The sequence below is a fragment of the Daphnia carinata genome, chromosome 1 (assembly GCF_022539665.2).
Source record: "Daphnia carinata strain CSIRO-1 chromosome 1, CSIRO_AGI_Dcar_HiC_V3, whole genome shotgun sequence".
Taxonomy (NCBI): domain Eukaryota; kingdom Metazoa; phylum Arthropoda; class Branchiopoda; order Diplostraca; family Daphniidae; genus Daphnia; species Daphnia carinata.
The window spans coordinates 8,710,371-8,927,132 of record NC_081331.1 but is presented as its reverse complement, the minus strand read 5'-3'; the positions used below and the strand labels follow the sequence as shown (position 1 = coordinate 8,927,132).

The window sequence follows — 216,762 nt, the reverse complement described above, 5'->3', positions numbered from 1 at the left end:
GCATGCCCCGATCCACACCGAAAAACAACTTATCAGGTTTGATCAGCTCAGCATTTTTTTATCAGTTCAGTGTACAAACAATATGCTGATACATGCAAAAAAAATATTTAAATGAGATTAAATAAATCGACCAGAACCCTCAAAGGGCACTGGAAAAAAACTGATAACCCTAACGACGTACATCGAACACCAGAATAACCCGCCCGATGGAAAAAATACGGCTCCATAAACGCGTGGCCGAGCTCTACACCGCAAGATCTTTTTGGCCGATAGATTAGTTAATTTTGAATACAAATTTCGAGCGTTCGCCGAACAAAAAAGGGTCTTATTTAATTGGTTTTTAAAATTTTTTTTTATGGCTGTGATTTTATTACTGTTCCAAAAAACAATTTCGAATGCAATTTTGAATACAACTTCTAAAAACTAATGGTTTTTTATTTTTAAGCAGTGATGACTCCGCCGCGGTTTATTAAAACCCCGCGGGACCACAATTCATCAGAATATTCGGTTGTCTTTAATCCCAGAGCCAAGTGTTCGACGTAGGTAACCGAAACCAAGTTGTGTCAGGTGGGGGCGCAATAAATTACTTTCCCAATGAAGGTGGGTTCCGTTGGATTTTCTAGGCAAAAACCAGGGTTCCCCGCTGGCATTTAAGATTCGCAGCAGATCACAAATTAAAATACTTGAAATGTGGTTTGAAATTTTAATTGCTTTTTGTTGTTTGTTACGCTACTCGAAAATGTAAATCACGTGTTTTTTATTCGCTATTCGTTATTCTTTTTATGTTGATTATATTCGTTGTCAGAACGAATCAGTTGTTAGTCGAATGCAGTGCATTTCGTTTCCACGATCACAACCCTTGCTACCAACCCCAAACCCAACTTCACTTTTTTCTGCTCCGACTTCCCAGTACGGTTAACCATTTCTCGGGTAGGTCTATGCGTTTAACGGGAATTGACGGGCAGAAATTGACTATTTGTTAGGGCGTTGTTATCACGTTGATCACGTCGGTCTCTTGTCGATCGAGTGTGTCATTTTGTTTTTGGAGTGAATAACAGAGTTGTCGTTCAACGATATTTAGCCCTTTCGTCAGGTTTACATCGAGATGTGTAAGTCGATCGGAATCAATTGATTGTTCATAAAACATAATTGATCGAACTTCTTGATTATTTGTGCCTACGCGATGGTTACTGGATCATTCAGGTTTCTTTGTTTAGGGCGTTCCCTGAGTCTCCATTTTAGAAGAAGGCGTGGAGTCTCTCGGGTAAACCCCATCCGCCCACAGGAAAAATGTCATCTTAATTCAGCCCCGATGGGCCGTGGTGCGCGGCGGGATTGGGTAGGCAGGCCGATCACAGCCAATTGGGGCCAACCACCATAGCATATCCAAGGAAGGGGAAACACAAGTGAGATTGGTGCAGTATTATGGAGATCAGGCCCCCATAGCTTGAAACTGTTGTACGAAAATCAGCTAGGTCTTAGCGTCAGCTTTGGCGCAGAAATTCATCAAGCCAAGCTAAGTTGAGTCAGCTAGGGCCTAGCCTTGGGCTCGGTTCTCTGTAGGTATTTCGGTGTACGAGTAATCTTTGTCGTATTAAGATCCAATAGGTAACGGCTCCCCAGTCTTTGTATCCACAACAGCCTTAAGATTCTAAGTGGATAACGAAATAAAGGAATAAGTTCCATTACCTGGTTCTAAAGTTCGGTTTGCACCGATTTTTACCACGATCAACCCGGATTTTGCCCTGAAATTTGGAACGGCACCGCAGTTGGTAGTAAAAAAACTTTAAAAGCCAACGTAAGGACAAACGAAATCGATACAAGTACTATTTAACACAAGAATATTGTGTAATTCTAGACAAGAACTGAAGATTAAACATCCCCATATGAATTTCAATGCAATAAAGACTAGTCTATAATAAATTCTCTAATAAAATTGGACATAAGGATTAATATTCAAATAAAATCCGACATTAGGACTCGCTTTACTAAATAGTGAAATAACATTCTACACAAGAACCCGTAATGAATTGGACACCAGAATTTACCTTTTCAAATTACTTGCATAGTATTCCGACAAAAGGACTTGTATTTTTGAATTTCAACAGTCAATCCAACAAAAAGATTAAAATGTAATTGTTCTGCCGCAAAGATCGCTATTTGAAATCAAATTTTTTCCAAGCCCTGCCAAGGTCCTTGCAGTCGCGTCAGTTAGCCACGGTTTTAGTACGGTCTGACGCGCTGGTTGCCTACGTAGAGTTCTTTCCAAAAACTGGAATTTTTATTCCGACAACAACGAAATCGGCCGTGTTTATTTCCACTTTTTTCTCTGTATACTAATATACTTAAATTCAGGGTAACTTTAGTTTTATGTATGTTAATTTTGATATTTTATTTTGAGGGCTACGTCGAGCACAGGGCCAACTCGCCAGAGAGAATTTAACATTAACAGCCCTGTAAGTCGGTCAGATTCAATTTCTGACTCTGAGCCAGATTCAAGAGAGCCTATGCACCCTATTATTTCAGTGATAGGACAACATCTTTTTGGATCACTAAGACATTTGCAGCAACTTCAAGGAACAGCTAAGGCAGCTGTTAGAAAATTCATAATCCAGCCTACTTTTCCAGGTGGCCTAACCCAAGACGCCCGTCAATGATTGGAGCGCTGTGAAACGATTTCAACCCACAATGGCTGGGACTATGCTTGACAAACGAAATAATTTCAGTATGTACTTGGATGAAACCACAAGAAATTGATTCCGGTGCGCAAAAATTCCAAGCGACTCGGAAGACAGTATGGCACTACTTGCTGCCGGAGGAAACCAGGTCACGCCTTCAGTCCCGTCTATGGTAAGAGTTTCAGCCAGAAAACTGCGGTCTTTTTATGGAAATAGACTCGTCGAAAGCTTTGTAGATTGTCGACACAAATATAACTGAAACACGCTGATGATATAATCGTTTTAGATCCCTTCTATCAGCACCTTTTAGAAAAGTGATTGGCCGAAACGACAAACAAGCGAAGAAATTATGACCCTAGCAAAATCTTATACCGATGCGTCACTCATGTCAGAAGTAAGAGATAGAAAGATGCGATAGCGAATCCGCAGAAACTTCATGAACAACTACCCAACTTTACTGTAGTGTATCCAGAGCAGCATATTAGACTTTATGAAGTTGATAGGTGAATGAATTCAGGACACTTGTGAGAAATTAAAAACACAAGGAGAAAATTGAGCAAGGGAATTCAAGAGGCTCATTCAAGACTAAATGACCCACTATTGACGGTAAATAAACCACAATGCTTTTATTACAAAATTTGGGCACATCACCCGAAAGGGCTTTAAAAATTCGGAATCTGTTCAAATTCTAATGCACCGTTATAAGGAATCCTACAAGACGATGTCATGGATGGAACTTCTGCTAGGAAACGATTTTGTCGGAAGTTAAGTTTATTTAAGCTACATTAATTAAAGTAATTTGGATCCATACGAATTAATTATCAAACAGAGAAGCCAAGTCTCACTATGGGTGGTTTACCGTTCGTGGCAATCTTTCTACCCAGGATAGAAAATTTGGAAGATAACGTGTTGGTGTCCAGTAATTATCAGGAAATACCAGCGTGTTCTATAAAGCCAGTCTCATCAAAAGTTTCTAACCAAATGGAAGGTTACTGTGTCCTGAAACAAGGAAGTTCACAAATGGCCGCTATTAGCCTGTATACGGCTTTTCTTGTAGCCAAGCTGTTTTCAAAATCAGTACGGCTATAAAAAGATGTAATGTTAGGGACTTTCAAAGAACTCCAAGAGACTGAAAATAGAGAAGAATTTAATGAAATTTCACAAAGAATACTGCATATTTTGGTACCAGAATCCATCTAATTATTCAAAGTGATATGATTTGCGATTTTTTATAAGTTATTTTTCTTTTTTTTAGAGGTTTCAGTTTAAGCTGTATTTGGTCTCTTAAATGCCGATGAACGTGGGTCTATGGTTATGTTTAAAGGGGAGGCATTATTTAAGGGAGCATTGGCTGGGGGAGTGGGGCTTAGTTAAGGGAGAATTAGTTAGAGGGGCATTAGTTTCGGAGGACAAGAGTCGGGGTGGGGGCATTTGTTTCAGAGGGCAATCGTAGCTATCCTTACAACAATTGGCCGATAGATTCAACATTGGGTTCAGTCTATTAGCAAACGGACATTAAGCTACTCAAATCGTTTCCCAGCACGATACAACGCAGTTATTAAAAAAGTCAATTCATAATTATCTAGAGGATGGTAAATCTCTAAGGACGAGTTTCGGGTTGCATATTCGAATCCATAGTCACGGTACACATTATTTTCAAAAAATACAGAAGTTTGTAATTTTCAACGCTTGAGGACATCGGTCACAAGATAAATATTTCGGATCGGAGAGGTCAGATCGGAGAGGGAGAGAGATCGGCTGAGGTCAAAATGATCTCCACGAGTCGATTCAACCATTTGGGCTCCGACTGGTACACGATTCTAGCATTCTGGTTGGCTTTCCAACTGTGATTCTAGTTGCTACCATCACCGAAAGAAAGCAACAACTCTGATGTAAACGTCTCGCCTGCAACATTTCAAATTTCAACGATTTCCGAAGATCTGTTCTGCATAATTCAGGCTATTTTCATCAAAATATAATTGTATTTTCAACAAAAAATTTGGTCAAATTGTAAGTTGTTGTCCTCCTGTTAAAGCAGCTCAGCGAGAAGTAGATGACTTAGGGCGCATTTTTTGCGTCAACCATTAGCTCAACCTTTTTGGTTCAACAATTGTGAGTAATTGATGTTAAAATGGCTTTTGACAATGAAGGTTGAAGTGTCCAGCTGAACTATTATACTAGTGTGTGTTGACGGTAAAATGAAAGTTAATGTTAGTTCACATCCGCAAGATTTCTGCCTGCTACATTCACTGTTACTTTGTTTTATTTATTTTCCTTGTATCAAATTATACGGTTTTTGTAAGTGTAAACGTGGAAGTTAATACAATAATTTTATTCTCTAAAAAATCCATTCTAAATATTTATAAGTATCATATTATTAATTGATGTAACTATATATTATGGCATTTATATAAATAGAGGTAAAATAGCATATAAAAGAAACCAAAAACGTACAAACCTAAACCTTCCCTAGTAAGTGAAATCCGTCTGATTTCGGTATTGGTATTTGATACTGAAATCTATACGGAATATCCCTTTGAAAACAGTTCTAATGTCGTACAACAGTTATTTTTTTAGTTTTCGTTATTTCGTTTAACATACTAAGTTTATACTGTTTTCATTTGCAGTTTTAATGCGTATGGTTGCCATTTTTTGCGTACCGTTGTTATAAATAACATTGCGCCTGGATTTTCCGTCTCCAAACCGTTTTGGTCTTAAATTTTTTTTAATTTTTAATGCTTTGTGTGGAAACACGTAGCGGTAGCGTCTCGAAACTAGATTTTTGGCAAGTCGAGCGACGTAGCGTCATCGTCAACCATAGCGACGAGTATTTAGTACTTAGTGCTTAGTGCTTAGTGTTTTCTGAAAATCTGATAATTACTGTTGTGCTGATTTTCACTTACCTAAGGATTAAATAACTTGTAGAGGTAACTATTATTAATAATATGCTACACTATAATAATAAATATACTATAATAATAAGTAATAACCAAACACCCTGAAAAGGTAAAATCTTTCTTACATACATTGTAATGCTTGTGAATGTACTGCGATGATAACACAAAGGACGCCTCGTGTCATCCTTTCTTACATTTCCGTTGAATCCATTCTAAATTTTAATTAATATCTATTTGTTTTCTAGTCTTACATTTCAAATTAATAACAATGTCCAGGAAACTACCAACAAAGCATCCATTACCAACAGGTCACAAGAGAGAATCAGGTGATGGTGTTATTTGTTTGAACCTATTTTCGCTAAGCATTTCACCGGAAATTCTGTATAAAATAATGTTTCCTTGACCAAAATTCATTTTGTATTTCACTATTTACTATAATTTTTACTGAAACTTGATAAATAAATTTATTTTTATACTGATTTGGTTCTAGTACATAATTACATTACATACGGAATACGTACGCATTTTCTTTGCCTTTCATAAACCGTATTTAAACGGTACCATCGTACTGAAATCAAACAGGAAAACACGTTCAAAATGAGTACGAGAAACGCTTTCAGAAGTAGCCCTAATGTCGTCTTACAAAAACTAGTCTAGAAACCGTTAAAACTGCGTATTTATTGGCAGATAATTAGCGCCGGAAATCTGCGTATGGTTCGCAAAACGCAGTCGAAAGACTCAGCTGAAACGCATCTCCAGCCGGTTTTCACTTGCTAGGGTTAATACTCTTCTTCTTTCGCAATATATTATAAACATCATGAATATGGATACATCATTGGATATGTAAGACGAAAAACTGTACTTTTCTTTTGGATTGCATGTATTAGGTTCCTCATCTAAAAGAAATTCACACGCTGAAGTAACAGCTGTCTCAGTCCCAGTTTCTTTAGCTTTATCTTTTTACTGTAAATTCACCGATCCAATACATTACCATTGCATCCAAAAGGTTGTTGAAACTTGTGCGGATTTCGATTGTAATTCAGCGAATAACTAACATAGTGAGGTCTAAAGGAATGGTAGCTGGAGCTTAAACATATCAATTAAATAGAGAAGTAAGAACATGTGTAAGTGTAATACGAAACACATTCATCCTTTCGATTACCTAATACTTCTTCCATTGAATGAAAGAACTTCGGCTTTTTTGTTTGTTGGTAGCACCACTTCCAGTTTGTCGAAACTTTGAAATGCAGGCTCAGTAATCTTTACGTAGATTTTCCCACTTTGCTTCCTTTAAGTCCTTTGCTATGCATTGCCAAATTTTACCTCTTACCTATCTTGAAAACGTTTAGCATTTCCCAATCAGCTTTTAATAAACCTAAATGTAAATAATTTGATGTTTCAAATCGTAAATTTAAAATGAACTAAGTCTGAAATTACTTACCCAAAAAACTTCGGTATCCTCAAATTGGATCTACTTTGTTGTAGACGCTTCTGTAGCTGAGAGAAGACAGTGTGTATTCTTGGTCGCGGGGTCTGCTTGGTTACAGGCGTTGCTAGGTTGCAATTTACTACATCTTCCTTTACCGTGGACAATTTCAACTGTAAATTTCATGAGCATGAGCATGGCGTGCACATATATCACAACCCACACAACAATTCAAAGCCAAAAGTCATCCTAAGTCCGTCCCACTAGGACAACCAGGACAGGACTGATATAGGCGCGAAAATAGATGTACAGTAGCCACGTTTGTTGTCTAGGAAATCACTATATCTGTTCTTGACGTCTTTAGTCCCACATTTGGCCAAATCCTGTGTTGCCAGTTTTGACATACATGTAATTCAAACGTAGAATGTTCAAAGTTTATTCTTTACAACTAAACTGGTAAGTAAATTGATACTGTAAGTTTCACTGAAATGAGGGAGTTAGAAAAATATATTTTATTTTGCATAAAAATATTATCTCAAATAATTCATTTTCTTAAAAAATTTACAAATCATACTTAAGTTTCAAAATCTAAAAAAAATTGCCTAATTTGTTTAATAACTTTTGAAGGATCGATGGTCTAACTTATTTTCGACTTTAATTTTTTGTTTTGAAGAATGTTTTTTAGACCTGTTGTCGAAAAAAAACTCGAGTTTTTTTCTATGTTTCTATTATATTGTTTGAAAATAATGATGTTTATATTGTCACACGGGACTTTACTTTGTTAATGAATTGTATTGAATTTTAAAAAGAAATACAAGACATAGCAGAAATAAAGAATAACTACACTTTTACTTAACTTGAACGTGAAGAGAACTGTAGGAAAACTTGAAGAGAACTTAAGAACTCAAGAACTGAACTTAGAGCTAAAAATGTAGGGGCTTTTATACCCTCGTGAGGAATATACGCCCCATCTCTAGGGTTACATAAATTCTAGGGATAACTATCTTTTATCAAATTATCTGCGTGTTGCAGCATCTTTTCAAGAGAAGCTGCGTTGTGCGCAATTTGATCGTTGGTTGTCACGTCTTTTCAGAAATGACAACCACGTCACTATTTTTCCCTCGCGGCAATATGTATAGAATAGTCCAGTGGAAAGGGCGTCCGAATGTGATGCGGGAGATCCCGAGTTCGATACCAGCCACATCCACATCTTTTAAAATTACATTATTAAACGGTACAAAAGTGGTCCAGTTCACCGCCTAAACTGGTTGTGGACGACTGGTTAAAGATGCACACGGGCTCCGTTTCTGCCGGACATCTAGATGTGCAGAAGGCAGCCAAAACACGTCATTTAAGAATTTCGCCACGTCTTATGGACGTCCTAGTGGTCCAGTGAGGACCAAAAATGGTCATCTAAAGGACATCAGTGTGCTGTGTGGGAAGCATGAGGTGAAAAAAATGATAATACTATGAGGTAGCATAGTTCCTTATAGAACGGTAGAGATGGTTGGAGAAGTAATTGGAAGTAAGTGACAGATGCAAGGGACAGATATGGGGAGAGAAAATTTAGGTCAGTGAGAGCATCGGGATGTAAGACACTTACCGTGTAAGCGGGAGCAGCGAGCGGGGGTTGGCGAGGAAAGGCCGTCCAGAACGGGTGGATCCACGTGTGTCCGATGTTTCTTGACCAGGGCGATTCTGGGGCGATGTGGCGACTGCGGGAGCGGCCGGTGAATACCCGTGAAATGGACTCTCGTCAGTCGGGTGGGTTGTATACGTCTGTGGTGGTAACCATCCATCTTGGGGCAAAGCTAGAAAAGTCTGGGACACTACGACCTGTGGAGGTGGTTTAGCCGAAAACTGTAAAGACAGTGACGAATGTGGAGAAGTTGGGCTGCGTTCTCGCTGTGCATTAGTGGCTCGGCACGTCCTCCTGAAGTTTCGCACCCAATGTAGTTCACACCCATCTCGGGTGTGGACTACATGCGAATGGGGCTCTGCATATACCCTTGTAACAGTGCCCGGAATCCACTTTCTGGAAACGCGAACTCGGACCGTCTGCCAAACGGCCAAAACGGAACCGCGAGTGGCGGGAAAACGGCCGGGGTTGAATGACGCTGCTGCATGGCTTTTCTGTAACTGCTGCCGGACGGTAGGCGCACTAACGACCCTGGGCTGGAGTGCGGAGGGGGGTGTGAGGTAGAGTGCCACGGGGGTGGCGGCCTTGTAGGAGGACACGGGTGACAGAGAAAAGTTGAAGACACGGGTGTTGAGCGAATTGCGGTGAGGGCATCCCAAACCGTTTTCCCGTCTTCTAGCATTTTTACCAGACGTGGTTTCACCGTCTGTACGGTTCTCTCGGCCAACACGTTTGACTGCGGGTATTCTGGGCTTGAAGTGGTGTGTTGAATGCCCTTGGGGGCACAATAGCACCTGAACTCTGCACTCCGTATTGGGGTCCATTGTCGGACCGTAGCACAGATGGAATTCCAAAATCGGCGAAAATCCGATCGAGCTCTGCGATGATTGCAGACGAGATCGTTGACTTTAGTGGGACAAAACATGGGACAAAACATTGCTGTAGCAGTCGACGACGAGCAAGTAGGGGGGTCTTAGCCCACGATCTGGAAAGGATGCAGCGGGACCTCAACAGGTTGCAGTGGCTAGCCAGGATTTTGGTTTCCATTTTCTTGGCAGGTTGAGCACGACGCCAACATGTTTCGGACTTGGTCAATGCAGCCTGGCCAGTACACGCCCGATTTTTCGCGTGCGACACACTTGACTTCTCCGAAGTGGCCATCGTGGATTTGCCGTAAGGTTTCCCGCTGCAATGATTTCGAGACTACCACCGTTTCCCCTCGAAGGAGGCCATCGCATTCTGGCAATTTGTGCCGAACGTTCCAAAAGGGTTTGGCCGTTATTGGGCAATTTCTCTAGTGTTCGGGCCATCCTTTCAAAAGCATATCTTTCACCACTTGTAGGGCGGGGTCAGTGGCAGTGGCGGCCATGGCCGACGTAATCACCAAATGTGAGTGCTGATCACTTGATGTGATTGGACTTCCGTGTAGATACTGGAACTGGAGGCACGGCTGAGGGCATCGGCAAGGATGAGGTCACGTCCTGGTTTGTAGACAAAAACGAAGTTGTGACGTTGAAGTTGAAGGCGGAGTGACCATTTGCCATTGGTTTGAGAGGAGGCCTCCTAGGGGTTTGTGATGGTTTTCAACGACCACTGTCTGTCCATACACGTATTGCCGAAAACGGGCCAGTCCAAACTGAACAGCAAGGAGTTTTTTTTCGATCTGCATGTAACGTTTCTGTGTTTCCGTCAGGGTTACGGATGCATAGGCGACGGGCTGGTTGTCTTGTAATAATACCGCTCCAAGGCCGGTGGGGGAGGCATCGACCGATGCGACCAGAGGAAGAACGGGATCGTACAAGCGCAACACTGGCATTGAGGTAAACGCCGCTTTGAGCTTCTTTAGGTTTTCGTGTTGTTGCTCATCCCATATCCATTCAGCATCTGCTTTGAGGAGATCACGTAGGGGGCGGGTTAACGTTGGTAGGTTGTTACAAAATTTGTCTAGATAAGTTGCGATACCGAGCAGACGAAGGAGGCCCTGCTTGCACTTTGGATCGAACATGTTTAATATTGCTTCCACCTTGGTTGGGTCAGCCATTAATTGACCTTCTTTGGCGATGTGGCCAAGCCAGGGTACTTCCTGCAGGAAGAAACAATACTTTTTAATCTTTAGACGTAGATTAACATCAGGGCAGCGACTAGGGACAGCTACCAGGCGTTCATTTAGCTGCTCTTTTGTCTCACGCCATACCAAGAAATTATCTAAGTAGATTTCAATGCCATACAGGTCACCGAAAAGTTTCTCCATGGTGCACCGGTACACCTCGGGTGCTGATCGAATGCCAAACGGGAGCCGGCGGAAACGGTAGCGTCCGAAAGGGGTAATCATGGTGCATAGGTATGACGACTCATCGGATAAAGGTATTTGATAAAATCTTGAGGTTGTGTCTAACACAGCGAAGAAACGCGCCTTTCCGATCGGACCAAACAGCTCTTCTACGGACGGAATGGAGAAATGTTGATGGCTTTGTTTTATGCGGTAGGGTCGATACAAATCCGGACATCTTTTCCCGGTTTGCCGACGATGTCCATTGGACTGACCCACTGTGTAGGTTCGGTAACTCGTTCGATGATCCCCACGTCTTCCATCTCTACGAGCTTTTTCTCGACCATGTTTCGGAGACGGAACGCCAGGCGTCGGGCAGCATATACCTCGGGGTCAACCTCTGGGCTCACCTTAATGGTATGTTCAGTCGGTAACCATCGGGAAGCCAGTAAATACATCTGCGTAGGGGGCGAGATTGTAGGGAAGATCACATGTTGCAGCAGCTATGACGCCCACTCGCTGAATTAGATTTAGCTGGAGGCATGAGGGCAACCCATGGATAGCTGGCTGACCTGGTTCGTCAACGATAACAAAATCGCGACGATGGTGGCTTTTCGATGACGCGCACGTCAATCATCAGCGCACATCAACTTTTAATGTCTCGAACCACTCAGAATGACTTTTTCCGGTGGACAAGGTGTATATAGAGAAAGAGACATCGTCTGCTGATGGGCCAATGATGACTGAATTGATCTTGTGCTGATCACTTGACTGGTTCTCTTCCTCTTTGGGTGTCACTGAGTGAACTTTATAACGATTGTTGCAGTACTTATTTAAGTAAACTTGGCCACATCCATGGCATGTATGGTCGGCCACCCAACAGGCGCCTTTTGGGTAATAGCGACCACACTGTCTGCAACATTGACGGCTATTTCCACTACGCTACTGATCCATGCGCTGTTACTGTTCTTCACCACGATGTTTGATCCCCAACGCGTCGTTGCTGCTGTGAACCTGAGGAACCAGGCTTGTGTTGTTGTTCCGGCCGCCATCACTGGTCGTCAATCGATGTATCGTCTCTGCCCCCTTCATTTGATCTAGCTGTAACTTGGAAGTTCCGGACAGTTGGATAATTTCAATTGCTTTGGCCAACTGGAGGTCTTGTTCGTAGAGCAATCTTTCCCTGGTGGTGACGGCCACACCAATAACTAATTGGTCGCGTAGGATGGAGTCAGCATCACCTTAATAGTTGCAGTCCTTTATTAGGCTTCGCAACTCTAGTAGCCATGACTCGCATGACTCACCGTCCATCTTGTGACGACGCAGAAATACGAACCGCTCATACACCTTACTGCTGCGAGGCTTGAAATATTGAGTAAACTTATCTAATACTGATTTTATCTTGTTCGCATCACCTGTTATCTCCCACACGAATGTATCATACATTTTTAGGCCATCTGCGCCTAACAACGTCAATAGAATTCCAACGAGAATCTCCTCGTCTGTCTCATTCTTTTTCGTAGCTTTCAGGTACCACTCAAACTGTCGGCGCCATATGACCCACTGTGAGGCAAGATCCCCGAAAAACTGAATGAGTCTGGGGCCAGGAGTGAGCTCCCCATTATTCAAGATCACTGCACTAGAAACCAAAACAACGAAACAACGTCTTTACTCGAACTGATTCCGGATGGCGCAGATACAGATGGATAACGCTCAAAACGTGTTTAAGAAACCAGCACTTCTGACACCATGTTGTAGACGCTTCTGTAACTGAGACAAGACTGTGTATTCTTGGTAACGGGGTATTCTTGGTTACAGGGGTTGCTAGGTTTTCATTTACTACATACTTGTGTGGCAATTTTCATTCCATTCCAGCATTCCATCTTCCGAATAAGTTTTTCGATTTCACTTTCATTAAAATGACTTGTCACTCCGATTGAAATTGAAATAAAAGTCATACAGTTTTAAATAAAGTAAAAGAAAAATTTATTTTATTTTAGGTCTGATCAACAAGGTTGCATTATTTTTCATTTACAAAAAAAGATACGTAAAAAATGCGCTCCATCTTTGAACCCTAAGGGTAGTCTACCTCGTTGAACTAAAGGTGGACGCCAAAATGCGCTCTTAGCCGATAAAGCAAATTGAACTACTTTCATGCATGGATTTCTTTTAATTATTTTATGTTTCGTTACAGACCATAATTCAATCTTCTAAAAGAAAGGAAAACACAGGTGTTCCTGTGAATTGCAGTTATCGGCATTACTGTTGAAACCATTTGTACATTCTACACAAAGAGAAGAAGAAAAACACGTCTAGAACTATTGAGGACAACTGAAAAACTAAGGCTGTGTATATTCGCAGGGAAAAATTCGATTAAAAGCTAACAGGTCCCATGGAAATTAATTCTAAGCCAAAAAATTCCAAAACTCGGCCCCTCTCGATTCTTCGAATTTTCTTCGCCCTCCGTGTAATGAGTCACAGAACTTTCGTTGTGTGTTCTTATCTGGCGAATTTCTGACTTTCCACTTGAATCAGCCACCCGGCACATTCTTTACTTGCTGGGAATTTGTCTGGTAATGTTGAAGGGAGGGAATTAGCCACTAGATGCTGTGCCAAAATGTGTCGTGGTGTCTTTAATACGGTCGTGTCCTATCTCCTTATCTCTGGTATTATCCATCTGTATTCTGTATTATTCATTATTGTAACCTATTTTGTCTGAGAAGGACAAGATGTAGAAGAAGTAGCGCAGTAGCAATAGGACGGAATAGACGTAGGTGGGATGGTAGGCAATGGGCTGGGTGTAGATTTGCGGTAAATGTAACATTCATCTATTCTAGCACCACATGAAACATAAGTTGAAACCGTATTTTCAAAACGTCTCACACCTTCTGTTAATAATAACCTTTTGCTAATAAACAAGGAAATCAATTATAAAATGGACAAAATACAAAAAGTTTCAATCAACACCTTGAAATGTTGAAATGTTAAAAAGGCGTAAATAGATAAAGATTCGTTACAAGGAATTTTGAAATTTTCGAGAGAAAATTATTGTACTTGGTGGAGCAGCCTTTTTCCATAGGCTCTTTCCATAAACTTCCTCTCTTTTCTTAAGGACACTGGAATATGTTCTCCTATCATCCCTTTAAAATTTAGGTTACTGTTTTGCCAAATAAATTTAACTAGCCATAGACTATCTCTTATTAGTGAATATTAGATGAGTATACATAACAAGCCTATTTCCATATTTGGCCAATTCGTCTGTGAAACTAGTTTTACATACGACGTTTCCACAAACTTTCGTTCAAATCTCCATTCAAAAAGTCTGTTCTCTATTATTTTGGCGAAACGCAGTGACATCCTTTCAAGACTTACTGCCTTATGTAACAATTGTTTTTAAACACTACAATAATTGCGGTTTCTTATATCAATTATACCAAATGGTATAAAAAATGTTATTCATCCCACACGGCACAACTGGCTCCTAGGTACAGTACCCACCAAACGATTAGGTACACCCCTCTTTTTTCAATGTATTCTTATGGCGCTACGTGTCTCGGGAAAACTTAAATATCTTTTTAACAGTTAGAGCTAGATTTTTTTTTTCTTTTTTCCTCTATCAGGAGAAATAACACTCTACAAGTTTTACACACACGAAAAAAATATAGGAGTTACACTTAGGGCGGTAAAGTATCGTTCACACATTAGGTACACTCAACTAACCCCACCTTGATTTTTTATTGGAATTGGCGATGAAATAGGACTGACTCTTGAAATATTGTCAATTCGATGACATCCACGTTTCTTTAAATAGGACGCCTCGTGCAGCCTTCCTCTCTACGTCAGAGGTTATATACGTGATCTTCTTTACTTCCCGCGGCGGGTAACGACCTTAAATAGGAGAGCCTACGAGTGAGACATTTTCAAAAAGCGCTGTGAGTCCGTCTTTTTAGTGAAGTGCGGCAGTAGCCGTCACAATTGGTGGAGACGCAGCAAACGCCATGTTAAAACCGGCGTTTTCTACAATCGAAATAAAATACTTCGGAACAAGTTAAAATTAAGTTTTTTTTTCAAACGACGCGCCGTTTATTACTCTACTTGAAGAAATTTTTTTAAAAAAATTATACCAACTGAAAAAAATACTTCCCTATATCCCAAAGTTGGGGTACTCAGAGTTTTTTTTAACAAAATCATGATTTGTGCCGGCGTCACTAGAGGCGCTGGTTATAAAATTTCAAGTACTCTCGCACTTTTGTAGAGTTGTGGCATCTAACGATATTTTAATGGGTTTTACCGGGAGACAAATAAAGAAGGCAATGAAATAAAATAAAACAATCAGGTTTTTAAATAAAGAAAGTGTTTCTCTCCCCCTAGAAATCATTACAGTAAAAACAGAATCATAAAAAGTAAGAGGGTACTATTTGATCCCCAGCGCCTCTAGTGACGCCGGCACAAATCATGATTTTGTTAAAAAAAACTCTGAGTACCCCAGCGCCATAAGAATACATTGAAAAAAGAGGGGTGTACCTAATCGTTTGGTGGGTACTGTACCTCCGCAGAACATCCTGCTATCCTCCCCAGTCTTCCCCATAACCGTCCTCGATTCCTCTTACAACCTTCTTTTTGGTTACCTGGTAGCTGCCTGACAGGCTCCTTAGTCCCTCTTGCATCATCCTCAGGTAGTACCAACAACCTCCCATGGTATTAGCATATAGAATAGAACCAATACAGAACCAATTATAGAACCAAGCATTTAAATGTAATTAAAATAAAAAATGAATATTAAAGGACAATAGAATATTTGAAATGGTTTATTCACATTTAAAATCTTGATTTTTTATTGGAATTGGCGATGAAATAGGACAGACTCTTGAAATATTTTAGGTCAGTCCTATTTTACCAAGGTATTAGTCCTATTTCTCTATAGAGATAGGACTATTTTCAAAAATCGTTCCAATTGGAACGATGACCCTCCAATTCGGTAGGCAATATATTGCGTAAAAAACGTCGGGTTATATGCATTTTCCTTTTTAAAGTACCGATGGTGTTTACCCATTACTTAAATGGTTCACAAAACCTTTTTTCCTTATGCTATTTTAATTAAAATTACAGGAGAACATGAACTATATTGTATTTAATAGAGTTCATTTAACAAAATACTATTAGAGCAAAATCAGAAATACTTATTACTTATATTGCACTTTATAGTGGTCATAAGAAACTTTTCCAATTTCATAAATTTTTTACTATTTCATACTACTATCGTTACCCAATTCTAAATTTCTAATTTTTAATTCTAATTTGAAATGGTAAACCCCAATATTTACATTATCTAACAATTCTACTTGAGCCAAATGTCTTGGTGATACTTTAAAACTCACGAGTCTTACTTTCATGGAGGGATCTCCTAAAGCACTCCTGAGCATATCACCAACAATTTCTTGAATTGAAAATAATGGCATGTTTCTCCACAATTTTCCAGCCTCTTGTGGCCCTCCTCAGTACATCTCAACGGTATGATTGATGCGTTGGGGAGGCTAAGAGCCTTTTAGGACGTTCCCAGGAAGGAGATGTGTCGTGTGGGATAGAAAATTTCAGTGCACGAGAACATAAACAATAGGGTTATTACCTGCTATAGTCTTCTAAAAATATCTTGATAACTTTTCCACTGTTTATAGAAACAGAGAAAGACGATAGAACACCTACCATCATAGAATCTGATTAATACTAATACTTGTCGAAATTATAGGAGCATTACATTTATAAGTATTGTATGTTATTGTTGTCCATCGTTAAAGAACCAATTCGAGGGTGTTATTGATAGCTGTTAAATGTATTTATTGCTGAATAATTTTAAAACTGAAATTTGTTCTAAATTTGCTTCATAACGATGACACGACAATCGATGAGAATCTGCTAGATTTTCATTTTAAGATGATTTTTTGTCAAAGGAGAACACCTTGTTGTTTTTGGTAGCATCGGTTGTCTAGGATTTAACAATTCACATTATGTTTTTTAGTACTTGAGATATGCTAAATAATTTTGTACTATTTTCCACGTCATTGAAAAGCAAGGATGATAACATTGATGACGACGCGTTATTTGGCCGACTCCCACAGTACGAAGAATGCCAATTTGATCAATGTGCTAGATGCAATGAAGGTAGTGAATCCAGTCACAACTACATACCACTGAAGGTCAAATTTTTCATCAATAATCATTTTCTCTTCTTCGTAAAAAAAAAACAAATTACGGATAAAAAAAAAACAGCGAAAATTATGTTTAGAAGACAAATATTTACAAATCTTGCGAGCAAATATCGAAATGGAATATGTACAAGAGATTCTTAAATTACTGTTTTTACTGGGATTTACGGAAGCAAAAAAAGTTACAAATCCGAGAGGGAGTACTACATATACATAAGACAATTTACTACATACTACATAAGACAATTTTGATTTACTGGTTCTGCTTTGATATAGAACAAAAAAAAAACAATAGAGAAAGAAAACAATGTCGTGTTATTCTGAGTCTTAGTCAAACAAGATATCGTCTTCGAAAGGTGACATTCCAGCTTTCCTTGTTTGGCCAATAGGAAACATTATCGGCTGCAATATCAGACAGTTCCTCGCGGGACATACTGACTAAACCAGCTAAGCAGTCTTGAACGGGAGCAGCAGGAAGCTCCTGCTGGATAGGAACATGGAGCATGCACTCTGTTGGGCGTGTTAACACAAATTTTAGCCATGATTTATTGGCTAATGAGCTTTGCTATTTCTAATGCAGAAAAAAAGGAAATACAATATATTAGTTAGAGCCACTTGCAATTAACGTGTTATATTTATATTATGTTATGTATGTTTACTTTTCGGCCATTGCCTTTGACGGAAACTAAGCTGTTATTTATGACTTAGTCCAGAATTTCGTGAAATCAAAAGAAGGTCTTGTCCACATGAAGCACTATGGAAAACATTTCAGTGTTGTTGCGGATTCTGAACAGAAGAGCAACCAGGGCGTTTCTAGATTCGGAAGGCCCGTGCGAAGACCTGCTGTTTTTGATATTTAGTTTGTATTATTTCTAATATTATTTGTGTATGCTGCTAGGGGCGCTGTTTAACAGAGCCTTCTTGGTGCCCGATGTCGGCAATGGCCGACTTTTCTATTTCCACTTGTCACAACCAGACGTTTTTTTTTGTAAGTTTCTGAAAGTTCGAATAAAAGTACTAGTGAAGTCTAAAAGTGTATTTCTCCCTACCAACGTATTATTAAGGTATTAAGTGTTAAGTTAATTTAATTTAAAGCTTTCCCTTAGGTTTAGAATATGTTACATGGTCCTTCGAAACCATTTGAATTGAGGAAATCGTCCAAATTAGACGTTAGGCTGCTTGAATATTACATTCACACACGTGTTGACAAGAAACACGTGTTAAGGAAATTTTTATGCCACTACCTTAAACAAGTGTGACGGTTTAAGCCTTTCTTTTACATTAACTAACAACCATTTCACTACCCACAGCTATTTTTCAAGAAATCTTATACCTTGCCATGAATAGAGAATACGGGCCACTCACTTGGGCTGACACCCAAAGGCTCAACGTAAACTAAGTTTAGATTTACACTTTAAAACCCGTTACTAACCTTTTTTAACAGTATCTAATTAAGATTAGAAGACTTGGGTACTTTCATGCGCAATTTAAGTTTGGGGAACGACCTGCACCTCTTCACCCCACTCCTACTAGAGAATATCAACCTCTCCCACCTGGAGTAACAATAGATGACAAACTAGACTACTACGAGAGAGGTTTCTACGCTGTAGCAAGCCGATATCTGCCAAGATTTTACGCCATTGGAATCGCAAACATTCAGTCAAACACTGACCGCGCCAGATATCTGGAATCTCTCAAGCCACGTCATCTACAATAACCAGCACCTGTAGTTTCAGAGGAGAAAATTTATTCAGATATTCGCCTTAGTCAGGGCCATTGGTTCATCTTACACCAGGGTTGGATTACCGCGTTAAAAAAAATACCGCGATAGTACCGCGGTAATGCGGTATTACCGCTACCGCGATATTTTTTTCCAATGGTTACCGCTACCGTTACCGCTAGTAAAAAATACCACAAATCGGTAACGGTACTTTTACGCCATCTAGCGATATGACTATTCATTTTTTCCTGTTTTTAGCAGACTGCATTTCAAGTAAATATTTCAAAACGTTTTTTATTCCTATTTCCCTAGTTGTTCACAGGGTTTGAGGAACCTCGCTCAATCAAATACGTCTAAATTTCGGACAAATGCTACTATGGTACCCTTCACAAGTTGCATTCTCACTTTTGCAGGTTTATCTAGGCTAGTACTAGGAATGTTTTATGGCTGCTATTGCAGCAGTATTTAAAATTTTGAAGTATTGCAGCCATCCATAGAATATTGTAAAAAATGTTGCTGTTACTTTCGTTTGTACTTAAAGAGAGATAGAGGTTATGATAGTCTAGTTTATTTTAGCCTTATGTTTAATGAACTTTTTTCTATTCAAAATTAGTGATTTTGAATTTCCTACTAATGATAATTACATTTCCGAAGTTGATTCAAGTATGGATCTGAACCATCTTTTGACATATCCACCAACAGTGGTGAGGCGAAAACTAGTTCTACACGTTCAAAAACAAAAGGGAAAATAGGTGAGAAAATGAAACATGAAACAAACTTTAAGCCAACCAAATTAATTCACATTATAAATCCAAGTTCAATTTTAGATGGTGAAAAACGTATCATTCTCTATCCTGAAACGCTTATCAAGTAAGTTGGACCAGGCAAGAGAAAGGGAACTTCGTATGATGTATGCCTTATTGGACAGTGCAAAGTAAAGCCAAAGGCACTATCAGCAGTAGACAATTTAAGAGGCAACATCACAAAACACCTTAAATTAAACATAACAAAGAAAATATTGAAAATTTCAATTTTCCATGCAAAGAAACTGACATTACCAAGTGAAACGAATTTCAAATTGAAACGAAGTAGTTCTTTCCTGAAAACACAAGGAACTGCAGCAACATTAAAAGAAACTCAAACAAAACTATCGTAAAGTGGCAACCTACGAATTTTACGTCTTAATTACATTACGAGACCGAAATTTAGATTTTTTTTTTGTGCATACTATGCACTCGTCTTGGAGTCAAAACAAAACGATACTGTGAGAAGTGCGATAATTGTTTCCTTCGAAAGAAAAAGATAAGGCTCGAAGGAAACCTGAATCAAGAAAAATGGCTCTGCAATATGGCTGACTGGTTTTAAGGGCCAACAGTTCGTTATGGTAAAATCACATCAATACAGAAGTGATTTTCATGTTTGATCGTATTATGCAAAAAAAAAATTTACAGCTACCGTTACCGTGCGTTACTTGGAAAAAAATTACCGCGGTAGTACCGCTACCGCTTTACTTTTGCGAAAATTGAAGTAAAGCTACCGCGGTAGCGGTACTATTTAAAAGTACCGCTTCCAACCAAAATAAAAGGTGTCTATAGTATAAACACCTTTTATCAATGCCCCAGGTGTTATGAACAGTATCTGGAAAAAGTAGTGTATACTGTTTTTTTGCCAGATTCCCAACCCCCTCCCCCCCCCGGCTAAGCTGAAAAATGTCTAATAAACAGATAGGCACCCTCCATAACCCGCTTTGGTCTTCATCAACTCTATAGCACTAAGAAATCATTTTCGCCACATATCGGAATCGAAACACTTCAATCCTTGTCTGAATCCAACAGTATACTGCTGAGCTACTACTTTTAAAAAAAATTTATTGTAGATATGTATCTAATCGTTTAGTTCATGGAGGCTGAATGAAAAAAAAACTGTTATATACTGATGCAACGTTTAGTCTTTATAGGTCGTAAGCGGTTTGTATCGGTTTGCGGCGCGGAAAGACCAGGTACAGATTTGATAAAGGTGATAGGTATCTATAGCATAATGTTTCAAGAAGTAATTTTCAGCATTACAATGTCAGATTGAGACACGTATTGCAGTGGTTCAATCCAGATATAAGGCGAAAATCTTTCTTAGTATCGATGGAATAATGTACTGGACTGAAAATCGTCGTTTTCACATGTTCCAATACGCTGTAAGTAATTGTAGATTTCATTTCATTTGATGTTACATTGATTGATACACTCACACAAAACTGTGAGCAATCTACCTTAAGCATCTCGCCTGAGGTCAACTAGCGAAATTTCATTCTGATGTCCGTACGTGTGCAGGATAAAAAAGCGAATTGGGACATAGGCACGGTTCCTGCTAATTTGGGACAAAAAAATATACATTTTTTCGCCTAACGAATGGTAACTAATAAGTGTTCTATTAGGACATCAGTTAGGCGAATTATAAACTATAAGGGGGTTACACAAGTTATCCAAAGAGCAAATTATAAAACAAATTACAATACCGAGAAAACGGTTATTGAAATTTTTGCGTTTTGATTTTTTTCAATATTTTTACATCAATCGACGCACAGTGCAAAAATAAGTCGATTGATGTAGGATATTTATACGATTTTGGCATTACTTGTCAAAAGTAGCACAAAAATGTTTGGTAGCCGGTGAAATAGGACTGAAAATTTCTAGTCCTATTTCTACCGGAGAAATAGGACTGGGAGAAATAGGACTGACTTTTAGTAACTTTTAGGACAGTCCTATTTCTCCATGGCATCAGTCCTATTTCTCCTCGGCATTAGTCCTATTTCTCCTTAGAAATAGTCCTATTTCAATTTCTTTGTTCCTTTAGGAATTTTCAATTTAAGTATTAAGTAATTAAAAATGGATTACGCAAACATTCGTAAGAGTTTTATCAATTGTACAAATAGTTTATTTCTCTCATTGAGCATAAGCATAGATACAGAATTATCGGATGTCTTTCACTTACCACTTGCGGCTTGGACGGTGGTGGAATCTGCGTGTAGGAGACAGGGTAAAATCAAAACATTCAAGTACAACCTGCACGCCTACGTACCTTCCCTTGAACTAGATCTGTCCAAGAAATCGGTAGGAAAAATGGATGTAGAATGATTTCTTGATAATCTTCCGGGTCGTCTCCTAATCTCTTATGTAGATCCTTTGCTAAAAGCCCACCAAGAAGATCTTTCGCTTCCTGCAATAGTGTTCGAGGGAATCTAACTTCTTCCAAAAGAATACGGTCAAAGAGAATGTCGCGATCCCGGTCGTAAAACGGAAAGTGACCGCAAATGAGCTCATACATGACAACACCCAAGCCCCACCAACGTACTGCACTCCCGTAGTCGTTGTCGTCCAAGCACTTTCGGGGGCAAGGTACTCGGGGGTTCAGCAAATGTTTTGGCAGTCCGTCCGTACGTGGTATCCTCTTTACAAAGTACAAAGTCAGCAATCTTTATGTGTCCATCTTTGTCGAGTAACAAATTTTCCAGCTGGTAACAAAAAATCGTTTCGTAGGTGAAACTCCAAGAAACAAAACCATTTATCTATCAGGTTGTTTCCTTAAGTTCCCTTAGTTGGGAGTACTACGGACGTCCTTAGTTGGACGTCTGCAGGATGGCAAATCCGTACGTTCAGTGAACGTACGTATTGTAACATCCGGGGAATGTCCGGATCGCGGCAGCCAAAGGACACAGGAAAATTTGTAATGGAAATAGCTTCCAATTAAAATAAAACCATAAATTCTTTGTAATAGAATTACATTTCATTTATTTTTACAAAATACAAATAATGAAACAAAAAGTTACTCAAATTCTAAGCCCGGCGCGGTTTTGATGGCGTCAGCACGGGAGGAAGCCATATGGAAGATTGTTCTGTAGCAGCCTTGAATTATAAAAATAAAAATTAGTACAAAATTTAGATTTCATCGGACAAAGTCAATGGTACATTTTCCGTTTCTGATCGAATACCCTCGCCAGTAGCTTCGACGACAGCTTTCGGGGTGTCTGCGGCCGTCGATTTGGCAAAAACGGCCATCGTTTCCAATGCCGATGGCCTCATAGCCAACACGAGGTCCCAAGTCTGACCAAAACATGGACTGGTGCCAGTAGGGTTTGCCAGAGCAGGTCATGTTTTCTCCCACTAAACGACCAGACACGACAGCGTGATCATGATGTTCAACACGACGACGACCCAGTTTGATATCGTAAAAGCAGGCAGCATAACCAGCCGAAAATTTCCATAAACAAATTCCGTTTCAATTTTGTGCAACTCACATTTCAGAAGAACTTGTGTTTGCAATAGCTTCATATACTATCTAGCAACAACATCATGGAAATCAATATTGGAAAATGTTTAATCATAATTTATAACCATAATAACGTTACGTAAACAGAAATGCCTACCACCCAGACGTTAGAACGGGCTTCAAGTTCAGCATCGACTCTGTAACCGCCGAAATTGGGGTCAATTTCCAAACCAGAGGCGATAGCCAAATCCGTGTTGGTATCCAGACCGACAGCAACAACAACATGGTCTGTTTTAATCTAACGAAAACAATTGAGAAAAATGTCAAATTACACTTTAAACAAGACTACTATGCAGCTAGTGATACCTTTGGTCCATCCTGCAAGGTCAAAACCACCTAATCATCTTCCATGGTTGCTCCCTGAACGTGCGTCTTGGGTAAAACCTGAACACCTTCACCCATCACCTTCTCGGTCGTCCAACGGCTCAAATATTTCGGGAGAACTTTGCCCATGTTACCGTCTTCAGGAAAGACTTGAAGTACTTCCTGTCCACTTGTTTTGGCTAAATAAGAACAAAATAACTGGTTCCATTACATCATTTCTCAACAGTTCAAACTGATGGGCGATAATGTTAGCTATTAATTCTCTCAGATACTATCTAGCAGGAAAATAATCACAACTGTTCAACATTCCATAAGGTTGTAATCACAGAGAAGTGTAATCTTATTTTTTTCGTAGCAATCTCAGATGTGGACAGTGTGCCGGTACGGGGAATTGCTTATTCCACTGAGGAACCAATTTGTACAAGTTCAGCAACCGAATCAGGAGCACCTTATTCTGATTGCCACCCGGTGGATCCATTGCCAACATTAATATTGCCGAACATCAGTATGTTGATCCAATTACCTCAAGTGAGAACGAGCCTTCTACCCAGAATGGTGAATAATTTCCATAATGATCTTTTGTTTACTGTAATTCTAAAAAACATTTTATTTTCAGTGCCAAGCAATACAAGTTTGCCGTTTGATTCTTTACCGCGCGTTGTTGTACTTCCTTAGTTATCAACACTCACTGATTTTTGACTATTAAACTGAAACCCACTTTAGATCCAAACGCGGCAATGATTAACATAAAAAAAGTAAAAGAAAAATTGATATTCTTGGAAGGCAAAGGTGAAGCTGATAAGGCAAGAAGCATTGAAGAGAAACAGCCATGGGAAGGTGCTCGGCAAAGAGCTGAAGGTGTTAAGGTAAACTTTAAATTTAACAAAAAAAATTTCTTAGATCTTCAAATATTTTATTACTTTACTGTATCACAATAGGTAAACAATACTAAGAGCAATAGGTGCAAAAGACAATGTGGAATTACTTGCCAAACCAATTAAGAAACAGGATAAAATCAAAATCACAAAGGAAAAAAAGTGGTTTGAAGTTTGAACGCATCGAAGAACAGGAATGGAGAAAGGAATACCAACAGAAAAGGGATAAATCAACATTAAGAAAACGAAAAATGAAAAGAAAGCATAAAATGAAATAAACTAGCGAAAAATGGGCCAAATTATCGTATGAATGGCAGAAATTGACTCATAGATGAGCTGACTCGTGTTCTATTATTTACAAGCCGTGTCATGAAAGTTTTGGATAACAATACACTGGCATGCCCTCCATGATCGTTGAAAATAAAAAAAAAAAAAACCTTGGATTCATTTTAAAAGGTTTAGTGACTTCGGTAATCACTGACGCACAAAAAAAAGGTCTTGCCTGGTCTAAAATAATTAAATTGGATTTGTCATTATTAGTAGCTTTGTGAGGTTATTGTTCCTCTTCCGCTTTAACAGAAGCCACGCATAACTATTGCAATTTTCCTATAGATGTCCCTACACAAGTTGGACATTTCAGTTTTGCTTATTACATTTAATGCCTTGGTGAAAAGCGCTCCTACCCTATATAACAGACAGCTTTCACCGCCTGGCATTGTTACAGAAGTAGGGTTTGATTTTAATATAATTATTGGAATCTTTGTAACTGTGAAAAGAATTGAAAATGTAATGAAGAAATAAATGGTATTTGAATCAAGAGTGAATTATAGTAGTCCTTTGTCTTGTCCTTGCTTCAGACGATATATAGTTATAGATTGTAATATTGTTCCCATAAACATTAGTATCAAATTTTAATAATAATAAACTAGTCCTCATGTTAACATATTCGTTCCCAGCACCCACCAAAAGCCCCGCGGAACTCATTATTTTCGTTCTTACCATGTAGGTCTTTATCTATGGTTTTGTGGCAAATAGTTTTTTTATTACAAAATGTACGTATTTTAAATTATCTATGTGTAATTTTTTTCTTATTAATCAGTGTATTAAGGGGTATTTTAGCAAGAGCGACCCCCGCCCCCGGGAACGCCCATGGAATAAGGACATCAGTCGGGAAGGGGTGATACTAGGACTGGAAACGCCAGTAACAAAATGTAAAAGGCTAAAAACCAAACACTCCGTAAAAAGAAATATAACTTTTATACATGAGCTGTATAAAACAATAGATAGAGCATGTAATCGTGCAAAAAAATTACAAATATGAATTCAAACAAAAAAGTTATGATGGAATGATTAGACGAGCAATTGATAACGTTGTTTGCAGTGCGGAAAACTGCATAACCCGTCGGTTCTTCTTTTCTAACAGCGGACACTTGGGATATCTATGAAGGAGAAATAGGACGAATACCAAGGAGAAATAGGACCCTTCAAAAAATGTTTGAACATTGGGTCCTAAATCTCCGGGTCCTATTTCTCCAGGACCTATTTCTCCGGCAATCAATGTTTGAGCTCCTAATTTTTTCCTGCCGGCAACGTAACGTGACGAGCTGTTACCTCCTGCATAATGCCGTTTGGTAGAAAATCTGTTGCTTTTGTTTCTGTAATTTAAAACGTTGAACCAAAACGAAAGTTTCGTCCTCATTTAATTTAAAGGGTTTTTTCGTGCATATTTTATTATTAAATTGAATAGCATTATCGAAGCGCTTCGTATTCATAAGTTTGCTCTTTATATTTACGTAACCTTTAATGGTAAATTATTGGCATTACTCACTATGGACCTAAGCAGTGGGAAATTAAAACTCACACTTCGAAAAGGAAATGACTTTTTAATTGTCAATTATACTTGCAAGAAGTTATAATGCTTGCAACTAAAAAAAAAGGTCATTTAACAAAAAATTGGTTTCAGTGAATAGCATAAGACAAAAAGGATTTTATCGCTCCTCGTCATGTATTTAAAAAAGAAACTAGCCTATTTCGATAAAGCCGTTCGACTAACTAAAAAAGTGTGTACAGCAAATACTTAACAGAAGTCAAGTTAAATTTTTCATATCAGTTATGCCACTTATTTAAAGCAACAGAATCGAAACGTTTAAATAGTTTATCAATCGAATAAATTACGGTATACAACAAAATAGCTACAGCCACGCATGTTGACAGATGGAAAAAACTACGATAGACAATTGTTATATAACTAACATTGGATTATTGCAGGCCGGACCTCTCTTACTTGGGTGGTCTTTCAGCGATAAGGACACCTCTACCGTTCCCCACACTAACGCCGGATTTGCTTCCCTAGCCCTTATTCTCGCGTAACAGTTTAGTCGACGATTAACTTCAAAACCTCTCCTTACATTATGTTTCCATGATAACCATATTCTTGAAGCAACTTTTCATAGCTTTTGATGGTGATTCGTGTTTTGGCCAATTTCGCTTTAAGCGGGATTGAAATTTAAAATGATGAATGAATACAATGTAGTCTACAATTTTAATGCGGTGCTCTCACATTTCCCCTCATACCATACAGTACTCGCCAGAACAATTGTATCACCTGCGAATTTTGGTGTTAAACCCGTGTGAGATAGGTCTAAAGGTATGCCGCGGGAAGGGACAATGTAAGCGGGCCCGTACATAACGTTAAGCTTACCCAAGCCTTAAGTTAGCTTGGATAGTGACTGCTCCAAACCCCTCCAAGTTAACGATTCCAAGCGTAAATTTGTTAGGATTTAAGCTTGGGTATTCAAGCTAACCTAGACCCGCGTGTTTTGTCTGAAAATGTTCATAGTATTCGAAAACAACCTCCTTGCAGGTAGGCACCTTAGGGAAAGCAGCCTCGCTCGCTTAGGCGAGATAGAAGGGAGTCGGTATGGTAAGTACGAGATAGTACCGTTGTTTTTTCCCATAGCTTGCAACACTTTTTGCGTTACTTTCGCCATGAAGCAACGACCTTGATGGGCTGTTTTCAAGGAGCACCGGCAGGTGGATGATTGCGGCCTTTGACCAATGCTCCCCCCCCCCGACTTTCCTGCAGTTGCTCCTTTGACTCTTTCCCCCCAAAATTAATGCCCCACCTAACGAATGTCCCCTTAACTAATACCCCTTGTCAAAAATAAAAATTGAGTTTATTATTTAAATGAAAATCGAATTAACACCCCCATAAATTTTTTTTTTACTTTTTCGTAAAAAAAAACAGCTAGTAAAATATAATTGGCAACTATCTTGCGATTGTTTTCGTTGTTGTTGTTAAAGACGTCTGCTACTGGCCTTTTGATACTGTCGTCAAATAAAATGTTGCTGTCTGCTATTGGTAAAGTGTATTGGTAAACGTAAAACTAGTTAATAATTCAAATAAAGTGTTTTCTTTTACCCTTATATCCCTTTCTTGTGCATATACACATAATTATATTGTCGCGGGTAAAAGGGGGTGTAGTTATCTCTTCAAAGAGATGAATCCCCGCTCCTGTAGCTAGGGCCGTGGGAAAGAGAATCAGTAAAAGAATCAGTAGTTAGGAAGATACGCGGATGCGTCAGCCGGAAGGGGAGTATTTTACAAAAGGGTATAAAGAGTAGTTACAAATTCGTGTTAGTTGATTTTCGTGGGTTCCCTAGCGGTTTTCACAGTGTTGCTCCAAGTTTCGGTAAAGTTCTTGTTTATTCTTTGGTTGATTTAGAGACGAAGATCGTGTTACTTGTTGTCCTCACTTGTATTCTTTCGTTCAGAGTTAAATACAAAAGCGTATGTGACAATTGGTGGAGACGCAGCCGTTACCCGCGAGTAACAACTTTTTGTTGAATCGTAATTCGCTAACCCGTGAGTAGCGACGTTTTTTTAAAGTAGTAATTGCCAAGTTGTAGTTCGTTACCCGTGAGTAACGAAGTTTTGTGGTTTAGTGGCAATCGTTCATTCGTTATTCGTTACCCGTGAGTAACGAAATCTTTTTGTGGATAAGTGGAAATTGCCAAGTTGTAGTTCGTTGCCCGTGAGCAACGGAAATTTTTTGTGATTAAGTAGCAATTGTTGTGACGTAGCTCGAGAGTCGGAAATTCCAGAGGAACCCGGCAGAGCCACACAAACGAATGCTGCAACTGGAAGAATGGATAAGGAATTTGAAGAATTATTGGTTAATTTGAAAAGTAGAATTGGAAAAAACCTGCAAGAAAACCGAAGAAGTGAAGTGCTGAAAATCCTCCGGAACTCCATTACCTGCTTCGCTTTAAGCGAGGATGATTTGGGACACTGCACGTTGGTGGAGCACGACATTAATACAGGGGATAACCAACCAATTCATCAGCTCCCTTACAAAAGTGCATAGAAAGAACGAGCCGTGATTCAAAAATAAGTGGAAGGAATGCTGCGGCACGGAATAATCGAGCACTCGGACAGCCCTTGGGCTTCCCCTGTGGTCCTAGTAAAAAAGAAAGACGGAACTTGGTGTTTTGGCTTGGATTACCGGAAGCTTAATGCAGTGACCGTAAAAGATTCTTACCCTCTACCGCGCATAGCCGCGCATAGCACTTTGAGCCGCCTGGAAGGAGCAACCCATTTGTTCCAGTATGGATCTTCAATCCGGATACCACCGGGTTCCAGTCGCCAGCGAGGATAGATCCAAAACAGCATTCATAACTGCGGATGGGCTATATCATTTCTATGCTCTCCCTTTTGGATTAACGAATACTCCTGGCACATTTCAGCGGGCAATTCGATATTATTTTGGCCGGACGACGTTGGACAACGTGTTGGTCTACCTGGATGACGTCATCGTCTGCTCAGAAGCGTTTGAACAACACTTGGATCGGCTCCATTTAGTGCTGGATTGCCTTGGAAAAGTTGGAGAAAAACTAAAGTGGTCAAAGTGTTCGTTTGCTGAGAATACCTTAAAAGTGTTAGGGCACGTTGTCACCAAGGAAGGGGTGGGTCCACACCCCGAAAAGTTGGAAGCGGTCAGGGACTTTCCATCACCAGCGGTAGGTCACTCGGCAGCAAACAAAGTTAAACGAGTGCAAAGCTTCCTGGGATTATGTTCTTATCGGTGTCACATCCAGCATTTCGCGGCCATCGCACGTCCACTCACTTCGTTAACTAAGAAAGAAACTCCTTTCATTTGGGGAATGGATCATGCTAAAAGTTTTAATGATCTGAAAGAGGCGCGTACGTCAGCTCCGGTCCTTGGCCATCCAAACTACGATCTCCACATGGAAATTATACCAGACGCATGCAGTTACGGCATTGGAGGTGTACTGGCTCAGCGCGTCGAAGGAATCTAAAGACCAGTAGCATACGCTAGCCGTTTACTATCAAAATCAGAAACCAATTATTCAATTACAGGGAAAGAGTGTCTCGCTTTAGTGTGGTGCCTTGCCAAGTTTCGATGTTTCGTGTTCCTGACGCCTCTATCGGCCACTAATGACGCTCCCGGACATCCCGCGCTTGTCGAACTTCTATTATTTTTGTCTCATGCTTTCTTTTTACCTGCCTTCCCCTTTTGTTCTTTATTGTTGTGCGAGTAGTGCCTCAGTACGGTCAAACGGACTAGGCATCGAGCAGAACTTTCAATAGACAAACAAAATACAAGTGGCAACAAATCTAAACTCTTACGCTAAAATTCGTGGCGTACATTTTGGTGCATCGACCTTGCAAACGAATCCAAAAAATCGAACACGGGCAATTCGACGTCGCTAATCGAATTCGCCAGGGCCGTGTTATATACCTGATCAAGTAACCTGTCGTCTGACACGAGGTAACCACGCGACTTCTCACAGCCGAATTCCAAATCCAAAAATATCTGTGACATCATTCAAGTGCTACCATTCGCTGTTGATCAGTGTAAAAAAAGAACACTCATAACCAAAGATAATCAAAGAAACAGTCAAACAAAAACAGTAAAAAAAAAAAAAATTTGAAAGCGTGGAAGGATTCCGTCGTCGTCTTCCATACCAAACCAGTTTCAGTGGTTATGGCTACAATAACTAAGTGCTGTGGACGGGGAAGGAAAAATTGGAACAGTCTATTCCAGTGTCTTCCATCAAACAATCGTCAAAGATGTTCCGAGTAGATCACAATCGTCTCACCTGCCTCAGCTAAGATGGCAGAAGCTAGGCCCCCGAGTCAGAATGCTGACATACAAACCGAATACACAGCAGAGTTTCTCCCCCTTTTTGAGGCAAGAACAAACAAGCAAATAAGGGCAACCGAGAAACGCAGACACACCCGACTGCTTCAGAGAATCGAAAAACATATGCTAGACCTCGGAAGCACCGAATTAAAGTTCATGAGAAAGGAGTTGGCAAATCAACTTGAAGAGTGGATCAGGGTCCACAATGTGTATTGCAACTCCAGTGATCTAACACAACGACCGGACGGGCAATGGGTTATGGAGTTGGAGCAAGCCACGGGTGTTTGCCACGAAAGGATCGAAGAGTATTTGAGAACGGTTCCGCGAACACAATCCAGGCATTCTAGTCCTAGTCCAGGCATTCTAGTAATGAATCCACACACTCAATTCAAGAACTTCCACACTCTGCCAACACACCAACACCCATGATAACGCGTTGCATGGCGCAAATGAACAGGAGTGAAGATGATAAGGGTTCCAACGTTGGAAAATCTGTCAGCCAAGCGGCAACTTCAGTATCACAACTTTCTGCTACAAGCTCTCTCGCAAGGAAGTTAAAAGAAAAACTACAGAATCAACTGGATTATTTCACAGTAGAGCTCAACAAGAGACAATCTGAAGACAGTAAAAGACTCGAAGCGATGCTAATCGAGAGAGACCGAACGTTAGAAGACGAAAGACGCAAACGCACGGAAGTCGAAAATGCGTTGCGCGAAGAAATTCAAAAACAAAAACGAGCTCTAGAAGAAGAAAAATACGCTCGGACCCTCGATCAACGTCGGCACACTCGGGAATTAGAGAGCAAAATGAATAAGTTAACAATAGAACTCGAAGCATCCAGAAAAAATCAAGTCAACACTGCTTGCTGTGGAAGGTCGTCCAGACAATGTCTCTCAAAGCTTGTTCTCAACAACGCAACAAGAGGATTACCTCAAGCTCTGTGTAACCGAAAACGCAAATTACCAGTATGACCACTGAACACGAAAACCTCGACCCGCGTCAGCCCTCGTCAGACAAAACCAGGTGCAATGCAGGCATAACACTAATTTCTGAACCGCAAGATCCCCCAGGCAAAGCTAGGAGCTGGGCATTCGAATCACCCACCACTAGTCGAGGAAATGAGCAAACACAATATTACAACTCTTCGAGAGCGGTGTTTCGCCTTCCAAAATTGGATCTAAAGCCGTTTGATAGGGACCCTAAGAAGTGGCCAGATTTCATTGCAATCTTTCGAGATTTGGTCCACTCAGATCCAAACATGTCAACGACACAAAAAATGGCAATTTTAAAACAATGCCTAGTTCAGGAGATTCGTGAAGGATTAGGAGATTCCCTAAGCAGCCCAGCGTTGTACCAGCAGGCATTGCACGAGTTAGAGAGCACTTACGGACATCCACACATCGTGTCCAGAGCGTTCATCCAGTCTCTCGTGAATCTGCCAAGAGTCACCAATCACGACTACAAAACCTTGCTTCGGTTTTCACAAACTGTAAGTGGTGCTGTGGCGTCTCTCAGAAATGGAGGTTCTCTCAGGACTGCTTGAGCTCATCCTCGCAAAACTCCCAATCGACATCCAAAGCAGGTGGGGGAGAAAGATTGTGAAAAAAAACCCAACATACCTGACACTGCAAGATTTCTCCTCATGGATCCACACTCTGGTCAAGAACGAAATGATGGCCAAACACTGTTTAGTCCACACGTCAACATATCCGAACACAGTAAAGACCGGGCTGAAAACGGGCCGGCCGGAATCAAGCAAACCCAACTACTCCCCAACGATAAACACTTTGGGGTGACCCCCTGTCCACTCGGATGAAAAAACCGACCCCAAATCGGCAGACAAACAAACAACCGGGACAAACAAAAACCCCACTTGCCATCTGTGCAAGGAGAACCATCGCCTTGCACAATGAGAAACCTTCAGCGCGAAATCGATTGAGGAACGAGCGCACGCCATAAAAGAATGGGGCTGTTGTCTCAAGTGTTTATGCAGAGGCCATTTCGCGAAAGACTGCATGAGCAAAAAGTGGTGTGAAGCATCGGGGTGGAATGCCCGTCATCTTTCACTTCTTCACGGAGCTTCGCGGATGTTTCAACGGTCTGGCGAAACAGAAGGAACAAAACCCAGAAAAGGTCTCTCGGCAAACGTCTTAAGCCATTGCGTGGAGGGCGCTCCAATAAGCACACTCCTTCAAGTAGTTCCAGTCACCGTCAAATCTCAGCACAAGAGCATCAATACATTTGCCCTGTTAGACCAAGGAAGCGAAGCTACGTTGATTCTAAACAAAATGTCAACTCAATTACAGCTGGACGGACCAACAGAGATGACTAGATTGGGTACTTTCCATGGTGAAGACCCAGCAATCCAAGTAAAACGGGTCCAGTTTCACATCCTACCAAGAGATGGATCTCGGTCTTTCATCGTCAAGGCCGCTTATTCTGTTCCTCAAATGAAGATTACGAAGCGGACGATCAACTGGCCAAAGATCAAATATAGGTGGCAACATCTTCAAGAACCCGATTTGCCCCACATCGATTCAAGCAAAGTGACAGTGCTGCTGGGCCGAGATGTCTTGCGCGTTCACGATGTGCTGGACACGAGAATACCTCCGGACGGAGTGGAAGCCCCAGACGGACTGAAAACTCATTTTGGATGGTGCCTTACCGGACCAGTACCCATGTCAGTGCTATCATCACCAGAGCACGGGAGTGATACCAAAATCATGCACATTCAACATAGCCAAAATGACGGAGAGCTACAAGAAGCTGTGGCGAACTTCTGGCTCACCGAATCCTTCGGCGTAAGACCTCTCAGTCAAACGATACTAGCTCCCGACGAGATGAAGGCACTGCGTATTTTAGAAAATACCGTTCGCCACACCGGAGAAAGGTATGAAGTGGGTCTCAGGTTACGTCATCAGGACCTCCAACTCCCAAACAACAGAGAAGTAGCTGCTCGTCGCTTTCAGGCGTTAGAAAAAAGATTTCAGAGGGATCCTCAGTACGCCAGCAGTTATTCTCGCGTCATAGAAGAATACATTTCGTTGGGTCACGCAAAATTATCTGACACAATGGAGACAAATAACCCAATTTGGTATCTCCCTCATCACGGAGTCACCAAACCCAACAAACCCAGAAAGGTCCGAGTTGTGTTCAACCCATCTGCCCGCCACAAAGTGACAAACCTTAACGAGCATGTGTTCAAAGGTCCCGATCTGCTGACACCAATGATAGGAGTGCTGTTGCGTTTCCGTAGGCTGCCCGTCCCGATACGTTTTACGGAAGATTCTAGGATGCTTTTTCCACGTAGGTCTTCCTCAGATAGAACGAGTGGTTCTATTTCTACTTCACTGGCCTCAAGTTGCCAGAACTTCTTCACCAGCTCATTTAGGTTTTCGGGACGTTCAACGGTGGCCAGATGAGCGATGAACGGGCGTCCGTCTTGTGGCGGACCCGTTTGTCCACCCAAACACCAGCCAAACGGCGTCTTGAAGGCGATGGGCCTAGTCGTTCCAGCCGGCGGCTTGATGGAAGCTACATGATCATGGGCCTCTGCGACGTCGATTCCTATCAGCACGGTCACGTCCTCTTGTTGCACGGTCGGGACGTCAATACCACGTAGGTGTTTCCATGACTCCAACTGTCGAGGGTCGATTGGCGAAGTCGGCGTCACCTTCAAGTTGTCGACGACGTAAACGTGTTTAACTTCAAATTGGCTATTACCATCACGAGATGTTAGGGCGAAGTTTACTACGGAAGCCGTGACGTTAGACGTGGCTCCGTCATACGAGACGACGTTGATGCGTTTAGATGGCCCAACGAGTCCCAGCTTTCTTACTAAATCGCTCCTAATCAGCGTGATGTCGCTTCCGGTATCCAGGAAACCGAAAGTGTCGACCCACGTTTTGCCAGCTCCAACACGAACCGGTACGATCTTGAAACGTACGCGTCGTTTTACTGTTTCCAGGTGGGTCAAGGTCCCTAGGAAAGCTGTCGAAGGTGACGCTGATGGGGCAGGTTGGTCCGCTATCCTCCTCAATGGGATGAATTCGGATCCGTGAAGCAAGGTGTGGTGTCGGTTTCCAGTACAATATCTGTAGCTGGTCGGTCAGCTGTACAATCAGCGATAGTACAGCTGACGTACCTGGGACAGACATCTTCCGGACTTGAATACTTTCTCAGCCCTTTTCGTGGGCGTGAGAGACATGAAGACGGTACAGGTTGAGAGATGGTGGCTCCTGCCATTACATACAAAGCATTTCCACCGTTCCGTCTTCTCGGCTTGTACCTTCCCCGATGTTGATCGGCTCCTTGGAGGCATAGTTGCTGAAGATGTTGACGCCGCTACTTTCGAACCTTCCATCGTCGATACGTGTCCAATGGTCGACGTGTGTGGGAAGCTGGGTCTCTTGACGGGCTTCCTTTCGTCGAACTTTACACCTTTGGACGTCGACGTAGGTAAAGACTCGAATACATTTTTTCCATGTTGCTTGCTCATGGATTTTAACGTTACCCAGTCGTCCAAGTCTAGAACATTCAGTTCTAGTCCTGTCTTTTTTCGTTTCTCGTTCCACTTATCTTTGAGGTAAGGCGTTAATTTTGCTTCTAAGGCCATCAACGTTGTACGGCTGTATAGCTCATGGGCATACTTCGACTTGGAGAGCGTGGCTACTGCACCATGGAGACGGTTTGCGAGTGTCTTGAGGCTGGCAGCGTCTAGGCTCTTCAATGGCGGGACCTGTAAAAGGTCGTCGAGGTATGTCTGGTCCATGATTTCCGTACGACCGTAGACCGCGTCCAAACGTTCCCACACAACAGAGTACATCGTTCCATCGGTAAGACATTCACCGATTTCATTTCGTACCTCTTCGGTCAGCAACCCCTCCAGCATAAAGAGAAGTACCGGAGAATCTTCATAATCTTCATACAGGGCCTGGAATTTGGCCTTGAATCGCGCGTAATTCTTCGGGTTACCATCGAACGGCTGGATCTTGTTTGGAGGTTGTATACGACTGCAACAGCTGCTGTGAGGACGATGACTATGGGTATGAGAACGTTCAGAACGCTCATCTTCGTCGTGGTCCGTAGGGTCGCAACTGGACATCATCGTGGCCCTCTCCCCTCGCCGCGGGTCTCGTGGAGATGCATCGGCGGCGACTAATCTTCTACGATGTCGGACTGCGTCTTCCATCGTGCGGAGGGGTGACAGGGTTAAGACGTCATGACGAGTTGGTAGGACTTGTGGTCGCTCAGAAGGTCGCTGATATTGAATCGTTCGTGGTTGAGCTTTCATCTCGTCCATTTCTGATCGTAGACCTTCGATTTTAACGTTCAACTCCACCGTAACTGTGTCAATCTTCTGATCTAAACCGTCCAACGTGTGATGTGCTTCCCGGACTAACGTGTTGTTGGTCGCTATGTCTTGGGACGTGACTCTTGAACTATCAATGAGCTTACTCAGTTGTTCGCTCATGCTCCTTAACGCCTTGTTGAGGGTTTCTGTGATGGAAGTTGTGTTTGCTTCCATCTGAGCCCTTGCCGTTTCCAACTTCAATTCCAGCTTCAGCATCTGTGCTTCAGTCTCCAACTCTCCTTGGGTTGATTGTTGGAGAAGGCTGGCTGGTTTAACGTTGGTACGCCTCTTTCCAGATAACGTGGTACTACATGTGATGTCCGAAGCTGATGTCCCTATCGAGCTGACGGACTGATTTGAGGAAGTGGCGTAGTGACTTGCGAATTTGATAACTTCAACGTGGTCTGTTTCGAAGTCTGCTTCCCACTTGTCACATGCTTAACGTTGCTGCTCAGTGAGGTCGGATATACTTTCTGTATATTGGTTGTGAATTGCTTTGACTTCATCGTAAATACGAATCAATTCGTCACGCCATGCTGCTATTTGCAATTTCTTCAATACGATGGCTCCCATCTTGTGGTCTTCCACAGCCTTTCTGAGTTGTGTCGTTAACTTCGTATGGGCCGCCTTTCTCTTACCACGTTTCTTCTTGAGATCGTTTTCGGGAAGTAATGGTCGTTCACTCTTCTGCCGTTCAGGTTTCGATGCGTCTACCATTGTGTTCGGGCCGTGTTCCCAAATGTGGCCAATTTCCATATTTTCGGCTTTGGGTGCGGCTTCACTCATGACGTAGAAACGTTTTCTTAGGCTGATAGAGTCACACGTTAACGGATGTCGATGATTCACGTAGATACACTGATCTTCAAGTCAGATGGCAAACGCATGGTGGACAGGTAGGTGCCTTCAGGCTGGCGTGGACGTCTGCCAAATGTTTACAGGGAAAATACCCGACAATTTACAAATCAAGCGAGGGTTTTTACAAACGAGGACGGGAAATGCACGTATTCGTCAAATCCCGGATTTCGGCACCATTTGTTACTGACTCTCGTGCATGAGTCGTAACAGAGACAGGATGAAAATGAGGGTGATAATGTGGATGAAAGAAACAAATTTTATTTCTGGATTGAGACTGGACAAAACGAAACACTTGACGTTGGAAGAGGGACAAACTGAAACAGAACGTAAGACGAGACTGTGAAAAAACGGGACGACTTGTCTGGAAAGCAAAGAGGGGACCAAAAACAAAGACTGTCTGGGTCTGATACTTGGACGATACCATACTGCCTTTTTTCTAAGAAAAAGGGGCACAAGAAGAAGACAACAAAGGGTCACTACATTTGCGGGCCCGTGCCCTCTACAGCCCTGTAGGTGACAACCACCAAGTGCCGGTACCTCCACAACAACCGTCGTTCCTTCGATTCCTATGGAAACCCATAGGCAGCATTGGACCTCCGAAGACCTATCAGATGAGCGTACACGTCTTTGGCGCCGTGTCTTCTCCATCAAGTTGCATTTTTGCTCTTAGGAAAACCGCAGAAGATTTTGGACCGAAGTTTCCTACCGTTGCCGATCTGATAGTCAACAATATTTATGTAGACAATTACTTAGAGTGCACCGAAACCGAAGAGGAAGCCATCACAAGGCGTCGCGATGTAACGGCTCTCCTAAAGTGCGGAGGCTTCAACATGGTACAGTGGCTGTCATCGTCCCGTTCCGTTCTTGACTCAGTCCACCCAGTAGATCGATCAAGATCTCTGGACCCGAACACGAGTCACCTGCCTACTGAGCGTACGTTAGGACTACTCTGGGATTGCGAGGGAGATTGCTTCCGGTTCAAATCCACCATCCGTCCTGCTGACAGCATGGTCCCTCTGGGCCCGTGAGTTACAGGCCGTCTCCAACCTCAGGATTCCAAGATGCTTCCGCGGCAAAAATAAACCAAATCAGTTCCAGCTTCATATCTTCTCCGACGCCTCCGAATCAGCATCGGAGCCTGTATTTGTATCAGAGCAGATTATGGGACAGACGTTTTCCCCTTACATCTCGTCTTAGCCAAAGGCAGAGTCGCCCCATTGCGACAGCTTTCCATCTCACGACTTGAACTGCAGGGCGCTCTACTCGGTGCTCGTCTGTGTTCCTCAGTCGTAAAGGAACTCGGAAACATCGCTTCAAAGATCGTGTACTGGTGCGACTCCCAAACGGTCTTGCAATGGATTCACTCCACCACTCGAAAATATCACGCCTTCGTGGCTCACGGTGTTTCCGAGATCCTCGAAACCAGCTCGTCAGATCAGTGGAGACACGTTCCGGGAGAGCTCAACCCAGCCGACGACTGCTCCTGTGTAGTATCTTCGTCTCATTTCACCACTCAGCACCGGTGGTTCAGAGGTCCGGATTTTCTTTCACTCCTTGAAACATCATGGCCTTTCCAATTCACGATATCTGAGCCCCCGTCTGATGACCAAGAAGTATCCTCAAACAAATGGGTTGGCTCTCTCCAAATTCAAAAGTGCATCCCCTCTATAATCTCATTCAAAACACATCAAACCTAACCCGTCTCAAACGAATTGTTGCTTGGTTAGCCCGATTCGCAACAAACTACGTTAACACGTCTAATCACCTTCCTCGAGTTGGCAGCCGTTACCTCACCGCACAGGAATTGCGAGATGCTTGCATCCTGATCCAAAGAGTTGATCAAGAACATCATTTTTCCATCGAGCTCTCTCATCTCCGTCGCCAGAAGCCAGTGCCCGTCACCTCCAAGCTTGTTAAGCTCACTCCATTCATGGATGTGAGAGGCCTGCTCCGAGTCGGTGGAACGCTACAACATGCCACCTTACCCGAAGATATCTACTATCTTGTCCAACAGCAGCCAACTTGCCAAGATGACCATTCTTGAGTTGCACTGTAACCTGGGACACGCTTCTACGGAGCGCACCATTCATGCTCTTCGATCGCAATATCATGTCCTAAAAACTCGAGACTCAACTCATCGACTCATCAACCGATGTTTTGCCTGCCAAGTGAGCAAAGGCAAGCCTGAACCCCCTTTGATGGCCCCCCTTCCAGCTAGCCGACTGAAGTCGCATCTTCCTCCATTTACCTACACTGGAGTCGATTTCTTCGGACCCATGACGACCATTCTTTTGAGAAGATCCATGAAGCGATACGGCGTCCTGTTCACCTGTCTTGACTGCAGAGCAGTCCACATTGAAATCGCATCCTCATTAGATGTCGATTCTTTCCTGATGTCCTTTGCAAGATTTGTCGATCGTCGGGGACTACCCAAAGTGTGCTACAGCGACAACGGCACTAATCTCGTTGCCAGCGAGCAAGAACTTCAAACCCTATTATCCCGCTGGGAACCCGAGGTGCTCCTCAATAAAATGGCGAATCAAGACGTTGAGTGGCGTTTTAGTCCCCCTGCCTCCCCACATTTCGGAGGAAGTTGGGAGCGTCTCATCAAATCCGCCAAGTCAGCTCTCCGCGCAATTCTACATGAGCGAACCGTCACGGAAGAAGTCCTAATCACCGTGATGACAGGGGTCGAAGCCTTGCTCAATGCTCGCCCACTTACCTACATAAGTGTCGATCCCAATGATCTGGAAGCGCTCACCCCAAACCACTTCTTATATGGCAGAGCCAATCCGGCCATCCATTACGACACCGTCACAGATTCCGAGCCGCTAAGCAAAAAAACGATGGAATCAATCGCAAGAAATCGTCACGCATTTCTGGAACCGTTGGATGAGGGAATACGTTCCCAATCTAATTGAAAAGAGAAATCGGCTTCGCGTTCGTCGAAATTTGGCAATTGACGATGTCGTGCTCGTTACCATGCCCAACCTGCGGCGCGGGTTGAAGAAGAAGAAGAAGAAGAAGAAGGACTTGGGAAAATCTCATCAAGTCGGCCAAAACCGCTCTCCGCGCAATTCTACATGAGCGAACCGTCACGGAAGAAGTCCTAATCACCGTGATGACAGGGGTCGAAGCCTTGCTCAATGCTCGCCCACTTACCTACATAAGTGTCGATCCCAATGATCTGGAAGCGCTCACCCCAAACCACTTCTTATATGGCAGAGCCAATCCGGCCATCCATTACGACACCGTCACAGATTCCGAGCCGCTAAGCAAAAAAACGATGGAATCAATCGCAAGAAATCGTCACGCATTTCTGGAACCGTTGGATGAGGGAATACGTTCCCAATCTAATTGAAAAGAGAAATCGGCTTCGCGTTCGTCGAAATTTGGCAATTGACGATGTCGTGCTCGTTACCATGCCCAACCTGCGGCGCGGGTTGAAGAAGAAGAAGAAGAAGAAGAAGGACTTGGGAAAATCTCATCAAGTCGGCCAAAACCGCTCTCCGCGCAATTCTACATGAGCGAACCGTCACGGAAGAAGTCCTAATCACCGTGATGACAGGGGTCGAAGCCTTGCTCAATGCTCGCCCACTTACCTACATAAGTGTCGATCCCAATGATCTGGAAGCGCTCACCCCAAACCACTTCTTATATGGCAGAGCCAATCCGGCCATCCATTACGACACCGTCACAGATTCCGAGCCGCTAAGCAAAAAAACGATGGAATCAATCGCAAGAAATCGTCACGCATTTCTGGAACCGTTGGATGAGGGAATACGTTCCCAATCTAATTGAAAAGAGAAATCGGCTTCGCGTTCGTCGAAATTTGGCAATTGACGATGTCGTGCTCGTTACCATGCCCAACCTGCGGCGCGGGTTGAAGAAGAAGAAGAAGAAGAAGAAGGACTTGGGAAAATCTCATCAAGTCGGCCAAAACCGCTCTCCGCGCAATTCTACATGAGCGAACCGTCACGGAAGAAGTCCTAATCACCGTGATGACAGGGGTCGAAGCCTTGCTCAATGCTCGCCCACTTACCTACATAAGTGTCGATCCCAATGATCTGGAAGCGCTCACCCCAAACCACTTCTTATATGGCAGAGCCAATCCGGCCATCCATTACGACACCGTCACAGATTCCGAGCCGCTAAGCAAAAAAACGATGGAATCAATCGCAAGAAATCGTCACGCATTTCTGGAACCGTTGGATGAGGGAATACGTTCCCAATCTAATTGAAAAGAGAAATCGGCTTCGCGTTCGTCGAAATTTGGCAATTGACGATGTCGTGCTCGTTACCATGCCCAACCTGCGGCGCGGGTTGAAGAAGAAGAAGAAGAAGAAGAAGAAGAAGAAGGACTTGGGAAAATCTCATCAAGTCGGCCAAAACCGCTCTCCGCGCAATTCTACATGAGCGAACCGTCACGGAAGAAGTCCTAATCACCGTGATGACAGGGGTCGAAGCCTTGCTCAATGCTCGCCCACTTACCTACATAAGTGTCGATCCCAATGATCTGGAAGCGCTCACCCCAAACCACTTCTTATATGGCAGAGCCAATCCGGCCATCCATTACGACACCGTCACAGATTCCGAGCCGCTAAGCAAAAAAACGATGGAATCAATCGCAAGAAATCGTCAATTTCTGGAAATGACGTTCAATCGCAAGAAATCGTCACGCATTTCTGGAACCGTTGGATGAGGGAATACGTTCCCAATCTAATTGAAAAGAGAAATCGGCTTCGCGTTCGTCGAAATTTGGCAATTGACGATGTCGTGCTCGTTACCATGCCCAACCTGCGGCGCGGGTTGAAGAAGAAGAAGAAGAAGAAGAAGGAAGGACTTGGGAAAATCTCATCAAGTCGGCCAAAACCGCTCTCCGCGCAATTCTACATGAGCGAACCGTCACGGAAGAAGTCCTAATCACCGTGATGACAGGGGTCGAAGCCTTGCTCAATGCTCGCCCACTTACCTACATAAGTGTCGATCCCAATGATCTGGAAGCGCTCACCCCAAACCACTTCTTATATGGCAGAGCCAATCCGGCCATCCATTACGACACCGTCACAGATTCCGAGCCGCTAAGCAAAAAAACGATGGAATCAATCGCAAGAAATCGTCACGCATTTCTGGAACCGTTGGATGAGGGAATACGTTCCCAATCTAATTGAAAAGAGAAATCGGCTTCGCGTTCGTCGAAATTTGGCAATTGACGATGTCGTGCTCGTTACCATGCCCAACCTGCGGCGCGGGTTGAAGAAGAAGAAGAAGAAGAAGAAGGACTTGGGAAAATCTCATCAAGTCGGCCAAAACCGCTCTCCGCGCAATTCTACATGAGCGAACCGTCACGGAAGAAGTCCTAATCACCGTGATGACAGGGGTCGAAGCCTTGCTCAATGCTCGCCCACTTACCTACATAAGTGTCGATCCCAATGATCTGGAAGCGCTCACCCCAAACCACTTCTTATATGGCAGAGCCAATCCGGCCATCCATTACGACACCGTCACAGATTCCGAGCCGCTAAGCAAAAAAACGATGGAATCAATCGCAAGAAATCGTCACGCATTTCTGGAACCGTTGGATGAGGGAATACGTTCCCAATCTAATTGAAAAGAGAAATCGGCTTCGCGTTCGTCGAAATTTGGCAATTGACGATGTCGTGCTCGTTACCATGCCCAACCTGCGGCGCGGGTTGAAGAAGAAGAAGAAGAAGAAGAAGGACTTGGGAAAATCTCATCAAGTCGGCCAAAACCGCTCTCCGCGCAATTCTACATGAGCGAACCGTCACGGAAGAAGTCCTAATCACCGTGATGACAGGGGTCGAAGCCTTGCTCAATGCTCGCCCACTTACCTACATAAGTGTCGATCCCAATGATCTGGAAGCGCTCACCCCAAACCACTTCTTATATGGCAGAGCCAATCCGGCCATCCATTACGACACCGTCACAGATTCCGAGCCGCTAAGCAAAAAAACGATGGAATCAATCGCAAGAAATCGTCACGCATTTCTGGAACCGTTGGATGAGGGAATACGTTCCCAATCTAATTGAAAAGAGAAATCGGCTTCGCGTTCGTCGAAATTTGGCAATTGACGATGTCGTGCTCGTTACCATGCCCAACCTGCGGCGCGGGTTGAAGAAGAAGAAGAAGAAGAAGAAGGACTTGGGAAAATCTCATCAAGTCGGCCAAAACCGCTCTCCGCGCAATTCTACATGAGCGAACCGTCACGGAAGAAGTCCTAATCACCGTGATGACAGGGGTCGAAGCCTTGCTCAATGCTCGCCCACTTACCTACATAAGTGTCGATCCCAATGATCTGGAAGCGCTCACCCCAAACCACTTCTTATATGGCAGAGCCAATCCGGCCATCCATTACGACACCGTCACAGATTCCGAGCCGCTAAGCAAAAAAACGATGGAATCAATCGCAAGAAATCGTCACGCATTTCTGGAACCGTTGGATGAGGGAATACGTTCCCAATCTAATTGAAAAGAGAAATCGGCTTCGCGTTCGTCGAAATTTGGCAATTGACGATGTCGTGCTCGTTACCATGCCCAACCTGCGGCGCGGGTTGAAGAAGAAGAAGAAGAAGAAGAAGGACTTGGGAAAATCTCATCAAGTCGGCCAAAACCGCTCTCCGCGCAATTCTACATGAGCGAACCGTCACGGAAGAAGTCCTAATCACCGTGATGACAGGGGTCGAAGCCTTGCTCAATGCTCGCCCACTTACCTACATAAGTGTCGATCCCAATGATCTGGAAGCGCTCACCCCAAACCACTTCTTATATGGCAGAGCCAATCCGGCCATCCATTACGACACCGTCACAGATTCCGAGCCGCTAAGCAAAAAAACGATGGAATCAATCGCAAGAAATCGTCACGCATTTCTGGAACCGTTGGATGAGGGAATACGTTCCCAATCTAATTGAAAAGAGAAATCGGCTTCGCGTTCGTCGAAATTTGGCAATTGACGATGTCGTGCTCGTTACCATGCCCAACCTGCGGCGCGGGTTGAAGAAGAAGAAGAAGAAGAAGAAGGACTTGGGAAAATCTCATCAAGTCGGCCAAAACCGCTCTCCGCGCAATTCTACATGAGCGAACCGTCACGGAAGAAGTCCTAATCACCGTGATGACAGGGGTCGAAGCCTTGCTCAATGCTCGCCCACTTACCTACATAAGTGTCGATCCCAATGATCTGGAAGCGCTCACCCCAAACCACTTCTTATATGGCAGAGCCAATCCGGCCATCCATTACGACACCGTCACAGATTCCGAGCCGCTAAGCAAAAAAAACGATGGAATCAATCGCAAGAAATCGTCACGCATTTCTGGAACCGTTGGATGAGGGAATACGTTCCCAATCTAATTGAAAAGAGAAATCGGCTTCGCGTTCGTCGAAATTTGGCAATTGACGATGTCGTGCTCGTTACCATGCCCAACCTGCGGCGCGGGTAAAAGAAGAAGAAGAAGAAGAAGAAGGACTTGGGAAAATCTCATCAAGTCGGCCAAAACCGCTCTCCGCGCAATTCTACATGAGCGAACCGTCACGGAAGAAGTCCTAATCACCGTGATGACAGGGGTCGAAGCCTTGCTCAATGCTCGCCCACTTACCTACATAAGTGTCGATCCCAATGATCTGGAAGCGCTCACCCCAAACCACTTCTTATATGGCAGAGCCAATCCGGCCATCCATTACGACACCGTCACAGATTCCGAGCCGCTAAGCAAAAAAACGATGGAATCAATCGCAAGAAATCGTCACGCATTTCTGGAACCGTTGGATGAGGGAATACGTTCCCAATCTAATTGAAAAGAGAAATCGGCTTCGCGTTCGTCGAAATTTGGCAATTGACGATGTCGTGCTCGTTACCATGCCCAACCTGCGGCGCGGGTTGAAGAAGAAGAAGAAGAAGAAGAAGGACTTGGGAAAATCTCATCAAGTCGGCCAAAACCGCTCTCCGCGCAATTCTACATGAGCGAACCGTCACGGAAGAAGTCCTAATCACCGTGATGACAGGGGTCGAAGCCTTGCTCAATGCTCGCCCACTTACCTACATAAGTGTCGATCCCAATGATCTGGAAGCGCTCACCCCAAACCACTTCTTATATGGCAGAGCCAATCCGGCCATCCATTACGACACCGTCACAGATTCCGAGCCGCTAAGCAAAAAAACGATGGAATCAATCGCAAGAAATCGTCACGCATTTCTGGAACCGTTGGATGAGGGAATACGTTCCCAATCTAATTGAAAAGAGAAATCGGCTTCGCGTTCGTCGAAATTTGGCAATTGACGATGTCGTGCTCGTTACCATGCCCAACCTGCGGCGCGGGTTGAAGAAGAAGAAGAAGAAGAAGAAGAAGGAGTTGGGAAAATCTCATCAAGTCGGCCAAAACCGCTCTCCGCGCAATTCTACATGAGCGAACCGTCACGGAAGAAGTCCTAATCACCGTGATGACAGGGGTCGAAGCCTTGCTCAATGCTCGCCCACTTACCTACATAAGTGTCGATCCCAATGATCTGGAAGCGCTCACCCCAAACCACTTCTTATATGGCAGAGCCAATCCGGCCATCCATTACGACACCGTCACAGATTCCGAGCCGCTAAGCAAAAAAACGATGGAATCAATCGCAAGAAATCGTCACGCATTTCTGGAACCGTTGGATGAGGGAATACGTTCCCAATCTAATTGAAAAGAGAAATCGGCTTCGCGTTCGTCGAAATTTGGCAATTGACGATGTCGTGCTCGTTACCATGCCCAACCTGCGGCGCGGGTTGAAGAAGAAGAAGAAGAAGAAGAAGGACTTGGGAAAATCTCATCAAGTCGGCCAAAACCGCTCTCCGCGCAATTCTACATGAGCGAACCGTCACGGAAGAAGTCCTAATCACCGTGATGACAGGGGTCGAAGCCTTGCTCAATGCTCGCCCACTTACCTACATAAGTGTCGATCCCAATGATCTGGAAGCGCTCACCCCAAACCACTTCTTATATGGCAGAGCCAATCCGGCCATCCATTACGACACCGTCACAGATTCCGAGCCGCTAAGCAAAAAAACGATGGAATCAATCGCAAGAAATCGTCACGCATTTCTGGAACCGTTGGATGAGGGAATACGTTCCCAATCTAATTGAAAAGAGAAATCGGCTTCGCGTTCGTCGAAATTTGGCAATTGACGATGTCGTGCTCGTTACCATGCCCAACCTGCGGCGCGGGTTGAAGAAGAAGAAGAAGAAGAAGAAGGACTTGGGAAAATCTCATCAAGTCGGCCAAAACCGCTCTCCGCGCAATTCTACATGAGCGAACCGTCACGGAAGAAGTCCTAATCACCGTGATGACAGGGGTCGAAGCCTTGCTCAATGCTCGCCCACTTACCTACATAAGTGTCGATCCCAATGATCTGGAAGCGCTCACCCCAAACCACTTCTTATATGGCAGAGCCAATCCGGCCATCCATTACGACACCGTCACAGATTCCGAGCCGCTAAGCAAAAAAACGATGGAATCAATCGCAAGAAATCGTCACGCATTTCTGGAACCGTTGGATGAGGGAATACGTTCCCAATCTAATTGAAAAGAGAAATCGGCTTCGCGTTCGTCGAAATTTGGCAATTGACGATGTCGTGCTCGTTACCATGCCCAACCTGCGGCGCGGGTTGAAGAAGAAGAAGAAGAAGAAGAAGGACTTGGGAAAATCTCATCAAGTCGGCCAAAACCGCTCTCCGCGCAATTCTACATGAGCGAACCGTCACGGAAGAAGTCCTAATCACCGTGATGACAGGGGTCGAAGCCTTGCTCAATGCTCGCCCACTTACCTACATAAGTGTCGATCCCAATGATCTGGAAGCGCTCACCCCAAACCACTTCTTATATGGCAGAGCCAATCCGGCCATCCATTACGACACCGTCACAGATTCCGAGCCGCTAAGCAAAAAAACGATGGAATCAATCGCAAGAAATCGTCACGCATTTCTGGAACCGTTGGATGAGGGAATACGTTCCCAATCTAATTGAAAAGAGAAATCGGCTTCGCGTTCGTCGAAATTTGGCAATTGACGATGTCGTGCTCGTTACCATGCCCAACCTGCGGCGCGGGTTGAAGAAGAAGAAGAAGAAGAAGAAGGACTTGGGAAAATCTCATCAAGTCGGCCAAAACCGCTCTCCGCGCAATTCTACATGAGCGAACCGTCACGGAAGAAGTCCTAATCACCGTGATGACAGGGGTCGAAGCCTTGCTCAATGCTCGCCCACTTACCTACATAAGTGTCGATCCCAATGATCTGGAAGCGCTCACCCCAAACCACTTCTTATATGGCAGAGCCAATCCGGCCATCCATTACGACACCGTCACAGATTCCGAGCCGCTAAGCAAAAAAACGATGGAATCAATCGCAAGAAATCGTCACGCATTTCTGGAACCGTTGGATGAGGGAATACGTTCCCAATCTAATTGAAAAGAGAAATCGGCTTCGCGTTCGTCGAAATTTGGCAATTGACGATGTCGTGCTCGTTACCATGCCCAACCTGCGGCGCGGGTTGAAGAAGAAGAAGAAGAAGAAGAAGGACTTGGGAAAATCTCATCAAGTCGGCCAAAACCGCTCTCCGCGCAATTCTACATGAGCGAACCGTCACGGAAGAAGTCCAATCACCGTGATGACAGGGGTCGAAGCCTTGCTCAATGCTCGCCCACTTACCTACATAAGTGTCGATCCCAATGATCTGGAAGCGCTCACCCCAAACCACTTCTTATATGGCAGAGCCAATCCGGCCATCCATTACGACACCGTCACAGATTCCGAGCCGCTAAGCAAAAAAACGATGGAATCAATCGCAAGAAATCGTCACGCATTTCTGGAACCGTTGGATGAGGGAATACGTTCCCAATCTAATTGAAAAGAGAAATCGGCTTCGCGTTCGTCGAAGAAGAAGAAGAAGAAGAAGAAGAAGAAGAAGAAGAAGAAGAAGAAGAAGAAGAAGAAGAAGAAGAATCATGAAGCCAGGACAGACGTATTGCAAGAAATAGTCAGCTAGTAGAGCAAGTGCTTGAAAGTGGCTAATTTAGAGCATAAAATTTTCTGTACAAACAATAATGCTTACTGACACCAGTCATGCCGTAATTGCGATTAAAAAATTCAAGCGTTTTAAATGTCGACGACAAATGTCAGGTAATAACCACGAATGATTTAATTTAAAGAAAGATTATTCGATCTCAATCATTTTTCGGTTACTTAACTATGCCTATTCATAAAAACGTCATTGTTTGATGTTTCCCGTCGAAATATATTCCCATCCTTCGATAGCTCAGTTGGTAGAGCGGTGGACTGTAGAAACGAGACAAGCGTTATGATTAAGAGTTAGTTATCCATAGGTCGCTGGTTCAACTCCGGCTCGAAGGAAGTGCATTGTCAAATGAAGCATCTAATCACTATTAAAATTCAATGTGGATAAGGATAAATAAAGTCGGCCAGTAAAGAAATTACGTTACAAGTTAGAAAGCAGTCAAATGCGTAAGTCACAAACAGAACGTAACATCATGTTGCTCATTGGTCTAGTGGTATGATTCCTGCTTTGGTTGTAGGACGAGGCCCCGGATTCAAATCCCGGATGAGCCCCAAAATTATTCATATAATGCAAACAGTTATAACTCTATCTGTATATATAAATTCATTTGCATCCACATAATATCGATTACGGATAGTGAACCCTCTTTCATGCATGTTGTATAGATAAGCGCGTATAGCAAGTTAATGCTACAAAAATACTAATTGTTAATTGCCAATTTTGCAGCACAATTCACATAGTGTAATGAAACTTGTTATTTCCGTCTCCGTCAACATCTGCCTGCTAAGTGGAATAAGGTAGCGTGGCCGAGCGGTCTAAGGCGCTGGTTTAAGGCACCAGTCTCTTCGGGGGCGTGGGTTCGAATCCCACCGCTGCCATTTAATACGTTGCGATCCCTGGGATGATAATTTTTAATTCGACCAATAATACATCGTTATTTCAACGGTCGTGTGGCCTAATGGATAAGGCGTCGGACTTCGGATCCGAAGATTGCAGGTTCGAGTCCTGCTACGATCAATGATGTTTCATTGCCGATTTTAGAATTTCTCCGATACATCTCTTATGAAAACAGAAGATCATATAAACCCTGAAATAGTTCCGATAGCTCCCCTACCTTCGCTTCAAGGTGTGTCCTCTGGCCCAAGGACATAACAAGGCATGAGTGAAACAAGTACTTTGGCGAGCGAGGCTTTTGTAAACTTTTACCTTTCCATGTTTCGTTTGCCACTGACGACCGTGATTTCTAGACGCAACGACGAAGTACATTATAATCCTGCTGAAACAACCAGAGGTAAATCTTTAGCTTTCTCTGTGATCTCCGTTGACTATAGTATTCTTACGTAAACAGCTTGAACATTATTTGCAAACCTACCAGTTACAAAAGAGTTATGGTGGGCCCATCCGGGAATTGAACCCGGGATCACTTACACCCGAAGCAAGTATCATACTACTAGACCAATGAGCCTATCATTCGACAAATTTAACACTGATCCTGTCAAAAAATCATCTTTACCACTTGTCATCGACTCTGAATAGGATTTTAAAGAGCGAAACGGCCAAAAATTAGGTTCCACTGAGAATCGAACTCAGATTGTCAGAGTCAAAGTCTGAAGTGCTAACCATTACACCATGGAACCACTGGAAAAACAATGACTAGCAGACAGCTTCAATTACGCCTTGACACCTTACGAAAGGTATTTAAGGTGTAAAGTGTAAGCTCTTGGCGATCCACGCCAGAAAATATTAAACGAGAAGATCGCAAGATATAGGACGTAGAAATCAAACTGCTTCAGTTGTTTACGTGTTCACGACAATGGATGGCCTAAGATGAACCAATCATGAAGCCAGGACAGACGTATTGCAAGAAATAGTCAGCTAGTAGAGCAAGTGCTTGAAAGTGGCTAATTTAGAGCATAAAATTTTCTGTACAAACAATAATGCTTACTGACACCAGTCATGCCGTAATTGCGATTAAAAAATTCAAGCGTTTTAAATGTCGACGACAAATGTCAGGTAATAACCACGAATGATTTAATTTAAAGAAAGATTATTCGATCTCAATCATTTTTCGGTTACTTAACTATGCCTATTCATAAAAACGTCATTGTTTGATGTTTCCCGTCGAAATATATTCCCATCCTTCGATAGCTCAGTTGGTAGAGCGGTGGACTGTAGAAACGAGACAAGCGTTATGATTAAGAGTTAGTTATCCATAGGTCGCTGGTTCAACTCCGGCTCGAAGGAAGTGCATTGTCAAATGAAGCATCTAATCACTATTAAAATTCAATGTGGATAAGGATAAATAAAGTCGGCCAGTAAAGAAATTACGTTACAAGTTAGAAAGCAGTCAAATGCGTAAGTCACAAACAGAACGTAACATCATGTGGCTCATTGGTCTAGTGGTATGATTCCTGCTTTGGGTGTAGGAGGCCCCGGGTTCAAATCCCGGATGAGCCCCTAAATTATTCATATAATGCAAACAGTTATAACTCTATCTGTATATATAAATTCATTTGCATCCACATAATATCGATTACGGATAGTGAACCCTCTTTCATGCATGTTGTATAGATAAGCGCGTATAGCAAGTTAATGCTACAAAAATACTAATTGTTAATTGCCAATTTTGCAGCACAATTCACATAGTGTAATGAAACTTGTTATTTCCGTCTCCGTCAACATCTGCCTGCTAAGTGGAATAAGGTAGCGTGGCCGAGCGGTCTAAGGCGCTGGTTTAAGGCACCAGTCTCTTCGGGGGCGTGGGTTCGAATCCCACCGCTGCCATGTTTTAATACGTTGCGATCCCTGGGATGATAATTTTTAATTCGACCAATAATACATCGTTATTTCAACGGTCGTGTGGCCTAATGGATAAGGCGTCGGACTTCGGATCCGAAGATTGCAGGTTCGAGTCCTGCTACGATCAATGACACTTCATTGCCGATTTTAGAATTTCTCCGATACATCTCTTATGAAAACAGAAGATCATATAAACCCTGAAATAGTTCCGATAGCTCCCCTACCTTCGCTTCAAGGTGTGTCCTCTGGCCCAAGGACATAACAAGGCATGAGTGAAACAAGTACTTTGGCGAGCGAGGCTTTTGTAAACTTTTACCTTTCCATGTTTCGTTTGCCACTGACGACCGTGATTTCTAGACGCAACGACGAAGTACATTATAATCCTGCTGAAACAACCAGAGGTAAATCTTTAGCTTTCTCTGTGATCTCCGTTGACTATAGTATTCTTACGTAAACAGCTTGAACATTATTTGCAAACCTACCAGTTACAAAAGAGTTATGGAGGGCTCATCCGGGAGTTGAACCCGGGACCACTTACACCCGAAGCAAGTATCATACTACTAGACCAATGAGCCGATATTTGACAAATTTAACACTGATCCTGTCAAAAAATCATCTTTACCACTTGTCATCGACTCTGAATAGGATTTTAAAGAGCGAAACGGCCAAAAATAAGGTTCCACTGAGAATCGAACTCAGATTGTCAGAGTCAAAGTCTGAAGTGCTAACCATTACACCATGGAACCACTGGAAAAACAATGACTAGCAGACAGCTTCAATTACGCCTTGACACCTTACGAAAGGTATTTAAGGTGTAAAGTGTAAGCTCTTGGCGATCCACGCCAGAAAATATTAAACGAGAAGATCGCAAGATATAGGACGTAGAAATCAAACTGCTTCAGTTGTTTACGTGTTCACGACAATGGATGGCCTAAGATGAACCAATCATGAAGCCAGGACAGACGTATTGCAAGAAATAGTCAGCTAGTAGAGCAAGTGCTTGAAAGTGGCTAATTTAGAGCATAAAATTTTCTGTACAAACAATAATGCTTACTGACACCAGTCATGCCGTAATTGCGATTAAAAAATTCAAGCGTTTGAAATGTCGACGACAAATGTCAGGTAATAACCACGAATGATTTAATTTAAAGAAAGATTATTCGATCTCAATCATTTTTCGGTTACTTAACTATGCCTATTCATAAAAACGTCATTGTTTGATGTTTCCCGTCGAAATATATTCCCATCCTTCGATAGCTCAGTTGGTAGAGCGGTGGACTGTAGAAACGAGACAAGCGTTATGATTAAGAGTTAGTTATCCATAGGTCGCTGGTTCAACTCCGGCTCGAAGGAAGTGCATTGTCAAATGAAGCATCTAATCACTATTAAAATTCAATGTGGATAAGGATAAATAAAGTCGGCCAGTAAAGAAATTACGTTACAAGTTAGAAAGCAGTCAAATGCGTAAGTCACAAACAGAACGTAACATCATGTGGCTCATTGGTCTAGTGGTATGATTCCTGCTTTGGGTGTAGGAGGCCCCGGGTTCAAATCCCGGATGAGCCCCAAAAGATTATTCATATAATGCAAACAGTTATAACTCTATCTGTATATATAAATTCATTTGCATCCACATAATATCGATTACGGATAGTGAACCCTCTTTCATGCATGTTGTATAGATAAGCGCGTATAGCAAGTTAATGCTACAAAAATACTAATTGTTAATTGCCAATTTTGCAGCACAATTCACATAGTGTAATGAAACTTGTTATTTCCGTCTCCGTCAACATCTGCCTGCTAAGTGGAATAAGGTAGCGTGGCCGAGCGGTCTAAGGCGCTGGTTTAAGGCACCAGTCTCTTCGGGGGCGTGGGTTCGAATCCCACCGCTGCCATGTTTTAATACGTTGCGATCCCTGGGATGATAATTTTTAATTCGACCAATAATACATCGTTATTTCAACGGTCGTGTGGCCTAATGGATAAGGCGTCGGACTTCGGATCCGAAGATTGCAGGTTCGAGTCCTGCTACGATCAATGATGTTTCATTGCCGATTTTAGAATTTCTCCGATACATCTCTTATGAAAACAGAAGATCATATAAACCCTGAAATAGTTCCGATAGCTCCCCTACCTTCGCTTCAAGGTGTGTCCTCTGGCCCAAGGACATAACAAGGCATGAGTGAAACAAGTACTTTGGCGAGCGAGGCTTTTGTAAACTTTTACCTTTCCATGTTTCGTTTGCCACTGACGACCGTGATTTCTAGACGCAACGACGAAGTACATTATAATACTGCTGAAACAACCAGAGGTAAATCTTTAGCTTTCTCTGTGATCTCCGTTGACTATAGTATTCTTACGTAAACAGCTTGAACATTATTTGCAAACCTACCAGTTACAAAAGAGTTATGGTGGGCCCATCCGATCGTTGAACCCGGTACCACTTACACCCGAAGCAAGTATCATACTACTAGACCAATGACCCAGTATTCGACAAATTTAACACTGATCCTGTCAAAAAATCATCTTTACCACTTGTCATCGACTCTGAATAGGATTTTAAAGAGCGAAACGGCCAAAAATAAGGTTCCACTGAGAATCGAACTCAGATTGTCAGAGTCAAAGTCTGAAGTGCTAACCATTACACCATGGAACCACTGGAAAAACAATGACTAGCAGACAGCTTCAATTACGCCTTGACACCTTACGAAAGGTATTTAAGGTGTAAAGTGTAAGCTCTTGGCGATCCACGCCAGAAAATATTAAACGAGAAGATCGCAAGATATAGGACGTGTAGAAATCAAACTGCTTCAGTTGTTTACGTGTTCACGACAATGGATGGCCTAAGATGAACCAATCATGAAGCCAGGACAGACGTATTGCAAGAAATAGTCAGCTAGTAGAGCAAGTGCTTGAAAGTGGCTAATTTAGAGCATAAAATTTTCTGTACAAACAATAATGCTTACTGACACCAGTCATGCCGTAATTGCGATTAAAAAAATTCAAGCGTTTGAAATGTCGACGACAAATGTCAGGTAATAACCACGAATGATTTAATTTAAAGAAAGATTATTCGATCTCAATCATTTTTCGGTTACTTAACTATGCCTATTCATAAAAACGTCATTGTTTGATGTTTCCCGTCGAAATATATTCCCATCCTTCGATAGCTCAGTTGGTAGAGCGGTGGACTGTAGAAACGAGACAAGCGTTATGATTAAGAGTTAGTTATCCATAGGTCGCTGGTTCAACTCCGGCTCGAAGGAAGTGCATTGTCAAATGAAGCATCTAATCAATTAAAATTCAATGTGGATAAGGATAAATAAAGTCGGCCAGTAAAGAAATTACGTTACAAGTTAGAAAGCAGTCAAATGCGTAAGTCACAAACAGAACGTAACATCATGTGGCTCATTGGTCTAGTGGTATGATTCCTGCTTTGGGTGTAGGAGGCCCCGGGTTCAAATCCCGGATGAGCCCCTAAATTATTCATATAATGCAAACAGTTATAACTCTATCTGTATATATAAATTCATTTGCATCCACATAATATCGATTACGGATAGTGAACCCTCTTTCATGCATGTTGTATAGATAAGCGCGTATAGCAAGTTAATGCTACAAAAATACTAATTGTTAATTGCCAATTTTGCAGCACAATTCACATAGTGTAATGAAACTTGTTATTTCCGTCTCCGTCAACATCTGCCTGCTAAGTGGAATAAGGTAGCGTGGCCGAGCGGTCTAAGGCGCTGGTTTAAGGCACCAGTCTCTTCGGGGGCGTGGGTTCGAATCCCACCGCTGCCATGTTTTAATACGTTGCGATCCCTGGGATGATAATTTTTAATTCGACCAATAATACATCGTTATTTCAACGGTCGTGTGGCCTAATGGATAAGGCGTCGGACTTCGGATCCGAAGATTGCAGGTTCGAGTCCTGCTACGATCAATGATGTTTCATTGCCGATTTTAGAATTTCTCCGATACATCTCTTATGAAAACAGAAGATCATATAAACCCTGAAATAGTTCCGATAGCTCCCCTACCTTCGCTTCAAGGTGTGTCCTCTGGCCCAAGGACATAACAAGGCATGAGTGAAACAAGTACTTTGGCGAGCGAGGCTTTTGTAAACTTTTACCTTTCCATGTTTCGTTTGCCACTGACGACCGTGATTTCTAGACGCAACGACGAAGTACATTATAATCCTGCTGAAACAACCAGAGGTAAATCTTTAGCTTTCTCTGTGATCTCCGTTGACTATAGTATTCTTACGTAAACAGCTTGAACATTATTTGCAACATTATTTGCAAACTACCAGTTACAAAAGAGTTATGGTGGGCTCATCCGGGAATTGAACCCCGTACCACTTACACCCGAAGCAAGTATCATACTACTAGACCAATGAGCCTATCATTCGACAAATTTAACACTGATCCTGTCAAAAAATCATCTTTACCACTTGTCATCGACTCTGAATAGGATTTTAAAGAGCGAAACGGCCAAAAATAAGGTTCCACTGAGAATCGAACTCAGATTGTCAGAGTCAAAGTCTGAAGTGCTAACCATTACACCATGGAACCACTGGAAAAACAATGACTAGCAGACAGCTTCAATTACGCCTTGACACCTTACGAAAGGTATTTAAGGTGTAAAGTGTAAGCTCTTGGCGATCCACGCCAGAAAATATTAAACGAGAAGATCGCAAGATATAGGACGTAGAAATCAAACTGCTTCAGTTGTTTACGTGTTCACGACAATGGATGGCCTAAGATGAACCAATCATGAAGCCAGGACAGACGTATTGCAAGAAATAGTCAGCTAGTAGAGCAAGTGCTTGAAAGTGGCTAATTTAGAGCATAAAATTTTCTGTACAAACAATAATGCTTACTGACACCAGTCATGCCGTAATTGCGATTAAAAAATTCAAGCGTTTGAAATGTCGACGACAAATGTCAGGTAATAACCACGAATGATTTAATTTAAAGAAAGATTATTCGATCTCAATCATTTTTCGGTTACTTAACTATGCCTATTCATAAAAACGTCATTGTTTGATGTTTCCCGTCGAAATATATTCCCATCCTTCGATAGCTCAGTTGGTAGAGCGGTGGACTGTAGAAACGAGACAAGCGTTATGATTAAGAGTTAGTTATCCATAGGTCGCTGGTTCAACTCCGGCTCGAAGGAAGTGCATTGTCAAATGAAGCATCTAATCACTATTAAAATTCAATGTGGATAAGGATAAATAAAGTCGGCCAGTAAAGAAATTACGTTACAAGTTAGAAAGCAGTCAAATGCGTAAGTCACAAACAAACAGAACGTAACATCATGTGGCTCATTGGTCTAGTGGTATGATTCCTGCTTTGGGTGTAGGAGGCCCCGGGTTCAAATCCCGGATGAGCCCCTAAATTATTCATATAATGCAAACAGTTATAACTCTATCTGTATATATAAATTCATTTGCATCCACATAATATCGATTACGGATAGTGAACCCTCTTTCATGCATGTTGTATAGATAAGCGCGTATAGCAAGTTAATGCTACAAAAATACTAATTGTTAATTGCCAATTTTGCAGCACAATTCACATAGTGTAATGAAACTTGTTATTTCCGTCTCCGTCAACATCTGCCTGCTAAGTGGAATAAGGTAGCGTGGCCGAGCGGTCTAAGGCGCTGGTTTAAGGCACCAGTCTCTTCGGGGGCGTGGGTTCGAATCCCACCGCTGCCATGTAATACGTTGCGATCCCTGGGATGATAATTTTTAATTCGACCAATAATACATCGTTATTTCAACGGTCGTGTGGCCTAATGGATAAGGCGTCGGACTTCGGATCCGAAGATTGCAGGTTCGAGTCCTGCTACGATCAATGATGTTTCATTGCCGATTTTAGAATTTCTCCGATACATCTCTTATGAAAACAGAAGATCATATAAACCCTGAAATAGTTCCGATAGCTCCCCTACCTTCGCTTCAAGGTGTGTCCTCTGGCCCAAGGACATAACAAGGCATGAGTGAAACAAGTACTTTGGCGAGCGAGGCTTTTGTAAACTTTTACCTTTCCATGTTTCGTTTGCCACTGACGACCGTGATTTCTAGACGCAACGACGAAGTACATTATAATCCTGCTGAAACAACCAGAGGTAAATCTTTAGCTTTCTCTGTGATCTCCGTTGACTATAGTATTCTTACGTAAACAGCTTGAACATTATTTGCAAACCTACCAGTTACAAAAGAGTTATGGTGGGCCCATCCGGGAATTGAACCCGGGATCACTTACACCCGAAGCAAGTATCATACTACTAGACCAATGAGCCTATCATTCGACAAATTTAACACTGATCCTGTCAAAAAATCATCTTTACCACTTGTCATCGACTCTGAATAGGATTTTAAAGAGCGAAACGGCCAAAAATAAGGTTCCACTGAGAATCGAACTCAGATTGTCAGAGTCAAAGTCTGAAGTGCTAACCATTACACCATGGAACCACTGGAAAAACAATGACTAGCAGACAGCTTCAATTACGCCTTGACACCTTACGAAAGGTATTTAAGGTGTAAAGTGTAAGCTCTTGGCGATCCACGCCAGAAAATATTAAACGAGAAGATCGCAAGATATAGGACGTAGAAATCAAACTGCTTCAGTTGTTTACGTGTTCACGACAATGGATGGCCTAAGATGAACCAATCATGAAGCCAGGACAGACGTATTGCAAGAAATAGTCAGCTAGTAGAGCAAGTGCTTGAAAGTGGCTAATTTAGAGCATAAAATTTTCTGTACAAACAATAATGCTTACTGACACCAGTCATGCCGTAATCGCGATTAAAAAATTCAAGCGTTTGAAATGTCGACGACAAATGTCAGGTAATAACCACGAATGATTTAATTTAAAGAAAGATTATTCGATCTCAATCATTTTTCGGTTACTTAACTATGCCTATTCATAAAAACGTCATTGTTTGATGTTTCCCGTCGAAATATATTCCCATCCTTCGATAGCTCAGTTGGTAGAGCGGTGGACTGTAGAAACGAGACAAGCGTTATGATTAAGAGTTAGTTATCCATAGGTCGCTGGTTCAACTCCGGCTCGAAGGAAGTGCATTGTCAAATGAAGCATCTAATCACTATTAAAATTCAATGTGGATAAGGATAAATAAAGTCGGCCAGTAAAGAAATTACGTTACAAGTTAGAAAGCAGTCAAATGCGTAAGTCACAAACAGAACGTAACATCATGTGGCTCATTGGTCTAGTGGTATGATTCCTGCTTTGGGTGTAGGAGGCCCCGGGTTCAAATCCCGGATGAGCCCCTAAATTATTCATATAATGCAAACAGTTATAACTCTATCTGTATATATAAATTCATTTGCATCCACATAATATCGATTACGGATAGTGAACCCTCTTTCATGCATGTTGTATAGATAAGCGCGTATAGCAAGTTAATGCTACAAAAATACTAATTGTTAATTGCCAATTTTGCAGCACAATTCACATAGTGTAATGAAACTTGTTATTTCCGTCTCCGTCAACATCTGCCTGCTAAGTGGAATAAGGTAGCGTGGCCGAGCGGTCTAAGGCGCTGGTTTAAGGCACCAGTCTCTTCGGGGGCGTGGGTTCGAATCCCACCGCTGCCATGTTTTAATACGTTGCGATCCCTGGGATGATAATTTTTAATTCGACCAATAATACATCGTTATTTCAACGGTCGTGTGGCCTAATGGATAAGGCGTCGGACTTCGGATCCGAAGATTGCAGGTTCGAGTCCTGCTACGATCAATGACACTTCATTGCCGATTTTAGAATTTCTCCGATACATCTCTTATGAAAACAGAAGATCATATAAACCCTGAAATAGTTCCGATAGCTCCCCTACCTTCGCTTCAAGGTGTGTCCTCTGGCCCAAGGACATAACAAGGCATGAGTGAAACAAGTACTTTGGCGAGCGAGGCTTTTGTAAACTTTTACCTTTCCATGTTTCGTTTGCCACTGACGACCGTGATTTCTAGACGCAACGACGAAGTACATTATAATCCTGCTGAAACAACCAGAGGTAAATCTTTAGCTTTCTCTGTGATCTCCGTTGACTATAGTATTCTTACGTAAACAGCTTGAACATTATTTGCAAACCTACCAGTTACAAAAGAGTTATGGTGGGCCCATCCGGGAATTGAACCCGGGATCACTCACACCCGAAGCGAGTATCATACTACTAGACCAATGAGCCTATCATTCGACAAATTTAACACTGATCCTGTCAAAAAATCATCTTTACCACTTGTCATCGACTCTGAATAGGATTTTAAAGAGCGAAACGGCCAAATTTCAGGTTCCACTGAGAATCGAACTCAGATTGTCAGAGTCAAAGTCTGAAGTGCTAACCATTACACCATGGAACCACTGGAAAAACAATGACTAGCAGACAGCTTCAATTACGCCTTGACACCTTACGAAAGGTATTTAAGGTGTAAAGTGTAAGCTCTTGGCGATCCACGCCAGAAAATATTAAACGAGAAGATCGCAAGATATAGGACGTAGAAATCAAACTGCTTCAGTTGTTTACGTGTTCACGACAATGGATGGCCTAAGATGAACCAATCATGAAGCCAGGACAGACGTATTGCAAGAAATAGTCAGCTAGTAGAGCAAGTGCTTGAAAGTGGCTAATTTAGAGCATAAAATTTTCTGTACAAACAATAATGCTTACTGACACCAGTCATGCCGTAATTGCGATTAAAAAATTCAAGCGTTTGAAATGTCGACGACAAATGTCAGGTAATAACCACGAATGATTTAATTTAAAGAAAGATTATTCGATCTCAATCATTTTTCGGTTACTTAACTATGCCTATTCATAAAAACGTCATTGTTTGATGTTTCCCGTCGAAATATATTCCCACCCTTCGATAGCTCAGTTGGTAGAGCGGTGGACTGTAGACTCGAGACAAGCGTTATGATTAAGAGTTAGTTATCCATAGGTCGCTGGTTCAACTCCGGCTCGAAGGAAGTGCATTGTCAAATGAAGCATCTAATCACTATTAAAATTCAATGTGGATAAGGATAAATAAAGTCGGCCAGTAAAGAAATTACGTTACAAGTTAGAAAGCAGTCAAATGCGTAAGTCACAAACAGAACGTAACATCATGTGGCTCATTGGTCTAGTGGTATGATTCCTGCTTTGGGTGTAGGAGGCCCCGGGTTCAAATCCCGGATGAGCCCCTAAATTATTCATATAATGCAAACAGTTATAACTCTATCTGTATATATAAATTCATTTGCATCCACATAATATCGATTACGGATAGTGAACCCTCTTTCATGCATGTTGTATAGATAAGCGCGTATAGCAAGTTAATGCTACAAAAATACTAATTGTTAATTGCCAATTTTGCAGCACAATTCACATAGTGTAATGAAACTTGTTATTTCCGTCTCCGTCAACATCTGCCTGCTAAGTGGAATAAGGTAGCGTGGCCGAGCGGTCTAAGGCGCTGGTTTAAGGCACCAGTCTCTTCGGGGGCGTGGGTTCGAATCCCACCGCTGCCATGTTTTAATACGTTGCGATCCCTGGGATGATAATTTTTAATTCGACCAATAATACATCGTTATTTCAACGGTCGTGTGGCCTAATGGATAAGGCGTCGGACTTCGGATCCGAAGATTGCAGGTTCGAGTCCTGCTACGATCAATGATGTTTCATTGCCGATTTTAGAATTTCTCCGATACATCTCTTATGAAAACAGAAGATCATATAAACCCTGAAATAGTTCCGATAGCTCCCCTACCTTCGCTTCAAGGTGTGTCCTCTGGCCCAAGGACATAACAAGGCATGAGTGAAACAAGTACTTTGGCGAGCGAGGCTTTTGTAAACTTTTACCTTTCCATGTTTCGTTTGCCACTGACGACCGTGATTTCTAGACGCAACGACGAAGTACATTATAATCCTGCTGAAACAACCAGAGGTAAATCTTTAGCTTTCTCTGTGATCTCCGTTGACTATAGTATTCTTACGTAAACAGCTTGAACATTATTTGCAAACCTACCAGTTACAAAAGAGTTATGGTGGGCTCATCCGGGAATTGAACCCGGTACCACTTACACCCGAAGCAAGTATCATACTACTAGACCAATGACCCTATCATTCGACAAATTTAACACTGATCCTGTCAAAAAATCATCTTTACCACTTGTCATCGACTCTGAATAGGATTTTAAAGAGCGAAACGGCCAAATTTCAGGTTCCACTGAGAATCGAACTCAGATTGTCAGAGTCAAAGTCTGAAGTGCTAACCATTACACCATGGAACCACTGGAAAAACAATGACTAGCAGACAGCTTCAATTACGCCTTGACACCTTACGAAAGGTATTTAAGGTGTAAAGTGTAAGCTCTTGGCGATCCACGCCAGAAAATATTAAACGAGAAGATCGCAAGATATAGGACGTAGAAATCAAACTGCTTCAGTTGTTTACGTGTTCACGACAATGGATGGCCTAAGATGAACCAATCATGAAGCCAGGACAGACGTATTGCAAGAAATAGTCAGCTAGTAGAGCAAGTGCTTGAAAGTGGCTAATTTAGAGCATAAAATTTTCTGTACAAACAATAATGCTTACTGACACCAGTCATGCCGTAATTGCGATTAAAAAATTCAAGCGTTTGAAATGTCGACGACAAATGTCAGGTAATAACCACGAATGATTTAATTTAAAGAAAGATTATTCGATCTCAATCATTTTTCGGTTACTTAACTATGCCTATTCATAAAAACGTCATTGTTTGATGTTTCCCGTCGAAATATATTCCCATCCTTCGATAGCTCAGGTGGTAGAGCGGTGGACTGTAGAAACGAGACAAGCGTTATGATTAAGAGTTAGTTATCCATAGGTCGCTGGTTCAACTCCGGCTCGAAGGAAGTGCATTGTCAAATGAAGCATCTAATCACTATTAAAATTCAATGTGGATAAGGATAAATAAAGTCGGCCAGTAAAGAAATTACGTTACAAGTTAGAAAGCAGTCAAATGCGTAAGTCACAAACAGAACGTAACATCATTTGGCTCATTGGTCTAGTGGTATGATTCCTGCTTTGGGTGTAGGAGGCCCCGGGTTCAAATCCCGGATGAGCCCTAAATTATTCATATAATGCAAACAGTTATAACTCTATCTGTATATATAAATTCATTTGCATCCACATAATATCGATTACGGATAGTGAACCCTCTTTCATGCATGTTGTATAGATAAGCGCGTATAGCAAGTTAATGCTACAAAAATACTAATTGTTAATTGCCAATTTTGCAGCACAATTCACATAGTGTAATGAAACTTGTTATTTCCGTCTCCGTCAACATCTGCCTGCTAAGTGGAATAAGGTAGCGTGGCCGAGCGGTCTAAGGCGCTGGTTTAAGGCACCAGTCTCTTCGGGGGCGTGGGTTCGAATCCCACCGCTGCCATGTTTTAATACGTTGCGATCCCTGGGATGATAATTTTTAATTCGACCAATAATACATCGTTATTTCAACGGTCGTGTGGCCTAATGGATAAGGCGTCGGACTTCGGATCCGAAGATTGCAGGTTCGAGTCCTGCTACGATCAATGACACTTCATTGCCGATTTTAGAATTTCTCCGATACATCTCTTATGAAAACAGAAGATCATATAAACCCTGAAATAGTTCCGATAGCTCCCCTACCTTCGCTTCAAGGTGTGTCCTCTGGCCCAAGGACATAACAAGGCATGAGTGAAACAAGTACTTTGGCGAGCGAGGCTTTTGTAAACTTTTACCTTTCCATGTTTCGTTTGCCACTGACGACCGTGATTTCTAGACGCAACGACGAAGTACATTATAATCCTGCTGAAACAACCAGAGGTAAATCTTTAGCTTTCTCTGTGATCTCCGTTGACTATAGTATTCTTACGTAAACAGCTTGAACATTATTTGCAAACCTACCAGTTACAAAAGAGTTATGGTGGGCTCATCCGGGAATTGAACCCGGTACCACTTACACCCGAAGCAAGTATCATACTACTAGACCAATGACCCTATCATTCGACAAATTTAACACTGATCCTGTCAAAAAATCATCTTTACCACTTGTCATCGACTCTGAATAGGATTTTAAAGAGCGAAACGGCCAAAAATAAGGTTCCACTGAGAATCGAACTCAGATTGTCAGAGTCAAAGTCTGAAGTGCTAACCATTACACCATGGAACCACTGGAAAAACAATGACTAGCAGACAGCTTCAATTACGCCTTGACACCTTACGAAAGGTATTTAAGGTGTAAAGTGTAAGCTCTTGGCGATCCACGCCAGAAAATATTAAACGAGAAGATCGCAAGATATAGGACGTAGAAATCAAACTGCTTCAGTTGTTTACGTGTTCACGACAATGGATGGCCTAAGATGAACCAATCATGAAGCCAGGACAGACGTATTGCAAGAAATAGTCAGCTAGTAGAGCAAGTGCTTGAAAGTGGCTAATTTAGAGCATAAAATTTTCTGTACAAACAATAATGCTTACTGACACCAGTCATGCCGTAATTGCGATTAAAAAATTCAAGCGTTTGAAATGTCGACGACAAATGTCAGGTAATAACCACGAATGATTTAATTTAAAGAAAGATTATTCGATCTCAATCATTTTTCGGTTACTTAACTATGCCTATTCATAAAAACGTCATTGTTTGATGTTTCCCGTCGAAATATATTCCCATCCTTCGATAGCTCAGTTGGTAGAGCGGTGGACTGTAGAAACGAGACAAGCGTTATGATTAAGAGTTAGTTATCCATAGGTCGCTGGTTCAACTCCGGCTCGAAGGAAGTGCATTGTCAAATGAAGCATCTAATCACTATTAAAATTCAATGTGGATAAGGATAAATAAAGTCGGCCAGTAAAGAAATTACGTTACAAGTTAGAAAGCAGTCAAATGCGTAAGTCACAAACAGAACGTAACATCTATTGGCTCATTGGTCTAGTGGTATGATTCCTGCTTTGGGTGTAGGAGGCCCCGGGTTCAAATCCCGGATGAGCCCCAAGATTATTCATATAATGCAAACAGTTATAACTCTATCTGTATATATAAATTCATTTGCATCCACATAATATCGATTACGGATAGTGAACCCTCTTTCATGCATGTTGTATAGATAAGCGCGTATAGCAAGTTAATGCTACAAAAATACTAATTGTTAATTGCCAATTTTGCAGCACAATTCACATAGTGTAATGAAACTTGTTATTTCCGTCTCCGTCAACATCTGCCTGCTAAGTGGAATAAGGTAGCGTGGCCGAGCGGTCTAAGGCGCTGGTTTAAGGCACCAGTCTCTTCGGGGGCGTGGGTTCGAATCCCACCGCTGCCATGTAATACGTTGCGATCCCTGGGATGATAATTTTTAATTCGACCAATAATACATCGTTATTTCAACGGTCGTGTGGCCTAATGGATAAGGCGTCGGACTTCGGATCCGAAGATTGCAGGTTCGAGTCCTGCTACGATCAATGATGTTTCATTGCCGATTTTAGAATTTCTCCGATACATCTCTTATGAAAACAGAAGATCATATAAACCCTGAAATAGTTCCGATAGCTCCCCTACCTTCGCTTCAAGGTGTGTCCTCTGGCCCAAGGACATAACAAGGCATGAGTGAAACAAGTACTTTGGCGAGCGAGGCTTTTGTAAACTTTTACCTTTCCATGTTTCGTTTGCCACTGACGACCGTGATTTCTAGACGCAACGACGAAGTACATTATAATCCTGCTGAAACAACCAGAGGTAAATCTTTAGCTTTCTCTGTGATCTCCGTTGACTATAGTATTCTTACGTAAAGCTTGAACATTATTTGCAAACCTACCAGTTACAAAAGAGTTATGGTGGGCCCATCCGGGAATTGAACCCGGGATCACTTACACCCGAAGCAAGTATCATACTACTAGACCAATGAGCCTATCATTCGACAAATTTAACACTGATCCTGTCAAAAAATCATCTTTACCACTTGTCATCGACTCTGAATAGGATTTTAAAGAGCGAAACGGCCAAAAATAAGGTTCCACTGAGAATCGAACTCAGATTGTCAGAGTCAAAGTCTGAAGTGCTAACCATTACACCATGGAACCACTGGAAAAACAATGACTAGCAGACAGCTTCAATTACGCCTTGACACCTTACGAAAGGTATTTAAGGTGTAAAGTGTAAGCTCTTGGCGATCCACGCCAGAAAATATTAAACGAGAAGATCGCAAGATATAGGACGTAGAAATCAAACTGCTTCAGTTGTTTACGTGTTCACGACAATGGATGGCCTAAGATGAACCAATCATGAAGCCAGGACAGACGTATTGCAAGAAATAGTCAGCTAGTAGAGCAAGTGCTTGAAAGTGGCTAATTTAGAGCATAAAATTTTCTGTACAAACAATAATGCTTACTGACACCAGTCATGCCGTAATTGCGATTAAAAAATTCAAGCGTTTGAAATGTCGACGACAAATGTCAGGTAATAACCACGAATGATTTAATTTAAAGAAAGATTATTCGATCTCAATCATTTTTCGGTTACTTAACTATGCCTATTCATAAAAACGTCATTGTTTGATGTTTCCCGTCGAAATATATTCCCATCCTTCGATAGCTCAGTTGGTAGAGCGGTGGACTGTAGAAACGAGACAAGCGTTATGATTAAGAGTTAGTTATCCATAGGTCGCTGGTTCAACTCCGGCTCGAAGGAAGTGCATTGTCAAATGAAGCATCTAATCACTATTAAAATTCAATGTGGATAAGGATAAATAAAGTCGGCCAGTAAAGAAATTACGTTACAAGTTAGAAAGCAGTCAAATGCGTAAGTCACAAACAGAACGTAACATCTATTGGCTCATTGGTCTAGTGGTATGATTCCTGCTTTGGGTGTAGGAGGCCCCGGGTTCAAATCCCGGATGAGCCCCAAGATTATACTTTTAATGCAAACAGTTATAACTCTATCTGTATATATAAATTCATTTGCATCCACATAATATCGATTACGGATAGTGAACCCTCTTTCATGCATGTTGTATAGATAAGCGCGTATAGCAAGTTAATGCTACAAAAATACTAATTGTTAATTGCCAATTTTGCAGCACAATTCACATAGTGTAATGAAACTTGTTATTTCCGTCTCCGTCAACATCTGCCTGCTAAGTGGAATAAGGTAGCGTGGCCGAGCGGTCTAAGGCGCTGGTTTAAGGCACCAGTCTCTTCGGGGGCGTGGGTTCGAATCCCACCGCTGCCATGTTTTAATACGTTGCGATCCCTGGGATGATAATTTTTAATTCGACCAATAATACATCGTTATTTCAACGGTCGTGTGGCCTAATGGATAAGGCGTCGGACTTCGGATCCGAAGATTGCAGGTTCGAGTCCTGCTACGATCAATGATGTTTCATTGCCGATTTTAGAATTTCTCCGATACATCTCTTATGAAAACAGAAGATCATATAAACCCTGAAATAGTTCCGATAGCTCCCCTACCTTCGCTTCAAGGTGTGTCCTCTGGCCCAAGGACATAACAAGGCATGAGTGAAACAAGTACTTTGGCGAGCGAGGCTTTTGTAAACTTTTACCTTTCCATGTTTCGTTTGCCACTGACGACCGTGATTTCTAGACGCAACGACGAAGTACATTATAATCCTGCTGAAACAACCAGAGGTAAATCTTTAGCTTTCTCTGTGATCTCCGTTGACTATAGTATTCTTACGTAAACAGCTTGAACATTATTTGCAAACCTACCAGTTACAAAAGAGTTATGGTGGGCCCATCCGGGAATTGAACCCGGGATCACTCACACCCGAAGCGAGTATCATACTACTAGACCAATGAGCCTATCATTCGACAAATTTAACACTGATCCTGTCAAAAAATCATCTTTACCACTTGTCATCGACTCTGAATAGGATTTTAAAGAGCGAAACGGCCAAAAATTAGGTTCCACTGAGAATCGAACTCAGATTGTCAGAGTCAAAGTCTGAAGTGCTAACCATTACACCATGGAACCACTGGAAAAACAATGACTAGCAGACAAATTACGCCTTGACACCTTACGAAAGGTATTTAAGGTGTAAAGTGTAAGCTCTTGGCGATCCACGCCAGAAAATATTAAACGAGAAGATCGCAAGATATAGGACGTAGAAATCAAACTGCTTCAGTTGTTTACGTGTTCACGACAATGGATGGCCTAAGATGAACCAATCATGAAGCCAGGACAGACGTATTGCAAGAAATAGTCAGCTAGTAGAGCAAGTGCTTGAAAGTGGCTAATTTAGAGCATAAAATTTTCTGTACAAACAATAATTCTTACTGACACCAGTCATGCCGTAATTGCGATTAAAAAATTCAAGCGTTTGAAATGTCGACGACAAATGTCAGGTAATAACCACGAATGATTTAATTTAAAGAAAGATTATTCGATCTCAATCATTTTTCGGTTACTTAACTATGCCTATTCATAAAAACGTCATTGTTTGATGTTTCCCGTCGAAATATATTCCCATCCTTCGATAGCTCAGTTGGTAGAGCGGTGGACTGTAGAAACGAGACAAGCGTTATGATTAAGAGTTAGTTATCCATAGGTCGCTGGTTCAACTCCGGCTCGAAGGAAGTGCATTGTCAAATGAAGCATCTAATCACTATTAAAATTCAATGTGGATAAGGATAAATAAAGTCGGCCAGTAAAGAAATTACATTACAAGTTAGAAAGCAGTCAAATGCGTAAGTCACAAACAGAACGTAACATCATGTGGCTCATTGGTCTAGTGGTATGATTCCTGCTTTGGGTGTAACTCTATCTGTATATATAAATTCATTTGCATCCACATAATATCGATTACGGATAGTGAACCCTCTTTCATGCATGTTGTATAGATAAGCGCGTATAGCAAGTTAATGCTACAAAAATACTAATTGTTAATTGCCAATTTTGCAGCACAATTCACATAGTGTAATGAAACTTGTTATTTCCGTCTCCGTCAACATCTGCCTGCTAAGTGGAATAAGGTAGCGTGGCCGAGCGGTCTAAGGCGCTGGTTTAAGGCACCAGTCTCTTCGGGGGCGTGGGTTCGAATCCCACCGCTGCCATGTTTTAATACGTTGCGATCCCTGGGATGATAATTTTTAATTCGACCAATAATACATCGTTATTTCAACGGTCGTGTGGCCTAATGGATAAGGCGTCGGACTTCGATCCGAAGATTGCAGGTTCGAGTCCTGCTACGATCAATTATGTTTCATTGCCGATTTTAGAATTTCTCCGATACATCTCTTATGAAAACAGAAGATCATATAAACCCTAAAATAGTTCCGATAGCTTTTCTTTCGTTTATGTGTCCTCTGGCCCAAGGACATAACAAGGCATGAGTGAAACAAGTACTTTGGCGAGCGAGGCTTTTGTAATCTTTTACCTTTCCATGTTTCGTTTGCCACTGACGACCGTGATTTCTAGACGCAACGACGAAGTACATTATAATCCTGCTGAAACAACCAGAGGTAAATCTTTAGCTTTTTCTGTGATCTCCGTTGACTATAGTATTCTTACGTAAACAGCTTGAACATTATTTGCAAACCTACCAGTTACAAAAGAGTTATGGTGGGCCCATCCGGGAATTGAACCCGGGATCACTTACACCCGAAGCAAGTATCATACTACTAGACCAATGAGCCTATTATTCGACAAATTTAACACTGATCCTGTCAAAAAATCATCTTTACCACTTGTCATCGACTCTGAATAGGATTTTAAAGAGCGAAACGGCCAATTTTCAGGTTCCATTGAGAATCGAACTCAGATTGTCAGAGTCAAAGTCTGAAGTGCTAACCATTACATCATGGAACCATGTACATTGCTCCTCAAACACCGGTCTCGAAATCTCCCTTTGCTCTCTAGTTTGAGCGGTTGCTGCCCCACCTACACCCATGTTGCTAATTTGGCTAACGCTTCCTTTAGAAAGATCCGGCCTCGAACGGTTGTTGCGGTAGGCGTGCGTAATTAGTCCGATCCCGCGAATGTGATGGGTCGTGTCATTTTGAACGGAACCGCCATCTTGATGGTCTGCTGGTTTAGGCAAAGAAGGATCGCAGATGCTTTCACATGGATGTAATCTTCTATGCTCACGAACGATACAACTTACCATTGTTATTTCAATATTAAACATGAAAAAGGAGCGGCAAAGCAACATGAATGAAGTAGTAGGTTACAATGCGCAAGGTATGAGGAACGTCCCTTACTTTTAAACTCTTTATTTCCATTGTATAATTAATTTGCATTACAAATTTTATCTGCCTTATTTTAAGTTCTTTAATTGCTGAAGGGATCGCTTTAGCGATCCCGCCGAGCAATTGTGATTGTAGGTGGAAGAACGGAGAGATTTTTACAGTGTTGACGTGTCATTTATTGTGCCTTACTATCTTTTTCGTGCCGTTGTCGTACCTCCTACGTCAGACTCGTTAGGTTCTGAATGCGGATCCACAGATGAGGGAGGAGAGAAAAAAAAGTGGGGACTGAAACGTTACAGCCGAAATAATAGTAAACTTTTCTTGTTGATGAGGCCCGTCCCGTCTGAATGAACCGAAAAGTTGGGACTGAACATTTAAGTTCCCCCAATGTTATTTCGCCGCTTCCTTATGTCTCAATGATCCCCGTCTGCCTCGTCTGCCTCGTCGTCCTCATCCGCTCCTGCATTGGGATACACAACACCAGAGATTTTTAGAAACACTCTGTGTGGGAATATTAATAACAATACAATTAATAATATATAAATATGTATATATATTGACGAGGGAAATAGACTGTAAATGTCTCTCACCCTTTTTCCACTTATAATCACAATTGCTCCGCGGGATCGCTAAAGCGATTCGAGTGAGGCAAAGCTGCCCCACTATTCCTAACTTCCTCACAATTTACTCTCGAGTCTATGGAATACGACCCTTCAACATGCGGAGATGGAGCGGAATCATGGCCTACAGTAATAACGGCCAGTCAACGCGCAATACCCCTGCGCCTGAAACTAAATTGCCAGACGGGCGTAATACCCCAAACCGAGCTCTACTTTCCACTGTTTGATAATTAATACAGAATATAAATGAGTTGAAAGAAGCTGTGAGAAGTGGAATTTTTTTCTTTCCTTTTGTAGTACTACGGTAGTACTCCTCCCCCAGAGGGCAGGTATTGCCAATATATCCACTTAACATTAAGCAATAAGAACACGGTTAACAAGACAAAAATTAATGTAGTAGCATACAATATTCTTGAATTCGTTTTGCAGAACACATATTTTGTGACGTAGTTTCTAAGTCTCATTCGTTGATTTGTTAATGGATCTTTGGATAAATTTGTTGGTTTTTGGTAGTAAGATTGCGCATTTTGCTTGCTTGCTAAAAAATAGAATCTGAATAAGTCTGAAATTTGCAGAACAAACAAGATTTAAAAATATAAATTTCTCCCTTTACCGAGCACGTCGACGGACGAAGGAATAAACTAACATTGTCCGAGGCCAACTCTTTTTCTAGATGTGTTGATTGGTAATTTATATCTAAATTAGTTTCGTATTAGGAATACCTTGTGATGTCAGTTGCCTAATAATTTCAGTTGAATTAGCATTATATAATAATAAAAATTTAAAAATCTTAAGTGTTTTAGGCTTGCTGAAAAAACTAAAGATTCAAAATTACCACTAAGGTAGTGTTAGTAAGAGATGTTCATCTGCCAGTGATATCAAAATCTGGATCAATGTGGAAATCCGTAGTTTGGTCATTGTCCTAAAAACAATAAATATATTAGTTAGCGGTCTAATGGTTATTTTTTGTTGTTGTTGTTGTTAAAGCAATTAATTTCAAATGTAAACTACAAGTGCGGGGATTCTTGTTTAATTTCAATTACTTAAAAAACCCTGTAGAGCACTGTTAGATGTGAACTGAAGAAGCCATAGCTCAATTGCATTGTCGTCTCTTGCCTAGCGAAAGAAACGAACTTCACTTTCCTTATTTCCGTAGCTTGCATTACAACAAAAAAAAACAATATAACAATTCACTCTCATTAGAAAAACAATACGCTAGGAAAAATCACGTTGCTCTCAAACTCGAAATGACAGTTACTGGGACGCTGTCAACTTAAAGAAATTGGAATGGGTGGAGTGAAGCTGAGGAAAGTAGAATTCGGTTTGGTTTATTACGCCCCACTAGTAATTTAGTTTTAGGCGCAGGAGTTATTGCGTGTTGACTGGCCGTTGTTACAGTAGGGCATGGGAGGAATCCATGGCTGCACTCAGCTAAAGCTAAAAACAGTCTGAGGTATGAGGCAATAATAGCACGAAAAAAACTTAGTAAATGTTGATATTAACTAAATATGACAAACCCTTATCTTATCTTCTTATTTTATTTTACAAATATTGCGCATGAGTAACGGAGTGTTGTTTAGCCTCGGTGTCTTTTATGTCGTCTGCTACTGTCGATTGTAAATAGTTTCTGTCGCACACTTCTTCATATTAATTGTTGCTGCAAGTGGTAAAGCTCTTTAGGGTATGTAATACATAGTTGCATTAGAGATAATGTATTTATTCACGAGCTCTGGGAACTAATAAGGTAATGGTTGCATATTTGAATTAGTGCTTCTGATCTTTATTCTCAACAGTAAAGCTAAGTAAATGGCGTGTGAGGGACGTAAATGTTGAGCGTCGTTTTTTACGTATAATCCACTTTGATGACAAACCCTTGAGATCGACGTGATAAATAATTTGTGCCAATCGTGTCGAACCTTATGATAGTAAATTATTTTTTTCTAATCGAAGATTCACACAAATTTTGTCCTTTGTAAGACATGAAAACTGGGAGAAAGTGAATCCAAAATGAAAAATGACGTAACATGGTATTCGACCACTTCGATTCGTGCAGCACATCTCCACTCAATTGCCAGTCAACATTATCGCGATTGGGTTGTCTGATTTTTAAAAGAAATTTTAACAAAAACCCCAACAATTGAAATTTAATATCTCATCGAAATTATCTAACACTCAACTTTCTAAAAAAGAATTATTCTACACATTTTTGGAGACCCATATGAATTTGAAATGATGACGCGACCGCTCGAATTAGTAGCTGGGTATTCTATTCCACAATAAAGAAGAATTTTTCAATGTAAGAACATAAAGTCATAAAAAGGTTGTTGGAGCGTTTTGTCTTTAAAAACATTGAAATCGTAGATTCATACAACCCAGAAGAAATTGATAGTTACCTTCCTAAAATATTAAGCACCGTCAATGTCTCTGGGCTTCCTCAATACTACTGACGTAACTAACACTCAAATCATGAGCCATCGTCATTCTCCTCATTAATACTTATTTGCGTTAGAAGCTCTGCAATGGTACAAGGCTCATTCGTAAGTCATTTTTCCAGGCGGCATAGAAATTTCCACTGAGTATCTGTAAGATAACCAAAACGGAATATTTTGTTTGTTGTGTTCGACAAATCATCAACAGGTTTAACCAAAAGCCTTTAAATTGAAGCTGAAGCAGTTAGGCTAAAAGTTTTTTAAATTTCTAAACTTAAATATGATTAATAAATTTTCAAGATATTATAGTTATTTGAAAATCTCATCATATGCTTGTTCTGAATATTTTGTAATGTTGAAAAATATTTATTTTCTTAACTCCGTTATTTTCTAGTTCAAGTTAATTTCAATGACTTGGTTCCCGTAAGCTAAACAGCAACCCTTCGGTTTCATAGCTTGCCGAAGTTTAATTTTAAGCTGCTGCTGGTACCCCCCGAAACTTAAGCTAACCCTTCCATCCCATCCTAGCTTAATGTATGCAAGCTAGCAACGGGGAAGCTTGATGAAGCTAAAAATTGGACATCGCCAAACCCCAAGCTTGGCGTTCCGTACAAGCTGTACTCACCATGTAGCAAAACAGCGCAGGGAAATACAGATGAATGAAATACAGGGAAATATTTCCTGTTCTCTAACTGTAGGGACGTGACACTGCGGTGACAGGAAAGCGGCACCGATGCGGCGGAACTAGTCGCACTAGGAATGAGTGCCGCCAGAGGTAAGGGAGCGAATCTATCCCATGTGGATGTCGGAAATTCCAACGTCCGACCCACGGTCAAGGTCCGATGAAAGTGAAGAAGACACGTCAGAAGATAGAGAGGACCAATAGACGGAGAGGGAAAAGGAACGGCCGTAGAAACAGTAAGGATAACGGGCCAAAGAACGCAGGAGCCGTCGACCAGAGACACAGAAACTCCAGACGGGAGAAACAGGTCAAGACCCACGATCAAGACCCGAGCAATAGAAGGCTGATAGCCAGGGAAAATGGTATTGTAATTTGGGGACTGCTTCTACGTCTATATGGAACGATCTCTAGCGATATAAGACGGAACCGGATGTTAGAAATCAACGGAAGGAAACGGGTTACAACCGCAGGGAAAAAACCCTTCGAGCATCGGGATAGCAAGGTTGGATTATCGTAGGAAAGGGCCTTCTCGCGGCCAGGAGAAAGAAGGTTAGCGGCGACCTCTGGGACAACATTTAAACTTATGTTTTGATATGTAATTAGATTTGTCAACGGTGTTTTTATTTATGGGTATATAAAGGCCGGTTAGGCCTTCGTAATACACACACAAATTTTGCACCGAGACCGGGATCCATTGCTTCACACTTATTTCGGTAAAACCTGTTAGTTCTTTCGAGTGTTATTTGCCCGTCTTGCCCGTCCTGCCCGTGTTGCCCGCCGTGCCTATCCTACTGGACTATCGCCTCGTCGCCCGCCTGCCTGCCGAAGCCGCCGTCCACCTGCTGTCCACTGGCCAACCTCCACCGCCGATCCCGATACCCGAACTACGCTGCCATCGACCTCATCGGACCCGCCGTTCCTGCCCGCGCATCCCGTCTCCAAAAGCACAAGTATTTCATTATTCTTCTTACATATACATATCTAGCTTGATAGGTTTCAGGGAACGGTTCTGCCGGTCGGTAAGTGTGTCTACGACCGTCAGCCGTAGCTCAACACGATGGTAGGATCCCCATAATGGAGCCCTCCCGCGTTTCGCCGGCGCTTTCTTATCGAAGCCCGGCTGCGTACTCTGACACCCATAAAGTGTTAGGCCTTCTGTAAAACAAAAATAAAAATTCTGAGTCGGCAGTCTCCGACGTTGGGAAAAAATCCACAGTGGATGCTGCGGCTTATAGTCCCACATGATCTACGACTAATTTAACCATTTTCTCAAGGGAGTGGGAACGCGTGTCCGACGTCCCAGGTAGTGATGATGCCGCCATTCTTAGTGGAGAGCCAGCGATGTCTGGTGTCGTCGACACCGTGAACGGGCATCTGGTGGGTAGGCCCCGTCCACGGTAAGGGGTGCCCATGATCATGACGCGCAAACACTCACTAGTGGCTACACAAACAGAAAACGTAAAAAGAATAAACAAATGTTCAGTCTTGGCGTGTAGGACGGTCTGATGCGTGATAGACAAGATGGCGGCCCACGCTGTCTCGCGAATAAATGGTATTGTACACTCGAATCCCCGCGTCCCACACGTTTCCCGATTGTGTAGGTCGTGAGCACAAAAACAGAAGAACCATTTTCGAGCGGATGTAATTATGAACACAACAAGACCTACCCGTACCCCTATAAGCATCTTATACTGTGCACACAAACAACGTCAACAAAAGCATACCTGTGGTGGGGGCTTGGCGTGTGGTATATATTTGCATACTCTGGCACTGGAATAGCCAAATTCAGAGATAATGTAGCAAAAACAAAATTATACGGCTATAAGAAAACAATGTAATGAATATTGAAGAAAAAACCAGAAGTTCATGCTACTTAGAAGTAAAATATAATGCAGTGAATAAAAAAGAGCTATATTTAGAGATTACCCTACCAAAAGAAGCCATGGCGGCGCGGAACTGGGAAATGAAAAAACAGTTAACACCTGAATCAACTATTACCGCTTAGGTTACTACACATATAAAATATGACCAGTATCACATAACAACCAACTCAGGTATGAGTTGGCTGAATTTTTTTTGTACTGTCGTACCAATTATGCTTTAGCCGTAAATAAAAATACGGGAGGACATAGCACCAAAAGACGCCATGTACAATAGGGAGAAAAACACTGAGAGTGAAGATTATTCTGGGTGGGTACTGTATTATCTAGATGAACAAAATGTTGGATTTCATCAATATTTTTTCCCATTATCGGTGGGCAAGTCACTTGGTTTTTTACTGTCTAATGTCCTACAGGCTCATTGCTACGGTAAATTTTTTTGAAATTTTGTTTTTATTTTCAGAAGGGAACCATTTATTCGACTTGAGTCACATTTGTAACAAAGTTATCGTATTTGTAAACTTTAATGCAGTGATTTCCTGAATCCGCAACATACAAAATTCCATCACATAGGCTCAATCCCTGAGGGCCATAGAGGGGATCGGAAGAACTGTCGATAAACTGTAAAAAAGTTCCTTGGCGGTCAAACACCTATATGGATTTTTTAAGCATATATTTATTTTTATTGTTAATTCATTTTTAAAAAATGTGCATAGTTCATTTTAGTTTAAGTTACCACTTTCAATAGAAATAAAAATGAAATTACCTGTACACGAGAATTTCCCCAGTCTGCTACTAAAATATTGTCATACGGATCTATAGCAACTCCCGTCGGAGCGTTAAACTGCCCTTCGTCTTCGCCATTGCATCCAAAGCTGTATAAAAATTGACCAGTAGAATCAAACACCTAACGAGAAAGCAGCGTTCAGTTTAAATACGAAAAGGCCAAAAATGTCTACGCTTTGAATACCTTAACTGCGTGGTTATGAAAATCTGAGATAATAGCATGGCCAAAACTATTGATTCCAATAAAGTGAGGACCAGCTAAATGATCCTCGCCAACACCGCGTGAACCAAACCGTCCAACAAAACGTCCATTGGTCAGGAAAACACAAACTGATGATGCCTTATTGTCCACCACATATATGTGGCCCTTTCCGTCAACGGCTAAACCTTTAGGACCTGTATTGATGAAGGAGATCTTTTTTAATGCTACTTATTTTAACAAGGCTAAATTTGATTTGCGATATTTTTTTTACATGCCTATGACGCGTGTATAGATAATCTCTACGGTAAATGTACCTTGTAGTTTGCCCATTCCAAAGCGAGATAAAAATTTTCCTCTGGCTTCAAAAAGTGAGACCCAACGATTTTCATAATCAGCAATAATAAACTGCTCACCTTCCGGCAGGAAGGCAATGCCTGTTAACAAATTTATTGGAAAGTTTAAAATAAGAAGCTTTTTCCTTACACATCTATTACAATTTTCCTTGTTCAGACAGCTTAAAACCTTATTTTAGAAAAACGTTGTTTGTTGCAACGTACAGTAAGTAACACTTCAACTGTGACAGTTTACAGCTGTGAACATACCCTATCACATGCAGTGTACTGTGAAACGCAGAGAAACATGATTTGTTTTGAAAACGAATACAATAAAAAAATTAAAACATATGTTTGTGAAGACGCATATATTGCCTACATAATTCTATTCTTATCATGCACCCTCCACTTACGCTGCAACTATAATTTTGAATCATAAGAAACATTTCATAAAAATATAGTCTACCTGTTGGTCGCTGCAGCTGACCCAGGAGCCGGCCGCGTACGATAGGTAAACTTCCAAAACTCGAAAATTGTATTTCATTTTGAGTTCTTTTTGCCTTGAAAATCTGGACGCATTGGTTGTTGGAATCTGTAGCTAAAATTCTCCCCGAAACAGTTGTGCTGATATCCTGACATGGAGAAGAGAATTTAATTTTAATGTTTATGTATTATTTAAACGTTCTCCAATTGAACACATCTTTGCGTTTCGTTTTGTATAAACTGCCAAACAATTGGTGATGGTTTTTTACTCGTAGTACTTACTTGTGGGTTAATGAACTGTCCTTTGGCTCGTCCGCGGCAGCCGATTCGGTTGATGAGGCTATCGTCTTCAGCAGCAGCATCTTTAAGTACCATATCTGTACCCGAAGAGCTTCGTAACTGATCTCCGTATGATTTTTTTCGAATTCCAATGGGAAAAATATCAACCTTTATCACGTAGAAAGGTATTATTTATTGAATTATTAACAAATATGGGTTGATTTGTGAAATAGTGTACTAAGGTCTGCCAATAATTAAAAAGTTTATGTATTGGGAGACCTTTGCCGAAGTATTACGAAACATAAGGTGGCAATTGTGCATTTTCTAGGTTGGCCACCATCTATTTAGTTATTGAAATTTTAGCAGCCACACCAATTTCTTTCGACAATGGAGTTGGCAGGGGAATAATGAACAACAAGCTTAGAACTAGCTTAGTAATTACCGTCTTTAAACCAAATTAAATGTGTACGGGAATGGAATGCGAAAGATTCTTGCAAAACAGAACAATTTTTCAAAACTTTAAAGCCATTTACAGTATACCAGACGTACCTTTAAGGGGCTGCCAATGACGGTGCTGTTTGGCAAAATGATATCGATTTCAAATTTGCCGGCTTGAGGAAACGAGAGGATTGTTTCCAAGAGATAACAATCCAGTTGTCGTACATTAAAGGTTATTTTAAAGATCGGCTTATTTAACTGTTTTCTTGTTACAGTCGGTCGCAGGCGTAAACTTCCACCGTTGCTGTTATTAGTTGTCAAATGATGTAAAGGACATGTTATGTGGTTGATGCTTTCCGATGTCTTGCGACCTGTATACTCGAGCTGGTGAGGGCAATAAAAATATTCAGAGCCATTGGTGTCGTCTTCAAAAGAACTGCAATATAATAATTTGAAAAAAAAAATGTCCTTGGTCACGACGATTTACGTTCAGAACAAAAAGACGCAAAACAAAGCGCACTAGGGGCTGATTGGGGACAATTTTTTCCCGGTCTATTAATGTGTTTTCTAGCTATCTGGATATGAAGACAATACACAACATCACCTGTCCGTATAGAGAAAACCCATACACTCATTGATTTTACGTCATATTATATGGCGAATTTTTATTCCATTTTGATATAAAAATGCGCTATTAGCGCGTTAGGGTGTCAAAGCCATTCATACCATAGAATGGTATTTAGACTACGTGAGATGATACTTTTTACGACAACGAGCAGGCAAACGAATCGTCAACTCACCGAGAAGCCTCGCGTAAAGGTCCGCGGACTGTGACAGACGGCAAGCATGCTCCTGTTTCAAATTTGTAGGGGGATGACTGCTCTCCTGGAGAGCTCCATACCTTAATGAAGACAGGGTACTTTTGTCCCACAGTTCCACACCTTTCATTTTCGATTAATTTGCCGGAGAATTCCACGACCAGTGAATCTTGAATCATTCTTTTTATCTTCCGTTTATCCAAGGATTTATTGCTCTATTGACTGACCTTCCACAGCCACGACAGATTTAATGAATAGCTTACGCACCTAATAAAATCAAGAAAACAACGTATAGTTTTAGTTCATGCTTTTTAATAATATACGATATCTGTGTCACAACAGTGGGTTGGAACTAAAACAAATAATTATAAAATTGTTTTAGGTTAATGCTTTCTTGTTCGTGCTTTCCGTATTGGAAAACCAAAACGCAACAAATTAAAGAAACGTTTTCTTATTTTTGCTTCGAAAAATGAGTTGAATGTTATACATATAAACATTTAAAAAATGTTTTCTAATTTTTTTTATTGTATTTTAACCGCAAGTAGCAATGCGTATAGTTTTGCGTGAAAACCTCGTCAATTAAATTAAAACTCACTCCCGAAGAATGCACGTTATAGGCTATCCTACTATCCCTAACTTAAGACTAGAGATATTGGCAGATTAAGACTTTTTTAAAATTATTATTGGAGAGAAACAGCCAATGGAATGAACAGTGGATGTCAAAAACGATCTCAGGTAGTTTGGTTCTAAGCGTTTCAATTTTCACAGAACTCCATCCAAATGGCAGAACTGAGTTAAATGGGGTTGAGTTCGTTTCAAGAGGCATATAGGCCTATAATATGTATATAATAGGTGATAATATTTCTGAAAGTGGACTTGGTGCATATTCAGCAGCCTAAAAAGGATGCAAATTAATCCAGATGGAACGAAATTTTTCTAGGGTCTAGAGAATCTATGAGATTTTGGTGAATCTGTGGAATTTTGAAGGATTGCAGGAAATTCTAGCAAATTCTGTTAAGCCGTGCGGCGAAAATATTTTTAATGAAATAGCACTTGACACAAATGCTCAACAACATTTAACTTGTATACCGTACTAGCGTGATCAAGGAAGACGGCTCTGCCTAAAAGCCTAAACCTCTTTCAGTTGTCCTTTGAGTTAGTCTCCTAGCCTGGGGTACAATGCCAACAAAATAAAAAAATTATGTCGGGTCCGAAATTTCGAACTTTCCCCAACCAAAACTAAGAAAAATCGCAGAAAAAAGATGCACATAAATGAATGACATTGAAGAAATTATTAGAGCATTAGACTAAAAAGACTGCTGTTGCCTAAATGTTCACCAGACGGATAATAAGCAGGCCAAGGTGGCAATCACTCTTCTACAGATGACACCTAATCCACCCATGACAATTACTGATCTACAATTGTTCTTCAGCATAAGAAATAGTTAACGAAAGCAGGAGGAGATACATGACAACGTTCTTTGTGCATTTAAAGCGTAACACCGCAGCGTATGATGTCATATGACGGCTCCAGTTACGGTACTGATCCGGCTAATGAAGCAGCCCATTCGGTTTCGGTATTGACTGTTACTTTATTCTACCGTGGTGAGTTAACTGAAATATTCTATGACGAAAGTGATTACGAGAGTCTCATCTCGTTCCGTAATTATAATTTTCATTAGCGTCTCACTTATCTACTGTTGCCGTATCGATTATGACAATTACACTCGCAATTACGCGACAATCAAAAGTAATTTAGTGCTATGGTCTCATCACAACTAAAGTTTTTTGTATTCATCTAGGGGAGCAGTGAACTTCAATGCGGTTCAAAAAAGTGCATCAAAAATTTTCATTTAGGTAGATTTTTCTCAATGAAACAAATATGGCTTGAGCAAACACATCACTCTTGTTTTGATCAGTGAATGGTGTTTAACTAATCAAACATACAGACAATGTTTAACAAACTTATAATGTTACGTTGATGGTTCATTAAAGTTCAATGTTTTTTGTTTAAATTCTATTGAAATAGGACAAGAATGCGCTTTGAATTCGAAGAATTCAGTTGAAGCCGCACGCAACCTGTTGGCGGCCGAGAGAAGGACTACATGAAGACTCAAACAATCTGGGACTAGCGCTAGCCTAAAGCTAAAATATCTATGGGGATTTTCGTTCCTGGTTGTTTTTCCCTTAACAAAACGGATATTTATTTCGTGAATACGAGTACATGATTACGAAATTGCACTTCGTTTAAAGCAGCCTTTTAATGCCTCTAAAGCCTCTGAAGTAACTTCACCGTTTCAAAAACAGTGATGCCACTGCCTAATGATTATGACTACCGTAATACAGCAAGCTTTCTGTTTCTTTTTTTTTACGTAGTATTGCATTATTTTGTGAACCATCCTTTTGATTTAGTTCAACAGCGGTATCGTTAATTTTTTTATTCATGGAAAAGCATTGGAAGCAGTTACTAAATTTTTTTTCCACCATCGTTATTTTTAAAAGATACGCCTGTCGAACAAATTCCACTTCATCCAACAAAAGATTTCAGAGCCAAACCCTCGATAGTCTAAAGTAACGTTGTAAATAAACATTATGTTCTTATTATTGTTTGCTCTTTTGAGTTATAGCCATGCTAACGTATGCTTAAGAATGGTGTTCGTTACTTTAAACTTCTTTATTAATTAGAATTACAACAATTTCGAGCAAAATGCAGTATGCATTTGTTGTGGACGTCACGCTCTCTTCCTTCTCTATTCATAATTTAAAGATCAAATTTTACTGTCGAACGGCCGAAATATTAAACGCCGTGTAGGGCCGGGAGCTCCATTGCCTAATTTCTCAATGGAAAACAGGAAATCGTTGAAATCAAGCTAATTTCCATTGAAACTTCCATAAAATCTGTGTAAAACCATTTTATTAAGCTTTGTTCATCCCATTAAGGTAAAACTACTTTTCACGTTTAATACTTCATTGCAAGAAGTAGGCATTTCCTTGCGTAACGTAACGTTGTGTTGATCGTACATGAAATTCGTATACCATACTCTTCAAAATCTAAAGATTGATAACAGCCAACCCCTCTCTCCTCCAATTACCGAAGGCTTATTTATTTATACTTACACTCAATGTACATAATTATTGCCTGAAAAAGTATTACGCAAAACTTAATGTTTCAAAACATGAAGCTTACATACCAGGATAGATGGAATAACTTCAGCAGTGGCCGACTTGCTTCGAAAAGAAGAATAACTGGATGATGTACCGGATAGATGCAACAGGTTTTCAAACAAATCGGAACAAAACGTAGCAAGCGACAGAATAGCTAAATCTTAAAAAAGTTTATTAATTCCGTGTGCAACAAAATTTTTGGTGTATTGACTGTATAGCATTCCACGTTTCGTAACGCAACAATACACTGTTGCTACACCAAGTCTGCAACTTAGGGAACGATGAAGAAACTGATCTTTCTTCACTAAACTTTTAGTGAGACTAAGGTATGATGTGCGGCGTTTGCCGGTTAGCCATAGCAAATATTTCGTGTGAACAAGCAATCCGTCCTGGTCTACTGAGCAGCACGACAACCATGCCTAAGGGTGTTACCCTTGCTGGTAAGTCCTGGTGTAAGAGAACTGGGCGTTGGTAGATAATTGTATTTTTTGAACGGATACAGTCGAAGATACTATGATTTTTGAATGACCAACCACGCGATGTCTTATTATTGCCAATATATTGTAACGGAAAAGCCACTGGCTTTCAACTTATTAAGCTTGTAACTTATTACGTTCAACTTATTACCATTGTCTTCATGCAGTTTCCGCAACTACGTGGTAGAATGTCTCTTGAAAGGGCTACTGCCTAGTGTGTACAGCAAGTGCATGCATAGCAACTAACTTTCCAAGGTAAAAAGGGGGTTCCATACCACTGAGCTTGCACAGCCGTTTCCGGAGGATTTCCTTCACTGAAGCTCTCGCTACGGCAGGAAAGCTCGTTCCGCGTGGAAGAGTAGTTGGTTCGGTAATTCGCCTCCTGTTCTGGCGGATGTGGGGCAGTGAATGTCCAATTTGTTAATATCAAGGTAGCTAATACTACCAAAGAGCTACGGCAGATGCTTCATTAGAGCATTCTGTTCAATTAACGTACAAATCTTGGTTTTTTAAAACACGGAAACGTCCTTCAAGCCTACCTCGTGAATCGCAATTCAGTTAGCTACAACCAGAGATGAAGGACAGATAGGTAAGACCATAGGGGAAAAAATTTTAAAAACATTACCGCCATCCGACGTCTGTGGGAAACAGTACGTAGTTCGTACTATTTACTTTTTTGTTGTATTTACTTTTCCATGGCGGATGATTTAAAATAAAAACTTCTGTTAATTAACCTCAATGTAGTTGTTCATTTTTTTTTATGCTCATGTAAATTTCTGTCGACAAAAAATACATGACAGCGATATTTGTCGTTTTAGGATTACATTTTTCGGCTGTAGAAGCTGTTTTGTCTTGTGGTAAGAGCCAGAATTGTGCGAAATTTACGTTTCTCACGCCTACAGAAAGTTAACGCTTTAATTCCCAGCGCGTTAAGTAATATTCATTAAGTTGTTCTGTCAGTTAACGATAGTTAACTCCATGAAAGCATTCGCTAAAATTCGTTAAATATTAGGACTTTTATAACGCGTTAAAATGTGATGATGATAAGTCAAGCAAAAAGGGAAAAAAATTATTCAAAATAGAAACCGGTAGGATTCGGTCCACGATTGCCCCTTACTCGGTAGTTTATTAGCGGTGGTTTACATTTTTTCTGTCTAGCCTCATACTCGCCTCTTTGATTAAATATGGCAAACGAAAGTGTTCATTTTTTTCCTTTGATATTTTCCGAAGTTTTTTTTTGCAGAAAATCTTTAGATCTGGATGAGTACTATCGATTAAAAAAATTGTGTTGTAGGTTGAATTTCATGTGGTTAATATAAAATATTTTTAGCATTTATTTTAGGGGAGGGGACGGCCTAAAACCGAAACATCGACGGCTTCGTTTGACCATTTAAATTCATTTTTTTTTTCACAACGAAACGTTTGTAAATTATAATGTGTTTTTATTGCGTGTTTTTTTCGGGCATCTGGTAGAGTTTTTGAATGGATTTTATTTAAAGTCCTTGCTGAATGAGCTAAAACAATTTTAACCAATCAGCATTAAGATGACAGCTTAGAAAACAAGCGGGATTTTTAAATTTCAATCGTTATCCTTTAAATTATGTTTAATAAAATAGGGGGTGGACAAGTAAAAAAAAAACACGAGTCAGTAACATTCGTTTCATATTTTGTAATAAACATACGTTCAGATCCGAAAATCGAACCCACATTTCCTTCTTCGATTATGCCTGCAATAATTTCTCATAGTGGTGATGGGGGGAGGCAACGATGGCAGTAGAACACGGCCTTCCGGGAGAACATATCTGATCCCAAATCAGTAAAAGGACTGCAATTAATATACATAGAATAAAATGTTTTTGTGTTGACCATAATTATAAAAAAAAACATAGCACAAGCCGTCCTCGATACACAGTCGACCGTCTTTTTTAGACGACTAAGTTTGCTGTCGCATTGAATTTTTTGCTTCTTTCCCCTCCGGATGTTCTTTTTTGCTTGTGTTGCTGTTTCGATTGCCAAAAAGCTCGGAACTTCCTAGTGTCAATCTGCTTTGGCACACCTTAAGTTTTTCTTGATCTAACTGAATCAACTGTCCAGGTTTAATTAAAATGGAACTACAGCCAACATGTTTTGCTGGATGAGGGCCTGACACATAAAAATTATGAACAAAATTTGTAGCCCATAGTGTAACTAAATTTTATGTGGGAAACAAATTAGCTTTCGAATGTATCTCCTTTGATATATCCTTGAAGCATCACTTTCCCCCTAATGTCTTATTAAATTGTCCACAGCTGCAACAGCTAATTTTCCAAAAACCTATTTGGAAGGTCCAATGGTCTGATCTTCCGCTCCAAAGAAATTTCGTCCCCATCAACACCCACCGATTTTAGTAATCTTAACACCAGAAATGAGAATAAAACAGAAAAATTCACTTGCGGGCAATCAAACGCGACCTGCCAGCTTGTGTTTTAGTGCGTTAGGCTTTGCGAACGTCCGCACCATAAGCACTGTAGATCAGGAACAAAATGTCACTCGTGCTGAGCCAGCTTGATACATCCCGAAATTTCGCCCAGATCTCAAAATTCAAAAGTGTCGATCCTAGTATTATATGATGACAACCATACTGTTATGCAATTCACACACATAGCCCTAATTGCGTGTCGAGTGTGTCGCTAAATGGAAGTGAAACTTCCTCACAGTAAAACAGCATGTCACAATATCTGAACACAGTTGTCCGGCAAAGCATTAAGTTCTTAACTGCAACATGTTTTAATTATAGAATTAACCTTCGTTTCTTCTCCATTGCTAGAACACCTACTTGAATCACAAGAAACTTGAATGAGGCCTCAAATTTGTATTGAAGAATCGAAAGATGGGCAAATGCTCTCACACAGAATTTACTGTTCTTTCAACTCCCTCAAGCGTCTGACAGCAGATCGTACTGTGGCAGCAGCTGTTGTTGAGTACACCCAGGCACCTCCAGCAACTGTACGACGACACCTTTTGCATGACCAAATTCCAACACAGGTACGTTTCATGGCGTCCTAAAAAAAAAACGTCATTGATAATATTGGAGTATGACAGCACAGCTAAAACAATAGTACATACCTTTCCACAGAAACTGCATGTATATTTGGCGTGCTGGGTGATTTCCATTTTCTTGACCATTTTACGTAAAGAGGCACCATAACGGGTACCATATTTTCCAACAATACCAACCTTCTTTGTACGCTTTGCCTGCAAATTAACGACAAATGAAATCTATCTGTAAAACACTTAGAAGGATGAAAACTTCACATTTCTTTTCTTAAAATGCAACGTTTTTCGAGGATGCTAAAGATATCACAGGATACTTTACCCACCATTGTGTATGCTTCGTAGAGACCTGACGTTAAGTGGCCCGGAAAAGAATGGAACAGTCAGACGACGACCAAGCAAGAAAGGGAAAAAGAAGAAAAGGTACTAAACAGAAGCTTTCATGAAAAAAAAAGTATTCCAATGTTGCAATACCTAAATATTTTTCTTATTTCTTTCTGCCAGTTTATTATATAGTACTTTAAAAACTCTAGTTTAATTGCCTTGGATCGAGCGTTAATTTTCAAGAATTCATTTGATGTTTTTTAAATCTCCAGATTTCCTCAAGGCCCAATTACTCTCCTTGCTCCTTGCTTGTATCTTCAATGGCTGGATAAGTTAACCGAAGTTAACTTAATAGACAACTATTTTTCCTCCTGTTGAGAAGAGGATCTATTAATCTTGTTTTGTGGGCACTAGTGGCTTACGTGGAGGAACCCTGACGAACAATATTATATTTGTCCAATAACAGCAAAAATGTCTCTTGATGAAGTACGCAGGATTTTTAGGTTGACAATTTTCTAAAACATTATTTAATCATTTTTCTTAAATACCTTATAATAGAAATTCAATAAAGCTGCAGAGGATATCAAAGCGTTGACTGCTAGGCCTACTGACGATGAACTAAAAGAAATTTATGCGTTATTTAAGCAAGCCACTGTTGGAGATGTTAACGTTGGTTAGTTTTACTATAAATATTTTTCAAATGAAGCTTTCTGATATCCTGAAACTGATTTCTATATTCAGCACGACCTGGAATGTTGGATTTTAAAGGAAAAGCCAAATGGGATGCCTGGGAATCAAAAAAAGGCATGTCTTCAGATGCAGCAAAAGAAGCGTATGTTGTGAAGTCAGAAGAGCTGGTGGCTAAGTACAGTGCATGATGTACTACTAGTCAAATAGGGGAGGGAAATCTCTTTTCTCATTATCTAGTGCTCACATTGAAAGGGGTCTTTTTCTCCCTTACATTTTTGGTGTACTTCTTCAAGGATGAGAATTTTTAAAAGTATACAAAGTAAAAATTAAAATGTATACTAATTCTGTTTACTATAATTGCTGAATTTCATTCTATTCGTTTAAAATATAACAGCTTAGAAAAAATTTATGATCTAGTAAAGTGCAAAAAAAAACAGATTGTTTAGCTCTCAATTAAGCACTGCCCTAATTCAAAACTTTCTGGTGAGCAAGTATGATAGACTCAATGGAACATAGCTGTTCATATTTCAATAGAAATAGGTGGATACAAACAATTAGAGAATGCCTCATTGTGTGCTCATTCGTTTGTAGTCAATTTTTCTTCGAATGTGGACAACGATCCGGAAGGGATCGTTGACTGAAATTTTTACCAAACCAAATTTTCAACTGTTACCAATTGAACCTTTATTTTTTATGCTTGTGTAGCACATTACGAAAATTAAGGTTATTGTAGACTTGGGGATTACCAATTTTTTGATTAATTTAGTAGGCTACATACTGTACAATTATTTTTCTTTATAACCAAAAGGATAACGATAACGACTCTAACGAATGCGATTGAAGGAAGCAAATCGCAAGGCAATACTGTAGTACTTATGGACTTCGATGAAAAACAAGACTAAGGATTGGATAGTAGGACAATCTATCTGGTTGCTTTGTTAATAGTCAATCGACTGATCAGGCTACATTTCTGGAATCGCAATAAGCAATCTATTTTATGGTCTAATGCGCGATTGACAATTACGGTAATTTATTTCAAATGATAATTGATTTACACAAAAATCAATAGAATGAAATATCACCACAGTATGCTTCTATACTCGAAAAGGGTTTTCATAGGAATATCATGATTCAATAAAAGCCCTCTTCATCCTCCTCTATTTTCCGATTTTTTATCTGGTCTTGGCTCTTGTAAAGATCGGCAATCTATAAAGTAATTTGTTAGTAAACAGTTAAAAAGGCTACATCATTTTTGTTACCTGTTCGGCTGATGTAGCATTCTCCGGATTCTTGTCCGGTCGTATTCTTATAAAACGAGGAAATCTCAAAGAAATTCCTTTAACAGGGTCAATTATTCCGACAGCAGCTCTATGTACTGGCGAAATGGACAAGTCAGCGCATTTAATTTCCCACACTTGCACGGGCTCAAACCAATGATCGGGTGATAACGTTTGGTCAAACTGCACAGTAAGATAGCAATAGGATAAGATTATTAATTTGGGTACATGACGCGATTAACGTAGCACATTATCTAACCCGGTAGTAAGGTTTTGGCTTTTGAATTATGTGGTTTTTGAGGAAATCACTATGGGTCTGAAAATCTTCATCACTAAATCCTGTACCGATCTGCTCAACAAAATTCAGGACGGTGGTTAATAATGTTATAAAATTCAGGTAAGCAATATGTAGTAAAACTTTTGGAATTCTACACCAGATATGCACTTACTTTACAAAGTGACTGGTAATCTTCATTGTTTTCATCGTAGCATGCCAGTAAAAAGCCGCCGTAAAGACCGGTGCGTTTGCCTCTGCCTAAATAACCGCCTATTACGACGGCATCAATCGTGTCACCAACTCCATCCAAGTAGTCTTTCTTTAATTTCAACCAATTTTTCGATCTCTTCGCAATTTCATACGTAGCATCTTTCACTAAGCCTTTAACCATAAGTCCTTCGCAATTGCCTTCAGTGAAAGAAAAACGAGTTTGAAAAATATATAAGCATACCAATTTAGATAAAATTTAGCTGGCAAAGGGCATGTAACAGTTTAATATACGGCATTTGATAGTATTGTCCACTAGGCCTAAATAAAACATCACCTTTCAACGATTCGTCCAAAAATTCTTCGATTTCCTCAATTGATTGTGGATCTCTGCTAGTTGCAAAATCAAACTGACCATCAACTCTATGAAAAGAGTTCCAAAGCTTTTGTCGACGTTCTATTAACGGGATTTCGACAAGGGACTCTCCGTTGATGAACAACAAATCAAATGCGAATACGCAAACCTGTAAATATTTTTTAATTGCGTTGAAAATTTGTTTAATAAAAAACAGGCAAATGTTTGCAACGCTGAAAATAAAAATCTTACTTGAACTTTAATGTCTGCTTCAACAGCATCTTTTCGTTTTCTCGTTGAAAGAATTTGAAACGGAAGGATTGTTTTCTTCTCTGTATCCCAAGCTACAGCTTCAGAATCAATAATCGCAGATCGAACGGAAGCTGACGGAGCAATCCATGACTGAAAGCGACTGATAATATCAGGGTACTTTGAGGTGTTATTTTCTTGGTTCCTGCTGTAAATTCTGACTTCGCCATTCTCGAGGAGGTGTATCTGCGCTCTTTCACCATCGTATTTCCACTCACAGGTGAACTTGGTAGATTCAAACTTCTGCAGTACTTCTCCGACACCTCTTGTAGGACACGCCAACATGGGTTTTAATGGAACTCCTGGAGTAAGGGTACAATGCAGTGGGAGCGCTGCTACGCCTTCCCGTAAAAGAACTGGTATGATTCGATCATAGCTAGGGCATTGGCTGCAAAAACGAGAAAACAAATATATAAAATAAAAAATAAAATGGCCCGCAAAACTAACCCAACTGTTCAATATTAAGTATACAGCGAATTGCATCTTTTCAAAAGGAAACTTTCCATAGTGTTATAATTACACGTAAAAAACGAAAGAAGTCGGAAAACTAGCTCAATTATTCAAACTCAATTCTCAATTAATTCACAACTTGAATAACGATGGCTTGAATTTACGGCAGAAACAGAAATAGAAGGAATAAAGCTAATACTTGCCAATATGCTGTCTTTAAAATGACTGCTGCAGCTTCCACTTTGGCTTTAATGGCTTCACTGCTAAGCCCCTGGAAACAGTTCAGTTGGGTAGGCGGTGAAGGCTGATTTGGGGGAGTTGCGGAAGCTGCAAAAGCTAACGCTTGAAGAAGAGACTGTTCAGCCAACCCAATTCGTAGCTTGCCAGCCAGCGATCGTGCTATGAAACGGGCTTCTAATTGCTTCGCAGCAACGAGTAATCCGTGAATCTTATCTACTTTCTTCGTCTGGGAACTATTTCCTGTCATCACAGCTACTTCGGTCAATTTGCTGAATACGCTATTCACTGTTAAAATAGCTGGCCTGTAAATTGACGGTATCACAAAATCAATTTATTAAAGGTAAAAGCTTTTCATTAGTACACCACCTGAAAATAAAAAGGGTTTTTTGGGTGCTTTTTGATGCCTCTGCTACTAAACCCACATCTCCTTTAGCTGATACATCAGCTTTAACTTTGTCTGCTGTTCTTCCAGTAGCTTGTGCAATAGCTTTAATGATTATACCTTCCCCTACTCCAAGCTCCAGGCCTGAAAGAGCATTAAAATAAGTTTTTTAGTTTCAACAGCTGGTTGAAGGTTAAAAAAAAAAGCCAACCAACCAATATATGCAGGTGCTAATTGATTTAAACATAAATAAACAGAGCACAACACATCATTTGGTGACAAAAGAAAAACACTTCTGAAGTAGTTTGCCAAGATTTCTATCATTTTCAACCTGGAACTAGTTTCTTCAATCTGGTGAATGAATAAATAAGTAGATTATTTTAAATTTGGAAAGGAATTGTGCTTATTCAATATTAAGTAAAGTTTCTCACAAGTTCCAGTGTTTTAGCTAGGGCCATGTATGGTACGATATCACCCATTTTCCATGTTGCATCTTTTAGAGGATGATAACTGTTCTTGCCAGGATTATAGTACTCATGATTCCCCAACTTGATTTCATCGTTTGAATCACATGTATCTATTTCAAAGAATGGCCATTAAGTAAATGAGAATATCTACCCAATAAAATACAATAACTTTAAACATGGCTAAAATATCTTATAGCACTCAAACCTTCTTTGTCTACTAATAGAACACTTTTCTTGTTTAACTTAGAGTCCTCCTTTTTCTCAAAAAGTGTAGTACTATTTTCATTAGTAGATCCTGATAATTTGCTTGGTGATTTAAGTTTTGGTGTCAAGTTTTTGTTTCTTGTTATAGCCTCTGTTTCTGGTTCTGACTCATCACTGCTGCTTACAGCACATTTTCTCCTCCTAGATAACTCACTATTAGGTAAAATGAAAAATTTTTTACACTCTATACATTACTTATTTTTTCGAGAAACAGGAGCCTCATCATCACTTTCAAGTGCTTTTACTTTTTTGGTGGCTGTTTTGGCTGGACTGTCACTGGCACAACTTTTAATCCCCCTAAACAATTGTACTGATGTGGTGATTTTTTTATTAAAACATAAGCAGTTTAAGCTATAAAATCTTTGGAATGTGTGAACAATCTTCTGGGTTGTAGTATATTGCACGAACTTGGAAAACATTATTCACGTCTACTCACGGCAACACAGATGCTTCATCGGTGCATCGCACTTCTACGCTCTTTTCTTTTCCTTTAACGACTTCTGCAGAAGACGTTAAACGTGGTTTCGAAAAAAAAGATCTGAAATACGACAAGCATTAGATACATGAGTTGTACGTAACTGTTTAATTATTACGTTATAAGACGCTGTCCTTGTTGCTCCATTTTTTGGTTGTCTTAATTGTTGTTATAGATTTTGGCGCGTTAGCCGAGCCCCGGTGAATCTTAAACGCGTAGCATGTACAGCTATAGCGTGGAAAACACCGTGGAATGACCGCGTCTCGCCTATTGGTAGGAGTCCAACATGGTCTCAGTACATATGTACACTACTAAGTAGTACAAAGTTGCAGATGCACTTTTTCTTATGGGCTAAATGATAAGCGCGCAGGGCGTTAGTCAATTGTTTTTTTGGAATATTGTCTGCTTAGAGTTTTTCCATGCGGAAGTCGCGATAAAACGTAGTTTTCCATGCGGAAATGTGGAAAAAGACCCCTAAAGTTGTAAATTAAATGAGAACCCATGAAATAAATTTGTTTAGCTTATATTATTTAATTTTTAAGATTTTCTATCTAAGACGGATATTGAAATTCTCTAGACACAAACAAAATGTAAATATGTACTTATAATTTAAATTTTTTACACTTATTTACATTTTTAAAATTTGAACTTGGCGTGGTAAAAAAATGGCCGCCATAATGGTTTATCAAAAACCACTTTTTCAAACGTAATTTTTGGGGTTAAATATAGCATCTTAAAAGTAATCGTTTATAATAACTTGTTCCTTGATCACCAGCAACAAAAATATTATAATGATTTCCTGTTTTGACGAAGATTAAGCATCAAACGATCAATGCAAAATTTCGTCTTTTTCACACACCCCCTCCCCTTTCTAAAATCATGAAATCCTTTAATAATTATTTATGAGGAAAATAAACAGTCAAAATTGACAAATTTTGCATCAATCGATAGCTCTTATCAAGAGCTATCTAATTCTATGAAATTTATGTTAAATTTTCAGAAAAGGAAAAAGTTTAAGCGTAACATCTATTTTTTTGTTTTTATCAGTTGCGTCCATTAGAACCTCAGATCGAAAAACAACAAAAACACATTTTGCCTTTGAGATTTTTTCCCTTTGAAAATGTTGATAACAATTACCCAGAAATAGACAGCCCTTACCAAGGGCTATTTACTGTAATTAGTCAACTAATTATTGTAACTAATTTAGCTGACCAATAATTAAAAAATTGTTTTTCTTATATTCTTTTATTTCAATTATCACACCAATTGTACATATTCATTATATAAGTACAATATACAGTACCCGCCCTTAGTATCCGAACACCAAGGGTTTTTGGGGCTTTTTTACACGGTGTCTTCTGGCGGTAGGGTCCCTTGCGCAAAGGCAAAAAAGGGTCAGTAAAAATGACGATAAAAAAAATAAAATTTTGTCCTGATGTTATTTAAATAATGGGCTATCTAGCACTATTTTTTTTTATTTTTTATCTATAAGACTTTTTGACTTGCATGCTAGTCATATATTATCCGAACAACGCGTTGAGCTTATAGGATGTCTTATGGCACTACCTCATTTTTTAGAAATTTTTTTTTAATACAAGGAAATGTTTTATAGACGTCGCAATTACATTAATCGATAGGATATTCATTAAACTATATCCCATTGTAGTAGTATAACTTAATATTAACTATTTTAGGAACGGGAATTTCTTTAAGTGAAGACGGTACTAAGTTTTTGCCGTCAAAAATAGTTTATCTTGTTCCCACTTGAGGCGCTGAACTCATTACGCTTTTTTTCAGACAGCTAACACAGTTTTCTGTAAAAGCAGGCGCATTTCTGTTTACTTTTAAGTAATGAGTTTTTTTTTTTTTTTTTTTTTTTTTTTTTTCTCCTTTTTTTCATTTTCTTTTTCTCCGTTTTTTAGACTCTGCACATGAAGGATGATCGAATACCTCATGAAATTCAACCAACAAAAATTAGGGATTTGAAATGTTTATCAGTAGCAGTATAGCCTTCAAGATGACACACTTCTACCGATCTGCAAGACTTGAAAAGAGTAAAGGTTTCTGAGCTTCCAACTCAGAGCTCCAACGTTAGAGTGCGTGTGCATCAACGTTTTAGAAAATTTCACATTTAAGTCAACAAAAGTTTCGCGCTAAAGTAGAGCAATAGTTGAATTACGTAGTTGGCGAACGGAATAGTCGAAGTTGGGAATCAATGTCAGGAATAGTGAAGCTCATCGTTGATCAAGGTCAACTGAGAGTAACACTTAACATCAAACCAGAGGTCTAACGAGTCTCAAGTACAACTACTTGGTGGTAGCTGGCAAAAGTAAATGGAAGCCGATCACCATTCTTCAATAAAATGCACGTTGCCGAAAACGCACATTGTAGGCTCAGAGATGGTAATATTCAACTTCGAGTAATTATTTAGCCAATCAGCTCCGATTGTAATTGATGCGCTTGCTCATAATATAACCACTGTTTAATTCCCTGTCAGAAAGCAAGATAGTCAGCGCACGCTATGTGCAGGGCTAAAGAAATATCTGGGTACTTCCCTGCCGCGAATGAACATACAACGCAAGTAGTAACCATAATAAGCCAATGATATACTAATTGATCGCCAATTTAGATTTCTGCTAGTTTCATTTTACATTTTTCCCCTTTTTTTTCTATTCTACTCAGCTTTCTGTTTTAGAGGTTTCACCCGAATACAGAAGAATGCTTATCTAGCCCTACCCTGTTATTCAATTGCACGTCGTGAGAACTGCTCCTCGGTCACGGCTGATGGTCACCACTACCTCAAGTTTCCGAATTGCGGTCATTGGTTCGCTGGTCTTTGGGCAGCGGAACTAGACAGCCCTGGTCTTTTTCCCTCAATTCCCGTGAGTGAGAAGGTTGCAACAAACTTGCTGCGTGGCATTGTCTTCCCTTAAGGAGAGCACGGCTGTTTAAACTTGTTGTCTCTTCAATAACGCGAAAATTCGTGCATTATTTCAACGCAATGAAAAAACTGTGAAATATTGTGCAACAGCGATAGTCTTCTTTTGGCACTATCACCCAAGTTTTCAATGTCGAGGGCCACAAGTTGGTGAGTTCATTTTGTTTTTATTGCTGTTTATCCAGTTTATCTAAATCTTTCTTCAATGTATAACGTAACTCATAGACGATTGATCGATAGTAATCGAATGTTGCAATTTGTAACGGTTGTCTTAGATGATGGTTCATCATATACAAGTTCATGCCACAGGGGAACGGCATTTAGGTGAACAGTAGAGATTTGAATCCTTAATTCTACAGTTTGGGCTTCGAAGCTTTGATTGTACTAACATTATTTGAGCTGAAAGTGGTAAATAGATGTTCGAGCTCTGTTCCCTTGTCTAACTGATTTCAACATTTTGTCAAGCTTCAGTTCAGTTCGGAGAGTTCAATTTTTGATGTTACGGAAAATTCTGGAACAAAAGCCATGAGTTACCCATACTAATAAATTTAGCCTACTTATTTGGCAAACAAGCCACTTTTCATGCGTTAGACCGAAACACAATATGTAAAAATGGAAAACAAGAAATAAAAAATAAGAAAAAGTAAAGAAAAAGCCCAGTATTCGTCCACGAATACGTAGTTAGTCATATTCTCGTCCACAAATTCTAAATAGGCCTAATTTTGTTAGCTAAGTCTCACACCAGTCTGATAGCGACTTTTTACGTTTTTTTTAAGATGAGGAAAAATTCGTGACCAATCAGAGCAAGTTACCAGTAGGCGTGGAGCGCTATAGCGAGAAATCAAAACTTCTTTTGGATTACGCAGGACGATCTGGAAACATGGATGCCCTTCCAGCGGGAGATATAGGGTAAATAAAAATTTTGTCGAAAAGATTTATGCTACAAAACATGGTCGACAGACAATAAATATGCGTTAAGGTTTCGTCATATACTGGGAATGTCACGGCGCTAATTTTGCTATTCTAGCCAAACATACTAAAGTCATTTCTCAACTCAAACAGATATATCGGAGAATCGGAACGCAGACGTGAAGGCCGCTTGACAAGCATCATTGATCAGTTGCTCAGTAGCAGAGCCACTTCCACTTTTGGCGATGCCGTCAATTCCGACAAAAGGATTAAAGGTCATTTATTTATACATTCTTTTGTTAGTTTGATTTTTTTTTTATCGTATCGCCGCGCAAGACGTTGCCCAGCGTTTGACATACTAAAAGCAGTATTTTGACTTGTGAAGGTCCTTAACAGAAACAGAATTTCAATAGAAGGGTGATGGAAGTCATAAGGTCGCTGGCAAACGATGCTTCGTGTGGTGTCTGTAATGAAGTGAATTCAATGTACCACAATTAGTCTTCGACGTACGGCTATCCACAGTAAGGTTGTACGAATAAAGTGCCTTAGGACTGAGCGATATGACCTTAAAGTAATGCGACTTACAATGTTTCTGAAATCAACATTAGTAAGACGTGTTTGGGGTATATCTCTACTAGAAATACAAAAATATTGAAGCTTCGTGTTTATCGTAATAGACAAAGCGAAATGTTTTTCGTAAAACGTTATTCGTGCCCTCGTCCAACGACCATTAAGCGATTTCGCTTTGAATGCAGTCATAGTCGTCAGTCCATATGTAAAGCCTCTAATGAGATCTCGAGAGGTCTGTGATTGGTGCTGCAACAGCCTTGACTAATAACTGACTAATAACTTGACTAATAACAGCTTCTTGTTCTTCCTAGAATTTTTTTCATTCCGACTTTCTTACCAATTGTTGATTTATGCTAGCCATGCTGAATCTTAGATCCAAAATTTAGCCTAGGCGTACAGCAAGCTTACCTGATAGTCAACAGCAAACCAGGTCAATCTGTTAAGTCTGCTATTTAAAAATGATAGGAAGAAATTTCATATTCTGCGATGAATACCAGTCTTTCGATGTCCGTTGAGCTATCACTGATTGGTATTACACTTGGCAATATTTCGTTAATGACGCACCAGGGATAAACGTAACATTTAGTAAACGTGGTATTTGCTTAAATCTGCCTTTTTCGTCCTAATGTAAAGCGAATAATCAATAAGAAAAAAATTGATTTTCTACCTTCGCCATTAGCAATGGTTCACTAGTTTGGGCTACGAAAGAATTTTGAAAAATCCATTTTTCGCCTTTCAACATATTATACTTGTGCGAAATCCACATAGTACCATGCACAACCTCCCGAATGCAATGGATAAAGTGCTTCGCACTTTTTGAAAATGCATAACGCTGGTAAAGTGTAAAGACAGTGAAAGGCAATTCGTTAGCGAAGTTGTCTTTTGGATGCTAATCAGTGTCTCTAAGTGCCACTGGGGACCTGATTAGAAGGAAAATACGCGCCATTTTGGCATTCGGCCATAACCTCCATCCCGACCCCTGCTATATCAATAGCTTTATCACTTCTCTCAGTTTTTAATTCGAAATAAGTCTATGTTTTTCCTATATTCTACGAATCATGGCTCTTTCACTACCTGTTGACATCTGTTCCGTGCTGCCATTAGTGAACATTATAACCAGGGTGTTGCGATTATTATTCAGCTGGAATTGTAAGCCTTTGCGCTTCTAACCATCTAACTTTTTCCTGTTTACTCATTTGATTATCTAATTTGATTTGTCATCCAAGTATCCAATTTAAATTTTAAGAGAATGGTTTGTTTAATTATTACACGCACTATCAAGCAAACTGCATCTTTTGTGCCTCGTTGGTGCAATACGACTTCGATCGGTCGGTGTAAAGCAAGTTTACAATTCACTTTATTCTTACTGCGCCTACCGTTTGTTACGTTCAAGTGCTCAAATCGTCTAGTCCTAAATATTTCCCCTGCCAAAATGCGCAATACAATGAACTTCCTGAAGTTTTTATACCATTCGTATTAATGTATTCTTTATACCTCACATAATTAAATGCCTTAGAAATTACAAGTAAGATCTCGCGAATACTATAAACCAGAAAATTGAATTATTGTTAAGTAGAACCGACAGCCATTCTTCCTAGTAACTTGCCCAATCGGATGAGATTTCTGGTTAGATAAGAGAAAATATAAATGATGTAAAAAAAAGAAAAATATATAATGTGATGACATTTTATTACAGGTAAAAATCGCGAAATTTCATCGACATCAGGAAGAACTGATGGCACTATGTCTTCACCGAGTGCGCCAATGGAACACCAACCCGTTCAGGCATCAGCAAACGGTTTGAACCCAAATGCTCTATTCTTTTTTTTGGGTTTTTTTTTTCATCTGCTTTTTTGTTTTCTGTCTTTCTCCTGCCTTCTTTATTATTATTTTTTTTTCTTCGCATGTGTGTCGATAAATAGCTTAATTTATGGTCGGCACAAGTTGGTAGAGGAAATAATGCTATACATAACTATTGACGATAACGAAATGCATGGTAAACTGGTAGACCAAGAAGAGCATCAAGTTCACCTTGACTTGTTTTACCTAAAAAGAGGATATGCCGATGATTGGCTCAGGAGATAAGATGGCGGATCGTTTCCTTTCCGGCGCGGGTGGACGACTTTCATAGACGCCTACCTACGACAGGGAAACGGAAGCCAGTCATTACAGAAAAGTACGATCGTGAAGGGTCAGTCACTGAGCGAGGTTCTTTCGGCGAACTTCCTTTCCTTCCCCTGTCCCCCTCAAACAAAAAGTTGGGCAAAACCACCTCCATTTCTCACTCCGCCTCCTCTTTCCCTTCCTATTTTGTTTTCCTACTTGCATTCTCAGTTGCTGGTGCATCCTCTTGTCGCGCACCCGTCTTTCCTCCACCCCACTGCGGACTGAGAGGAAATGACTCTTATTTGTAAGGCATAGAAAGACAAAAAAAAAAAAGTTTAAAGCAGCAATAGGTGCGTTCCTTGAAAGAGAAAGGGGGGATGGCACAAAGCTGAATGGGAAACTTGTGGAAAAGAAATTACACGTATATTCAAACAGTAGCAGATAGGCTAGCAAGCGCTAGATTACTCAAGGCTATTCCTGCTTGAGGAGATAGAATGGCCGGCTAATTAGGCGGTTAGTCTCAGCTGTGGAGTCTTCGGCCACTTCCGTTGCCTTTTTCATGGAGTTATGACAGTCGTTTCCCCTTCCAACTAGGCCACTACTCTTCTTTTTTCCTTCCTTTTTTTTTATACCCAGTTTTTTTTCCTGACATACAAGTTTTCGATATACTTACCTTTACGAAAACAAATCTTCAACTGTTCTCATTTTTCTTCTTTGCCCCCCTCCCCCTCTTTTTAAATATTTATTTATTTTTGTGTGTTTATTCTCAATAACGGCTAACGGCTATTTAGTGTGTGAATGAACCCTGAGGAACTCCCACGGCTGAAGCGACAGACCTTTCTACCATTTCTCTTTTTTCTAGTGGGAAAAATCGGAACATTCAAATTCAGTGCCGTATGGCATGTCACTTGAAGTTCTATTAACAGCCATGTCAACTAGTTGGGCCTTTGCACTGTTGCGTGGGTTTCAGACGAATAGAGAACGCCGTGTATTGCGTAGACAGGAAATGAAGTTAACTATAGAGATTGACGTTTCAACTTCTGACCGGCCTGTATGGTCTTTAGCTTGCCATACAAAGCTGTAAAATGAGCCGTGTTTTGTAAAATTAACGAAGCATGTTGTCACAAACTGCCATGAAAAACATTAGAAAAAGCCAAGATGATCCTTCATCAGGCTACCATAATGGTAGCATTTTTGCTCCATATCAATCCCGTCACAGTATTTCGGTATTCTAAGTAATCAAGGGATGGTATCACCGCAATGCGAAATCAGTTATCTGGTCTACGACTTTACGCTCCGTTCCCTTTGATACATTACATTTTCGATATGTCCGAAGCTTTTGGAAAAACCGTCAGCGAAGATTATGGTAATCGAAAAAGTGTCGACTAGTAATTTCACTAACAGTTTCTCAGTTACCATTTTTTTCGCAGTTTCGGTTGCACATGAGTAGTCAAATATTTTCTAAAAGATAGTACTTCTTACTTTTACAGAGTATTTACAACATACATGACAGACAAGAATATGTTAATGGCGTTTGCATCTGGTGATAATTAGTTTGGACAAACAAACATTTCAAAGACTATCATTCACGTCTATTCCAGTGTAGACTATTAAACCTCAAGTAGGGTCTACCAAACAATAAAAAGGCATTCTAACTTTATAATTTAAAGCAAGCATATAGCTATTTCCAGAACGCTAGAACAAGTAGGGATAACTCAATAGCATAACGAAAACTTAAGAGAATAGAATAGAAGAACATAAAAGAAACCAAGAATTAAAATGCTGATTTGGTTTTAAAACATGCTGAAATTGTGTGTCCGTCGTTTAGTCCAAAGTGGCGAATGTGGGGAAGATAAAATTTTCACCGCTATTTTCAGCCAAAAATGTTTCTGGGAGTTGAAATGGTTTTGGCATTTACGTGTTCAACGTTCTTTTGTTTTTGTTGTTTTTTTTTACGGTTTTTGATGACAGTTTGGAATTCATACTGTCTCAAACAGTTACTTTTGGATTCAATATCACAATTTTTTTAAACCCTTTCTTTTGTCCGTTTTTTTTTTTTTTTAGTTTTTTTTTCTTCTCTTTTTGTAGCGCATCCTAAGTGTGTTGGCTCTGCAATGGTCTGTCTACTACGATTTCCTTGTGCAATGGTTGTAGACTAAAATTCTATTATTACCAACTAGAAAAGTAAATAACTGAATTTTCTTTTCTTGTCGCACTGGCAAATGAGTCAATAAGATGCCATATTTCATTCAGGGCTTCTCAGATTTAGAAAGGAAGTCATTATCAACGTATATTTCTACAAATCTATAAACAATAGAAATAGAAACTGATTAAAAATAACTTAATAAATAGGTCGCTTATTTATTATACAAATGTGTAGAAAAACATGGGTACGTGCCATTAGCTTATTACGATGCTTGTCTCTACAGCATTGATATATTCAGTTGCCTGAAGCAAAAACCGCCGGCTTGTTCACTGTTTAAGTGGTAAATGGGGTTGTTTCTTCATATCGGAATCTGGTTGAAGGTAGTTGTGCGCCAACCACCTTAAAGGTGGGGTGTTATTTTCAGTTGCGGTAGGAGTTCTACAAACAAAACGAAAAAAAAAAATCCTTCTTAACGACCTCCCCTTCGCTACCTCGTTTCCATCCATCCGCAGTGTCCACGGTCTCGGTGTTCGTGCGCGTTTTCTTCTTTACCTTCGAACAGTGGGCAGATTTTTTGTCTTCAGTACCAGACTCGCAATCACGCGGTTAACTACGATTGAAAAAGCAGAGGGAATTGCCATCATTTCTAAGCCATATGGTCAACTACCGAAACAATCGTCCCATTTTTTCGTCTTTTGTGGGTCTTTTAGAGCGTGTCAACTCAGCCAGTAGCACTGGCATTGAACCACACTCGTACAGCCTGAAGGAGAGAAGCAGGATAAATATTCCGTGCTTCGTTGATTGCAGTCACGACTTTCCGCTTGGTCAATCAAGTAAGAAAAGCTCATCAGTGCGTCCATTTGCGTTGTTTGGGTGTCGCGAGTTCTTCACATTGAGGAGGCTCGCTTGAAGAACAAGACTAATGCTGAGAGAGAATTCGACTCGAAAGTCGAGAGAAACCGGACATCAACTGGACCTTGACGAAAGTTAGCGACAAGAATCCTTGAGAACTATTCTTTTCTTGGTGCGTTGGCAGCGGTGACCAGTCATACGTATACCCATCAGTTGGGACGAAGTTAACCGCACAAATACTCCAGTGTCGCCCATTGAGGTTAGTTTTCGGTGATCGACTCCCAATTGCTGGCCACTATACCCTCGAGCTTTCTAACAAAATGGCCACTATGGATGCAGACAGTCCTGTCATATGGCCCAAATGGTGTTACAGTAAGTTCCCTTCTCCTTTCCGTGGGTTTGAATTTGCTCTCAACTGAAACTGCAAAGATGTCTACATCTTGCTATTTCCTTTGCGCTGTTGTATGCACAACTTGAAGATGCAATTCTTGTGACATAGTTTGCGGCACTTTTTTTAAATTTTTTAAATTTTTTTAATGCAGTTTCCCATTCGGAAAAAGAGTTTAACCAAAAAACCTAATTAGAACGTGTATTTATAAATTATTACCTCCGACTATTGCTGTTTGTTGCTTCCATTCCTTGCTTCTGCCTGTACTTTTTGATCTGTTCCTAATGGCTCAGCTTCGTTATACTTTTAGGCTACACTTTCCCCAATCTTTGAGTGAGCCATTGAAACTGTAGTCAAAAACACTTGAATAGATTTTCCAATCTAATTCACACACCTTTAGCAAAATTAAGCATAATTCAGTTATTGCAAATGTGCAGCAGTAACATTCTAAGGTTTACCGAGCCTCGCGGGGTCCGCAAACTGCGGAATATTGAGTGACTTGATTTGACATTTTTGGGGGACTTTTAGCGGCTTTTGTAAATGATAGAGAAACACGAAGAGTTAGCAAAAAACCAGATTTTATCAGAAAGTATAACTTAAAAAGGTTACTAAAAACTTAACTATCGAATCTGTAACTGCTGTAGGATTACGCAAGAAGGTAGAGTTTTCTATTCCAGCTATTACCTCAATCCACACTCATTTAAAATAAAATTGTTTTGAGCAGTAAAGAAAATTAATAAGCAAAAAATTATTTTAAATACCACCTTGTTTAACATGTTATACCATTTTTTTAAAGCTATCAACAACATTACATCGTTCTCCCCAAAAAATAATAAAACATGCTTTCACTGCGTTTCAAAGTGAACAATAAAAGACAGAGAATACCAATGTCTTGTTACGTTAAATCAAACTAAAATCCCGATGCTCGAATTGGTAGACTACTTGGGTCAAAACATGCATGGTATGTCTTACTATATACATACTTTTTTATTATGTATTACTTAGAATACGCGTGGTTTACTAACCGTATGGAATATTAAAAACGTGATTGCATGCTACCTTACTTGGCATCTAATAACGTTGTATTTATGTATCATTTTTGTTTGCAATTTTAGATAATCGTCCTAAGAAAGAAAGTGTCCCGTTTAACACGTCGAGCGTAAAAGCTTCACTATCAAATAAAGCTCGTCGCAAAAAAGTTGGACGCAACACTTCTCCGTCTGCAAATGTAAAACATGAACGTTTCAGCCCCGACATGGAGACGGGCACGGCTTCTTCACGGAGTGCCTCACCATGCAGCCCCATTTCCCATTCCTTCCGGCCTCCTACACCCTCAACAGCAGAAACGCCCAATAATTCGTGTGTCTCTCCAGCGGAACGATTTAGCCCGGGGAACTACAACGCATCCAATAACAAACCTATGTCGGAAGGTCTTCAAATGTCTCGGAACTACAGTGATTTCATGCGTAGTTTGGCGGCGAAGTACAACAATTCCAACGATTACCGATCGCAGCAAACAAACAGCCTCATGTCAATCTTAGACTCACGAGCATCCTGTAAAGACTTGATATTCGGCGAAGGGTCCTCACAGTCACCCCCATTCCCACTCTTTAATCTTCCGCTGAATACGTTCACCTCTCATGCGCTCGCTGCTAGTAAACACTATGAAATGGCTTCTGCATTGGCAGAAACTGGCAAGAAAGAAAGGAGGGAATTTTCTACAACTCCATTGCTGCCTTTGAGTGGATTGGGCCAAGACAACAGTATCCGCCATGCTCTGCCACCTGGCTTCCATGCTGGGCCTGCTATGGACATGAGTTCAACTCAAGCGCTGCTGAGCATTGTCCGTTCGGCTACAGCTCGTGGTTCGCCGCGCATAGATCCATACATTAGCGATACGACTACCCGACCTGGTCCCGCCACGTTGAAACGTTCATCAGTCGAAACGGTTGCAGTGGCGTCTCACATCCCATTGGATCTAAGCGCTTCCATGGCAAAGCGTCCATACATGGATTCGCAACTCGAATCGCTAGGCCGTAGTCGGTTTTCCCAACTTTCTTCTTCTCGGTCGCCTGCCATGGACCCAAATAACATTGCTGGGAGGCAATTCCCTCCTATTGGCAGGAAGTCACCGCCCTCACGCTTCTCATCAGACACCATTAATGCTCGTGGAGAAAATAAAGTAGCAATTCAGAACAAACCAGCAATTGCACAGCTGCTGCCAAACTGCCGTTTGAGTTGTGCCGCTCATTCTTGTAGCGCTGCTGCAGTTGAAGTCCAAAAGTGGTCAATCAGCCACGTAGTGGATTTCGTCAAAAGTATTGATATCTGTTCTGAATATGCCCAGGTAAGCAAGCTTTTTCCACAATTTTGTAATTTTAAGGTATAAATATAATTCCAACATACAGAACTTGAAGTTCCCCGCACTAAAAACTTTACATTTCACTTGGATATCTACTCATTGAGGAGGTCGGGGGGTAATATAAACAAAGAGGGCTTTTAATGTAGAGTTACAGTAGCAGTATTTCATTATTAGTTTTAACTTTTAGCTTCAGCTTTTCAGGGTGTAGCCATTGCATGTAGGCAGATTAATTATGTTATGCCGGTCTGTTGCGTTTGAAAAGCGTATTCATTCACTAAATCTAAGTCAAAAGACGCTCGAAAAGCAAAAAATCCCATCAGAGTTCTACATAGTCTTTTCCAGTCCATGGAACGGCAAACCCTTGGGCATTCAGGGCCACGCTTGACCAGGTGTGGCTTTTGGACACATTCCACTAATCTAAATACATGGTCAAAATTGAACCTTGAGCCAGTTAATATTTTGTTTTGCGAATAATTCCGCTGAATAAGGGAAAACTGAGTAATTCGTGGGATACGTCTGCTCTCTGGATAACTTTTCTTTTGTTTTTTGTATTCTCTTTTTAAAGCTAAACTCTTGGAGGATCCTATATTCTACTCCTTTGCGCACCATAATTTTCATCTTAACGCCCTTCACTAGTTTTACGTTTTACTATTTATCAGTTTTAATGTCTAAATGGGAAATGTTTTCACTAGTACGCACAGCCATCATGATAAATAATCAAAAAGTCCATAGTGCCGTCGAATCTTCTTGCAGCTTGTTGGTTTCGGCACTGAATTTTTAGCGGTAGGGTCTGTAATTATTTTTAGAAATTTTTTTTTCCGAAGCTTGCGTTTCGCAATTCGAGCTTAGAAAGAAGGATTATACAGTAGGTCAACAGATTCTGTGTAAAAAGACGATTTCCGAGGATAATCTTCTTAGGGCGCTACAAAATCTATCTATTCGTTAGCGGGTTTTCGGAATACACACAACAATCGCGGAATAGTTGAAATGTCATTTCTGCCGTCATCATTGCCTCGGTTAGGAAAAAGGTTGTGCTAATTACTGATACTGCGCGACCAGGAATAACCTGCAGCAGTGCAAATACACCATTGTAACAGATTTTTTTTTAACTAGAGCGTCACATATGTTAAACTCAACTTAGCCCATAAAAGATATAACGTATTTATATTTTACACGTGTTATTTTAGGCATTTGAAGACCAATCAATCGACGGTAGTACTCTTCCCTTACTGACCGAAGAACACTTAATCACGAGCATGAACATGAAACTTGGACCAGCATTGAAATTGCGATCCGTATTGGCAAATAAAATAGGCCACTGTGCTATATGCCTTCATTGTATTCATTGTCACGCAGAACCTACAGGAGTTGAGCAACCACTGTCCTCTCAAGATCACCAAAATTTGTTGAACAATTCATGATGTCAACGAAGATTTCCTTCCAAAAAAAAGTTCACTGTTGACAGTAGTCAATTCGCTCCCAAAGATATGACCAGTCCTGCGAACCATCGCTCTTGCATTGGTTTTAATATGTTATAGATTGTTTTAAGTTGTACTACTTGTTATTTAAAAGACTACAAAACTGTTTTAATTTTTTAACACAAGCATAAGCTTAAAGCGTCACCAGTTTATAATATTTCGTTTCAACCTAGCTATTTTTTGTCTTACATTTTGGACACATGTAGAACCAAACTCAATTGATTATTATAAGTGCAGAAACATTTAACTTTTCATGGTCAGAATATGTTGACTGAAGTTTAGCTTCTATTGAAAGCTCAAATTGAAATAAAAGTCATAAATATTTTTAAATCGCCGTGAAACCATGTCAGATTTTAAATAATTCTATGATTCGTATATTTAATCGCCACTCCTGATTCAAAAGGACAGACATGTCATGGAATCCAAATATTGTCCTTTTTTCTAAATGGCAGAATTTTGTGTTTGCTACCATTAGAGCATTATGGTATTTTTTACCATGAACCCTGAAGCAACATTGTAAAAAGCAGTGTTCTTCCGAATAAGGGAAATCAATAAGAATAAGAATAATATCGACATTTTAAGAATAAAAAATAAAAGTAATGAATAAAATTCAAGTGGAAAGAATAAAGAATTGGAATAAATCATTTCTTTTATTCTTATTTGGAAGAAAGTGCGGATACAATTTCGAATAAAATGACTGCTCTTGGTTTTCAAAATTCAACGGTTACGTTTGAATTTTTATTCTTTTTACTATGGGGGAAACCAACAAAAACAGGGGTTGGGTTAAGAAAATACGAACCAAGAAAACAACTCTTAATCTTTATCTGATCTATCAGTCGCAATTCAGAACTCAGTAAGCTCAAACACCCAACTCACTTACTCACACTATGAATTCTTCCGAACTTATACTGTAACAAATGACAATATATAATAACCAAAGTACAATACTTGAATAGATTTTTTTTCATAATGCGAAGAGCATAAAATTTTCCTTGCAACAACGCCGAAACCGGCCTTCTTTATTCATTGCTTTTCTTTCCCTCTGTAATATCCCATTTAAATTCAGGGTGTCTTTAGTTTTATTTTAATTTAGTTTGATCTTTTGTTTTGACTTGAGTGAGGAGAGACTATTCTTCGATTGACAGGTAACATTTTAATATATTTATTTTATTTTATTTGATAGAGTTAATATTTTTATATTAAAGTGTAAAATAGTTTCTTTACTAATAAGAATAGACTGAATAATGATTTATTCGAAAATAAAAATGAAGATTTATGCGAATTTTTATTCAGAAAAAAATTTTTATTCGAAAAATTGTTATTCGAAAGAACACTAACGCACGCAACCGATGAAAAAAAGGGAACTGGTTAAAAAACTGTAGTATGGAGCTATGTTATCTCGAAAAAGCTTTTCTAGTTTTTTTTTTTAATCACATTTTTAAATTTGTTACAATAGTTATGTAGGTTATCTAATCTCGCGTTTTTAACCAATTTAATCCATAATTAATATGAGCATCTAGGCCTGTTTGCAGTGGATGCTGAGCTGCACTTGGTCCCGCGTAATCTTATGGTTTGTTTGGATTATGTCTTTTCTAATCTTTGGTTATGCTTCTTCCACTGCGGGTTTTTTTGCTACGTGGTGCATTATTTTTCTACAACGGCCAGAATCGTGCCAAATAAATTACACAATTACCCCAAATAACAATCTTCGATCAGATTTTTGTTGCACCTCGTTTAGCTGAATGTTTAATCTGACGTTTACTGACCCTTAAAATTCTTTTACGGTACTTCTTCACCTTTTCACGCTTTTTCTGCTAACTAAACCGGAAAAATATAAATTGTAGTCCAAGGTTCACGTGTTCAGCTACAAAATACGGAATTTGTAAATTGCAAAAACGAGAAATATTGTATGACTTACAGAAAGTAACATATGACCATTTACGTATACCGTTTCAACCCCAATGCACCGTACGAACCGCACCCCTGAAGATTGATCTTGCTTGATTATCCTTTTTTCGGTGTGGATCGTGCGTAGACTGGGCTAAATCTAATCGTCTCCGAGGCCTAAACATGAGTTTCATAAGGGGAAAACCTTAATTAGAATTTTTAAATTTAATAAAATGGACGAAGCTTTTAATATTTTTAAATACGAGCCTGTAGAATATCTTGTATCTGTAACGAAGCCAAATAGACATCTTCAACATATATTTCTTCTCGATGTCTTTATTACTCATCAAGGGTGAACATATTAATTGCACCGCAACATACGCAGCGCGGGTGACCTAGATGAACACCTGCAAGATGATTCACGCAGGCGATACGTCATCAATATCACGCCATATTGAACGCGTCTTTTAATTGGTCAACCGCGTGCAGCCTACAAGCTCCTCCCAATCACGCCACTTTGCAATATGCAAAGTTCCGTGGTTAACCCAGCATCTGAGGAAGATCAGACTAGAACTTGCAGCCGATTCGAGTAGTTGCCTGAAAGCATTTCTATTACTTTATTAATGTTATGCTTGAATTTGTGCCTTTTACTTAACATTTTATTCGCCGAGTCAGTCCAGTAAAATTGTTTAGACTTAGAATTATTCGCGGTGATTCGACTGTCTAGTTCCATTTGTTTTGAACTATTGTTTGTGTATCGCTCTCGTGGAAGTTGCGTATCACGCCCGCCTTGTGTCGTTTTTCTTCTCGTTCTCTATACGTGTGATCACGGTAAGACCCAATTATATTTGTTTCTTTTGACTTGTTTCTTGAATGTTTCTTCTTCTTCTTTGTTCTTTGTCTTTTTAACTCTTATGTCTTAGCTGATATAATACATACATCATTGTGGGTAAAACGCCTCGAGTTCAATTTACATTTATTTGTCTTAATCCGTAAAGTCCATCATCCCACACGGGAAGATGCTTTACATTATGGTGGCAGCGGTTTTTCGAACTCGATCACAATGATGAATGATGTTATTTATGGCGGACATAAGATTTCTCGTACCCTTGTGAACACCCCATAATTTCCGTAACGCCAGTAGCAAAAGATCGTGGATTATGCTCGTCGCTTACAAAAATTTAAAACAACAGCATATCCGGAAGTCTATACAGAAAAGTCTTTTTCGATCCTAATTATGCATAAATTTATTGAGGGATTAGAATCACAATTGCAAGCTAAAGTAAGGTACAAGGAATTTAGTGCCTTCAACGAATTTGTTGCATCAATGCTTGTTTATGGCGTTCGTTTAGAAGCTTTGGAGACGGACCGTGAGGAACATGAATTTGTTAGAGCGATTGACGAGTCATAGGACACAATAGATTCGGAACTGAGGGAACTTACACAAATATTAATTGATCAGAAGGAAATAGTCAAGAATGAGGTGCTAAAATCAGTCAGGGCTATAGACACGCAGAGAATCCAAAATTCGGAGAAGGATGAAATTAAAGAAGTTCTGCACGAGCCTACGCAGGTTGTAACACAGCTCCTAATGGATAAAATGGGTTATGTTTCTTTGACGGGTGCTCCGTATGGGATGCAAGTTTCATTTCAAACGGATAGCATCAGTCGAGAGAGAAATTGGAGACCTCCCCTCATCGCCCCAATACTAACACCAATTCTTACCAACATGCTAGATTCCCGAATAGACCTACGCCATTCTCGCCCTTTTTCTTTAGACCAGCTAACGATGTTAATTACAGATCAGATCAGCCCATAGTAGTTTGCAATTTTTGTAGAAATCGTGGACACAGTCAGTCCAATTGTCATCAATTTCAGCGTCAAAACTGGGAACAATACCAACCTCCAATCTATTATGCTTGTCGTGAATTCGGACATAAATCTAATACTGGTACTGAGTTAAGAAATTCCCATAGACCTTATATTCCAGGTCCATTTCAGCGTCATGGAAACCAATAATTATCAATTGTAACTTCGGGTCAGTTGATAGGCAGCCTCACGTTAAATCCCAAAAAGTCGCAAAATTTACCCACTATATTAACGAATGAATCGACCCCAAGAATTCCAGTAAAGATTTTTCAGATCCCGTTACAAATACAGACGCGTCTAAAAAATATTATTCACGAGAGATTATTTAATAAGTTACCCCCTAGAAGTCAGGTGATCTGCAGTCAGCTTGACTTCGATTTATATAATGTAGGGGAGAAGAAATTACATACGCTGGGAAGAGTTATTTTACCCGTTCGATACGGAGAGTCAGTTTTTAAGCGAGAATTTATCGTTACTAATGGTGTTTCTGTGGACTGTATCCTTGGATGGGATGCAATCCAGAAACACGGATTTCGGCTTGACGGAGAAGCCAGGAGCATTTACCTAGCGAGGGATGAGCAGGGATCAGCCATCTCTGAGGTACCGGACATGGCAGTTACACGGTCAAAAAGACGACGCTATTTCGTCAGACGTCGATAGTAGTTGCAGCGGAAATGAAAGATTCATTTCCGTATGTCCCACAAAATACAGCATTTATATTTACCCCAGCACAAGATTTGCCAGCAGGCATTTATATTAAAAAGAATTTATTGGAAATGTATCGGGAGATGGAACTTATAAAATATGGTCGAAAATCATTCATTATATCAAATCAAAATTCCTAGAAAAACTACATTAGGCGTAATTGAAATTATTAATAACGTTATCGAAAAAATTTCTCTAGTGAAATTGGAAGATAACCCTAAAGCAGAAGCTGAGCCAGTTTTCATTTCAGAAGTCGACTCTGAATTTTAAGCACCGCTCTCAAAATTAGTAAATAACTTTCACGACTTGTTAGCATCAAAAGATTCAGAATTAGGGAAAATTAATCTCATAAAACATACAATTGATACAGAAGGACGAGGCCCTATTCGACAACGCCCTTATTGAGTTACAAGTAATCAAAGAAAAATTTTGGAGTATAAAGTACAGATCTTAGTAGGAAACCTTTTATATGGGGAGCCGAAGAACAAATCGCTTTTGAGAACTTGCGCACTTCTCTAGTGACACCACCAGTTCTCGTGTATCCCAATTTTATTAAATTATGAATTCAAGTATAAGCCAGGGCATATTCATAAAAATGCAGATTGTTTATCACAATTGAAAATAAATAATATTGGTAAAGGGCAGAAAAAGTACATTCATCTGCAAAGAGAAAAAAACAGTCAGAGGACGAACTCTGTATTACTTATTGAAGTTCGATACAACACGTTCGACTTCATGCTTATCCGTAAATTGAAAAAAAAAAAAAATGAAAAAAACTGATCTTGAAAAGAATAATTATTTCGATAAGCAGAACCATTTATACATGAGCATATTCATGAAAAAAAAAAAAAAAAAAAAACGAACAATACGTTTTTCTTATGTGCCGTATGCTTTCTTATGATACTTTTCTGGCACCCTTCTTCATCCAATCATTATTTTGTATTCAGTAGAACAATGTTATATAATACTTGTTCTTTTCCCATTTTCTCTCTAGTGTATGTCTCTTATAAAATCTCCCTCTCCCAGTGCCGTAAAATGAGTAGTAGTATAATTTCGAAAAATAACAAGATACTAAAACCTAACAAGTAGCATTTGAGACCCACCACAAACGAAAATTTTTCCTAAATAACGATGTAGAATTTCCTTGTACTTTATTTCCACTGTGAATCTCTTTTCCTTTACACTCTCCAAAGTCGTAGCTCCAACTCTTTGCATTTTAGTTTCCAACTCTTGCACATACTAGTTTTCACTTTCCCTTTCGTTTCCACACCGCAGTGTATGACCTTGCGCGGCAAAAACTTTTCCGCCGTAGAATTTTTAATTTTTTTCTTGTCCACCTCGCTAAACCATAAACTATTTTAACATTTTTCTCTTTTCGATAATTAAGATTATCTTCTCCTCTTTCCAACGATACTAGTTATTATGATGGATAAAATTTTCTTCCCCCCGAAAACACAGTTATATTCCAGTGCCCTATATTTTTCTTCCCCTTTTGCCATAGCTCAGCTATTGAGACACCGACGGAAAATCGTTGACTTTTCAAAAGCCGTAGAATATTTTTCACCTTCGATTTCTTACCTCCTTCTTTTAAATTTTTGTTCTATTTAGTTTAAGAAACCCACATGATGAGGTGAAACATTTTATTTTATTTTCTGCCAAATTATATAGTCTCGCTCTATTTTGTATGGTTTGTTTTCTATATTGTCCCCACTTATTGAAATGTCACCTTTCACCAACTATTAAAAAAGACTGCTTCTTCATCGGCATTTGAGGTCCTCTAGTCCTAATCTTCATTCGCGGCTTCATCGGCTTCTTTAAACTCATCTGGATCACTTGCTGTCGCCCACGGACGGTTCAAGACGAACAGCTTCCGAATTCATTCCCATGCAACCAGTCTGATTACGGGACGTAATCTCACGCCGCCGGGAGTGATGTAACGAAGCCAAATAGACATCTTCAACATATATTTCTTCTCGATGTCTTTATTACTCATCAAGGGTGAACATATTAATTGCACCGCAACATACGCAGCGCGGGTGACCTAGATGAACACCTGCAAGATGATTCACGCAGGCGATACGTCATCAATATCACGCCATATTGAACGCGTCTTTTAATTGGTCAACCGCGTGCAGCCTACAAGCTCCTCCCAATCACGCCACTTTGCAATATGCAAAGTTCCGTGGTTAACCCAGCATCTGAGGAAGATCAGACTAGAACTTGCAGCCGATTCGAGTAGTTGCCTGAAAGCATTTCTATTACTTTATTAATGTTATGCTTGAATTTGTGCCTTTTACTTAACATTTTATTCGCCGAGTCAGTCCAGTAAAATTGTTTAGACTTAGAATTATTCGCGGTGATTCGACTGTCTAGTTCCATTTGTTTTGAACTATTGTTTGTGTATCGCTCTCGTGGAAGTTGCGTATCACGCCCGCCTTGTGTCGTTTTTCTTCTCGTTCTCTATACGTGTGATCACGGTAAGACCCAATTATATTTGTTTCTTTTGACTTGTTTCTTGAATGTTTCTTCTTCTTCTTTGTTCTTTGTCTTTTTAACTCTTATGTCTTAGCTGATATAATACATACATCATTGTGGGTAAAACGCCTCGAGTTCAATTTACATTTATTTGTCTTAATCCGTAAAGTCCATCATCCCACACGGGAAGATGCTTTACATTATGGTGGCAGCGGTTTTTCGAACTCGATCACAATGATGAATGATGTTATTTATGGCGGACATAAGATTTCTCGTACCCTTGTGAACACCGCATAATTTCCGTAACGCCAGTAGCAAAAGATCGTGGATTATGCTCGTCGCTTACAAAAATTTAAAACAACAGCATATCCGGAAGTCTATACAGAAAAGTCTTTTTCGATCCTAATTATGCATAAATTTATTGAGGGATTAGAATCACAATTGCAAGCTAAAGTAAGGTACAAGGAATTTAGTGCCTTCAACGAATTTGTTGCATCAATGCTTGTTTATGGCGTTCGTTTAGAAGCTTTGGAGACGGACCGTGAGGAACATGAATTTGTTAGAGCGATTGACGAGTCATAGGACACAATAGATTCGGAACTGAGGGAACTTACACAAATATTAATTGATCAGAAGGAAATAGTCAAGAATGAGGTGCTAAAATCAGTCAGGGCTATAGACACGCAGAGAATCCAAAATTCGGAGAAGGATGAAATTAAAGAAGTTCTGCACGAGCCTACGCAGGTTGTAACACAGCTCCTAATGGATAAAATGGGTTATGTTTCTTTGACGGGTGCTCCGTATGGGATGCAAGTTTCATTTCAAACGGATAGCATCAGTCGAGAGAGAAATTGGAGACCTCCCCCTCATCGCCCCAATACTAACACCAATTCTTACCAACATGCTAGATTCCCGAATAGACCTACGCCATTCTCGCCCTTTTTCTTTAGACCAGCTAACGATGTTAATTACAGATCAGATCAGCCCATAGTAGTTTGCAATTTTTGTAGAAATCGTGGACACAGTCAGTCCAATTGTCATCAATTTCAGCGTCAAAACTGGGAACAATACCAACCTCCAATCTATTATGCTTGTCGTGAATTCGGACATAAATCTAATACTTGTACTGAGTTAAGAAATTCCCATAGACCTTATATTCCAGGTCCATTTCAGCGTCATGGAAACCAATAATTATCAATTGTAACTTCGGGTCAGTTGATAGGCAGCCTCACGTTAAATCCCAAAAAGTCGCAAAATTTACCCACTATATTAACAAATGAATCGACCCCAAGAATTCCAGTAAAGATTTTTCAGATCCCGTTACAAATACAGACGCGTCTAAAAAATATTATTCACGAGAGATTATTTAATAAGTTACCCCCTAGAAGTCAGGTGATCTGCAGTCAGCTTGACTTCGATTTATATAATGTAGGGGAGAAGAAATTACATACGCTGGGAAGAGTTATTTTACCCGTTCGATACGGAGAGTCAGTTTTTAAGCGAGAATTTATCGTTACTAATGGTGTTTCTGTGGACTGTATCCTTGGATGGGATGCAATCCAGAAACACGGATTTCGGCTTGACGGAGAAGCCAGGAGCATTTACCTAGCGAGGGATGAGCAGGGATCAGCCATCTCTGAGGTACCGGACATGGCAGTTACACGGTCAAAAAGACGACGCTATTTCGTCAGACGTCGATAGTAGTTGCAGCGGAAATGAAAGATTCATTTCCGTATGTCCCACAAAATACAGCATTTATATTTACCCCAGCATAAGATTTGCCAGCAGGCATTTATATTAAAAAGAATTTATTGGAAATGTATCGGGAGATGGAACTTATCTGATATAATACATACATCATTGTGGGTAAAACGCCTCGAGTTCAATTTACATTTATTTGTCTTAATCCGTAAAGTCCATCATCCCACACGGGAAGATGCTTTACATATCTTATCACAAATGCTACAGCCTACAGGCTTGTGAGATACGAAACCTAACCATGGCCATTAAAAGATTTCAAAATAAAATTTAGGGTTTTTATCTCTGGTACTAATGTAAAAAAAAAGAAAAATGCAAATAGAATAGGCATGACTTGATTGCGGTAACTCAGCATCCGCAAAAGGTCTATTAGGTATCTCTATAAAGTTATACCAGATTCTCAATTGCAAAACTTAAAAACTTTGGCTGCCTGAGTGGCAAAAAAAAGAAAAGAAAGTTTACATGGGAAGGATAGAGCAAAGCGGGAAAATTAAAGAGTCTTCTAATAACGAACTAATAACTAATCTACTATACAGTTTTTCCCAGTCGAAATCACCATTAAATTAATGAAAAACGTTTTTATGAAATAGTAAGTATACAGAATATAAAGTCGGAAGAGAGCTTATTTTTACATTTGTTTGAATTTCCAGAATGTATATTCAGATAAAATTTTCAAAATTCGGCTTCACGCACTGTGGTTGAAACAAGCATATCCATAAGGGATAGCGCCTAAAAGTAAGAGAAAATACTCTTTGCACTCTAAGACATTTTAGCTTTCTTGGCTGTTGTTGATTTTGTTTGGATGAATCGCATTTAAAAGCCTGTAAAAAAATAGTATTACCATCGAAGGAAAAAGACAACAAGTTCGGTATTAGATCCTGTTTATGTTTCCCATTTTGCTCATCAACTAGCCTCTCCGCAGTAATGGATGCAAATACAAAATTGGAACCAACCCTTGGTGCCTGAACCGGCAACACGGCTTTTGTTAGTGATGTCTGACAAATCCTTTTCACTTCTGCGTCAAAAAGATTCGCGTCTCACCTATTAAATTTCAAATAGGAAACTATGCAAGCGCTGATCTCCACAATGTGCTAAGCACATTGTAAACGTAACCTACAGTGGTCACAATGTTTGCGCTAGAATGCGTTGATTGCTTGGCGTCGGTAGTTGCAGTGAGATCGCCTTCTGCAATTTGATTAATGGTTTTGGAAGTAGTGTTGATTTTCACCATTTTAGTCCTCTGGCTCATAACCAATGGTACTTCTTTATTCGTTTCCTGTACACCATGTTGTGCAGCAAAAACAGTTGATTAGTAAATTAGTTACAAGCTTTTACGGTGTTGAAAAATCGCCGACCTAATGCGACTTTTGTTCTTAGAACCAGTTTTCTCTATCACTGCGAATTTTCATCCACGTGAGATTATTCCGTTCTTTAGCGATTCCATCTTCTTGAATTTTCGGACGGGCATCATCTCACTCAATGTCTTCACCATCGGCCCGTTTCCACTGAAATTGTCTTTGCCTTCCACCGCCACCAGAATGCAAACCATCATCTTCGAGAAAAAGTTCTTGAAAAAATCGAACATCGCGCTGGTCTTGATCAAGCATTCTTTTCATATGGGCTCTTCCAATTTTCTCACAGACTTCGTTTTCATCAATATCCTCTTTATCGCCTTCCTCCTCCTTCCGGTCATCTATTTCGTTTTCCCGTTCGCCACCGCTCCCATCTTCGGAACCTGACAGTTCAGCCTCGTCTTGAAAAAGCTCAGTCAGACCTCCAAATTCTCGTTCCTCTTCATTGCATTTCCACTTCTCCCACAAGCCAATGGTTTTCATCGACATCTTCATCTTCGTCTCTGACAAACAAGTACAGGCCTTTATTTCAACACTAAAATGGGTTTCATATCTGATCTTAGGGCAGCTGTACTCTGCTCTAAGCATGAATCATGCTTTTTTGCATCCACATCAGAGTTTATTAGGGGTTCACGGTCATTATTTTGACTAACATTATAATGGTTAGATGCTTGTACTGCTATTTTATCTTTGGCTTCATCGTTTTTTCTTATACCCATAGAATCTTCTTGGTCTTTGGATCACAAGTCACTGTCTTCATTGTCATTCTCAACAAATGGTTTGGTTGTCGAACTGGGAAATTCCTCCTGCAAGCCAAAGGAGCCAAATATCAGCAAATTGTAAAAAAACAGTCTAATTTGTCCAAAAAACCATCATCTTTAAAAATATCTTTGATACAACTAACCTTTGACTAATCTTCACTTTTCTTTTTCATGTAAATGCTTCGTGTGTTGCACACATAGCTTTTAAGAACCAAAGAAGACAATTGTAACATCAACTGCACACACCTGCAGATCATCTTAGTTAAGGGCAAGCTGAATTTTTTATTGGATTCAAATCTGTTATCTGCGGCCGTTTCAAAAAATTGCAAGATCACTTAACATTCGGAAAAACTGCTCGATCGAATTGAAGCGATGGATGCCCTACTCGGGTATAGTAGTATCAAAATGCTAATAGTTATGCGAAGATAGAATTAGAATTTGTAGGGTTTAGACTAGCGAAGAGGTAAAACTGTTCTTTGAATTTTTTTTTGTTATAATAAGCTTCGTCAACTTCAACGCCATCTAGCGGAAGTTTGATTTTTTAATTTGCTGATTGGCATCCGACACAGAAGCCGAAAACACCATTTAAAAAAACAACTGAATAATTGTCAAAAGAAGGTCACCCGATCGTGCTTTTAATTATCGTAGACATTGAAATATAAGTTGTCCATCACCCACCCATTACAAGCTACTATCTACATTTCAAACCTGAGGCATAGCTCAAGACGTACTGTCATAGCTTAATAATATACGGTACTCATAACCGAAACACCACGAATTTCCTTTATCAGATTGATTTTCAAATACAAAATTTGAAGAACGCAGTTTATTGCTTGTTGAACAGGATTTGTACAAATATTGAGAATGTTTTTATGACAATCTTTGTGTATTACAAATTGACAAATATTAACTGTTTCGAAATATAAGTCCTTTTGGTGAGTTGCGGGTTCATCCGCGGGTGTTCAGAAAGTACATGTATATAGGTGGCGCAATAGGATGGCATTCATTTACGTTCTGTAGTTTCCAACAACAATTCGAAAATGTACCAAACGATCGTAACCGTTGTCGTATTTCTTTTTTGGATGTGTCATGGCTGGATCCTTTACACGATCGACCAGTTTTGTCAACATCGATTTGGCCATACCCCAAGAAACGAACCGGATTTTGCCACAAGAGCAATCCATTCATCGCAAGATGAAGGAAAACCCAGACATGACCAGGAAATAGACCTAGTCTCTCAACCAGAAAAGCAATCAGCTTCACTTAACTCCAATCGTCCTCATTCATATAACAATCCCGAAAACATGAAAATCAACCAATCCACGAGGATCGATAACGGAATCGAAGGCTATGTTGAAATGCTCGAAGAAGAACATCAAGCAATGCGTCATGAAATCTTCCAATTTCAGCAAAAATTTCAAAAATTAAGTTTCATCGTAACAGGTTTGGAAGAAACTCAATATGAAAATGACGAACTCAAACGAGAAATAGCTTCAATGCGGACAAATGCACTTGAGCAGGAGAAACAACGTCAGATAGCCGAAAGCCAGCTTATGAACGAGAATGCTGACCTGCAAAGAAACTTCAAGAACACGCAAGAAAAATACAAGAACGAAATTGCTGTAATAACTGCCGAACTGCAACAAGTTACTGAAGAAAAACTATCGGAAACATTCGCCCTTGACTTAGCGATGGATACAATCAACGTAAAAAAGAATCTTCTAGATACGTTGCAGACGGAGCTACACGATTTAAAAATCAAGCAGCAAGAACAATTTTCGGTTCAAGAGGAGAAGGCCGGACTCAAAGTACTGGTGGCATCTTTGCAGGAAGTTGAGTCAAAACTGATGAAAAGCATAGAAATTCTGGAATCTAAATTGCATTCGTTGGATACAGAAAATCTTACCGTTACGGCCGCAAAAGAAGCTGCTGAGCAGTCTCTGCAACATGCGGAGGTGTTGGTCGATGAACAACTTAAAACGTTGGAACGGCTTAAAGCTGACCTTGAACTAGCTAATGCTTCTATTGGTGAACAAGTTAATAATATCGGCCAACTACAAAACGAGCTTTCAGGACTCCAACATCGTAATGCTGTACTAGACAGACAAAATAAAGAAATGAAGATCGACATGGAAAGGCTGAATGGATCTATTCATACACGGAATTTCGATTGGAAATGCAACGAAATGATTCTCAATGCAAAGAATGAAGAACTGAAGAAGCAAATGAATCACTTGCTAACTGAAAATCAAATCTTGCGGGCAGAAAGCGAGAGAATGATCTGCAGAGCTGCCCCGCCCTCTGCTCACCAAGCAGAAATGTTAGCTGAACAACAATCTACATCGAACCAGCTATATTTGTCGGAATTTGATCCGCTCGCCAAGGAGATTCCTGTTCGATTCCCACGTTCTAATTGGGTATCTGATTTCGATGAAATTGATCCATTGAAGGTAAAAATTCACGAACTAGGTGCAAAAGTACGTACCCTCGAAATGCTAAACGAAAGCTTAACATTGAAAATTGAGGAGAACAGTAAGTTGGAAGAAGAGTTACGACGAACTATAGAGAATCTTAAGGTGCACAATGACCTACTTCTGCGAAGAAGCCTGGTTTCAACACAGCCCGCCCGGCCACCGGATCGAACGACTAAAACGCACGAATCAGCGATTTATGAAGCACTCGGCACGTCCAAACCCCATGGATGGTATGATGACGTGGTAGCTGAAGAAGAGGAAATCAACGAAGTGGGCACGTATGTTACTCAAACAAATAAAAACCTTTCTGAGAAAAAAAATGGGTCGAAGTTCAAACGATGGCTAAATAAGCGTGAGTTAGGAAAACAAAAAATCACATCAGACAACGAAGTGGTTAAGCGAATGCAAGGCACGGCCAAACGTATGATTAAAAGCGCCAAAAAGTTCAAAGAAAAGACTCAAGATCTTCTAAGGGCGTAAAGTGCTGCACAAAAGTACGACCTGACGATGATTTAATTTTTTTTTTACTTAATAATTCACACTGTTTTGTCATTGAACTATTTTCTATTGTACCTGGTTAACGCAATCCTAGCTACATTCCTGATTCAAATTTCAGAGATAATCAAATTGATCCGATCAGACAAGTACCCGTAGTCCGAAAAAGCAACATATCCAAAGCAATGCTCTCTCTTTAACTAGTGTTCTCTTTTATCAATAAAAATGTATGGGAGTGGGAAGACGAAGCGGTATAACCCTCCGTTAACCGCCGCCGGCTTCTCTACGCCCTACATTTTGAACGGTATGACGGACACACCGAAACGATTCGAGTATCAATCTGCAGAAAATGCAGCTTTGGTGATTCGATCGTTTCGCCAATGTTGAAGCAGGAGTGTTGCAGAGGTTCTTCTTTCTTTAGAGGAACACGGGTAGTTTGTCAGAGAGGGGTTAATTTTGATTGGGGCTGAAATAGAAACAAGAATGGAGGTCTGGTGGCCTTGGCTAGGGAAACGATTCATTGTAATAAAAATTTGAAAAAACAAGAAACGCGTAATCAAATTTATTTAATGTCAGGTAGCATCATGCTTAAAACTATTGGTTTAAGATTCACGAGGGAAGGGAGAAATGGGGGAAAAAAGTATGTCATTTTTTCGACGTTCAAAGGCGTTGCAAAAGACAATCGAAGTAGGGTTCATATCTTCTTTTCTAATAGAGACTGCACTGCTAACTGACGAAATTCCGATTGCATAATTTTCCGTACAAAACCAACGCAAAGACTGCTGTTCATCATGCTGCATTGCATCAATAAAATGGGTTAAGGAAACTATATCATCAAACGGTATTTATAGCATCCCGCATTCCAAAGGATGGGTGGCAAAGTTGGCTGATTCGTTACCGGCCGGTATTTCCATGACTTGTTCTCCTGTTCCTAATCAGCTCAATGTGCCTTTTGGAAAATGGTTCCTGTAAGCATTCTGATTTACTACATACGGTCCGATGGGTAGGACGAATACGAGAAGGGAGTAAAAATGTCTTCATAATCACGGAGGTAGGCTGCACACTATGTCTCTTTCTTTTACGTTAACTTGTGTGTGCAAGGAATCGATTTGCTGTTCTCCCTTCGATTTATTTCTTGAGATTATGCCACTCTTATTTTTTAATTTTGATTTTCCACTGGGTTATTAAATAAAAGTGAATCGACTACTGTGCGTGGCACTAAAAAAAAACTCCCTTTTGTTGGTGACTGCACCGATCGGTTGTACCGTGTTCTTTCTTGCGTGTTACCAAATGGCCGCGATCACGCAGAATCTTGGCAGCTGCAAGGACGACGTGAGTGACGATGCCAAGGGGGTTTCTTGTCAACTACGGAATTAGTAACAGAAAAAAAGCTATTAGTGACAAAGTCACGTATATCTGTGTATCATCATTTTCAGCCACTTGGTTTCAAAATGAAAAATTTTTTGGTTCGCCTTGCATAGCACGTTCGTTTCCTGATCAAAGATGTTAGTATTTGGAATTATATTTCTTTTTACCATTACATTGGACACCTTCGTTAGCCTTCGCCACTACTAAAAAAAGAACGCAATTGAATTGTGTACAACGATAAAAGAAACTCCGTGTTGATTTTTTAAGATTGTGTCTAGGAAAAAATATCAGGTCAAATCTTCTGCGAAAATGGAAAGGCTTCCTTTATTCTGCATTTATTTGTGCTGGAACATGCGCAGTTTTAAACTTGATTTTTCACGATCCATTCGCATATCAAAATGCCAAAGCTATGGCGAAAAAGTGCTACTATTACTTGTTTTTTTAGAAAAAAACGTGTTACAATCAGCAATTTCCTGTAGCAGCAAAAGCCGTTCAAATACGGTATGCTATACAAGGTGCTTTTCAAGAAGATGGGACTGAAATAGAAAAGTTAGGCAAATATAGCAAAGTTCATTTCCATCTATATGAAGAAACAAATTAGTTCGATGGTACGATACCAGAGGCATCCCAAAGGAGTCGTCATTATTTTTCTTTATTTGTCACACAAAACTAGTAAAGTTGCTGCTACTTGCTATCTACATTTTCAAGCAGTGTGTGATGCCTTTCGAACAAGATGCCAAGGTTGGCCAAGGTACGATAATATCTTCATCTATCAAGTTCGTGTGCACGACCAAATTGAAGTCGATCTCCTAAAAATTTCGATTCAGCGCTATTGAACATGCGTGGCACAGAAAAAAACCGAGAAAACAGAAATACCTGGTTTTGCAAAACCATTGACACATCTGAAGGCATTGGGTTGCAATCCATCAGATCAATTAAAATCTTTCATTGAAAGGACATCTTTTAAAAGCAATTGAAAAACTATCACTAGAGACACGCTACATTGATTCAGATATTGAACGAAAGGCAATGATCGAAAACTAAAGCCCAAAACAGCCGGGGGTAAAGTAGACTCAAGCGGAAACGAAACCACGATATAATGGGAATATTCAAAATAAGTTTCAGCGGTTGCGCCAGATAGGGCGCTGGCCTCGGTCACACCCCTTGGTTTCCGTTGTCATAGTGAAAATCAACAATAATTTGAGTGACTTCTGTGCACCAGTGTGTTTTTCGCCATCAAAAATTCACAATGGAACTTCAAAGTGAACTAATGTAACCAATATGTATATCATGTGTATTCTTAAAAAATTTGATAAAAAATGTTTTGTTTGGACCTTAGTCGACCTTCTAGGAATAAACACCGTTCGAATGCCGTCACTGCTATGCGCGTAATTGTGAGTGATAGAAACAAAGTTTTTTTACTTAAAAAGCTGCCTACATGCGAAATGATGATACTAGGATCGACGAGAAGCGGTGACTGAACTGGAGCAAAAATTGGCAAAAAGTAAGAAACAGCTATTACGAGAAGAAGTAACCGCATTTGAAAAACGAACAGCAATAGCAGAAAAGAAGGAACAACTGGAGTGCGAAGAACTGCAGAGTTTGCAGCTTTTTCAGGTAAAGTCAAAAGGAGTCTATCAATTACGTTTTCATTTGTATAGTAGCTTAACTTTCGAATTTCCTTTAGACAAACTTGAAAATTCGTGAATCTGTTTTATCGGATCTGGAAAATGACGAAGAAGAATGTCGAAAACTGAGCGAGGAGCAACACCTTCACCTACTCCAGGTACATAACACAATAAGAAACAGCTAGTGCAGATTATAGTTTTAAACCCTGTTTTTTTTAGATGCAACAGCTTGAAGGTGATCTAACCCAGTTAATGACTAAGCTTGAGTTCTTGCAAAACTACCAGGTTAGAAAGTAGTTCTTACGCACTTAAGGAATCATACTACCCTAGGCATCAACTAGTTTTCCTTTTTAATGTTTTTTGAAACTTTATCTTCGTAGAACACCATATCGGACGTAGAAGGATTTGATCGAGTAGTCAGTAAATTTCAAGAGTTAAATCAAACTTGGCAAAATACGGCTACTGAATATCATGAAATATTAACCAGCGCAACCAAATCAACGTTTAGAAAGGGACATCCAATGGTAACATTTTGTTTTCACGATACGAAACTAGTTCAATACTCCGTACGATAAGCTTACAACATAAAGGAAGCCTACATCATTTCAAACAAAAATTTGCAGGAGACTGTGATGCGGACCCTAGATGAAACAAATGCTGCCGACGGTCAACGAGCTACGCATTCACACGAATCAACGGATCGCAACAAGACGGCCCGAAACGCACAGTGGCAGACTTGTACGGTGGTAGAATCGTTCAAACAACACGGCCATACTTACTTGGCAATCGTAAATTTAGCAGCGCACTTGTCGTTTCACCCAATAGCGAGGACCCTTACGAACGTTGGTGGTTCTAATCTGCGGGCTGTCAAACCTACCAAAACTCTTTTCGGAAAAAAAGACGAGTTGGAGAGAGTTCCTAGCATCGAACAAATCAATGTGTCAGTACAGAGCAACAAAGAAAGATGGAGAGCATTGGCTGCGGCTGCAATGGGCGATGGTAGAGGGCAAACTCGGGGCGAAACCGATGCCTCTGTTTCATCCGATATAGGTCGAGCTGCTGACTCGGTGAGCATTGAAATCGAAAACAAATTGTTGGCTCATGCTGACGTGTGCAGCGTTTCGTCCATTTGTCCAAAACAATCCATTATCAACAAAATTGCTATTAGCAAACTAAATTTCATAGAACAAGTTCTTTACGACTTGACATTGATCAAAGATGAAATCGAATTTCACACTGATCCCTTATTTTACAATGAACCCGGGCATTCGTTTGCCTAAGCAGTGAAAAGGTCTTCCACGTTTTCCTCCAAAATTAAGTAGGCTAGCGCAGCGCGTTAAAATCCTTTCCAACCAGGTATGGAAAAATGGATTTTAGATCGATTTGTCAGTAGGATTTATGCACTCACCTTGTTTACTTTTTTATGGCGTGTGTCTCTAATAGCTAAAACGCAAAATATAATATGTGAGTAGGCTATAAAGTCTTCGTTCATGTGGCTAATAGAGACTATTACAATAATCAGTGTATTTCATAACAAGTTAATGGGTCATCATGTTTGGTAGCGGTACTCAGTCTTATTAGTCTATAGCACTGCTTGCTACAGCAACGGATTTGTGAACTGGACACTGTTATACACAATACGTTGTGACAAAACGTGCATATATGGATTCGATGACGTCAACCCTAGACATCACTTGTTTGTCTCTTTTTCCCACGTTCCAAGTTTTTTATTGATAAAGATTAAGTTGGCGATGAATACTCGGGTAAGCAAAAGTCACTGAAGATCTGTATAATCCTCAGCTATTTGGTCAGGGTATTAGGCGCTGAACTCACAATGTTTTTTTCCTGTGACAGCTAATAGTTTGCTGAAAAAGCAGACGCATTTCTGGCTGCTTTTACGTAGTGAGTTCAGCGCCTCAGGTAGGAATAAGACAAACTATTTTTGACGGGAAAAACTTAGTACCGTCTTCACTTTAAAAAATTCCCTTTCCTAAAATAATTAAAATTTAGTGATATTATTAAAAGGGAATATAGTTTAATGAATATGCTATTGATTGATGTAATTAAGAAGTCTGGGAAACATTTCCTTGTATGAAAAAAAATTTAAAAAAAACGGGGTAGTGCCATTAGGTATCCCGTACGCTAAACGCGGTGTTCGGTTAATACATGACTAGCATGCTAGTCAATCAATTTTATAGATAAAAAATTGAAAAAATTGTGCTAGATAGGGGATTATTTAATTAACACCTGGGCGTTTTTTCATTTTTTTATCTTCATTTTTTCTGTCCCTTTTTTACATTTGCGCAAGTCTCCTTCCGCCATAAGACGCCATGTTAAATGGCCCCAAAAACCCCTAGTGTTCCGACACTTTTGGAGGGTACTGTATATACAGTATATTACAATTATATATATATATTTATACATCCGTACAATTATATTTATATATTTATACATACATAGAATTATAATATATATATTACTATTATCAGACTTGCCGCGCCGATCAATTTTCCGATCGCGATCTCCGATCCGATCTTTTTAGTTTGATCGGATCGGGCGATCCGATCAAACTGCGAAAGATCGGATCGGCGATCAAATTTTGCCGATCATTTTTAGCGATCATTTTTGTGCAGCATCTAACGGTAAAAATTTACACTGTTTCGCGAAAATAGCATTGGCTGTCACAGCGACAGTCACTGGCGGCCATTGAGGGTGAACACTAAACAGTTTCCTTCAATTGGCATTCGCAAAAATAGCAGTGAAATAGAACCCTGCGGCTGAAAATCTACAGCTAGATGGCGAAAAGTTTGATCGCTAAAAACGATCGGATCGCGATCAATTTTTTGGGATCGCCGATCCGATCTCCGATCTTTTTCAAAAGATCGGATCGGCGATCAATTTTTTGATCGGAGATCGGATCGGCGATCAATTTTTGATCGCGATCGCGGCAAGTCTGACTATTATATATATGTACAATAGTTATAGTTATTGAAATAAACGAATATAAGAGAAACAAATTTTTAATTATTTGTCAGCAAAATTAATTACGATATTCGCTGATTTAATATATAAATAATATAAATATAATATAAATCGATAGCCCTTGGTAAGGGCTATCCATTTTTAGGTAATTATAATCAACATTTTCAAATAGAAAAAATCTTAAAGGCAAAATATGTTTTTGTTGTTTTTCCATCTAAGGTTGTAATGGACGCAACTGATAAAAACAAAAAAATAGATCTTTTACGTTTAAACTTTTTCCTTTTCTGAAAATTTAACATAAATTTCATAGAAGTAGATAGCTGTTGAAAAGAGCTATCGATTTATGCAAAATTTGTCAATTTTGACTGTTTATTTTCCTCATAAATAATTATTAAAGGATTTCATGATTTTAGAAAGGGGAGGGGTGTGTGAAAAAGACGAAATTTTGCATTGATCGTTTGATGCTTAATCTTCGTCAAAACAGGAAATCATTATAATATTTTTGTTGCTGGTGATCCAGGAACAAGTTATTATAAACGATTACTTTTAAGATGCTACATTTAACCCCAAAAATTACGCTTGATAAAGTGGTTTTTGACAAATCATTATGGCGGCCATTTTCTTATCGCGCCAAGCAGACTTGCCGCGCCGATCAATTTTCCGATCGCGATCTCCGATCATTTTTAGCGATCATTTTTGTGCAGCATCTAACGGTAAAAATTTACACTGTTTCGCGAAAATAGCATTGGCTGTCACAGCGACAGTCACTGGCGGCCATTGAGGGTGAACACTAAACAGTTTCCTTCAATTGGCATTCGCATAAATAGCAGTGAAATAGAACCCTGCGGCTGAAAATCTACAGCTAGATGGCGAAAAGTTTGATCGCTAAAAACGATCGGATCGCGATCAATTTTTTGGGATCGCCGATCCGATCTCCGATCTTTTTAAAAAGATCGGATCGGCGATCAATTTTTTGATCGGAGATCGGATCGGCGATCAATTTTTGATCGCGATCGCGGCAAGTCTGGCGCCAAGTTCAAATTGTAAGTCGGTGTAAAAAATTGTAGTTATAAGTAAGTATTTAAATTTGGTTTGCAGCTAGGGAATTTTAATATCCGTCTTAGATAGAAAATCGCAGAAATTAACTAAGATAAGTTACACAAATTTATTTCGACGTTTCTCATTTAATTTACAATTTTAAGGGTCTTTTTCCACATTCCGCGTGGAAAATTACGTTTTATCGCGCCTTCCGCGTGGAAAATTACGTTTTATCGCGCCTTCCGCGTGGAAAACTACGTTTTATCGCGCCCTCCGTGCGGAAAAATTTCAAGCAGACAGCCATACCAAAAAACAATTGAATAACGCCTTGCGCGTTTAGCCCATAAGAAAAAGTGCATCTGCAACTATGTACTACTTAGTACATATGTACTGAGACCATGTTGTATACCGGGTATTTTGAACCGAACGGAACCGCTTAAAAAGCACTTACTCGGGTAGTAACCAACTGGACATTTTTCACATTTTTCGGGTATGTTGACACTCTTTTTTCGGGTTTTAGGTAATAGGGCCAAGCCCTATTTTTAAAATTTTTTAAGAAGGACAAAAAGCGATGTTTTAAGGGTCTAGTCGGGGATTTAATCGGGGCAATAGCACCGGTCGAAGAACTAACAGCACCGAAAAAAAAATCCGCGCACTGCATCGACGAAATAGCTCCCCGATCTTCGCAGGGCGAAACCCTACATTACTGGGAGACTATTGCTCGTAGCTTTCCGGCCTTGCTTTTAAAGTAGAGGCCTTTAGTCCAAAGCCGTACGGTTATAAGTGACAACCGGGAATTATCGAAGTGGTGTCATGGCTGCCTAAATAATAATTTTCTCATTCCTGCCGCTACGCTACGTTTTGTTTAAAAGTAACTATATTACGAGAAAGTGGTAATTCTTACAGACTAAGTTATTAGAATTTTGAACGCAGTCTTTGAGTAGAATAGCTTTCAATTTTTTGCATGCCCGTTTGAATGAATATGTCATTTCTAGTGTTAATTGAAAACAAATGACGTGTCGAATGGACACTAAAAATATCTTTGATTCATGGCTCTAGGTGCTATCGGCTGTTATGATGATCCCGGATCAAGGAGCTGATTCAAGGCAAACTCCTAACCTGTTAATGCAGTTTTTTAAGAGGCTGGGACAAGTAATTATTTTAATATTTGGCTTACCAACAACTGCAAGTTGTTTAGATAACTTTCCGGATAATATTATTGTTACAGTGTGCTACTTTAGTCATTGCAAATTGTGATCGTCTCTCACCATACTTTTTTTTGTAGGCATATCAAACTCTTCTGGACAAGTCAACTCCTCATCCCATATCAAGATGGATCTTTACCTTTGTACTGATAACAGTATTTTTGGCAAGAGTTTTCTTCAGCAAGGCTAGTACCAAATATGTTAGGTTTTTTTAACAGGTTTCATGTTTTTTATTAAATTTCATTTTCATTTTAGGGCTGGTATATAGTCACATACGCTCTAGGCATTTACCATTTAAACCTTTTCATTGCATTTCTCTCTCCAAAAATTGATCCTGCAATGTCAGATTTTGAAGGTATCATGATTTGGACATAAAGTAATATCAAGGCTGATTTATGTTATTAATGCAGAATCTGAAGATGGTCCAGAATTGCCAACAAAAGCAAACGAAGAATTTCGTCCATTTATCAGGAGACTACCCGAATTTAAATTTTGGTATTCTGTCTCCAAATCTACAGTAATTGCAGTGTTTTGTACGTTTTTTGAAGTTTTCAATGTCCCCGTTTTTTGGCCTATCCTTGTGATGTACTTCATCACACTCTTCTGCCTCACCATGAAGCGTCAGATTAAGGTAATTTTTACAATTCAAAATATGGAATTAATTATTCTTAAATATTTTCTTGTCATAGCATATGATCAAGTATCGCTACATACCATTCACCCATGGGAAGCCCAAGTATCAGGTAGATAATAGCAAAGGGTTTTCGGGAGCCATCCCTAAAAAGTAGGAAAAACCAAATTTTCAACTAAATTGATTACTGAAATGTTCTTCAAAATTCTGTATGAGAATAGAGTTCCCATTGTTGTGGGGGATATCCAGACCATATGATACATCTATCACATTCTTGTATCATGTTGCATCATTGTTTTCGTTAACGAAATGTTAAATGGAATTTGCTATGAAAGATCATTACAAGTTTCTAAGACATCAAAGAAGTGCGTATCAGACACTTCATCCTAAATTGCGAGCTTAAGTTTTAAGAATCAAAGGATTGCAAGGAAAGAACGAATATCGTCCAATTCTGCAGTTTGCAGCGGAGCGTAGTTCTCTGAAACTCCCGGAAACTTGCCGCGTAGCACCTGACAAGATGGCAAAAAAAAGATATCAACAAGTAGCAGGAATGTGGAAAAGGAACCATGTGACACTAAAGATAATCTTAAAACTAAAAAACTGCTGAGAACAGGAAAAATTCGATAAGTCTAAAGTGCCTAATTTCTATTGAAAAATATTCCAACACCATAGCATTTATATTCTTTATAGGAAGACGTCGATTGCTTATGATTGTAAATTACTTTTCTGCCGGTTATTCTCAGCTGAAATTACCTAATGAAATCGTTGTGGTGCTATGCTGAAACGTGGTGTTAATTTTTAATATTTTTTTATACTAACGTCTTTTAAGACTTCTGATTTGTGAATCGCCGGCAAAGCTTGAAACTTACGTTACTTTTCGTAATCGTCGCATGATTTTAAATGTAAATCATGTGTTTTATATCTTAATTTAAGTTTTTGGGACCCATGGCCCAATAAATTACGTAAAGGTAAACTTTAACATTATCTTGTTTAAATTAATTTTCGCATGTTGGAAGCCTTAATTAAGAAAACATTATGTTACAGTATAGTTTAAGAGACTGAATGTACAATTGATATGTACTGCAAGTGAATATTGGCTAAATGGAAGACTACTAGATTACGATGCGGGATACTCGTGTTAGATTCCAACCATAGTAAAGTTTATGTCAATGTTTGCTTGACTGAGCAAATAGTCGTCCTATTTCTGAGTGTTTTAGTGACCATAAAATTCAGGGGATAAGATCTTAAAGGTTGTCATTGTAGGATTTCAGGACAAATTAAAGGCACCCTAATAGTGCCATAAGGATTAATTAAAATCGTTAAAAGGACGTCAGTGAGCCATACACTGATTAATAATCAGTGATTATGATTTTCATATACACATGTTTTAAGATATTACGTGAAACTTAAAATGATAGCGCAGTGGTTGGACTTTCCGAACGGGAATTATGATATGTTAGGGAGTATGGCTCGATCTCGGTGAAATTCTTTTAGAGCTCATCATCAGACAAAAACTTGGCTTTTTCATAGTCATCAATCAATTGAAGCTAATCGCCTAGGCTTTACACTTAAGCTATCCATTATCAAAAAATCAGAAATTTTGGTGGCTGCTGTAAATATATGTTTCGTTATAATGAAACATTGGTCGGTCTATAAAAAAATGCTAGGGTTACCATACTAGGGTTCTTTACCCTTCCTGCTGCAACCACCAGTATATGGTGAGTTACGTAAGATCGGATGGATTTGGTTTGGCGCGAACCGTGACAACAAAAGGGCGATGTATTCTGCTTCAAATATGTATGGGACGAAGTTCGATATCATACGATCGAAGACGAAGTGGATAAATACTAGCGAAAATTTGCTTGATGTCGTTTATGAATCACTTTAGACATTGCATTATGAATTAGAGCATATATTGATGATTTTAAAACAACTAGGGTTGTTATTGCTTAATGTAGTAACTCACGAGATTATCGCCTCTCGACTTCTACAAGAGTCATCACTAGATGGTTCCAGACGTCACGTTATGAAGTCCATAAAGAAATTTTGATTTTTGATCCTTTTCATTATACAAAATTGGCCAGAAACATGATCTGGCCAATGGTGAAGCAAGGCTTTCTCAACGCCACCTATCAGGGACATACGTTACTATCACAATTATTTAAATGAAAAACGGTTGGTTACATGCATAAACTTTAATCGTCGTATATTTCTTGAAATGGTACATGGACATTTGAAGGTCAAATTCTGAAAACGAAAACCATGAAAATGCTAGAATTACCTTATTTCATGTCCCTCAAGGAAAACTCAAAGAATGATAGGAAATATTATCCATTAAAACAATTTCATATTGTAAAGCCAAATAATTTTTAAGTGATTTTTTAGCTTGTGTTATTTGCACTTATAAAACACAACGTATAAAATCCTCGTTGAAGAAAAACTTAAAGCTAGAGAAGTAAATGATCTACAAAAAGTTAAAGAGAAAGCTGCAACTAAAGTTTAGTATTATTATTCGGCTATATAAATCTTTATCTATTTTCCTGCTTATTACTTCATCTGACCATTTGTTGAATTTTGCTTTAGGTGTTGATAAACTAAATCCTATGCATGAGCCAAATCTAAAAGAACCTATCTTCTATAGTAATTGCACAGTAACAAACCTTAATTGTTGGTAAGGATTTACTCACACTAGTTACTGTTAATAACTAAACACTTCTTCTTACACGACAGAACATAACATAACTGTTGCTTCCATTGACACAAAAAAAAAATACTAGATGTGATCTACCTTCCGTAAACACAAAAAATTTGATTCCACAACCAGGTTGGAAGATAGCGACGATTGCCACCTTAGACAAGAGTCGCCTCCCCACCTCCACCCCTCTCCGACTCTTGCCGCCGCATTAGCCCCCCCCCAAAAAAAAAAAACTAATGCCTCCTAACTAATGCCCCCTCCCCTTAAACATAGCTATAGACCCCCGTTCATCGGCATGTAGGAGACCAAATACGATTTCAATTAAATTTGTTAAAACAACGGAAAATTACTTATAAAAAAACTGCAAATCAAATTATTTTATATAGTTAGATCCTTCTGGAGAATGAACATTCCAACGGATTTCTCTCTTTTTATATGGCGACTTAAGGCGCTAGGACGCTGCGTCATTATACTATCTGCTAGTTACGACTACTAGCGCTATAGAACTCTTTTTTCGCTGTTTCCATTGAGGAAATCACTAGTAGGCATTTTGTTGCGTCCTAATGGTTACGTATCTATCTGCATATTACTGAATAGATTTAATAGCCACTAGTCATCTAAACTGTTCCGCCGCTCTGCGGATCGTCACCCGATAACACTTGGTCACCGCCATCTAGTCTTGCGCGCAATTTTTCCCTGCTAATTACACGAAAATGATGTGATTTTTGCTACGGCAAGAAAAATCTACCACTGTATTGTTCTTTCATAGAACACCAGCCTAAATGTAAGGAATAGCCGCTAAGTTAGCAGTTAACCTATACAACAGCGAAGCTAATTTACGCAACCTTTCAATCGTCCAACAAGATCAGTGTGTGAAAAATTGCATAAATGACAAGCCTTCAGTAGAATACATCGATCAACGACAGCGGAAATGCACGTTTTCTAACTAACTTGCTCCAAAAATAATTCAGGGACCTGCGCATGCTTCGACTCCATTTATTACCAAGTGCTGCGACGATATCGATTTGCTCAGGCGTTGGGGTACCGTGTGCTCAAGAATTAGGGCTCTTCTGTTGGCCGACGGAGACTGAACGCATGCGTAAAAAATGTTGCCTAGCGTCTACCGCCCGATCACCTCCCGCTAAGACAGCGTTTGCGCTTCGCCCATACTCAAGTTCAATGGTTGTTGTTGTTCGCCGTTGAAGTTCTCCTGACAGAAACGCTTCTAGCTTTTCAAGTCAAAACCGTAAGTTTATTTATTTCCTTTTTGTCTGTGTATCTGCAAAAATCACTTCACTTTTGGCATTAGAATACGGTCGCATAATAAACCGTTCATTTGTTATTAGGTCCAACACACGTAGTTCCAAAACAAAAAAGAGGCACGATCGATAGGCACCTGCTTTTGTAGCTTGAACGCCCATGATGATTTGTTAGTTACATTTGCCAAACCCTTAGCATCAGGAAAAGCAGTGAAAACTGTGAAGGATTCTAGTTAAAGATCATGGGAATGGTCATGAGCTTAAATGCTCGCGACGTTCGATCAGCCATCACGTCAGACGCCCAAAATCACCATCATTGCTGTAAAGACGCCATTTTGCATCCGACCACCAGCCAAACGGATGAGCCAAATAACAAATCTCACGTTGGAATTATTCGGAACGAAAACGATGTAAGAGACAGTCAGCTGGAGCGTAATTTTCGTAAGTCATCAACGTTTATAAATTCGCTCAGTTGGAAACGACTTTCTAACCCTGCTACCCAGAAAAAGAAAATGGAAATTCACAATGCAACTATCTCCAACCGCGTGTCTGTCTTGCGAACACCGTTGGATAACGTGCATCCTGTGCTCGATAATAACAAGAATATTCAAAAAGCACGTTACACTTTAAGAACGAATGACTACTTTGAACCGACATTTCAAACAAAAACTACTGTTCGTCCACCGCTGATGCTGTCGGTAACACCGTTCGACTCGAAGGGTGTCTGCACTGGGAGTCGGAAAATAGAAAACAAATTTCAGATGGAAGACAAACGGGAACCTAAAATCCAACAAGTTGCTGACACAAACAAAAACAATAATAACAGAACGATTGTTCTTAATAAACCCGTTAATAAAGCGAAGAAAACAGTTGTCCAAGCATCGACGTCCGAACTTCTCCGCTGTTTTGGCGTTTTCCTATACCGCCGGTGTCGTCGACTGAAAGATTTTCAAGCAGCAGATGCCGTAATGTGGCTCCGGATGGTCGATCGCAGTCTATTACTACAGGGATGGCAGGTAAAACATCATTCTAGAAAAAAATGTATACCAGAGGTATCTAACTGGCTTGGCTTATTTTATTTTAGGATATTGGTTTCATCAACCCGTCAAACGTCGTATTTGTCTACCTGATCGTTAGAACAATAGTAACCGAGAATGTCGAGTCTGAGCAAGAACTGCAGTCTATCGTTCTGACGTGTCTGTACTTGTCGTATTCGTACATGGGTAATGAGATTTCTTATCCCCTCAAGCCATTTCTTGTCGATTCCGACCGGAGTCGTTTCTGGAACCGCTGCCTCTCTATTATAGATCGACTGTCAAATGACATGCTGCGGTTGAACTCCGAACCCGCTTTTTTTACCGAAATTTTCAGTGAATTGAAATCTTATGGCACTTCAACATTCCATTCTTGAATGCTGGATATTCAAACTCATGATCTCAAGGAATCATACTTTTGTTTTCGTTTTCATTTTTTTTTTGCACGAGTGGTGTGATCCAGTGTTCCATTTCATATTCATGTCATCTGAGTGGTTAATCTTTTCACAGCTACGGAAAGGAGGCTTTGCCTCCACATGTTGCCGATGAATATCTGGTTGCTTAGGTTAAATATTCCCTAAAAGCCCTTGCTCTTTTCTATGTCAACTACAAGTAGAAAACAAAGGCAGGTCTTCTATGATGATGAATTGATAAACTTGAATTAGGACGGCATAAGTACACTTTACATTATTTCTTCTTTAGAACATGTAAGGAGTTTCAGAAACCAACAAAAACAGTGCGTAACTAAACCGTGTTGTCATGGGGGTCGAGCGAACAATCTTGTGAAAATATACAAAATATGGTCATTTGAGTAGTTCCAAATCATCCCTTGGATCTCAGCATTTAACATTTTAATCTAACCAAAACCTGTATTTCTATACATATTGCAACTGTTAATTGTTTGTAATATTACATACTGCATCATGTAATAGTGTATTGCCAGATCATATAATGAGTATGTGACGTTAACATGTGCTGAAAAATCACTCTTTCTCTTTTGATCTCCTTTATGCAAAATTATTCCTGATTTGTATTACACATGGTGCAGTACACATATTATAAATGCTCTTACCAACTTTTTAAAAATTTCGTCATAAAAAATGTTAGTGACAAATTTCATTTTGACTTGACTTCAAAGGCTCAGTACATTTAACAAGCATGTAAAAATTAACTGTGGATTTTCAGTTCCTTTGAAAAAAAAAATATACAACTTCACATGCAAGCTGAATGGAAAATGGTCAATACGAAAATAGTTTCATTGGCATTCCTTTGTTTTTAAAAATGAGCACACTCACTTACTAGAATATACCGTAGTATATGGTATATTCTTTAAAATGGTTTTCCTTGTCTAGCGTTTTTCTGCATATGTAAAAGCAACGTAACAGGAAAAAGAACGGCGTAAAATGCATTATGTTATTTTCCGTTGAAGTGTTCATCTTCCTTTCTTTCTTCTTTTTTTTTTCTTTTTCTTTTGTGTTCTATTTTTTATACCCATTATCTCTAAAGCGTGCATCGAGTCTGACAACGTGTGGTAAGGTCTTCAAAGTTTGTAACGAGATCATATTCTTTTTGGATCTATTTTTGATTTGGATGTTGCCGAGGGGTGTAAAAGTCTTTGGCGAGATGCACGAGGTTCTAGAATCATGACTGATTCTCCAATGAAAAACTTGATTCATTTTGTAAGTGTACGAGATGTTTCCAACCTTTCCATCAAATTTTAATGGGGGTTTGGAAGAGTTTACAGTAAATTTAGAATTTTTCGCTTTGATTTGGCGTTAAGGTACCGTTTTCAACTATGGCACAATAAGATCCACAATATTTGGCGCCAAATTCTTTATTGTGACTTAAAACCGCTTAAAACCCATATACTTAGCTGAAGATTCGTGTTCATTTTTGGTCGCGGACACGGCTGTTAAATCAGTTGCTAACCCCTGATTTATTCAAATATACTAGAGCTGTGTATAATTCGATTCAATGTATCACAATCATTTCACTTTTCACATTACAGAATCTGCTTTTTTAATGCCACAAATACATCGAAAACACCAGTATGGTTATTCAGTTAAAGACGCCAGCAGGTTTTCTGCACAGAAAACAAAGCCAATAGAAAACGAATATGGTTTCCTTTTCAGGCATATGGCGACTAAGATCAACTGCTTTAATTGATTAAATTAAGCAAAACATTCACTAGCACACAATGAACTGACATAAAGAGCACTGGCTTATTAAATGCGTCGATAACGGGTTATTCGACTATAAGGTCTCTCACACAAAAAGAAATCATCAAAGGGACGTACGGCGACCAAAGGTATTGTCTTTTAATTCATCGTACAACGAAAATAAATAACGAGTATAAGGCTAGGTAGTAAAGCTTGGAAAGTCTGAATTCAAATTTCTTTTAAAAGAGCCGATTTTGCAGTTTTCAACTTATCCAACCGCCGCTGCAGGTGATTGTGCGAGGTCTCAAGTTCTTCCATTTTTGTTTGGGTCTCTCTTAGCTGTAGAAAAAAAAAATCAATACCAAGTAAGTAGAAAGAAAATAATAAATTAAACACATAAATCGCTATAACAAAGTTAAATATTAGTGGCCCTAGTGCGAACATTAAAATTTTATTAAGCAAAAAAACATTTCTCGGCAATTTCATCCTTAGTAAGTAAAATGCTACATTATACTTTTAAGATCACGTACCAGTAGGCAAGGTGGGGAATGCGTAGCAAACTTATGTATACAGTTAGCAATGATTTACCTAAGGTAACTAATTGAGAAGTTAATAACTAATCTTTCAAGCTGCTTTAACCTACAGAGCATCACATACAGTCGTCTTGAAAGGAATTCTGTAACAACTAAGAACGTTATTAGTGGGGCGACATGCACTAAACATAGCGGATGCAAAAGATCAACCCTTCTCGTTCGATGATGCAGCTTATCTTGCACAAAGAAACATCACATAATAGAAGTACAAGAAAGTGGGTAAAGTTATTCAACCACTTTTTCTGCCGCTGGCTCTATTTTGTTTTCTGTAATCCTGCACTAATTTATAGAACATCTCAAATGAATACAACATTGTAAGTTAAAAGGCAAAGCCTCAACCCTGCCCCCGCCCTTTCTTTTACAAGATTGTAACTCGCAATGAAAATATTATTAGCACAGGTATCATACTCTACTTTCTACGTCACAGGTAAGTTCCTTTAGAATTTTAATTGTCTCCTCCGCCTACAAATGATGTTAAGGTCAATTTTATGAAGTCCGAGAGGCATCATGAAATGGCTTAGAAGCTGTGGTACACAAGGCATTTAAGAGAAGAATTACGAAGGCATGATATGGATCGTAGCAGAAAAGAAGTGTTACTGGCACGGAAGGTACTATGTATCAAACGCCTAGGTTGGTAACTTATGCTACATCGATAAGTTATGTCAGCCTACACACTCATTCCCATGCAAGAATGCCTGCTATAACATCCCACCTGTAGTGTTTGATTCAGTAATCCCATATTGTGAAAGTTACGGTTACTTTTACTGGGAAAAGAAAACTAAAATTTGAAGACGATCTGTGCGAAATGAGAGCTCTAACGCCCATGTTTCAGCTTGTCATACTGGCGCTGTAGTGTACGACGCGCCGTGTCCGTTTCATCGAGGAGTTGTTTTAATTCTCGTAGCTAGGAGGAGGCTCAGGTAATCGGTTTCAAATGATTGAGTTTGTAAACTAAAATCAATTTTACCTCTCTTTGAAGTTTACGTTTTTCAGCTTTCAATTCATCTTCGGATTTTTCCGACGCTTCGGCAGCCACCTTGAATCGAGTCACTTGTGTTTCTAGACGGGCAACCTTTTTGGGATGACACAGCTAGTAAAATACAACTTACAATAATTTTTTTAAAGAACAAACCGTTGCTTGAAGAGTTGCAATTTCTTGGTCAGCTTTCTGGAGTTTGATCTTGTAGTCATTAACCTGTTTTGTAACTGCTTCCTCTAAGATACATTGATATGCTTACATTGCGGTATTCTTAAATAAACAAAGTATGCCAACAAGTCCTTACTCTGCCATTCCGTAAGATCACCAGCGGGACCATTAGTCACGTTAACGGTAGAGCCAGAAACAAGCCGTTCTCGGTATAACGATTTTGTGCGTTCTTCTTCTAAGTCCAGTTTAAGTCGTCGTAATTGGTCACATAACTCGTTTTTCTCTTCAGTCAGTCGACGAATCCGTACGTCTAAGTAAAATTTATTCAACGATAGAGAATTTAATGATTGACACACCGTATTAGGTAAATGTTTTTTAAACTTTTTTCCCCTTTATATGTTGACTATGTGACAATGCAGAAGTTTCTATTCATCTACTTCACCTATTTGAACTGCAAATTCTTGACACGTTTAGAAGGATGCCAACAAAAAACATCCACACATTTTGTACGGAAAGTTCTTAGCAGTCTCTCCAAATTTCATAACTATTACCATGTATAAGTTGCGACTTACCGAGAGATCCATCACCGGCCTTTCCCAACAACGCAGCCACATCGGCTGAGACTAAGACTTTCTTTACAGTATTGGTTATGGTGGTAGGTCCGTTGTCATCACCCTCTTCGTCATCACCGATCATAACTAAACCATGTTCCTAATAGTTCAATTAAGAATCAGCGCAAAATTAATGACAAAATCCAAACAATGACCAACCTGAATCATTTTATCACGCTCCTCAAGAAGATACCTGTTATAATTAAGCTCTTGCTGGATTCTCGCCATATCTCTCTTAGAGTCTTCGCACTCGCGATGCTTATCTTTGTGTTCTTTCTACGAATGCATAAAGGCAAGCGGTAAAAAGATTTATGATTTGAGAATTACAGAACGGTTTTTTACTTGAAGAAGAGCATATGCTTCATCCATATCTTCAATTTTGTCTTTGAATAATTCCACTTGATATATCAAAGAAGCCTTTTCATTATCAGACTGGGCATTCTGTACCATAGCTTTTCGAAATTTCTCTTCTAATTCTTTAAGTTCTTGCTGCATATCACAGAAATTGTGTACAGTAAGCAATGATAATACATTGAGCAAATGGCACAAGTAAAAACATACCCGAAGATCTCTTAAAGTCATTGATTGTCCTGGAATATCATCTATAGAGTCTTCTGAACCTCTGCGACTGGACTGGAAACTGGCTGATGTTCCAAGCATAGGTCTATTTACTGCTGAAGTTACACCAGCGCTAATAGTTCTGTTTACTTGTAGTTTTGGGTTTGTTTCTGGTGTTACATTAACACAAAATAAAAGATCCTAAATGCAAAACTAGTTGTTCAGATTGAAAATTTACCTATGCCACTTTCAGCAGTAAACTGACGATCAGCATTTTCCTCCATTTCTTTCTGCTGTTTTTCAAGTTCTCTCATTCGAATTTCACGTGCTTCTGCCCTAGCAAGCCTTCTTGCTACAAGCCTGGACTCTGCCTATAAAGATGTATACATAGTACCAAGAATTTGTCAGTAAAGTTTAATACCACACACCTCTTTTGCTATCTGATCCAAAGCCTGCTCTTCTGCTGAATAATGGTTCCCTGCCACACGTTTACGGCTACCTATATTACCAACATTCTCCATTTTGACCTTGTAGATGGTGACTTTCAAAAGAAAAATTATAATTCTTCATGCAGCTGCATAAGCGTTGGTATCCAATCCCTGTTTTCAAAAATGAAACTGACGTTTTCAGACCAAAAAAATTATAAACAAATCTTACAAACAAAAGAAAACTAGCTGTTGGCAGTCTGAATAAATAAACACAAAATAATCTAGTTGAAGTTATTCCTTTTTAGACGATAATGATTTGCTTGCTTGTTCGAGTTTCTGCAGCGACTGCCAAAAAACAATTATATTACGAATTCACTGATTTCATGCGCAATGCGTCTGGATTGCACAGGAAGCCGACTACGTTCATTGAAGATTTAAATAATAATTACCTTTACTCTCCAAAAAATATTTTCTATATTTTTCGTTTAGTAAATGACAAAGACGGAACAGGGCGTTGATGGTACCATCAAGTAGGGAAAGAGGAGGAGCAACTCTGAACTCTGAAATAGTATGGATATAGTATGGTCCTGTGGAAAACGAATTATCTTATGCTGCAATTGGCCGAAACAAGACATAGTTCTTCCTTTGCCGCTAGATGCGCATGTGTTAACTGCTTGGTTACATTCCAACCAAATATCAGCTGACGTCCCAGTACAGACGGTATTTAGAACGTTTTAGCCTGCTGGTAGGCTCTTTCTACGTACCCATCCAGTTTTCCTATGCAAACGTCTGGAGTGAACTAAGGAGTTATCTTCATTGTATATTTTAGCTGAAATTTTAATTATTTTTTTTCCCCCTAATTTGTCTACGGCTTTCGGACTCGGCACACGTAGATCGGGTCTACTTTTTGCTGATCGGGCGGGTTATTTTGGCTTTCGGGGAAAGGAGGGAGGGTCAGCCGGGTTAAAAGCTATTTTTTTTTAAATACCCGTGTCCTGCCAGGTTATAATCGGATGGTTTTTCCAGGTCGCTAGCAGTTAATTCTCAATACGGACATAGTTGATCGAATTGTCGATTATCAACATAAAACTCAATTGTCATTTTGCCAACCAGGACACTTTTTTAAGTAGTTACCTTTTAAGCCGCCATATTACAAGAAAACGCCGGATCACCCGGATTGAACCCGATTACTTGACTCTGCGTAACACCTGGAAAAATAGCCAAGCCAATCCGACCTGAATCGACGTTTTTCGGGACGGGGTCAAAATGGGTCGTCCAATAGCGACTGATCGGGGCCGAGCCTATACACAACACTTATAAGTGTCGGTGTCAGTTCGCAAATAACCGGTTTACACGCGGTTCGCCATGAAAAAATAGTCGCCAAAGCAAGATTTGGGAAGACCATTTTCCGAATTGGTAGGCTGGGCATGTTTTGCTGAGCAAATTGGGTCCTCACGTTTAGCCGTCAACCCGCCCTTCGTCTCTGCCCGTCGACCCAAACGCTGTTTCTCCCCGTCTAACCGCACCATATATCTCCTCCCATAGACTTGAAACGTTGGTCCTCTCATTCACACGCTTCGCCCGTCGGTCCTCATTCAATTACTAAAAACTTACACGATCACCAAAAATGTATTGGGATAAACACAACATGTGCCGACTACGTGAACCGTTTAAATGCAACAAAAGGAGGAATTTTTTTTGCTATTGACAAATTACGATTACTGCAGCTTGCTTTTGTTAGACCTAGCGCAACGATCATCTGGGAAGTGGCCCTGTTATTCCTCACCCTTATCTTCTTCTGGACCAGATGTCAAAAAAGTGTGCTGGCTTTCAGAGGTAGACTGGAGCCGGTCTCAATGAATACATTTTGAAAATCTGTAACAAAGGAGTCGGTGTGTCTGGCTCTATTAAACGATGGGGTAGTTAAGTTGGATAAGAAAAAACAAAGGTGTAGATGTTATGGGCAGTATTAAACGAATGGTTAGGTATGACTGAATTTTTAAAACGATTCCCTTGGTTCCCTAGAGGTCTTTAGAGCTTTTCCTAGTCTGGATAAATTTTTATCCTTTTTAGGTCTTAATTCAGCCGTTGTTTAGTTTAAATCATCACTTGTTGTTTGATTCTGTCCTGCATACACAATACAAGTGTGACAATATCCACACCCAACCCAAATTCATAACACGCTTTTTATCTTGGGTAATGAAGGCTGCAAAAGTATTTGACCATTTTCTGTGAAATTAGAGATTTTTATTTGCCAAGAAACATTTCGAAAACCCGCCCGCCGTTACTATCCGTACCATTTTTAAAGAACCTAACCCTAACCGCCCTACGTAACATGTGAACGGCACTTAGCTTGTCGCAAGTTGATACGAAATATGCAATATGAATTACATAAGCTGAAGAAAATATAAGATGAATAAAAGAGATGTCAGTTACACAACTATAAAGCAAAAGAGGTTCTTCGAGATTCGGCACACTATGTTCCAAAACTAACACCCATGAGCATCAGGAAGTAAGGTGACGAATCCTTGAAGATGCATCAGTACAAAGGACTGATAACTTATCCTCACAAACAGCGCTTATAAATAATAATAAAACAAAGCAAAAATAAATAAAATTTTTTTTTTAATAATTAGTGCACTATGACTTTCTGGTTTCATTCTTTTCAGTAAGGTGTTCCATCCAAGATTTAAATGACAATTAGCTTTATTAGACAAGTCGGAGACGAATCACAAACAAGACTTTAGAAAGCTGTATGTGCTTTTGCGTTTCCTCACAGCAGCTCAACTGAGGAGATAACCCAGGTAAGAGGTCGGGGGGAAAGGACGACACGAGACGAAGTTTGAAAAGCCAACCAAAGGAAAGTTAATAAAAATGGGGCTTATTGAAAAAAAAAAAATTGAGTTAAAATCAAATTATTTTGGACCTTGAATGAAAGCGGGAATTAATAGCTCGTAATCGAGCGCCATACAAGAAACTTCGGGATAGAGCATAGCATGTCGATAGCATCGCAATCCTTATAAGCGCTTTTTTTTTCTTCCTTCCTATCTGCTGTTTTTTTTTTTTACCCCATTTCATCTGTTTCTTTACGCTCTCAATAACGTTCGTTCTATCGCCTGGATGCGTTTCCCCCCTCTAATCGCCCACCTTCCTGTCACATGCTACGTAGGACAACTTTTGCATCCTTACATCCTTACATATGTGGGGGTCTCATGTCGTCGTCCGCGAGCCTCTTTCGTACATTTTCACTTAGAATACACATGAAGTGACATTTTTACCCACACAACAACAAAGAAAATGAGGAGAAAGAAAAAAAAAAAAAAAAAAAAAAAAAAAAAATTTGTGTTCCTTTTGTTGTTTTCTTTTTGTTCCTTTAAACGTTACACACGAGATAAACAACCAAGAATGAATTAGGACAAAAAAAGAATTGATTTGAAGCACTCGATCATTAACGGTTTTTCTTAATGAATGTCCGAGAATGTGAAAAGAGAAAAATCATTCAATCAAGTAAGTTGTTCGGTTCTAAAGGTTTGAAGAAGTAGCAAGATAGAAAATAAAGAGAAAAAAGAAGATGGAAAAGAGAATGAAATGAAAAGTGAGGTTATCATGTAAATACGAAGAGAGACCGGCCAACGTGGGGATGTAGCAGGGCAGGAAACTGTACAACCCCTCAAAATGTTTCGTGTCGTGGTTCACGTTCTCTTAGGGGAACAATTTAAAATTCAATGGGCGAAGGGAGGGGGAACGTAACGCAGGAAAAAACCGAGTGAATAAGAGCTGGTTAAATCTACCGATATACTGTCTAAGCAAAAAGTTTTGGGCTGGGACAGGATGGGGGGGGGGGGGGGGGAATAGGCAGAAGGAGGAGTGGGCAGGACGAACACACATTTTGCCATTGAAGGGGGTTCGAGAAGAAAATCCAAAGTCCATACACACGCAATTCAAGTTAGTTCCAAGGTCTTGCGACGGAGTAGTCCTGAGCCCGAGCACGACTTTGAGCAAAGGTGGGCGGCTAAAGAGTCGTGCGACTAGTTCGTCACAAGCACTTGGAAGTCAAACTTGGCTTGTTTTTCAATAACGAAGCGCGTCCTTTCAATATACGGATGCGGTGCTAGCATTGGTGCGATTAGCTAGTACCGCACCTGTACGTTAGATACACGCTCAGAAAGTCAGGAGAAAAAAAAAAATGAACAAAAGAACATATGAATCATAAACAAAGGAACTGCCTCACGGATAGAAACAAAAACAAAGACAAATCTTCCATTTCTACTGTACAGCTTCTTTTCCAGTCCCCGTCAAAGGTGGTCCGGTCATTGGGCAGTTGTAGACGCTGGCCTTGTTTTATTATCTCTTGTTATTTTTGTTTGTTTTTTTTTTGTTTTTTTTTTTTTCTTAAATTTTTTAAATTTTCACTATTACATTTTTTTGGGCTTTTTTTCTTTTTGTTTCGATTCCTATTCGGATGATACCGCATGGTAATAAAAGCTGAATGACTCAACTACACAGAGAATTTTACCCTCGCCTTCCACGTTCGCATTATTTCTTCATCTATTAGGGCATTCGAGAAAATAAAAAGGAAAGTTAAAGGAGGAAAGAAAAAAAAAAATCAGAAAAGAGAACCATAGGAAGGAGGAGGAGGCCGCACGTAAACGCTTTTGTGTTGCTATTTCGACGGGGGCGTGAGAGATGACGATTCCTTGAACTGAGAAAATGAAGATGTGGGAGAAAAAAAAAACTAGCCAACGAACGAAACATTATCCTGTGCGCATGAAATAGTCCAAGATCAACTTCCTACTCTTGGCGAACGATGGTTGAACGAAATCAGACTTTGTGCTATTCTGTTTCCGATGCGGGAAATTTGGATGATAGTCAATTTTTTTTTTTTTTGGAAAAACCACTAAATAAAATGGAAGGATAAGCATCTCAAACCAGTCCGCTGTGCCTGTGGTCCCAAAGCGAACTCGTCGTTTTCTTTTCACGATGAGATTTTGACAAAAATGAGAAAAAAAAAATAAATAAAAAATTGGGGCAGAAATTCATTGAACCACTTATTTCCCCCTTCCCACCCGATTCATTAATAAAACTCGGCACTGGCGAATTGAAAACTCCGAAGCGTTTCTCTTGTACACGATAGTAAATGACGAAGTTAAGGACTGTATGGAGGGTTAAGAAAAAAAAAAAAAAAAAAAATGATAATCGAATCAAAGAAATAAAAGATGAAAAAAAAAAAAAAAAATAATAATAAAGTAATAATCAGAGCAAGGAGGAGAAGGAAAAAATAATCACCGCCTACCCCTGCCCGAAAAAAGCCAAGACGGGAAACCAAAACGAAAGTGCGGAAAAACCCATTAGACAAGCACGATAAGAAGTTATGAATGATGGTGTTGTTGACTAGACACATCCTGCACGAACGAAGCGACGCGTCCTCTATCGAGTCTACGCATGGAGGAAATGACGAATGAATTTTCTTTTTTATTCATTGGCCTGAGCGAAACAGAAATGGGATCAATGTGTGCGTATATGTGTGTATGTGTGTGTGTTGGTGTGGGGAGGGAGGGAGGGTTGGGCCGCGAGCGGAAAAGGAGAGAGCGACATTGTGTGAAACCTTATACCCCAGCTGACAACTTTGTGCTACTGTTTTCAATTGTTTGCTGCGCTTCTGGTTCGTAAATGGCCTTTTGTCTTGGACCGCAATCCAAGAAGCGATCGAGTTTGGAGGCCAAGAAAAGGCCTGGAAAGAGGGCATTGCTTGTTTGTTTAGTTTCTTTTTTTTTTGTGCTTTTTGTGTGTTTCGGTTTTAGGGAGATGTGGGATGAAGGAAGGCAATCATCTTTCCATACAGCAGCTTTCTATAAGGGAAAAATGTTGAAAATCTGTCGAATATTCGACTGATGTGTCGGGCAGAGAAAAGAATAGGAAATTAAAAATGGAGAACGAAATGAAAAGAGACGAGTGGGCGAGAGACTAACTGAAACGAGGCGTCAACAGGAGTCACAACTTGAAACTACTTCAATCACAGTGGCGACTCGGTCCTGTCGAGAACGAAGGGGGCTCAAAATTTACGCGATTAATTTGTTATTTTCATCCATTGTTGATTTTCTTTCTTTTGGGCTTCCTTGGCTAAAGATGGCTGAAAAAAAAAATGGTTATGAAGGGGGGGGGAGGGGAGGGAAGGGTTTGGGTGTTGGATTGGATTGTGGAACATCTTTCCCGCGATTTCTATGATGGATCATGCTCTTCTCTCCTGCTGTGTGCGTCAAGTAGGTGTCAATAAATTAGAAACTGCGATTGATAGCAAAGTGGGTGAGGCCGCAACGCGGGTGATTGCACGAAACGAGGACAGGTTAGTTCCAAATTTTCAGGAAACTATCCCACGATCCGGTAGCCACGGCCATTCCATCTTCCGTCACACCCAAGCAACTAACGCGGTTGTCATGGCCTGCTAACACACCTATGAAAAACGGCAACAGCAACGGAAGTGGGGGATGTTTTAGATCAACCAAGCCATCGACACGAAAATCAGATTATAATAATAACAAAATAGAAAGGAGAAAGTACCTGCTCGTTCTGTCCTCATAGAGTCCCACACGTTGCAGTTGAAATCATCATAGCCAGCCAATAGAAGGCGACCAGATTTGGAAAAAGCAACAGACGTGATGCCGCAGATGATGTTGTCGTGCGAATACATGGCCAGCTCTTGATCGGCCCGGATGTCAAACAGGCGACAAGTGGCGTCGTCCGATCCAGTGGCGAAAGCGTAACCGTTGGGGAAGAACTACGTAAATGGTCGACCAATTAGCATCATTTCCAGCATACCGAGAGAAAAAAAAAAAGAACGACCAAACAAAAACTTACCCCTATCGCATTAATATCTGATTCGTGACCAGAGAAAGTCTGGCGACACATTCCGTCGCGGACGTCCCAAAGCTGCGACAAATATCACATTAAGTACACGTTGGAACACACACACACACAAAAAAAAAAAATCCAATGGAGAAACTAGGGCGGGGGGTGAAGTTACCTTGGCAGAAGCATCACAGGCTCCTGACACAAATGTGCGCATGTCAGGCGACAGCGAGAGAGACATGACGTCACCAGTGTGGCCGGTAAATGACGTTGTTTGCTGTCCCGTTTCGATGTCCCACAAAGCACTGCGAGGTGCGAAGCAAAAAAAAAAAAACGTGCCACGTTGATGATTAGTGCATGTCGGGAAAAAAAAAAGAAAGATCGAATGGAAATTAGAAAATAAAAATAAATCAAATCGAACGAAAATATGGAGAATGGCCGACAGCAACGCACCAAGTCATGTCTCCCGAGCTGGTGACAATTTGGTTATCGTCCAGGAAACGGCAGCAGCTCAGATAGCCCGTGTGTCCCGGCAATTCCCGGCTGACTCGAACGTTGCCTTCGCGTGTTTTCAGGCTAGAAAAAAAGAAAAAAAAAAAAAAAAATCAAACAAGACAAATCAGTCAGGGTTGCGCAGTGAAGACAACAGTTGAGTACATCTCCAAATGACGGTACACACCTGTATATTGAGCAGATATTGTCCAAGCCGCCACAGGCGACGTAATTCCCAGATGGAGCATAGGCGCATGTCATGACCCAACTGGAACGAAGAGGTATGGCGTGCACTTTGTTTGTCGTGTATGAATCCCATACGATCAGTTTGCCATCCTGCTCGTCGCACCCAAGCAAACGAAAAATCAAAAAAAAAAAAGAAGAATTAATAAGCAGCCGGAAGATGGAACCACTAACAAACAACGGTCGGTGCCAATGTGTTCGTTTATCTTGCCTGAGATGCCGAGACTAAATTTCTAGAATCCGTGCCCCAGTGCATGGCGTAAATTTTGGCCAAATGGCCACGTAAAGTTCGCCTGGTCCGCATCTGGATCCGACCAATCGCCTCCATGTTGGCCGTCGCCTGGACCAGCGTCGTGTCGCAGGCTGATTTCCTCGCGTCCTACAGACGGTGAACAAAGTGAACAATGACTTATCAATCACGTGAGACAGTTTGCAGGTCCCAAAACAATTTCAACTTACCCGAATGGCATTCTTCAGAGCTTCGGCTTCTTGTCGTAAGCTATCTAACTCATTCATACTGGCACGCTAAGGCGGGGTGGGGAGGAGAAGAATCTGCATAACATCGAAAGAAAAAAAAAAGAAAAGCAGAAACACAGTCCATTAGATATAAAATAATCGATATTTGACCGACGTCTAAACTCGTCGTTGTCTCCAACGAAAGGACGCTGTAGTCCGTGCGTTTACCAAAGAGAGACACATTGAAGAAAACGGAAACGGCGAGAGGTAGAGAACGAGGAGGAAAACGGGAAGGACGAGAAAGAAGAGTTCATCTGGCTACAGAGAAATGGCTGGAACAAGGGTGCTAGTGTAATAAAGAGGGAACAAAGCTGATTGGTTCTTGACTTTTGTATACAAAAAGAAAGAAAGAAAGGAAGAGGACAGAAACGAAAAGAAAAAATAAATAAATAAATAACTCGAAAACCGGAATAAAGAATTGGACTGCAGCATATCAACGACCCCTATTTTGTTCTTTTTCTTTCTGTCTTCCTCTCTCCTTCAACGAAACGTCTTCCCACTCTTCTTCTTCTTCTTTCATTCTACTTCTCTCTCTCTCTCTCTCTCCCTAGCAATCGCGATCGATACTACAGTCTGGGGTGCCACGCCGATTATGCGCGCGTTTATAGACGGCGTGGATCCCGGAACGCGAGCAAAACGGCAAAAGAACAGACAGAAAAAAAGGGAAAGGATATGTAATAAAAAAAAGGAAAAAAAAAAAAAAAACGAACCGTATGCACTGCAAGCAATTATAGCACCGACATTTCGTTTTCTTTTTTTACGACAATTTGAGAATATATCATGCTATGCGAAATGACGAGCTGCCATCAAGAGGCTAACACTGCAGAAGAAAACGCTAATTAACAATTTGAAAGCCGTAATTGGGTGGAAAAAGGAACGCGTCACAATTAACTTTCATGGTAGAAAGGAACTTAAAGAGACGGTGGCCGAAATGTCATCGCGTTTAAAGCTGATTGGTACAGGCACATCGCTAGATTTCTACTAATCTGACTATCTCGCTTTGGGCGTGGCTGCAAGCCGTCAAAATCCGAAACCCATTGGCCACATGCAATCTTTTGTTTTCGGTTTTCCCTATCTGAAAAAAAAAGTGGACTCGCCCTAGTTCGATACGACACCACTTTTCGAGCGAAGTAGGACAACCCAAGAAAACAGATTGGACATGAAGAGTACGAATGGCGAGCGAATTCGTTTCAAACGAACCCTAAAACACAAAAAGAAATACGCTGCGGTTTTGCTACAAGTCAGCGACACGTTCAATATTCGTTATGTCAATTAGAAAAATGATTAGATTGGCAATCGACGTCAACACCGCCTGTGGATGTTTCGAAACGTGTGGTAAAAAAAAAAAATGGAACGAAAAGCATTTCACACACACACGCACACAGACACACCTTGTCACTCAACCATTGAATTCACTGGTAAGTGCTGTGGCGTTGTCGAAATCAGTCTAGCAACCAACACTCGGAATGCACTGGTAACGATCTGCGGCAATCAAGTGATTCGGGATGGCCGTCAAATGACCAAACACGCGCCTTTTCCGTTGAAGGCTTTTCGTCTCTGCCTTGCCACATCGATAGGCACGCCAGCCAGGAGTGCGTCAAGTCGAAACGAGATGACGGACGCTCGCGATGCTGTAGACAACCCGACCAAAGCGCACCACCGTACAACGACAGGGAGACAGAGGGAACGGGGGCATGTAACGCGGTAGAAACAGAGTAGTTCAAAGTGGCACCGCCATTGCGCGACGTCTTTCACTTGACGATTTCAACCCTCCTCCCTTCGTGCCTGAAATGCGCCAGTCTTCTCGTGCCTCACACGCACAGCCACCCCGTCAACCCAACCTCCGACTTTTACCAAATCAATACGTGTGGCCCGCTTGCCACTCCTCTTTCCACCTTCTCCCTCCTTCCACATCCGGCCTGAAACTGGACCACCTACCGACGCTTTCTCAGCTCGTCATGATATCCCCTGTTTCTAACGCAAGACACAGTTCCATGTCTTTTGTGAATTTTGTTTTCCTTTCTTTTTTTTTTTAAACCGAATGTTGGTGTACCCTTTTCTTATTCGTCAGTCAAATTTTAATAAAAAGAAAGCGCGAAATTCGTTGATTTTATCCCAAATACATTACCACCGTCGTGTGGCGGTGTGTCCCAATCGACTGGATGGACAACTCTCTTCCGAGTAGCGTCCAGACAAACCAACAACATTCTGCACCCATACGCAAAGAAATCAACACGAAAACGAAGTAAAAAAAAAAAGAGAACGCAACAGTAGAGACGAGCAGATGATGAGGAAGGCGGAGAAAGGGGAGGGGAACGGAGCGAAGAGAAGGAGATGTACGAGGAAGACGAGAATCGGACAGACGCCGCCCTAACGTTCACGTATTGATCGAGTCGCGCGAAGGGTAGTAGTAGTAGGGTCGGGTGGAAACGCGGGAGGTGCTGGAAAGATGTCGCACGCAATTGGCGTTATAACGCGGAGGAAGAAAAGCTGAAGGAGAACACACAGAAAATAAAAAGACAGAAAGAGTAGGAGAGAGAGAGAGAGGCCAAGCAGACAGAGTGGAAGGAGATAGAGAGCGTAAGGAGAGTAAAAAGAGAAGAGAGCTAAGGAAAGTGAAAGGGAGACGGAGCGAGGGAGAATGACAGACTAGGAGAGGGAGAAGAAGAGAGAATGGATAAAGGAAGTAGTACCAGGAGGGTTGAAATAGAAACCTACAATCGCAGTGATGAGAAAGAATATTCCAAACATTTGCTGAAAGCCATGTTGTTGTTTTGTTTTTTTGGTTTTGGTTTTTTAAATGCGCGTCGCAGCCTGACACCTCTGGCAGCCTATTTAACCCATTAATTTGTTTTGTTCAGAGCTTAGCACCCTTGTTTATTTTTACTGATCCTTTATTTAGGAAAATTTTTTACCGCAAAAATTAGAACATCTAGTAATTCCATAATCCGACAGGTGGCGTTGCGCAAGAAACTGTCGAGTAAAGAACGACATAAAAGAATTGCAAGTGGAAGCACAACGTAATTTTAACGGATTTCACATTGATGTCATCAAAGCTGAGAAATTACTAGATGAATTAACGTTTGCTCAGGAAAAGAAAAAGAGAGCCATTGTCTTCGGGCACAAATAAATTGAATATGACACTCACGTCATCGATACGGAGAACGTTAAACGCTCGGTTTTTCCAGAACGCAGACGAACGAAGAGATGAGTGACTTTCTTTACGCCCCAAAAACTTGAAGTTACTGGGTACCAACGAATAAAACCATACATACACCCTGGGCACCTTATGAACGTCAAGCCTGTCACTGCTTATAAAGGAGCGAACGAATAGCCTATACCACTTCGAGGCCAACTGATTCTGTGAAAGAAATTCTAAACGCTAAAACTGCCGACCTGTATAATGAACCGAAACGGACCTGAAGTGAAAACAAAGTTGATAGGAGAGGCTTCGTTTTGTTCATAGACCAATGGATGACGCTTGTTGGAATATGTGCTAGGAACGACGTCACAGACGATGAAAGAAAGATAACAGTCTTCACATTATGGATGAACAATGTCGACCATGGGTCACGTACAGAGAAATAGATCGAAGAAATGAAAACAACAGCAAATTCGAGACGACGTTTGGGGGTAAAAAAAATTCACCGGTTCACTCCATACGACGATAACGAACGAGAGGCAGGGCATTGAGCCAGCAGTGAGACAGGGTGAAAGGCTAACAAACACAGGCTTACCTTAACTAATATCCAAAAAGGAAGTAACAGCCCACCAAGAATCACATAGATTCCGGCGTGTGAAGTATGTTTAAAATGTGCACACAACTACAGTTGAACTCTTGGCTTCCACTGGCTAGCACCAAAAAAAAAACCCGAGCGGCTTGTTGGCTGGACGTTCTTGAGTAAAACACACGAACACCACAGAGGTCGGAAAGAGGGAGCTTTGGGGTGCGGTCGGTCCGGCCGTCTCTCAAGCTTGCGTCTCCTGTAAACCCCGTCGATTCGTGACGTAGGACCAGCGTTGCCAACTTTTATTTTAGGCAAACACTTCGCAGCGTTGGACTTTGCCATCCGCTCTGGTGCTGCTGAGTAGCGAGCTGGCGACTTCTTCTGACGTAAAATTTCCGTCTATCTAAAATTTACAAAATGAAACAAATGAAACAACAAAAAAAAAACTCAAAGTTAACTAAGATTTTATTATATAGATTTTTCTACTTCATTTTTACCTGTGAAACAAATAAATCAATAGGTTTACAATTAATACTTAGTGTCGGATGGGGTAGGATTTGACGGTTTGCGCAACCGCACAGACATAAAAGCGTTCTACTTTATTGCATTTTTTTTTTCTTTTCTAACCAGTCACATGCAGCACGCTAGTATGCTACGGTCTTCAGTCTAGCAAAGCTTTAGTCGTGTATATGAAGTAACAGCGCTTTGATATTGATTTAACAACTTTTGTTTGATGAACAACAGATCCTGATATCTAGCAGTTTAAACTCCCGGTAACATACCCCAATTTCAGACTCCTCACCGTTGATGCCATCTTTTCGACCTTTGATTTGTCCATCGTCCTTCAAGCAATTATAATAAAGCTTTTGCCACGGTGTCGATAGAGACCTTTTACACTTCGTTCCATACTTCACATTCATGTGGGTTACACGGGATGTGTTGGAAATAAGTTTAATTACAATTTAACGAACTATTTTCAATAAGAATAGGACAATACAACGTATGCTATTCTCTACGCGATGATTTTTCCTTTATTATTTGTTCACCCCTTTTTTATAAAGCCCACGACATTTCAATAAGATTGTAATATCACGTTTCATCGGAGACTCATCCCACTCGACTCAACTCGTGTCTAAATCAAATCCAAAACATCAAATTTTGATGTTTTGGATTCTTTTTATAACAAGTTTCAAAATGTTTCGTTTTATTCACACAATTGTTGGCGAATGACGTAAATAACGCATAAAAGAATGGACCTACCTTTGGCTATTATAAATCCGTAATGTATATTGTGCTGAAGCTTAGATAGAAACTAACCAGACAAAAATGATTTAGTTTTTCTTGGTCAGTTAGGAATTTCAAGAAAGGAGCAAGAAGACACGAAGAGTGTTTCTAACATAACTGAATAATCGAATGAGATAAAACTAAGTTTCTTACAAGCTGAATGTAATTGAATATTTCCATGTAAATATTCGAATAAAAATCAATTCCGAATGGGAATTGTACAACCGCTAGGCGACAATTACTGGAACGTGAATACCCCATAAGTGGAATGGCACCCAATGGAATGAAATCAAGGAAACGTGCTGCGGGCGTTAAACATTGGGGAGATAATAGGAAGAAAGTGAATTGCAGGCATTAATCACATACTGAATCACGTCGAAATTTTGTTGAAGATTACGCCATAAGAAAGCAACATGAAATGGAATGCAACCTGAAGAAAAGTACACTATCACGCGTTACACTTCAATTCATCCTCATCAACTGGGAGAAATATTGACGTACGTTGCCCTCGCACTAGCGATCTAACAAATCAATAAAATTCCGAGTCTGAACTTCGGATTGAATAAGACTCCCGATCTTCATTGTCTTCATCTTCCTCTCCAGGAGAGGCTGTTTGAGCTGTTCGTCCAGCGTTAAAATCTTGCGTCTTTCTGTTGGCTGTTAAAAGCAAAAGACATTTTAAAATTACAATTACCGTTAACAGACCTTCATCTTTAATACATAAGCAAGCAAAAATGCTGTTCTAGTCAGCGTCATAATAAACTTATTTGACATGACAACTTTGGACCAAAACAAAGCAAAACTTGTTTCCATTGCACTCTCGCAATGCAAGGCTTTATTAGGCAGTGGAAGAAAAAAGGTTGACGGTGGGTGGGCCTGTTGATAGGAGTAACAAATTTGCGTACAGAACTATCATTTATATACATTACCTAGGCTTAAAGAAGACAAGTTGAGAGAACTCGATCTCCTTCCGTTGGTGCGGACAGAATCAATCATGATATGAATAATCATTGAAAGGCAATCGGCTACTCTAGCATTCGGTGCGCAGGATAAGGCAGGGTTGTATCCGTTCACATCAATTACCGTGACCGACGCTCCCTTTTCAAGCAACGTTTGAGTGACTGCTACCAGTCCATTTCTCGCGGCAATATGCAACGGCCTAACACAAATTTTCACGTCTTACGAACATTTTGCATTAAAGTCTTCAATTTCATTTACGTTCTTAGGTCAGAGTTTGCTGCATCAATCAACTCAGGTTCGGTTATTCTCTCTAGAAGCATCAGGGCAGCAGATTCGGCAGAGGCGAGGCAGGCGTGGTGTAAAGCCGTATTTCCATTTCGATCACGCTTCGACAGATCGACACACTGGGTGAGTAGCAATTCTATAACATCAGAAACAAATAAAAACGACGATCATAGTTCAATTTCAGTCACGAAAACGAAGAAGAAAAAAAATTAAGTACTATTCACCAAATTACCTAGGACGCACGTATGGCCCTTGGCTGCTAGCATTATGGGTGTTCGTTGGCGGGCATCTTGGGCATTCAAATCAGGAACGTAGTTGAGAAGAAGCAACAACATGTCAGTTGATCCACAAGCAGAGGCCACTGTGACATAAAGGCAAGTAATGGTAAAACCAAAATCAGAAAACTAAACGAAATGAATTTTTAAATAATAAATAAAGTTGTTTGTTAGTTAGGCACGACTCACCATGAACAGCTGTTTGACCTCGTCTGTCTTTTGCCTGGACGGCCGATGGTCCATAATGTTCCAATAAAGCGGCAGCGCACAATTCGTTTCCTTGAGAGCTACGATACATTGAACTATGTTTTTAATGATAAAATTGTTTTATTCCTACAACATGACTTACACGGCACAATGAAGAGGCGTGAACTGGTTTCCAACTGAGGTTGAGCTTGGATCATGCTCCAATAATGCTTCTACACAATTTTCGTGACCTGCAATCAATTAAAGGAGTAGCCATTACTATCATCGGCGCGCGCACAACACAAGCTACCGCAAAGTCCTATCCCATTTCAAAGCCTCCAAAGGCGAATACACTCGAAAAAGTTTGACATCCACAGCACTACAATTTCTTTACAGAAATTCATAGCCGGATAACTTCTGCGAAAGCTTTTATGGCTGGATGATAACATAATTTCCATTTTGCAATAAAAAAAAAAAAATAATAATCTGTGCAGGCTAATTGGTTTCCCAAAAAGTATGTTTCTTTTTTCCTCTTACCTTTGTAAGCTGCCCAATGAAGGGGTGTGTAGTGCTCATTATCGAGCAGCTTCAAACCATTTAAAGGCTCGTTGTCTTGCGACAGCAACTGTTTCAGCACGTTTACATTTCCCGCAGCCGCTGCAAGGTGAAATGGTGTTTTGCCCAAGTGGTCCTTCTGGTATGGTGAGGCTTTGGCATCCAACAACGAAGTAACACAGTCTTCGGACCCTCGACATGAAGCATAATGCAATGCAGTTCTGCCGTTGTTGTCGAAAAGGTCTACAACAGAGCCGTAAGCTAACAAAATGTCAGTTGATTGCTTCCGTCCTTCACTTGCGTGTTGGACGGCAAGCATTAACGGCGTTCGATTTTGCGAATCCCGTACATCCACAAGCTCCATATGCCTAGCGTTTCATTATGCACTATGCATTAGTTAAGACGCCTAGGGAACCGACACCGTCATTTACTATTACCTATCAAGAAGCTGTTGCAGACATGCAAAATGTCCGTTGGCTGCCGCTCGGTGAATAGCAGTTCGAAGGGTTCCGGGTTGAGCAACCGGATGAGCGCCGTACTCCATCAGGGCATTTATACATTCTACATGACCAAATTGAGCCGATAAATCCAGCGGCGTCCTTCCATTTGAATCAGTCACATTAACATCAGAGCTTATGGCAGCAAGCGTCGTCACTGCTTTTCTGTGGCCCTTGTAAGCAGCCAAATGTAGTGGGGATATGCTCAACGGTTCATTTGCATACCCACCGCTATTAGAAACTGAAAACTCGTTCAGCAGCACATGTAACGCTCCATCGTGCCCGCCTAAAATTGCATCGAAACAAAGAAGGGAAGTGACAAAAGCAAGTGTGACTACCTGATCAACTTCTCTTGACATGCATACCTGCTGCAGCATAGTGAAGCACCGAGTAGCCTTGTTTGTCCAGGGTGGAGGTATTTGCCTTGCGTCTAAGTAAATATTCAACGCATTTGCCATCCACGTCAGCGGCAGCCGCATAGTGGAGGGCTGTTGCACCTGCCGAATCTATTAAGCTTATGCTGGATCCCACACTTACTAAAGTATATACGCATTGGTAATGAGCTTGACTTGCAGCATAATGCAGGGGAATTCGACCAAAAGAGTCAATCACATTAAAGTCAGCTCCACTACTAATTAATAAATCAACGCATTCTGCGTTTCCTTTATATGCGCAGAGGTGAAGGCACGTTCTGCCATAATCATCTTGGGTATCCAATTCGCCGCGCACATGAAGTAGTTTTCGGCAACATTCAACATATCCACTCAAGGCTGCCAGATGCATTGGAGTCATACCACAACGGCCTTTTCGGCTAGGGTCGGCCCCGAATTTGAGAAGCACACCGATTAACAGTTCATGGCCATGTGCAGCTGCAATATGTAGGGCAGTGCAACCTGAAAGAAAACATTTGATAAACAATCATACTTTGCTGAGCAATAACTAGTGACATTTATGCTATGTCTAGGTCAAAGGATTTTCGAAACTCACTCAGGAGTTAATACGAAACTAAATTTTGGAATAAACTAGAACATTGTTTAATCGTAAATTCAATTTGCATTGCCAACATATTCGACTTTAGGTTAATAAAAGTATGACATCTAGATACTCATTTACTAAATGGTCAACTTAAAAAAAAAAAGAAGAAAAATTAAATATAAAACAAAAACATACAACCTTCCTTGTCTCCAATATCAACGAGCGCTCCGCGATCCAAAAGCATCTGTGCTCTGGTAAACCGTCCATGAATGGCAGTCATATGTAACGGGGTGCGCCTAAGTGTTATTTAAAAAATCAGTCGCTGGAAGGTCAATGCATACACTATTTGAAAAATACCCATCTTTAGCTTGAAGATTTATATTTGCTTGTTGATCTATAAGATGAGTTAGGCATTGCTCCCCCTATTTTCAAATTAGTTTTGCATTTAGTTGTGTGTATCAAAGATCGGCTACAACTTGCATACATTTGTTGCGGTAGCAGCAATATGAACTGGAGTTTGCCCTGCAACATTTAAGGCATTGATGAGGGCTCCCGAGGCCACAAATTCTTGGCACACCAGTTCGTGCCCATTAAGGCACGCTGTGTGTAAAGGTGTGTTTCCGAAAGAATTTTTAGCGTTGCGGTCAGCCCCAGCTTCCAGTAACTGTTGTGCCACACAAACTTGGCCACTTGCAGCGGCCTAATTATGACCAAAGGCAGAAGAGACAAAAAATAAAGTACGGCAGAGCAGTGAAGACACAAAATTGGAAGGAGATTAAATTTTTTAACAGATCTTTGTTTAAAGTTAAGCAAAATTAATTAAGGTGCTCAATTAATATGCCGCAACATTTACCGCGTGCAAAGGCGAATACAGGTCCTTGTCTCGTATGTTCACTTCGGCACCAAACTGAAGTAAGATTTTCACAACAGCCGTATGACCCATGTATGACGCCCAGTGTAGTGCCTGTCTATCTCTTTTATCAAATGCATTCAACGAAGCTCCATGTTGAATCAAAAGCTCTACTAGATCACTATGACTAAAAAGTAGATGACAAACAGTTTCAAGATATTGATGGATAACATATTTAATAAAACCATACCCATTGAAACAGGCATGATGAAGTGCAGTACAGCCAGACCGATCTGAAACATTTACTGTGGGAGATACCGCCAGCAATGTTTTGGCACATTTGTAGCCATTATTACAGCTAGCTATGTGCAATGGGGTTTGCCAGTTTTTATCACGAGCATTAGTATCAGCATTGTATTTGAGTAATACTTGAACTGTATCCTGCCATGTTAATAATTAACACTTAAGATTGGTTACCAAATAATATATCTTCACACCCCCTCCCCAAGCTTACATCATTTCCTGATCTGCAAGCTCGATGTAAGGGTGTAAGCCATTTAGAATCTTTAATATTCACTCTGGCCCCTTTTTGCAAAAGAAACTCTGTAATACTTGCATTTCCTTTATATGCAGAGGCATGCAGTGGGCTACGTTTTTCATCATCTTGATAATTAATGTCAACATTCTCCTTCAGAAGGCTTTCTATTTCATTAAGATTTCCTTTGAATATTGCCTGGACAAGAGGGGGCTATAGAAATTTAAAATTTATTACTGTTATCATTTTAATCCCAATACGGAAATTGAAAGAATGATGGAATTTTTGATTATTAATATTGTAGAGGCCAAAAACTGAAAGTTCCGTAAGTGAAAATAATAATAAATGGTAATATTTTGGTCCAAGAGTGAAACTGGCACTTATTGGCATGAACGATTTTCTTTTACTATTTTTTCTCTACCACCATAGGTAGCAGACACAATAGTTTACACAGGTTCTTCACATAGAGATGCAATTCCACATTTAAATTCAAGAGGAAAACATACTGCTAGTTTGCTCAACAAATTTAAATACTACTTCGTGAATTTCTATCAGCTGACATAAAAATAACGAAACTCACTTCTTGAGATAAATTTAGTATAACCATTCCGATTTTTCGGCTCCTAGTGAATAAATAAAAAATTTCGTTTATGGAATTGAAACTAGAAGCACTATGAATGGTAGTCTGCTTGCCCAAGGCCTACATAATGGTTAAGGCTAGTGTTGGGGATACATCGGAATTCTGAAGTTACATGAAATGTCGTATCGGGGTTTCTGCGTATCGTCGATCCATCCGTGTATCGGTATCGGAAATGGCTTGACGGCTATGTTGATTTTTAAAACTATACACCAGTTATGGAAGTTGCGTCGAAAATTTCTGAATTGTGTCTCAAAAAAAAAATTTTAATGTTAAATTGTACCTTGGTTTCCCAAAGAAAATAAATTATAGTCAAAGCATCGGATGCTGTTTAGTCTATTCCTGATTTTTTAAATGATCTGCGAGTACTCATTCTTAAATTTGCTCTTTGCGAAGAAGTATTTCTAGCAGATAAAAAGGTTTTTGCTATTTCGAGATGCCAAAACAAACGTGAACTTGGAATATTTTTTTCTGTAGTCAGAAAAATTAAAAAAGGTTTATTTTAAATTCTAGCACTTATTCCACAAAAAAAAGAACAAGCACCCAATCAGTGCGTTCAAGTTTAGAAATTATGTTTCAAGAAAAATTCGCCGATCACATCATTCTCAAAAGATCGAATCGACGATCAAGATCAATCACCAAAGATCGGATCGGTGATCAAGATCAAGATAAAAAAAATCGATCGGAACGGCAAGACTGCCTGTGAATTAATATTGGCAATTTTATATTAGGTGTAACAACAATATATTTAGGTTATAAATCTTACACGCTTAGCCGGAGACTAGCTGCTCACGAGCAATACGATGTGGTCAGTCTTCCACCCGGAGACCGCGGGAGGAAGGAGTTTGGGCTACAAACTCTATAGCATTCGCTCTTTTTTTTCAAACGTTGGCACCATTATGTGTTGTGTGTTTGTTGTCATTATGCTCTATTTGTAGTCTATAGTTCCCTCTATCACAGGATCAAGTTGCCATCAAAGAAACAGTTTGCGTTTAAAACTGTATTAAACATCCAAAAAAGTGATTCCAAAAGCAATTGGGTGCGTAAATTATAGGGCTTCATCTTCATCTCGCCAGGAATGGGAAATAGCTTGTAGCCAAGCGAGCCGAGCTTCCATCTTTGCCTCAACGGAAGAGAGTAAAATAATCCGGGAAGAAGTCGGAGCGCCATGAAGTTGGATGATAAACATCTTCGCCTGATTCGAGCCACCACAAAAGCCTCGCGTAGGGTTGCGAATAATAATCGTGATACTTTGCATAACCGGGATACGTACTAAATAACAGCAAAAAACCGAATTGAAAATAAAAAAAGAAACTGCCTAACAATAAAGGGAAATGTACCTGTAATAAAAATCTTCAAGCTTCCATTACCCAGCAGATGGCGTAAAGCCTAAATAGCCATAGTTCTCTTTGGCTTCGGAAAGAGCGCTTTTGAAGAGCTCCCGATCCAACGAGATGAGACGACGGTACCGGCCGACACGATCTGTGAAAGAAATTTCCGCAAAACGCACGACGGCGACGTCAAAATACGGCCAGTTTGACAAAACATCGGAGAGGGTGAACATCTTCAGAGGACTGTATCACACCAAGACCTAAAACGAACTGTGCAAATCGAAGGATGCAATCTGATTTTTATTTAGTTTCATCTACCTTCATGGTTTAAACTGAATGGAAATAAAATTTTTAACGTTTCCTAAATTGAACGTTGTTCATATGAAAACAAAACTTATCACGTGGTATAACCGATGAAAAATGAAACGTGTAATGAAACACCAAACAGCGATTGCTGCAGAAGAAAAACGAACACTTTTATTGACGAAATAATTATTTGAAAGAATACTGCTTCGTGTTTACGAGCGTCCCGTATTCGACCATGACTTGGTTAATTTCGCCGAATACCCTGCGTATGCTAGCAATTTCGTAAAAGCCTCTTTTAATATTACCTAAATTGCACCGAAAATTTAGAAACTGTCTAGAATTTCTAGTAAGTTCGTAAGATACAGCATGAATGCACCTTGAAGTGAAAGGTCAACTGATTTTCAACTTGTTTCCAGTATTTCTACCTGACTTTTGGCCTTCAATAAAAAAAACTGGATTATGAGTTTAGTTTACTTAGAGGTTGAAAAGCAAAATTCTTTATCTTTTAAGTCTAGTCATGTCTTCGAAAGTATTGTCAGAATAGATTTTTGGCTAAGTAAGAATTTTGATTAAGCCAGTGCACACTTAAGTGCATATCACGTACTTAAGACAGAGTAAAAATGCGGCTCTAGGACTTCGAGACATCGAAGAAATAATCTGTACGATTGTTTCGTGTAAAGAGCAAAACAGGTGTGAAGCACGTAGACAAAAAGGGGCGAACTTCGCATTATGTAATGCTGTTAAGAGATGTTTTTGTATGCCCTGTGCGCTTGAATAAAAACCATACGTATAAATAATATAAACAACAATGTGATATAATGTAATAGAACATATATAGATGTGTGTATTGCACAAATTTATTGCCTAATAGTATATTGGTAAGCATCGAGGCTTATTTTATTTGTTACAAAAGAATTAAAAAAATGCCATGCGGCAAAATTGAAGGAAACAATAGTCGTAGTAGAAATACGGAGCATTCGAGGCAAAAAATAGTGCCATAAGGATCTATTTGGAGATGGCCTTTCATTGAAGTCCGAGATAGTACAAAATGCAAGAATCGTCGCACCCGGCACCGAAATCCCGCACTGAATCGACGAAAAAGATCCATGATCTTTGCGGGGACGAGCCCTAATAGTGCTAATCCAGTAATTTTGCCCAGTAACTTAGGAAAGCTGTGGTTCCCTAATTACTCTACGTCTCGCTGAGTCCCCGACTTCTCCATTGGCTATTGTTAGAACTCCCGTTGATCTTCAATCTGCAAGTGCAACCAAATCCATAAAATGACTCGACCAATATATTGAAGATGATATTGCTGAGCTACTGATCTATTACAACCGCTATAGTGCTTTTTGATGGAAGTTCTAGTGGGAATATGGATAATCTACCTTCATGCTACATCTCATATATATCAGTAGAATGCGAAATGGGAATAATACTTCACTTTCTAGCTTTATTTCCGTCATCGGTTTACCACAGACATGCCAGAAATTCGAAACAGTATAAAAAAATTTAAGCCAGAGCTACACTAGCAAATATAAAATCGAGACAGTTTTAACTTTCCAGCCAATTCACGCAATTCTGACGAACTTTTAGTAACACAGCAATTTCCCCGATACCAATACACCAATAACATAGCATTTCCCATGTAATCCATTTGCTACGGTTTCTCCGTTCTTCAAACACTTTGATACCCTCTTTGACGAGCACGTCTTCTACCAATGAGATACGCAACAAGGACAACTACCACGAGCGCAGCCAAGGCACAACCCACAGCAATTGGTACAATGTCTGATGTGACAACTTTATCAGCAGGACAATCAACCGCTGAAATGAGAATAAAACCATTAACTTCCTGAATCGTCTATGATTAGAATAGTTTCCTCACCAGAACTAAACTTATCATTAACCGATGTTCGGAAGGCTTCCATTTGCAAGTGCGCCATGTGAATAGTAGCCGAGCTATCTAACTCCTGAACATCCAGTGCAATACTCTCCTGGGAATTGCACCTATAAGAATTGTTGACAGCTACTGAATGCAAATTGCTATTCAGACGTTCAGCATAAGTATATTCTCCTAAAAATATTTTTAAAAAAATATATAAATAGCATCTAACAATTAAGTTGTGTACGAACACTTACTACCTGTTGCGTTTGGGAAATTAATAGAGTCCAGATAAAGCTGCACCGTAATGTCTGAAAGAAAAACTCGTTCCTCCGCAGATGACTCATTTCCACTACTAAATAGCTTCTGTTAGCAACTTGTTATGACAATTGCATGAAACCCTACCTAGTCATGTTTTTGTGAAAGACAAATGTTAACATATTAGGGATAACATTCTTGCCAGACATCCACTGCAAGGATATTTTCTGGGTATTTGGATCATCCAAAACGCCAAGATTACACGTACCATTGGATGTGGCATTACTAGGTATAGCCATTGTAGCATTTTCAACCTATTAAAAACAGAGATGACAAGGAATCACACCAATATAGAATTTACTATTACATTGCCGTTGATTGTTTGGTACGGAATGATCATTGTTGCTGAGAGCTTCACCACTATGCATGTTATGTTTGTTTCTTCATCCACAACCACCCAATTCGTACCAGAGGGATGGGGAGGATTAGGTTTTGGAGTAGATGTTGAAGGGGTGATTGTTGAAGAGGGAGTTGATGGAATGATTGTTGGAGTGATTGTTGAAGGCATGATTGTTGAAGGAGAAGACGTGGAAGGAGGGATTGTTGAGGAAGAGGCTGTTGAAGGGATGACTGTTGAAGGGGTGGTTATCAAGGTGGTGGTAGTTTCGACACCAGATGACTCATTGATAGATGTCTCATTATTGGACATTTCAGGCACAGCTGCTGGAATCAATATGTTACACTCAAAACTGAATTGACATGAATATCTATTATACCTGTCAGAATTGGATCCACCAAGGCATTTCCTTTAAAAAAAAAAAAAAAAAAAAGTAGGCAAAAGGTAAAATGAAATCAGTAACAATAAAGATAATTTTGTCGAATTCCATTCTAAGCATTTCAATTTTTATCACAATTCAGCAACTACTCCTGTTAACACTTCAACATTCAAAGGAAATACTGTTAACAACATTGCATGTTTAAACACTACGAAATATGCACAACATTCGATTTATTTCATTATGGACATAAATTATTCGATGGAAAACCAAAGCGATCACTGTGCTTTAAGCTATAGAAATAAATTTATGACTTTACCTGAACAAATGCAAATTAATAGCAAGTATATTATTCTTTCAAAATGCATGACTTTCGCTTAATCAGAACAGACTGCGGATTATGAACTGTTTCCGACGAAGAACTAAAAGTGATAGAAATACGTGATACAGTCGCAAAAGTGGGTGTATTTTCAACAACGTTGTCAAAGCAAAAAAATAAATCAAGAACAATTCGAACACTTAGAATATCGACCACCAGAGTTTCCAGAAGCAAAACCTGTTAGAAATCACATCTTTTACTATGCTAAACCTCATGGCCACTTTGCAACAAAAATAATGTTACCAATGAACAACGAGGTAATATTGCATATTGTATTGTCCTTAAACTTAAAAATTTTTAAGTTAATATAAACTTTGCACTGTAGAATTTTTATTTTTCTAGCCCCCAACTTTAGCTATTTCTTCTTCTCTTCTCTTTTTCCCAAATCCTAGCTTTCCATCTATCCTCATTATTATTCATTATTTTACAACAATATAGAAAATGTTTTGTTGCTTCCGAAAAACAAGAAATGTACCTTTTTGGGTGAGTTACCCAAAGGACTCCAGGATTTCCGATTTTTGGTTACAGGTTTCCGACACTTGGACATCTGCCTATCGACGCTTGGACTGCTGGTTCTCGTCGTTTGGGTGCAACAATGAAATGTTGCTGAACCCAACGAGCGGTACACTTTAGGACAAGTGGGCTTCCGTGCCAGCGACCAATGGACTCCATTAATATTCCCCCTAATTATTTTGCAGGTATTTTTGTATATAATTTTGTTGTTTTTAATTTTTATACATCTCGAAAGCTTTAATCAATATGGTAACTTTCACTAAAATGTATTTCTTTTTATTAGTTTATTGAATTCAAATTTAAATTTGAATGTTAAAGACACTCTTGTGGGCTATAATTTTTAGTAGGTTTTTAAAAATTATATAATAACCCATATTTAATATTATTAAACGTGTAATAATAAAAGGCCATGTCTAAACAGTAATTAATAGTTTAATTGTAATTGCACTCACGTAATTATAATAACACTTTTCTTCTACAATAACAATATTAAAGTTTATTACTCGATAAACCCGAACAAAAATAGCTATAAAATAATTACAATTAATTATGAATACCTATTCATTTAATAATAATAATTAAAAAAGTCCAAACGTCGTTGGCATGGGAGTCAACTTGTCACACAGTACCAGTGCTTCCTATCTTTTTTTTTTACCCTGTAGATACAGTTACTGTAAAAAAAAATTTTAAATACAAAGTTAAGTTAAGATATTTTGTAAATACCGAAAAAAATGCTTCGATAGAAGATACTACCAAAAAAAACCAGTTAAGATAAGATATTTTTAAAAATTTTTAAAAATTCTCATTTTAGGCTAAAGATAAGATAAAATAAGATACAAGATACTTAGTAATAACGCAAAACTAAATAAAAAAATTCTGAATCGAAGATTAATTGAAATTCTGGGTTGCATCAAATTTGTAGCTTCATAATTCATTTATTTTTGATCGACATCCACGAGACAAGGGATGACTAAAACAATGAGACCCGAAAATTTTATTCCAAATAAATGAACTTGTCGCCGCTAGATGGCGCCTAAAGTATCTTGTATCTTTTCGGTAACTTTAGGCTAAAATTGGCTTAGCATAAGATAAAGATACTTTTTTTCGGCTCAAATTGACGCCCGATACAAGTTATCGAAAAGATGCCGGAAGTATCTTAACTTTTGCCATTCTATCTTATCTTTTCCGAAAGATAGGATCCACTGCACAGTACAGGGCTTGCTTGGTTCAGCAATATATCGTTGTCGCGGCCAAAGGTCGACAACCAGTAGTCCAGACGTCGCTAGACAGATGTCCTATGGTCGCGAACCACTCGTCCAAGTGTCGAATGACAAAAGTCCTAAAACACAACAACACAACAAAAGTCGGAAAACCTAGATTCTTTTGGGCAACTAGCCGAAAAGACTAAAAAATGTTCAAGGCAAAAAGCCCAAAAGAAAGAAAAATGAAAATTAATCATTTATTATTAATCACCAGGTGTGATTGGAATCTCCTGGAATCTCGTGAAATGTTTGGATTTTCCTGGAAATTTCTCTACGGTAGAATCTACTACAACGAAATATTTCGCTAAAATAACGGCCTTTATCCCTATTGCAACGAGACCTTTCCGTGCAATAAATATTTTTTTCACTATTGCAACGAAATGTTTCGTTGCACTAAGTGGCCTTATTCGCTACTGCAACAAAAGATATCGGTGCACTTAAAGTTCTTTTTCGCTATTGTAACGAAAGATTAATTATCGTGTTATCGTATATTTTATTATAGTTAGTTTTCTTAAATATTGTATCGAAAAATTAAATACATTATACTTGCAAATACTAATCGACAATATTCTTATGAATTATTACAGTTAGTCTTTTTATAGATTGCTAAAACATAAATTTTAGCTCTTTTTAAGTTTTCAAAAATGATAAGCTACACTGAAACAGGTAAGGCTTTTGATAGTTGGGAGGAATTTGAGATTTTTTTACAGGAATTGGACATTGTTAATTTCTACGCTCTGCGTTTTAAAGGACAAGAAGACTGTCGCTGCTTACAATAAAGTGGTAAGCATGAAACACTATTATATCTAGTTGGAATTATGATTACATATTTTTTTTCTTGAAGCTGGAAGGTGCATCTTAGGACGAGAAGTGGAGATTTAAGCACGCAATCGCGATCTGTAAGCACGACGGAAAGTCCCAATCCCACCCGAAGGATCACACTCGCGCAAACTAATTTCAATTTTCTAATAACTGCCCTTTCACTTTTAAGGTAGTTTTCAACCCATGGGATGAGAAATTGGTATTTAAAAAAACCGGATTCAATATTAGGGGAGAGCGGACCCAAAATAGACAAAAACCGTATTTTGTATTCATCTCTGAAAATAAAATAAATTTAGCGCTTTGAAAGGTATTATATTGTAAAGGGTACTTAAATTTATGCTTAAATTTTTGTTAACCAAATTGGTTTAGTAGTTGTTAGTAAGGGAAAACTGGACCCGTATACGACATTAGACATGGTCTTTAAAACTTGAAATATTGAAGATACATGCTTAAAAAAAATAGTATGGCGTTCAGATTTCCTTAAACTATTTATGTCTGTGTTAAAAAAGTCTTGAAATAAATTTAATTTTATCGAAGTCTGTCAATGATTGATTGAGGGGGGGGGAATGGAAAAAGTATTTATTTATTATCAATTACAGTGCCGGTCCAGTTATAGAACCGGCCTGTGCGCGGTTCTATAACTGAATGGTTCTATAACCGAGCAGCCGATCTCAGAGCCACGTATCCTCGATTCTTTCATCACACAAATTTTGATAGTATGGCAATGTAAAAGCGAATAGCACAGGGGTAGTGCTGATCTCTATGCAACTACCCAGAATAGGGGGAAGGGGGTTCTCATATTAGAATTTAATACCTCAACCATTCCTGCATTATTTTACCAACAATAGGGTTCTACCACAAAGAGGATGCCCCATCAACGATTGGTCATTATATTAGATACAGTGCCGGTCCACTTCTAGAAACCCTTAGCTATCGAACCGGCTGGGTTATCGAAACGATTTTTCTCTGCCGTGTTTCAGCGCCCATAATTAATAAATGGAAAAAAACAAAACGACCGACGAGCAAAACGACACGAAAATTGTCGTTTTGTAAAACAGTTGTTTAAAAATTCTGATAACATTAAAAGGCAAAGAGAAAAGTAGAACAATAAGTCATTTTGTTCTATTGTTATCCGCCTGAATTCGTTAGGAAGGCTATTATTTTACGTAAAGTCATTAAATCAATTTGCACTATTGTCTAAAATTGCTAAAACCAGTTTCAATAACATGTGTTTGTACGTTTTAAAGTGCGTAAGCCGTTCATTCCAACCCAAAAATATGGATTTAGTTCAAAATACAGCCAATGGCGGCGCTGAAACACGGCAAGGAAAAATCGGTTCGATAACCGACCCGGTTCTATAGCTAAGCGGTTCTATAAGTGGACCGGCACTGTACCGTTATCAAAAAGCGATAGCAGACAACACTTTTGAGCCATGCTTCAAAGTAATATCTGATGTGGAAGATGATGGTTTTTCATCTAACGTGAATTTATCTCTTGGTGAAATACCCTTTACTTCGATTGTTTCCGATACAGATATTTGAATTTGTTATAACTAAAGCCTAACAGTACAATAAATATTATATATGGTTACCAGAAAAAACTTAACGTAAACGTTTCATCATTTATGTTACTTCGTCAACTCATATTACAATGATACAGTACCCGCCCTTATTATTAGAACACCAAGGGTTTTTGGGCTTTTTAACATGGTGTCTCATGGCGATAGGGTCCCTTGCGCAAACGTAAAAAAGGGGCATTAAAAATGACGACAAAAAAAATAAAATTTTGCCCCGAAGTTAATCAAATAATGGGCTATCCAGCACAATTTTTTAAAATTTTTATCTATAAGAATTTTTGATTTGCATGCTAGTCATGTAGTATCCGAACATTGCATTGTGCTTATAGGATGCCTAATGACACTACCTCATTTTTTCGAAATTTTTTTAAAATATAAGTAAATGTTTTCTAGACGCCGCAATTACATTAATCGAGGATATTTATTAAACTATATCCCATTTTAGTAGTATAACTTAATATTAACTATTTTAGGAACGGGAATTTTTTAAAGTGAAGTTTTTCCTGTCAAAAATAGTTTATCTTGTTCCCACTTGAGTTCAGAGCCTCACGTCAGAAACATAGAGCACCTCCATACTGGAGGTAGCATTATCCACATCGACACCGATGCCGACGGTGATGTTAACCTAATTTACATACAACTACAAGAAGTCGAACTGTATACTAAATATCCTAAGACCATTCAACTAGACGAAACCCATCGGAGAAACAAATTAGGAATGTCTATCTACACCATCATGATGAAGGATGACTTTGGATTTAGACAGCCGGTTTTTTTACCCTGGACGAAACAACGGAAAGGATTAAAGATGGCCTTATATATTTTTCAAGGTAACTTCGATTAAGGTAAATAGTTATCTTGATCAATAATACCGTAATACTCCCCGTAATAACATACAGAAAGCTGAAGTAATCGGAGCAGCCAAGGAAATATTCGCCAGCGCAAACCTTAAGCTTTGTGATTTGTTTTTCGGGCCGTCGACATCCGTCTCCGAAAATCAAATCTCAACACACAACATTGCTATTTGAAATTGATAGAATTAATAATAGTTTTTATTAGGTATCCCACCTACATGTTATAGCCTCTACATCTGGCTTTTACTGCGTTGTCACACATTTATTCGTATTAAACACAAAAAAATAATACACCAAGTGATGAAAATAATTAAAACGGCTTTTTTCGCTAAGACCAACACAAGGATAAACAGAAAGGCCTTACGCAAACATGGAGAAACACAATGAAGACCTCTAGGGAAACCAATGGAACTCCTCTAACGGAGTTTAGACAACTCCCGGAGCTCCTCCAATGAAGACTCATCGAACGGAGTTTCGCAGCAATGTTTTATGCTGCAGCGCGAATCACACACCTTCCGTATCTCCTCATCTCTCTTAGGGTACCATTTTCTGGTGAGTTGTTTACCCCGGTTGCAGCGTGGCACAAGAAGCGGGTGACTCATCTACGCTAAAGATAATCATTCTTCCGTTTCTGCCCGCGACAATTTCCCAAGCTTGAAGTAATTGCTGTTGTTCCGCATATCTGCAACATCGTATACCTTGCAGGCACATATTACATATCGCTAACGAAACTGGGGTGGATGAAATCCCTATCAATGGGCGTTGGCGCATTCAAGTAAAAATTTTTAGAGTAACGATGAATGACTGCATTATCCTGTATTTTAAGAGGGTTGAACATCTGCAAACCTGTGTTGAAACAATGCATTACAAGGTGATCGGCAGCTGGCTCATATGAACAAGATGTCGAAGTTTTCTCGGAGTCTGATTAGCTCTGTAATGCAAGTGCAAGAATTAACATTACCAAATTTTGGGTTGCATTTTAACATATTTGTGAGATATGGATCTAGTTGTGCATCAGATATTCTTGTGTACTTTGGTCTAGCTGTAAGATGGCCTCCTTTAAGACCCGGACTAAAGTTCTTCTGGTGATCTTCAGTAATTCCGGTCTGTGCGCGGTTCTATAACAACATGATCTCCGTGAGTTGACTCGACCGTTCGGGTACCAGCAGCACACGATTCCTGCGTTTTGATTGGCTCACCAAGCAGTACACACCGCAATTGAAGAAGGCAACAACCCGGCTGTTAAAGTGTCGTCTGCAACCGTCGTCTGCAACATTTCAAATGCCAACAATTTATATCGTATGAAATGAAACACAAAAAGTTAGGCCTAATTGTAAGTTTTTATCATTTTCACATTTTTCTGAAGTTTTAATTCGCTTTTTGTTGTTTAAGGGTAGTAAAAAGGAAAATTTTAGTGTTCATAAAGATGGAAAACCAAAACCCACATAACAACAGAGCAAAAACCGTCTTAAAGACGACATTTTTTGTCGCTGGCAAATTTTGGGAGCAAGCTATAATGCTGAAGTTACAGTATTTTTTTCATTTTTCGAATAAAACAGAAACAGCAACTTACTGCAGTGCATATGGCAGTGTTGCATTAAGCCATGTTTCAACGTTTCCAGAGTACGGAGAAAGATTTTTGGAGAGTTGTTGTCACAATTATGCTAAAGCAGCTCAGCGAGAAGTAGATAATTTAGTTGATGAAGTAAGTTGAACTTTCGTGCATGGATTAATTGTTTTGTTTCAGACCACAATTGAATCGTCTGAAGGAATGTAAAAGACAGATGCTAATTCTGGTTCTAGTAACACACCTCCATAAGAACTAGATGCTGGCTTGTTAACTAATCTCTGAGGTCTAAAAGGAATAATTTTAACTCTTTTAGTAATAGCTTTCGATTTCCATAAACAAAAAGTTTGAGAACGAAAGAATTTTTTTCGGTTTTATCTTTTGGGTCCAGTATATCTATGGATCACAAAAACTATGAATTTGTTTTTTTTACTTAGTTGTTTATGGAAATTCTTCTTTGAGTTTTACAGAAATCGAAACTCCTTACTAAGTACTTTTCATTGCAGTTAAAATATTTCGCTTTACACGGATAGTTTGTCCAATAATAAGTATTTCATTTTTGGACAGTATACGGGGAGGAGGGGAAACGACGAAAAGTCGTAAACTTTGGGCCCTTGGTTTGAACATTTTTTTTGCTTATTTTATCTTGCACATGTAATATTTCGATTCCTTATAACTCCGGGAATGTCATGATGTGCCTGTATTAGCAAAACTTTGTGATTTAGTTGAAAAATTTCCAAATAATACAACGACCAATCATATCCTAGAAGACAGAAGCCATTCATTTTACGCGGAAATTTTTAAACTTCCCAATGTTATAGACGTAAAAAAAGTTTCAAAAGTTTTGCTTATGATGTTGCGGTATCGTTATTCCAATAAAAAAAGGAATATTCTTTGCATTCTGTTTATTTTCCAAATTCGTTTTACAATCACTGGTCAAACAATTCATTATAACTGTTTCCATCATCATCACTTTCATTATCACTTTCATCTTCAGAGTAGTCATCTATGTCATTAAACATATCTTGTTTGTCTTGCGGAAATATTCTTCAAAAAGTGAAATAGTCGAGCTTTGTTTCTGTTATTCGTATTTCATTGAAAACGAGAAATCGTTTACCTCGATCCAAAGGAGTTGGAGCAAAGGATATTAATTTTGATTCCAGGGACCCTTTATGCGACACTAGAAATTCCAAGTATCTAAAAATTTCAACAGCAGTCTCTGCTACCTCTTCCTCAAATCTTTTTAAGAGCATCCAAGTATCGATTAGAGTGAAATCATCCCGACTAGATACTATAGTTAAGAAAAAGATGTAATATTTTAGGTTAGGAGCACATACAAACAAAAATGGATATTAATTATATCAGTTGTATTATATTTTGTCTGCAGACCTACTAGTTCCGTCCGTTTGCCAAGGAAAAATTCCTTCAGAAAAGTGACTTGGTTCTAGTTTTCGCCATTTTTTAATTTCCACTTCAACAGCATTAGGTTGGGTTCTAGTTGTGCAATTTTCAATAGTTTGATTGATGAGCAGAATATGTTCTTTAGCTGTTTTTTTTTGCTTTAGCAATCCCTTTCCTTAACTTCGTTTTCTCTTTACACGAACCAGTGAGGATAAAAAATCCATTTTAGATAACCTGTCTTAGTCTAAACATGCTAAACTAAAATTAGCGGCGACAGTTTCGATTCTGTATCGTAAGTTTCTTTATCTGGACATAAAGCCCTTCTAAATTTTCTTTTTCGTATGCCAAAGGCCAGTTAGAAGAAGCAATCCTATGGTGGTAATTAATGGCTTTGGTTCGAAGCATTTCCAAATTCGAGGGCAAATCTTTTTCCACCAGCCCCCTTTTCTCCAACAATGAAGCGAATTCTTTTTTGGTACAGACAACCTTCTTGCGAGCTTGGACCAACCGTTTTACTAGAGTTCTTCCTATATTCACGTCTTTCTCCCTGTTCCAGTATTCTATTGCACCACTTACTTGATCTCTTCGGGAAGCATCACTCATACATCGCGACATATTTGAATATCTGGACATCATTGAAAATTGTTGCTCTTGCTCCTCTCCTGTCGTAGCAGCTGCATGGAGTTTTCAACTTCCACCCCATAACAGTTGACAAGGCCAGGAATGAGTTTTCCCGTACCACCGGGATAAAAAGCCAGTACAGATCTTAGTTACGGCAGCAAATTGTTCTAGTCCTTGTGTTTTCCTATTTCGTCAACGAAGGGAAAATACTTGCATACCACATCTTGACAAAAAAACTTGCTAGGAATTTTGCTATGAAGGAAACGAACATGGTGATAAGTCTATCTACGATCCATGTTGGCTACTCCTAAAATAACTCCATGACGACAGGGTTCCATTAAAATTCCGGTTTGGTCCACCTACACGGCACATCTCTTTCCTGGGAACCTCCAAAAAGGCTCTTAGCCTCCCCAGCGCATCAATCACACCGTTGAGAAGTACTGAGGAAAATTGTGGAGGAACATGCCAATATTTTCAATTCAAGAAATTGAAAGTGATATGCTCAGGAGTGCTTTAGGAGATCCCTCCATGACAATAAGACTCGTGAGTTTTAAAGTATCACAAAAACATTTGGCTCAAGTAAAATTGTTAGATAATGTAAATTTTGGGGTTTACCATTTTTTATTCAATAAATTATTAAGGCGGCTGTTTTTCACACGAATGATGAAGACAATCTGTAGGTTGCAAAAATTAATCGCTAACGTTAATAAACTAACAAAGGCAACCAAAAGAAATAATTAAAAACACAAACAAGATTCAATAAAATAGAGGTCGAGCACTACAATAAGTGAAATAAGAGACCGATTTCAACCATACCACCTAAAAAATGCCTATGGACTAACGTATTGCACCTCCTTCGTAACTGAACGTGTAATTTCATGGTATTTAATAAATAATTAATAAAATACTATTAGAGCAAAATCAGAATATGTAAGAGCTGTATATTATGTAACGATAGTAATATGAAATAGTAAAACATTAGTGCAATGGAAAAGTTGTTATGACCACATAAAGTGCAATATAAGTAATAAATATTTCTGATTTTGCTCTAATAGTATTTTGTTAAATGAACTCTATTAAATATAATATAATTCATGTTCTCCTGTAATTTTAATTAAAATAGCATAAGAAAAGAAGGTTTTGTGACCCATTTAAGTAATGAGTAAACACCGTCGGTATTTTAAAAAGGATAATGGATATAAGCCGACGCTGTAACGCATTGTAAGCTTATCGTTCCAATTCGAACAATTTTAGAAGTTCCACTATCTCTAAAAAGAAATAGGACTAATGCCTTAGAAAAATAGGACTTACCTAAAATATCTTAAAAATCAGTCCTATTTCTCCCAGTTCTATTTCGGTTCAGTCCCATTATACTGCCAATCCCAATAAAAGATGAAGTTTTTGAAATTGAATATACAACCACCAATATTCCGTTGTCGTTTAATATTCATTTTATGTTTTAAATAGATTCAAGTGCTATAAAGCTTATATAAAGCCGCTAGGGATATCGCTAGACATATGTCACACAATTTTTTTCATCATGGGAGGTTCTAGGTACTAGCTGAGGATGATATAAGAGGGACTAAAGAGCCTGTCAGGCGACCAAAAAGAAGGTTCTTAGAGGAATTTAGGACGGTTATGGAGAAGACTGAGGAGGAAAGTAGGAAGTTCTGCAGAGGTACTGAGGAGCCCGTCGTGCCGTGTGGGCATGTTTTTCTTCCGATTGGAATCCATGCGACCTGCAGTGTAAGCGGAATCTCCACAGTTATCTGTAGCTCTGGTCTATTGTTCGAATTAAAAATGTAATAAAAGTTAGGAAATAAACTGAGTAAAATGATTACCATTGGCTTCACAGAGTTGATCAATGTGATGTGGCTTCTACATCTTCATCACAATATATAATATCCTTGTAAAGGGAACGGGATCTATCTCTAAAATATCAGAGATTAGTTGATTATTTATTTAATATGTAAGAGTCTGACTTGCTTGATATGAGATAACATCCATCGATTTGAAGTTGCCATCTACGTGCAGGACTTTCGGCTTTGGGATAGAGACAGTGGTACCCCCCGTCATAAGTACCCAGATGTTTCGACAGACCTACCCCGACAGACCTACCCCGACATATCTACCCATGAAAAAAACTGAATAATGCTTCCGTCACAACTACCCCGTTAATAATTGATTATAAAAAAGCCGTCTTATCTACCCATTTGCTTAATTGAGACCGACAAGCCTGTCCCTTCACTGAACACTGATCAACATATCTACCTCTCCGATTAATACAGTCCGGCATATCTACCACTTCGATTAATGCAGTCCGACATTCCTACTCTTTCGCTGGAAATTGATCGACACACCTACCCCTGCGGTTAAAACACCCCGACACACCTACCCCTGCGGTTAATACACCCCGACACACCTACCCCTGCGATTAATACACCCCGACACACCTACACCTGCGGTTAATACACCCCGACACACCTACCTCTTCGGAGTCCGACACTCCTTTTTAATCATCTTTTTGTTCGTAAGAAGATAAGATGAGGAAACGAAATAATTTCGCTAACCCTACTGTTTGCATTATTTGATCAGCTTTAATATTTTTATAATACTATGAAGTACATTTAAAAATATTCAATGAAGGATTTTCCTGTCTAGTTTCTATTCTGGCCACCGTCTCCATACTGCAATTCATTGCTTCGAAACATTGAATATTGTCACATGCACTTTTGTATTTAACACGGAACGAAAGAATACAACAAATGATGACAACAAGTCACATGATCTTCTCTTCTAAACCAAACTAAGAATAAACAAGAACTTTACCGAAACTTGGAGCAACACTGTGAAAACCACTAGGTTATCCACGGGAACTCAACTAACGTAGTTAGACAACCCCGGGAGCTCCTCCCCATAGAGACTCATCGAGTGGAGTTTCGCAGCAGTGTTTTATATATGCTGCGCGAATCACACCCCTTCCGGACTCCGTATCTCTTCATCTCTTTTAGGGTAGTATTTCTTCTAGTGAGTTCTTTCCCCCTGTTGCAGTAGTCCAACGAGCGGATGAGTCACCTCTGTGAAGAGATAATCATTCCCAATTCATTTCCCACCTGTGATAATATTAATGACCTCATTTTTCTGTTTCTATACCTACCATATTACCCTATTCCCTAAAACAAGATGAAGTCTGAAACTCTAAGCGGAACTGGGAATACTGATAGAAAAGATTGTTTTATTTTCTATATTATGGTAATTTACTTAGTAATAACCTATACGAGGTGGAAAAGGCAAAGAAGGTAGCGGAGCTGATGGGGACTCCTCCTGTTGTCGAATGTTTGTTTCCTTTTACTGGCATTGCTAAGACTTCTTTTATTTCCTTCTGAATCTGTTGTCGAAATGTACTCCATTTCTAGAGCCGATTTGCATTACGCCTTTCTTCTTGGTGTTATTTGAGCGACAAATTATTTTAAACAACAAACAAAAAAAAACAAATTTTTGAAAAAATCAATAAGGATTGAAAAATAGGTTTGCAATGTAATCTAAAAATGAAACCCATACCGAAGCCTTTTCTAACACGGGCAGGATGTTTTCCCATTTTTCCCTATATGGCTCGTGCCCTAATTCTATGAATTTTGTTAAATCCTTGCATTTGGGGGCCACAGACAGACTTTGCCGTCAAACCATGAAATGAGTATCGCTGCAAACCATGGGTCGTCATTGCCTTCCAATAAAAGAAAAATCCCCCCCCCCACCCCCAACCAAAAAAAACATTAGGATTTTGGACTTACGTAAAAGTAACTACCATTCATAATTATATTGTAACGCAGTCTTGGACACCAACCCACAATACGTCAGGGATCTTTTTCGTTTTGTAACGGGATTGACGTGCTTTTCGCCACCGATTAGTCTCGATTGTTATTCTTCGGTCTGGTATTAGTTTACACAGATCCGAAGTCGAACATGTCAGGCCGCCAGGCCTCTACACTAACCAAAAGAACGAACAGTCACACCGAAATACTTAATCTTTCGAACCAACACCGCCCGCACAAACACCGCCCATAACCAAACTAGCGTTGCACCGACCGACCAACTCAAACCAGAATCCCCCTTTTAACTTCTCATCCTACCATTTTATAAACTCACTTCCACCAACGCCATAACTACGAACTACTAATGTAAGATTGACGACAATCTTGCAACACTCCCGGGATCCATTTCCATTTCCGGATATTCGTCTATAACCCGACTACTCCCAAGGGCTTAGGGTAACCTTCAAATTTCTAGTTTTATTTTTATTTTCTGGTTAACCAAACTAATTTTTTAAATTTCGTTACAATATCTCATCTTATAACTACTGTACACACATTTTTTAATTAGTTACAATTTTCGAAATTTATATTTGTAAGAAGAATTACTTGAATCGAAAGAAAATAAAAACCCGTTATGCTCCGCGTGGCCACCGGAATCACTCATCAAGCTGGATTATCTCCTAAGCACTCCGTTAGTCACGGAAAGCTTTCTTTTAGTTGGCTTGACTGTGTGGCCATCATCCCGATCAGCTTCCTTTCTTACAAAGTTCCTAGCCATGTCGCATGCTTATGTGTTTTTAAGTGGTCCACACAATTTGTTTCGATTTAATCGCTTATTACGTGTATGGCACCAATGTAAGTATTGGAACATTCCGCTACTGTTATTAAGTGTTTTACACAAGTTGTTTCGATTTGATCGATTATTAAGCCCACAACGTTGATTTTACCCTATTTATTTGCGGAATCCTATACCCTATTATTGCCGAATCCAAATCATTGTGCGTAGCACATTCCATCGCGTAATGTGTAAAACTGACAACATATCGTGTTAATGTTCGAATTTGAATGCAAAGCTTTATGTGAATTTCAAAAAATATATAATTTGGCATAAGAATATCGATAACCTTTTGTGATACATGATTGGCGGTGAAATAGGACTGAAACGAAAACCATTTATCTAATGAGTTAACGCCATCGGTTTTTTAAAAAGAGAAATGGATATAAGCCGGCGCTCTTACGCAATACATTACCTACCGGATTGGAGGCTCATCGTTCCCCTTGGAACAAAGTAAATCATATGGGACTATTTCTAAGGAGAAATAGGACTGATGCCGAGGAGAAATAGGACTGATGCCATGGAGAAATAGGACTGTCCTAAAAGTTTTAAAAAGTCAGTCCTATTTCTCCCAGTCCTATTTCTCCGGAAGAAATAGGACTGGAATTTTTCAGTCCTATTTCTCCAGTCCTATTTCGTTTTGGTCCTATTTCACCGGCTACCCATCGCATACTTATATTATCATGTGAAATTCAAATACCAGCAAAGATAAACATTGAAAAACCGTTACGGGAGATATGTAAAAGTAAAAATAAGAATAAAGTATTTGATGTATAATTGAAGTGTGAGTAAATTATAAAAGAAACCGTAGTCAAGTCCACGTACATGAAATTTGTCAGCGCTTTTTATTGGTTAATGGGCACTGAAAGAAGGTCTGATCCACCAACGCACCCTTAAGTCACGTGCCGTAGCAAATCATTAGCGTCTGCTTTGAACAACAATGAGTCCTCAAGCTCAACAGAAGCCAGCGACATAATTCAGATTTAAAGAAGGTTTGATTTTAAAAAACATCTCTTAGAAATAAATTTTATAAGATATATATAATGTATCGCAATATATTAGATGAGCGAGAACTATATTTTCACGGACTGTTTAAATAAGAAGCAAAAAGTTTTAAAACAGAAATCAATGATCAACATAATAAATACATTACACATCATGCTTGCTGAAATAAAAAAGTATACTTATTTCAAATATCTTAATCATTTACTGCTTAATTTAAAATTAACAATGGTTGGATTATAGTGTGGATGAGTAGGTGCCTGAATACTGAGTTAAAGTACAACAAGCCCTGTGAGCAATAGGAACTTTTAAATGTGCATGACGCTGCATTATAGTACAACAATTCCTTACAATTCTCATTCTGTTAATTAATTTTGTTTAATCATTGATTAAAAGGAAAGAAACAGATAAAAGGTTTGTCTACTCTTGTTGATTAACCTTCAGGACACAGACAAGAACGACCCAAATGTGAAGGAGGCTGTCTCATGCCAATACATCAGGCAAGGGAACAGACACAATCATCCATAACATCATGTCATGGTAAGACCTATAATAGCAATTAGTAATGATGGTAGTTATCAAAGATTCTTCTGTTGACACTTAAGCCATACTAAAATAGCAACAAATAATATCACCAATTATACTGTTTGAAGTTGTAGGCCAGTAATATCAAGTTGGATTATACATTCAATAGAATAGATGTGTCACCCTCAATTCTAACTTGTATTACTAAAGCAAATTTTACTATCCATTTCAACTTGCAGAAAAACCATCTAAAAGACACTGCTGCTTACACTGCTGCACATAATCTTTGTGGTGCGTGCCTAATCAACACCATAGATAATGCTTTTATTTCGTGTGGGCACACCCTTTGTGCAACATCTGTAGAGCGCGTCGTACCTTTTTGCTGCGTTTGCCGGGCGCCCATTCAACAAATTTTCAGGATTTTTGTTCAATAAATTCTCACAGTTGATATGAAAACAACTTGTGCTTGGTGCTGAATATTAAAATAAGAACAAGTTTCATAAGTAAAAATGTTCATTTTGACTCTTACGAATAAAATAATTTTCAAAAAAATATGTTAGATGAATTACTAAATATCACAATCAGTAAAATAATATTTTACAGCCAAGATGTATAAATATTTCATAAGAAAAAATGTACAGTTGTACTAAGTACCATAGATAATATGATAATAACTGAAGGAATGATAATTAAAAGTAAAAAGTTTCAGATGTAATGCAAACTGATAAACAACAGAAGGCAATACAGCGGAATTGTTGGTAGGCAGGTATAGGTGTAGAAGAAAGGGCTGGTCTTTCGGCTCGTTTTTCTGAGGGTTGTACAAGTTAGAATTATGAGTTATTATTTGCTGTATTACTTGTAGGGTAGTCGCGGCAACACAATTATTGTCGTTCTGCGACAGAAAAACATATCCAACGTTTCTCCCATAAGTCGGCTATCATTTCTCCTTCCCACAATTCCCAAACGAACCAAAAGGCATAAGTAGTTTCGTTCATCATTTCAAGGTAGCAAATAATAGTATGGAGACGGTAACCTGAATAGGAATTTTCTAGGAACTTTCTTCATTGAATAATTTCCAGTCTGTCTTTGTGGCCCCCTTCATAGCATCATAATATTGTTAAAGCTGATGAAATAATACAAGCAGTAGGGTATTTTACGTGGAGGTTATATCATCTTGTTTCATTACCTTATCTCCTTAGAGAACAAAAGATGATTAAAACGGGTGCTGCTTATCAGAGGTAGAATTAAGCAAGTCTAATACATAAATAAAAAAGTCTGTAACTAATGGGTAGGTTTGTCAGGCTAAATTGAACGTAGGGGTAGGTAAGTCAGATTTTTAAACACGAAAGAGTAGGTTTGTCGGGCTTAACTAAACGAAGGGGTAGGTCTGTCTGCCTTAATAAAACAAAAGGGTACATACGACGGCTGTAATTGTAGTATATTTATAATGGGGTAGATGTGACGGGAGAGTTTTCAAATTTGTTATTGGGTACATATGTCGGGCTAGCTTTGACGGGAGATGTTTTTCCATTTTCTGCACGGTTACGTATGTCGGGGTAGGTTTGTCGTTTTTTGGGGTACGTCTGTCGAAACCTCTTGGTACTTGTGACGGAGGGTAGCACTGTCCTCATGCCTCGGCTTTGATGCCACACGCCTTACAAACCATTAGGGAAAGAAACAGAACTTCTTTCCCAATTCTGTGCTTCATGTACTCGTACTCTCGTGAAGCTCGAGCAAAATGCACACGGCTAATAACATCGAACTTTAAATATACAAACACATGTTATTTCTTTAACAAATACCAGTTTTAGTTTGTAACTTACACTGCCTCTTGCTCTCAATAATTCCTCCAAAATTTTTAGATAATTCCGTTCGGAAGATCCCGGTAGCCGATGCTTAAGATGGATCCAATATTCTAGCACATCTGCCGAATAAAAATAAGTTAACGACAATCTGGCCAAAATCCAGATTGAAGTTAATGCTCAACACTAGCTTCGGTTGTGTGAAAGTATTTTGTACATTGAAAGGAAGTCTCAGAGAGATCAAAGCGATCTACATGAAGCTAAATTAATTTAATAAAACAAAAGTGTGCCAATATCAGATACCATCACGAGTGACAATGGCGATAAATTTTTTTTCTGCCTGGCACTTTAGGCTTCCGTGTCCGAATATATATATAGTTGGAACAATCCTCCGGTCAGAACAACGGCACATGAACCCCTAAAAATGAGATAAACTTTGAAAATGTATTTTAAAAAATCAAAAATTATTGGCTTACGTTTTTCAATAATTGTGTTAGCAGTATCTAGAAACTGTATAGGTTTTAGAAGAAGAGACGCATCCGCTTCTAAGTACTGGCGATTATGAAACGGCCTGGATTTGTTATGTTGAAAATCACAGTTCAAGCAGAAGTTCTCTTTACATGTTGAACAACGAACAAGTTGAGGCTGCCATTAGGCATTGATGGCACTATGGTGACAAAGGTGAAGCTTCTTGTGTATTCCCACCATAAGTCTTTTGTAACTGGTAGATTTGGGTGTAGGAGAACCTGCAACCTTCGGATCCGAAGTCCGACGCCTTATCCATTAGGCCACACGACCGATGCAATAACGATGTATTATTGGTAGATATAAAAATGATCATCCCAGGGATCACAATGTATTAAATGGCAGCGATGGGATTCGAACCCATGCCTCCGAAGAGACTGCTGCCGTAAACCAGCGCCTAAGACCGATCGGCCACGCTACCTTATTCCACTTAGCAGGCAGATGTTGAGGGAAACGGAAATAACAAGTTTATTACACTATGTAAATTGTGCTGCAAAATTGGCAATTAATAATTTTGTACAGCATTATCATATGACTCCCAAGTTCTTAGTATTTTTGTAGCATTCGTTTACCATTTGCTCTTATCTTACAACATGCATGAAAGAGGGTTCACTATCCGTAATCGATATTATATGGATGCAAATGACTTTATATCTACAGATAAAATATAACTGTTTGCACTGTATGAATAATTCTGGGGCTTATCCGGGATTTGAACCTGGGGCCTCCTACACCCAAAGCTGGAATCATACCACTAGACCAATGAGCCACATGATGTTACGTTCTGTTTGTGACTTACGCATTTGACTGCTTTCTAACTTGTAAGGTAATTTCTTTACTGGCCGATTTTATTTATCCTTATCCACATTGAATTTTAATAGTGATTAGATACTTCATTTGACAATGCACTTCCTTCGAGCCGGACTTAAACCAGCGACCTATGGATAACTAACTCTTAATCATAATGCTTGTCTCGTTTCTACAGTCCACCGCTCTACCAACTGCATTAATTAATACTAATTGCACCTGTCTAGACATAGTTTTTAAAGTGGTTGCATGGTGTAATGGTTGGCACTTCAGACATTGACTCTGACAATCTGAGTTCGATTCTCAGTGGAACCTATTTATTGTTTGTATCGCTCTTTAAAATCCTATTCAGAATCGATGACAAGTGGTAAAGACGATTTTTTCACGGGTTCAGTGTTAGATTTGTCATATGATAGGCTAATGGGTCTAGTAGTATGATACTTGCTTCGGGTGTAATTGGTCCCGGGTTCAATTCCCGGATGGGCCCACCATAACTCTTTTGTAACTGGTAGGTTTGCAAATAATGTTCAAGCTGTTTACGTAAGAATACTATAGTCAACGGAGATCACAGAAAAAGCTAAAGATTTACCTCTGGTTGTTTCAGCAGGATTAAAAGTACTTCGTCGTTGCGTCTAGAAATCACGGTCGTCAGGGGCAAACGAAACATGGAAAGGTAAAAGTTTACAAAAGCCTCGCTCGCCAAAGTACTGTTACGAGCAACCCTATCCTATGATGTACCCCCATCTAGTGTTCCGACTCCACCTCCCCTTGTTAGATGGCAGACCGAAAGGTATGCGACGGGTCGTCTGCTGTCAATCATGTAAGGCAGTTAGTTACCTCGCCGTCTACCAAGTGGTCCTAAGAAGGAGCTCCGCATATTGCTGGCTTCCCTTCGCGTAACCCCTAAGCGAATTGTGTTGTACCCCAATTGTGCAGTAAATATACTTTTCCCGTATATTCATCGGATTATTTCATCTTTATCTTCCCCGCTATTCGCCCCATCATCCACTGTTTCTCACGGTCTGGGTCCGACGCCGCAACATCCGTAACAATTGGTGTCAGAAGAGGGATTCAGGAGTATTGAAGATCGAGAATATTCATCTCCGCCAGGCCATCGAACAACTTAAAAAAAAAGAAAAAAAAGTTGCCTGCAACGGACCCGCGTTCCGCCCACGCGAGAAGGAAAATTTTCGCGTACCTGGCCGCCGCCATTGTGGATTGTTCTTACCTGCGCCGAAGGGGAGTGGATCCCGCCGCGACGTCTTTGTTAAAGGGTGGAGGAACGGTACAGGTAAGTATTTCAACCCTTGTTACCTATAGCCACGGGCTATTAAATAAACAATTCCAGCGCATGATTCTTGTTTCTACTGTGTGTAGTTAGAAATTGTATCTTTTTTGCGGCGTGCCTTTTGCACGCCCCGCTTTGTGTTGCACGTTCCGTCTTTTTTTTTCTCTTTTTGGCACGCCTCATGTTTTTTTTTTGTTGTCACGTGTGATATTTTGTTTTTTCTTCTTTTTTTTCCCTTAGCGATCGGATTTGCGGTGTGGAAGTGGATTTTTTTCCACTTTTTTTCGCGGGAACAAGAAAAAGATTTTTGTGTGCGAATTACGCTGTGAGACCTCGCTCGGCTTCTCACTTTTCCTTTTTTGGTTTTGACGGCGTTTTGTGTTTTTTTGTGATTTCTTTTTTTCCCTCTCACCCACAGAGGATATATTTTTTTGGTACTTTTTTTATGGTGTTGTGTTTTTTTTTGGCCCGCCATTTTGGTTGCGTTGAACAACTTATTATTTTTTTTTTTGGCTTTTGCTTTGTTTTGTCGACCTTCTGATCTTGGTCGAGGTGTCTTAGTAGGTACGTACTTATTTGTTTTTTCTCTGCTCTTTTGTTGGTTTTTTTCTCATTTTTTTGGGCCTTCTTTTTGTTTTCTTGGCCTTTCGCGCTTGTTTTTCTTTTTTTTTTCTTTTTTTGTTTTGGTATTTTCGAATTTTCGTATGGTTGGTTCTGCATGTCGGATTTGAATCCCGACGTCCCAGATCCCTTTTTTGGCTTCGAACCACAGTACAGTGCGGCTCCACTTATAGGACCTCCCACTTATAGGACCAAACCGGTTATCGGACCGAGGTCAGACTCGCACACTGAGTAGGGGAGCGAGCGCCACTAGGGTGGATGTAATTAAGCATTTTTTTAGAACCGGGGCGCGCAAAGAGCGTTCCATATAAAGATGTCCCTTCATTGAAAAAGAAGCTGCTTAAAATATGGATGCGTTGCGGTAGATGCAATAATATCCGATACTATATTATATGACTTCGTTTCAAAAACTAAAGAAAATTTGTCTTAAGTAGATGCGTATGTTAAACACAAATTTATTATTTGTCAGCATTGATAAGCTTAATTTTTCTTTAAACAATTTTACGTTATTCTGCTTAACTTCGCTTACGTTTCATGTGTGTTTAAAGTAAAGGTTTCAAATGTAGATTTCTTTTTCTCTTTCTATACGAGTAAACGTAGCGTACATTTCAAATGTATTTTTAATTGATCTGTAATTTACTCGTTACCAAAAAGTTTGCGGCACAGCGTATAAGCTTAGGTTATATACTATTATTCGTTTCTGTAAGTTAATTCAATTATTATAAAGCTTATCTAGATAAGTAAGTACAGAGAACCAGTCGATACGAGCAGAGCATTAGGCATTATTATGAATGAGCGCGACGAGATGGCGCTGACCGCAGTCGAGCCGCTTTTCGGACCATCCGCTTATCGGACCACTGCACAGGGTGGTCCGATAAGTGGAGCCGTACTGTACTACCTGCGGAATCAGAGGGGAAAAGCTCGTCAAACAACAGCAAGAGCACTTATTGTTCGTCCGGTGCCGCGTTCACCTGCGACGAAAACGAGCTGTACGAAGTTGGAGTTTGTACTGGCGGAAGAAGCATCTCCATCAACAGGCATGGCAGACAATAACGAGCTAATCGTGGCATTGAATAGGTTTGCTGAAGTAGCAGCGGCTGACGGTGCGGCGAGGCAAAATCAGGTTGCCCAACTCGTCGAAATTATTAACGTGCAACAACAACAGAACAACGAAGCTATCCAAGCACTTGCTGCCGCTTTGCCAGCTGCCCAGACAGTCCGTCCGTCGACGATTGCTGTCAGTTCTATACCACGCTTCTCGGGTGCAGTTGGCGAAGATGCGCAAGGGTTTATTGATCATGTGGAACGCGTTGGTGGGTTAGAGGGTTGGACAGAGTAGAATCGACTTTTGGTTGCTGTGACACGTCTCGAGGGCACTGCCTCCCAATGGCACGCGCAAACGGGACACCATCACGCTACCTGGGCTATTTGGTCAGCCGCACTAGTGACAAACTTTGCTCGCTTTCGTTTTTGGAGTGGAGTTCACTCGTGGAGTCTAGGGTACAAAAACCAGGGGAATCTTGCCTTGAATACGCGTTGAACAAGCCACGATTGTGTCTTCGTTGTCCCGTCCCGTTACCGGAGGCTGACGTCATCAAGATGTTGCTGAGAGGTCTCGCGAACCCCATTCACGTCGCAGCCTTAACTTCTCCTTTACCGGTAGACTTTATGGCCTTCTTGACGCGACTCAGAGACTTAGAGCAACTTGGGTTAACGTTTCCAGTGCCCAGCGTGCCAGCGTCTACAAATGCGCCGCTTTTACAACCAACGCCCCCTGTTTTAAGAGCCCCTCAGTCAACTGTCGCTGCGCCAGCAACACAGGATTTGACCACACTCTTTCAAAGTCTGGGAGACCGCTTGGTCAACCAAATTTCATCGTCGCTGTCACGACTCACTGTTAATCCCGGACCTAGTGCTCCGCGGATGAGTGGTGGAGGCTTTGCACCAAGAGGGCCCGCGCAAAGATTGTGCTATTCGCGCAATCGACACGGCCATATCGCTAGGGACTGTCCGGCAAAAAACGACGGGGTACCTCGTCGAGGACAATGGCGCCCTTAAAAGGTTTTTTTGTCTGAAAGTCGTCCAGCCCTGCTTCTTATCAAGGTCTGGGTAGAAAACGTTGGGGAATTTACGGCACTCGTCGAACTCGGGGGCTAGCGTTAGTGCGGTACGGCTAAGCTTCGTGCGGAAATTTATGGACCCTCATCGGAAGGCTACGAAAACTAAACTGAGAGGTGTCGACAACAAGCTAGTGCGAGTAGAGGGAGCACTACCGTTGAACGTTAGGTGGAAGCACAACTTTGTCAAACTCAAGTCCCGTCACCGTACTAAGGACCGCTCCATTTGCGTTAATCTTGGGTGTTGACTGGATAGTGTAAAGTAAAACCAGCATTGTAGTAAGGGAAGGGAGAATTGAATTAGTCGGGGAAGGGTTAGTTGAGGAGGAAAATAAGGGTGTAGTGGCGCAGGAAAGTAGGGAGTTAGATCTACTAAGGGGGGAGAGTAACGTAACGGGGAAAGGTGTAAGGGGGGAGGAAATAGGGTTAATTGAGGGAAATTTAAATAAAGGAAACAGGGAAATCGAAGACGGCGAAGGCAAGGGGGTAGAGGAAGTTTTGAAGAAGGAGAAAAAGAGAGTGCGATGGGCGGAAGAGGTGCACATAATTATCGAGGAAAGCAGCAGAGAGGAAACATTTTTGGAGGAAGAGGGGATTAATGAAGAAGATTTCGAATGAAGAGTCTTTCGCGGAGGAATCGCCTTCGAAACGACGTGGATGAATGCCAGTTAAGGCAGATGGACATCAGGTAGTTCCGCCCAACTCGCTAGTCTTTGTGAAGGGAAGATTGTCGTCAGATGTCTCTGGTACGGCTTTCGTCAAGTTTAATTGTTGTTCAAGGCCGGGGAAGGAGTGGGTGATACCAGCCAGTGTAGTGACGGTAAATAGAGGACTGACAGAGATACCCCTTGTGAATTATTCCCCTGTGGAGTTGAAACTGAGGCGACGGCATTTCTTTTGTGCCGTTAAAGTGAACGACGACGCCATGCTGTCTACTTTGACAGACAGGGATTCTGAGATTTGTGCCACCGTTCTTCCAGCACATGATGAAGCCAAATTCACCACTCAAGTTAATATTGGGGAGGGACTAGACTCTGATCAAGTAGAGAAACTTCTGGGTATGCTTGAACGTCGACCAGAATGCTTCCCGACGTCAAAGAGAAATTGGGCAAACCACTAAAGTTGAGCATCATATTGACACGGGGGATGCTTGTCCGGTGAAGTCTGCGCCATATAGGGTATCAGCGTTCGAACGTCAGATTATTGCGGGAAAGATTGAAGAGATGTTAGAAGACGGTGTTGTCGAAGAATCTTTTAGCCCGTGGAGTTCGCCCGTCGTTTTAGTTCGGAAAGCAAAATCTGGGGACTATCGTTTTTGTATTGATTTTAGACGTTTAAATGCGGTAACGAAACGTGATGTGTATCCGTTACCTCGCATCGACGATGTTTTGGACAGGCTAGCCGGGGCGCATTTTTTTTTCTTGCTTGGATTTGGCCAGTGGATATTGGCAGGTACCTGTAGCGTTGGAAGACCGGGAGTAGACAGCGTTTGTCACTCCAGACGGTCTTTATCAGTTCACACGTCTGCCGTTCGGGTTGAGCAATGCTCCGGCGACGTTCCAACGTTTAATGGATAGGGTTTTGGCTGGGTTGAAGTGGCATATGTGTCTAGTTTATTTAGACGACATCTTGGTTCTTGGTCGATATTTTGACAAGCATTTGGCACGCCTAGAGTTGGTGTTAACTGCTCTAGAGCGAGCAAATTTGACTCTGAACATTGACAAATGCGTTTTCGGCGCCACCAAGGTGTCCCACCTAGGACACGTAATCGATGCGGAAGGCATTCACCCGGAAGGCGAGAAAGTGCGCGCTTTGACTTCCATGCCTGTTACAAATTTAAAATCACTACGAGGTTTTCTTGGACTTGCGTCGTACTATCGGCGTTTTGTCCCTGATTTTGCGTCATTGGCTCACCCTTTGCACGCTCTCCTCAAAAAGAATGCTGTTTGGCGGTGGACGGAACGTCACGAAGGCGCAAAGATCAGTATTGTAGAGCGTCTTACGACTGCTCCTGTTCTGGCTCATTTCGATGACGCTCTGGAAGTTACCATTCAGACCGACGCAAGTCAAACTGGTCTTGGAGCAGTGTTGACGCAAGATGCTGGTGAAGGACATCGACCTGTGACTTTCATCAGCAGAAGGCTGTCGAACACCGAAACAAGATTCCACGCCAATGAGCTGGAATGTTTGGCGGTGGTGTGGGCACTCAAGAAATTGCGCACATATGTTTATGGGAGACATTTTTTTGTTAAGACGGACAGTTCAGCCGTCAAGTGGATGATTGGGAAAAGGGACTTAAAGGGAAAGTTTGCGAGGTGGGTGCTTGATTTACAGGAGTTTACCTTCACGATAGAGCACGTGAAAGGTACGGATAATATTGTTGCGGACACACTGTCCAGGAACCCTGCCGATGGCATGGATTCCCGGCCAGATGATTGTCTAGTAATCACTCTAAAGGAACCCGAAGTGGGTTATGCCTCAAAAGAGCTCGCCCTCTTGCAACAACAAGACGACCAGCTACGGGAAATATTCGTAGCATTAGACACCCTTTCTCCCTGTAAAATTTCCCAAGATTTTGTCATCCATAGTAAAATTCTGTATAAAAAAAAACACGTAGGAAGTTGCTACTCGTTATTCCCTCTGTCCTTCGTAGAAAAAACTTAGAAGCATGTCACGATTCTCGTCCATCGGGACATCAGGGTGTGGAGAGAACTCTTTTTAAAATTAAAAGTCGGTTTTGGTAGCCACGGCTGGGTAGGAGCGTAAACATTTTTGTACAATCTTGTTCTTTTGGCCAAACACACAAACACGCAATTGGCCAGGTGGTTGGCCCACTCCAGCCCATCGAACCACCGTCTTCTCCGGTCCAGCTTATCGGAATTGATCACTTGGGCCCGTTTAAGGTTACTGCTTCTGGCGATCGTCATATAATTGTCTCCATAGACTATTTGTCGAAGTGGGTCGGGGTGGCTGCTGTTCCTGACACGTCGACAAAATTTGTTACGTCGTTCCTCGAGACGAACATTATCTTTCGCCACGGTACACCACAACGTATTATTAGCGACCAGGGATCAGCCTTTACGTCTCATATGTTTGCCGAATGGGTAACGCGCTGGCATATTAAACACATTTTGGTCACTGCAGAGCATCCGGAGACCAATGGATTAGTGGAACGAGTTAATCGTACATTAACCCTTGCATTATGCGCCTTCGTCAACGCCGAACATACGGACTGGGACTTACATTTAGCAGCCGCAACATACGCTATTAATACTGCCCGCCAAGCCACAACCGAGGTAACGCCGTTTGAATTAGTGAACGGTTGTCCACCACTCCTGGCCATAGAAAATCTCTTTCCTTGGCCAAAGAACGAACAAGAACCACATGCCACTTTTTTGTCACGCGTTTCGGAATTTAGGTCGTCAGCTCGTTTGCGCATTGTGGAAAAACGGCGGAAAAGCCAGGAAAGAACAGATCGAGTTGGGAAGCCGGAACCCGAGCTTCTCCATGGTGACCATGTTCTAGTTCGACGGAAGCCTAGAAAGAAGAATTCCACAAAAAAATTTCTTCCTAAATTTGTGGGGCCATTCCAGGTAGTGCGGAAGCTATCACAAACAACCTACCTAGTCGAAGATCTGCCCGCGCAACGGAAGAAATCCTCGTATAGGCGTTTTAACGTCCCCTATCACACATAACACGTACACGCTCTTCTTTCTCTATCGTGTTTTTTTTTTTTTGGGGGGGGGGGTTATTGGTTTTGTTACGGTGTTTTTTTTTCTCTTTTTCCTTTTTTTTGGGGGGGGGTGATGATGTCATTTGATGTTGCTTTTCTTTTGTTCTGATAAATCGTTGTTTGTTTTCTTTTTTTTCACTTTCTTCTTTTTGCTAGGGGTGTTATTTGTTAATTGTTTTTTTGACGGCGTCGGCGACGGGTCGTCTGCTGTAAATCATGTAAGGCAGTTAGTTACCTCGCCGTCTACCAAGCGGTCCTAAGAAGGACAATTCCCTTCGCGTAACCCCAAGTGAATTGTGTTGTACCCCAATTGTGCAGTAAATATACTTTTCCCGTATATCCATCGGATTATTTCATCTTCATCTTCCCCGCTATTCGCCCAATCATCCACTGCTTCTCACGGTCTGGGTCCGACGCCGCAACATTCGTAACAGTACTTGTTTCACTCATGCCTTGTTATGTCCTTGGGCCAGAGGACACACCTTGAAGCGAAGGCAGGGGAGGTTTTGGAACTATTTCAGGGTTTATATGATCTTCTGGTTTCATAGAGATGTATCGGAGAAATTCTAAAATTGGCCTTCCAACTTCATTGATCGTAGCAGGACTCGAACCTGCAATCTTCGGATCCGAAGTCCGACGCCTTATCCATTAGGCCACACGACCTCTAGTGATAACGATGTATTATTGGTCGATTTAAAAATGATCATCCCAGGGATCACAATGTATAATGGCAACGATGGGATTCGAACCCATGCCTCCGAGAAAAACTGGTGCCTTAAACCATCGCCTTAGACCGCTCGGCCACGTTACCTTATTCCACTTAGCAGGCAGATGTTGACGGAGACGGAAATAACAAGTTTCATTACACTACGTAAATTGTGCTGCTGCAACTGGCGTTCTTAGTATTTTTGTAGCATTCGCTTACCATATGCTCTTATCTATACAACTTGCATGAAAGAGCGTTCAACATCCGTAATCGATATAATGTGGATGCAAATAAATTTACATATACAGATAGAGTTATAACTGTTTGCATTATATGAATACTTGTGGGGCTCATCCGGGATTTGAACCCGGGGCCTCCTACACCCAAAGCAGGAATCATACCACTAGACCAATGAGCCACATGATGTTACGGTCTGTTTGTGACTTACGCATTTGACTGCTTTCTAACTTGTAACGTAATTTCTTTACTGGCCGATTTTATTTATCCTTATCCACATTGAATTTTAATAGTGATTAGATACTTCATTTGACAATGCACTTCCTTCGAGCCGGACTTAAACCAGCGACCTATGGATAACTAACTGTTAATCATAATGCTTGTCTTGTTTCTACAGTCCACCGCTCTACCAACTGAGCTATCGAAGGATGGGAACATAGTTCGACGGGAACATCAAGCAACGACGTTTTTATGAATAGGCATGGTTAAGTAACCGAAAAATGGTTGAGATCGAAAAATCTTTCTTTAAATTAAATCATTCGTGGTTATTACCTGACATTTGTCGTCGACATTTCAAACGCTTGAATTTTTTAATCGCGATTACGGCATGACTGGTGCCAGTAGGCATAAGTGTTTGTACAGAAAATTTTATGCTCTAAATTAGCCACTTTCAAGCACTTGCTCTGCTAGCTGACTATTTCTTGCAATACGTCTGTCCTGGCTTCATGATTGGTTCATCTTAGGCCATCCGTTGTCGTGAACACGTTAACTGAAGCAGTTTGATTTCTACGTCCTATATCTTGCCATCTTCTCGTTTAATATTTTCTGGCGCGGATCGACAAGAGCTTACTCTGTACTTACTTTCTTCTTCTTCTTCTTCTTCTTCAACGTAACCGCATGCGTCTGGTATAATTTCCATTGGGAGATCGTAGTTTGGATGGCCAAGGACCGAAGCTGACGTACGTCCCTCTTTCAGATCGTTAAAACTTTTAGCCTGATCCATTCCCCAAATGAAAGGAGTTACTTTCTTAGTTAACGAAGTGAGTGGACGTGCGATGGCCGCGAAATGCTGGATGTGACGCCGATAAGAACATAATCCCAGGAAGCTTTGCACTCGTTTGACTTTGTTTGCTGCTGAGTGACCTACCGATGGTGATGGAAAGTTCCTGACCGCTTCCAAGTTTTCGGGGTGTGGACCCACCCCTTCCGTGGTGACAACGTGCCCTAACACTTTTAAGGTATTCTCAGCAAACGAACACTTTGACCACTTTAGTTTTAATCCAACTTTTCCAAGGCAATCCAGAACTAAACGGAGTCGCTCCAAGTGTTGTTCAAACGTTTCTGAGCAGACGATGACGTCATCCAGGTAGACCAAACACGCTGTCCATTGTAGTCCGGCCAAAATAATATCCAATTGCCCGCTGAAATGTGCCAGGAGGATTCGTTAATCCAAAAGGGATGGCACGGAACTGATATAGCCCATCCGCAGTTACGAATACTGTTTTGGATCTATCCTCGCTGGCGACTGGAAACCGGTTGTTACCGAGTTGCCATGGCAACCCGGATCGGGCTTCGCGCGCCAACCATTTACCCTTCCTTTACTTTAATTAGCGGCCTATTGTGTCGCAATTCTTGTTTCATTTGTTTTTTTGATAGACGCTATGATTAATGACGTGTAAGGAGGCTCAGACGTTTTTCGACCGTGCTACCTTTCGTGACGCCATTTTTTGCTCGCGCTGTCTCGTTTTTTTGTCTTAAGTTTAGTACAATTTTTTGTGACCAGTTCGCCATCCGTTTTCGTTTTCGTTATTTCGCTACACGCTGCAGATTTGCTTAGTTTGCAACACCGGTGGTATCCGGATTGAACATCCATACTGGAAAAAATGGTTGCTTCTGTGGCTCTGCCGGGTTCCTCTGGAATTTCCGACTCTCGAAATTTTTCTAGCGTTTGAAATATGTTCCCAGCGTTACGCTTTTCTTCAGCCATACCGGCTTCGACGATAGATTGGCTACAGGAATTTTTTCTAGGTCCATCTGGACGAGGGCGTGACCCGTAGATAGACTCGTAGCGGCCAAGAGGGATTCCAAGGGTTTCAGGATAAAGGCACTCTCCACATTGTTGGATACCTTCGCTGGAACCGATTTGATCGAGTAGGCTGGAATTTCCTGGCGGTCGCTGGTCGCTAAGACGTTATCTTCCGCTATTTCTACGGGTGGAAGGGAAATTGCAGCGAGCGGTAGATCGTCCATGGTGAGAAGAGGTTCTCCGTCTGATAGTTAATTTGTATAGATCCGATTTGCTTGAGAAAATCATTTCCCATTAGAAGTTCCATTCCTGACATAACCATGATTATCGCTTTTCCTTTTACAGATCTATTCTTGTGGGTCACCAAAATTTCTGCTGCTCCCTGGGGCATTACCCGTGAACTGTTTGCGAGAATAATCCCTGAGCCATCCCACGGCTGTTGCACGAACTGTGTTTTCTTCAGTAGCTCTGGCGAGATGACTGTAATTGCTGCATCCGTATCAATCACTGCTGTGGTACTCACTTGCCCGCAAAGGACAGGTTCTCTGATTAAGTTGGTTCCATCAAAGTTTAAGAGGTATTTTTCTTCCGGTACATTCGGAGCTCGAGTCGTCAGATTTACTGCCATGTTTCCTGTTGGTGTTGCCCCTGGTGTTGCTTCTCTTGACGGAGCCTTATAATTTGGAGATTCCGGATTTTGAAATCAGTACCGGGCGATGTGTCCGGCCTTCTTGCAATAGAAACAATTCGGTCTCCCGTCGGTAGTGCACCCTCTCGGCTTCTATGTTCTTTTTTCTTGCTCGCTTCACTCCTTTGCCATTAACTTTTCACAGGTGTCCTGGATTAATTTACGCATCGACTTCATAAACTCTGCCTGTTGATCTGGATAGATTACGGAAAGGTATGGTAGTTGCTCCTGAGGCTTCTGTGGTTCAACTGGCGCCTCCCTCCATCCTCTTGCTTCCGCCATGACTGATGCTTCAGAATAAGATTTTGCCAGCGATAAAAATTCTTCACATGTTTTTGGTTTCAACGGATAATTTTCTAAGAAGCGCTGGTCGAAGACCCCGAAACAGGTGCTCCAATCGGTGAGCTTCTGACATATTTGGATCGACCAATCGACAAAGGTTGAGAATTTCGTAGTAGTACCTAATGGTTGGTTCATCCAATCCTTGTGTTCTGCTTCTGAGTCTGGTCTCCTGGAAGAGGCCGTAGTTATCCGGCTGAAATTCCTTTAAGAACATTGAACGTAGACCAGGTGTTGGGGGATGGCCTGATCTCCTCCGGCAGCCGGTTGTATTGCAGTGTCTTGCCAGTCGTTCGGAATTCTTGCGCACAGAAACCAGTTTCGTGCGGTATCATCCAAGTGCATGCTGAAGTTGTTTCTCTTGCCAGCATCGCCCCATCCATTGTGGGTAGAGATTGTTTCGTAGCACTCCCTCCATTGGCATGCGTCTTCGTCCGGGCCAACCCGGAAGATTGGAACGCTAATAAATTTTTTGACAGCCCCCATCGCTTGTCTCTGCGGCTGCTCGATGTGTCCAGATGGTACAGTATCCTGCACAAAAAGAAGAACACCGATTTATTTTCTAAACGCCATCTTTGAGTAAAATATATTAATTATGTACCTTTTTTAAATAGGGGTTGGGCTGTTTTGCCGCAAAACCCCTATAAGTTGGGTTGGGTAATTTAAGTCTAGACACCTTTTTCTAATGCCCCAGGTGTTACGAAAAATGTACCCTTTTTTGTTAGACCCCTAAACCTCCTCCCCCAAGCTAAGATGAAAAATATCGTACCAAAAACGTTGTCAAATTCCACCCACCTCTTAGGACGAACTCGAAATCACAACGCGGGAAAAAAGTTGTCGGGATTGAATCACTGTTATCCGTGTCTAAATCCGACACTATACCACTGAGCTACAACATCTTAATACACTATTTTATAGATAAATATAATATAATTTATTTCATGGCTGAAGGGAAAATTATTTTTACTTTTTTTAAGTTACAACATTTACAAATCATATTTGTGAACGACATGATGTATAAAAGTAATCATCTATATAAAGCCTTGAACACCGATTTCCCGCGTCGCAAGCCAATACACACTGCTTACGCCCTATAATTACTAAGTTAATCCGCAGCACGTAGCACAGCTTTTTTTGTATTCAACCTCCACATCTCCACATCTCCACATAACCGAAAGTATAGACAACCATGAGCAAAAGTAATAGCGCAGTGGCATAGGATCGGATTCTGATACGGATTGCAGTGGTTCAATCCCGATATAAGCTGAAAATGTTTCCCCAGTGCTGTGAAGTTTATAATGACCTAAGTGGGAGAATTACAATGTGTATATTCGATATTTTTCATCTTAGCCTGGGGCATCAGGGATGGGGTAAAACAAAAAAAGGGTATACACTACTTTTTCCAGACATTTTTCGTAACACCTGGGGCATTAGAAAAAGGTGTCTAGACTTAAATTACCCAACCCAACTTATGGGGGTTTTGCGCCAAACCAGCCCAGCCCCTATTTAGAAAAGGTAAACAATTAATATATTTTACCCAAAGATGGCGTTTTGAAAATAAATCGGTGTTCTTTTTTTTGTGCAGGATACTGTACTTCAATTTGTTACTCAACGACTGGAACAACTTGACTATTGGCTTCTTCTTCAATCCGGCTTCTTGAGATGGGATCTTCAAATTTTTTGGCTTCGTCAACAACGGCAATTTCCCTCTCCAACGATGGATCTGGGGGAGGCGAAGTATCTTCTGGAACGCTTGACGGCTCTTGAGGTGGATGTAATCGTCGGCTGGGATCTCTTCGGCAACTGGATAGCCGTGGATTTTTCTTCTTCTGCATCGGCTAAATGCTGCGCACAAAATTCGTCACTCACAGATAACGAGCTACGTCACAACAATTGCCACTTAACCACAAAAAATTTCCGTTGCTCACGGGCAACGAACTACGACTTGGCAATTTCCACTTATCCACAAAAAGATTTCGTTACTCACGGGTAACGAATTACGAATGAACTATTGCCACTTATCACAAAACTTCGTTACTCACGGGTAACGAACTACAACTTGGCAATTTTCACTGTAAAAAAACGTCGCTACTCACGGGTTAGCGAATTACGATTCAACAAAAAGTTGTTACTCACGGGTAACGGCTGCGTCTTCACCAATTGTCACATACGCTTTTGTATTTAACTCTGAATGAAAGAATACAAGTGAGGACAACAAGTAACACGATCTTCGTCTCTAAATCGACCAAAGAATAAACAAGAACTTTACCAAAACTTGGAGCAACACTGTGAAAACCGCTAGGGAACCCACGAAATTCAACTAACACGAATTATTTCATTTTTATTTTATTTGACGACAGTATCAAAAGGCCAGTAGCAGACGTCTTTAACAATAACAACGAAAACAATCGCAAGATAGTTGCCAATTATATTTTACTGACACGTTTTTTTACGAAAAAGTAAAAAAAAAATTATGGGGGTGTTCATTCGATTTTCATTCTTATAATAAACTCAATTTTTATTTTTTACAAGGGGTATTAGTTAAGGGGGCATTCGTTAGGTGGGGGCATTAATTTTGGGGGGCAAGAGTCAAAAGGGCAACTGCAGGAAAGTCGGGGGGAGCATTTGTCAAAGGGCGCAATCGTCCACATGCCGGTGCTCCTTGAAAACAGCACATCAAGGTGGTTGCTTCATGGCGAAAGTAACGCAAAAAGTGTTGCAAGCTATGGGGAAAGACAACGGTACTATCTCGTACTTACCATACCGACTCCCTTCTATCTCGTCTAAGCGAGAGAGACTGCTTTCCCTAAGGTGCCTACCTGCAAGGAGGTTGTTTTCGAATACTATGAACATTTTCAAACAAAACACGCGGGTCTAGGTTAGCTTGAATACCCAAGCTTAAATCCTAACAAATTTACGCTTGGAACCGTTAACTTGGAGGGGTTGTAGCGGTCACTATCCAAGCTAACTCAAGGCTTGGGTAAGCTTAACGTTATGTACGGGCCCGCTTACATTGTCCCTTCCCGCGGCATACCTTTAGACCTATCTCACACGGGTTTAACACCAAAATTCGCAGGTGATACAATTGTGCTGGCGAGCACTGTATGGTATGAGGAGAAATGTGAGAACACCGCATTAAAATTGTAGACTACATTGTATTCATTCATCATTTGAAATTTCGATCCCGCTTAAAGTAAAATTGGCCAAAACACGAATCACCATCAAAAGCTATGGAAAGTTGCTTCAAGAATATGGTGATCATGAAAACATAATGTAAGGAAAGGTTTTGAAGTTAATCGTCGACTAAGCTGTTAAGCGGGAATAAGGGCTAGGGAAGCAAATCCGGCGTTAGTGTGGGGAACGGTAGAGGTGTCCGTATCGCTGAAAGACCACCCAAGTAAGAGAGGTCCGGCCTGCAATAATCCAATGTTAGTTATATAACAATTGTCTATCGTAGTTTTTTCCATCTGTCAACATGCGTGGCTGTAGCTATTTTGTTGTATACCGTAATTTATTCGATTGATAAACTATTTAAACGTTTCGATTCTGTTGCTTTAAATAAGTGGCATAACTGATATGAAAAATTTAACTTGACTTCTGTTAAGTGTTTGCTGTACACACTTTTTTAGTTAGTCGAACGGCTTTATCGAAATAGGCTAGTTTCTTTTTTAAATACATGGCGAGGAGCGATAAAATCCTTTTTGTCTTATGCTATTCACTGAAACCCATTTTTTGTTAAATAACCTTTTTTTTTTATTTGCAAGCATTATAACTTCTTGCAAGTATAATTGGCAACTAAAAAGTCATTTCCTTTTCGAAGTGTGAGTTTTAATTTCCCACTGCCTAAGTCCATAGTGAGTAATGCGAATAATTTATCATTAAAGGTTACGTAAATATAAAGAGCAAACTTATGAATATGAAGCGCTTCGATAATGCTATTCAATTTAATAATAAAATATGCACGAAAAACAAGTTAAATTAAATGAGGACAAAACTTTCGTTTTGGTTCAACGTTTTAAATTACGGAAACAAAAGCAACAGATTTTCTACCAAACGGCGGTATGCAGGAGGTAACAGCTCGTCACGTTACGTTGCCGGCAGGAAAAAATTAGGAGCTCAAACATTTATATACAATTTTCTGCGTTTTAGTTGTTTGTAAATTTAGAATTGACAGCCAAATAAGACTTACGCGAATCGCAACGTCATCCTTATCTCCCGTATAAATGGACCGTTTAACTGTCAATGTGGTATAGGGCGCATCGTACGTTGCGCTCTGGAAAACCAAATCTGGGCTTTCATCATTTATCGGGACTGTATGAGATGGTCCAGCGAGTAAATTGCAATGCATGTCCTACAAAATATGATCGTAGACGTCGTGATCTTGCAAAAGAAAACTTTTTAAATGTAGTTTTTGTTACAGCGTAGTAGCCATAAGTTGTCGCTTCATTATAGCCACCAAAAATCACGTCGGCATAGGATCCGTCCTCGGAAGCGATGAGCAAGCTCACCCATCCTGTAGCGTTTACCACAAACTGCATTTCGATATCCCCCTGAATTGAGCGAACATCCCACTTCAGCAGAAAATACCCATCTGTGTCTAAATAAGCACTGTATGGATAGTTTGTCGTTTGCGCTCTAGAAACGGCAAGCAAGCATGCGAAAGCAAACAAAAGTTTCATGGTTTTCTAAAATAAAAATGTCTCGTAAGGTAAACCACACTATTTTCTCAAATAATGATATAAATCAATCATGTTAGCACTTACTGAAGTAGGTGACGGCTCTTGGAGTAACTGAAGTAATAAGACAACTGGCTCGAAACGGAACAGGAAGCGCGATGCTATTTATCCCCTACTGTGCCACACGATTTATATAATTCACGTGTACAGATAGATGGAAATTTAACTTCTATTTCGAACCAATGACAGCCGGTCGTTTTTTTGTTGACACCTAAAATCACGTGGATATATGCTTCTTCAATGTGGTGTTCTGCACGCACGTGCAGCATTCTAGTAATGGAAAAGTATAGATTAGCCGCCATGTCAATCATATAAGAGAGTTTCCCCATACATGTCACAAAACAAATATTCCTACCGATGTGCACTAAAATCATGTAAGTCTTGTGTTCAAATCTTATCACGTGAACCAGTCCATAGGTTAAAATAGCCCTCAAATTATTAAAACTTGCACAACGATAGCGATAAATTTCAGTGAACCATAAAACTATTGACCACTGTAGTTGCGTAAGACTACTATACGTAAGTTTGCTTGTTTGAACATTACCACCAACTTAAAGAAACACTTGAACGATCCAATTAAGATAGTGTACGCGATGACTGCACATGGTCAGCTTAACGAATTTATCGAAACTGAAAAACAATAGATTTTTACCGTACTTTCTACTTTGGATGCTACTTGTAGTGGTTTCATTTTGCGTGAATCCAAACGAACAAAAATAAATGGGGTCACAACCAAACGTTACATCTTTTAGAAAGCATATCGTTAATTTAGGATCATTACATAAAAGCTTCTGCAGATATTTGGCAGTCTTAATGATTCCGACTTACCTTTTGGCACGCCATCTGTTGGTTGAAGAATTAATGGAAGAACGACACTCAGCAAGAGGCAGGCCTTTCCGTACTGCAAAGTAAAGTAGGTTATCAAGAAATAGGTGATGGTATTCGATCTAGCAGTAGACGCGAAGAGCTTCGCGCACGTTTGGATTATACATTGGTCGAGGAAATACATCCTGAGCAGTCCGCGTTAAAGGGTTACGCAATGGCGATACTGATGGAACACGTCAAACATTTGCTACTTACCAGAAAATTGCGCGTGGGGGAGTGTTGCTATTTTGTAGAACCCCGGAAAACAATCATGGTGAAAATCGTTTCTTTTTTGAAAACCTCGGAAACATATGATAGCAGTAACTTGTCAGTTAAAAAGTTCGGTCATTACTTTCCATTGTTAAAAATGTTGTCTTCGCCATGATAAAATATCGGGAAAACGAGAAAGTTTATTAGTTTTAACAAGCCAACTTACACACCGACATTTCCTTCCCAACTTGTCTGGGGGAGCAGGGATGAAGACAAAAAAACTGCTTTAGGTGTCCCAGGTCTGAAAGAACCTAAGGTAAAATTCAGAAGGCAAACGATATTCATACAACGACACTCTTTGTTTTCCATCAATTACTTGCCAAGTTTAATGGGTTTTTTATGTCCATTTTCGCATACATAAAATACTTTCTACTACAGTTAGAGAATGGGGGATTTTCTACAAATTAACCTATTTTCTTGGTTTTGACAATCGGTTCTAGTGCTGAGACAACCGTGCGGCCGCTAGCAGAAGTCAATAGCTTTGAATCGTCTGCTACATCCACAATAAACATTATATGGCCTCTCGTTATTACCGCCTTTGGAATTTATTTGCATATTAATTGTAAGCCACTACAAGGTCATAATCCTCGGAATGTCCTGGCAGACGCCAGACGCGGATGGCTCAAGAGGGCCAGATACTCGAATAATTATTATTACAAGGTACGCAATGGTGAGCCGAGCTCGATTTGCAGAAACTTTGGAAAAAGCACCTTTTATCACCGTAGCCATGTTCGACTACATTTTGAAAAATACATTGGTCTTAATAGAGTTGTGATATCTAGCGGTATACTATATCCCTATAATTATTTTGGCATTTCAGACTCCCAATACATGAAATCGATATCAGAGGGCTAAGCACACCTGATGCCGTTCAAACGTGGTAGAATCTATTGCAACGGAATATACTTTTTTTTCTTCTATTCTTTTTTTTTCGGCAGGTCATTTTTGCCCAGCCGCCTATATGCATTTTCCCAAATGAAAGTGATGTGTTCAAATGTGTTTAAGCTGAATATTTAATAACAATTTTATCGTTTATTAATTTTTTACTTATATTACTACTTATACACACAGTACATTCTATGCGACCGGGAAAAAATGACCGTTTTTTTTTGTTTATTTATTTTTTGTGTGTGTTGCATTTTGTATTTTTCATTTTTGTCTTTCGCCTATGTGGGCGGTTTATTTATTACTTATACCCTTATACAAATCTGTAAACTTTTCCTACATGAAAAATGCACATAGGAGAAAAGACAAAACAAAAAAAAAAAATTACCCACGAAGGCATAGGTGGCCAGAAAAAAAATGTCCGGCGAAAAGGAAAAATAATGCCTCGCTGATTCATGAGGCGTTTTTTTTTTGCTACATTTATTCCACATGGAAAAATACAGCAACACAACTATATATGTTCATTATTATTAAAATGTATTAATTTTAGTTAGTAAAAGTTAATTTTAATAAGTGGAATTTTGTTGAAGGAAATGCATAATGTTATTCAGGACCAGTCACAGGATGCCAAGCATAGCAAGTAATTTTCAATACAACATTATTAAAATATATCTTAGAAAAATTTATAATTCTTAAAATGGTAACTCCAGTTCTTTAAGCAACAACGCAAAAGCAAAAGCAGTACTTCAAATCAGAGAGCTGCTTTGCACATTCAACTGGATATCATTAGCTATCTTAAGTCCAGAAATGGTTACTATATGATTGTGGCACATGAAATTCATGAATATCAAAAGTATTGCAAAAACAGAATTGCCTTACCTGCTGTTATTTCTGCTAATCTCGTTTTAGATCACAGGCCTTGTTGTGTAACGCAATCTAATTATTGCTTTTGACTATATTCTATTTCCTGTTTGCTTGCTGGGATACACAGTTGCGCAAAACTGAACTGCGCACCCGAACCGAATTACTTTGCAACTTTGTGAATGAATGGAAAAATAAATGGGAATGCATCTCATTATCAAAGACCCTTGTCCGTTTAAGGAAAGCATGTTTTTTTTCACATGGTTAAAAATATATTTGAGATTGTATAAATGAAAAGAAGAATGAATCCGTGTAAATATGGTTTAAATATGGTGTGACAACCGATTGCATTAGTAAAATAATAATCGTTTTCCCAGTGTAGTACATACGAGTCAGCAAATAAAATTTTGGAGCATTTTTTATTATTTTTTGAAAAATTCAATTGGTTATTCGTTAACGCGAAACCTATCAACAACATACATCATCTAATTTACGGTCCGAATATAACACGGTGGCATGGGCCACCAACCCGTATTTATCGCGTGCGTTTTGATGCATTTTCACTAAGGCAGTTTTGGTAAGCGTGAACTATACACCTTTCCTGTTATTGTGCAGAAATTTCCGTTTTTAGAATCACAGTTTGCCGACGATGAAGCAAATCGTCGGGTTTTGGCGCAACTGAAGGCAACAGAAACACTCGTTTGGGTTCTTAAACAAGGCGAATACCCACTGCAGATGTCATCTAATTACATCATACCACGTAGCAGCCTAGAAGACGAACAGCCATTAGAACTGCAAATTCAAATCGGTCGGCCAATTTCACGTTGAGGAAAAGCAAGTAGAAAAACCACAAATGAACATATTGTAACAACTCTGGGTTAAGGTTCGTTTACTGGACTCACTTCACAAGATACAGCACTAAACAACAGGTTACAACTCAATCAACTATCGAACAACTATTGCACAACTACGTAATGAATGTCTACTTGACTACTGTTCAACTACTACTAACCAAATTACTAACTACCAACTACCACTCTGACTTGTCAGAGTCGGGCTTTTGTAAGGAACGACCCGCCGGCACCGTTTCCCCCCCCACACCGACATTGGTTCCCATGGAGGACTTTAACCTCCGAGAACCGGCCATGTCCCTTTTCGCACCTCTGTGTTAAATTTACACGGCAAAATTCTCTACTCTTCCCGAAGTGCTAACCGATTCGACCTTCTACTTACCTATAAAATGTTCCCCCCAAAAATCCGTAAAGCCAGTCAGTTTTGTGAGTCGGAGTGCAACAGTGCTCTGTACCAAGTGTGTGTGTTCAATAACAACTTTGTTATACTTACACTTGTGTTGTGTCACTCCACCGCCAGTCGCCGCTCTCGTCATGCGTCCACTGTAAGTAAAAACATTCCTAACTATCTTTATTTTGTCTAGCTTGTTCTCCACTATTTGTGGCCAAGCTTTACATTGGTGACAGTGAAATTCGAACACAAAGCCTCCGCGGAAGACATTTTTTCTTCCCCCCCAACTTTTGACGCATCAGTCAACGCCATCTATTGATTTTTTCGGACACCATTTTTATGAACAACAATACGCCGCCAAATAGCTAAATTTAAAAGTAGATGGATAATTGAACAAAAGTATTTCGAAGTGCCGGAAAAATAGTTACTGGACTCGCTTCTAAAAGAAACCTAAAAGCCCAAAGGCCCAAAAGTGAAATAATTTATTCCCCAATCCTCCACCCACAAAACACTCAAGAAAACGACTCACCCAACACCAATCTACTAGCTGAAGACGAAATAGAAGAACATCACCTTCTAGCCAGTGGAACAACATTAGAGAGAAAGAAACCACTCACCTAGAGGTCGACGAAATTGAAACACCCCCTTTGGAGGTCCTAAGAAAAGCCCAATCAATAGTAGTAAACGATCGCAAACAGCAAGAAACAAAAAACGACGTCACAAAATTATTTTTTCAAGAAACCCTCTCAGTAACGAAATTGGACCTAAGCGGAACGCCAAGTTTCAATAAACAATACGCCGATCTACGGCTTGAAGACGTCCCAGAAGAAGAAATTTTACTATAAATACAATTCCTTAGAGCTTTGAATAGCCAACCTGAACTTCCCTACGAAAAGACTCAACAGTTATATCGAGCGCTCATAAGGTCACACGGAGAAAAATTTTACACGCCAAGGGAGCTCTTCAATTTTTTGGATCTGCGAACACTTCTCACACCTCTGCCGGAAAGCATCTACCCAAGGCTTTCACCGGCCAACGCAACAACTCAACCAGCACCAATCGATCCAACCCCTCGACCAAATCCAGAGTTAGCCAGCTTTAGTTCAGACAGACCACACTCAGCCTTCGCGCCACATCCCATCAGAGCAACAGGAAACCCGTTCGTGCCAAACCAAGAACGAGATACCGGAGCCATTAATAAACCTAACAAGAAAACCACGGAGGAAGAAATCTCAAATACGGGAGCTGTGAACAAAGAAACGCCAAGGCCGAACGCGGAGTACCCTCAACCACCGATCCCAAAGAGAGTATCATTCACCCCTCAACTTATAACAACTACACGGCACGACGCTACAAACACAATGGAATCAAACCGTCGCCGCGAAAGGTGTAGTAGCACAAACGATTCAGAAGACGACCTAGTCACAGTATTCCGAGTCCTAACCAGGAACAACTGGACAACAGACGCAGCAGCGAGCTTTGTGGCCAACCTATGGCGTAATTCCAGTCAACCCACACCCGCACCACAATATACGTCCACACCGAACCCTGCTACGTGGCAACGACAGACAAATAACCCTACCGTGCCCCCACAGCAAGATTATCCCGCCATGTCCACAAGAACAGCCCCTCAACCCAGTTATATGACCACTGGCGCGTACCAGTCGCAACAAGTATACGGGCAACGTCAGTCAAACATAAGCGACCTCGACATCCAAGCGACGCGGCTGCTATCACAAATTAGTGTATTCTCCAAGCTAGGAGATAATGTGGACCTCAATTCATGGATCAGACATTTTGAAAACACGATGGATATCGGCGATTTCGAAGAATCCAAAAAGATTAAGTATCTAAGGTCTAAACTGGTAGGGCCTGCGGGCGACTTTATGGAACAATTCCAACTCAACCACCCAGTCGAAGTCACCTGCTACGAGACCGTCAAGCGAGCCCTAAAAGAAAGATTCATGGGAAAAAACATGGAACACAAATACAGAACGTCGTTCAACAGCTGCAAAAGAGAGCCTGCAGAATCAATAAGAAATTTCGCACACCGAATCCAAAAACTAGCGAGAGGTGGCTATCCCAATGTAAGCCAGGAAGTCATCGAACAGTTAAGCAGGGACAAATTCATGAACGGACTGGCGCCTCAAATACACGATCGACTATTTTGTCTGGACTTCTCCTTCGACCAGATGATTGAAAAAGCGGAACGTTACGACCTAGCGCTGGAACTCGCTAACGCAAGGGGCCATCCGGGGAGCTTCAGCGTACCACCTCCACCAGTAAAAAAGGACGACATCGCATCCCTCGTTAGAGAAGCAATAAGATCGGAACTCGCAAAAAACCAGGAAGGACGAAGATACGCTGAAAGAAAGGAACCACGTAACCCCGAGACCTCGGATAATTATTGCACCTACCACAACATGTACGATCACGACACCAAAGACTGTGCAGCAAGACAGTACCGAATGAGGCTTGCATGCGAGAATTGCGGACGCAGGGGACACACCAGCAACACCTACCGCACTCAACCCAACCAGCCCCCACCGGTACAGCAACATCCGACTGCGAGTAACCAGCAGCAAAGGGAATATCACCAGCAGCCACCAAGACAACCGCAGCAACAGACGCCGCAGTACCCACCACCACCGCTGGGCAATCCGCCGACAAGTAATCCCTTCAACGGGAAGTTAAACGAGTAACCACCGATAGACGCGACGGGCCAACCGGTGGAAACGCTCCTAAGCCCCGCCAGTACGTACAAAGTGTGCAGAATAAAGTCGGACCCCCAGAATCACCTTAAAGGCAGGCGAAGTGATCTTTGAAGCTCTTTTCGACAGTGGTGCAGGAAAAAGCCTACTAAGTAACAAATTATATTCAGAACTTTGTGGAAACGTCGTAAATTTCTCTCCAGAGGTTGCAGTAGAGCTATATGATATAAATAACAGGCGCTTAAAAACTCAGGGCACAGTCACCCTTACATTCCAACTAGTGGACGAAGAATGTCCCGATCTCTTAACCCAATCGTTCATCGTAGTGGTCGGTATCACCGAGAGCTCCGTACTAGGTTTAGACGCACTCTACGGCCACAAGTTTATGTTCGACGGCCGTGAGCGGACGATCTATCGGATGAGAAGACCCGATCAATCACCTCACGAACCCGTTATGATTACTCCGCAAAAAATCACCATCTCTCCATACACCGCACAAGTGGTGGAGAGCGAACGGGGGGGGGGCGGAAAGCTACCCCCGAATATCGCCTGCTCATTTATATCTGCTCCGGAACTCCCGAAGGTAATCCGACTCGACCCGTTTGTTTCGAAGAAACAGGGAAATGGATTATTCCGCATAGTCGTCATCAACGAGACCAACAAGCAAATCCCAATACCCGCGTTTCAAGTACTAGGAAAAGTAGTCTTTGCCGAAGAAAAGGCACAACACGCCATCGCCTCCTGCTCCTACCAAAATACCCCCACCGACTCCACCATCTTCAAGGAAGCCCTAGCAGCCATCCCAGACCGAGAAAAGCAGGCATTGCTAGAACTCCTTACGAATCATATCCATCTATTCGCTTTCAAAACAGAAGACCTCGGGAAAACAGGGCTAATCAAGCACACAATCGACACGCAAGACAAAGGACCCATCCGCTCACGGCCCTATCGAAACTCTCCACGACAAAAGGAAGTCGCGGAAAAAATCATCCAGGAGTTACTCAAAAACGACATCATCAAACCCTCTGTTTCACCATGGGCATCAGCCATCGTTTTGGTACGAAAAAATCAGGAGAAGAAAGATTATGCATCGCCTACAGAAAGCTGAACGCGATAACAAAAAAAGATTCATTCCCGCTACCGAGAATCGACGACGTCCTGGACTTGCTGCAAGGACAAAAACTTTTCTCCACCCTCGACCTCGCGTCAGGTTATTGACAAATCGAAATGGAAGAACAATCCAAAGAAAAAACCGCGTTTATCGTCGACAATAATTTATACGAATGGAATAGACTTGCATTTGGGCTAACCAACGCTCCAGGAACGTTCCAACGATTAATGAACTTCGTACTATCTAGTGTCCTCGGGAAGAGTTGTCTGGTCTACCTGGACGACATCATAGTCTTCTCGACTACCATCGAAGAACACGTCAAACATCTACAAGAAATCTTTGGATTATTAGAAAAAGCTAATTTAAAACTTAAATTGTCAAAGTGCAAATTTCTGCAAAATAAAGTACACTACCTAGGACACATCATATCGGCGGACGGGGTCGCTCCCGACCCTAGCAAAATCGAGGCAATCGCCAACTACAAACGTCCTTGCACCGTAAGAGAGCTACAATCATTCCTAGGATTAGCCTCATACTATCGGCGATTCATCGAGAAATTTTCAACTATCGCACATCCACTTCTAATACAAACAAAAGGACAGCCAAAAGACGAAATCAAGTAGGGCCCAGAGGAGGAAAAATCTTTCGAAGCCCTAAGGAAAAGTTTAATCACCAAACCCGTGTTGGCATATCCGGACTTCAGCAAAGAATTCATCATCTTCACCGATGCGAGCGACTACGGACTAGAACCGTCCTCTCCCAAGAAATCAACGGAAGAGACCAGCCGATTGCCTATGCCAACAGGCACCTAAACGACAGAGAAAGGAAATATTCTACGGTAGAGAAGGACGCAGCCGCCTTAATCTTCGGAGTCAAACGATTCAAATACTACCTACAAGACGAGCCGTTCGTGATCGTGAGCGACCACCGCCCAATGCAATGGTTGCAGACCTTCAAAGACGAAACAGGCCGATTGGGAAGATTGGCAATTACGCTCGGCAACCTCAAGTATACGGTACAATAACGACCGGGGCGAGTCAACGAGAATGCCGATTTCCTATGGCGGATACCAGTAGCAGCCGTCCAAGTACATCCGAAAGACGCCGACAGCATAGTTCAGGAGCAGAAGGACGACCCGTTATGTCAAGACATCAGATCGTACCTGGAAAATGGACTCCTATGGGAAGAAGATCGCCGACGATTGCCAAGTTGGGCCAAGGAAATTGAATTATTCACCATCGAGAACGACGTGCTCTGCAGATCCTACGTTCCACATTCTGAAAAAAGGCGACGGTTCATGCAAAAACAAGTGGTAGTACCAGCATCACTTAGGCAAGCTCTAGTAGAGGAATATCACGATTCGCCCCTGTCCGGCCACCTCGCCTACAGAAGGACGTGCCAAAGACTACGAGACAAGTACTATTGGCCCAGCATGCTCGAAGACGTCAAAGAGTACTGCCAGAAGTGCGAGGCATGCGCCCGACAGGGACGGTCCGACAACCGAGCGCTCTTACACTCACTCCAACCCGCACAAGCACCCTTCGAAACCCTGGGACTCGACTTTCTGGGACCTATAAATCCTACGTCCTTTGAAGGGAACAACCATATCCTGGTAATAACGGATTATTTCACCAAGTGGGAGGAAGTAGTGGCACTTCCAGATCAAACAGCCGTTACAACGTGCAAAGCCTTAGTCGACAAAATCATAAACTATCGCGGCCCACCTAGGGTAATCATTTCGGATCGCGGAACCAATTTTACATCGGAGTTGTTCAAACAACTGTGCCGAGCAGTCCGCATCAAACACTGCACCACCACCGTATACCACCCACAAACGAATGGCTTAACGGAACGGTTCAATAAAACTGTCGTGGAAATGCTGAGGAAATACATCTCGGAGGGGTATGAAGACTGGGAAGAAATGCTGGGGCATGTAGCCTTTGCTTACCGACCGTCAGTTAACTCTTCGACACAAGAAACGCCGTATTTCCTAAATCACGGGAGAGACGCAGTAATGCCAATCGATCGATGGTTACAACCAGTCCCTACGGACCCTGTCACACCACAGGACTACAAAAGCCAGATTATGAAACGACTCTTCAAGGCATTCGACCTCGTCAAGGAAAACCTAGAAAGAGCCCGGACGCAGCAGAAAGAACAGTACAACAAAAGGGTAAAGATGTTTGAATACCAGATAGGAGATAAAGTACTCCTTGATGTTCGAACAGTCAAATCCGGCACTAGTCGGAAACTAAACCCGAGGTACCAAGGCCCTTACCGGATCACAAAAATTAATCTCAACCATACGTTAGAAATCCAGTCCACACCAGGAACGACCCCCCAGCTAGTCCATACGAACCGGATCAAACCGTTACTCGAAGCATTGATTTGGAGAGACGACCCTTGTCCTGTTTTCGAAGACCTCAGACTAGATCCTGAAGATAGGACGATCGAAGAATCAACTGAAGAAGAATCTCTAGGACCAAACGACCTGATCCCCGATTCATGGGAACCGTCCACGCTAGAACCGATAACTGAGGAAGACGAAAAACACATCTCTAATCCATTTGTTGGATTTACCCCCCCCCCCCCCCCCCCCCCCCCCAGAACGCAGTGAAGACGAAGTAGTAGCCCGACCTGAAAGACGGGAAGGATTAAAGCCCTAGACTAAAATCCGACCGCCCCAGAAATTTTAAAAATGTGTATATACTTGTAGCATGCGGAGCAGACGACCAACTAACCCACCCAAAGAAAACGTATATCTCATGTGTCTCCATCTTATAGTGTTTTTCAGATCCTCGTTTTAGCCACGATGATCAGTGGAAGCTTTGCGTCCAACGCTACGGTCTGCGATTGTGACAACGCCCTCCACAAGGTATTCCTCCAGTTCGACGACGAAGGCTGCAAACACAAAATCAGCTCAGCAGCCCCCGTTCGAGTATACTACAACGTATACTCTACACTACCCGTTACGCAAAGATTTCTAGGACATACGTGTGTTATGTGGAAAATGAGTAAAACAGTCTATCGCGACTTCTTTCAATGGGACCACGTGCAAGAGCACCGCACACCTTTGGACGTCACCGCCGACGAATTTCGTAGATTACGCGATTCACGCTTGTGCGACAGACAGCCGATGAATAACCTGGGATCCAACAATTGGTCTCTGGAAGCAACGCCACATGTGCAAGGAAGCCGGCTACAAACTAGCACGGACTACCTGATCAACTGCCGACTGGAAGAGGTGATCTTGGAGACCGAATGCTCGGATTGCGTCATCAGCTCGCTTATAGGCGACATCCCCGCCTCCGCCAACGGTTCGTTAATACACAATCTCGTGACAATCGTCTGGGACAATTCGCTTAGGGAATCCCAAAAATGCCAAGCAAAACAAGTAGAAGAAGGAGTGGCCCTGTTGTACCAAACAACCCGAAAATTTTCTGAATTCGGGATTCCAGTAAGCAATTAGACTTCGTGGTGAAGAATTTCAGTGTCGGACTTTGCAAACCAGCAACGAACTACTCAAACTACCGCTAAGTGTTAGGAATGGACCGCGTAGTAGCCTCTTGGATCATCTTGAACAATTCAAAAAATGAAGCAAAGTAAAAACTTGACCATCCCGACAATACTCCGCGCCGAGATAGACGCAGTGGCACACACACAATACATCCGGGATGTTGCTGTAGAAATGTAGAACGCACTAGCAGAAGAAATCCGAGCACTTCATTGTCAAATTCGGGGAACGGCGCATAAAAACGCCATCGCCACGGCACAGTATAATGGTTGGCTAGCCGCCAGCTACTTGAATCTGCCGAAATGCACCAAACTCCAACCAACAGGCAAAGATGTCACCGTGCTCCAATGCGCTGCCCGAGAAGTAACATTTGTAACAACCATCACCGACTGCGGACCTCAGCCAAAAGTAGAGAACTCCACCATCAGTATATAAGGGTGGGAACTAACCGAGTATAGAGAATGCTACTGGCACTCCGGATTCGTCAATTTCAACGGACGCGCCCACACTTACAAAAATGGAACCTGGGACCCTATAGTACCATCTGTGGCAGTAAGGGGCACGAAACTGATCAACGCCCTGACATACGAAGTAGATACCACCCTCGCTTCAGTTTTACAGCTGCACCCAGCGCTCAAACAAAATCCGTTGAGTCCGGCTGCAGCCATGGCAGACATCCTAGCAACAGTATACGAACACAGCACCACCGACATAAGGCTCACCCGCCGAATGAGTAACGTCCTACTGAACGCTTACGACGCCCCTCATATCTCCTTCATGGCCAGAGTGGGCAACTGGCTTCGGAATTTCGGATCTATTTCAGGCATAGGCATCATCATTGTACTTGCCTTCCGCTTTTGTGGATTGGGATCCCTCAACGTATAATATCATCATCAAATATCATCAACGTCCCACCCGCAGTGCAGCATATCGAGCATTCGGAGCCGTCCCGGCCGACAAATAGGACGCCCAATGTAGGAAAGGAGCTACACTCCACCGACAAGCAGCGACGATGCTACAACGACAGTAAAAGTAAAACATGCGTTAACTAACAAACGTTTAAATTCCATTGAGCAAAAAAATAAAAAAAAGATCAAATCTACTACCCAAACCGGGGCAGGTGGCGGTAGTAGACATTTTTTACTTTACCCTTTAAATACATGCTGACCTGTAACAGTAGTAAAAAGTAGAAGCCTCACACAATAACACAAATCTGCGTCTCATACAAAAAATAAAATTCGCAATGTCATTTTGTCGAAAGGGAGTCTTGAACATACGACCCTCACACAACTTCCATTCCATGTGTTCCACAACTTTCCGTCATTTTGTTTTCTTAAAAAATTCGCAGTGTCATTTTTTGTCGAAAGGGAGTCTTGAACCCACAACCCTCACGCAACTTCCATTTGCATGTTCCGCAATTTATCCTCCGCTATTTTGTTTTTACCCCGTTTCCCACGATCGACCGTTTCCTTTTTTCCCACGATCAACCCTACGTTCCCACGATACACCATAACGCTGACCTTGGTTACCATCATTACCCCTTTTTCCCACGATCTATTCCCCTTTCGCCATTGATCAAGCTACAACCTGACATCAGCAGAATCATTGTGTCTTCAACCGCAACAGCAAGAAAAACTATGGCAAGTGCTTACGAAACCTGCACAGTTTGCGGCCACAGCCACACGGAGGAAACCTGCCCCTGGTGCCGAGCCGCCGAAATTAGCAGACCAGCCGTCTCTTACCATCGCACAACCCTCGGGTGGGGTACACCCCAAAATTTTCGGAACTGTTCGGGCGCCAGTTTCGTCTTCATCCACTACCATGGCGAAAGAGCCGAAAAAGACGACCCTCAGCTGCCCATCACCGGCCGGAACCTGCATGCGGAGGCGTTGAACGACAGCATCTAGCGGCACCGCAGTAAGAAGAGCAAATTGGAAGGAGCAGAAGTGGACCGGGCCTCGTGGCGCGTCGGGATGACGCCGGGACATTTCGTCACCGACGACGACGACCCTCGCATCAGAGAATATGTACCCACCCAGTATTACGTAAACACTGGATACCAGAAGGGGTACGACTACGTCGACCACTTCCCAAGGTGCTCCACCCCGACATTCGGAGATTACAGGCCCGACGAACCCCTCGATGAAACCTTTTTGGCTCCACCAGCATCCCCTGGTCCAGCGAAAGAAGAAAATTGGGCGCAGAATGAAGTAGAAGTAATCAACATATCCGACTCTCCAAGTGAGACATCTAGATACCACTCCTACAACAGCGAGTCAACTCTACCCCTCATCACTACATCGTGATTGCGCGACGCAATCTTCCACGGCCGTAAGGTATGTAAGGAACGACCCGTTGGTACCGTTTCCCCCCCACACCGACATTGGTTTCCACGGAGGACTTTAACCTCCGAGAACCGGCCATGTCCCTTTTCGCACCTCTGTGTTAAATTTACACGGCAAAATTCCCTACCCTTCCCGAAGTGCTAACCGATTCGACCTTCTACTTACCTATAAAATGTTCCCCCCGAAAATCCGTAAAGCCAGTCAGTTTTGTGAGTCGGAGTGTAACAGTGCTCTGTACCAAGTGTGTGTTCAATAAAAACTTTGTTATACTTACACTTGTGTTGTGTCATTCCACCGCCAGTCGCCGCTCTCGTCATGCGCCCACTGTAAGTAAAAACATTCCTAACTATCTTTATTTTGTCTAGCTTGTTCTCCACTATTTGTGGCCAAGCTTTACACTTTTAAGGCTCCCGACATCCGGCCAGAGCGGCAATGCTAGCCAACGCCTGACTTGCAGATCGCCTATCATCATGCGATAGGGGACAAAGTCCATTGGCGCTACCCAGACAACAATTGTAAGCCAGAAGACATCCTAAATCCGTCCCACTAGGACAACCAGGACGGGACCGATATAGACGCGCTAATAAGTGTGCTTCAGCGACCGTTGTTGTCTAGGAAAATCGCATCTTTTCCTGACTTCTTTCCCACATTTGGCCAAATCCTGTGTTGCCAGTTTTGACATACATGAAATTCAAACGTAGAATGTTCAAATTTTTCTGTTTCTATCGTGTTGCTTGAAAACTGAGAGTTATGTAATTTTAGTATGGTCAAGTGGAAAGAGCGTCCGACTGTGATGCGGGAGACCCGAGTTCGATACCAGGCACAGCCACATCTTTTAAAATTATATTATTAAGCGGTCCAAAAGTGGTCCAGTTCACCGCTTAAACTCATTGTGGATGACTGGTAAAAGACGCACACGGGCTCCGTTTCTGCCGGACATGTAGATGTGCAGAAGGCAGCCAAAACAGGTCATTTATTAATTTCACCGCGTCTTATGTACGTCCTAGTGGTCCAATGAGGACCAAAAATTGTCGTCTAAAGGACAGCAGTGTGCTGTGTGGGTACATCCCCCCTCCTACCTACAAGCATGGGGAGTCTGAAATGTTGACAACCCCAAACGGAAAGGGTACAAAACTACACATTTTATTTCTACTGGTTCGGCCAACATTCAGCTGGCCAAAGTGCCTTCATTTACTAAGGCTATTTCGTGTTCGGCGACGAGGTTTTTTTCGCCTTTTCGCTAGTTCCTCTTCTTGAGCTATGGACTGTCGCCTCGGCGAATCACCGACACTAAATCAATTTCTTTCTGGCCTGACCAACACCGCTGCGTGCGGCGTGCTAGACGCCCTTGGTCGTAGGCCTTCGCGCAGGCTTCTTCTTTCAAAGTCCGCTCTTCGCTCTTCCGCGGCGTCGTGTTCCTCTCTCGACAGCTGCCCACTAACAGCACCTGACGATCTGTGTCGGCCAGATATCACCACGATCGGTGATAGCAGTGGTGTCGGCTTCCACGCCAACCGTGCTTCTCCTGTCGGCAGCGCCTTCCGCCTGCACTGACACTGGACGCGCCCCTTCCTGGTTTTCGGTCACCGTCTCTTGTGTCTCGAACGAGTTCGTTTCGATAGTCTGCCGAGCCCGCGACCCTCGATCGCTGCTAACGGCCTCCGCCTTCCGCCTCCTACTTTCCGCCGGAATGGCTTGTATTTCGATCGTTTCCGGGCTTACGGGCCCTGCTACTTGCGGGATGAACGACGCAGCGTCGTCTACCTCCAGTCGTCGCGTATGCGATTTCTGGTCTCGGTTGACCCTCCGCTCTTCCTCTCGTTCCTCTTCTCCCACTTTGGCTCGTGTGTCAACCTCACTCCCAACCCTACGGGCACGCTCACGATGCTCGTGTGCAGCCGTCGGCTCGAATCCCCCTCTTCCCGCAGCACACCTGGTTTCTTGTCTCTCTGGTGACACCTGGTGACTCTGAGTATCCACGAGTTCCTCACCCTGTGGTTCGGAATCCAACTCAAACTGCGTCAGGTCTGGGATGTCTCCTTGCTGGGACGCCTCTCTGGTCACCCACGTACCTTTGCGCCCGAAAGTGAGCTCACTCACCTCGCCAGGGGGACCTGTCGACTGCCCTTAGATCGCACTGATGTTGCACCTGCCTCCTGAAATCTTGTTGAAGCTCGCGCCACTGCACTTAGAAGTGTCGCGTGCCTCAAACCCGTGTAATAGGTTTGAATCTCCTTCGCCACCTCTTCAGCCGCTCTTCGACGACCCCTTTCCCCAGCGTCTGAAATCACACCTCTCCCGTGTGACATCCAAACGAGGACCCACTGCGACTCACTGCCAATCACACGTTTTCTCAGACCGTTGGTGTGGCCTCGTGCCCAACAATTGCCGAGTTCGACTCCCAGAGACTCCTCACAACAAACGCCTACCTGGGTTAAACGTGCAGTTGACCAGGTAAGAACGCAGGAGCATCTCCACCATGTAACAACTCTGGGTTAAGGTTCGTTTATTGGATTCACTTCACAAGATACAGCACTAAACAACAGGTTACAACTCAATCAACTATCGAACAACTATTGCACAACTACGCAATGAATGTCTACTTGACTACTGTTCAACTACTACTAACCTAACTACTAATTACCAACTACCACTCTGACTTGTCAGAGTCGGGCTTTTAAGGCTTCCGACATCCGGCCAGAGCGGCAATGCTAGCCAACGCCTGTCTTGCAGATCGCCTATCATCATGCGATAGGCGACAAAGTCCATTGGCGCTACAATATGGCTGCTAAAGGCTGTTTCAACTGCCGTATGAAAATTATCTCTCTCGCCAGAAGCTCATGATCGGTTCATACAGTTGGGCATAGTTCGCATCTTCATTCGTAATTTGAGTCAATATACAGAAGAGGTACAGTAAGTACGTTACCACAATATCTGATTGAGAGGCAACAGGATCATCGCTAATGCGTGTTTACGTTTCACAAGTTCTTTTACCAATCGTAAGCAGCATTCCGTGAATTGGAACTGATCTAGAGAGCCTAGCCTTACTCCGTACAGAGCGTGCCGTGCCACATTTCCTATGGTTATTTTCAGGAAATCATTCGGGTTTGTTATCAGCCGCAGTACTGACTATGGCTAACTTGACAGCAGATGTAGACGCTCTGAAACTTTTGGAAACGATTGATGCAGCCAAACTGTTGTCGCCACTTCCAAAGCATCCATCCCCAGTAGTCCAGGTTGGTGCGTCAGGAATTGCTGCTTTTCCCAACGCTCAAAAGTTAAATCTAAATCTTACAAACAACTTAATATTAACGTTTAAACATCATCTTTGCTAGTTTTACTTAATGAAAGAGGGCGGGGGAAGTACTCCTTCGAGTCCCGGAACTGGGAGTGGTGGCAGAGGCCGCTGCAGCTGTGACTCAAATGGCAACGGAAGATGAGACGCTGGTCATCCTTTTGACAACCGTGTTGTCGCCTTTTTGGCGTCGCATGCTAGACATGTAGGATTTGATCTCTTCCTATGCAACGGTACGTTTTAGTTAACGACGACTTATTTGGACAGAAATATCGAGATTTAAAGTTGCGCGTGGCCGTAGCGATTGCAGAGTGTTGTCGATGGCTAGGTAATCCAGCTCAACTTGGTCAGGGTGGCGAAGTTAAGCCATTTATCGGTTATTCACGATCGAACCATCTAGCTTTAAGAAGGGCTACAGCTAAAGGTCTTCATCAAGTCTCGTCTGATCGCGAAATTTTTTTCATTCTTCATCATCATGGAGCTGTTATGGTAATTGTACACCACATACTGTTGTAGTTCTGAGTGCAGCTCTGAGACTGCCGTGTATTGTTGTAGAAGCTTCCACTCCCCGTTGCCGGAAGCTAGTGGCGCCTCTTGCGGAGGACCTTGACATCTCCCTCTTACACGGTATTTGGAGTACATTTTACATTTGGCCATTCTGGATTACAACAATTGATAGTGAAAAATAGAAATTATGTGTGCCCTTAACGCCCATGTACTAAAGCTTCTTCGGTAGTGCCAAATATGGTCGCCCGGATCGGGTCGTTCCGGCTTCGCCGGCTGGCCCCGCTCGGGAGCCGCTAGGCGCTCCTAGTGCGGGCTCGTCCTGGGGACCATCCGCAGCGGGCGGCTGAGTTGGCGAATACCCATAAAACGGCGTTTCGAGTGGCCCCAACATGATGATGTTGGGGGGCTCTCCTCCTGGTGTTCCGTTTGCTCTGATGTGTTAGGCGGCTGTTCAGGTGAAGCTAAACGCTGCGGCGGCGAGCGGCGATCTCGAGAGGGGGGCCTTGGTGCCTGGATCTGGGAAGTTGATGTGCTCACCCTGCTAGTATTTATGGCACGACGATTTCAGCGGAAGTAACGCCCGTCTAGCGTCTCCACTTGATAAGAATGTGGCTGTTCGTAAACTTCACTACCACTGCCCGGTATCAGCTTACGTCCCACCCTCTTTCTAACCGACTGCCCCACTGGCAATGCTGATCCCCGCACATCCGGTGAGTGGCTCTTCTGGTGGCTGGTTTTGGCTTGGCGCAGTTGAAGCTGGGTTTTTACTGTTGACGCGCTGATGAAACGGGGTTTTAAGGCTTCTGGCAGAAATGGCAGTGCGCCCCGAAGGTTCCTACCCTGCAACAATACGGCTGGTGACGGCAGCTTGTCCGAGACAGGTGTGGACCGCATGGCCACCATAGCTTTCCACAGTGAACTACCGCCCTCAAACATCTTCAGCAGCGTTTTTTCGTTGTTTGTACCGAGCACTCTGCCATCCCGTTTGACTGAGGGTACTCTGGGCTCGACGTTGTGTGCCTGATCTTGTGGCGCCTGCAGAACTCTCGAAACTCAGTGCTGCCAAACTGTGGGCCATTGTCTGAAACTAGTTGTTCGGGGGTTCCGAAATCTGCGAAAACACGGTCCATTTCCGCTAGCACCGCCGATGTTGTGAGGCTGCGTAGGGGAACAGCACATGGCCACTTGCTGTAATAGTCCACTAGCAGTAGGTACTGGGTTCCCTGGAAATCAAAAATATCTGTTCCCACCTTTTGAAATGGGTGGTCGGCGATCTCGACCGGAAATAGTGGTTGAGCCGGGTTTCGGTTCCTATTTTCTTGGCAGATAGCGCATCCCGTAACCAAATTCCGTACGTCTTCCGTACACCCTGGCCAGTAGATCACCGACTTGGCTCGCTCGACGCACTTTACTTCGCCGAAATGGCCATCGTGAATTCCTTTCAAAACCTCTTGTTTTAGCGAATTAGGGACGACCAATCGCTCTCCTTTCAAAAGTAGGCCTTTCACCTCGGCCAAGTCATGACGAACATTCCAAAACGGTTTTGCCGGTTCTGGGCACAGCCGTTTATGCTCTGGCCAACCCCGTGACATTACGTCCCGAACTACTTGTAGACAAGGGTCCACTGCTGTTTCAGCTACGTATCTGGCGCGCGTGGTCAGAACCGGAATCACTGCGTCTAGCACTGCGTGAACCTGCTCCTCGCTGGACTGCGCCAGGTCTTCCACTAGAGTTTCGGTTGAGGGGCCCGACTGAGAGCGTCTGCAATGTGGAGTTCACGCCCTGGCTTATAAACCAATACCAAGTCATAACACTGGAGTTGCAACCTCATTCTCTGGATCCGAGGAGAGCAATTTGCAATTGGCTTATCAACTAGGCCTACCAGCGGTTTGTGATCTGTTTCGACTGTTACTGACTGGCCGTAGAAATATTGGCGGAACCGGTGTAGTCCAAACTGAACGGCCAGCAGCTCTTTCTCGATTTGAAAATAGCGCTTCTGTGCGTCCGTTAGGGAGCATGAGGAGTAAGCGACGGGTTGACCATCCTGAAGAAGAACGGCACCAAGTCCCGTGGGCGAAGCGTCTACTGGGATCACTATTGGCACGTCAGGGTCGAATAAGCGTAGGGTGGGTAGTGAGGCGAATGCGTCCTTCAAACGTGTCATCGCTGCTCGTTGTTGTTCCTCCCAAATCCACTCAGCGTCACCTTTAAGCAAATCTCGCAGGGGGCGAGTAACATCAGCTAAGTTTTTACAAAACTTGTCTAGATACGTGGCCATACCTAAGATGCGGGTTTACTCCTGTTTGTCACGGGGCTCCGGCATGCTTGTTATCGCCTCTATCTTTGACAGGTCGACCTGTAGCCCTTTCTCCATGATAATGTGGCCCAACCATGGTACCTTTTTAAAGAAGAACTTGCATTTTTCTAAGTTTAACTTGAAGTTGTGTTGTCGGCAACGGGCGAAAAGAGCTGTTAGCCGCTTATGCAACTGGTCTTCTGGGTCTCCCCATACCAGAAAATCGTCGAAGTATATCTCCATGCCCTCCAGGTCTCCAAACAGTTGAAACATCGTGCACTGGAATACTTCCGGTGCTGACTTTATGCCGAATGGGAGGCGTAGAAAACGGAAGCGGCCAATCGGCGTCGCCATGGTGCACAAGTATGATGACTCTTCAGTGAGCGGGATCTGGAAGAAACCTGACGTTGCGTCTAGTGCGGCAAAATACTGGGCCTTGCTTATGCGTCCGAACAACTCTTCTGCTGATGGCACTGAGAACTGCTGCCGCTGTATTGCCTTATTCAGCTCGGACGGGTCCATACAAAGCCGCACGTCTCCGTTTGGTTTGCTGACAACAACCATCGGACTTACCCATTCTGTTGGCTCGGTCACTCGGGCTATGATTCCTGCGGCCTCCATGGCCTTCAACTTCTTTGTCACAGGTTCTCGCAGCCTATAAGGTATTCTGCGCGCTGCATGAGCCACCGGAGCGGAACCAGGTTTGATCTTAATGTCGTGTTGCTTCGCAAGCCGTCTGAGACCCTCAAACACGTCCTTGTTGTCTTTGACGATGTTGAGACACTGATTTTCTGTGCTTACGGCGTGAACTGAGCGGCGGACCACCCTCCTGACAAGATCCATTGACCTGCATGATGGCAGGCCCAATATTGCTGGCTGGCCCGGCTCATCTACGACAACAAAATCAACTACCCAATCTTTCCCTAAGTGTTTTACTTTGCATGTTTTCACTCCTAACGCTGTTAAGTACCCGCTAGAGGCACCATAACTGCGTACTCTCGGGCCCCTGCGTAGGCGATGCCGATGTCTGGGAATGCGAAGAAACAGTTCTTTGGGAAGAATGTTGCAGGTGGCGCCGCAGTCCAGCTTCACGTCCATCTTTATTCCCTCTATCTCGATTGATTCGACCCACTCATCTGCTGATGAGTTCGACGAATTTCGTTTACATCAAATTCCCCAAGGGAATGCGACCCCTCCGGCTCGCTTCGTTCCTAAGTGAGTGCTTGAAGTTTCTTCGCCTTCTTGCAGCAGCGAGAAAAATGTCCCTTTCTCCGCAGTTATGCCACTCTTGATTCGAGGCAAAACACCGTCCCGACGCATGGCGCAGTTTACACTTGTCGCACTCTGGGAATGACGCGTGATGTTCGGATGAACTTTTTGTTAGACCTGATCACAATGCCTTGTTAGATGGATTTCTGCCCACGTGGTTACTTCCACTGGTCTTTTGGCTGTCTTGTATGCGGTGTATCGACTCGGTACCCTCTTCTGTAGATGGTAAATAAATCCTTTCTCGGAGTTGTAACGGGTACCACTGTATTTAACTCCTTTAACGGGTTCAACCATAGGGAACTCGTCTTCTTCGTAAAACATTTTTAAAATTAAAAGAGTAGAAATATTAATCAG

The 216,762-nt window shown here is 40.8% G+C and overlaps 13 protein-coding genes, 1 long non-coding RNA gene, 62 other non-coding genes and 1 pseudogene across 84 annotated transcripts; 47 read left to right on the top strand and 30 right to left on the bottom strand.

Moving 5' to 3' along the window:
- Nucleotides 1-22,746: 22,746 nt before the first annotated feature.
- LOC130696013 (apoptosis-inducing factor 1, mitochondrial-like) lies at nucleotides 22,747-27,038 on the bottom strand (annotated as a pseudogene).
- A 5,495-nt stretch (nucleotides 27,039-32,533) lies between these two features.
- LOC132088564 (uncharacterized) lies at nucleotides 32,534-33,947 on the top strand. The gene is made up of 2 exons (XM_059497496.1): nucleotides 32,534-33,824; nucleotides 33,880-33,947. Exons 1-2 carry the CDS (start codon nucleotides 32,534-32,536, stop codon nucleotides 33,945-33,947), a joined length of 1,359 nt encoding a protein of 452 aa, XP_059353479.1.
- A 14,070-nt stretch (nucleotides 33,948-48,017) lies between these two features.
- Trnay-gua (transfer RNA tyrosine (anticodon GUA)) lies at nucleotides 48,018-48,123 on the top strand. The gene is made up of 2 exons: nucleotides 48,018-48,054; nucleotides 48,088-48,123. It is a non-coding gene; the product is annotated as a tRNA-Tyr (tRNA).
- A 461-nt stretch (nucleotides 48,124-48,584) lies between these two features.
- On the top strand, nucleotides 48,585-48,666 carry Trnal-aag (transfer RNA leucine (anticodon AAG)). Its single transcript has one exon. It is a non-coding gene; the product is annotated as a tRNA-Leu (tRNA).
- Nucleotides 48,667-48,732: 66 nt separating this feature from the next.
- On the top strand, nucleotides 48,733-48,805 carry Trnar-ucg (transfer RNA arginine (anticodon UCG)). The gene has a single exon. It is a non-coding gene; the product is annotated as a tRNA-Arg (tRNA).
- Nucleotides 48,806-49,181: 376 nt separating this feature from the next.
- Trnap-cgg (transfer RNA proline (anticodon CGG)) lies at nucleotides 49,182-49,253 on the bottom strand. The gene has a single exon. It is a non-coding gene; the product is annotated as a tRNA-Pro (tRNA).
- A 100-nt stretch (nucleotides 49,254-49,353) lies between these two features.
- Nucleotides 49,354-49,425, bottom strand: Trnaq-uug (transfer RNA glutamine (anticodon UUG)). Its single transcript has one exon. It is a non-coding gene; the product is annotated as a tRNA-Gln (tRNA).
- A 501-nt stretch (nucleotides 49,426-49,926) lies between these two features.
- On the top strand, nucleotides 49,927-50,032 carry Trnay-gua (transfer RNA tyrosine (anticodon GUA)). Its single transcript has 2 exons — nucleotides 49,927-49,963; nucleotides 49,997-50,032. It is a non-coding gene; the product is annotated as a tRNA-Tyr (tRNA).
- A 141-nt stretch (nucleotides 50,033-50,173) lies between these two features.
- Nucleotides 50,174-50,245, top strand: Trnap-ugg (transfer RNA proline (anticodon UGG)). The gene has a single exon. It is a non-coding gene; the product is annotated as a tRNA-Pro (tRNA).
- A 245-nt stretch (nucleotides 50,246-50,490) lies between these two features.
- Trnal-aag (transfer RNA leucine (anticodon AAG)) lies at nucleotides 50,491-50,572 on the top strand. The gene has a single exon. It is a non-coding gene; the product is annotated as a tRNA-Leu (tRNA).
- Nucleotides 50,573-50,641: 69 nt separating this feature from the next.
- On the top strand, nucleotides 50,642-50,714 carry Trnar-ucg (transfer RNA arginine (anticodon UCG)). The gene has a single exon. It is a non-coding gene; the product is annotated as a tRNA-Arg (tRNA).
- Nucleotides 50,715-51,090: 376 nt separating this feature from the next.
- Nucleotides 51,091-51,162, bottom strand: Trnap-cgg (transfer RNA proline (anticodon CGG)). The gene has a single exon. It is a non-coding gene; the product is annotated as a tRNA-Pro (tRNA).
- A 99-nt stretch (nucleotides 51,163-51,261) lies between these two features.
- Trnaq-uug (transfer RNA glutamine (anticodon UUG)) lies at nucleotides 51,262-51,333 on the bottom strand. Its single transcript has one exon. It is a non-coding gene; the product is annotated as a tRNA-Gln (tRNA).
- A 501-nt stretch (nucleotides 51,334-51,834) lies between these two features.
- Nucleotides 51,835-51,940, top strand: Trnay-gua (transfer RNA tyrosine (anticodon GUA)). Its single transcript has 2 exons — nucleotides 51,835-51,871; nucleotides 51,905-51,940. It is a non-coding gene; the product is annotated as a tRNA-Tyr (tRNA).
- A 141-nt stretch (nucleotides 51,941-52,081) lies between these two features.
- On the top strand, nucleotides 52,082-52,153 carry Trnap-ugg (transfer RNA proline (anticodon UGG)). Its single transcript has one exon. It is a non-coding gene; the product is annotated as a tRNA-Pro (tRNA).
- Nucleotides 52,154-52,400: 247 nt separating this feature from the next.
- Trnal-aag (transfer RNA leucine (anticodon AAG)) lies at nucleotides 52,401-52,482 on the top strand. Its single transcript has one exon. It is a non-coding gene; the product is annotated as a tRNA-Leu (tRNA).
- Nucleotides 52,483-52,551: 69 nt separating this feature from the next.
- Nucleotides 52,552-52,624, top strand: Trnar-ucg (transfer RNA arginine (anticodon UCG)). Its single transcript has one exon. It is a non-coding gene; the product is annotated as a tRNA-Arg (tRNA).
- Nucleotides 52,625-53,171: 547 nt separating this feature from the next.
- On the bottom strand, nucleotides 53,172-53,243 carry Trnaq-uug (transfer RNA glutamine (anticodon UUG)). The gene has a single exon. It is a non-coding gene; the product is annotated as a tRNA-Gln (tRNA).
- A 504-nt stretch (nucleotides 53,244-53,747) lies between these two features.
- Trnay-gua (transfer RNA tyrosine (anticodon GUA)) lies at nucleotides 53,748-53,853 on the top strand. The gene is made up of 2 exons: nucleotides 53,748-53,784; nucleotides 53,818-53,853. It is a non-coding gene; the product is annotated as a tRNA-Tyr (tRNA).
- Nucleotides 53,854-53,992: 139 nt separating this feature from the next.
- Trnap-ugg (transfer RNA proline (anticodon UGG)) lies at nucleotides 53,993-54,064 on the top strand. Its single transcript has one exon. It is a non-coding gene; the product is annotated as a tRNA-Pro (tRNA).
- Nucleotides 54,065-54,309: 245 nt separating this feature from the next.
- Nucleotides 54,310-54,391, top strand: Trnal-aag (transfer RNA leucine (anticodon AAG)). The gene has a single exon. It is a non-coding gene; the product is annotated as a tRNA-Leu (tRNA).
- A 69-nt stretch (nucleotides 54,392-54,460) lies between these two features.
- Trnar-ucg (transfer RNA arginine (anticodon UCG)) lies at nucleotides 54,461-54,533 on the top strand. The gene has a single exon. It is a non-coding gene; the product is annotated as a tRNA-Arg (tRNA).
- A 559-nt stretch (nucleotides 54,534-55,092) lies between these two features.
- Nucleotides 55,093-55,164, bottom strand: Trnaq-uug (transfer RNA glutamine (anticodon UUG)). The gene has a single exon. It is a non-coding gene; the product is annotated as a tRNA-Gln (tRNA).
- A 501-nt stretch (nucleotides 55,165-55,665) lies between these two features.
- Nucleotides 55,666-55,771, top strand: Trnay-gua (transfer RNA tyrosine (anticodon GUA)). Its single transcript has 2 exons — nucleotides 55,666-55,702; nucleotides 55,736-55,771. It is a non-coding gene; the product is annotated as a tRNA-Tyr (tRNA).
- A 145-nt stretch (nucleotides 55,772-55,916) lies between these two features.
- On the top strand, nucleotides 55,917-55,988 carry Trnap-ugg (transfer RNA proline (anticodon UGG)). Its single transcript has one exon. It is a non-coding gene; the product is annotated as a tRNA-Pro (tRNA).
- A 245-nt stretch (nucleotides 55,989-56,233) lies between these two features.
- Trnal-aag (transfer RNA leucine (anticodon AAG)) lies at nucleotides 56,234-56,315 on the top strand. The gene has a single exon. It is a non-coding gene; the product is annotated as a tRNA-Leu (tRNA).
- Nucleotides 56,316-56,381: 66 nt separating this feature from the next.
- Trnar-ucg (transfer RNA arginine (anticodon UCG)) lies at nucleotides 56,382-56,454 on the top strand. Its single transcript has one exon. It is a non-coding gene; the product is annotated as a tRNA-Arg (tRNA).
- Nucleotides 56,455-56,830: 376 nt separating this feature from the next.
- On the bottom strand, nucleotides 56,831-56,902 carry Trnap-cgg (transfer RNA proline (anticodon CGG)). The gene has a single exon. It is a non-coding gene; the product is annotated as a tRNA-Pro (tRNA).
- A 100-nt stretch (nucleotides 56,903-57,002) lies between these two features.
- On the bottom strand, nucleotides 57,003-57,074 carry Trnaq-uug (transfer RNA glutamine (anticodon UUG)). The gene has a single exon. It is a non-coding gene; the product is annotated as a tRNA-Gln (tRNA).
- Nucleotides 57,075-57,575: 501 nt separating this feature from the next.
- Nucleotides 57,576-57,681, top strand: Trnay-gua (transfer RNA tyrosine (anticodon GUA)). The gene is made up of 2 exons: nucleotides 57,576-57,612; nucleotides 57,646-57,681. It is a non-coding gene; the product is annotated as a tRNA-Tyr (tRNA).
- Nucleotides 57,682-57,822: 141 nt separating this feature from the next.
- Nucleotides 57,823-57,894, top strand: Trnap-ugg (transfer RNA proline (anticodon UGG)). Its single transcript has one exon. It is a non-coding gene; the product is annotated as a tRNA-Pro (tRNA).
- Nucleotides 57,895-58,139: 245 nt separating this feature from the next.
- Nucleotides 58,140-58,221, top strand: Trnal-aag (transfer RNA leucine (anticodon AAG)). The gene has a single exon. It is a non-coding gene; the product is annotated as a tRNA-Leu (tRNA).
- Nucleotides 58,222-58,290: 69 nt separating this feature from the next.
- On the top strand, nucleotides 58,291-58,363 carry Trnar-ucg (transfer RNA arginine (anticodon UCG)). The gene has a single exon. It is a non-coding gene; the product is annotated as a tRNA-Arg (tRNA).
- Nucleotides 58,364-58,739: 376 nt separating this feature from the next.
- On the bottom strand, nucleotides 58,740-58,811 carry Trnap-cgg (transfer RNA proline (anticodon CGG)). Its single transcript has one exon. It is a non-coding gene; the product is annotated as a tRNA-Pro (tRNA).
- A 100-nt stretch (nucleotides 58,812-58,911) lies between these two features.
- Nucleotides 58,912-58,983, bottom strand: Trnaq-uug (transfer RNA glutamine (anticodon UUG)). Its single transcript has one exon. It is a non-coding gene; the product is annotated as a tRNA-Gln (tRNA).
- A 501-nt stretch (nucleotides 58,984-59,484) lies between these two features.
- Trnay-gua (transfer RNA tyrosine (anticodon GUA)) lies at nucleotides 59,485-59,590 on the top strand. The gene is made up of 2 exons: nucleotides 59,485-59,521; nucleotides 59,555-59,590. It is a non-coding gene; the product is annotated as a tRNA-Tyr (tRNA).
- Nucleotides 59,591-59,731: 141 nt separating this feature from the next.
- Nucleotides 59,732-59,803, top strand: Trnap-ugg (transfer RNA proline (anticodon UGG)). Its single transcript has one exon. It is a non-coding gene; the product is annotated as a tRNA-Pro (tRNA).
- Nucleotides 59,804-60,048: 245 nt separating this feature from the next.
- Trnal-aag (transfer RNA leucine (anticodon AAG)) lies at nucleotides 60,049-60,130 on the top strand. Its single transcript has one exon. It is a non-coding gene; the product is annotated as a tRNA-Leu (tRNA).
- Nucleotides 60,131-60,199: 69 nt separating this feature from the next.
- Trnar-ucg (transfer RNA arginine (anticodon UCG)) lies at nucleotides 60,200-60,272 on the top strand. Its single transcript has one exon. It is a non-coding gene; the product is annotated as a tRNA-Arg (tRNA).
- Nucleotides 60,273-60,820: 548 nt separating this feature from the next.
- On the bottom strand, nucleotides 60,821-60,892 carry Trnaq-uug (transfer RNA glutamine (anticodon UUG)). Its single transcript has one exon. It is a non-coding gene; the product is annotated as a tRNA-Gln (tRNA).
- Nucleotides 60,893-61,393: 501 nt separating this feature from the next.
- On the top strand, nucleotides 61,394-61,499 carry Trnay-gua (transfer RNA tyrosine (anticodon GUA)). Its single transcript has 2 exons — nucleotides 61,394-61,430; nucleotides 61,464-61,499. It is a non-coding gene; the product is annotated as a tRNA-Tyr (tRNA).
- A 141-nt stretch (nucleotides 61,500-61,640) lies between these two features.
- Trnap-ugg (transfer RNA proline (anticodon UGG)) lies at nucleotides 61,641-61,712 on the top strand. The gene has a single exon. It is a non-coding gene; the product is annotated as a tRNA-Pro (tRNA).
- Nucleotides 61,713-61,956: 244 nt separating this feature from the next.
- Nucleotides 61,957-62,038, top strand: Trnal-aag (transfer RNA leucine (anticodon AAG)). The gene has a single exon. It is a non-coding gene; the product is annotated as a tRNA-Leu (tRNA).
- Nucleotides 62,039-62,107: 69 nt separating this feature from the next.
- Trnar-ucg (transfer RNA arginine (anticodon UCG)) lies at nucleotides 62,108-62,180 on the top strand. The gene has a single exon. It is a non-coding gene; the product is annotated as a tRNA-Arg (tRNA).
- Nucleotides 62,181-62,728: 548 nt separating this feature from the next.
- Nucleotides 62,729-62,800, bottom strand: Trnaq-uug (transfer RNA glutamine (anticodon UUG)). Its single transcript has one exon. It is a non-coding gene; the product is annotated as a tRNA-Gln (tRNA).
- Nucleotides 62,801-63,301: 501 nt separating this feature from the next.
- Nucleotides 63,302-63,407, top strand: Trnay-gua (transfer RNA tyrosine (anticodon GUA)). Its single transcript has 2 exons — nucleotides 63,302-63,338; nucleotides 63,372-63,407. It is a non-coding gene; the product is annotated as a tRNA-Tyr (tRNA).
- A 141-nt stretch (nucleotides 63,408-63,548) lies between these two features.
- Trnap-ugg (transfer RNA proline (anticodon UGG)) lies at nucleotides 63,549-63,620 on the top strand. Its single transcript has one exon. It is a non-coding gene; the product is annotated as a tRNA-Pro (tRNA).
- A 245-nt stretch (nucleotides 63,621-63,865) lies between these two features.
- On the top strand, nucleotides 63,866-63,947 carry Trnal-aag (transfer RNA leucine (anticodon AAG)). The gene has a single exon. It is a non-coding gene; the product is annotated as a tRNA-Leu (tRNA).
- A 66-nt stretch (nucleotides 63,948-64,013) lies between these two features.
- Nucleotides 64,014-64,086, top strand: Trnar-ucg (transfer RNA arginine (anticodon UCG)). The gene has a single exon. It is a non-coding gene; the product is annotated as a tRNA-Arg (tRNA).
- Nucleotides 64,087-64,460: 374 nt separating this feature from the next.
- On the bottom strand, nucleotides 64,461-64,532 carry Trnap-cgg (transfer RNA proline (anticodon CGG)). Its single transcript has one exon. It is a non-coding gene; the product is annotated as a tRNA-Pro (tRNA).
- Nucleotides 64,533-64,632: 100 nt separating this feature from the next.
- On the bottom strand, nucleotides 64,633-64,704 carry Trnaq-uug (transfer RNA glutamine (anticodon UUG)). The gene has a single exon. It is a non-coding gene; the product is annotated as a tRNA-Gln (tRNA).
- Nucleotides 64,705-65,205: 501 nt separating this feature from the next.
- Trnay-gua (transfer RNA tyrosine (anticodon GUA)) lies at nucleotides 65,206-65,311 on the top strand. The gene is made up of 2 exons: nucleotides 65,206-65,242; nucleotides 65,276-65,311. It is a non-coding gene; the product is annotated as a tRNA-Tyr (tRNA).
- Nucleotides 65,312-65,452: 141 nt separating this feature from the next.
- On the top strand, nucleotides 65,453-65,524 carry Trnap-ugg (transfer RNA proline (anticodon UGG)). The gene has a single exon. It is a non-coding gene; the product is annotated as a tRNA-Pro (tRNA).
- Nucleotides 65,525-65,769: 245 nt separating this feature from the next.
- Trnal-aag (transfer RNA leucine (anticodon AAG)) lies at nucleotides 65,770-65,851 on the top strand. Its single transcript has one exon. It is a non-coding gene; the product is annotated as a tRNA-Leu (tRNA).
- Nucleotides 65,852-65,920: 69 nt separating this feature from the next.
- Nucleotides 65,921-65,993, top strand: Trnar-ucg (transfer RNA arginine (anticodon UCG)). Its single transcript has one exon. It is a non-coding gene; the product is annotated as a tRNA-Arg (tRNA).
- Nucleotides 65,994-66,369: 376 nt separating this feature from the next.
- On the bottom strand, nucleotides 66,370-66,441 carry Trnap-cgg (transfer RNA proline (anticodon CGG)). Its single transcript has one exon. It is a non-coding gene; the product is annotated as a tRNA-Pro (tRNA).
- Nucleotides 66,442-66,541: 100 nt separating this feature from the next.
- Trnaq-uug (transfer RNA glutamine (anticodon UUG)) lies at nucleotides 66,542-66,613 on the bottom strand. Its single transcript has one exon. It is a non-coding gene; the product is annotated as a tRNA-Gln (tRNA).
- A 496-nt stretch (nucleotides 66,614-67,109) lies between these two features.
- On the top strand, nucleotides 67,110-67,215 carry Trnay-gua (transfer RNA tyrosine (anticodon GUA)). The gene is made up of 2 exons: nucleotides 67,110-67,146; nucleotides 67,180-67,215. It is a non-coding gene; the product is annotated as a tRNA-Tyr (tRNA).
- Nucleotides 67,216-67,610: 395 nt separating this feature from the next.
- Trnal-aag (transfer RNA leucine (anticodon AAG)) lies at nucleotides 67,611-67,692 on the top strand. Its single transcript has one exon. It is a non-coding gene; the product is annotated as a tRNA-Leu (tRNA).
- A 510-nt stretch (nucleotides 67,693-68,202) lies between these two features.
- Trnap-cgg (transfer RNA proline (anticodon CGG)) lies at nucleotides 68,203-68,274 on the bottom strand. Its single transcript has one exon. It is a non-coding gene; the product is annotated as a tRNA-Pro (tRNA).
- Nucleotides 68,275-74,883: 6,609 nt separating this feature from the next.
- Nucleotides 74,884-81,415, bottom strand: LOC130693459 (tripartite motif-containing protein 2-like). Its single transcript, XM_057516617.2, has 9 exons — nucleotides 80,967-81,415; nucleotides 77,758-78,042; nucleotides 77,069-77,393; nucleotides 76,523-76,687; nucleotides 76,224-76,389; nucleotides 75,740-75,859; nucleotides 75,408-75,619; nucleotides 75,204-75,344; nucleotides 74,884-75,088 (listed from the first exon to the last, which is right to left on the bottom strand). Exons 2-9 carry the CDS (start codon nucleotides 77,952-77,954, stop codon nucleotides 74,912-74,914), a joined length of 1,503 nt encoding a protein of 500 aa, XP_057372600.1. The 5' UTR covers nucleotides 77,955-78,042; nucleotides 80,967-81,415; the 3' UTR covers nucleotides 74,884-74,911.
- Nucleotides 81,416-85,099: 3,684 nt separating this feature from the next.
- On the top strand, nucleotides 85,100-85,795 carry LOC130693480 (acyl-CoA-binding protein homolog). The gene is made up of 3 exons (XM_057516633.1): nucleotides 85,100-85,259; nucleotides 85,332-85,446; nucleotides 85,515-85,795. The coding sequence occupies exons 1-3, from the start codon at nucleotides 85,245-85,247 to the stop codon at nucleotides 85,649-85,651; spliced, it is 267 nt and encodes an 88-aa protein (XP_057372616.1). The 5' UTR covers nucleotides 85,100-85,244; the 3' UTR covers nucleotides 85,652-85,795.
- Nucleotides 85,796-86,476: 681 nt separating this feature from the next.
- Nucleotides 86,477-90,412, bottom strand: LOC130693427 (DNA ligase 1-like). Its single transcript, XM_057516568.1, has 14 exons — nucleotides 90,285-90,412; nucleotides 90,128-90,229; nucleotides 89,887-89,988; nucleotides 89,633-89,832; nucleotides 89,392-89,537; nucleotides 89,176-89,311; nucleotides 88,945-89,104; nucleotides 88,542-88,880; nucleotides 87,832-88,276; nucleotides 87,562-87,748; nucleotides 87,190-87,425; nucleotides 87,000-87,089; nucleotides 86,723-86,923; nucleotides 86,477-86,669 (listed from the first exon to the last, which is right to left on the bottom strand). The coding sequence occupies exons 1-14, from the start codon at nucleotides 90,311-90,313 to the stop codon at nucleotides 86,595-86,597; spliced, it is 2,448 nt and encodes an 815-aa protein (XP_057372551.1). The 5' UTR covers nucleotides 90,314-90,412; the 3' UTR covers nucleotides 86,477-86,594.
- Nucleotides 90,413-93,135: 2,723 nt separating this feature from the next.
- On the top strand, nucleotides 93,136-104,513 carry LOC130693434 (uncharacterized). Its single transcript, XM_057516581.2, has 6 exons — nucleotides 93,136-93,254; nucleotides 93,881-94,013; nucleotides 94,167-94,288; nucleotides 96,280-96,381; nucleotides 101,191-102,422; nucleotides 103,625-104,513. The coding sequence occupies exons 2-6, from the start codon at nucleotides 93,985-93,987 to the stop codon at nucleotides 103,856-103,858; spliced, it is 1,719 nt and encodes a 572-aa protein (XP_057372564.1). The 5' UTR covers nucleotides 93,136-93,254; nucleotides 93,881-93,984; the 3' UTR covers nucleotides 103,859-104,513.
- Nucleotides 104,514-113,766: 9,253 nt separating this feature from the next.
- Nucleotides 113,767-115,174, bottom strand: LOC130693507 (uncharacterized). Its single transcript, XR_009001706.2, has 3 exons — nucleotides 114,866-115,174; nucleotides 113,965-114,767; nucleotides 113,767-113,885 (listed from the first exon to the last, which is right to left on the bottom strand). It is a non-coding gene; the product is annotated as an uncharacterized LOC130693507 (long non-coding RNA).
- Nucleotides 115,175-120,248: 5,074 nt separating this feature from the next.
- On the top strand, nucleotides 120,249-122,135 carry LOC130693469 (uncharacterized). The gene is made up of 7 exons (XM_057516624.2): nucleotides 120,249-120,331; nucleotides 120,399-120,453; nucleotides 120,518-120,676; nucleotides 120,747-120,845; nucleotides 120,907-120,972; nucleotides 121,068-121,211; nucleotides 121,311-122,135. The coding sequence occupies exons 1-7, from the start codon at nucleotides 120,309-120,311 to the stop codon at nucleotides 121,965-121,967; spliced, it is 1,203 nt and encodes a 400-aa protein (XP_057372607.1). The 5' UTR covers nucleotides 120,249-120,308; the 3' UTR covers nucleotides 121,968-122,135.
- A 3,314-nt stretch (nucleotides 122,136-125,449) lies between these two features.
- Nucleotides 125,450-126,822, top strand: LOC130693499 (protein RER1-like). Its single transcript, XM_057516654.1, has 6 exons — nucleotides 125,450-125,578; nucleotides 125,767-125,859; nucleotides 125,993-126,097; nucleotides 126,168-126,267; nucleotides 126,323-126,543; nucleotides 126,602-126,822. The coding sequence occupies exons 2-6, from the start codon at nucleotides 125,782-125,784 to the stop codon at nucleotides 126,698-126,700; spliced, it is 603 nt and encodes a 200-aa protein (XP_057372637.1). The 5' UTR covers nucleotides 125,450-125,578; nucleotides 125,767-125,781; the 3' UTR covers nucleotides 126,701-126,822.
- Nucleotides 126,823-130,349: 3,527 nt separating this feature from the next.
- On the top strand, nucleotides 130,350-132,578 carry LOC130693618 (cyclin-dependent kinase 5 activator 1-like). Of its 2 annotated transcripts, XM_057516802.2 has the most exons (3): nucleotides 130,350-130,484; nucleotides 130,585-131,513; nucleotides 131,582-132,578. In XM_057516802.2, the coding sequence occupies exons 2-3, from the start codon at nucleotides 130,740-130,742 to the stop codon at nucleotides 131,906-131,908; spliced, it is 1,101 nt and encodes a 366-aa protein (XP_057372785.1). In that variant the 5' UTR covers nucleotides 130,350-130,484; nucleotides 130,585-130,739; the 3' UTR covers nucleotides 131,909-132,578. The 2 variants fall into 2 exon arrangements, with proteins under 2 accessions (XP_057372785.1, XP_059351944.1); XM_059495961.1 differs by lacking the exon at nucleotides 130,350-130,484 and having other exon boundaries at nucleotides 130,525-131,513.
- Nucleotides 132,579-133,825: 1,247 nt separating this feature from the next.
- Nucleotides 133,826-137,632, bottom strand: LOC130693522 (leucine-rich repeat flightless-interacting protein 2-like). Of its 3 annotated transcripts, none has more exons than XR_009001707.1 (12): nucleotides 137,477-137,632; nucleotides 137,028-137,198; nucleotides 136,838-136,970; nucleotides 136,603-136,769; nucleotides 136,384-136,530; nucleotides 136,201-136,317; nucleotides 136,003-136,141; nucleotides 135,567-135,740; nucleotides 135,416-135,498; nucleotides 135,251-135,355; nucleotides 134,996-135,187; nucleotides 133,826-134,029 (listed from the first exon to the last, which is right to left on the bottom strand). XR_009001707.1 is itself a non-coding variant. In XM_057516695.2 (12 exons), exons 3-12 carry the CDS (start codon nucleotides 137,118-137,120, stop codon nucleotides 133,919-133,921), a joined length of 1,269 nt encoding a protein of 422 aa, XP_057372678.1. In that variant the 5' UTR covers nucleotides 137,121-137,198; nucleotides 137,257-137,372; nucleotides 137,477-137,571; the 3' UTR covers nucleotides 133,826-133,918. The 3 variants fall into 3 exon arrangements, 2 of the variants coding, with proteins under 2 accessions (XP_057372678.1, XP_057372670.1); XM_057516695.2 differs by lacking the exon at nucleotides 134,996-135,187 and adding an exon at nucleotides 137,257-137,372 and having other exon boundaries at nucleotides 137,477-137,571; XM_057516687.1 differs by lacking the exon at nucleotides 134,996-135,187.
- A 5,601-nt stretch (nucleotides 137,633-143,233) lies between these two features.
- On the bottom strand, nucleotides 143,234-149,104 carry LOC130695834 (guanine nucleotide-binding protein G(I)/G(S)/G(T) subunit beta-1). Of its 2 annotated transcripts, none has more exons than XM_057518903.2 (9): nucleotides 148,862-149,104; nucleotides 145,068-145,160; nucleotides 144,820-144,987; nucleotides 144,553-144,701; nucleotides 144,327-144,449; nucleotides 144,049-144,178; nucleotides 143,883-143,954; nucleotides 143,586-143,802; nucleotides 143,234-143,478 (listed from the first exon to the last, which is right to left on the bottom strand). In XM_057518903.2, the coding sequence occupies exons 2-9, from the start codon at nucleotides 145,122-145,124 to the stop codon at nucleotides 143,372-143,374; spliced, it is 1,023 nt and encodes a 340-aa protein (XP_057374886.1). In that variant the 5' UTR covers nucleotides 145,125-145,160; nucleotides 148,862-149,104; the 3' UTR covers nucleotides 143,234-143,371. The 2 variants fall into 2 exon arrangements, with proteins under 2 accessions (XP_057374886.1, XP_059351945.1); XM_059495962.1 differs by lacking the exon at nucleotides 148,862-149,104 and adding an exon at nucleotides 146,516-146,761.
- Nucleotides 149,105-150,273: 1,169 nt separating this feature from the next.
- On the bottom strand, nucleotides 150,274-155,982 carry LOC130695799 (serine/threonine-protein phosphatase 6 regulatory ankyrin repeat subunit A-like). 2 transcript variants are annotated; one of them, XM_057518854.2, is made up of 16 exons: nucleotides 155,835-155,982; nucleotides 155,234-155,467; nucleotides 154,970-155,160; nucleotides 154,723-154,906; nucleotides 154,354-154,569; nucleotides 154,227-154,291; nucleotides 154,068-154,165; nucleotides 153,260-153,787; nucleotides 152,835-153,180; nucleotides 152,380-152,765; nucleotides 152,006-152,093; nucleotides 151,846-151,943; nucleotides 151,614-151,742; nucleotides 151,355-151,517; nucleotides 151,066-151,295; nucleotides 150,274-150,793 (listed from the first exon to the last, which is right to left on the bottom strand). In XM_057518854.2, the coding sequence occupies exons 1-16, from the start codon at nucleotides 155,859-155,861 to the stop codon at nucleotides 150,666-150,668; spliced, it is 3,111 nt and encodes a 1,036-aa protein (XP_057374837.1). In that variant the 5' UTR covers nucleotides 155,862-155,982; the 3' UTR covers nucleotides 150,274-150,665. The 2 variants fall into 2 exon arrangements, with proteins under 2 accessions (XP_057374837.1, XP_057374845.1); XM_057518862.2 differs by lacking the exon at nucleotides 154,068-154,165 and having other exon boundaries at nucleotides 154,213-154,291.
- Nucleotides 155,983-158,961: 2,979 nt separating this feature from the next.
- Nucleotides 158,962-160,892, bottom strand: LOC130695815 (lysosome-associated membrane glycoprotein 1-like). 3 transcript variants are annotated; one of them, XM_057518890.2, is made up of 7 exons: nucleotides 160,764-160,892; nucleotides 160,445-160,474; nucleotides 160,036-160,388; nucleotides 159,816-159,982; nucleotides 159,671-159,765; nucleotides 159,414-159,602; nucleotides 158,962-159,352 (listed from the first exon to the last, which is right to left on the bottom strand). In XM_057518890.2, the coding sequence occupies exons 1-7, from the start codon at nucleotides 160,810-160,812 to the stop codon at nucleotides 159,204-159,206; spliced, it is 1,032 nt and encodes a 343-aa protein (XP_057374873.1). In that variant the 5' UTR covers nucleotides 160,813-160,892; the 3' UTR covers nucleotides 158,962-159,203. The 3 variants fall into 3 exon arrangements, with proteins under 3 accessions (XP_057374873.1, XP_057374857.1, XP_057374865.1); XM_057518874.2 differs by having other exon boundaries at nucleotides 160,036-160,391; nucleotides 160,764-160,885; XM_057518882.2 differs by having other exon boundaries at nucleotides 159,671-159,762; nucleotides 160,036-160,391; nucleotides 160,764-160,885.
- A 26,204-nt stretch (nucleotides 160,893-187,096) lies between these two features.
- Trnar-ucg (transfer RNA arginine (anticodon UCG)) lies at nucleotides 187,097-187,169 on the bottom strand. The gene has a single exon. It is a non-coding gene; the product is annotated as a tRNA-Arg (tRNA).
- A 65-nt stretch (nucleotides 187,170-187,234) lies between these two features.
- Nucleotides 187,235-187,317, bottom strand: Trnal-aag (transfer RNA leucine (anticodon AAG)). Its single transcript has one exon. It is a non-coding gene; the product is annotated as a tRNA-Leu (tRNA).
- A 241-nt stretch (nucleotides 187,318-187,558) lies between these two features.
- Nucleotides 187,559-187,630, bottom strand: Trnap-ugg (transfer RNA proline (anticodon UGG)). The gene has a single exon. It is a non-coding gene; the product is annotated as a tRNA-Pro (tRNA).
- A 141-nt stretch (nucleotides 187,631-187,771) lies between these two features.
- Nucleotides 187,772-187,877, bottom strand: Trnay-gua (transfer RNA tyrosine (anticodon GUA)). Its single transcript has 2 exons — nucleotides 187,841-187,877; nucleotides 187,772-187,807 (listed from the first exon to the last, which is right to left on the bottom strand). It is a non-coding gene; the product is annotated as a tRNA-Tyr (tRNA).
- A 5,760-nt stretch (nucleotides 187,878-193,637) lies between these two features.
- On the bottom strand, nucleotides 193,638-195,372 carry LOC130693605 (uncharacterized). Of its 2 annotated transcripts, none has more exons than XM_057516781.2 (4): nucleotides 195,266-195,372; nucleotides 194,921-195,187; nucleotides 194,692-194,853; nucleotides 193,638-193,915 (listed from the first exon to the last, which is right to left on the bottom strand). In XM_057516781.2, exons 2-4 carry the CDS (start codon nucleotides 195,179-195,181, stop codon nucleotides 193,814-193,816), a joined length of 525 nt encoding a protein of 174 aa, XP_057372764.1. In that variant the 5' UTR covers nucleotides 195,182-195,187; nucleotides 195,266-195,372; the 3' UTR covers nucleotides 193,638-193,813. The 2 variants fall into 2 exon arrangements, with proteins under 2 accessions (XP_057372764.1, XP_057372773.1); XM_057516790.2 differs by having other exon boundaries at nucleotides 194,921-195,202; nucleotides 195,266-195,361.
- Nucleotides 195,373-216,762: the final 21,390 nt, after the last annotated feature.

Coding starts and splice junctions, on each gene's coding strand:
- LOC132088564 (XM_059497496.1), top strand. CDS start 32,534: ATGAGCAAAAAGTGGTGTGAAGCATCGGGGTGGAATGCCCGTCATCTT. Junction 33,825..33,879: donor TTCTAGGATGCTTTTTCCAC/GTAGGTCTTCCT, acceptor ACTGGCCTCAAG/TTGCCAGAACTTCTTCACCA.
- LOC130693434 (XM_057516581.2), top strand. CDS start 93,985: ATGGATGCCCTTCCAGCGGGAGATATAGG. Junction 94,289..96,279: donor TTCCGACAAAAGGATTAAAG/GTCATTTATTTA, acceptor ATTTTATTACAG/GTAAAAATCGCGAAATTTCA. Junction 96,382..101,190: donor CGTTCAGGCATCAGCAAACG/GTTTGAACCCAA, acceptor TTGCAATTTTAG/ATAATCGTCCTAAGAAAGAA.
- LOC130693459 (XM_057516617.2), bottom strand. CDS start 77,954: ATGATTCAAGATTCACTGGTCGTGGAATTCTCCGGCAAATTAATCGAA. Junction 76,390..76,522: donor GACAGTTCATTAACCCACAA/GTAAGTACTACG, acceptor TCTCCATGTCAG/GATATCAGCACAACTGTTTC. Junction 75,620..75,739: donor TGGAATGGGCAAACTACAAG/GTACATTTACCG, acceptor TCATCAATACAG/GTCCTAAAGGTTTAGCCGTT.
- LOC130693618 (XM_057516802.2), top strand. CDS start 130,740: ATGGGAATGGTCATGAGCTTAAATGCTCGCGACGTTCGATCAGCCATC. Junction 131,514..131,581: donor TATTACTACAGGGATGGCAG/GTAAAACATCAT, acceptor ATTTTATTTTAG/GATATTGGTTTCATCAACCC.
- LOC130693480 (XM_057516633.1), top strand. Junction 85,447..85,514: donor TGTTGGAGATGTTAACGTTG/GTTAGTTTTACT, acceptor TTCTATATTCAG/CACGACCTGGAATGTTGGAT.
- LOC130693427 (XM_057516568.1), bottom strand. CDS start 90,313: ATGGAGCAACAAGGACAGCGTCTTATAAC. Junction 87,426..87,561: donor TTTGGACGAATCGTTGAAAG/GTGATGTTTTAT, acceptor CTTTCACTGAAG/GCAATTGCGAAGGACTTATG. Junction 87,090..87,189: donor ATTACCAGTCACTTTGTAAA/GTAAGTGCATAT, acceptor TTTGTTGAGCAG/ATCGGTACAGGATTTAGTGA.
- LOC130693499 (XM_057516654.1), top strand. CDS start 125,782: ATGATGATCCCGGATCAAGGAGCTGATTCAAGGCAAACTCCTAACCTG. Junction 126,098..126,167: donor CAAGAGTTTTCTTCAGCAAG/GCTAGTACCAAA, acceptor TTTTCATTTTAG/GGCTGGTATATAGTCACATA. Junction 126,544..126,601: donor CCATGAAGCGTCAGATTAAG/GTAATTTTTACA, acceptor TTCTTGTCATAG/CATATGATCAAGTATCGCTA.
- LOC130693522 (XM_057516687.1), bottom strand. CDS start 137,120: ATGGAGAATGTTGGTAATATAGGTAGCCGTAAACGTGTGGCAGGGAAC. Junction 136,770..136,837: donor TACTGCTGAAAGTGGCATAG/GTAAATTTTCAA, acceptor ATGTAACACCAG/AAACAAACCCAAAACTACAA. Junction 135,499..135,566: donor TGATCTTACGGAATGGCAGA/GTAAGGACTTGT, acceptor AATGTATCTTAG/AGGAAGCAGTTACAAAACAG.
- LOC130695799 (XM_057518854.2), bottom strand. CDS start 155,861: ATGGTTATACTAAATTTATCTCAAGAA. Junction 153,788..154,067: donor TGATATTGGAGACAAGGAAG/GTTGTATGTTTT, acceptor GTTTTCTTTCAG/GTTGCACTGCCCTACATATT. Junction 150,794..151,065: donor CTTGTCTTCTTTAAGCCTAG/GTAATGTATATA, acceptor TGCTTTTAACAG/CCAACAGAAAGACGCAAGAT.
- LOC130695815 (XM_057518874.2), bottom strand. CDS start 160,812: ATGCATTTTGAAAGAATAATATACTTGCTATTAATTTGCATTTGTTCA. Junction 160,475..160,763: donor ATTAATTTGCATTTGTTCAG/GTAAAGTCATAA, acceptor TTTTTTTTAAAG/GAAATGCCTTGGTGGATCCA. Junction 159,766..159,815: donor TTTCACAAAAACATGACTAG/GTAGGGTTTCAT, acceptor GAAGCTATTTAG/TAGTGGAAATGAGTCATCTG.
- LOC130693469 (XM_057516624.2), top strand. CDS start 120,309: ATGGAACTTCAAAGTGAACTAAT. Junction 120,332..120,398: donor GAACTTCAAAGTGAACTAAT/GTAACCAATATG, acceptor TTTGGACCTTAG/TCGACCTTCTAGGAATAAAC. Junction 120,677..120,746: donor AGAGTTTGCAGCTTTTTCAG/GTAAAGTCAAAA, acceptor AATTTCCTTTAG/ACAAACTTGAAAATTCGTGA.
- LOC130693605 (XM_057516781.2), bottom strand. CDS start 195,181: ATGAAACTTTTGTTTGCTTTCGCATGCTTGCTTGCCGTTTCTAGAGCG. Junction 194,854..194,920: donor CAACTTATGGCTACTACGCT/GTAACAAAAACT, acceptor CATATTTTGTAG/GACATGCATTGCAATTTACT. Junction 193,916..194,691: donor AGGATGACGTTGCGATTCGC/GTAAGTCTTATT, acceptor GGATTATTGCAG/GCCGGACCTCTCTTACTTGG.
- LOC130695834 (XM_057518903.2), bottom strand. CDS start 145,124: ATGAATGAGTTAGATAGCTTACGACAAGAAGCCGAAGCTCTGAAGAAT. Junction 144,988..145,067: donor CTCTGAAGAATGCCATTCGG/GTAAGTTGAAAT, acceptor CACCGTCTGTAG/GACGCGAGGAAATCAGCCTG. Junction 143,479..143,585: donor TATGAGGACAGAACGAGCAG/GTACTTTCTCCT, acceptor CGTTTTTCATAG/GTGTGTTAGCAGGCCATGAC.